Here is a 206,945-nt window from a genome sequence, read left to right as displayed (position 1 = left end):
ACAGCAAGCTCATTATATGGCGTCCCAGCAAGTTGCTAAGATGCTGGAACAATCACAGGCACAGCACGAGGAACGAGTTCAACGGCAGGCCAGCTTGACAGCTGCCGAAACGCCGGAGCAGGCGGATTATCAACGCCAACAACACGCTCATTATATGGCTTCCCAGCGAGCTGCTGAGATGCCAGAACAATCATGGGCCCAGTGCAAGGAATGAGTTCAGCAGCAGGCCAGCTTAACAGCTGCCGAAATGCCAGAGCAGACGGATCATCAACACCAACACACTCATTATATGGCGTCCCAGCGAGCTGCTGAGATACTGGAACAATCACAGGCACAGCGTGAGGAACAAGTTCAGCAGCAGGACAGCTTAAGAGCTGCCGAAACGCCGGAGCAGGCAAACTATCGACTGCAGCAATTTGCTGAATATAGGTGGATCATCCACGCCAACAACCCACAGACGAAGTCGCGGGCAGAGGCTAGTAAATAATAATAATAAAAGTGGGGGCCACTGATATCCCTAGTCTGGCAATGCTGGGGCTCAGCAGAGGCTAGCCTGTGACTAGAGGGCTGTACCTTCTACAGGCCAGAAGAATATGAAGGTTTGTGCCATGTGGGTTTACTGGTGACAGTCCAGTCAGAACTAAGACATATTTGTGTATTTAATATAATTATTTGCCTCCTTCTTGTGAAACAGACGGGCCCTCGGCAGCCACCAACTCCTCATCCCAGCCCTGATATCATCTGATGGAACATAGTCTAATAAATTCCCTACTAACCTAACAGAGAAATCCTCCATATGTTACCGGCCCGTGAATGTCTATGGGTGCCACATTACATAACATTTTGTCCTGACATATAAAATTACATGACTTATATATTATACCCTGAGAGACATGGCGCGCAGAATTATTCTGAGTTACCTTTCCTTTTATCAATAAAATGTAATATTTTATTTCTGCAGTAAATAGTAGATGTAATAAATTATGACTACCACAATATAGTCAGATTAATATTCTTATGTATTCCAATTTTAGTCTAAAATTACATTTATTGATTGATTATAATTGTACCTAATAGCAGCAGCGGTGGTGGCCAATGGAACAGCATGGAGAGCCTTACAAATGGGGATCGCTGAAGGAGGTATATCTTATAAGTGCTGGATATCTTTTAGGAAACTATCATGGTTTTACCTAACATTTTTCATTGTTTCATGATGCTGAGAACATGAGAGTGGGCGTGGAGGGGGGAAGGGGGACGACATTGTTTGCTGCAATGCAATTCTATGTAATGCTTGGTTATTGAGGTCGACTGACAGCAGTCAGTGCACCACAAAATCACAACATATAAGCTGTAAGGAAACAGCGCATGTTGCTGCCCTAAAGAAAATTGACGTTGTTTTTAGAAGCTTTTCATAAATTGTCTTTAGGATGGGTTTATACATAGTAGTATTATTATTAGTAGTATTAGTTATTATTAGTAGTATTATTCTATTGTTAATGGCATCTTACACTCATAGGCCCAGATTTACTAATAGTTAGAGTGTAAGTTTAGTCAGGCAGCCTGAAAATTCACCAGATTTATCACAGTGACTGATACGGGATGATAAATTTGGGATATCGATAGACCGTCTACTCTACATTTATACCCCTGTTTTGTTGGCTTTCTTAGATCTACAGTGTCACAACATAATTTTGGCACATTTTTGGTGCATTATGGCAGATGTAAGTCATGCCCATTTTTACTGAGAATCTAAGTCTAGCAAGTCAAACATTTTTAGCCCAAACTCGATGTTTCACTTACAGCAGCGTCTAATCGTAACTGCAATAGTAAATCTGGGCCATAGTCTTATTTTACATCGTATTTTTCCCCGCATTTAAATTATACTTATACGTCAATAGGAAACTATGGTATATACAACAAACTTTGGGGTTTTTTTGTAGTGGTTTTTTTTTTTTTTTTTTAATTTCTTGGTCAATATTTCATTTTTTTTTTATTTTGTTTTTGTAATTCATTGAATTCCCTGTGTATAGCTTTCTTTTTTTTCTTTTTCTTCAATTGTTTACCTATCTATAGGAAAAAACACCTTTGAAAAGAGAAGAATGTACGGTAAAAAATGTGACCGAAAAAGCCACAAAAATTGCTTGTAAAAAATGCAATACGATATGTAAAATATCGTATGGCCATTAAAGGGGTTTTCCAGGACATTCATATTGTTGACCGTTAGGCTATAGGAGTGGCGAGTGCACCCAGGACCCCTCCCCCTATCATCTAATTGAAGAAGCCACCGTGTTGGGGTGTCACGAAATACGTAGCGCTGTACATATAGGGGCTGTACATGGTAATGCTGCTCTGCCCTGTTCACTTGCATAGGAATGAGCTACTCCTGTACTATGTGACTGATAAATGAGACATCATTTGCTCAGGGAAGAGACCATGGCGTTCGTGCACACCCCATCCAACGGTTCATCTGTGGGGTTCCTGGGTCTTAAACCCCTACTGATATCATATTCACTCCAGACGTAGTTTACTGAAGATGTTTTAAAAAAAAAAAAAATCATCATAGGCTTTTCAAGAAAAATTTAAACTTTGAAACTTAAAAAATCTACAATACAAAGAAGCATGTTCATACGTAAAGCTTCCATGCATTTTTAAACAATGTATGTGTGTGATGGAGGTATAAAGGATTTGGAGTCTATTAGACTTACACCTCTAGCCTAATTTTAAACTTTGGAGATCTACCTGCCGATCTACCATGTTTCCCCGAAAATAAGACATCCCCCCCCCCTTCACCCCCTGGACCACCTACAACCGGCAGTCATGCTGGCGCTCCGCTAAGGAAATGCCAGCATGACTGCCGATTGTCCCCCGCTCCATAAGTCATGGAGGTCATAGGTCATATATTTCGTAAGAGAATTTAATATAAGACACTGTCTTATTTTCGGGGACACCGGGTATGTACTGTATGCACATGTTTTCATAATTAGAGATGAGCGAACAGTGTTCTATCGAACACATGTTCGATCGGATATCAGGGTGTTCGCCATGTTCGAATCGAATCGAACACCACGTGGTAAAGTGCGCCAAAATTCGATTCCCCTCCCACCTTCCCTGGCGCCTTTTTTGCACCAATAACAGCGCAGGGGAGGTGGGACAGGAACTACGACACCGGGGGCATTGAAAAAAATTGGAAAAAGTCATTGGCTGCCGAAATCAGGTGACCTCCATTTTAGACGAATAGTGGATTTCAAATCCGGGTCATATGAGAATGTGAACTTTGTGACTATGAGACAGGGATAGCTGTACAGGCAGGGATAGCTAGGGATAACCTTTATTTAGGGGGGAATGTTATTAAAAATAACTTTTTGGGGCTCTATCGGGTGTGTAATTGTGATTTTTGTGAGATAAACTTTTTCCCATAGGGATGCATTGGCCAGCGCTGATTGGCCGAATTCCGTACTCTGGCCAATCAGTGCTGGCCAATGCATTCTATTAGCTTGATGAAGCAGAGTGTGCACAAGGGTTCAAGCGCACCCTCGGCTCTGATGTAGCAGAGCCGAGGCTGCACAAGGGTTCAAGCGCACCCTCGGCTCTGATGTAGGAGAGCCGAGGGTGCACTTGAACCCTTGTGCACCCTCAGCTCTGCTACATCAGAGCCGAGGGTGCGCTTGAACCCTTGTGCACACTCTGCTTCATCAAGCTAATAGAATGCATTGGCCAGCGCTGATTGGCCAATGTATTCTATTAGCCTGATGAAGTAGAGCTGAATGTGTGTGCTAAGCACACACATTCAGCTCTACTTCATCGGGCTAATAGAATGCATTGGCCAGCGCTGATTGGCCAGAGTACGGAACTCGACCAATCAGCGCTGGCTCTGCTGGAGGAGGCGGAGTCTAAGATCGCTCCACACCAGTCTCCATTCAGGTCCGACCTTAGACTCCGCCTCCTCCGGCAGAGCCAGCGCTGATTGGCCGAAGGCTGGCCAATGCATTCCTATGCGAATGCAGAGACTTAGCAGTGCTGAGTCAGTTTTGCTCAACTACACATCTGATGCACACTCGGCACTGCTACATCAGATGTAGCAATCTGATGTAGCAGAGCCGAGGGTGCACTAGAACCCCTGTGCAAACTCAGTTCACGCTAATAGAATGCATTGGCCAGCGCTGATTGGCCAATGCATTCTATTAGCCCGATGAAGTAGAGCTGAATGTGTGTGCTAAGCACACACATTCAGCACTGCTTCATCACGCCAATACAATGCATTAGCCAGTGCTGATTGGCCAGAGTACGGAATTCGGCCAATCAGCGCTGGCTCTGCTGGAGGAGGCGGAGTCTAAGGTCGGACCTGAATGGAGACTGGTGTGGAGCGATCTTAGACTCCGCCTCCTCCAGCAGAGCCAGCGCTGATTGGTCGAGTTCCGTACTCTGGCCAATCAGCGCTGGCCAATGCATTCTATTAGCCCGATGAAGTAGAGCTGAATGTGTGTGCTTAGCACACACATTCAGCTCTACTTCATCAGGCTAATAGAATACATTGGCCAATCAGCGCTGGCCAATGCATTCTATTAGCTTGATGAAGCAGAGTGTGCACAAGGGTTCAAGCGCACCCTCGGCTCTGATGTAGCAGAGCCGAGGCTGCACAAGGGTTCAAGTGCACCCTCGGCTCTCCTACATCAGAGCCGAGGGTGCGCTTGAACCCTTGTGCAGCCTCGGCTCTGCTACATCAGAGCCGAGGGTGCGCTTGAACCCTTGTGCACACTCTGCTTCATCAAGCTAATAGAATGCATTGGCCAGCACTGATTGGCCAGAGTACGGAATTCGGCCAATCAGCGCTGGCCAATGCATTCTATTAGCCCGATGAAGTAGAGCTGAATGTGTGTGCTAAGCACACACATTCAGCACTGCTTCATCACGCCAATACAATGCATTAGCCAGTGCTGATTGGCCAGAGTACGGAATTCGGCCAATCAGCGCTGGCTCTGCTGGAGGAGGCGGAGTCTAAGATCGCTCCACACCAGTCTCCATTCAGGTCCGACCTTAGACTCCGCCTCCTCCAGCAGAGCCAGCGCTGATTGGCCGAATTCCGTACTCTGGCCAATCAGCACTGGCTAATGCATTGTATTGGCTTGATGAAGCAGTGCTGAATGTGTGTGCTTAGCACACACATTCAGCTCTACTTCATCGGGCTAATAGAATGCATTGGCCAATCAGCGCTGGCCAATGCATTCTATTAGCGTGAACTGAGTTTGCACAGGGGTTCTAGTGCACCCTCGGCTCTGCTACATCAGATTGCTACATCTGATGTAGCAGTGCCGAGTGTGCATCAGATGTGTAGTTGAGCAAAACTGACTCAGCACTGCTAAGTCTGCATTCGCATAGGAATGCATTGGCCAGCCTTCGGCCAATCAGCGCTGGCTCTGCCGGAGGAGGCGGAGTCTAAGGTCGGACCTGAATGGAGACTGGTGTGGAGCGATCTTAGACTCCGCCTCCTCCAGCAGAGCCAGCGCTGATTGGCCGAATTCCGTACTCTGGCCAATCAGCACTGGCTAATGCATTGTATTGGCTTGATGAAGCAGTGCTGAATGTGTGTGCTTAGCACACACATTCAGCTCTACTTCATCGGGCTAATAGAATGCATTGGCCAGCGCTGATTGGCCGAATTCCGTACTCTGGCCAATCAGCACTGGCTAATGCATTGTATTGGCTTGATGAAGCAGTGCTGAATGTGTGTGCTTAGCACACACATTCAGCTCTACTTCATCGGGCTAATAGAATGCATTGGCCAATCAGCGCTGGCCAATGCATTCTATTAGCGTGAACTGAGTTTGCACAGGGGTTCTAGTGCACCCTCGGCTCTGCTACATCAGATTGCTACATCTGATGTAGCAGTGCCGAGTGTGTATCAGATGTGTAGTTGAGCAAAACTGACTCAGCACTGCTAAGTCTGCATTCGCATAGGAATGCATTGGCCAGCCTTCGGCCAATCAGCGCTGGCTCTGCCGGAGGAGGCGGAGTCTAAGGTCGGACCTGAATGGAGACTGGTGTGGAGCTATCTTAGACTCCGCCTCCTCCAGCAGAGCCAGCGCTGATTGGTCGAGTTCCGTACTCTGGCCAATCAGCACTGGCCAATGCATTTCTATGGGGAAAAGTTAGCTTGCGAAAATCGCAAACTGACAGGGATTTCCATGAAATAAAGTGACTTTTATGCCCCCAGACATGCTTCCCCTGCTGTCCCAGTGTCATTCCAGGGTGTTGGTATCATTTCCTGGGGTGTCATAGTGGACTTGGTGACCCTCCAGACACGAATTTGGGTTTCCCCCTTAACGAGTTTATGTTCCCCATAGACTATAATGGGGTTCGAAACCCATTCGAACACTCGAACAGTGAGCGGCTGTTCGAATCGAATTTCGAACCTCGAACATTTTAGTGTTCGCTCATCTCTATTCATAATGTGTGTGAGGCCTAAAACTTGGGGGGAAAAAATCAAATGGAACATATTGGTACATTACAAGATGGTGAATTACCGTAAATGAACAGAAAAACTTTAAGGTTGAAGCCACAGCGGAAATGCCACAGCAAAAACAGCAGCTTTTTACAATCCGTGTAAAGGGAATCCCATTTTGTTGCGGTTTTTTGAGGCAGAAGGAATGGGAAATACACTATATAGAAAATACTTATGGCTTCTATATTTTCCACAATCCACTCCTGGCTTTGGCTCAAAAAACACAACAAAATCTCCAACAAAAAAAGCTGCGTTTCTGCAATGTGGGGCCTTAGACTTAAAGTATTGTAGAGATGATACTAACCCCTGCTAGTGGTAGATCCTATGATCAGAGATGGCTCTGATCTCGGGGATTAGCCACTCAGATGCTGTGGTTAGATATATAGAATAGATTATACTTGTTGCTTTGATCAACACATTCATGGAAAATATTGTGGGGTGATGTATCAAGACTTGCACAATTGTTTTCTAGGCATGACGAAAGACACAATTTTTGGTGCACTGCATTTTTACACAAAAATTTAGACTTTTTAAAATTTTCCACCACGTTGACCACTTTCGGAAAAAGTGCGCAGAATGAGGTGTGGATCATAGCAGTTCAGATATCTTGGCGTGACAGATTTACCTGAAAATTGGCATAGCTGAAATCTATGGCAGTCCCTGGCTTGTGTAGGATTAATTTCTAGCGCAAACGACTCCTTGAGTTGCACCACAGATATTAAGAAACCGAACCCTCTTAATAATTCCTGCACTTCTCCCTCCAGAAGTTAAATTATTATACTCCAGAATATAATAGGTGAAGGGCTAGAGGAGGTGTAAAAAAAATGAAAAGACGGGGTAACATGGTGGCTCGTTGGTTAGCACTGCAGCTTTGCAGCGCTGTAGTCCTGGGCTTGAATCCTGCCAAGGACAACATCTGCAAGGGATTTATATGTTCTCCCTGTGTTTACATGGATTTTCTCACATACTCCAAAGACATATTGATAGGGTATATGTATATTGTGAGCCCTATATGGGGCTCACAATCTACACACTTTTTTTTTATTTATTTTTTTATAATTCTTTTAAATGTAGATTGTGAGCCCCACATAGAGCTCACAATGTAGTTTTTTTTTTCCATGCAAACACAGGGAGAACATACAAACTCCTTGCAGATGTTTTTTCGCCCTTGGCGGGATTTGAACACCAGGACTCCAGCGCTGCAAGGCTGCAGTGTTAACCACTGAGCCACCATGTGGCCCCTTCCTCACCTCTTTTGGGCCTCTTTGCGGCATCTGACACTCTCTCTCAGTCTCCTCTGTGACATCATGCACCTCGGGTACCACTAAAGCCTATGGATGGGCCTCAGTGGTGACATGGGCACAGCGAGCGACATGACACTTGCCATGCCCATGGGACTGTTGTGGCCCAATCACAGGCTCTGCAGTGACCACGGATGCCATGGGGAGGCCCAAAAAAGGTAAAGGAAGGCGATTATAAATCTTTATATGTTTTCACCTCCCCTGGCCTCGACCTATTATACTCTGAGTTGTGACCCCAATATATACTGTAGCAATGTACCACGGTCATTTTAGTTCATCTGAGACTAAACTCAATTTGTTCAGTTTTGTTAAAAAAACAAACAATTTAGGATATTCGAGCCAAATCCGCTTGTATGGAAGCAGTTCACCCATCTCTAAGACCAGCATATGAAACATAGGTCTTAATAAATCAGCCCCTGTGTCTTTTCTGTGAGAAGGTAATTGAGAAACGTGACCACGTGATTTTTTAGTGGCAAAAATAACTTTGTTGGGTCTTGACAACCTAAGCCACAATTTCCAGCAGCTGCCAAGCAGTCACATTATTACTTACTGTAGATTTTGCCAGTCTCTCTCAGAACTGGGTAACCCTCCGTAATAGTGACAGCAACTACTTGCACTTGCTCCACAGCACTAGCTTCTTCAGCCTCCGCTTAGCTCCGTCCTTGTGTGTTGTATAGCTGTCAGGCAGTGAGTGACGTCTGAACCATCTATTAGCACTGGTTAAGACTCGCAAACTACTAGATCATTTGCCAACTAGGTTTGCATTAGAAAGAGGCATTGACACATATATTAAATTCCAGAAGAACCCCAAAATGTTGCCAGTGTTGGACTTGATATTGCCACATACACTGAAAAATTCAGGAGACATTTTTAAAGCCAGAAAGAGAACAGCCAGAGGTGTAACTTGAAGCTCCTGAACCCCAATGTAAAAATCTGTAATAGGCCCACCACTTCACTTACCATGTGGTATCTATAACAGGGGTGTCTTAGGTTGTGGAGAGGCCCTTGGGCCACCTCATTCTCCAGGGCCCAGTAGCAATTGCTATATCTACGTCCCCAATGCCGACACTAGGGTGTCATAAGTCAAGACCTTATGGTCCCTAAGTCCAGATATTTCATTTAGATTGCTGGCTACAGCTAGTCTATGCCTTTTAAAGAATCCATTAAGTGAAAATATGGGTGTTAACCATATGGATGATACATTATTCTTGTTTCAGTGGAAGAAGAATAAAATCAGTAAGCAGCGGAGCTGGCAGAGAACCATTACAGGGGTATTCTCATCACAGGCATTCATGGCATAGTCACAGGATATGCCAAATATGTCTGATCCATACAGGTTGGTGGACGGAATGATCCCCCATTAAAGGGATTCTACCATTAAAACCTTTTTTTTTTTTGGATAAGACGTCGGAATAGCCTTTAGAAAGGCTATTCATCTCTTACCTTTAGACGTGATCTCCGCTGCGCCGTTCCTTAGAAATACCATTTTTTACCGGTATGCAAATGAGTTCTCCCGCATGCGATGGGGGCCGGCCCCAGCACTCAAACAGCAATGAGGGCGTCCCCACTGCTGCCAGAGAAGTGTCTCCAAGCGTCGCCTCCTTCTTCGTCCACCGTGTCATGTTCAATGTCTTCTTCCAGCGCAGGCCACGGGAAAATGGCCACTAACAATACTGTGCAAGCAGCTTTTTTCCCGTGACCTGTGCGCCTGCGCAGTCTGCTCTGCTAGAAGTTACGAGCCTGCGCCAGAAAACATTGAAGATGACGCGGTGGACGAAGAAGGAGGCGGCATTGACACTTCTCTGGCAGCGGTGGGGACGCCCTCATCGCTGTTTGAGCGCTGGGACACGCCCCCATCGCTGCAGGAGAACTCATTTGCCTACCGGTAAAAAACGGTATTTTAAGGAACGGCGCTGCGGAGACCGTGTCTAATGGTAAGAGACGAATAGCCTTTCTAAAAGCTATTCCAACGTCTTATCCACACAAAAAAAAAAGGTTTTAATGGTAGAATCCCTTTAAGCTGTGAATGGAGAGGTGGCCACACATGAGTGGTCTCTGCATTCACTTCTGTGGCAGTTCTAAAAGCAGAATGAGTTGCCATATGCCAATGTATGTGTTGCGAATACCCCTGTAAGGCCTTGTTCACATGGGGCACAGGACAGGAAGCCGTGTCAGAATAGAACCATAATGCACCTGCCGCGACTTCTGACAGTTGTGGCTTCCTGCCCCGGAGTAGGCCCAAATGAATGGGCCTAGTCCGGAGGGTGCTGTTGTGAGGTGGACGCCAGGGCTGACTCAGCCTTGGAATAAGCCTGAAGAAAGGGCAGCTGGCTTCTAGCGGTCTACACAGACCTCTATTGTAAGGGGGTGGATTCGGCGTCAGAATGCGCCCCCTCTCGCCCCGTGTGAACAAGCCCTCATATTTCTTTTCCAAACGCCACGCAATAAGAACTTCAGTTGGTGTCGCTGCTTCTTTAAAGGTATGAGGACAGAGCTGGGTTTTGGAATCTGCATTTTGCATACATTTATTCTGTATATATTAAAAGTACAAAGTAAAAGCATATTCACAGGACAAAACCAGCAACGGGCGGCTTCCAGATACAAAGAGCAGCTCGTGGGAAAGGATTTCAAGGAACAAAAAATATCCACAAAAAGAAAAATCACAAACATGACAGAAAGTGATTTAGTGTTAGTGAAGTGTATTTTCCAGTAAAGCGTGGCAAAAAATATATAAACCATTGCACATTTCAACCAAGTACATCAAAAGCCAGAGCCGGGTAATCCACTCAGTTAAACAAGTGTTTCACTCTTGCACAGATAGGCTAAAATATCACTTTTATAAGCTCTTTTCTTGTTATAATCACTTATATATATATTTATATAATCTTTTAATCTATTTCTTATTTTTAAACATACGCCTTAAAGCCTTTATAGACGCATCCTCCCTCCCCCTCTACGTGTCATCGCCTAAGAATGGTTGTCCGATACGCAAATAAGCCTGATGAAAGGAAAGCCCCGAAGTTCAGGAACTAAGTTGGATCATGTTGTGTCTCCCATTCCTTAGGAGATTTCAGCTCTGTATAGCCATGGACTAAAATCGGTCCTAGGTATGGAGTAGAAATGGTACTGGAAAATTCTGGGGAGGCAGCCATTTTTATATTTATGACTTGCAGTGCTTTTACCTAAAAGTGCAAAGTCTTTACTACTAAAAGAAAAGGCAGAAAATAAGCAATTCTTTGTATATTTCTCCTTGAACGAACGCACCCTCAACACATCGACATACAGACTAGACACAGCTTAGAAATTAAAATTGCGTGCACAAGACTGCTGCAGTTTATCCTGTCTTACAGCTTTCGTTTTAGAGACCGTCACGGTCAATTGTATTGTATTGTCTTCTTCCGTCATCTTCACAAGAGAGATATCAGGTGCTGTTTTGTTTTTGTCTTTTTTTTTTTTCTTCATATTAAGTTCATACATATAACATGATGTTCTGGGCAAACGATACGTGCAGAAGTGTTCCAAGAGTTAAAAGAACAAAAAATGGAAAAAATAAAATCATGGAAGCATAAAATGTTTCTCTGTGTGTTTATTCTGCATAGCTGACCCTTGTGGCTTTGGAGGGACTCGAACCTGCAACGGCATGCAGTTTCCTCCAATCCCATGAGAGTTATATCAAGTCCTTTAGAGGTTTGATGGTAGAAATAGGTTTTCTGTGTCTTCTTTTCATTGGATGATACAAAAAGAACCGGATTTGGAGGCATTCAAATATTCAACTTAAAAAAAGAACAAGGAAAAGAGAGATGACTGGATTATTTACAAGCAGCTCATTCTGGCATCCTTGGTAAGGGCGGCGGTGGCGGTGCCGCCATCTATAAGGTAAACAGCTGTGCTCGATTTCGAGTGGCTGAAAGATTCACTGCCCCCATTGTTGTTGACCTCACAGTCCTGGCGTTCAGTAGGGATGACCCATGTAGAAGGGCGCCACCTTTTAAGGGAGTAAGGCGTCTTCACTCTCTTCTTAATTTTGTCCCCTGAGCCGGCCCGACTGTCAGATAATGTCTCACCTAAATATAACAAGAAGAAGAAGTATAAGACGACTTTTTATGTTGGCTTTCAATTTACAAATCAATGACACTTAAAGGGGTTTTGTAGATGGTGGACCTATACAAAGGGGTTTTCCTTGTATAGGTGATCGGTATCAGATCAGTAGGGGTCCAACACCTGGCACCTCAACAATCAGCTGATAGCAGGAGCCACACCAGGATTAGAACCAGGGTATGGAGCCAGAAGTGCACAGCTCTGTGGCCTGCCAGGTTACCAGCTCCTATTCAGTTGACTCCCACCGATCTGGAAAACCCTTTAAGACACTACATTACCTTTGGTTCACATCTGCGTTTGGTAAACCATTCGCATGGAACCCCTTGAACGGACTATCGAACGAATTTGCAAGCGGTGTGCAGTGAAAGCACATGGACCCCATAGACTATAATGGGGTCCGTGTGCTTGCCGTGAGATCTCTGCATGAGTCATGCGGACATAAAAGTAGATTGTGAAGAACTTTTCTGTCTGCATGTTACCTGCGGAGATCTTGCGGCAAGCACATGGACCCCATTGTAGTCTATGGAGTCTGTATGCTTTCACTGCACAGTGCTTGCAAATACGTTCAGTAGTCTGTTCTGAGGGGTCCTCATGCGGACTCCCCCGAACAGATTACTGATGCAGATGTGAATGAGGACTTACTTGTAGGGCAAGCTACAGGTCAGCTGGTGAACTCACATTACTTGTATAAAACAACCATTTATGAGAAAATCTAGTCAAAGAAGGTACACACTAACAGATCACATAGGTAAAAAGTGCAATGTCAGACCACCACCAATTTCCAGTAAGAGAGGGCTCTATAGACAGCCCTTTTAGCATAGCTTGTAGACTTCGGTTTCTAGGTTTTCTTTGTCTTCTTTTCATTGGATGATACAGAAAGAACTGGATTTGGAGGCACTCAAATATTGAAATTTCTAAGCACCTAGGGGCTATTCATGTTAGGAATGGAGGGGAGAGCATTTCTATTGTCAGTCTTCAGTTCTCCAGTGCAGGCAGAGAAAACAGGGGAGGTCACAGACATACTGGCCTACGTGTCTGAAATGGCGCCTGCCTCCTCAGAAATCAGACGCAACCTCCAACTAACCAGACGCCTCCACTGAAATATAAGTCAACTCATTTTCTGGCGTAAACAATGATACATCTCATGAGGACAGTGGGCCCGCCACGATTATTGCTTCTTTTTAGAAATTCATGGTCTATTGATGGTCTAAAGACTTAAGACTAAAAAAAATAATCTGACTTTAAGATCAAAGGATCGGGACTGTGTCTACACCATATGTGTAGTATAACAATGTTTGTCACACTAGCTTTGTCTAATGGACATTAATCCATGTCATCTTTGATGGTTCAGTATTGACCAACACTACAGTCTGACTGAAACTAGTTGTGATGTCATGGTAGCCAAACTGACTAAGACACACTTGTGATGTCACAGCAGATAACCTGGCGGAAATTCAGTTGTGATAGCAGTTTTTCTGTTTAATACCAAACTATGATGTCACAGCAGCATACAATGTTGTGATGTCACAGCTACGTAACTGGCAGAAGCCCTCTTATGAAGACGATAGTTACATAGTTAAAAGTAGCCATTCTGTCATAGTATGTTAGGTGCTATGTGCTATAACACATTGGTTTACCTTAATTTAACACAATTACAATGTCGTAAAAGTTGACAGCAACTTAATTAAAGTGTAACTAAACATTCGGACAATACAAGCAGGCGTAAAGGGGTTGTGCAGCTATGAACAAATATCCTATATCCACAGAACAGGGGATAGGTGTCCAATCGCTAGAGGGCCTGATCGCCAGGTCCCCCATTGATCAGGAGGACAAGGGACTGAAAGTTCCCCTAAGGCCTTCTTGTGAATGGAGTGCAAGTGCAAATGCGTGAGCAGCGCTCCATTCAACTCTATGGGGCTGTGGGTGCATTACAGTTCTGGCAGCCCCATGGAAGTGAATGCAGCGCTGGTCATGCAAGCACACCAGTGCTCTATTCATTTTTGGTTAGACACTCATTCCCTGTCCTGTTCATAGGGAATATGTGTCCATAATGTGACAACCACATAGAGCAGGAACGCAGAAGTACAAGTACTGGCAGGCCGAGGAGACTGCAATCTCTGAAACCCACTTAAAACGTCCCTTTATGTGAACTTTTCAGAAATCTTTAGTACAGTGTGTGTACATGAGAAATAACATTGGGGCACATTTAGGACTGGAGTTCATACGCTAGTCTTAATAAAGGCCCCAACAGGTGCAGAGCATGGCTGTTTTATGGAGGCCAGAATGGAGATCTGTGCCAAATAGGAACGGGCGTAGATTTCCATTATAACTCACACCAGAAAACTGCTGTTCTCCATCCTGTTCATTCTGTGGATATTTCCCCAAAACAGATCCATGCGCTTTTAGTTGAGCTGGAATATTATTTTTAGGGTGGTCTTGCTCCCTCCTCCCCCTCCCTTTCTAATGTGAGCTCCAACTTGGTACCTCTGTGACCTTCTGTCCTTGTCAGTTTAGGGAGGGGGACTAAGTAAATATCTCCCACCATAATCAACAATGTATACATATAGTAATTCACTTCTCAAACGTTCAACTATTTATCTGAAAATTTGATTGCCTTTTCTACAAAAACATATGTATGAGAATTATTGTGTGTAACAAACACATAGGCAACCAATCCAGTTTCTCTGCACGTATAAAAAGGTTGTGCCATTCTTCATGAATATTAAGAGTATTAAAGGGGTTGTGCCTTAAAAGGGTTGTCCAGGATAATTTTTTTTTTGTATAGGAGAAGGTGAAAAAAATAAAAAGCCCATACTTGCCTGTCCTCAGTGCTCCGGTGTCTCCCAGTGCGGTCCGGTTCTGCTGCTCTGGTGTTTTCTTGCAGCAGACATCCCCACCGCACTGTGATATTCAGTGTCCGTTATTCCTAGGTCGCTGATTGGCCTTCGTGGTCACTTGACCGCTAAGACCAATGAGCAGCCTCAGCGAAGGACACAGGATATCACAGGTAGTGACGACCTATGTCCTTCATTGAGGGGGCTAATTGGCTTCAACAGTCATGTGCGGCGAGGACTTGCACCAGAAGAAAACACCAGAGCAGTAGGACCAGACCGAAACACAGAGGAGAGGTTTGTTTGTTTTTTTAGTTTTTTACCTTCCCCGTTTTTTTATACATATAGATAAGATAGAGGGAAAGTGTCAGATTGCTCGGGGTCTGACCACCAGGTCCCAAAGCTGAATGTCCCACAATGTCCCGCATGCCTCCTCCTTGTCCCTGCTTGACCAGCGCTCTTTTCACTCTTATGGGACTGCTGGTGTTTCCGGAGACTACATGACAGCAGCTCAATAGCAATGAATGAAGCACGCTCACTAGCACTCTATGTACAAGGAACATGCATGGGGACTTTCAGATGAACAGAGGATGTGTCCTTGTGGCACAACCTCAAGTGAAAATAAAAACTTGACAGCATTCTTAGATTCTCATGTACAGTACACTTGTGGCGACTTTCCCTTCAAAGCTCAGTTGATCTCATTGTCTCCGATGTTGCTATCTATCTGCTCCTGGAACTGACTAACAGCAGGGAGAAAGTAAAGGGCCTCAAAGGTCCAGAAGAAAACAGGCCCACTAAACTACTAGGGGCTATTTCTTGTGGGGTGATTCACCGATAAACCAAGTCATTGATTGACATGTCCTATGTGTACAATAATAGCAAAATGTTCACAATACAATATAAAGTGGGCATATACATATACAACCATTTGTATTCTGTGGCCACAATGTTCACCTTGACCATTACTGATGAGAAAACTGGGAGGACGGGAGAAAACTGGGAGGATGGCAGCATTTATACTTTAGTCTTATCATATAATATAATAGTTCTTCAATATTTGTAATGAAGTATAATAAAAATACCATGTCTGAGGTTATCAAAGAAATACGGCATATATACATGAATGAATATACTAATACATTGAGCTCTGTACTCCTATTCCAATATCATACTTACTCTGCATGCCGCAGTTATCCATAATACTGGAGGAGGACAAGTCTAGAGAGTTTGGTCTCTGTGCTCGTCTTGTAGGACGCTGCCTGGATTCTACCACTGCCACTTGCGTCCCCGGGTCTTGTAGAACACATTGGCCGCTGTTATTATTGTTATTTGAGTTCACCCTGCTCTCTGAAGGCCGATCCCTTCTTTCCCCTAGTCGGTCCAGCACAGACTCGTCCTGTCCAGCCTGCTGCTCTCGCCTCAATAGCGGCTCGTTCTCATCAGGGCTGGAGTTGATATTTAAGCGGCTGTCCTCACCTCTAAACTGGCTCTGTATAATCTCCTGGGCCCTTTGGGCCATTGAGTTTGTACTGGGTCCTAAGGCTGTATTAGAATTTGGGGCTGAAGGACCTTGAGAGTTCACATAGCCTGTCCTGCCCCCAATTGTTGTAGTGGTGACGGTCACCACGTGAGGTTCAGCGGCACTTACTGTGTTCATTTTGGCCACTCCTGTTTCGACATGCTTCAAGTTGGATTTGTGTTTGCTGCCAAACTTAAGCCTAGACTCTTTACCAGAGGATTTAGTGTTAAGTGGGAGGGTGGTAGGTCTCTTGGGAAGATTTTGTTGCTTGGGAAGAGGATAGAGTTGTGTAGGGTGAACATCCTGAACTAAGCAAGCTTGTCCATTCCCTATTTGGGTAAAGTCCTGTTGTCCTGTGGACTCCACTGCCAACTTTATCAGTGGGTAAAACAAATTGGAGCTTGTGCTACCCAGAGGATCCGACCCACTGAACTGCTTAAGGGAATGTTCCATAAGATTCTCATCTGAACTTTCCTTCAGATTTTTATCTACTTCTTTTGGATCCAGCTTGTTGGTCTCTAAGTCTTCCTCTGTCAGCTGCAGACACACAGGAGTAGGGCCAGTGGGCGGCATGCCATGCATTACTTCATCTGAGTGCTGAACCTCAGAAATTGTGGTCATACCAGTACTTGGTGTAAGTCCGGTAGTGTTGGTAGTGGTAGTGTTGGTGGACAAGCTGGTAACACTAGTTTCTGGGCTGGGAAGGCGAGCCTGGGCCTGCTGGCGTTCATAATTAATGGAGTTGCGATTCTTCTCACCGGAGGTAAGAGGAGTGCTGGACATTGAGGTCTCAGATGAGATGTTCTTTAATATAGTGTCAGAATTGTGCACAGAGTCTTCAATGAATGAAGATGATGAATAATCGGGGTAGGGTCCAATCTTTGGGATTCGCCGACTTTGTGAAAGGTTACTGGGATAAGGAAAGATGAATAGGGAAAAAAAAATGTGAGTCTAAAGCCAAGCAAAACAAGTATCAAACAAATGAAAGAAGTTGGTGTTGGAATCCAGCCATAAACATTAGATGTGGATTGGCCCAACCTGCCAATTTCGGCTGGTTAAGTCACTTCCCCAATGGCAGCGGTGCGGTTTTTGCCACGGCAAAATGGCTGCATTTATGAGGACTGGGGCCTCCGGACTTAAATCAGTATTTATTGCTTACAATGTTGTATCATTACACATATAGATGGGAACAGACATGTTTCCTAGTGTAACATATGTCTTGTCATCCCTATTGCCAGAGACAGTGGTAACACACTGTGACACAATCTACAATGTGTTTCATCATTTACTGCCAATAAGCTACATCAATGTGGGGATTCCCATTCCATACAACAAATGGCACAGCTCAGTCCTTGGCTTGGGTTTAGTGACAGTGAACATACCGTTCGTTCTGCACTGCTGTAGATGTTGGATTGATGGTCGGACTCACGGACTTGTTCCTCTCCCAGATCATCATAAGCTCAGCCATCCTCTCTTCTGCACACTGTGCTGTCAGACGGGCCTCGGCATCCTGATCCCAGCAATCGTCTATGGTTTCCTTTAGTGACCTCACAGCCTGTGCAAAACAAATCCAAATGAGACAGAATTAAAATAAATCCGGTTTTGTGGAATATTTGATCTTAACTGGAGCAATGCTTTATACAGTGCAAGTTCTACCTTGCCACAGCGATTACCTGCCTCATATACAGCAGGATAGTCAATCAGTATTAACGCTAGCTATGTAATATGCTGTAGAACCAAGCCTCATAGGAAACATGAAGTGCAGACATGATCTTACTTGCTTGAATAGAGCGGACTCACACAGCTTTGTCTTGCCCCAGGGGGCACTTATACTGCCACATAGGGTGGTTTCATCCAAGCTATAGAACTCCAGTACTGACAATATGCAGGGTGTAGCAGGAACCAGAAAGACTACATGGATGACATTGTATCTAGCAAGTAGATCCTACTCTTTGTTTCCATACTTCAGTGTTGTTTTATCAAGTAAAATCCAACCACACATGGGGTTCACATGGGTTGTGTCGAAACCGAGCGGAAACCACACAGACCCCAATTATAGTCTATGGGGTCCGTGTGATTTCTTAGCTAACCACTTTTTAATGCGTGTAGGTTTCCATTCAGGGGGTCCCAAGCGGATTCCCCGAACAGAATACCAAATGCAGATGTGAACCAGGCCTGACCAACAAAGGATGGCAATGACAAGGAGGAAAAGCATTGATATTATACACACTGGCAAATATTTATTACTGATCCATTATTGTTTGTAAATTATATCTTCACTAGCATTAGGGACTAATATTACACTGAGCTCTATGGGTCTAAGGCTTAAAGGGAAGGGATCACCCATTTTTTTACTTTTATTAAAAGCCAAGAGATCACTTTTTCTAATCTTTTCCTGCTGATAGAGTTTTTAAAAATCTGTTTTTTTGTAAATAATTATGGGGGCCAATATCTTGTCACAGTAATAATGTGATATGCTTTACAGAAGTCTCATGGCCATAGGCATCAATAGCATGGAGCAAATGGATTGAGGTCTGTGGGAGAGTTATTCTGTGCAGAGAGAGGAGTAAATAACATGTGATGTCATCTATTGTCAGTAATTGATTCAGTGATGGTTAAGGGGAGTTATCTATTGAGGTGTTATCTTCCTTTGTACTGTCTCTCTTGACTGTGATGTAAATGAGGTGACTCCTGCAAAAAAAATAGCCCTCCAGATTTGGCATGTGTCTGTCTATTATTAGGCTTAGTGGCTAGACTGAAAATTTCAGGAAATAGTACTTGATTTATAGATAGATAGATAGATAGATAGATAGATAGATAGATAGATAGATAGATAACAAGGAAAGCAATAATCAAGAATGTGTTGTCCATCAGTACAGGGAAAATAAAAGAGGTGACCCAGGCTAAAAAAAATGAATAGCCTATCCTTTACACAATGGTGCTGTATATTGTGCAGTGGCTGAGTCATTAATATAAATAGGAGATGAGCCCAATAGCATCAAAGTGATTTGAACTATAAGTGCGATAACTTAGGGGTGACCACACTCCATTTTGTACAGGGCCTTGTGGTTGTCCATGATTTCCCCTAATAAGGATTCCAGGTAATGTCTGTAGCTTTGAATCCTCCATGGCTTTGATGGAGATGTAAATCTATGTTCCTTGCATTGATAGCTTTATAAAATTTTGTAGGTTTCTATTTCATTACTACATCTCTAAAGGAGCCTTCACACGGAGTATACGCTCCGCTCATTCTGAACGTAAAACTCGTTCAGAATGAGCGCGTTAAAACCAGCTCCCATTGACTTGAATGGGTGCCGGCATACGCATGTATCACATTGAAAGCAATAGGGAAAAAAAGCCTCCCATTGATTTCAATGGGTAGCGCTCGTATGCCGGCACTCATTCAAGTCAATAGTAGCTGGTTTTTACGCGCTCATTCTGAACGAGTTTTACGTTCAGAATGAGCGGAGCGTATACTCCGTGTGAAGGCTCCCTAAGGATTATTGTCTGGCCTGTATTTAATCCACCACAACTATATACATTAAATTTATTATTGTGTCATGCCAAATATCCAAACGGGCACAAACTGGATGATTGGAACAAAACATGATCTTGGGGCTGAGCAGTAATCTCATGTTTAAGCTCCTTAGTGAACATTAGAAGAAGGAAAACAACATATTATGTCAACAGGATACAGTCGGCTTACTAACCAAAGGGCAGTCCTGCACAGCTTCTCACTAGTAGCAAGACGCAAGGAGGCAGCCAGCTCTTACCAAGGGCCACATAGGAGCCACATGGTTTGCCTCTACTATATGTGCGCCTTTATTCTGCCGGTCAAGCTAACTGTATTTTATCTTTGTTCCCACCACTCAGGATATGCTTGAAGGGGTTGGACATAAACAGTTATCTGAATCTTTTGCAAACAAAAGAAATACCACAGATATCCTGATTTTAATGCCCCTCTCCCAGTCCAGTAGGCTCCACTTACACAGATGAAGTGGTCTGACTGTCTCTAGCTGCTCTTCCCCTATCTACACCATCCCACCTAAGGCTGGCCCACAGAATAGGAAAATTTGCATTGGGTACACACAGATTTCCAAAACTGCTGCGGTTTTAGCAATCACAGAATGTCAATTATAACTACGGAAATGCTGGCGGTTTCCCTATAGGTATAATGGGAGCCGTTATGGACTCCATGTGAAGTGGGACACTATGTGGGGTTTACAATCAATGGTAAGGAGGTAATCTTCTTGTCTGTGTTGAAATATGAGAAGTGGAGATACCTGAACTTGGAACATTATTTAATCAAAGTATATTATTAAGATCGATAACTTTCTATTTAAAGAAGATCCAAATAAATATATATGTCTCTAGAAAGCCTCTATCATACTGCTGCGTGCCAGTGCTTTATTGGATGACATATTCTGTAAGAAAATCTGGGAGTCCTATACGTACAGGCATGCCTGCTTTGCTGCTTGTATACAGTTTTACCAATATAAGTGTTTATGGTCTCGAAGAAAGAATCCCCTTACCCTATAGTCAGTGTAATATTTTTCCTTGAAATTGCACCATTAACTAACAGTATATTGTAAAATACAGTCTCACTACCTAATGCACCTCCTGGCATTTGCAGAAAACTGTTCACATGAGTCCTCTACCAAATAATCGGCATCCTCCCCTCTATAGCCTGTTACATAGATGTCTGTCATTGAGTGTTGAGCGGGCCAGATCGTCACATGAATGGGAGGATTAACGTTTCAGAAGTTCGAGTATGTTACTTGTCTCAAGAACAATTATACAACCTTACAATATTTACTGTGGGATGTTGCATGATGTATTGTCAAGGCTTTCTCTATTTGTGCCACATGTGAATATCCCCTAATTGTAGTCATTCCCTATTGTAGTCATTCCCTATTGTAGTCATGGATGTCTGAAGATAAACTGATCCATAAAAATGAGTTGTTAGAATTCTGATGATTATGTGAGAACTTTCTGGTTGGATCCACAATCTGGGCTACAGGGGAAACAAAGCCTTACAAGACATGTATTGAATTGACATCTGTGGTTCTCCTGCTCCTTGGCTATTACTGTAAACATCCCAAATCCCTATGAGACTCTCAATGCAATGAAACAGATGACCATGCGCTTACCAGACTGTTCTCCTTCCACGCCTCTGGAAACTTTGGCCTTTGCTTTTCCCTGGACACCAATACTTGCATGTCTTCAAATGTTGGGTGGTTACCCGCTTCTGCCTGGAATGCCATCTGATATTCGGGCACCGATTCTCCTATACATAGATCATTGTATTACTCATATAGTTCATTATATATTGTATTAATATATGACAATAATTGTATATTTTGCCCTGGAATCAATTAAACATGGCTGTCTAGCTGCAGGGTAGCTGTGTACTTAGGACTGACTCTACAACCACAGCATATAAATAAACAATTGAAAATCCTTCAATAATCCTTGCAGTATTTTTCTCACCCGATAATTCATGCATACACCGCGCGGAAAACACACGGACTCCATTACAGTCTATGGTGTCCGTGTGGTTTCTTAGCTAACCGCTTTTTAATGTGTTCGGTAATTCTGTTCAGGGGGTCCCCAAGTGGCTTCCCCGAACGGAATACCAGGCCTTAACCTCATACTGTTTTCCTCAACAGCAGCCTGGAAGCCTCATGTGGCCTAGATATTGGCAGCTAGAGATGTAATAGCATTACTGAAACCTGGCACCAGGATCGGCACCATATGACTGGCAGCTGACAACAGGCCACAAACTGTATCACTGTCACTTGGCTCCTGAGGCGAGATCATATAACATGTACTTGGCACTACAGCCAACACTGGACTGGACTTGTCAACAGTACATTCTGACATTTTCAGTACTTGCTTGTGAATAGGTAACACATACAACATTTCATTGAATTTGGTCGCTTTTTTTTTCTTTTTACGTAATGAGGATATACGAATACTGACATAACCCCCATGGATGTGCCAGCGAGCCTTTTCACTATAGTACTTGCTATATTCCGCTATAAGGCACATGTCATTGAACAATGCCAGGATTATTTGGGTAAGTCAGCTAAGTGTATATAGATAGTAACAGGTTCTTACTGTGGTTTGTACTGGAGCAGTTGTGGCCAGTGGCGTAACTAGGAATGGCGGGGCCCCGTGGCACTTTTAACATGGGGCCCCCAACCGACGCCAAAGATCTCGACCAACCCCCCGCCCCCCGCATTTCTGCGCACACTATTATGCCCCATAGTGTCCCTTACACACAGTATTATGCCCCATAGTGGCCCCTTCACACAGTATTATGCCCCATAGTGGCCCCTTCACACAGTATTATGCCCCATAGTGGCCCCTGTACACGGTATTATGCCCCATAGTGGCCCCTGCACACAGTATTATGCTCCATAGTGGCCCCTGCACACAGTATTATGCCCCATAGTGGCCCCTGCACACAGTATTATCCCCCATAGTGGCCCCTATACATAGTATTATGCTCCATTGTGGGCACCCATGAACAATTATTATACTCTGGGGTCTTTTCATAATAATCGGAGACCCAGGGGGATAAAAACATATCGTCTTCATTGACGACATCATGTGACTGGGAAGCCTTCGTCACGACGCATGTGGATGCAGGTCCTGGTCATGTGACGTCACACAAGTAGGCCTAACGCCTGCCCAGAGAGGAAAGTAACCCTGTTTTATATGTTCCCTTACGTCTCCTAGACCTCCGATCATTATTTTCAGACCGCTGAGGATAATAGTGCTTATGGGGCCTGCGGTTCCTGCCAGGATCGGTAAGTAAATAAGGGCCCGTTACCGGGTGGAGTCACTCCAGCTGGTAACAGCCTATTAAAAAAAACAAAAAAACACAGTGGTAGCGGCTGTCGCTAGGCCCCCTAATGTCCCGGGCCCTGTGGCAGCCGCCACCGCAGCTACCCCGGTAGTTACGCCCCTGGTTGTGGACTTGATTCTTAAAGGCTAAGACTCAGGTAGTGAAACACAGCTAAAAACACTATGGAAAGAACAAAGAGAAAATGTGTATTTTTCTGCAGGGTTTTCTGCAGCTCTTTTTATCTACAATGTGTAGATGAAGTTAATGAAATTTTGCTGTGGAATAGGTTGTCGCTATATAAATAAAATTATTGTATTATTAATTATTATATTTATTATTTATTTATTTCATAATTAATTATTTTTAATTTATCCCACATTTAATGTCAGATTCTGCTTTAAAATGTGTGACAAAAGTCACAATTTTTTGCACACTGCCTTATATATGTCAAGCATTGTAAGTTTTCACTGTTTTTACATCCCTCATTAAAAAGAGAGCAGGGCTTCATGGTCCAATAAATTTAACATTATATGTGCCAGAAAACTTCTGCAAATAATGGCTGACATCTACACCAGCCCAGCCATATAACTGGCGTAGAGCTTAGCTTCTAAGGCACGGCCCACCCAAGATGCAGTAAAATTAATAAATGGGCACCTATTAATAATTTGGTGCATCTGACAGCAGTGTAACAAGCAGCAATCATAATAAATTCTCCTATGTCTTAGCACGCTGTCTACATAATAAGTGAGAAACATCAACAGAGATGTAGTATTGATTTTTAACACTAGATGGCAGTATAATATTATCTCTGGACAATTCAGTATACGCAGTATACAGTATACGCGGGCAGCATTTCCCTCTGAATAAAACATACTTTTTAAGCATGTAATGCATGAGTACAAATGACTGCAGCACTATGCTGGTTTAGTTCATAGATGTATTTGGTTTACGAATGAAAGTAGTAGAGTAAAATAAAATTACATTCATATTCGTAGATGTTATTGCTAAATTAGGATGTCTGCTAACATTCTTATCTCTGCTGTTAAGCTTGTATCTGAACCTGTCTCCACCTTCCCTGACCTCTGCCTGCTAACTGTATCTGAACCTGTGTCCACCTTCCCTGACCTCTGCCTGCTAACAGTATCTGAACCTGTCTCCACCTTCCCTGACCTCTGCTTGTTAACTATATCTGAACCTGCGTCCACCTTCCCTGACCTCTGCCTGTTACCTGTATCTGAACCTGTGTCCACCTTCCCTGACCTCTGCTTGTTAACTGTATCTGAACCTGTCTCCACCTTCCCTGACCTCTGCCTGTTACCTGTATCTGAACCTGTCTCCACCTTCCCTGACCTCTGCTTGTTAACTATATCTGAACCTGTCTCCACCTTCCCTGACCTCTGCCTGTTATCGGTATCTGAACCTGTGTCCACCTTCCCTGACCTCTGCCTGTTATCGGTATCTGAACCTGTGTCCACCTTCCCTGACCTCTGCTTGTTAACTGTATCTGAACCTGTCTCCACCTTCCCCGACCTCTGCCTGCTAACTATCTGAACCTGCGGAACCTCCTGGCCCAAGCGAGGGTGAACATGGCAATGTCCTGGCATACTGAGTGGAAAGGCATAGCCGATACACTGGGCGCGCGGCTGGACACTGAGGCTGTATGCGCGGTCCTCTCCCCAGCGAGTGAGCGCTGCCATCTTCCTTAGATTGCTGCCCGATCGACAGCTCCACCCACACTGCAGTACGAGCCAATGTGGTTACTTCACAAGGGCCTGGGATGACATCATCTCAGGTCCTCAAGCAGATACCGGAGCAAACATTGGCGTGATTTGACATGAAGACCGGTGGCGGAGGCATCTACAAAGTAGCCTATCTTTCATTCCGGGACCCAAGGTAAGTATATGCAAAATTTCACGCATATCCGTTTGGTAGTTTAGGCATGATTAGGGAACAAACATCCAAAAACAAACACACAAACATCCAAACACACAAACTTTCACAGTTATAATATTAGTAGGATATATACGTAGTATATGCCTTTATTGAGCATGAGACTTGCAGGGAAATAAGACGACTGTGTGCAGATTTGCTGGTCTTGGGCTGTTGTCCTTCAGTACAAGCCATATACAGTTACCTGACCTCTAAGACAGAGGTATCTCAGAAACTTTAGTGCCGCTGACAGTGAAACGAGAGGGAGATTACATCTACATCTTGCTATCTGCTATCTGTTGCAGTTTACGTGAAACATAAGGCGTTAGATAAGACAGTTTTACAGGTCTCCACGAGGACGAAAGACAAAAAAGCTGAGGCGCGCACACACACATACAGATGTGTGACTGCAGGTACAACAATTTTTTAATATATCTCCATTTTTGAAATTTCTCATTTTGTAAGCGGTGGTCTTCTTTATAATAGGCAAAACAATTCCCTGCTCTTGCCGTTTATGGCAGTCCATATTCTGCAGCCCATAGTCACCTATTGGGATAAATCTGGCACATTTATAGACTGCCTGGTCTAGGTTTACGATGTCCAAATGTCAGAGCGGCTCAATACAAAGTGGAAAAATGTGAAGGTGCCATTGTATTGGAACTTTAGTTCACCAGCAAACTACTTTGATAAAGTATTAGCACCCTGAAGGCTCCAGGATATAAGCAAAAACTGACTATTTTAGTGTCGAACTGCATTACTACTAAAAGTGTAGCCCATCTTCCCAAGGTTTAAAAGAGAGAAATAGCCCCCAAACCGCAGTGGCCACACAATGGTGAACTCCAGTCATAAAACTAATCCGCCTGCAGAAGTAACGGCAACAGAAACCCAGTGCCCAGCTTTGACTTTCTACTACAGGGTTTGGGAAGGGGTACAGTTTCTCTCTGAAGAGACACAGCATATGGAGACTCAAGACTCAAAAACCGTTCCAAATGAAGCAGTGTAACCATACCTTTATGGTATTTATATAGTTTAGTAGATACTGCAGTAATATAATTGGATTTGTTTTGTTCTGCATTGCAGTCACAGTAGATTGGAATCTGCCCGTATTTTTCATTTTGTTAAGATTTGTTGGCTAGCTTTGTATTCTGTATTGTACTCTCAGGGATGGGTTTTTAATTCCAGCAAAATAAAGCTGGTTCCTATCTCCCCTGATAACAAATTCTAAGGATAGACCCAAGAGAAGCAAAGCTGTTGTATAGGAATAATGTTGCAGAGAGAAGCGGCTGACTGCAGCTGCCTTGTCAGGTAGACTCACACAGTCTCATTTGAATAATGGGAAATTTAACAATAATGCAATTATTTGAAGGGATCCATTTTGACCCCAGACCATGACTGCAATGACCGCTTTACGTGCAGTGTCCTGGGCTCTCCATGCTGTACGCCCCCTAGCTGCCCTCCTCTGCTCAAAATTATGGCTCAGTTGGCTCTTAGAGATAGACTAAAGGGATAGGCTAGGGCAGGGGTCAGCAACCTTCGACTCTCCAGCTGCTGTGAAACTACAACTCCCAACATGCTCCATTCACTTCCATGGGAGTTCCAAGAACAGCAGAGCATGGTGGGAGTTGTAGTTTTACAACAGCTGGACTGCCAAAGGTTGCCTACCCCAGGGATAGGGAGGATACAGTGCAGAGTACTGAACATGAAGGGGCTGCCTTCTGGGCATCAGTGACAGTGGAGCCAGGGGCATTAAAACATATATCTTACTACAGTAACCTGCAGGACCATCACCCTATATATTATTACTCTCCCTGTTAGAAGTTTTCAGGAGTCAACGTTACATACAGAATAAAGGTAGTGAACTGAGCCTTTGTCCTGGAGAAGGAAAGCCTAGCTACAGCTTTGGCCTATGCACATCCATCACCAGGGTGCCATCACATTCACACCTTTTTATCATCCAGCTTTGTAGTAATAGATACTAGAAATAACATCAGCCAAGAGATATATGAAACAGGTATAGCTCTCTCACCTGGGAAGAGGTCAGTGCATCTCATGAAGATCTCCCAATAGATCAGACCCAGAGCATACATGTCCACTTGCTTCAGTGCAGACTCGCAGTCCCGCAGGTTCACTGCCCCTTCTAAGACCTCAGGCGCCATGTACCGAATAGTGCCCACCTGCAGATAAACAAGAAATAACTGGTCATTTATCTAAAGGGTGGAAACTGGCAGCTGCAGTATGTCCCTGAGTGTCTAATGTAACACTTCTACTACACAATGGTTTTTATAACACTTACTGTAGGGTAAGAGAAAAGCAGCACTTTCATCGTCCACAGGAGTCTGTCAGCAACTCAATATCCAACCAGTAAGGCCTGGTTCACATCTGCATTCGGTATTCAGTTCGGGGAGTCCACATGGGAACCCCTCCAAATGGAATACTGAACGCATTGAGAAGCGGTGAGCACTGAAAGCACACGGACCCCATAGACTATAAAGGGTTCCGTGTGTTTTCCGCGTGGTCTCTGCACGAGTCATGCGGAAAGGAAACTAGTTCGTGAAGCACCACATGGAAAACACACAGATCCCATTATAGTCTATAAGGGTCCGTGTGCTTTTATAAGCTCACCGCTTGTCAATGCATTCGGTATTTCATTTGGGGGGTGCCCATGCGGACTCCCCGAAAGGAATACTGACACAGATGTAAGCCAGACCAAACAGTACTGTAGGGAACATAATTTTGACCCCAAATCCAGAATGGATTGGTAGACCTTTCCTTCTTAGCAGTGACAGCTTTCAGGAAAACACACTGCTGAATTTTGTATCCAGTGAATCCTTCACTACACTACATGTATGAGAAGATATCCTGGCCACAACAAGGAAATCATGGTCGATTTTCTGACCTTAGAAAGGTCCTGCACTCATGGTCGTATCCACTGGAAACCGATCAAGACAAGACTGTGACCACAAGATATTTAGAGAAAATCTTTAAAACTCTGCAAAATGTTTAATTACTTATATTTGCAAAAATGTTTAACATTTAATTATCTACAAATTTTTAAAAAACTATGTACATGGGAATACCCCTTTAAGGCTAAGGCCCCACGGGAACACATTGCGGTTCTTTCCTCAGCGCTTTTAAGAGAAAGTTCACAGAGTTTTCCTCTGCGGATTTTCCCTTAACATTATATCTACGGGAAAGCCGCCGGCGTTTCCTTAGATATAATTGACATGCTGCAATTTGCAAAGCCAATTTGCAACGGCTTTGCAAATCACAGCATGTCCGCGCTGCGATTTCTTCCGCAAAGTGGGCATGGGATTCGCATGAATCCCATCCCCTTTGCTTGCACTGTAAAATGCCGCAATTTTTCCTTCAGCGTCTCCACTGCGGGCAAAACGTGGCATTTACGTCTCGTGGGGCCCTGGCCTAAGGCTGAGGCCCCATGTTGTGGAAACACAGCTTTTTTTGTTGCAGATTTTGGTGCATTTTTTTGAGCCAAAACCAGGAGTGGATTGAGCAGAAGGGAGAAGTATAAGTACTTTTTATATATTTCCCATTCCTTTTACATCCATTCTTGGCTTTGGCTCAAAAAAATGCAGCAAAATATGCAACAAAAAAAATACTACGTTTCCGCAACGTGGGGCCTCAGCCTTTCTGTTGCATGTTTTGCTGCCGTTTTTTGAGAGCTTCAAAAAGAATGGGAGATATAAGGAACTAAATATGCTAAATCCACTACTGGCTTCGGCTGAAAGAATGCAGCAAAATCTGCAACAATAAAAGCAGCTTTTCCTCAACGTGTGGTCTCAGCCTCAAGCTGGAACCTGACATGCAGATTTTGTGGCAGTTTTCAGTGCAGTTTCTGAGCCAAACACAAGTGGATACGAAAGGAATATTTTAAATGAGAGACGTAGCGATCCGCAGCCTTGTTTTCCTCTGTGGACTTTCTGCCCCTATTATACCTATATGTATATTATATACCAGCATTATATACATTTTATATATATATATATATATATATATATATATATATATATATTATACATATACCAGCATTTCCGTAGGTATAATTGACATGCTGCAATTTCAAAAACACTCGCATTTCTGGGACGGATTTTTTTCTACAAGGTGTGGATGGGATTCGCCATCCACTTTGCAGGTAATGTAAAACACAGTGGTTTTTTTGCTGCAGCCAAAACGCTGCATATTCACAATGAGGGGCCCTGGCCCATAGCAGACTTTATAATAAAGCCTTGTTCTGATGCTTTTCCATTTGCATCAGACAATTGTCCAGCGTCTCCGTCATATTGAGATACATCATGCACTGAGAGATGTTACAGACCTCAGATAAATGAATATTTTTTTTTCTTTGCTACAATATAAATATGACCTTGTGTAGCCTGAAATAAATAGGATAGAACAACCCTACCAAGGATAACGTGTTTTCAGATGAAATTCTAATCTCAGTATAAGGTTTAATACGCAATGTGCGATAGCGCTCTGGATTTTATCTGTACCACTTTTAACCCATAAATCCCCAACGTTTTATTGATCAAATTGGACTAGAGCTAGCTTATTCCAGCTGGAATGAACAATGAGGATTCAGTGGCCAGAGATGAAAGATAAATGAGCCCCAGTAAAACCTCATAGGAAATGTTCTTATTACTACTTTTATGAAAAATCGAATGACTGTACAAGTAAACACCACAGTCAGTTTTATGATGTTATGTTTAATAACGCCACAATTTTCACCTCATGGCAATAAGAAACACCACAGCATGCTGTATCCATCTCAGATATGTTGTAGATTGTGTTCTAGCCCTCTGTCATTACTGTCAGGCTAAGGCCTCTTGCAGACAACCGTGGCTGTGATCTATGTGCTATCCGTGTTATTCCCAGATAGCAAACTGACCCATTCCGTTCTATGGGCCCAAAAACATGACCGTGAATTACAGTCCGGGCCGCAAAATATAGAACAAGTCCTACATGTTAGGCTGCAGTTATACATGAAAATCCCTACAAATATTTGCGATTTTTGCCTAGTTTTTTTTTTTTTTTTTCAAGGAGACTGTGGAGTTGTGTGGAGAGTTGGTCATGTGCATTGCAACATGTTCTACTATGGGTCCATATACTGTGCATTGCTGCCATTTTAATAGGTCACATGTGATGTAGAATTCACAGATGTCACATCAATAATACTTTTTAAGTATAACTGATCAGTTCTGGTCACCGATAATTTTCTCATTACTTAATTTTATACGCATAATATGTAGGTATCATTCTAATAATGTGGAAAGTAACACTTTGGAAAAATTATTGTCCAGTGTGAACAGTGTATTACTTTCGAGGAAATTTTGATGAAGACACCATGTATGAAGGAGTCCTACCTCACTGATGGCTGCGTTATCTTCGTCTCCTGGTCTCACCAGCCTGTTTCCTGTCAGGCGCATGGACAAGCCGAAGTCACTGATCACACAGGAGCCGTCGCTCTTCACCAAAACATTACGGCTATTGAGGTCACGGTGAGAAATAGCAGGTTTGTAGTGATCTGTATCGAAAGAGATTGCCATGGTTTAATGGTGCTTTATGAGAAAAAGTGCAGCTTCTCAGAAATATATTCAGAAACTTGGTTCAAGATGAAGTTGGATTTTATAGATAGGTAAAACCAGTACCTGTGTTCTTATATCATATTTTTAACTGAATAGAAAAAAAAAGCTTTAAAAAAAAGAAAAAATAAAAAAAAAGTCTAAATCCCTCCTTTCCCTAGAATACATACAAAAGTAGAAAATGACTGTGAAACACAAACACATTAGGTATCCCTGTGTCTGACAGTGCCCGGTCTACTGAATATAAGGGAACTGCAGTGCTCCTGTTCCATCGGAAAGGGGTTAATAGGAGCACTGCAGATACCCTATATTCAGCCAGGCTGAATTCCAAGTGGGGGGGGGGGAAACAGTCCTCAAGCTCAGGGAAGGGGCAGACAGACAACCAAAACACCCCCTCCCCTTTCCCATCACCTACTGCACCCAAAAACTCCGACCATTTTAATTTTTGAAATTTTCCAGTAGCTGCTGCATTGGTAAAATTAGGGGCCTCGGCTTATATTCAGGTCGGCTTATACTCGAGTATATACAGTATCTATCAAGTGTCCTGGAGAACGCTCTATGGTGACGTGTCAGGGTCCTGAGGTGGTGGTCTTTCTTTGACTGTTTGGCTCTACAGTATGACCTACTTGGGCCGGTCACTATATTACTATGTATGACTATTGGCGTACTTGTTCTCCCCTCTGGTGATTTTCCGCCAGGTATTGTTGTTCGCTGTATTTATAGCTTCTTTTCCCACTTGGGAAGTCCATTAAATGTTTCCATCTCTAGCAATCCATACAATATCCTTTTTCCTGCTGTTCTGTCCCTATATTGCAACCAGCACCACCACCCAGAATTGTTATTAGTCTTAGATATAAGGCCTCTTCTTTACCTTGGACATTTCTAATGATCTAATAAAGCAGATTGATTTTAGTTGTGTTATTATTGTATCTATGGACCATTTTGCTCATTTGTACGGTATAAAGAATAAAAGCTTAATTTCTGAAAACTGACCAATGGCTGAAGCTCGGGAAGGGTAAGTTTATAAAGCTTATGTATTACCCTTCACACCATTGGTACATATGGACAGATCTGGTGACAGACTCTCTTTATTGCCACCTGGACACATTTTTATTGATCAGGTATCGGCTCCAGGTTTCCAATTAATCTGCAGGCATTCTGTTCTAATATTACAGCATTTTATTTTACATTTGGATACTCGTGGGATTGAGTGGAATATTATCTGTTATTTCTTTTTCGCACGATCCTGGCATCCAAGCACTGGTATAACAGGATTACATTACATTATACAAAAAGGCTGATACACGCATTTATCAATTTTATTCCTAATTGGAATGTTACTTTTTCCTCTGTTTCTCTATTGCAAGCAAAATTCAGTAATTACCTCCTCGTAATAGCTCTGTGTGTAGATATGCCAGTCCCCTGGTTACCGAGTGTGCCAGGCGACAGGAGCTCAGCCAGTCATTAGTGTGCACACTTAGATACTTGCACAGAGATCCCTGAGGGCAAAAGAATATAAGAATCATTTTATTTGGAGCTTATATAACACAGGAGCATATATTAGTAATGGAAAAAAACACACAAAAATATAGAAACAATATACAATGTAAACGTGTATGAAAGCAACCGCATCACACTTAAGATAAAGTCCAATCTGCAGGCAGTATGTTATAGAGCAGATTGATATATAGGTTTGTAGGATAAGGCTGGGTTCATACTAGTGCTCGCCCTATGTTCGGGGATTCTGTTCCCCATTCCTTTTGAAAAATGCATTTTTCGGGTAGAAACTGGGCAGACCCCATTATAGTCTACGGGGTTCTCAGGTCTTTCCAAGCTGGACTGGGTTTCCATTTTTTGGGTCTCTAAATGAACCTGAAGACTGAAAACCCGAACTTTAGTGTGAAACTAGCAAAAGGTGTCTTTTATTCATTTACATCTCTGCTCATTCTGTATTCTTAGCTTAGGAGTCCAGTGGGAGGTCTTACTCAGCAGTAGAGATGAGCAAATACTATTTGAAATTATAGTTTCGAATACCTCGCTCCATAGGAATGAATGGAAGCAGCCGAACACCAAGCGGTTAAGTGCTGGGCGCCGGTTACTTCCATTCATTCCTATGGAGCGAGGTATTCAAAACTATAGTTTCGAATAGTATTCGCTCATCTCTACTCAGCAGTCTTCCCTATAGATACAGAGATAGAATGAATGCTAGATATAGTTGCTTATGCTTGAAACTGGTATAATGTTATATGATAAGATGGCGCCTGCATCCAGGATGGGTGCAAGAAAAACAAATGCTTGGCTTGCTGCCAGAAGACAGCACCCCAAGGTTACCACGCAGGACCGGGAGTAGCTGGCTATATATGGAACTGCTTAAACTTTTTCTGTTTGATTGAGATGTTCCATACCAATCAGGAATGAATATGAAGACTTAGGTTGTTGTTATATCACTTCCATTCTCTGCTACTGTTCAACCCCTGTGTTTTTAATAAAAAGTGCGCCAGCACACATTAATACCTTTGCGTTTGGTATCAATACCTCGTCGCTAGCCCTTAGCTCTTATCAAATAAGACAACGCCAGTTACCCAAGATTATTGGTCAATTAGTCAAACACGACTCTAACCTTATCAGAACCACTCACTGGACTTCTAAGTCTAGAATGGTCAGAGATACAAATGATTAAAGTAATATTAGAACTTTTCTAACCAAACCACTATCAATCTGCTCGGCATCTCCTGCTCTATAACATTCTGCCTGCATTTTCATCATGACAGGTTCCCTTGAAGTCCAATTGTAAGATTCAATATACCTGTTAATTTTATAATTCTTTCCAATTATTACTTAATACATCTATTGACCCCAGTCACTGTTAGTACATAGCTGTGATAAAGCTCCAGCTGTAGCGTATAGGGCCTCTACATGTTTTATTCCATTCCTTATCACAAGCACACTAAAGAGGTATATTCCCCTCTCATACATGGCATATCCACAGTATATACTATAAACGTGTGATAGTTGTGGCTCCTATCTCTTGTGAACAGGATGTGGCCGCTAAGAATGGAGAGTTCACCGTGCATACATGGTCCTCTGCATTCATGTCTTTAGAATGATAGATATAGATGTACATCCTATAATACCGCACATTACATCCACACTTATTTTATCTGTAATTCAAGCTATGTGGTATATTTGATTTCATGTGAACTCCATTATGTGGGTTGCACCACTGCAACAAATCGTAACGCCAGCAACTCTTCAACCAAGTCAAAACATGTTATGCAGCATGATAATGGAGACGGCACATTTCACTGTCATTGGAATAGTAATGGTTGCGCCCGCTAGTAGGGGCAGAGATGGGGGGGGGAGGCTTTTATTGGATCTTCTTGGTACAGACTGGAGTCACCACAGGTACTGTATATAGATGTGAGCCTGTATACCATTATCAATAATAACGTCATAGTTATGGCAGGGATACAAGGGGCTCCATGCTGTCTAGATGAATTTGTAAATAACTTATTATGTGGAGAACTGGCTGATCTGCGGTTTACATGTGATAAATTACAGGATTAGGATGATAGTGTTATATACTGTATGTTACTTCATGTTGATACAGATGGACTGATGGGCATCCATATACTGTCCCATTCACTGCTCTCAGTGAGCCCGGGCCGCAAACATGTGAGATCCGTGCCCGCTCATTTGCAGATGGTATTCTGTCCATAGTTATTCTGCTTTTCACATCTGTGAAAAGCAAATCAGTTTTTTAAAATTTTCTATATTTTGCATATCTCTAAAAAACGGATGATACACAGATGTCAACCTTTTTTTCACAGATCCATAGACTTTCATTGATAGAATGCATCTGTGAAAAAACAAGGACAAGCTTTGATTATTTATACAGACCGTATCTTAATAAAAATTAAAATGAATGGACACGTATGACGTTTACGAGAAATGATGCTGCCGTGCGAATGTGTGACTGAGTCCTTAGGAAGTAGGTAGGACGTAGGAGTCTTTCCAGATAGTGCCATGCTTTCAGGAAGAACTTTGGTTTCTAATATGTCAGCATCTGAGCTGTGTGGCTTTTATTCTATGAGATCAATAAAGGAATATCATTTTATCCATCCTCTTATAGTCCTAGGGAGCTGGAATTTGGAACAGTTGATTCACGTGTATGGGAGTCCTGAGAGTGGTTGCGGCTGCCTGCTCCGCTATTTTTGGAACTCAGACATGAATGGAGAGATCTGTGCCTGTGCGGACAACTCTTCAGCCTTTGCAGCCATGAAATGGGGGTCTAGAGTTCCTGTACTTGAAATAAATGCAGATTTCAGCGGTGGAACCCGTATCTATTACACATTTAGGCTAAGACCCCATGTAGTGAAACGCAACTAAAAAAAACTCTGTAAGAAAAAAGGTAGCGGAAACGCATCACATTTTTTTTCCACAATGTTTTTGCTGAGTTTTTCTGCAGAGGATTTTGTTTTTGCAATTGTAGATGGGATTACCCAGAATCTCCTTCCCTTTGCAGGTCCTGTAAAATGAAGTATTTCTTTCAGCAGTGGCAAAAATGCTGCATTTTTGCAACATGGGGCTTTAGCTTTATAACATATCTTGTGCATATTCCATAAATGTGTGAAATAGGAATACGGATATCCCTGAAAGATGATATTATGGCACAACTGAGAATGTATTCCCAGCCATTACCTGCAGGATGGGTGCAATATGTGGAGTGCAGTAGGGATCTGGCCTCAGAACAGCAGCAGCAGGGGATCAATAGAGGTAAGTATAAGCTACAGCAACCTCCAGCCCCCTGCCTTACATCTTAAAGGTAAGGACACACAGAACTGAAATGCTGCAGAGTTTCTGCTGGGTAGCTTCAATATAAATAAATCTTATCCTCTGCAAATTTCCCCCATTTGCATTTTTAATTTTTACTTCTCCCCATAAGTCTATGGAGAATTAAAAAAAAAACAGCATTGCTGCAGTACTTCTTTCCCACCATGTGTGGATCAAATGAAATCTCATTTGCTTTGCTGGTACAGTAAAACGCAGGGTGTTTTTTCCCCTGCAGTCCTGCAACATGTTGATTTAGATCAGGGGTAGGGAACGTACGGCTCTCCAGCTGTTGCAAAACTACAACTCCCAGCATGCATACTTGCTCTGCTGTTCTTGGAACTCCCATGGAAGTGAATGGAGCATGTTAGGAGTTGTAGTTTCACAGCAGCTGGAGAGCCGAAGGTTCCCTACCCCCGATTTAGATCAACCTGAAGGATGTTGTTTCAAGAGTAGGGAAGATCCATCCAAAGAGGGAAACTTGGGAGGCAGTAATAAGATGTCTGTGCAAATTATTATGCCCAGGGATCATGTACTGATATACAGAAATATGAAAAATATAGCGATATATTATAGTGATATAGTATATATTATTTTTTTTTCATGACTGCGAATGGCAGACATCTGCAGCGGTATAGGTATACAGTTGCATTGTGTTACTGAAATGCTTCCAATTTCCATATAGGTATAATAAGGGCAGAAAATCAGTGTTGTTTTCAACAGCGTTTTTTGCTGTGCCTCGCTATGTGGGGCCTTAAAGTAAAAATGTAATTATCCAAAAGTGAATTTTTTTTATTGTTTCTTGAAATGTTCCCAAACAAAATGGAGGAGCCAAGTTCTGTGAGTTTTTGTAAAAGAAGCCAAACTCTGCAGCAGACTGGCACCAGAATATAAACAGAGCGTGTGCCAATGTACTAATTCTAAGTGTTTCCTCGTCCTTATCTATTCAATGCCTTTCTAAAGTCTATGCACCCAGTACTATAACTGAAAACAGGAAGGTAGTAAGATTTACCTTGGCCGTCACACATGAAAACCTGTAATAATACGCAGGGGGATTACTATTAGTTGGCCTACAATAAGCGGCCAACATCTGAACAATGTACAAGGTTCCTTTGTTAATATATATATATGAGTATTATCTATTGTCGACATGGACATGGCCTTAGTCCATCCACAGACAGCTATGTTCAGTTCGGGGAATGTTCTATGTAATGGCTGCATTCACCAACCCAAACCTGGCTATCATGTGTTGATGCCATGAACTGGAGGACTCCAAGCATCTGTTTCAGCCGAGAAAGGCGGCTGCATGCCAGTGAAATAAATGGAAAATAAGGAAAAAATATACAAACACCCTGCAGATGTTGCCCTGGTCAGATCCAAATTTCAGAACCCAATGTTACAAACCACCACTATCCGCTATCATGCTACCCATATAAATGGATACACAGCATGTAACCAAACACTTTCTCCACTTTGAGCCCATCCTCTGAGCACAGGGCTTGGTAGAATGCTGAGCGTAGGGCTGGGTAGTCAGGGGTTACATTACTGGAGGCCTTACATACATAAGGATAGGGAAGTATTCTGTACAATACAGTATTCTGGGACAGGAAGGGAAGCCATTTTATCAGTAAAATTCTAAGTATCTCCTGTCCTCTCCTGAATTGTTTATGTTGTGTGGAATACAGTAGTACAAGAGATATACCCTTGTACCCTTTTGTCTAACCTTTCAATAACCAGGCCTGAAAAGTCATAACCCATTCCCGCAGCAACCATTTTTTCGATTGTCACCAAATCCTGTGCCAAGATACTCTGAGATGAACCCAAATATCACCCATGGTGAGCGGGGAGTGACGGTGCAAGGGATGACTCCTACTATGCCTAAAATGTATGGCAAAAAATAGTTGGAAATATAATAAGTAAGGCCAAGTACAAACATAACATGTAAGCCTTTCACCCTAGATGTACACAACACTTGTCTACTTCTATAGCCTCTAGGGTTGAGCGATCGGGATCGGACAAGATCGGATTCCGATCGTCGAGTAAAATTCACGATCGCGATTGGAATTCCGACCCGATCTTTTCCAGCGGGATCGAGATCGGAGGTTATCTCAAGATCGGCTCAACCCTAAAAGTGACTTTTCCCAAAGAAAAGCATTGACTAGGGTTGAGGATCGGGATCGGAAAAGATCGGATTCCGATCGGCGATTGAGCAAATTTCACGATCGAGATCGACTGGAAAATGATCAGAAATCGGATTTTAAAATTGATCTTGAAATCTCAAGATCGGCTCAACCCTAGTAGCCTCCTGAAAGGAACAGTTTTGCAGTAACAGGGTTTTTTTTACATCCTTTTTCCCTGTGTTTTATCCATTTACTCCCTATGTTTTACTTTGGTGTCTTGGGTTGAGGAAGGCCATATTGTAGGGGACTGGGCTTTTTCTTTGTATGGCTGGTTTTAATATTCCTTTAAGTATTTTCACATAAACATCATCCTGATCCATCATCTATAAGATGGATGTGTTAAACATTCATGACACAAAGCACTGAAGTAATGGTCAGACAAAACAAGGCTTACATTTGCATAGTACTCCATTACTAGTAGGTATTCCAGGCGCCCATCTGAGGTCACTCTCTCATCAGCCACAATGAAATGGGCTATGTTATCATGTTCCAGCAATGGAGTGCGGTAAATACTCCTTTCATTGATGAAGTTCTGACGGTTGTTGAAAGAGAAGACTTTTACTGCCACAGGACGCTCATCTAATGATCCCTTGAACACCGAGCCGTATCGGCCACGGCCAATGAGCTAGAAGGACAGTCAAGAGAAAAAAATTGTTATGGCTTTTGGGGTTAATTGTCTGATGATCTAATTGGTGGGTAATTCACACTAAGCAGAGTCTCCAGAGAAACGAATTACTAGAACGTAAAGGACAAACCTAGTGATAAGATATTAGGCCAAATCTGCTAATACTGTCATATAGCTGGTTGGCCATTTAGATATGCCAGACTTATCATGGTGGCTGATGCTGGTTAATATATCCGGTGCATCTTTAGACTTGTCTGATCTAAATTTATATCACATATTTGTTGGCTTAATTTGCACTAAATTCACTAAACCATGCTGCCTGGTCAGACAAGGATCAAAAAGTACAACCCACCAAATGGGGAAAAGCAAAACCACAAAGTTACCAACCTTTATTACCATATACAAGCAATAAAAAAATGTTTCAAATCTTATGTAAACATATTCACTCATAGACATAAATAGGACCCCAAGCAAAAGGCAAATTCAGAAAAATATGTACGTAGCCCACAAATAATCTACATACCCCACAATCCTATACAGAGTGTGGGTAAATACAATAGATACACAACATATATTGGGGCTGTAATCCCTTTTATGGCTGGTCTGTATGGTATATGTTGTGTATTGTATTTGTTCTTTCCCTTGTTTCTCTATTGAGAGTTGAGATCTATATACTGCTGTCACTAGTATATCTCTGGCATTATAAAACCTAGAACAGTGCTTTTGGTGTTATATGAGATTTGAGATTCAATGTATTTTTTCCAGAGATAACATTGTCAGGATTGGGATCTGCTACAGCTGCATAAAATATGGCAATCCTGACTTGCAACCAGTGAGATCTCTGGAATTTTTACAGGTAGAACTGCAATCTTGGTGTCATATGCAAGATGAACAAAAGCAGTCTTCTATGTTTTATAAAGTCCAAGATATGTCTGTTTGATGTTCCCTCTCAGTCTCAGCTTCCCTGCATTATACAAGTAACTGTGCACAATATACCCTTACATCTAGTGAAAGCAATGTGCAGCTCCAATACAGGAACAAGGGAAAAAATAAAGAATTGCCGGATTTCACATAAAGGAGCCAAAACCCTTTTAATAAACTACATTACCAGATTTATTAAAGACACATAAGTTTAGTTACACTTTAAAGGACTGGTCCCAGATTGGATAACCTGTCTGTTCATGTGTTGTTTCTGGTGTCACAGCTCAGCCCCACTCAAGTATATGGGACTAAGTACCAATACTATTCACAACCTGTGGACAGGTATTTTTGGGAGAAAGCAGCCATGTTGTTTTCTAAACATCAATGAGACCACCTTAAAAATGCTAAATAAAGGTGCAATGATTTTCTAGAAGAACTAGTGTGATCTCTAGAAGACAATATAATTCATCTGCTACTTTTAACTCAAAATTTCCATAAACCAATGAATATATAAGATATGTCGGTCTTTGTTTTAATGTAGATTGTGAGCCCCCATATAGGGATCACAATGTACATTCCTTATTTATTTATTTTTAATTTTCCTATCAGCTTGTTTTTGTAGAACGGGAGGAAATCCACGCAAACACAGGGAGAACATACAAACTCCTTGCAGATGTTTGTCCTTGTGTTAGAGAATAGCCAGATGATAATTCCCCAGAAGCTGCTGGTGAACCCTGGAGGGAGGGGCACAAGGGACAGTGAGCCCTAAACTGAAGCCCCCCGCTTTCCCTTCCTATTGCCAGACCCTATCCTAGGTAATAGGCGACAACCACGAGGACAATCCCTCCCTGAATACGTGAAACACAAAACGCAGACAAGACGTACAACAACAAAGGGAGGTCAGGTAGCCAGGGTTCGGTAACAGGAGAGAGATGCAGTGCCAAATCGGAGTCAAGAGAATAGTCAGTAGGAAAGCCAGAGGTCAAGGATAAGCATACAAGTAAATAACAGCAAGCGATACCAGAAAGCAAGGGCAATAACCGGCACCAGTGTGACTGTGAGTCAAGACTAAATAGGGAAGGAAGAACCCGCCCAGAACCTGACAGGAAGAAAAGCTGTCAATCACAGGCAAGACAGATTAACCACTTAATGAACAGAGGCAACCTTGGCAGAAGACGGGTGTGGTGCAAATCCAATTAAGGACTAGAGCCGTGTTCACACAGTGCAACTAAAAACCATAAGCAAATTGTCAAACTGCACACGCCTCCGGCGCCGCAGCATGCGAGCAGAGGGTGGCGCAGAGGCCCGAACAGGCAGAGATGTTACACCTTGGCAGGATTCAAACCCAGGACTCCACTGCTGCAAGGCTGCAGTGCTAACCACTGAGCCACCGTGTTGCCTCAGATCTGTGAGTTATGTCACCTCTTCTACTAGGACCAGACTGATACAATAATAGTAGTTTTAGTAGAGTAGCAGGGTCAGATTTCTTACCTCCAGTAGCTTCAGATTGTCTAGGTCCAGGGATGGCTCTGAGGTTGCAGCTTCCATCATATTCATACTGTGAAGACCTTGTTTACGGTCTTCTAAAGAAATGAAATACATTAGACAACTCAGTAGACAGGGGATCAGTCATTTTGGCAAATGACAGATACACATCTATTGTGAGAATTTTGGTAACGTCTGTGTTTATCATCTATCTTTTAGCCTTCAGTTAACCTTCTTTCACCTTGTCAGATTATGACAGATATGTGTGAAAATGTAATATAACATGTTAGTGTAGGTGTACCAATAATGTGCAATGAGCAATAAAAGCCCGACCCAGGTTAAAGAACAAGATCCAGATTAATTGGCAATTTTTCAATGTAGTCAATTACAATGAGAACATTCATAGGCCAAATATCAACAGCAACGTGTAAAAAACAGTCTGGGATCTCTAGTGTTTGGTCAGCTAAGGTTAAGATGATAGATAAGCAAGCAACATTATGTGACAGGGGTAGGGGGCTTAGAGTGAATAGTTATTGACAAGGTGCAATGTTTCAGACAAAATCCAGAACTCTGATATTTATGGTCTGCTCTCAGGGTAGGCCATCGATATTAGTTGTATGGTGCTGACACCCCAACCATCAGTAAGATGAAAGAGATGGAGCTGCAGTAAAAACCCACCGCTACCAAATGCACTGGAGTCTCTTTTAAAGTGAACTACAGTAACCTGCACAGCCATTACCGAATATAGCGGATTGTCCCTGGAAAACATTGAGAGGGAGTGGACCGCTACTAATCTGATATTGATGGCCTCGTCCCTTAAATACTTAGAATACTAGGAAATAAAGCGGTACATAATACCGATCCCTTGCCGTTCCTGTTCCAACACACCCTGGATATCCTGCTGCTTTTTATATCCTGTGATAATGCCCCGACAAGGACATGACACTGACATGTGGTCAATGACTGGCTGAAGGGTCCGTATGTCTATTTTAGGACGTCATCACTGGAGGCCAGAATAAGAATGGCAGCAATAGGGAATTGGTAAGGTCTTACTTCTCTTATCACTTTCTATAACGTGAATTCTTAAAAAAGGTAGGTGCCTGCAAAACTTCTTCAATGTCAAAGTAATACAGCAAGAATGCTATGAAAACTAGCAAAGAGACTGGCGTCTTTAATGGTGGACAGCCGGTAGAGCCAGGTCTGTTGCGAACAGGGGGAAGAGGGGTATATTAATATATATATATATATATATATATATATATATATATATATATATATATATATATATATATATATATATATAGTGACATGGTTTAGGCAGGGGAACCAGCTTTCAGTTGTCAGGGGCTAATGTTTTGTGTCAAGCTTGTTACGTACAATGTGGGATTGTTACCATACAACACTGGTTTAGACACAACAATACACAATATTTGATAAGCGCGAACAGGTAGCCTTGAGGATTCACACAGGAAAGTTCTGTGGAAGAACTTCTGTAATGTAAACCAATGTTGTACATGTAGATGACTTTGGTTCCCATTTAACTCTTTAGCTAGTCCACCGATCTGTAAATTACCCCTTTTCTTGTTGATAACATGGAAAATCTTCTTAAATAGATCTATAAACATTTCCTTATTTTGTAGTAAACTTAACTATATCTTTATATAACTATCCCAAATTTTCACTTCTATCCACAGATGATTTTATTCCTGCGTTTCCACGTTGCCATGACAACCTGGCCTAATATATATATATATATATATATATATACACACACACACACACACAGTCTCTACATCATCTAATAAATGGTAAGGGAAGGGAGATAGAAAATAGATGCAATGAATTTAGATACTATTATAGAAGAGCATGCGAGAACACAGTGAACTATTACGTACCTCCAAATATCCTGTATATAAAGAAGAAGACGGCTATCAATACAGCCAGGACTGATACAGATGCGAGAGCGATTATTACAGTCATCTCACGATGCTCCCAACCTGAGCGAGCTTAAAAAAAGACAAAAATACCTGTTATTATATACTGTAACAAATCAATGGTGATAAAATATAATAATAAATGCATGAATAATTTGTGGATTTATCTGGCCAAGCATTTATTACACAATCATGGAAAGATATAATATTTTCCCACACAGGATCAGAGCAACAGACTGAAAATCTAATATATTGATGGGTGCGGAGATGCAGACAGATCACATCACATCAGTTCTGATGGTTGTTGTTGGAAACAGTTGACAGCCATAGGACTTGGCTGAACTTCTGTTATTTGCACCTTTGTGCTGCACTGTTAAAGGGACAGTTAAAGGGGATTTCTGGTGTTGGATTCTGATATTAAAGACCTAAAAAGGTTAAAGGTTCCTCAATATCACCTTGGCGGGGCCCTGATACCCAGCAAACCCACCAATGAATTGTTTTATACAGTCATGGCAGGTTGTCAAGGGATGACGACATGTCCTATACTGTCTCCTGTAAGCAAAATAAATACATTATTTAATGGCTCTACCGAAAAGCTTTATAGTTTGTATGCAGCTGGCATATGATCCAAGTGTTGTCCTTAGTGCATCTAATAGGCATAGAAAGTTATATCCCTATGAACAAGAGGCCATGGCCACTAAAAACACTATTAAATAAAACCACACCAGGATACACATAAATATTCTATTGCCATTATTTCTTAATAACCTAAACTGTTCCTGAAACGCTGGGTCTTCCAGAACGTCCACTGGGGTGATGGGACTATTTTTGTCGGATGACGTTCACATTGTAACAGCACAATGTTTAATGGCAGAATGTTCCTGGCTCCAGACTGCTTGGCTTTTCCCCATTGCAGGAATCCCAAATAATAACATGAAGGAAGCAGCTAGGAAGGAAATCTGGTCATGAGGATATGTGCGAGGAATTATCCGAAGATCTGGCATGGAATAATTACACTATGACATTGGCATCTGAATATTTACTGGTACGATATCAGTGAATGCCCCATAGAAAAAGAAATCGCCACTAAATATAATGCTATATTATTTGCTATTTCTGGATACACTGGGACAAAGCCATCACAACATCCATAGGGGATGTCACTACTACTTGGGTATATACATCAAGTCTAATAGAAAACATCAGGCGCACACAAAGAAATCATGGAGGCCTCTAAGTAAACCCAGCCGATTAATGTTATTATACATTTGTATGGAGGAGGACTGTATAGATGAAATAGTTCTGGATACATGCAGCTATCAATAGGGGGCGCTAACTGCATATGGATTCACATAGTTAGGACAGAGCTCAATGGGAACCGTATAAATCTGTATGCAATGAACTGTGGCCATTACAAGTTGCCTCTATAGAAATGTCACCAGAAGCAGAGGAACCTCTGGCGCCATCGCAGTCATGTGTACGCTCTCTATGGTTTGCCACAGTTTGCCACGGACTACCATTAATCTACTAAAGCCTATTAACAAAGTGTATGTAGCTTGGCGTACATTGTATGAGCACGAATATCGTACCGTAACAATGATGTTGCCATAGGAGCTATAACTAGGACAAAATTACTGGGAAACCCGTAGGTTACACTATGACAGTGCCCTGACCGTGGGGGCTTATATGTGATCACTTATTATCGCTATATGATGTGATCAAACTTACACTATAAACAGATCTTATACAACATGATGTCTAGCACACATTTAAAGGGGATGTCCAGTTTCAGAAAAATACTAAGAGACAAATGTTATTATATTAGTAGGTTCTCATTATACAAAGAATAACATTTGTCTCTCAATACTTGTCTGAAACCGGACAACCCCTTTAATAACATGGCTGGTTAAGTGCAGGACCTTCATATAGCCATACCTTCCAACCGCCCCGATTTCCGCGGGACAGTCACGATTTGGGTGACATGTCCCGCGGTCCCGGTTGGAGGGAGGTATGTCCCGATTTCAATATTTTTTTCAACTGTGTCAGCTCCTTGCTTCAGCCGCATGTGTGTTCAACTCAGATCTCTGGACGCAGATCTGAGTTGAACACACATGCGGCTGAAGCAAGGAGCTGACACAGGTCAGCTCCTCGCTTCGCCGCTGCCCGCCTCTCTCCCTGACACCTGTGTCAGCTCCTCGCTTCACTGCTGCCGCCGGCTCCTGGCTTGTAGACGCGATGTACAAGCCAGGAGCCGGCGGCAGCAGCGAAGCGAGGAGCTGACACAGGTCAGCTCCTCGCTTCAGCCGCATGTGTCAGCGAGAGAGAGACGCAGCGGCAAAGCGAGCACGCGAGCAGCTTCAGCGGCATGTGTCAGGGAGAGAGGCGGGCAGCGGCGAAGCGAGGAGCTGACCTGTGTCAGCTCCTTCCTTCAGCCGCATGTATCGGCGGGCAGAGAGCGGCGAGGGAGCGGAGGAGAAGGTAAGTTTAATGTGGAGGTGGAACGTGAATCTGGGGGCAGATGAAAGAGAGGACGGCATGACATTGGGGCAGAGATGGGGGACATGAATCTGGGGGCAGAGATGGAGAGGACATGAATCTGAGGGCAGAGATGGGGGACATGAATCTGGGGGCAGAGATGGGGGACATGAATCTGGGGGCAGAGATGGAGAGGACATGAATCTGGGGGCAGAGATGGAGGGACATGAATCTGGGGGCAGAGATGGAGGGACAGGAATCTGGGGGCAGAGATGGAGAGGACATGAATCTGGGGGCAGAGATGGAGGGACATGAATCTGGGGGCAGAGATGTGGGGACATGAATCTGGGGGCAGAGATGGGGGACATGAATCTGGGGGCAGAGATGGAGAGGACATGAATTTGGGGGCAGAGATGGAGGGACATGAATCTGGGGGCAGAGATGGAGGGACAGGAATCTGGGGGCAGAGATGGAGGGACAGGAATCTGGGGGCAGAGATGGAGGGACAGGAATCTGGGGGCAGAGATGTGGGACATGAATCTGGCGGCAGAGATGTGGGGACATGAATCTGGGGGCAGAGATGTGGGGACATGAATCTGGGGGCAGAGATGTGGGGACATGAATCTGGGGGCAGAGATGGGGGACATGAATCTGGGGGCAGAGATGGAGAGGACATGAATTTGGGGGCAGAGATGGAGGGACAGGAATCTGGGGGCAGAGATGGAGGGACAGGAATCTGGGGGCAGAGATGGAGGGACATGAATCTGGGGGCAGAGATGTGGGGACATGAATCTGGGGGCAGAGATGGAGAGGACATGAATCTGGGGGTAGAGATGGAGGGACATGAATCTGGGGGCAGAGATGTGGGACATGAATCTGGGGGCAGAGATGGAAGAGGGACATGAAACTGGGGGCAGATGAAGGGTGTATATGAAACTGGGGGAGAGATAGAGGGGGGACATATAATTTACGGGTGACTGTAGGAGGATTATACTGTGTGCGGGCACATGAAAAATTAACGAGTGGGCGGAGTCAACACAAAAGTGGGTGGGGCTAAATTTGCCGCGGCGCGCTAAGCGCGCCGCACATTTTGTCCCTCTTTCGGTTCTTCGAAAGTTGGGAGGTATGATATAGCTTCTGGTTCCAGGAATATGACCCTTGTATTAGTCATCCTTACACTATACAACCATATCCTGCCTATCTACCGGTCTTCAATCGCTGCAACGTTGAATGGCATTGACTTGGGATAAAGGAATCTCTCACAATACAAAATACAGCTTTACACTGCTACAAATGGAGAATTCTTCAGAAAAGAGATTGTCCTTGAGTTGCCGAGAGAATACAATACCAAGGAAGGAATAGTTTCCATAAAATAGGCGTATTATTGTGATTTATATTGTGACCGACTCCTCTCTCTCTCTTGTATAAGCTAATGCAGCCATTCAGGATTTATAAGAACTTTTCTTGCAGACATTCCGAGGAGACAATAATCGGTTTGGTGTCAGGAGCCTCACAAATAAAGAGCGCTCGTCTATATCCTTACTGATTTACATCTGACTACCTTGTACATGCAAGAAAATACAACCTGTATTCATTGTATTAACTAGTGACAGTAAGAGTCCCGCTTCTCCTGCCCGCACTGGATGACTGACAGCCGTCTATGTACTAAGTGTTTTCACGATTTATTGAATAGGCGAAGAAAAAGTGCAGAGAAAATGCTGCAAAATCTCAATAAAAACGCTACAGATAAAAACGTGATTTCACTTAGTTTTTTCTGCTGCATTTTTTAGCTGTGTTTCGCTACATGGGCCTTTACCTAAGGCTGGGTTTACACAGTGTTGTTTTTTTTCCCATAGTCTAAGAGCACCCCAAATTGTGCTGCAATGAGCAAACAGATGTCTGTTTGGATATGTTGGGGGCTATTACACATCTACTTGCAGTGGTGTAATAGGACTCCCCAACTGACGTCCGCCGAAGACCCCGACCGACCCCCCCCCCCCCCCGCATTCTAGTATGCCCCATAGTGGCCCCTGCACACACTATTATGCCCTATAGTTGCCCCCGTGCACAGTATTATGCCCAATGGTGGCCCCCACGCACAGTATTATGCCACATAGTGGCCCCCGCGCACAGTATTATGCCACATAGTGGCCCCCGCGCACAGTATTATGTCCCATAGTGGCCCCCGCACACAGTATTATGTCCCATAGGGGCCCCCGCACACAGTATTATGTCCCATAGGGGCCCCCGCACACAGTATTATGTCCCATACGGGCCCCCGCACACAGTATTATGTCCCATAGTGGCCCCCACACACAGTATTATGTCCCATAGTGGCCCCCGCACACAGTATTATGCCCCACTGTGGACACCCATGAACAATCATTATATTTTACCAGGATACCAACATAAAAAACAATGTTGCTTATCTATCCCCGGCTCTGTTGCAGTCCTCGGTGGTGTCGGCCATCTTCAATGATGTCCGGGATGTTACATGACCCGGGACGCAGGCCCCGGTCATGTGACGTCAGGGAGAGTCACAGAAGTAGACCCGAGGTAAGTAACACGCTTTTTTGTGTTACCTTACCTCCCCTGTACCTCCGATCATTATACTCGGGGGTCTGAAAAGACCCCAAAGTATAATAATGATGTTTGTGGGGCTATAAGTAAATAGGGCCCGTTACCGGCTGGAGTTACTCCAGCCGGTAACGGCCTACTAAAAAAACGCAGCGGTAGCGGCTGTCGCCGGGCCCCTAATGTCCCGGGCCCTGTGGCAGCTGTCTCTGCCCCTCTAGTTTCGCTACTGTCTACTTGTGTGAATGCAGGTGTTTCAGGATATCACACGCGTTTTGCATTTTTGATCAGTGTTAGTCATCTTCATTACTGCAGACAACACACAACATGTGATAACATGTAACAAGCTGCCGTATAATAGCATCCTTATATAGGATGCGAATTATCACCAGCATATCAGAGCGCTGCAGCCGATAAGGTAGCCGAATGGGGTCGGAATGATCGTGGTAACAATAGCTTCTCCCCCATTCATCGTATCGGCCTGTATAACCCCATTGGTTTGAAATAGCAAACCGTTCCAGAAATCTGGATTTGTAAAACACACATATGTGCAAGTACACCAAACAGGTAGCCATACTGGCTACTAATCCCTCTCACTTGCATATATCCAGACTGTACTTTTTTTTAATGTATGTTAAAAATGCCAACATTTATCAAAAACCTTATTTTATAGGCGCACTTACCCAGATTGTATGTATTGATACTTGGTAGCAATACTGATTTTTCAAGACGTTTTCAGAAAAAAAAAAAAAGGCGTGAAACCCATAAAGCGCTGCGTGTGGCCTGAATGTGCCATGTTGAGTAATGATGAGAGATACAAATACACTTATCTGCAGGGAGGTGAATACATGGTGGCTATCTGATATAGATTCAATCACCGGAATATTGCCACACAAGATAAGTTTGCTGCTATATACTGCATGCATTAAAAACGTGTCAATGCCCCTTTAATTTATTTTTGGCATGGTACGTGGGACTGCCCTTTAAATAGAACTGAGAGCGGATTCTATTCCGGATGCAGACATGGAGTCCACTTTGTCTGGACGGGTCCCAACACCACAGCCCTGCTTTGGAATGAAGGGAGGGCTGCAATTGTCTGATTCCCCTACAGCCAGCACAGGATGGACGTCTATGAACGCCTCATATAGCACAATCTGGAAGCGGGATGGAAATGCAAAGAATGTATACCATAGAGCCAAAGCTTCAGTGGGATCTCAAACATGTTACATACATTTCTGTTGTGCTTACACCATGAAGGGTTTCTATTATTCTCCGCAATGATGTCAAACAACAGTGGAAATGTTTACATCCAGAGTGACATTTCTAGAACACGTAGGAACAGGACGTGCGTTACATAAGGGATCATTATTTCCTCTTCATTGATAAAACTGGAGAACCTGCTGAGAGTCGCTGAGGCTTAAAAAATAAAGAATGGCAATAATGAACATTGGATTCTTCCATATTAATGTGTAGCTTTACAATTGACATTATAAAGGGAGTTTCCTTGAACAGCTATTTCCTATATACTGTATATTGTAAGGGGGTCCAGCTCACACGGTTGGGGTATGGCAATGACACGGGTCAGACAGGCAGTAGGTTTAAAGTCCAGAGTGTTTTATTTTAGTATTTTCAGAATAAAACATCGTAAGCAAAACAAAATATAAAAAACCTAAGCCTGTCCGGCTCTAACTGAACACCAGCATGCCTTTCTATGCTAAAGCAGGTCAAACGTATTATCCAGTGCCGTGACCAAACGGTACATACCATCCCATGTGGTGTTTTGTCTCACTCGGCCAGCAAAATACATTCAGCCCTCCTGTGCACCAGGCTTCCTTCCCCAGTGATGGCCATGAGGAAGCCTCACCTGTGTGCACCTGGGACAATGGGAAAACCCGTGGTGGAGTAGGGGTGCGGACTGGAAGACTCCCACTACCAACCTGCCCTCCAGTCCAGAAAAACCAGGCCATGTTATGGTAAACAAAAAAAAACCCTAGCAGAGGAAACCAGGTGAGATATACACCCCATCCACCACTTTACCACAAGATATATATATATATATATATATATATATATATATATACTGTATATATGTGTGTGTGATTATAGCACACCAGACGACGCAGGCGGTTTTACAAATCTTGTGTTCTCTACTCCCTGGGCAGAGCACAGACTTCCATAAATGGCAGCTAGCCATCTTCTAAGGTCGACCTACATCTTACATATAATTTAATTTTCTTGTTCATTTTTTGACAAAAACATTGTGTCCTCCTACATTACTATACATGGCTGCTTTCTGTCATGTATGAGAAAAGTAGAGCAGTGAGGATATAGAGTAACGCTGGCCATAGACATTAGATGTAGGTGAACCTGCTGGTGGGACCAGTCCGTCATCTAATATGTATTTGATGTTTGGCCTATGTCAGGGCAGATAAGTCACTGCCACAGATGTCTGTTAGCTAGAGGCAAACGTTGACCCCTGTGTAACATATAATAAGGATAACTTCTTATGTTCTACAGAGGCGTGTGGACCCCCTCGGGCTCCAAGGCCCAGTAGCAACCTCCACACCCCCTATAGTTACACCACAGCTTAGATTGCCCATACATATCAGATAGCTGTCTGTAGAACAAATATGTGAATGGCAGCCATCTCTACTGAAACCCCGAATAGGTAAAGGGGAGAAAGACACTGTATGATACGCCTGATCTCCTGAGAATACAAAAGGTTTGGCCATATTAAATGTTAACTTGCCCAATGCTTTTCACCCCCGACATCTGGTGAGAGTTGGGAGACCCCATAAACATTAGTCCGATGGTCCCACGGTACATATGGATAATGGCATGTGTTTTAGCCTGCCTGTGAGGGCTCCTCTGTTGTATCTGATTTTTTTTTTTTATATAAAAACCAAAGCCTTGGACATGAATTCAAGCTTTTATTTAATGAATATTACAAGAATTTTGTAATTTCTGAATTATTTATTAAATATCAGTTGTCCTATCAATTGTGCATAAATGTGTATTTTTGGTGAACCCAAACACATGGAGAATTACTTCTTTACAATTTCTCTGCCTAGAGAAATAATACTCCTTTTTTTGTACGATATCCGATTTTGGGTTGTTTGGGGTATCAACTAACAGTGGAGCATCCAGGCATGTGTAGCGCCCACTGGTGGCCAAAGCAGAGCTGGCTTCTAGTATATCATGCGGTATATTTTTAACTGGCCTAGAAAAAGGGGGTCTTCTGGCTGTGTTATTGGGTATCTCCATGTTTTTGCTGTATTTTTTTTTCCCCTTTGTCCAGCTTTGTCCTGCACCAAACTGTAATGTGTGAACCAGACTATGAGAAAAGAACTTTGTGCATGAGATAACCAGTATGGAACTGGTTGTCAGAGCGGTACATGTCATGCAGATATGGAAGAATCTGACTATTAATAATATGTAAAAGATCCGTATCATAGAGATGAGCAATTTCTGCTTCCCTACCCTTGTTCATGCCTATTCATAGTTGAGTTTTCAGGGGAGTAAGAATGATCGAGTCTCTCTACATTATTCTTCAGATTCTAGGAGAGGCGGCGCACAAGTTTCACAAAGCAGACTATCAATGCATTATTCATCCCGTCTTGACATTTACTATCCTGGTCATATTGATGATCTCAATTTTGTTTCCGGGACACTTCCAGACAATGATGCAGAAGACAATATTCACCCAAGACGTCAGTTCATTTCAGAGTCAGAAAGAATTTTCATATTCCTATTTTATTATCATTATATTTTTATATCCTTGGCTGATCTTTTCTCTCCAGACGTGATAACAGACGCCCTTTCCTGACGTGTCTCATATTTGCGGTTTTCCTGACCTTGTGGCTTGACAAGTCTGTGAACACAGCAACCCGGCTTATTCCTCGGAGCTCAGCACATTGACTCTGAAATGAATAGTGGTGTTCAATTTCTGCAGTGACTTTAAATATCCTTTTACACTCACAAACTGATTCATAGTAAAGCGGCATTGACACTACTCTCTCTAGACAGACGTAGCAGAGCTGGGCGACTCATCATGATATCACAATGAGTTATATCTGGGTTATATCTTGTTCGCTTATTGAGTTGTCATAGTGCACATATGTCATCTACGTCATTGTTCGAGAATAAAATTGGGATCTTATGAGTTAAAAAAAGCAGCATAAGAAAAAAAAACAATGTTTTCCTTGTTCTGGACGGTTTCCAGTGTAGTCTGTCTGTGGCTTTTCAAATAAATTCCAGAGCTTTGTGTCTAAAAGAAAAACCTCTTTCATCTGTCATCGTTCCTATCAGAGGATAGACTTCATGCAGATGAGAAATAGAAATGTGTTGCAGCAGACCGTGGAGAGGGAAGGATAGATTTTGTGTGTCGCAACGTGCAGGAACCGGATTTTAAAAAAGCAAATACCCGCTGAATAGAAAGAAAACACAAAAAAACATGATATCTGCTACTATACTATGGACATCTTCTTTGGAAAACATATTTTCTGGTTGCACAAGACCTGAAGCTACGTTTGCGCTCTTCCTATCTGGCACAGATTATGAAATTGCTTTCTAATATTCTTCGATTTGGAAATATGATCCACATGATGGGGTTGTTTCAGGCAAACAGGGCATTTCCACAATGCAGCAGACGAGGATATCCCTCTGGCTCCGGGTGCTTAAATCCATGGAGATAAACGGTGACATCGACCCCTTGGAAATCGACATTGGATTTGAAGCCAATTTTGGGTGGAGTGGGGGTCGGAAAAATGTTACCAACTCAAAAGAGAATGATTGATTATTACATTATACAATTATTGATACGGAATAATTAATCTGATGTGTGGTTTGTGGCATATGTATTTTCATAGGAAGTTGATCACTGGATTTTTCAAAAACTTGTTGAGCTTTATTGATTGTGATTGACCATGGCTGGAGAAAAGTAGAAAAGTGCTAAAGGAGAGGAGTTGGAGTCGGTGATTTGGCCGAGCTGTCAGCACTTGGTGACACAGTGCGGGTAAGTTTACATGGTGTTTTTTGGTCCGGAACTGGCATCCAGTAGCACACTTCGCTCCGGATTAGGCCCAAATCAATGGGCCTAGTCGGGAGGGAGTGTCTTCATTTGAATGTCGCGAGGCAAATCCGCCTGAAGAATGAGCATGTCACTTCTTTTTCCGGGAGTCGGAACAAACAGCTCCCAGGAAAAAGAACTGACTGGCTCCAATTGATTTCAATGGGAGACGTCTTTTTGGTCAGGATTTTGAGGCGGATACGGCCTCAAAATCCTGACCAAAAAAACCTGTGCAAACTTACCCTAAGATACAATAAATAAACCTAGAATAGGGTAGATTGCATTGCATCCAAAATCATGGATAAAATGATGGACACCATAATGGGAACCTAACACATCATCTAAGAGTTAATGTAGACTATCGGACACCATGACTGTATATCATGACGGATTCATAAATGACATTTCCAGTATTAATACAGTAAATGTGAAGCTTGAGGTATTACTGTATATGAGTCATAATTCCTTCACTTATCGTACACCTATGATACATAGGCCTAGAAGACATCATGACCAGATACATGTGTATGAGCTGCAGAGGTGTAATACAAGGATCAGGTATCATTACAAAGGCACAGGCCATGATGTTGCAATGGGAGGTTGGTTATGTTACTCAATGGTTTCTTTTCCTTCAGAATTGCTTATGCCATGGACTTGCAGCAAATCCTCAATGAATCTTTGGTAAAATCTGTATTGCAATGTGAAATATTACTACAACAAGGTAAGACCATACTGCAAGAAAATCTGCCGCTTCCCCTAATTTTTCACACATTTTTAAAGCAGAATTTGCAACAAATCCACCATGTCAGAACATGGCCTAATTCCCCGATTGTCTGCTTGTCTCCCCTTCATGGATGTATATTCTATTCTTGTTCTGTAGTAGAAACAAGGTAGAAAGGGAACATGTTGTTTGATAAAGGTACAAGGCGCTGAGCCAAGTGCAAAGTCTGAATCATGGCCGCCCAGACGTAAAGAATAACAAGAGCTGCACGTATGTTGACTAATGGAGTCTGGAGACTTAAGGCTTTCTAGCTCGAGTGTTACTGCATGAGGTCACCTTAAAGACCTTTTAATTTAGAAAACCACATGTATCTGTGAAAGCATATTTCCATGTTTTTTGGACAGATTCCCTGATCCACTGTAAAAATATGGATAGTGCCACAGTAATCCTGTGCAACTAGCAGCCCTGCCACCAGCAGATCACTGTTTAAAGTGCATTTCTATCTAAATATTAAAACTTTATACGTGTCTGTGCCCTTTTCCTGGTATTTTTTGCTTAAAGAGAACCTGTCAGGTCGATTTGGGACACTAAACCACCCATAGACCAGGAGTTTAGTGTCCCAAATCGCCCTGTTGTAAATCCATCTGTGCCACAATTAAAAAACATAAACCTTTATACCTACCTAGAAAGACTGAAGACTCTCATCGGACTCGTCTCTGGTGCTCCTGGTGCCTGCACCAAACCTTGGAATTTTCACTCTAACCCCTGAGCCTAATAATAGAATGACACTTGCCAATTCTGTATGAATTGTCTTTGCAGCAGTCACCTCATTTACGTCACAGACAGTATTACAATAGAGGATAACACCATAATACCACTGAGGGCTCGTTCACATCTGCGCTGGGACTCCGTTCTGCAGGTTTCCGTTTCCTGCACAAAACTGGGCAGGAGACGGAAACCTGCAGGCATCTTTCAAACCCATTCATTTGAATGGGTTTGAAAGGTGTCCGGTCGTGAGCGCCAGTGAGCGTTTTATGCTCTCCGCCGCGAAATCAGTTTTTTTTTTAACCAGACACTGAGTCGGACATGCAATACACTGTGTCTGGTTTAAAAAAAAAACGGTTTTGCCGCGGAGAGCATAAAACGCTCAGCGGCGCTCACTGCCAGACTCGGCATGACAGGTTTCCATCTTCTGCATGCAGATGATGGAAACCTGATAACGGAGCCCAGACGCTGGTGTGAACCCAGCGTGAGCCATCATTGCATGCACAACAGATGATGCCACAGCTTATCTATTGCACCTCCCTGCACAAAACATGTCTCCCATAGACCTCAAGGACTCATGCTGCCTATGTCCACAGACTGCTATAAAGCATATCACTAAATTGCTGTTAACAGCATTAGGAAATCTGCCCAATTTTTTTTTTTACGTTGACTGAGAGCCCCATATAGGGATCACAATGTGCATTTTTTTTTCCTATCAGTATGTCTTTATAGGTTGGGAGAAAATCCACGCAAACACGGGGAGAACATACAAACTCCTTGCAGATTTGTTCCTGGTGGGATTCGAACCCAAGACTCCAGCACTGCAGTGCTAACCACTGAGCCACCATGTTGCCCCAAAATCTGCCCAGTTTTGTACCCTAAGTAACAAACTGAATCTTCAGTAGATTATGGAAACATACCTAGAAATGTACATAATACGTAAAAGAGTATTCTAGTAAAAGAAAAACCTGTGGAGTAGATTCTAGTTTGGGTGAGGATTTAGCGTAACGGCACGTACATAATACCATAGAGCAGCCTCATCCTATAGTGAAAAGGTTAAAGGAAAGAGGTTTTAAAGCCGCTATACAGACTACATTCATCATAACACAGAAATAACATGGCCGTCCTATTTATAGATCTGTAAATCCTTCCAATGGTTTTCTGGGCTGCCCACTGATTGCAGTTCTGCTTCAGAAAATGCTTAAAAATAACATTAAAATATAGTTCACCGCTCCACATAAAACACAGAAAAGGATATTTTTCCGTATCTTTACCATGTATAATATTATGTATAAAAAGCATGATTACTGATGCGTAATATGTGTACTTAGTAATCTGTTCACACGTCAGATAAAATTTGCTCTGTAAATGCAACATGGTTGAGCCTTGGATTTATGGTACGGGTATGCAGTTTGCACTTGTGGGTCTGCAAAGGAATTGGCCTCATTGCCAGTCAATGGGGCTAAGTCTCAGCGTTTCTAAAGCAATTGGTGGACAATACGTGTAATGCTGTTTGTTTTTGGGGTCACCACAGGTCCCAAGCTGCTGCTCACCTGGTGACTTCTTAGGTTATGGAGTCCCTCTCCCTTTTTTTAAGCAGGTCAGCTGGCTTCCCCAGGTTGACTGGCCCTTCTAAATGTCGCCCTCCAGCAGCAGGGGGCCTTCGGCTCCTACATGCTGTTTCTCCGTCTTGCCCCCTACAAAGCGCATGAAATAGGGAGCCATTGGGATGTCATTAGGTTGCACCAGTGGAGAGTAACTAACAACTTTTGCTATGATGAGACCAGGGTTTTAATCCCACTCTGTGTGGCAGGCTCACTGCGTCCGCACCGCCGTACTATCTCACGCCAATGGCCTGTCCTATGGGAAAATAACTTTAAGCTAGGATGTTAAAATCAGAGATTGGCATCAGTTTTATAAAATTCTATACTAAGTCTCTTGGGTAAGTGACGGCGCTAACAAGTTAACTTAATAGCTTTCCTTTCGGAGCTCCTTAGCACAAGGGTTAATCCATTTGATTTCTCTCCTCTGACGTGTTACAGATAGAGCCAGTGAGGAAGCAGACAGCCTGCCTCCAGGCTGGGCCATATCCAGGCTCCAGTGTTCATAAACATCCCCGGCTCCAATAAGCCAAGGATTGCTACACCCCCACACACTACTATTTCCCCCCACTGCCATCACCACCACCACCCCTGCGTCTGCCTTCAGGAAACAGCTTGCTTTGTCACATTCCTCTGGAGCGGCTTTACGACAAACCTCTAATAACTTGGTCCCAAAACCCAAACATAAGTTACATACAGTATATCTACAAGTGCATTGGGATGAGCCTCGTGTAGGCCGGGAAGTCTCACAGCCGGCCAAAGGCTCCTCACACTGTGTCTGCTATTGTGATCTCCATTTCAAGTGTTTTTAATTGAGTTTTTACAGCATTTTTTAGAGTTTTTGTTGAGCGTTTTTTCTAGTTCAGACAATGAATGCCGTACGCCACTTAAAGCGTTCTGTCACGGGATGGTTAGAGTCTATACTATAGGCAATGTGTAATATATATTTCATGTGGAATGTATTCTCTAACCTGTTATATACATCAATGTGTAGTTGGCTGATTAGGGTCTAGTGTGTTAGCACATTGTATGCAAATCCCTCTAACTAGTGAGGACCAGTGAGGACAATGGGTGGAGATAATCTGATCAGTGTCTCCAAGAAGATGTTGGACGGTGCATTGTCCATAGTAGACAGGGAGTCTGCTCTCCTTGGTATAGGTGAGGGGGGAAGGATCTGTGACTCAGCCCTTCCCACCCACAGATAGAGGAAGTAACAGTTTAGTATATAGTTGTAGCTTGCAGTTAGTATGTGTTAGCCGGCCTGTGCACAGCTCTGCAGAGAGCCAGAATTTAGTTACAGGACCAAGGAACCAAAGCTATCATTGGATTGTGACTTCTGTGGACTTATTGTTATTACGGTTGATGTGACCGCCGCCGGCTACTAACTTTGTGGATTACAATAAATTGCTGTTGTCTCCCGACCTCTTGCGTCCCTGTTGATTCAAAAGACCATCCGGAGGAAGACGTATACCTTTGCTCCGTGACAACTGGTTGGCAGCGGTGGGATCAACAGCGGACAGCGAGATGGACTACAGCAGCCCAGCGATTAATGGAGCCACAACCTCAGAATACAGGAACTGGACTATGGCACGTCTACAAGTAAGGGCCCGGGAACTAAACCTGAGTTACCAGGGAAGAACGAAAGATCAACTGATCGAGGCACTGGAGGAGATGACCCTGCAAAGCGACCATGAGGAGGGCTGCCCCCAGGAGACTGGAGAGATACGGGAGTGGCAGGTACAGACCCAAAAGAGCAGATGGGTTGTTTTGTATGAGGAGGAGTTGGCAGTGCTGGGGCTAGGAGCAACTGCAGAGCAAAGGAGTAGAGCATTACAGAGGGCTCAGGAAACGGAGAAGGAGGAACAGAGAATGGCGCATGAAAAGGAAAGAATGGCGCATGAAATGCGAATGGCTGAGATAACTACGCGGAATTATAATCAAACGTCGGCCCCCAGCCCAACAGTGAGAGAACCACCATATGTCTCCCATAAACACTTCAAGACCTTTGATGAAGCGGCTGGGGATGTTGATGGATATTTTCAGGACTTCGAACACCAGTGCCACCTGATGGAAGTCCCAGAGAAGGATTGGGTCCGGTATCTGGTGGGGCACCTACGAGATGGGGCTGCGGAAGCTCTCAGAGCCATGGACCCTAGTGATCAGCGGGACTATGAGGCCATTAAAAGAGCGGTGCAGAAGTATTATGCCGTCACTCCAGAGACCTACCGAGTTCAATTCCGCTCTTTGTCTTACAATGGGGGAAGCTCCTTCCACATGTTCGCCCACAAGTTGAAGCAAGCATGCAAGCGCTGGCTAGAAGGAGAGGAGGCTGTCACAGTCGATAAGATCCTCCAAGTCATACTTAAGGAACAGTTCTTTTCCCAGTGCCCCGCTGAGATCCGTGAGTGGGTGCTGGAACGGAACCCAGCCACAGTGGAGCAAGCTGCTTCCCTTGCAGATGAGGGCCTGACCATCAAGCCGCAGTGGAAGAGGTTGTTTGCAGAGGAGCGGAAAACTACCACAGTCCGCCAGACACCCTTCATCCAGCCACCCACCTTTCGTGCCCGGCCTCAGGATTACAATTCCCCCTCTACCCCTGCCCCAGCCCATCGGCCTCCAGCTATGAACAACCCTGTCCCTAGACAACGACCTACTGGAAGAATGCTAGAGCGCAGATGTTTTGGGTGCGGGCGGCCTGGACATTTGCAAGCTAGTTGCCCTGTTAACATGGGGGCACGGGCCACCGTGGCATCCCGGCCTATTCACTACCTGGGAACCACCCCTAGGACTGAAAGTTTGGCCCCATTTCCAGATGACTCCATGAATGACCCATCTGTTCCACCTCCAGGGGTCTATGGGATTCAGCCTTCCGCCACACATCCCGCAAACCTTCAGCGGAAGCACTTGCAGGAGGTCCTACTGGATGGCCGAACAATTGTTGGATTCCGGGACTCGGGAGCTTTCCTAACGGTAGCGGACCCCCGAGTGGTTCGACCCGAGGCCCTAGAGGAGGGCCCTGGCCTTTCTATCGAGTTGGCAGGAGGTACTCGGAAACGTATTCCTAAAGCTACCGTGGAACTCGACTATGGTTATGGACCAAAACGATGCACAATTGGTGTGATGAGCGGGCTGCCGGCCGATGTTCTGTTAGGCAACGATGTTGGAAATCTACAGTGCCACTTTGTGGGAGCAGTGACCCGAAGCCAAGCTCAGAGAGACGCCAACATGGATCGACCGGATTTTTTGCCAGATGCCAGCCCTTCAACTCTACAACTTTACCATTCAGTACCGCCGAGGGAACCAACACCAGAACGCAGATGGGTTATCCCGGCAGGAGGACATATGAGCTATAGAGACTGATGTGCATTCCCCAATTTACCTGTGTAGGCCAATTGTGTCATGCACATGTTTTGAGAGGGGGAGGGGTTGTCACGGGATGGTTAGAGTCTATACTATAGGCAATGTGTAATATATATTTCATGTGGAATGTATTCTCTAACCTGTTATATACATCAATGTGTAGTTGGCTGATTAGGGTCTAGTGTGTTAGCACATTGTATGCAAATCCCTCTAACTAGTGAGGACCAGTGAGGACAATGGGTGGAGATAATCTGATCAGTGTCTCCAAGAAGATGTTGGACGGTGCATTGTCCATAGTAGACAGGGAGTCTGCTCTCCTTGGTATAGGTGAGGGGGGAAGGATCTGTGACTCAGCCCTTCCCACCCACAGATAGAGGAAGTAACAGTTTAGTATATAGTTGTAGCTTGCAGTTAGTATGTGTTAGCCGGCCTGTGCACAGCTCTGCAGAGAGCCAGAATTTAGTTACAGGACCAAGGAACCAAAGCTATCATTGGATTGTGACTTCTGTGGACTTATTGTTATTACGGTTGATGTGACCGCCGCCGGCTACTAACTTTGTGGATTACAATAAATTGCTGTTGTCTCCCGACCTCTTGCGTCCCTGTTGATTCAAAAGACCATCCGGAGGAAGACGTATACCTTTGCTCCGTGACACGTTCTTTATGTCCACGATCCATATTCTACTATAGCCTTTAAAGTACTACAGGAATCTGGCATATCTGACCTAAATAATAAAAAATAACATGAAAAATAGCAATGATGATGTCATGGAAAATGCTGCAAAACCCTTCATGTGTTTCCAGTCTTAAGGACTTTGGACGGGGGAGGCAGCACTTACATTTTTATTAATACCAGATAGTGATGCCTATTTCTTTTTTTCAATGTGTTTTTACATTCCGTATTTTTTATTCTTTTTTTCTGTTTATGGGGCAGCCATCTCACATATTATTACCAGCATTTAGGCCAGAATTTGACACGGAGGCCGCCTCAGATTCCAGTCCAAAAAATGGCTAGCCGCAACTGGATTAGGCCCAAATGAATGAGCCTAGTCGGGAGGAGTTGCGAGGCGAATCCGCCTGAAGAAAAAGAACGTTGCTTTTTTCCGCGAGCGGGAACAAACCGCTCGCCAAAAAAAAGGAAATGACCGGCTCCCATTGAATTCAATGGGAGGCAGTTTTTTGAGCCGGACTCTGACGCGGATTCCGTGTCAAAATCTGGCCCAAAAAACCCTGCGTGAACCCGGCCATAGAGATATGCTTTTCAGCAGCCACATGGACCATAGACAGAATAGTCTGTAAATTGTCACTGAGGTCTATGGAGGAGTATTGTAGACTTGCCCCATGGCCTGTGCAGTGAAGAGGTGTAGATAAGCTGTGACCATCACTTATTGTGAAAGGCGGGCCCCTATTTATCCATATATAGATCAACCTGTCATTGTAATACTGCCTGTGATGACAATGAGGTGACTGCTGCAAGAAATCCCCTACAGAACAAGTGTCGGCCTGTTATTAGGCTTAGTGGCCAGAGTAAAAACTACATCAATTTAAAAAATATATGTATATAATATACACTAACATGCAATTTATTTTATTTTTTATTTTTTTAAATCTTGATGACCTATCCCCTTTAAGGAGAATGGTGGTGAATAAAGGCTTATTTGCAGTGCTCCAAGGAAAAATGTATGCAAATTAGCTACCTCCCATAGAAAGAGAACTATCTCACTAGTGCCACCTATTGGAGGAACAGCCTTAAGACTCCGTTCCCATGGAGTAACGCGCCGCGCATTCAGACACGTCTACACGTGTCAGAGTGCGAGTGCGCAAAACAGATCCCATTCACTTCAATGTGTGCCGGCTCATGCGTGCTACACATTGAAATCAATGGGTTAAAAAGCCTCCCATTGATTTCAATGTGTAGCGCCCATAAGCTGACACACATTGAAGTGAATGGGATCTGTTTTGAGCGCTCACACTCTTGACACGTGTATACGTGTCTGAATGCGCGGCGCGTTACTCCGTGGGAACGGAGCCTAACAGCTAGAGGTCTTATAGATAAACCAACGTCAGGGTGCATGCACACGGAGTTATGCTCTGCTCATTTAGACACGTAAACACATGTCAGAGTGACCGCTGTGAAAAAGAATCCCATTGACTTCAATGGGTGTCGGTCTTACGCGTGCTACACATTGAAATCAATGGGTTTAAAAGCCTCCCTCCGTGTGCATGCACCCTCAGTCTAGTTTACACTTCCAGCATTATAACTTCCCAAATCCTATACATTGCTTTCTCCAGTCACAAACTCAGGAGCACCCACAGACATCTGCACTGTGTGTGGTAGACTATTTATTCCTGCCTTGTAAGGAGATTTCACACCTACATCATTTGCAATGACATCAGCCTTTCCTTTTCTGAGACATGTCTCAATCCCTTGGAGTCTAAGAAGAATACCCAATACATGATACCATCTGAGAAGTATTGTTATGGTTTTTTTTGTTAGTTTTTTTTTTTTTTTTTGCAAATTTGTTGTACAATCAGCAAAAAAAAATCTCATACTTGTTGTCAGTCTGATCTTTTTTGAAGGGTTAAACTTTATTTCAGTGTCATATCCTGTGTAAACAAGAATCTGCTAAATATTAGCAGATGGGACAGGAGTAAATGTGTAGAGAAGGAGAGTCAAACCATCTCAGTATGGCTCAGAAGGATGAAAAACACACTAAAATTATTGTGTCATAAATGCTTGTCATACGTCTTACCAGTTTGTCTTCCTGTAGAGCAGGGGTAGGGAAAGTACGGCTCTCCAGCTGTTGCAAAACTACAACTCCCAGCATGCATACTTGCTCTGCTGTTCTTGGGACTCCCATGGAAGTGAATGAAGCATGTTGGGAGTTGTAGTTTCACAGAAGCTGGAGAGCCAAAGGTTCCCTACCCCTGCTGTAGAGAAACCCTGATCTTGAGGGGAATGCTACCTTATTAGTTCACAAAAATTTTACAGACCATACATGCTCGGCTAAGGATTATGGAAAAAAGAATCGGCAAATAAAAAAAAAAAAAGGATTCTGGGAAAAGAAGTAATATAGTACCTTATTGGAGCTACATCTGTGACCTCTCACCTAGTCCGCCAGTAATCCCTAAACAGAGAGCTGTTGATAGGACTTTCTTACTTTTGGAGAAAATATTCTGACTTGGCTTTAATCCCAGACCATGCCACTGATCAATTCTCTAGCACCGTTCCCCCAAGAAGAATTTATTTGCATATTGTTATTGCAGCACTCAATAATAATAATTAGAGATGAGCGAACACTATTTGAAACAGCACGCTCCCATAGAAATGAATGGATGTAGCCGGCACGCGGGGGGTTAAGCGGCCGGCCAAGTCTGTGTGCCGGCCACTTCCATTCATTTCTATGTGAACGTGCTATTCGAAACGGCTGTTTCGAATAGTGTTCGCTCATCTCTAATAATAATATCTATGTGCGATGTATAAACCACAGCAATGCATTTCTGCTGTGGTCTCTTCTGTGGTGCATTTTGGCTGTGGCTTGCTACCGTGGGGCCTTAGCCGGAGAATGGAAAAATGAGAGCATTCAGCCAACAATATATATATACTCGAGTATAAGCCGACCCGAATATAAGCCGAGGCCCCTAATTTTAGCACAAAAAACTGGGAAAACTTATTGACTCGAGTATAAGCCAAGGGGGGGAAATGCAGCAGCTATTGGAAAATTTCAAAAATTAAAATGGTCGGAGTTTTTGGGTGCAGTAGGTGCTGGGGAAGGGGAGGGGGTGTTTTGGTTGTCTGTCTGCCCCTTCCCTGAGCTTGAGGACTGTTTTTTTTCACCCCTACTTGGAATTCAGCCTGGCTGTATATAGGGTATCTGCAGTGCTCCTATTAACACCTTCCCAACGGAACAGGAGCACGGCAGATACCCTATATTCAGTAGACCGGGCACTGTCTGACACAGGGATACCTAATGTGTATGTGTTACACAGTCATTTTCTACTTTTATATGTATTCTAGGGAAAGGAGGGATTTAGAACATTTATTTATTTTTATTATATTTTTTTAAAGTTTTTTTTCACTATTTTATGGGAGATTCTATACATTACTATTGCGGCAGGTCATAGAATTTTTTTAAATTTTTTTTTTGTGCTTGACTCGAGTATAACCCCAGGGGGGCTTTTTCAGCACAAAAACTGTGCGGAAAAACTCGGCTTATACTCGAGTATATACGGTAATTTAAAAACAATAAATAAATCTTGTTACATATCTGTTAAATATTAATATAAATAATAAAATATCTAAAAAATAAAAAATATAAATAATAAACATAACTATTAATATAGAGAATGCAATGATATCACTTTGGTAACATTTCCAGAATGTGGGTGACTTCTTGTGACTTGAAGCTAGACAATGTATGTAACATTATCCTGTTTAGTGCTTTCACACCATGACAAGATATTTTGGACTATGTAGCGGGTATAATAATGTTTCCAGTCATGTACTTTGCAGGCTGCATAAGTCAGCTGTATAGAACAAGCCATTGAATTTGCTACATAAAAGGCTATTTTGGAAAAGAAGGGGAAAAAAAAACAGGTCATGCCAGAAAGTCACACTTACTATTTTGCATGCTTGCAAGCCGTTTAATGCCTTCTGAAGCTTTTACTTGTTGCTTAGATATTCTGCTCATCCATTCCAAAAATGACAAGGAACATTAGCATGGGGTTCATATTAATGTGATCTTTGTCCCGGACCCCCTAATATTCCCCATTTAACATATATGCTGAATGCCCTGATTATGAATGCATTTAATGACTGGGTTTTTGCATTTCATTGTGTGTTCAAGAACTTGACCTTACTGGTTCAGCGAGCATTAAAACTGCATAGTTAACCACACTTCTAAAGGCAGGGCAAAGACATTGCGAGTGCACCCAGCCATGAATATGTGCCCCATTCACCACAGCCTTATGTGACAGAATATTCATCAGCCCAAGACAGGGCACGCTCTATGCAGACACATGGCAAAGCAATGTGAAGCAAATGGCTTTACGAAATATCTCTTTAAAAGTTCATTAACGTCCCATAAGCAAACATTGGCTTTGCTAACGTCTCTATACTGCAAAAAGATCACTAAATTCATATAAAGTACTGCCAACACCATTATATTTAGAGATGTGCTTAATAACTTATCCCAGCTGTGCAAATATAATCAAATAACAGAAGGTGCCCACGCCATCCCAGCCTTGCAAGTTGGTGCAATGTGCTGCAGTGCTCGTAGGCATCGGACTAAGTTTACTTTATAAGAGAAAAAAGAAGAAAACAAGTATAGAAAAGTATTTTTTGAGGGATCATCAAGCGATGGAAATTTTTTTACATTTTTTGCAAAATCAACTTGGCGCCATCTTTATTCCATACAGATTGAGCAAGAGATCACAGTCATCCACAATGTTTGGTTATAGCTCACCTACTTTTATGATGCGCCCCAAAAAGTGATTGGATAACAACAGCCAAAAATCCACATAACCCAGAGAATAAAGACTTGGACACCTTCCGATTCCTTGTGTTGGGGTCAGTGGTGTCTCTACTTTGAGGGAGGTGAATAATACAACAGAAAATGATTCACCCCATTGTTGGAGCAGACAGGGTGGCGCTGTAGTCCTAACTTAGCCCTGTAATGCCAATGGAAGAAATCATTGATGTCCATTGGCTCGCTGAGATCACCAGCTATTCTTACAGTGTCCTACTTCCAAAGCTTTGTCTGCCTTGACTCTTCTGTGCACTTTCTTCCTTCTATATTACCCCAAATGCTTTCTTTCACAGTGGTTATCTCCTTGCACTTTCTTTTTCTTTGACATTTCCTTCTTCATGTTATCCACCACTGGAAAGCGGCTTTGCATTTGGTCAACAGATTCTCCTGATTATCCCCAAGCCGCCATACACATGCATGCTCAGTTTGGCATGAAATACCATTCTTTCTTTGCCTTATCCGGGGTATGAAGCACCATCTTGCTGACCCTAGCCGGCACCATTCTTCTGAATTATGGTTGGCACTCATTGGTCTCACGCTGGTGCCCAGGAGTGATCGGTGAGTACTTACTGCTCTTAAGACTCCCCATCTCTTCTATACATCAGGCTCCAAGACCAGAGAAATACAAGGGAGTCCAAGGAACAGTAAGCACTGAAAATCGCTAACCTGTGTGGTATCTGGGGGCACTATACTTTTTGGGACTGTGTGGGACCCATGAGAGCACTATATTGTTGGGACTTGTGGGGGAAGATAGAAAAGCTTTGAAGGGGAATTACATTGTGTGGGACCTGGGGAGCACTGTAGTGCATGGGACCTGAGGGAACACTATACTGCTTGGGATCTGGGTATATTATACTTAGGGTTAAGCCGATCTTTACTTTTCAGGATCGATTATAAAATCCGATTTCCGATCATTTTTCATTCGAACCCGATCTCGATCCCAATTCCGATCCCAATGCAAGTCAATGGGATTTTTTTATTAATCGGAGATCGGATTTTAAAAGCAATCCTACCCCCTGGTGTCCACTTACCTCCAGAGATGGCAGGTCCTGTGCCCCGTGCCTTCATTCTTCGCCTCGCTGCTGCTCCACACTGCTTTTCTTCCTTCGCTGCCCCCTCCCTGCCAGGTTAGGAGAGTGTAGGCGGGTTAGGAGAGTGTGGGCGGGTACTGGGAGGGGAGACGTCACGTCTCTCCGCCCTGTACACGCCCACACTCTAAGTCACAAGTCCCGCCTACCTAGCGCTTTAAACACTAACCTGGGAGGCGGAACAGCGAGGCAAGAAGAAGGAGGGCACCGGAGCAGCCATCTCTAGAGGTAAGTAGCTGCTAGAGATTTAGTTTAGCCTTCCATTAGAATGAATGGAGGCAGCCGGCATGCAGGGGGTTAAGGCTGTGTGTCGGCTGCTTCCATTCATTCCTATGGAACTGCAGCGGAGCCTTCACACTGAGTATACAGCGTATACTCAGTGTGAAGGCTAAGCAAAGCATTGTGGGAAAAATCACCGATCTCGATCCCACATAAAAAGATCGTGTTCGGAATTCCGATGGCTCAACCCTAATTATACTATGTAGGTGCCCTTAGGGCGAGTGGGTGGAATTCCCCCCACAATTTGTGTCGTCTATTACCTCTCCATATACACCACCATAGGTGGTTGGCAGGTCCCACCAAAATCAGCAGGCTTAGTCAACCAACATTCATCTATTGTGTAGGATGTCTCCATTCCTAAAATACAATGGCAAGCTTTTGGCACGTAGACTATTAAGATCAAGTAACTTTTCCTCTCAAGATCTCAATCAGAATCTCACAGAAGCCATATGGATTCCTGACAATTCTCTGCTTGCGTTTCCTGTCTGCTATTCTTCCCTGTAAGAACCGTAAAGGATGATGGGACTGTTCCCATATTTATGGTGGATGGAGACGCATCATAAAGCATGTGTTTTTAATTATCTAGGCATGGACCCAAATGGGAACATGAGGGAGTGATTTATACAGACAGTCTAGAGACTGCACGAATTAGCTCTCCATGGGGAGGGCACATAAAAGACAATCCGTGATACAAGAGTAAAAATTAACCAAACATGAAAAAGGCAAAAACATCTCTCTTGCGAAATGAGTCTAACATAGAACAAAATTCGGCTAGGGATCACCAAATGTTACAAAGTGACTAAACTTTATCTGAATTTTGCAGTAAAAGTAAAGCAACATTTGTACTGTGAGAACGCCTTCCCTTAGTAGAGATCCGGGGACCGCAGGAGTGTACCGAATGCGTCTACACAAACACAAGTCTATAGACAGCAGCCTCTATGGGCCCTCTGTATACACAGATGAAAGCATTTTATTAAAGCCAGCGAACCACCTCAACATATCACATGGAATATATTTAGGTCTAATAGTAGCTTGCTGTATATATGAAGTGGTTATACCCGTCACACTTCTGTTTGCTCTTAGTAAAGAAACTCTGTAATCTGGAGATGGACATATAAGGGTTAAACCTTCCCAATGGACTGGTGTAGGCCGATACTGCTGGCCTGTACCCTGAGAAAATGATGAAAATACTTAAGAAGTGGATAAATGTAGTCGCCGGAAAAAAAAAAAAAAAAAGTCAGAGCTGCAAAACTAAAGCGGATATCCCAGGATAAGTATAACATGTCTGTGCTCTTACAGAACCAACACCGCAGCAGTATATAGGTCACCTTGTATACTGACGTAATTGGGCTGCAATACCAGAAACAACCTATGGACAGGTGTGGCACTGTTCCTGGGATACAGAAAACTTCACATTGTGGAAAAGCTGCTTTTTTAGTTGCAGATTTTTCTGGGGTTTTCTGAGCTAAAGCCAGGGGTGGATTGAGCAGAAGGTAGAAGTATAAGAGCTTCTTGTATATTTCTCATTCCTTCTGTTGTTTCTCAAAGGTTTGGGTCGAACAAAAATGCAGCAAAATCTGCAACAAAAAAGTAGCTTTTATGCAAAGTGGAGGCTTAGGGTAAGTTCACACGGGGACACCTCAGGTTTTGAATCAAAAAACGGGTTCCCGCGACTGAATGACGGTGCACTGCACAGTCGCGCACTCCGCTCCGGATTAGGCCCAAATGAATGGGCCTAGTTGGGAGGAGGGAGTTTCTTCAGGCGGATTCGTCTCACGATATGAATGAGCATCTCACTTCTTTTTTCCAGAAGCCGGAACAAACGGCTCCCAGAAAAAAGAACTGACCGGCTCCCACTGATTTCAATGAGAGCTGTCTTTTTGGTCAGGATTTTGAGGCAGATACAGCCTCAAAATCCTGACCAAAGAACCCCGTGTGAATTTACCCTTAGTCTCACTGTCGTTTGTCTAGGACTTCAAGAGGATTTCCAGGCTATAAATATTGCAGACATGTCTTAAGGACAGCTCATCAATGGGGGTCTGACATCCAGCAGCTGATACACAAAGTCATTGCAGTTTACTTTTCATTGAAGTGAATTGGATCTGATGTGGCCCCTGTATAGATAATGCAGCTTTCTTCTTTCTGCTTAATTACCTGTATATTAGCTGCTTAGGACATCTGATCAGTGGGGGTGCTAGGTGTCAGACCCCCACTGATCTGATGTTGATAACCTATCCTTACGGTAAGTCACCAATAGTTTTAGCCTGGGAAACCTCTTTAAATATATAAAACCTTATAATTAGAATCAAAGTGAGTGTGTGTGTGTGAGGCCAATCCTGGTACCTCTGCTGATCAGCTGTTTGAAAAGGCCATAGTATTGGATGAAAGCTACAGCCCCTTCTTTGGGCTTGTGTATATCACATTCATTAGCCATGTGGCCTTTCTGCAGCTCTGTCCCATTCAAATGAATGCTATCGGGCTGCAATACCTCTGAGCCAGGTATACAATGAAGAGACTAGATTGTTCAAGCAGCTGATCAGTAATGGTGCCCCTGCCATTCTAATACTGGTGTCAAAGGTCCTCTCTATTTCCTCTTAGCTATCCCCTTATGTATCTTACATTATGTATTTCCTGCAGGGTTTGTTGCTTGGCTATTTAGCTGTACTCCATTAGCACAGAGCTGTGATCAATGACTACAGATCAGCTGTATGGTGGTGTTAGCTACAAAGGAAGTCTTAGCTAGTCTGATACAAACCTCATTAGCTCCTCATCAACTTAGAACGGGCTTTTATGCAGCTTGTCGCAGCTCATGTCAGGGAGCCATATATATTCTTGTATGGCTAGAGCATTATGTCATGCACATTTCTAGCACGAGGCTAGTACTAATATCTCAGCGTTATTTTCCAGGTCTCTAGTGAGGAAGTTAAGGCTTCCTGAACAAGTCTAATAATTGTGGTGAAGGTTTTTCGAAATAGCGGTTTCACTGCATATTTCCTGGTACAATAGAGCAGATCTGCTTGTGACCAGCATGTACGCCATATGATAGATTTCAATGGACCTGTATAATTGTATATAGTCAATGCCACTATATAAGTGTATATGTGCGTAAACACCATTGTAGTCAATGCTAAGGTCAATGGCACCTTTGAAGAGCCATTGTGACAGATATTCAGAGTTAAGGAAATTTTCTACTACCAGAGTAATGATTCATGGTGCAATGATGCAAGGAGTAAGGGTGTCCTATGGGCTCCCATTTCTTCCGACCCCAAAAAATACTAGGTTAACCGGCTGCTTCTGAAATAGGCCCTTGTCTCGTGTGTGTATGCGCATGTGTCAGAGATAGGGGAAATACAATGTGAGCCCCAGTAGGGACCAATGTGGGTGGTGACAATATCTGTAAGGAAATGATACGGTGGGAATAGCAACTTAGACAGTCTATAGATGTGACAAATGCTAAAATTGTAAGGAACAGCCCTTTCAGTGCATACTGGAGCCATTTTGACATCTTATCTTGGATATTCACTGCTTCAAGGACATCCATAGAGAGTAATCTGAAAGGTGAGACGCCGCAGTAGCACTTTCACGTTACGGTGACGGCCTGGTAAGTGGCATTGGTCCAGCCCTTTGTCAAAGCTAGAAATACAAGGACAAGCAAGACAATGTGGCCCTTACTATAGGAATTACTGTATAGTTACCTTTTCTAATATAAGAGGAGGGGTCTTAAGCTGTCCATATGTATTAGCAGATCATTTAAGGGTCAGGACGTTGGATTTCAATATGCCTGATCCTTTTGTTCTCAGGGGAGGGAAGCTGCTGCCAGATGGGGTTGACATTACTCTTTACATTCAGAGCAAGTGAGCATGTGTATAGTAGGATGTGCTAGTAGTATTCCAAATGATATCTTGTTGGGGTTTTTTTTGGGGGGGTCCTCTGTGACCAATACGTCTATACACAAAGTGAGTCTAAGGTCCAGCGTTATGAAATTCGTGGCGGAGAATTTCAGTGCACCATGTGAATTTTATACCCATTTACAAAACCAAAGAAGAGCAGTTGGGGAGTGATTAAATGTCCAGTCACAGCAAATTAACTCCTATCCACAGGATTGGGGATATCGTGCTGATCAGTGAGTGTCCCATAGCTGGGACCCCCATGGATCTCAAGAGCAGGGGTGTTTAGTACCCCAGTTTTGAGCGGTGCAGCTGTCCAGAGAAAGTAAGCAGGAGTAAGTATTTGGCTATCTCTAGTGGATCCCATTGAAAACAAAGAAAGTGATGGTGCTGTGGTTGTAACTGGGGTGCAAAGCACCCTGGTTATTGAGATATCTCAGCAGTGGGATATCCACCTACCAGCAAGTTACACCCGATCCTGTGGATAAGGGGTAACTTGCTGTGGCTGAACAACCCCTTTAAGTTGCCTAACTTGGAAATGCCCACAGGACACTTGCAGACAGGATTGAAATCCTCTGCTATTTTGCCACTTATTTTGTTCCCTACCCAATGTGTTAGAAAGATAGACCTGATTCACATCTGCGTTCCGTATTCTGTTTGGGGAGTCCGCTTGGGGATGCCCCAAACGGAATACCGAATGCATTAAAAAGCGGTGAGCAATGAAAGCACATGGACCCCATAGCCTATAATAGGGTCCATGTGTTTTCCATGCGGTGGCCGCACGAATCATGTGGAGAGGAAAGTAGTTCATGAGGGTCCGTGTGCTTTCATTGCTCACCACTTTTTAATGCGTTCGGTATTCTGTTTGGGGGAATTGCCAAGCGGACTCCCTGTACTGAATACTGAATGCAGATGTATTGGAGTCAGAATATCATTGTCTTTCAGCTTATTCAGAAAAATTTCAGAGCTACCAGATGATTAATATTTACCAGTAATTTTACAATGGTGGAAATGTTCTTATTTTTAACCCCGTACTCTGAATACTTTTTGATCTCCTGAAATGTATGTTGTTACTGTCTGTAGATTATCGTGTAGGTTTGCTTCAATGTAACAAGACAAAGCAGCTCCTCTTTTCTCTGCTGTTTCCTTAAACCTTCAATAATGCAAACCACAAAAATGTGGAACGTCAACATTAATGTTTCTATTAATCATCCTGCGCTAAACTGATGTCTCGGGCTACAGCGGCCACGTCCAAGTGTTTCGACTGCCAGCTGCTATTATTTTACACCGGTGTGCTTGTAGGTAAACACTGGGGGAAAGACAACAAATTCATGCAATAGAGCGCTACTGTGTAAAGTGTGAAAAAGTACAATCTGTCCATAAGACCTGTAGGGCAAACAAATGACATAATGCAGAAACACAAAGCTCTAGCAGTCCCTGTACTGCGCTACTCCATTATACACATACCAGTACATCTATCCAGCAACCACCTTGTGGGCCAATGCTTGACCCCGCTGACAGGTTTCCCAGAAACCCTGAGGATATAGGTTTCTTACACACCAGTCATGTAAGAGTCATAATGGTTTGCAACTGAGAACCAGACAACACGGTAGTCATCACTCCACGGAACGTAAATACATGTAAGTACTCTCACACATGGTCTCTGTCAGTTTCATTGATTTTAATTTTCGGACTATAAGACGCACTTTTTTTCCCCAAAATTTTGGGGGAAAAGAAGGGTGCGTCTTATAGTCTGAAGGTGGCGCCTGGCATCCGCTGTAATAGAGAGGCGGAAGCCGGCAAGGGATAGACGCCATTACAGGTGCCGGGGCCTGAGACATCGCTGCCCTCTCCTCCTGCGCGGCGATATCGCAGGAGCCGACCTGTTCGGGTGACAGCCGGGAGCCTAATGAGGCTCCCGGGCCTGTCACTGCTATATATTAGTATTGCGGCTGGGTCTATGACCAGCCGTAATACTAATAGACAGAATGGCCCATTGCCGTCTATGGGACTTGCGATCAAGTGACCGCAGGTTCAAGCCCCCGGGGGGGAATAAAATAGTAAAAAAAAAAAAAAAAAAAAGCTTTAAAAATATGAAATAAATAAAAGTTCTAAATCACCTCCTGTTTTTTTTTTTTTTCAATACAAGGTGATCTAAGCAATAGATATCCCCTAAAATGGTAACTAACTAAAATAACTAAAAAGTACAGCTGGCCCCGCAAAAAAAACGCTCTATGCATCCCCGTACAGCTGCAGGGTCACCTGTCAATGTGGCCTTGCAGCTGTTGCAAAACTACAACTCCCATATATTAAATATTTTACCAGTTTTTGCTTCAAAAATTTTTTTCCCTATTTTCCTCCTCTAAAACCTAGGTGCGTCTTATAGTCCAGTGCGTCTTATAGTCCGAAAAATACGATATATACAACCTGGCAAACATGGAGAGATCTCTATTATAACCACTCAGGCACCAGATTTTTCTGAGCGATGTGGATCCCAGTTTCATAATCTCCTCTCATGGCGAGTGGAGTAACTTACGCAGGAGCAGAGTTAAATTTTCATATATCAATTGAAACTACAAAACCCAGAAAAAAACTTTACTTACTGATAGGTGTTGTATCTGGAGGATCTGGCGGTGTAAAATTCTCTGTGAAGTTGACATTGCACATGTCTGCACTACAGCAACAGAAGCGATAAGTCCCATTTTGGATCAGTGGCGGGTTGGTAGTGACCACGCATTCTTCATGGTGACAGTCATGTGGGTCACCTATGTATGACCAGCAACCTGAAACGGTTTGACAGTACGGTAAGATGTCTTGCATAAACCTGTCTATCAAAAATCAATTGAATGCTTTGTGGAGCAAATAGCAAAGTTCTGGGGTACATATAACATTATGTTCAACATTTATGACATTGTTTTCTCTATAGAATTCACTGTATGGGATAAATAATGCAGATGTTTTATTGTACGGGTCATTACAAACCTAGTAGTTCCACATATATACAGTATATACCATATATATATATATATATATATATATATACTGTATATATATACACTCACCGGCCACTTTATTAGGTACACCTGTCCAACTGCTCGTTAACACTTAATTTCTAATCAGCCAATCACATGGCGGCAACTCAGTGCATTTAGGCATGTAGACATGGTCAAGACAATCTCCTGCAGTTCAAACCGAGCATCAGTATGGGGAAGAAAGGTGATTTGAGTGCCTTTGAACGTGGCATGGTTGTTGGTGCCAGAAGGGCTGGTCTGAGTATTTCAGAAACTGCTGATCTACTGGGATTTTCACGCACAACCATCTCTAGGGTTTACAGAGAATGGTCCGAAAAAGAAAAAACATCCAGTGAGCGGCAGTTCTGTGGGCGGAAATGCGTTGTTGATGCCAGAGGTCAGAGGAGAATGGCCAGACTGGTTCGAGCTGATAGAAAGGCAACAGTGACTCAAATAGCCACCCGTTACAACCAAGGTAGCCAGAAGAGCATCTCTGAACGCACAGTACGTCGAACTTTGAGGCAGATGGGCTACAGCAGCAGAAGACCACACCGGGTGCCACTCCTTTCAGCTAAGAACAGGAAACTGAGGCTACAATTTGCACAAGCTCATCGAAATTGGACAATTGAAGATTGGAAAAACGTTGCCTGGTCTGATGAGTCTCGATTTCTGCTGCGACATTCGGATGGTAGGGTCAGAATTTGGCGTCAACAACATGAAAGCATGGATCCATCCTGCCTTGTATCAACGGTTCAGGCTGGTGGTGGTGGTGTCATGGTGTGGGGAATATTTTCTTGGCACTCTTTGGGCCCCTTGGTACCAATTGAGCATCGTTGCAACGCCAAAGCCTACCTGAGTATTGTTGCTGACCATGTCCATCCCTTTATGACCACAATGTACCCAACATCTGATGGCTACTTTCAGCAGGATAATGCAATGCCATGTCATAAAGCTGGAATCATCTCAGACTGGTTTCTTGAACATGACAATGAGTTCACTGTACTCCAATGGCCTCCACAGTCACCAGATCTCAATCCAATAGAGCATCTTTGGGATGTGGTGGAACGGGAGATTCGCATGATGGATGTGCAGCCGACAAATCTGCGGCAACTGTGTGATGCCATCATGTCAATATGGACCAAAATCTCTGAGGAATGCTTCCAGCACCTTGTTGAATCTATGCCACGAAGAATTGAGGCAGTTCTGAAGGCAAAAGGGGGTCCAACCCGTTACTAGCATGGTGTACCTAATAAAGTGGCCGGTGAGTGTATATATATATATATATATATATATATATATATATCTACTGACTGCAGCATCTATAGTGTTAAACACCCACCTTAATTTACCTCCAATCACAATGATTTCAACAGTGTTGCAGCTGACACCTTCTGCAACTGAGCCGGGACCCTCACTATGCCAGAAATGTATGGCATGGTGTGTTAAGTCCCATTCCCCCATGCTGTAAATACAGGGCAAGTTGCGGTAACAAGTTAAAACTAGCTGACATTAGAAAGCTGACAACTTCTCCTTCCAACCTTTACATACATATGTATGTTGGGTTCGGTCAAGCTGGCAGTTGTTCTCAATAGGGACAGGGAAATATACTGCTGCCAGACCTCTCTGAAGACAGATTATTTCTTTTGTGAGCAAAAGGATTGAGCAAGTTGAAATGCATCTGTCCCATCATCCTTCTTTTCTACTGTTGGTGGATAGTCAGGAGGCCTTGTACACATAAGATCAGGGATCAGCGACCTTTGGCAATCTACTTCTGTGAGAATTCTAGGAACAGCCGAGCCTGTGTGCATTCTGGGAAATGTAGTTTCATAAGTACTGAAGGTTGCTGATCCCTGCACTAGATGCTTGGCCAGTTCATCTGAAATGGATGTGTTTGGATGACATTCACCTAATGTGTATGGTCACCAGCAATCTTGTTTAATGCAGTGAAACTGCTAACAGGACACATTTTTATAAGGAACTTACAATATATGATCTGAAATTTTGCTATGGTGCCATTTATGATGTATAACAAATGACAAACATTTGTAATGCGCTTTTCTCACACAAGTGTCTGACATACAGGAGCTCATCCCCAACACCCACAAGGGTCAGTTGTGTTTATGGGAAAACAAATTACCTGTTAGTATATTTTTGGCATGTGGGTGGAAACTGAAGTACCTGGAGGAAACCCACGTAAACATGGCGAGAATATACAAACTCTATGTAGATATTGCCCTTGGTTGGATTTGACTGCAGGACCCCAGTGGTGCGAGGCAATAGTACTATGGCAGACATTTATTTATGAATGACATACGTTATATACACAATGACTAGTATAATAATGATGTTTATACCAGTGATAAAATATGCCTTCATGTAAATGCAGATCTCAGTGAGGCCTAGTACACATCTGCGTTCGGTATTCCTTTCAGGGAGTCTGGAATACTGAATGCATTAAAAAGCAATGAAACCACATGGACCCCATAGACTATAATGGGGTCCGTGTGTTTTCTGTGTGGTGTCCACACAAATCATGCGGAGAGAACAGTGCACCGCACGGAAAACACACAGACCCCATTATAATCTATGGGGTCCATGTGGTTTCATTGCTCACCGCTCTTTAATGTGTTCCGTTCTGGGGGTCCCCAAGCAGACTCCCCAAATGGAATACTGAATGCAGATATGAACCGGGCCCAATACTGTATGAAATCAGTTGTAAAGTAATAAATCCCATTTTACTTGCCTTGTTTAACAAGATTAATTTCACCGTCTCTTGTTTTTTCCCACAATCCAAAGCAGGTACTGCCCTTGGTACATTCCACTGTGCCATTCTCTGGGGATATCTGGCTTTCACTGACCCCATGGTCCATGTGGTTAGGATCTTTGTAGGCACACATTCGCTCTTCATTTTGAGCAGCTGGAAGAGAAGATGCAGAAGAGAAGTTAAGTCAATGTGTAGTTGAGAGTAACAAATTCTCATTCACTTTGCTGCTACTGTAAAATGCTGCGTTTTTTCACTGCGTTTCCACATCAGCCCAAAATGCATTTGCACAATGTGGGGCCCTAGTCTCAAGACCAGTTCTAAAAACTGCTGCCAGTTCCTTAAATATCTGGGGATTTTAGCTTTTTTGTTAATAAGTACAAAATTGTTAATTATTGGCAGAACTGAAGTAGAAATAAAATAGCTAATACTGTCAGCAAGACAATGATTGGGTGAGACAAGGTCTGGGTCATGTATGTGACTTGAGAAATTCAGGATCACACATTTATGCAAGCAAAGATTTTGTAACGCTCCTTATGGTGCAGATCACACTGATCCAGCTACAAGTTTCTATGAACTCAGGTTGCAGGCACATAGAATGAGGTCTTCTAAAAGAAAACTATGGAAACTTAACGTTCATTTCCATCAAGTCCAAAAATACACATGGTTGTCATAAAAAAGTACTTTATACTTGATCCTTTAAATAAAAGTCTGCTACAGCCGGGCACCCTGCTGCTCGCATGAAGTCACATGATGACATATCGCTCTCAGTGACAGATGTCTGAGCTGGAATACTCAGCTGTTCCTACTACCATGACAGGGAGCAAGGGGCAACTCCGATCTGAAGCGTATTAGAATAAGAGGTTTATTCTTTACTCATATGTTATACATTACATGACGACCATATAACACATTAAACATCTTTGTATGTATTAACAGGACCTTATATCCCTAATGGACAAGATGTCTTAACTAGATTCCTCCCTTCAGCAGTTGATCCGCACTTTCTAACCATATTGCCAGTCATTATATATTTCTTTGACTACCCGCTGAACACATAGACTAAAATAGTAGGAAATCCAAATGTAGGAACCTCCCCTGCAGGTTCAAGTTCAGTAATGCTGCAGGGGATAAATAGACAAGATGTACAGTACAGAACAAATAGAGAGAGGCTAAAGGTCAAGTCAACAAAAGGCATTACCCTATTGAGACACCTTAGCAAATACAGTTTCTAGTAATACCCGCACCTGTACAAATTGTATCGGTTTCACATTGAATATGCTTAGTATTTGCTTATATATTTATTTATAATTTATATATATTTACAGTGTGTGTGTGTATATATATATATATATATATATATATATATATATATATATATATGTGTGTGTGTGTGTGTGTATATATACTGTAACATATACCACAGTTGTAAATGGATACAAATATCTTTAACTTATATATAAAGCTATTATATGGTAATTTAGAATTTATATCTATTTCACTGTATTACAATCTGTAGCTGCTTTTCTTAAAGGGATTGTCCACTTTCAGACGAATATTGGAAGACAAATGGTATTGTTTTTTATAGTAAAAAGTTATGCAATTTTCCAATATATTTTCTGTATCAAATTCTCACGGTTTTCTAAATCTCTGTTTGCTGTCATTCATTCTGCACACTTCTAGTGGATAAAAATCAGTCCATGGTCATGTGATATACTGTCCATGGTCATGTGATAGACAGTCCATGGTCATGTGATAGACAGTCCATGGTCATGTGATGTACAGTCCATGGTCATGTGATGTACAGTCCATGGTCATGTGATAGACAGTCCATGGTCATGTGATAGACAGTCCATGGTCATGTGATGTACACACAGGTGCACAGCTCATTACCAGGCAGATGTCTGATTACGGTGCTGTGACTATAACAAGCTCTGCATCTGTGTGTTCATCATATGACCATGGACTCTCTATCACATGACCATGGACTGATTTTTATCCTCAGATTGGAAAACGGTGGTTGTGGTTAATAAAACTACATTTGTATGGCATGATCAGCCCTGATCACTTGTACAGTTTTTTCTCTAAATAACTTTTTGATCTGCCATGTTGTTGGCGGGATTGGCTACATGGTTACCACATTGTGGCAGATTAGTCTCAAGTGTATGACCGACTTTAGTGTGAACAGAAGAAGAATACACAGTAAATCATACACCATAAGGGTAAAAAACAACAAGAGGCAAAAAGGGCCTAAACACAAAATGTGTGAGTTAACTATGCGAAAAAAGAAGACTTGGAAGTCAATCTATAACAAACTGAGATGTGCTTTTATTTTCCACTGTATTCTCAGTAAAATCTCCATCTTATTATTTGAAAAGATGAAAACAGCCGTCTTTGAGAAATATTGGCTTTTATTGATAAGCATTTCCCAGAATATTCTATATCTTCCTACCTTGTCTTTTACAGGAATAAAGCAATAGAAAGTTCCTGCTAGATTTCCCAGGAGACCTTGGCTTTATCACTCTCTTATCTGCAGACCCATTACTAGAACATTTGTAGACATTTTAATAATAATGTTAAAATAACCCAATGTTCTGTAGCTGTAAAGTCCTGAACTATATCCATAGACTGTTGGTAAAATGTAGAACTCCATCAATGATATTTTTCTGCATCAAAGTTAGTAGAGACGCTATAAAATAAAAAAAACCACTGATAAGTCCAACATGGAGGACTTTGTAGTCCAGGGAAATGATGGAGAAGACAAAGGATACCTAACTGATCCCATTCTAATCAATGAGGTTCTTTGGGATCCGCTGGTGTCCATCATTACACGGATCTGTCTTACCATTCAGTCCGCTCCTAGGATGGTACAGAAGAGCAGACTCGCATACAAAGTGAGGGCAGTGATGTTCTAATAGAATATCGAAAATGTTTGCTTTTGTACCGTGATAGCCAGTGGGTAGGAAATATAAAAACAAAAAACTTGAGAGTCTTCAGTAGTTGATACCTTTTTTAATGGCTAACTAATAATGACAGATTACAACGTTTCGAAGCTCTGAGCTTCTTCTTCAGGTATATCTAAAAACAATTTCTGAAGATTGCATATTTATGTACAGAGGGACACATAGTAGTAATGTAGTGTATTTAATTATATGCACCAAATGTTCCACTGAAAATTTGTATGTTGGAGAGACTAGTCAGAAGCTTAGAATGCGGATTAACTCACATCGTCATACAATTAGAGAACAAAGAATGGACCTTCCCATGTCAAAACATTTCAGCAATGAAGATCATAATATCACCAATGACATGAAAATTTTGGTTTTAAGAAGGAATTTTAAATCAAGGAAAGAGAGACGGATTTATGAGTACAAGTTTATGACCCTGCTTCAAACATTGCAAGAAGGGATGAATCTGTCACATGGGTTCATGGCATCCTACAAAAATCACTGAACTGAAACAGCCATAAGAGACATTCTCTGAACTGATAAGAACATTGCAAACTGATGAATTGTTTATTTGTATGTACCAATAACCTTCTTCCACCCTTCCTCCTAGAATTCTATTCCTATGTGTCCCTCTTGTACATAAACATGCATCCTTCAGAAATTGTTTTTAGATATACCTGAAGAAGCCGAGAGCTTCGAAACGTTGTAATCTACCATCATTAGTTAGCCATTAAAAAAGGTATCAACTACTGAAGACTCAAGTTTTTTGCTTTTATAATAGAATTATTATTGTTTTTATTATTATTGTTTATTCATATAGCACCATTAATTCCATGGTGCTTTACATTTGGGGGTTTACATACAATACACAAAATATACAGGTAGATATAGTATTAACAGTGATCGGCTGGCACAGTGGGGTAGAGGGCCCTGCCTGCGAGGGCTTACAGTCTATGAGGGATATCATTGTCTCTAAGAACCACCATTCATTTTAATGCTGAATTGGGATTCCTACGTATTGACATTGGAATGGTTTTTTAACCACTCCAGGTTTCACTAATGTTTACACTCCAGACTACTGTGTAGTGACCTGTAAACCTTTGACCTTCATGTTACCTGTGACCTAGATAAAGAGCACAACTATTCCTGGAGAGATAATACCCTGTTTACTCAACACTGGCAGTAGACAGTCGTCCTGTTGTGTAGACTGTCTGTAGATATGTGACCTGCTGGCTACACTGTGTTATGTTCATTTAACAATCACATGAGATCGGGGCCAGACTAGCGACTACCAGGGGTCCTGGGCTGTATATAGATTGTGGCCCCCCACCAGGATGATGTTTACATTGGCAGATTATCAGATGAATGATCATTCATAGGAATGTGCATTCTCTATCAGGTTGGGTTTATACTATGCGCATGCAATGTATACAATATACTGTACACCCTGGATGGTGCCAAAGCCAAGGATCAGATGAGTGTAGCTGAAGGCAGTTTTATTTTTCGTGGCCATGGGGTATAGGAGGGGGAGATGTCATCGTGAGAGAGCAGCAGTAGGCTCCCTTGTAGGAGGGGGCACAAACCACCCACACTATGATGCTGCCCCCTTGCTAGTTGTGTGTATTTAAAATACATGGGAAGAATATGCAAATCTGTCTTCCATGATGTAATTAGGAAGTCAGCTGCTGCTGCCTCAGTGTTGCAAACCAATAGAGGGCGCTCACTGGAATCACATGTCTTCCCTGATGTAGTTAGGAAGACAGAACTCCAGTGAAATAACCCAATAAAGGCTGCTTCCTTTCGCATCATGCTCGACCTTCCAAGAGGCCTTTGTTTTGCAATGAAGCTGGCATTATTACCAGGTATAGTGTGAGGGATATGGGTGGCCATGATTTGCCAGAGCCTCTGAGGCTCATTTGTCTGGGGAGACCAATCTTTGGTCTCAGTGGTCGCCAGTAAGGAACCGGTTTCGTATGTAGGATGGCCGTTCCTAGGATCCATTCTCTGCTCATTTGCTGCATGTACATTCAGAAATCACAGCTGATATAATAGAATCAATAAAGTGTTCACTATGATACAGTTCACATTTGTTGTCCGCACGTTATCATATTCACACAGGGCGATATACTGGAACAAGCCATGATTCACGGTGCTGCATTAAAGCCTTTTCTCATTTGTCAGGTGACCCCCTGGCACCTTTAATATGGGTCAAAGCACCAGATATGTCTTAAGTGATAGATATACCTCCGGAGGCTGCTGCGTATATGGGCAAAGTATGTCTTGGTTTCTTAATATGATAATGGACACTTATCATTATAAAGCCATGATCATATTTTGCGAGCAGATCTAGTAGCATTTTCTCGAACCATCTCTTGAAAAATAAAAAGGCATGTCCACCGGCAAAACGTCACATCAGTTCATGCCGAACCAGCCTGAGGATGAAGCCGGCAAATAGCTTGTCCATTTGCTGAGCGCTTGATCTCCTGTGACAACTTGACTTCATGACACAATTTGTCCCCTTCTTCCTTGTGTATGTGGAATTGTTTTGAAATATTGCCAAAAAACTTGTAGGCCATGAAGGAGTTAATCCTGCAGACTGATTGAAATGCTCATAAAAAATGCATCGCTTTGCCCGGCTTCTCAGCTTGCTCCAAGCAAACATCAGAATGACAACTCTAATATATGGGAACATGACAAGATCTTAATGAACCTGCTGCCTGTTCGCCTAGGTGTGTACATGCTGTACGTCTGCTATCACCTGTGTGGTCACAAGTTACTGTATACTCTATGCTATGTATATGTCTGTCCATATCAGTTGGGTTTCCTGGCCTGCTAACATGGTGCAGCAGTTGTGGCTGTGTCTTATGTACCACTAATATATATGCAACACAACAGATATGGTATATAAACAATATATACAGGCAGCGGAGGAGGGAGGAGAGCAATAAACCATGATCTACTTTGCATTATTTCCACTCTAATATGTATCTTGCAAATGCGGCTACATAACTGCAGGGCGGACAATGATTTATTAGCTGCAAAAAAGGGAGAGTATGAAGAGTGGAATTACAAGGTTGGAGTGAATGGAAACACTATATCATAGAACTGAATAAACAGCGATTCCGCTATATTATCTCATTATCAGAACTGCCCATCTGCCGGAGTGTTCTGATGATAACTCACAGGCCCTCTGGGAATACCAAGTTTCTTGTAGTTTCTCTGCAAACCCATCAGCAAAATGCAGTCTGCAGCAACTTGTAGCCTCTTTAAAGGGATTCTACCACTAAAACGCTGTTTTTTGTGCTTTGGATGTCGGAATAGTGAGACACTGGTAGAGCCGAATGCGCATGCTGGCCGGCGGACATATTTTCGAGGCCACAAGACAAGACTGCGCAGGCGTCAGAGCTGACGAAGAAGGAAGATGACAGCGAGGGGGAGGATGCAGCTGAAGAAGAAGGCGTCGCTGGAGCGGGTTCTCGGGCAGCAGTGGGGATGCCCCATCGCCATTTGAGTGCTGGGGCCTGCCCTCATTGCTGCGGAGAGCTCATTAGCATACCGGTAAAAAACGGTATTTCTAAGGGAAGCCGCGGCGGAGACCACGTCTAAAGGTAAGAGATGAATAGCCTTTCTAAAGGTTATTCCAACGTCTAAAGCACAAAAAAACTGCATTTTAGTGGTAGAATCCCTTTAAAGACTGGCAGTTATGTCTTGGCACCATAGAGACAATTCTATAGGTGTGGCAATGCTGAATTTACTCTAATTCACTTGGTGCCAAGAGACTACAGGTAGAAATCTATAACCTTATTTTAAAGGGGATGTCAGACCAATTAATTTAAAAAAAAAACATGCTGAGAATAGTATAAAATAATAAAATGAGTGATACCCAGCTCGCCGATCTACCATTACTGCCATTCACTTGCTTCAATGCCCCCCCCCCCCCAGTCTCTGCTTCTACAGGTCTACTCCTTCTTAACACACAGGAAATGACCTCTCAGCCAATCAATGATCACCTTTCTCTGATTGGTTGAATTGGTTGCATTTCCTGTCTGTGAACAGAAACCAAAACGTAGAGACTGGTCAGGGATCTGTGACGTGTCAGAAGAGGATCCTGCACTTAGACATTTTAACTCCATGCGCAACTACAGCAAAGATTTAGGTCAGGGCTCCATGTTGCAAAAATGCAGCGCTTTACAGTACCTGCATAGTGGATGGGATTCTGACTCATCCCATCCACATCTTGCAGCGATTTGTAGCGATTCCCATACGTGGGGCCTTGCTTTTTTTTTCTAGACACAACTCCCTGGGTTGTGTGTGTTATAACAGCCCCACCACATTGAAGGGTTCTTTTTTTATTATTATTCGTTACCTATGCTCAGGGCCAACACCTAGGATCTAGGGTTGAGCGATCGGGATGGGAAGAGATCGGCGATCGAGTAAATTTCACAATCGTAATTCCGATCCCGATCTTTTTCGGCGGGATCGAAGTCGGAGGTTATCTCAAGATCGGCTCAACCCTATTTATTAATAGGGTTGAGTGATTGGGATTGGGAAATTTCAAGATCAGCTCAATCCTATTAGGACCCCTAAATCGAGGTGTTCGTACTATGTGAGGCCCCGACCTAAAAAAGGTTTTCCCATCAAAGCAAGTTATCCCTTTCCATGGGATAGGGGATAACTTGCAGATTGTTAAGGGTTCAACCCCTCAAACCCCCACTGATCAGGAGAAGGTGGGGGTTTTTGTCCTCCGCTTTGAATGGGGCGTCAAGGCTTAGGATGCAAAAAGGGTTAAATAAATCCAACGCTGTGCATCTGTGCACACAATCCACTTTTCGTTATTGGGATTCATGCATGTTCTTATTTCCCCAAGATTCAAAGCCATTGCAGACTATTTTAAGCTTGTAATAGTTTGGGGGCAGGCAGGAAAGGCAGACGAAATAAGTCTCTCATTAGTGTGACAGCCTCCAGTGTGCAGGCACAATGTAACAACAGTAATCTCTTGTCCCTGAGGCTACAGCCTGTTTTTCCAGTAGCAAATTAGGTTCATTAGCAGCGGGTGGAGGAGAGCTGGTCTTATCTTTTAAGGATGCCGAGTCCATGGACTTTGCTACACTGACCGTCTCCTGGGATTTCCCATATCTAAATGGTGGAATTAACATGTCTGCTCTAAAACACAGGAAGTCTGTATCCTGCAGAATGTAATGATCATTAGGACGAAGTGAGATAACGCATTATATGCTATAGAGAGAATCGCTAGAAAGTGACTTGACACACATTTTCTCCTTTAGTGGGCCCTTTTCTATACACCACCCACAGCAGCACATTGTAATAATTCTATCCACTTATGGGTCACTAGGGGATCACTGGGAAAGCATTCACAAAACATATACTATAGCTCTACAGGGCTACATATGGCTACATGGCGACTTTGTTGCAAAAAGCAAAACACATTGCTCGATTTTTTGCAATTAGAAGCCGAGGTTGTGGCACCCTCTGGGTCTATATGCGCCTCCATTCACTAAAATGAGTGAAGGAGTTGCAAGGAGACCCAGTGACTTTGATTGCACGACAGGAGTCGAAGCCAAAGTTGCGGTGTAGTCCGATTTTAAAGAGCACATGCGGGCACATGCGGTTTTATATACTGCTAGAAGCCGACAGTGCGCTTCTCCGTTATGTGCCCCAGGGCAAGAGATATAGGTACCTATACATTACATACTGTATATCTCCCCACTGTCAGAAGGGCGTTCTTGACAGTCTAGCTGGGCTGTGAGGAACACCCCTCCTGACAGTACTGTCCATAGCCCTGTACTGTCAGAGGGGGCGTTCCTTACTGCCCAGCCATGACACTATGAATACGGCTGTGTTTGACAGTACCAACAAAGTGGATGAGATTTTACCAAACCTTACTTACACACTGCAGAAAAGGTCTGCACCATAAACTGATCTTGTGTGTAGGTTTCAACCAGCAGCATGTCAACTTATGCTATGAGATTTCACCTATCTTATAGAGCTGCAGAATTCAAGAATTTCAAATGCTACAGATTTTTGACTGAGGAAACTGTGAAGTGTTTACATCCCATCTGACAGTACCCAACATACCCAACGTGTGGTTTAGGAGTTCCCTGTATGCGACAATTCAACTGGTGGTGGCTCTAAATAATGAACTATTACCAGGCTTAACACCATCTCACTGGTAGTTAACACGAGGGTACAAGCCAAATAACTCGGCCATATTTTTAATAAACTTTTTCCATAAGTGCAACTTAAGATGTAACTAAACATTTGATTTTCAGGCAGCATTTGTGGCATTAATAAATATTGTGAAATCATGCACTAAAATCCACTTTTTTTCCCCTGTCTCTCTATTGATAACTAAAATCTGTATACTTCTCACTGGAGTGGAGAGGATCATGTATAATACAGATGAACTGGGAACCGAGTCAAACACATATATTTTGTGCATTTGACAACCAGGACCATTGTCATATGACACTAGGGTTGCGGCTATAGCTTCTATGACATATTTCCTGACTGTGTTTAGAACTGGTAATATCTCAGGATATAATACAGGTAGAACAGTGATCTTGGTGTTGTATGAAAGCTGAAAATCCTATCTTTCAGTCACTGTTCTAAGTTATAAGATATCCCAGATACATCTATTTAACGTGACCCACTCCAGCCGCAGCTTCCCTGCTTCCCCCTTCCCTCTTTAAAGCTAAACCTGAACAGTTTAAGGCTAAATCCCCATGTTGCAGAAAAGCAGCGGGTTTTTTTTGTTGGAGATTTTGCTACAAGTTTTTTTTGTTTTGTTTTTTTTAAAACCAAAGCCATGAGTGGCTACAAAAGAAATGGAAATATAAAGGAAGTACTTATACTTTTCCATTCTGTTTAATCCAGTCCTGGCTTTGGCTCAAAAAAACTCAGCCAAATCTGCAACACAAAATTGCAGCTTTTCCACAACGTGGTCCTCATCCTTAGGCTGAGTTCAGACGGGGCTTTTTGGTCAGGATTTTGACGCAGAATTTGTGTCAAAATCCTGACAAAAAACACCTCCAATTGAAATCAATGGGTGCCAGTCATTTCCTGCCCTTTTTTCAGTCAGCGACCTGCCCTTTCTTCAGGCGAATTCCGTGGCTGATGTAGTCGTGGACATCCGCCTCACAAGACCTGCCTCCCGACTAGGCCCATTCATTTGGGCCTAATCCAGAGCAGAACACCGTGACTGGATGCTGGTGCACTGTAGGCACTGCAGCCTCCGCATCAAATTCCGGACCAAAAAACACCGTCTCAACTCAGCCTTAGGGTTTAGCCTTTCTGCTAGCGGAAAAAAAAGCTTCCTTTAGACGGAATCCGCCTGCAAAAACCAACGCAGTCAATGGGAGACGGAAAATTCACGTGGAATTGGCAAAAATCCACATAGAATTGGCAAATTTCCTAATTCCTGAAGCGGATTTTTTCCTCGCCAAAATACTCCGTGTGTATGGATCCTAAGGCCACTTGCAGACAACCTTGTGCTAGTTCAGTGAGCTAACAGGATTTTTTCCCAGATAGCACTCTGACCCATTCATTTCTGCCGGCCCACATTCATGACCGGAAATTACACGGTCCCCTGTGCAGGCCAACAGTCTGGGCCACAAAATTCCTATTTCTGTCCAATATTGCAGCTTTTCTTCCATTGCTCTTATTCATTGAATGAATAGGACCGCAAAAGCATGTACTGTGCATGGATAACAAGTGATTGAATGGCATGGCCTAAAAGTGCAGACACTTTGTAAAATTTGCCATTGTTTAAGTCTAGTCTAAATTTGTACTGTCTGAGTATTAGTAACACACGTGGAACCAGTTATTTTATCTAGGCATTATGCATTTATTGTACATATAAGGGTTGCTTAATAAATCCCTCCAAAGGCCGTGTGTTATGGAAAGCTATACATGGTGGCCCGCCATCTCCACAAGAGACACTCCCTAGCATTGCTAGCTAAACACAAAGGTACATTTCAATGGTTTAATTGCATCAACCAAGAAGCAGGCAAGTTATCACATGTGGCGAGCTGAGATTATGTTCCTAAATATGTGCATTCTTGTGTCTTATAGTGTAAAGTCTGTGGAACTAGATCATGTAATAAGACAAGTAGGATGTATGGATTCAGAAAAGTCCTTACTTATAAGAAATTAAAAATATATATATATATATTATTGCTATATAACACAAACTGATATCGGGCATGACTTTCATTCGACCCAATCTATTACTTAAATATACACGTCAAGGTATCGTCCGTTATAGACAATGACCTTAATGATTCTTAGCATAGGGGCTATAGAAGACTTGCAGGTACTGTCCTAAACATTTAACATTAGTTTTATTAATTCATCCATTAGATCAGGGGTGCTCACACTTTGTCAGCATGTGAGCTACTTTATAACATGACCAAGTCGAAAGATCTACTACCCACTTCTTGTGAGCGAGGCCGGGGTGGGCATGTGGGCAGGGTGGGGCGTGTCTTTGGGTGGGGCCGGCTGAGCGTGAGAGCAGGAGACAGCGGCGTTCTGTGGCCGCCCAGGGATCCCCGCTGTCTGCTTGTTCACAGCGCAGGCTGAGAGTTATCTCTGGACACTGGCAGGCTGGGGCTGCGGCACCCCCGCCTGCCAGTGTCCGTAGATGACTCTCAGCCTGCGCTGTGAACAAGCAGCACCCCGGCCCCCTCCATTCCTAAGAGCGGCCTGCAAGTGTCCGGAGTGCTTGTTCACAGAGCAGGCTGAGAGTCGACTCTCAGCTTGCACTGTGAACAAGTAGACACCGGGGATCCCTGGCTGCATCCCGCGATCGACCATACGTCCATTGCGATCGACCGGTAGATCACGATCGACGTATTGGGCACCCCTGCATTAGATTATACATTTTTTGTTTTTATATTGCAGCTATTTTATTTTTAATACGTTCCCAGAGAAGACCTTACTAGAGACGTATATTTCTATTATCAGGGCAGGGTTTGTGTGCTTTATGGCTACAGTAATGGATGGCAGGTAACTGACATAGAAATGTCATAGATTATTGCCTTATTTCAGCTTCCATACAGACCCATTAATAATGAATGAGAAGACTCTGTTTACATGTCCCAGTCTACACAGAAAAGAAGACAACTGATCTGCAGAATACAAAAAATGTCAGCCTAGTGCGAAAGCAATATTTAAAATACATTTATAAATATTTATTTAGTACTTCTCCTACTACTGTAATATGGAAGGAGATTTAGTCATGAGTTTTCATTGACTAAGGCTGGCCATACACCCTGCTCCCATGATAAGTTACCAATGAAGTAACATCCTATCATACGGAGCATTACGTTTCCCTGGTATCTCTACAGTAACAGATCACATGTAATAACGATGTGATATACATGAATATACGTGCTATTTTAAGTGTTCTATACAGCAGATGTATACATGCTGTGCAATCATATGGGCAAAGTCCAAAGTAACTGAATACACAATTCTCTTTTCCACATGAGGAAAATGCATAGACTGAATTTATAAAAAGCTCTGAAAGGTTTTTTACTAGCCAGGGATGGAAGGATACCATAAAGAAGGTGCTAAAGTTTACTGCATCTTACTGGATTTGTGCTATATGCTTTATATTGACAAGGCATTAAAGGGATTTTTTGGGACTAACAATATTAGTCTTATAAAGTCAGGGTATCAAACAGCTACTTGAAGAGTTCTTCCGAACCAATAATATTGATGAGCCATCCCAAGGACAGGTCCATACCAGCTTGGTGGGAGCCTGATGCCCAGCACCCTCGCTGATCAGCTGTTCTCATCAGAGAATGGATCTGGAAGATGACAGCTCATTCAAATAAATAGGGAACTGCTCCATTCTCTGTGTATCAGCTGCTAAGAACAACTTATCAGTAGGGATATCAGGTGTCAGACTTCAACCAATCTGGTATTTATCATGTATCCTTAGGATGGATCAATAATAATATTAGTGCAGAATACTCCTTTAGGCCGGGGCCCCATGGTTCTTAAACAGCGCGATCTGCCTCTGGCAGAAATGCTGCGGAGAAAATCGCTGTGTTTTACAGTCAGAGAAAAGTGGAGGGGATTCTAGCGAATCCCATGCTCCCTCTGCGGTAAAAACCATGTTGTGGACACACGGCAATTTCCAAAACTGGCACGGTTTTGGAAATCACAGTGTCTCAATTATACCTACGGAAACGCCAGTGGTTTCCCCATAAGTATAATTGAAGTAGAAAGTCTGCAGAGGAAACCTCTGCAAACTTTCTGTCTAAAGCGCTGCAGGAAGAACCGCAATGTGTTGCCGCCTCAGGATGCCACATGGGGCCTTCGCCTTAAAGGGCTGTTAGGCTCTCTGGCTATATATGGATGGTGGCAGCATAAGTGGGTATAATGGCTGCATCTAAGTCAGGGTCTTTCCAATTTGCCACCCTCAATACATAGGAAGAGAAGACTTAGCTGCTACCAGACACCCCTTGCTGAGGCTTATTCTCTCCTGAGAAAAAATACTGACACTTTCTTCCTATGACATCAGTCAAAGGCGAGTAGAGTGGCACAGTAGACATAAGATAATGTGCCAGTCCGACTGACATTGGTATCCGCCTCAAAATCCTGACCAAAAAGACGGCTCCCATTGAAATCAATGGGAGCCTCAGGAGTTTTTTCCGGGAGCTTTTTCTTCCCGCTCCCGGGAAAAAGAAGCGAGGTGCTCATTCTTCAGGCCAAGTCGCCTCGCGATTGGGCCTGAAGACACTCAATCCTCCGGACTAGGCCCATTCATTGGGCCTAATCCGGAGCGGAGTGCGCGGCTGGATGCTGATGCAGTGCACCAGCTTTCAGTCGCGGCTACCCAGCTTTTGGACTGGAACCTGAGGTGGAGGCCATCCAAAAAACCCCGTCTGAACTTACTCTTAGAAAGTCCAACCTAAGCCGTCTCCCTTCTCCGCACTACTTGCCTGCTGGTCTATACGTACCTGTAGAGTCTGTGAAATGCTGGCAATGTACCGTAACAATTTTCCTCTCTACAGGATAGATGAAACCGTGACCATCAGACAATTTACAAGGCTTTTTGTCCAGAGCTATGTCATTGGTGAGCTCAGCCTACTATTGTATTTTATAGAACATGCCAACTGGTTATTCCACTCTTTTTACATAGGCAGATATGGAAATGTCATCCAGATTGCCGTTGAAATTGCGTAAATCTGTAACCAGAGCTCCTATTATGTAGATAAAAGTTTGCATTTCCCTTTAAGGTAATTAGTGCAATGTGTTGGCATATTTAGTGATGGAGACGATAATGAGACTTCCTTTCAAGACTCGTCAGGCAGCGACAAGGCAGTTTATAATCTCGCAGGCAGACAGCTTGTATTCTCTCATCCGGAATCATCTCACATAGAAATAAGGCAAAGGCCGGCTCTATCGGAGGCCATTTTGCTCCAAACACGGGACCTTTTGTAAATTTGTATCAGTGCCTTGTTAAATATTTCATTGTTAATCTCAGAGGTGCTGGATTCTATAAATGTTTGTGAGTCACAAGCACGTTCATTTCTCAGAAAGCTTGAGGACACAGACTTGGCTTTAACCACTGGTCTGGAAATAGGGCAACAACATGAAATAACTCCAGTGTTGTACAAATATATGAGGACAGGGTGAGAGGTTTGTCTGCTATCCAGAACAGCCAAGCTGCAGTAAACTGGCGGTGGACAGGCAATAGTTGTTGAGTACAGCGATCAACCCCAGGCCCCAAAAATTGTCTGTTTGCATAGTGGTCAAAAGTGCTTGTTATTTCAATAGAAGACAGGCAATAAAAGGCTACAAGACACCTCTGGTATATGGTTATCTGAGAAAAACAATAGGAATCAAGATTGCATTTAGATCGCAATGGCATCACTGTTCATATGTATAACAACAAAATTATATAAATTCATTTATTCGCCATGCCCGATTCTTCCTTCCCCTGAGATGGAAAGCCACCATACACATAAGATAGTCATCGGTACTGCTGAAATTTTTGGCATTGGCTGTTTTCTCGTAATTGAAAGTGAGCATCTAAATGGCAGGGTGCACATTGTAATTTCCAGATTTGTGTCTCATCCATTGTAAGTTGAAAAATCTAAGCAGATTCAACAGAATTAGAATTGTGTATATATATATATATATATATATATATATATATATATATATATATATCCTAAAAATAGTTCACCAGTGTTGAAGGCCCTCACTGATCCACTGTTTTCTGTAGCTGATGCACAGAGAATAGAGCAGGAATCAGACAGCACTGCATGTTAGCCCTAGTCAAGTGAATGAGAACTGATCTGCAGTTACCTGATCTGTCCACTACATTGAGAACAGCGCTGACTGCTTCCTGCTCCATTCTCTGTGTATCTGCTGCAGAGAAAGGATGATCAGTGGGAATCCTGGCTGTCCGACCTTCACAGATCCTATCTTACTCCAAAGACTTAGTGATAGGGAATGTAGATTGTGAGCCCTATATGGGACAGTGACTGACAATGTTTGCAAAGTGCTGCGAAATATGATGGCGCCATATAAGTAAGCCAAATAATTAAATAATAATAGATCGTTAATATTTTCAGCCTGGAGAACCCCTTTAACATTACTCATCTAATGTTTAGAAAGGAGTTATGCTTTTATCTTCAGGCAGGATAGTTATGTTACTGGACATTCATATGACACCCATTTAGGAAAATTTCACATAGGTGAGGCCCGGTTCACATTAGCGTTCGGGTTTCCGTTTGGAAACCTACATGCATTAAAAAGCAGTTAAAAGACGTGGACCCCATAGACTATAATGGGGTTTGCATGATTTCCACTCGGTGTCCACACAAAACATGCGGAGAGAAAAGTGCTGCTTGCAGTAGTTTTCTCTCCACATGTTCCATGTGGACACCGAGCAGAAACCGCATGGACCCCATTATAGTCTATGGGGTCCACGGGATTCCCAGGTAACCGCTTTTTTCCATTTGGGGGTCCCCAAGCAGATTTCCCAAATGGAAACCCAAACGCTGATGTGAACCGACCCTGGCAGTGTTATTTTCTATTCTTTCAGCCATCATTTTTTATATATCATCCCTTTCATGTATATAGTAAAGTGCAGACTGAAAACTCATCCTACCTTATACATCACGAGTGCAGCCTTGAGAAAGACCACAAATGGTTTATTTTGGCTGCTGTTCCTATTACGTGTTCTTTCATATGCTGCACATTGTATAAAACATGAACTCACAGCTTACTTTTTATCATGACATCACTGAAAATGCCTGGGGGAAAAGATCTGCGACTTGCCAGTTACTAAATGAAGCTATGAGACTGGGATCAAGTGACAGGCAGTGGGGCTGGAGGAAAGGCTGCATATTTCTCACTACTATTAGACAAAACACAGACATTCCAGGCAGGAGGTAAAACCTGGCTCCATAATACAGAGCAGCCGCAACGCTGGAAGAAACATTAACTCCTCCATGGCCAGGCTAAGACGCAGAAGCACGAGGCAAATACTGTCCATCAAGGCACGCCTCAAAGACCTATGTCACTAACACTACCAAAATTCACAAATTATTTTGTAGGAACTCATACGTTTACACTATGGATATAATAGACTACGTGCAAATAAGTGATAGGGATAAAGTTTTAGGTCTAAAACTCCATTCACACATATTCAATGTCAATACACATCCCAAGCCGTGTGAGTGGGGAATCCACAAGCCGGTGACATACAATGGAATATTCTAGTGAGGAATTCTGCTTACTGAAGAATAAAGCAGCTTTCCGCTATTTTACACGTAAATGTTGAGGATTAGCTTCCCTGAATGAGACTCGGGCTAATCCTCATGCGAATCTACTGCACAACCATGTTCGCCAGACTCGTATTTCTACAGCAATAATACGGTATTGATGTAACTGTTGATCTGTGAACATGCTCTGAAATATTACAATGTAGTTTGCACTTATTGGGGACGTGACTGCACTGTATATCGGGGTATGTGGCTGTACTGTACCATATATGGTGGACGGTGACAAGTCAATTTTAACCGTGACCCCACTGCATAATACAAAACATATAAACCACATGTTTCTAATGCCCCACACTGCTTAAAGGGATTCTATCATTAAAATCACATTTTTTCTTGATCACATGTAGGAATAGCCTTAACAAAGGCTTCTCCAACCTTTAGATGTCTTCTCCGCACCGCCGTTTGGTAGAAATCCCAGTTTTCGTCTGTATGCAAATGAATTCTCTTGCAGCACTGAGGGTGGGCCCTAGCGCTCAAACAGCACTGGGGGCGTCCCCAATGCTGCGAGGGAAATCTCCAGTGCCTCCTCCATCTTCTTCAGGAACGACCTCTCTGCACGTCTTCTTCCGGCGCTGGGTTCAAACATCTATGCATGCGCAAGTCGACTCTGCCATCGGGTCTCGGACAGAGCTGACTGCGCATGCCCACTGGCCACAAAAAATTGGCTGCTTACAAAGCTTACTATGTGGCCACGGGCATGTGCAGTCTGCTCTTCCCGAGGCCTAGAAGATTAAAGTCCAGTGAGAGGCGTTCCAGAAGAAGATGGAGGCGGCGCTGGAGATTTCTCTCACAGCATTAGGGACGCCCCCAGTGCTGTTTGAGTGCTGGGCACGGCCTCCACTGCTGCGAGAGAACTCATTTGCATACAGATGAAAACCGGGATTTCTACCGAACGGCGTCGCGGAGAAGACATCTAAAGGTAGAAGAAGAATAGCCTTTCTTAAGGCTATTCCTACGTGTGATCAAGAAAAAATGTGATTTTAATGATAGAATCCCTTTAATAAACCAGTTTCATCTCGAAGCAAGAAGAACCAAAACTAACCTATCTTGCAACTTTTTCCCTAAATACAAGTTGCACAACAAGATGCTAGATATGTTGCAATATACAGCATTACACAGTCATAAATGCTAATATTTATAGGGTTAGGAATGACAGAACAATAGGTTAATAAATAGAGTGTACGCTTTAGTTTTGAGTCATTTTCTGTCCTGCCCCGATTAATACGTGTGTGTGTCTCAATATTTGCTTCCTTTAGGTCACATACAGAAAGAAGCAAATCTGCCCAGGCCTCCGCTGAACACATGACATAATGATTCCCAGATGTGGTTGTATGGCTGCCAGGCTCATGGACCATTCACATTTCAACAAGGAGAGCACTATCTGCCTGCTATGCAGACTCTGCAGAGAGCAGACTTCTGTCTAAGGCCAGTGTTTTGACTATGACGGGATTCCTAATGGGTGTTGGAGCCAAAATATAGTCACTTTACCCTCATCCAGTCTGTTCTCTGGTACCTCTGATGCAAAGCTTCATTTTTAACTATTGTGTTGCTGAGAAACCACTACTTATGTTATACAGACGCAGAGTACATAAAGCACAATGTAGTGAGAAGATCCAGGACATTGTGTTCTGCGCTGTCAGACTGAATAATAACCAACAATATACAGGTTGTGAAGCATGAACTGATCTACACAAACACATATAACCATATACATGGCCTGCCTCAGCTATGGACTGTCCTTATGGCACATTCAGATCAATGCATGGTAAACTGCGCAACAAAAAAACACAATGCATAAGGAAGTCTGAAATACTGATAAACAATGACATAGAAAAACCTTCCACAATTCACATTATCTTCAATGTCAGATTAGCAGAAAATTGCCCAACTGAATTACATCTAGAGACTTGCCACAGTGTTCACCAACCAGTGGCTCAAAACCATTGTGTGGCTTGTGGCCCCTCCATGTGGCTTAAATGCACCACAATCCACCAAAGTAATGTTGAAAGAGTCTGGCTCAACGTATGCTAACTAACCGTTGCTTCACATCAGAGTCTGCATGGGGACCCCCCGCACGGACTACCGAACGCATTGGCAAGCAGTGTGCACTGAAAGCTCACGGACCCCATAGACTATAATGAGGTCCATGTGCTTGCCGCGAGATCTCCACATGAGTCATGTGGACAATAAAGTAGATTATGAACAAGCAGACACCGGGGATCCCTGGGCGGCCACAGAACGCCGCTGTCTCCTGCTCTCACGCTCCGCCCGCCCCCGCCCACAGGCCCGCCCATAAGAAGTGGGTAGTAGATCTTTTGCCTTGGTCAGTTTATAAAGTAGCTCACATGCTGAAAAAGTGTGAGCACCCCTGGTATAGATCTATACTGTGCCTCCGATTTCCATGGCATGCAGAACATTTTTCTCAAGGACTTGTACAAAACTACTCACTTTACCTTATACAATGTTTTTTCTTATTATACAAAGAAACCAGAGAAGAAAATGACACCGGAAAATGGTAATTAATGAAATGTTAATTGTAATTAACAAGGGTTAATTAGTGTCCAAACCTCAATATCTCACAGGAATACTAGCAGGATGATCCCACAGCATAATTCCTGCACAGAGGACTTGTCTCTTAAGGTCTATGGGGTCCTGAGTAACCACTGTGTTAGCGGATGGGTCTCCCGGTCCCAAGTGTGAACCTAGCCTTATAAAGTCAGTCGTACTTTTATGTAATTTCTTCATTCATGACATGATCGTTAGGCTGAGGCCCCATGATGCGGAAACGCTGTTTTTTTTGTTGCAGTTTTTTGCGCCAACGTCAGGAGAGAATTTACAGAAGGGAAATGTCTAAGAGCCTCTTCTATGTTTCTCATTCCTTATCAAACCATTCCTGACTTTGGCTCAAAAAAACGCAACAAAAAATACTGTGTTTCTGCAATGTGAAGCCTTAGCCTTAGGCCCCTTGCAGATGACCGTTGTCGTGATTGGTGTCTATCCGTGTATTTCACGGATAGCACACTGACCCATACACCCGTACACATTAGGGCCCCTTCACACGGCGTAAGCTCATTTAGACACGTATACACGTGTCCGAGCGCGGCGCTTCAAAATAGAGCCCATCGATTTAAATGGGAAGCGCGCCTATATCGGCATATACGCGCGCTTCCCACTGAAATCAATGGGCCCTTACGCCGTGTGAAGGGGCCCTGACTTGGAATTTCACGGTCCCGTGTGTGGGCTGACACTCCAGGCCGACAAAACTTAGAATAGGTCCTATTCCTGTTTGCAGCCCTGCTTTTGTGGCTCCTAATCATGTAATGAAAGGAGCCACAGAATCACAGCCTGCACATGGGGAACATCCCCGTGTCCCCCGTGTGCTGCCCGTGCTTTTAATTCATGGCAGGTCGGATGCAGTACAGTTGTCTGTAACCAGCCTTATACACAGAAACTGGTGAACAAAGACACGTTCAGTGACAACGTCACCTACACCTTTATGTAACCTCTAGGGTGGATGAGGTAGTAGATGGCTGGTTGGACGTAGATTTCTGGGACAGGGACACTTGCATAGTCTTCTTATGTACTTTAAGGCCATCTTTGACAGAGGATTGTAGCCCAATGATTTCCTTTTGTTGTGGAAGAAGAGACTACTGTGATGTGTATGGATACTAGAGACTGATGATATCAATGTGAGTATCCATTATGCACTACATCTGCAGAATGGGCACCTGGTCCATTTCTATAGGCAGTAGAACTTCTTATTTTCTACATACTGTATACCCTTTCGGCATAAAGTAACATATGCATTTATGGTCATGAAAAAAAGCCAAAAAAGATAATTCAGTGCCTGGAATTGTTGACTGAGCCTTCCTGTTCAATGTAAGCTACAAATATATCGAGGTTAGGGCCATTTGTCTTATGGGGTTTTTTTTCGTTTTTTTTCAAAGCGGAGTCTTTGTTTAACCGACGACAAAGCAATAATGTGCCATGACAAATTCGATTTGATGTATTCAACAGTCAAATAGAAGCCTCTGGCAGGGGGTTGGACCTACATGGCGTGCTATAGAAGAGGGGCAGGGTATTTACTGTCTACCTCTAATTCCCAGAAACACAGCCATGCGGTCATATTGCTTTGGAAAAGATAAAAAACTGTGAAAACCTTCATCTGCATCAAGCTTATCCAGCTGAACTATAGAAGAGAAGTCTCTAGAGCCCATTATTGGGCAATATCTGAAACTGGGTCTATTTCTCACTATGCCTACTTCATACCTAAGGAGAGAGGGGCACGTGCATTAGTACTGTCCTTCTTAAAAACTGGAGCAAGGGTTAAAAATGTGCTCTGGATTCCAAAAATTGTGCAGAACATCCAGGGGAACATCCAGGGGAATGCAAAGCACAGACTGACAGCAGACACATATTTCTAAAGTATGCAAAAAGGAAAATGCTAATGTATGTGCCTTGACATTTGTAGGCTGTCATTCATGAGACTCATTGGCACTCATTGGCAGTCTGCTACCGCCATACAGCCCCTGTGCACACTGCTCTGCCATATGTAAGGGACAGAACAAAAGAGAGTACAAATTGTCAGAACTAAGAAAGGCCTGAAGAAGACACTTTATATTACTGAAAACTTTGATTCTAGGTGGTATTTTTTCTAGTGTTCTTTGAAATGAATCTACTCAAGACAAGTGAACATTGTTAGATAACCTGGGTTTATGGCCAGCCGTAGGTGGGAGGCCAAAAAAGGCAGAACCTGTAAGCTGAACTGTGCCCGCAGCTTGCAGAGGTAAAGCCTGCAGGAATCATGAACAATTATTGTTGTGACTCTGTGTTCTCCAAATAGAGGTTATGTGGTGTTGACAACCCTCCTGGACGTGCCCCAGCACAGCTCGGCTTTTAATCTTACCATGTGGGAAGGAGCCCGGAGGATTTTAGTGTGAGAGACTTGCCTGATGAATGAAATGATTACATGCCGACATAGTGGCTGCTTTCAACAGACATGGGGGGTGGAAGGTCTTGAAGGATGGAGACTGGTGCAAATACAACTGAGTCTTATTTGCTTACCTAATAGCACTTAATACAACTAATGGACATGATCCCTCCTCTTCCCTTTCAGGCCATTTTCACACAATAATATTTTGCATATTTGTAAGTCAAAACCAAGAGCGATTCCAAAAGAGGTGCAATTTTTTTTCCATTATAATTTTTCTCTGTATATTGTAGGTTTAGCTCCTGATGGAAAATATTGACCACAATTCTACATGTGAAAGTGTTTTAGGGCTTGATTCACACACAGTTTGTAGGCTAGGAGTTATAGCATTTTTGGGAAGTTACAAAAAGCACAGCAGCCACATGTTTGCTCGTAGTCAGCAGACGAATGAAAGCTTTGCTCTATATGCATTGCAGTTTTCTTTGTGTCTTAGATAGCCCTGGACTGTATAAGGAAAGGGCTTTGGACTCATTGGCTGATTTCAGATGGTATTTTGAAAATATTGGTGACGTTCTGGCAATAGTCCATAAAAAGGGGGCACGTAGGCGGGTTACTCACCTTCTACCAGGACGTGGTGAGAGGAACAGGACCTGCTATGGCGGACTCTTTGGAGCTCTTGGTGCGGGAGAGGGTAGCTAGCCAGGGCCCTGGCTGGTTGCTCAGCCTCCTTCAACAGACGTGCGATTCGGGGGTCGGCGGGTCGGTGTCCAGGGCTGATGGCCGGCCACAGCGGGTATCTCGCCCGCCATCACGGCTGAGTCCCAGCCCGCCTGCAGGTGGAGGCTCGAGGACATCCAGGCAGCGGAGGGAGAACAGACCTCGCGGCGGGCAGTCGGCGTCCACCAGCGGCGGAACAGGTGAGCGCTCCGGCCGGGTTGCGCAGCGTGCCCGGGGGGGTGGGGCGGGAGGGGGGGGTCCCCAGCACCGGCTCAGCTTACCTCTGCTGTCCCCAAAATGGCCGCCGCCACGCGGCCTGCATCTTCGGCGGTTGCGGCTGCTCCCGTGGGCGGGGCTTCCCCTCTGCTGTTCGATGACGCGCCGCCGGGCGGAGCTTCCCTGGCGGGCGTCATCGCGGCGGCCGGATGTGACGGGCCGGAAGGGGCGGGGCTTCGCGACGTGCCCGCCGGAGCTGCCGAGGACGCGGCTCCGGCTGTTTTCCTCCTCCCCCTGCGGCTGCTGGCTCCCTGAGCTATGGAGCGGTGAATATTTCGGCTGAAGCCCTTTCAGCCGTGCAGGTCCATGTAAGTGACATGGGCAGAGCGGGGCAAGGGGGCGTGGCTTCCGGGTCTGGTGGGGGGGCGGGCCCCAGTGCGGTTGCGGCGGTTACTGTGGAAGGGGTGGGATGTCAGGTGGCGTCCGGGGGTCCCACAGGTCACAGGGGTCGGAGGGTCACCCGAGGGTTGCGTTCCGCCCCTCACCTTTCAGCGGAACATTTGCGGGGGGGGGACTGGGGGCGGGGTTTTCGGGGCTCGCGGCATCCCTCTTACGTTTCCTCTTTTTCTGAGTCTTCTTCATCAGAAGACGACAGGTACCGCCGCGGAAGTGGGCGGCACTTGGATTCTTCAAGGAGACACAGCAGCCGGAGAAGTTCTCGCAGTCGCAGGAGTCGGACAAGGCATTGCACCCCGCGCAGTCGTTCGTCCTCCAGGTCCAGGCGGAGCTACAGTCATTCAGACCGAAGGCTGCGGGACGGGTCGCATCGGACCTCTTCGCATCGGGAGAGTCGTCGTCGATCTCCAGTGGAAGGCCGTCCGGAGAGGGCTACATCATCTTCGGCTGGACTTCAACGCCAGGATGCACAGCCTCTACCGACCGCTCCTGTCCCGGCTGCTCCTCTTCCGGCCCATCCGGGGCCGCAACCCGGTGAGTACGCCTGCCGTTCGGCTTGGGCACCTCACGCCGCACCTACACAGACACTTATACCTGGACAGGATCTTTCTTCTTTTTCTTAGACAGTTGTTAGAGGTTTCGGGTAGTTCTCAGGGTAGGGCGGACGCGGTGTCCGCTGCCGCACCCGGGGGGGGTTCCCCCACTCCGGCCGTGGATTTGGTTTCGAGTTGTATGCTCCGGGACACTATGTTCTGCGGAGTTGCTCCGCTAGGGACGCACGTCCCGGCGGATGTTAGGGACAAGATAGTCAAGGGTGAGTTCGTAGATATCTGGTCCTTATTGTCGGCAGACCACATTGCCGTCGATAAGGAGCGGACATTTGAGAAAGGGTCAGAGCGTAAACAGAGAGTGGCGAAGACGTTTGGGAGCTGGCTGCAGGCCTTCGCTACTCTTGCTTATATCGTATGCCAGGCTTCCCCGATGAAAGGCCCCGAGCTTTTTGTTTATATGGATACGGTTTACAGTGCGTATAAGCTGCACGGGGGTTCAGCCTGGTAGCGGTACGACGAGGAGTATCGTCGCCGCCTGGCTTTGACCCCTGCCGTCGGTTGGGCCTCTAAGGCTACCGACGTTTGGATCCAACTGATCCTTTCCCAACGTCCTCAGCGGCCCTTTCAGCCCAGTGCCGCCGTTCCGGGGCAGCAGCCCGCAGCGACGGCACAGCGCCAGAGTGGAACCTGCTGGCTCTATAATGAGGGCCATTGCCGATTCCACTCTTCCTGCCGCTTCAAACACGAGTGCTCGATCTGTGGGGGGTCGCACTCAGCTTTGCGCTGTTTCCGCCGTAACCGGCAGGGCGGGAAGCTGGGTGCTGCCGGCACCGCAGAGAACACCGGTGAACGTACGGCTGTTGGAGCAGTGGCTCGCCCTCTACCCCAGGAGGCGGGAGGCAAGCCTGCTTCTTGAGGGTTTCTCCTGCGGTTTTTACATTCCCCACGCCCCTTCTTCCGTTATGTTTCTTTCTCCTAATTTAAAATCTGTTAGAGAAAATGAGGAGATGGCGTGGGAAAAGGTTATGAAGGAGGTGATGTTGGGCCGGATGGCCGGCCCCTTTTCCGATCCCCCGCTGTCGAATTTGAGGGTCTCCCCTCTGGGTTTGGTACCTAAAAAGGAGGCGGGCAAATTTCGGCTCATACATCATCTCTCATACCCTCCCGGGTCATCGGTTAATGACGGCATCTCAAAGGAGGATGCGGCTGTGTCGTACACCTCTTTTGACAGTGCTGTTTTTCTGGTTGGCAGGGCTGGTCCGGGTGCGTTGTTGGCTAAGTCCGACATTGAGTCGGCTTTCAGACTGCTTCCGGTACACCCAGACTGTTTCCACTTGTTAGGTTGTAGGGTTAGGGATAGTTTTTTCGTCGACATGTGCCTGCCCATGGGATGCTCTATTTCCTGTTATTATTTTGAGTTGTTTAGCTCCTTTTCGGAGTGGTCTTTGAGGTATGAATCGGGCATCCCGTCGGTGTTGCATTATCTCGACGATTTCTTGTTTGTTGGTCCGGGAGGGTCGCCTGTTTGCTCGTACTTGTTAGCTACATTTCAGTCCTTGATGGCCCGGCCTGGCGTTCCCCTTTCAGCCGAGAAAACGGAGGGCCCGTCTACGCGGCTGTCCTTTCTCGGCATTGAGATAGACTCGGTTGAGATGGTTTTCAGGCTTCCGCCTGACAAGCTTGACCGTCTTCGGGGTACGGTTGAGGATTTCCTTCTCGCCAAAAGGTCACGTTGCATCAGATGCAGTGTCTCCTCGGCCTGCTGACATTCGCGTGTCGGGTGCTGCCCATGGGGCGCGCCTTTTGTCGCCGGTTGTCGCTGGCTACAAAGGGCGTGCTCCACCCCGACCATTTTATCCGCATTACGCGTGCGCTGAAGGAAGATCTGCGTGTTTGGAGCGCTTTTCTTTCTAAGTTTAATGGTCGTGCGATCTGTCAGCAGGGGGAGGTTACCAACGCTGAACTGTCCTTATTTACGGATGCTGCTGGTGGCGATGGCTTTGCGGCTGTTTTCGGGGATGAGTGGTGCAGGGGGTCTTGGCCACTACTGTGGTTCGAGACGGGCCTGGTTAGGAACATGGCCTTGTTGGAATTTTTCCCGATTGTAGCCGCAATAGAGCTTTGGGGTGATAGGATGTCCAACCGTAGGATAGTGTTCTGGTGTGATAACCTTTCTGTGGTGCAGGTCATAAACAGCCAGTCTTCTTCCTCGCCTCCGGTACTGGCGCTGCTTCGGCATTTAGTCTTGGTTTGTTTGCAGCGTAACATTTGGTTCAAAGCTCGCCATGTGCCTGGTGTGCGGAATAAGATTGCTGACGCTCTGTCTCGCTCACGTTTTCAGGTCTTCCGTGCCCTGCATCCGTCGGCGAGACTGGAGGGATGGAGTTGCCCCGATTCCTTGTGGAGCCTGGTAGGGAACAGCTGCTAGAGCTCATTCGGGGGTCTGTTTCTGCTACTACTTGGAAGAGTCATTACAGTGCTTGGGTCCTTTGGTTGTCCGTGTCTGGCGGTTCAGTACCCGCGGACGCTCCGAAGCTTCTAGATGTCTCTTTGGAGTTTCTAGCCAGATTGAGGAGTCAGGGGTCGTCTTATTGTGCGGTTGTTAAAAAGTTAGCTGGGGTTGCTTTTATGCTTAAGCTTTTTGGTCGTTTTGATATTACAAAACATTTTGCTATTAAACAAATTTTGAAGGGGTGGAAGAAGGAGAAGCGGGGAGGGGATCGGCGTCGACCGGTTTCCTTTAGTTTGTTGACGCGTTTGTTTGGGGTTTTGGAGGTAGTATGTCAGGATAGCTTTGAATTGGTTTTGCTGAGGGCCGCTTTCGCCTTAGCCTTTTTTGCGGCCCTCCGTATTGGGGAATTAGTTAGTCCAAGTAAATTTAAGCCCGGGGATTTGGGTGTGGGCGATGTGGTGGCGTCTGATAACGAGATTAAAATCTGTCTTCGTCACTCGAAAACGGATGTTTTCGGGCGGGGTACATGGATTACTATTGGCCGCACGGGGTCTGAGTTTTGCCCCGTGTTTTTGATACGGGAGTATATTGCTAGGCGTCCCGCAGGGGACGTCGTTTTGTTGCATGAGGCTGGTGCGCCCCTCACTCGCTTTCAATTCTTATCTGTTTTTCGTGCTTGTTTAGTTGCTGTGGGACTGGAGCCTCGGGACTTTGGCACCCATTCTTTTCGCATCGGAGCCGCTACAACGGCTGACGCTTGCGGCTTGGGAGATGAGGCGGTGAAACGCCTGGGGCGCTGGAGTTCCGACTGCTTTCGGTCTTACATTCGGCCCGACCTGATGACTCCCTGAGCCTCGGCGTCCGCTGAGTGCGATGGGGTGCTGATTTGGGCCTTTACATTGTTGTCTGGTGCATGCCATGTTTTCTGTTTTTCTCTTTGTGTTTTGTTTTTTCTGTAGTTAACGTTCAAGTGGTGGTGTGGCTCATTGGCCACTCTTTCCTTTATTGGGCGGAGAGGAGAGCGGCGGTTCGGCCTGGGGGTCTGCACTTCGGCCTAGACGGAGTGGAGGTTCGTTGGAGAGGTTGCCGAGGGTTACAATGGAGGCAGGTCCTACCGGATATAGTGGCCGCAAGCCGCTTGACAGCGGGTCCTGCGGTCGTTATCGTCCACGCTGGAGGTGATGATTTGGGCCATGTGAAGCTAGCGGAACTTATAACTATGATAAAACAGGACCTCCGCCGAGTTTATGATTTCTTCGGGAAGGTTGTGCTGGTATGGTCAGAGATCGTGCCTCGCCTTTGTTGGAGGGGCGCGCGAGACGTTGCCGCAATTGATAGGGCTCGGCGTGTCTTGAATATCCGGGTTTCTAAATTTGTTAGGTCTTTGGGGGGGATTGCGGTGCGGCATGTGGACTTGGAGGGTAATAACGAAAGGTTGTTGATGAGAGACGGGGTGCACCTCAATCCCATAGGTTCTGACATATTTCTTTCTGGGTTGCAAGATGGCCTGGAGAGGGCATTGATTCTTTTGTGTGGGGGGGCCAACAGGCAGGTGTAGGGAGGTAGCAGTACACTGCCTGTTGTGTGGCGGGGGTGTCCATGCCCATTTGTTGAAGTTAACCTACATGCTCGCTGGGTCGCAGCGGAGCATTCAGGGCAAGATAAGAAGAAAGGAAAGGAAGAGCCGGAAGCGGGGCATGGACGATTCACAAGTTTGTTTACTTAACCTTTGCTATCATTTTTCTAAATAAAGCTGTGGCCTACCCCACTAATACCACACGTAAGGTTTCTGCTGGTCTTTATTGATAGCACACACATCTAAGTATAGTCACCAAGGGGTTTTATAGCATTTAGATGGGTCCAATGAGTCTAGATAGCCCTGGACTGTATAAGGAAAGGGCTTTGGACTCATTGGCTGATTTCAGATGGTATTTTGAAAATATTGGTGACGTTCTGGCAATAGTCCATAAAAAGGGGGCACGTAGGCGGGTTACTCACCTTCTACCAGGACGTGGTGAGAGGAACACCCGCCCACCCTGCCCTTCTGGTTTTGGTATCTATGGACTGGTTTTTTCTCTTTGTTGTTTTCGTCTCTTTTCTTTCAGATTTCGTTGTCACAGCTGGCGGGGGTGTCCATGCCCATTTGTTGAAGTTAACCTACATGCTCGCTGGGTCGCAGCGGAGCATTCAGGGCAAGATAAGAAGAAAGGAAAGGAAGAGCCGGAAGCGGGGCATGGACGATTCACAAGTTTGTTTACTTAACCTTTGCTATCATTTTTCTAAATAAAGCTGTGGCCTACCCCACTAATACCACACGTAAGGTTTCTGCTGGTCTTTATTGATAGCACACACATCTAAGTATAGTCACCAAGGGGTTTTATAGCATTTAGATGGGTCCAATGAGTCTTTTAAGGAAATGTAGGCCACTGCTATAGGTTTAAGTGTAGACCTCATTTGTAACAAAAACTTGACATATGTGTATGATCTGACTTGTTTGGTGCAGGTTTTAGGCTGTTGTAGAAGCACAGCGTTTTTTTTTGTTGTAGATTTTTCAGCAGTATATTGACCCAAAGTCAGGAGTGGATTGAGCAGAATGTAGAAGTATAAGAACTTCCTATATATTTCCATTCCTCTCGTACCCATTCTTGGCTTTGGCTCAAAAACACTCAGCCAAATCTGCAAACGCTATAAAACTCTTTGTTTTGCAACATGGGGCCTTAGCCTTTAGGTCGGGAAACGGTGTGGCGTTTTACTGTACCTGCAAAGTGGGGTACATGCAGGGGTACATGCAGCAGCTACGCTGCGATTTCCAAAGTGTCACGGTTTTAGAAATTGCAGCATGTCAATTATACCAACGTGCCGGCTGCATCCATTCATTCCTATGGGACCTAGCTAACATTGTTAGCTTTTCCCACAATGATAGGCCAGTAGCAAAGCATTGTGGGAAATAACATCTGATCTCGATCCCACCTAAAAAGATCGGGATCGGAATTCCGATCGCGATCGTGAAATTTACTCGATCGCTGATCGAAATCAGATCTTTTTCAATCCCGATCGCTCAACCTTACTTGCAACAAAAAATGCAGCTCTTCTGTAACATGTGGCCTCAATTGTTAATGGAGTTGAGTCAGGTTGGGTTCACATCTGTGAGACTCCGTCACATTGTCCGCCTAAAATCACCAGGTGAAGAAGTCCGACTTTTTTTGTCCAGTGGTTTCAGTTAAAAAAATGGGCACCTGATTATAGTCAGGCATATTATATGATTATTTGAATGGGCATATTATATACCTATTATAGTCGATGGGGTCCATGCATGTCCATCATTTAACAGATTCGATTGCGTCTGTTTTCACATTATTCTGATCCTCCGACAGACCAGAAGAACAGAAACAACATCACAGGTATGACCCTAGTGTCACAGTTTATTTTGAAGTTTTTCTTAGGCTTTACCTAACAAAACATGCATCGAAACCTGCACCAAAAACTGCCTACAAAAACTTTGTGTGATCCTAGCCTTAGGGACTGTCACTCACACAATGTTTTTAACCTTTTATAAGATCCTTTTAATGGATACAAAAACAGCTGAAAATGGACGGCCAACTATTTACATAGAGTCAAAGTTCAACAAAAAAAAAAATGGATTTGTTTCCATCCGATTTCTAGCGGGCACAAAATATGAACGGAAACCGATCTGTTTTTCTTAAAGCACAGACCATGTAAATGGATGGTCATCTGTTTGCCTCCATTTTTAGGACCTGTTAAATGGAACCATTAAACGGATGTTAAAAGTGTGATGTGAATGGCGCCTTTAAGAGAGTAATCTTTGTGGCAGATATTAAACTATGGAATTCAGCGTAACAATTGGTCCATATCTCTTCTATCTGAAATCTATCTATAATGTAGTATGGTGCAAGAGCAAGCATGTGCCGACAACAGTAAGGCTCCGTTCCCACGGAGTAACACGCTGCGCATTCATACACGTATACACGTGTCAGAGTGTGAGCGCTAATAACAGATCCCATTCACTTCAATGTGTGTCGGCTTATGGGCGCTACACATTGAAATCAATGGGAGGCTTTTTAATGTGTAGCACGCGTGAGCCGGCACCCATTGAAGTGAATGGGATCTGTTTTGAGCGCTCACACTCTGACATGTGTATACGTGTCTGAATGCGCGGCGCGTTACTCCGTAGGAACGGAGCCTGCTTCTAGCTAAGGCTTTGCTCCAGCAACACTGAAGTCATGGCAGCGCAGAAGGCCTTGCACACAACTATCCAATAACATCTGCTATGCAATGCCAATAATTGGAACTGTTATACGCCATAGTCTGCCATATAGCCTTTAGATTCCTGCGCCAAACGGGTGCACGCAATTTAGTTGTTGAAGTGGCTCCAGTTTACCAATCCACTAGAGTATTGTCAGCACATGGATAATGTTGCTTAAGTCCAAAAAGGCCTTTTTAGACATAAGTAGAAATATCTACTTTGAGGAACGTACTTCACAAGATAATGGATCCTTTACATTTGTCCTGAGCGTTTACTTCCTGTACGATAGTTAATGATTCCCATTCAGCTAATGCATATTTAAAAGAGTCAGTCAACGCTCCGCTGCGGTCGTAATGCAAAGAGAATCATTGTCTTTATCATATGTATTATTTAATCATACTTTCTGCACCCTGAGAGCCTTGGAAAATATTCATGAGATGACCGAGCGAAAAACACACATTGTAACACACTGGAGATGAATGCTGTGAAAGTTGGATGCGTCAAAATGACATTTTACATATTAAAAATCAGTTAAAATAATTCATAGAAAATTCATGGTAAGAGAAACGGGAATGTTGGAAACGTTAATTTAATGTAACGAGGTTCTCCACCTGAATTTATTTTGGGAAAAGTCAGATTAAGAGACCTTTCATGTAGCTGTGCGGCAGAATGCCATACCGCCATACCACAAAACCCACAGCCAAAGCTGAATGTAAACTTTTATAAAAGAAAGAGTTCTAGGAAAATGTTTCTATGGAAAACTGTGTTCATGCATTTAAAGTGAGCGGCGCTGGGAACAAGGACCCCTGCGAGTAAAGGAATCTGAATATGATGGCGCTATATAAATAATAATGAAAATAAATGGTGGAGATATATGTACAAACATTTGGTAAAAGGCATTCTACACCAAGGCTCTGGCTATGTTCACATTATGTTTAATCCCATATATAGTCTCTCACTCTACCAAATCAGTATCCCTGTGCTATGCTGATGAGGTCCAAAAGACCGAAACAGTGCTGTCCATAGCTGGGAATCTGTTCCTTTTGGAATAGAAATACTAATTTGGCAATAAACTCCGCATCATTTCAGTAGACTTATTAACTGAGTCATGCATGATGTTAAGGGGGCTGTCCCTAGAGGGCGAGGCACTGTTCTCCTAATTACATCCTGGAGAATAGATTTGCATATTTTTTACCCAGAATCCCTAGCGGAGTAGGAATGACTTGTAAGTCTCCGTACGCCTATGTAGGCACACACTCTCCCTAATGTGTATGATTATCCCCTGACCCTAATCCCACATTGGCATATATGTCTGGAAAAGCTCCTTGAGTATACTTCAAACATAGCCTTAAGGCTCCATTCAGCCAGACGTCAAAAGACGTAGTGGGCCACAGCAAAAAAGCAATGCAGGGAAAACCTCAGCGGCAACGAATGTCCACTGCAGACTTTATGCTTCTATTAAACCCATAGGGAAACCATAGGTGTAATTGACATGCTATGATTTCCAAAACCACAATGGTCTTGGAAATTGCAGTATGTCTGTTGCGTGTATTTTTCTGCAATGAGCGTACGGGATTCGCTAGAATCCCATCAACTTTGCAGGGACTATAAAACGCTGTGTTTTTTACAGCGGCATTATCGCTACGTTGGGCCCCTGCCATAAAGTGCAGGATTTTTTTTTAGGGTCCATTCACACGGAGGAAAATGGTGAAGACCTCGCTGCAGAAGAAGATGGAGGTGGCGCTGGAGAGTTCTCTGGCAGCATTGGGGATGCCCCCAGTGCTGTTTGATCGCTGTGGCCCGCCCCCAGTGCTGCAAAATAACTCATTTACATAACTCATTTACATACCGACACAAACCAGGATTTTAGGCGAATGGCGGCGCAGAGAAGACAACGAAAGGTAGGAGACGAATAGCCTTTCTTAAGGCTTTTCCGACGTGTTAGTTAGAAAAAAAAGTGATTGAATGATAGGATCCCTTTAACATGATAAAAACGAAGTCACACCTGATACTGCGACAATGGCGGCTTCAGACATAATCAGGTCATCAGACTTTGTAACCTCTTAGTATTCCGTAATCTCAGTAATCCAATTGATCGGCTGGGATAGCCTTGTGCTTTCGTGGAGCTTCATCAGATTATACTGTGAAGAGCAGTGGTGTAGCTAAGGGGTTGAAAGGGCTGTGGTTGTTCCTGGGCTCCGAGGGGGCCCAAATGTTCCTTTGTCACAAAAAGGGGCATAAATTTACTTAGGCTGTATTAGATGTAAGCAGTGTGTCCAACAGATGGTGACATGTAATATACTGTGGGGAGATTTACTACCGGCCATGTGCCAGAGTTCTGTTATGTCATTTTACTCCAAAAATTGCACCACTTTTTTTCCATTTTCAAGTCATTTCAGAGAAACGTGTGAGGGGCGCTGGGTAGAATGGGCAGGCGTAAATGATTTATAGTTTGCAGCAGAAAATTGGCACACTACTACACACCAGCCTTAGTAAATCTGCCCCTCCAAATAAATGACAGAACTGGAAAAACACTAAAAATCCAAAACAAGGTTACATTTTTCCTACGTTTTGACCACGTTCACATAATAGGGCAATTTTGATGTTTTTATTTGAGCTATTGCGACTATTTTTGAGGGGTCATGTCTCTTCCTGTGAGATGTGAAACATCCTAATTTCCTATTCGGGTTTAGATACACGTATATCGGATGGTTCACTGTCGGGCCTGACTAGTGTCACATCACGGCTGGGTGGTGCCATGCCGAAGAACATTTTAAGGCCCAGTTTCACAGGACGCCCATTAACCTACCAGTATGTTTCTGATCTGTGGAGAAGTGCCAGAGCATGAAGAGAAACTGTAGGTGAACACATGGCGCGTTTCCTCATAAAAACATACTGCAGGCCTCCACCAGAAACTAGAAGACAACGTATATAATACTATACGAGGAACAAAGCTTAAAATAGTGCTCATGAAGGGGTTAAGGACGTGTAGTGAATTTGCCTCAGGTTGAGTAGACAGAGCCCAGTCTGTCTGCTGGAAACCAGCCAACAATCTCTCTCTCATTTACATTCCCTTCCTAAACCACCTTCCATTGTTCCTCAGCCTCAGGCCGCTTTCCTTCTTTGACAGGGAAAGCCCTCGCCAGACTAGATCTGCTTCTAAATTATGTATCAAGCGTCTTCAGAGTACAGAAGGAGAACTGTACCATATTGGACCCCCAGCAGGGTCCCTGGAAAAATGGACGACTCTCCGAATGTGTGCGCATGAATAATAAAAGCGCAACTCTCTTATCGGCATCTGACAGCATGAAATATAGAAGTTCTAACCAATTGTAACATATAGGCCAAGATCAAGCCTTATGACTGATGTAGCATGACATTAATGACAGATAGGGGAAGACTGGGCCATTAGGAGCCATGTGACTACAGGCATAATGGCAGCTTGATGTGTGGTTGGAGGATTGCTCTATACACAGTCACAGCAGAGATTTTGCTCTTTGAGCCAACGGTATATTTTATTCTGTCTTTTCTTCAGTTTAATGGCCTAGGCTACAACGCATGTTTTATGAGAATCCCCTGCCCGGTTATAACATGAAAGTCATATACAGCAAAGTGCCAGCTCCTTATTTCATATGCTAAGACTCTGATTTCTCATTGTCAGACAAATCTACAGCAACTATCTATTGCGTTGCTTTACATATGGGAATGTCTGTCACTGTATGGATTACTGAGCTCACAGACTGTGGACAAACTTCTATGGCATACTGGTTTGTCTGAGCACTTTCACAAGATCTTCTCTTTCTGGTTGCACACAGTTACCCAAGGGTTAAAAACTTTCTACTCACTACCATGGAGGAGCACACTTATTAATATACATTATTATATATCATTATTATATATTATATTAATATGCTTGTCCGTTGCAGTGAGTACACAGGAAAAAATGCTTTATCCTCCACATAAAAGCGACTTGTCACATCAGACATGAAGACTGATCTGCAGGCAGCATGTTATATAGCAGGAGGAGCTGAACAGACTGATATGACCTTCTGTGTCAAAGATACAGTAATTGAAATCCCTACTTACTCTAGCCCTAAGAGTCCAGTGGGCGGTCCTAATCTGTGAAGGAGGTCAGGTGAGCAGGGATTTCAATGAATAAAAGCTCACTTTATATCAATCTGCTCCACTCCTTCTGCTCTATAATGTGCTACCAGAATAAAAGAAGTTCAGCGTGACAATGGCAGTAGAGGAACAGAGAAGGACAGTAAGGAGATGATTTAGGAAAAGGTTCTCTAAGGTCGGGGCCCCACAGGCCGGAAACGCCGTGATTTGCCCGCGGCAGGAAAAAAAAAAATCGCCACGTATTACAGTACTTGCAAAGTGGATGGGATTCATGCGAACCCCATGCCCACTTTGCGTAAAAAACCGCAGTGCGGAGATGCTGTAATTTCCAAAACCGGCGCGGTTTTGGAAATCGCAGCATGTCAATTATATCTACAGAAACGTTGGCGGCTTTCCTGTAGATATAATAGGAACAGAAAATCAGTGGAGAAAAACTCTGTGAACTTTCTGTTCAAAGCGCTGCGGGAAGAACGGCGATGCGTTCCCGCCGCAGTTGTTCCAACAGCGGTTTAGTGCGGCGGTTCTGGCCCATGGGGCCTTAGCCTAAGTGTCCCTCTTTTCCATCGATAGTCCCTATTTTTGACCCACGCTTCTTTTTTTCAGTTTATGCCATGAACACTAAATGGTTTGTGACTAAAGACAATTTATGTTTCCACCCAAATATGATATATATACTAATATAATAACAGAGATCTCCAGGTCCTCATTGTGCCGTCATATCCTATAGTATTAGTAAACGTATTTCAATGTAAAGGATTATCATGTGTAAATGTCTTGCAGGTTACTGTATGATAAAACATCTGACAGACCATGTAATAAATATTGTGTAATAAAATAATATAACCATTATTATGGACATTATTTGGCCACAAATAGCTCCACAATGAGCTATTATTCATTATTTACAGCCAACATTGTCTACAGCGCTGGACAATTGCAGGATTCATCCATATCAATCTTTGCCAAAGTGATATTCAGCCATCCATTAAATGCTTTGTTCACCCATTTGTGAATCCATCACTAACTTGGCACACTAAACCACGACACCTATACAGTAAACAGCTGAAATCCTGGCTGAATTTTACTTCTATGAACAGGACGTGCTGATATTCCTTAATCCTCCTTTGTCCCTCTTTTTTTCATACACAAAGTGCTGAAAATGCATCTTCCATATCCCTTGCAGGGAGCACCCGCCCTTCTCCTCCCTTATGGTGGTATACATGTATAGCCAACACTCCTTTCTCTCTATGGGAGGTCCATGTTGGTAATCCCCAGTAGTCCCATAAAAGTGAATAGATTGGTAGGTATCACTCTATACAGGACTTTTTCCTCTGCCAACTTTCAGTGGACCCTGGTGCGGATGTGGACATAACCTATGCTTGTGTACTACTGCTCTGTTCACGTGAGGCACTTGTACGCCCCCTGTGGACATTCATGGTCACCGGAGTTCCCAGCAGAATCCCCTCAGTTTCAGCAAACTGCATATGCACATTGCAACTGTCATATCTTGTCAAGTTTAGTGGACCTGTAGGTATATGCGGGGTCTGGTCCCTGGATACTATGGCAAGATAAATTTGTACAAAGCTATCTTCAGCCAGAAGTTACATGTATAACATTTGGCTACAAGGGGCAACTGAAACTATTGGATAAAACCCAACAAGGCCATTCATTCATTCATTGATTCTGACCCTGCTCTCCTTCATTAGTGAACATCCCCTAAGTCTTCACCATTGTTCTATATGAAAGTGTTGCCCTTAAATATACCGTCAGTGCCCCATATTTCCACCTCATTGACTTAATACCAGGACCCACCACAGTGTCCTATAATAAGAGCCACAATGCCTCATTCCATGACACTCACAATGCCCCATATCATGGATATCTAATGTGTTAGTCCATGGTCCTATGCTACTCTTTCGATAAGTGACCTATTGCATGTCGCTGCCTCCGCTCCACAAATTGGAATGGTAAGACGGTTATTTGTCTACCAGGGACTTGGTCACACTGACACTGTGCAGAAGAATTGTCTTCTTTGCTGGAAGCCCATGAGGTCACCTCTTATTCTAGAATACTGGGAAGGCAGGCGCAGGTAAGTAGTATATATAGGTGGCACGTTATAAAGGCGACTTGACTTGCAGACCCCCAGAATCAGCTTTTAGCAGGGGGCCGCCATTAGAAAGGCTTGTCCAGTGCTAACAACCTCCTTAATGAACTTGCTAAATTTTTGCTGTGAAGATTGACTACACCACACTGCTTTGTAACACTCTAGAAGTAAAGGGATTAGATCACATTATAATGTTGCCTAAGCAACCCAAGCTGCCAAGTTGTCCACCTGAAGCTTGCCGCTGTGTACCAAATGGCATTTAGCCTGGCATTATTCAGCTGCCTCGAAAAACAGAACAAATAGTGCTCTACACCCACCCGGCTTCTACCCATTCCTCATGCAACCTAATTGCTAGCTCCGGCACTTGCTGTCTACTATTTACATCGCTGGTGGTGCAGCCTATGATCACGCAACGCAGGGACACTTACTTCTCACATAAACAGGCTTCAGTTCTGCTTTATAGCTTCATGTGGTCTCTTGTTATGTGCCAAACGGATTTAGAAAAACTGTGAATTTCCATCTGTCTAGGAACATTAATCTCAGCAAACCCTATCCACTGGACTATAGATTTAAGGTAACATGCAAACGACCATGTGCATGTCACCAGGCTATGAATGAACGGCACATGGTTGGGCTGCAAAACGGACGAATAGGGCCTGTCCTGGGTTCTGCTCATGACCCCGTGCACTGGTCTGTTGTGGGTATGGGGCCATAAAAATGAATGAGTCAATGTCCTATTACACTGACAGTGCACACAGTTCTGTGCATGAGGCCTAATCCTGAATGTCATGCTCTTCTTTTCTTTTTACATTTACTACTATAAATTTATAACTTTGTCTTATACACAAAAGTTTCTCAATGAACAGACAACACGTATTCCCAAATTATTCTACAAAAGGTATGTTCACATGCATTGCACTTGCAATTCATGTATACACTACAGGATGCGCCATAACAATCAGATTTCTACCATGAATGTGAAGCTTGTGCCATAAACTATCTCTGGACCAAATGCTATGGGGTACCCGAACCTTGATGCGCTGGGGGCTGGGGTTGTCCCCTGCTTACTGACCCATCGCTCTATATCCTAGCACCTATAGGTCTGGGAGCCACAGTTATGTGTGTTGGACATATCTAGTCCCAGTTGAGACATAACAGATCCCTTATCCCACCGTTAGGGGTGGAATATTCGATACTCACCAATAACTGTTGTGAGATAGCTGATGTTTACACTGATTATGGGCGTCCATTTTAGAAAATATTAATAAGTTATGTTTTAATAGTGACACTTTTTAAATTTATGACCATTAAAGGGATCCTATCATTAAAACTCAATTTTTTGTCCCTAACACGTAGGAATAGCCTTAAGAAAGCCTATTCTTCTCCTACCATTCTTCTCCTAGATGTCTTCTCTGCAACGCCGTTACGGAGAAATCCCGGTTTTCGTCGGTATGCAAATGAGTTATCTTGCAGCACTGGGGGCTACGAGAGAACTCTCCAGCGCTACCTCCATCTTCTTCAAGAATAGGCTCTCTTGTCGTCTTCTTCCAGTGGTGGCTTCACACTTCTAGACCTCGGGCAGCTGACTGCACAAGTATTACAATACTGTGTAAGCGGCCATTTTCTTGTGGCCCGCGGGCATGCGCAATCGGCTTTGCCCTAGGTCCGAGGCCTAGAAGATTGAAGCCACTGCCGGAAGAAGACGTGAAGAGAACCCGTTCCTGAAGAAGATGAAGGCGGCGCTGGAGAGTTCTCTCACAGCATTGGGGATGCCCCCAGTACTGTTTGAGTGCTGGGGCCCGCCCCCAGTGCTGCGAGAGAACTCATTTGCATACAGACGAAAACCGGGATTTCTACGGAACGGCAACGCAGAGAAGACATCTAAAGGTAGGAGAAGAATAGCCTTTCTTAAGGCTATTCCTACGTGGTAGGCAGAAAAAATTTAGTTTTAATGATAGGATCCCTTTATCTACATTGGAAATCTGTAGATGGATACAAGTTCCCCTAGGTGATCTCCAATATTTCTAGAAATGGACTTTCAATGATATAAGGAGTTGCCGTATTAACATAACCCCTCTTAAGTTTTGGATATTGAGAAGTGGACTTTATATAGGGAGATTGTGACTATTTCTGATGTTCTCATAAAACAGGAGACCACGTACAAGGACATAGGTTACCGTGTATTGTCTGACGTTTAGTTCTGTGGTTGTGTCTTTTTTATGTCTCTATACTCTAGTAAAAGCAGTATTAGACTACGGGACAGTATATTTTCCTACACACAGCAGGCGTCCTTGCACTGAAGGACACCGCAACTGAGAAGTGATAACACAGGGTAAAATTTTTCACTTATCTGTGCAATAAACATTATACAGTATGAGTGATATCATTTTCTGCTGCACGTATCATTAAAAGTTTCCACTTGCTGTGGCATAAATGCTTGAAACATAGATCCACTGGCATCCAGGACCCTTATCTATTACCAGAGAGGAGAGCAGCTGCAAAGACCATCTCCTGCTCTGGAGGACCCCGCACATACATGCTTTATATGGACAGCCCACTAACTGTATAATACTTAAAGGGGCTATCTGGGGAATACATATTACCTATTTCTTGATGGGGTTCTTTCAGTGCTGCATTTTGGGTATCCAGGCTGGAACTGACTCATAATCATGTGATTGGAACCAGCACCTAGCGCCCATTTCCTCCCTCCTCTCCTGTCGTCATAGGTAGATACTTGGGCTATGGGGGTTGGCAGACTAGATCATCATAATACTAAAGCAAGCCCACATAGTACAGGTAGCTATCTACTTTATTGTGAATTTGTCCCAGCCCGGACACCTGATATGCAGCACTAAACTCATCTGGGAAATGGATAACATGGATGACCCCTTTTATTTCCTATGTGTTGGCACTGCAGGAGGATTAAACATTTGCTTCCAGGGCCCGACACAGAGTACAAGTGATATATCCAGTGATCAGCTCATCTCGTAGGCCTGGTTCACATCTGCGTTCAGTATTCCGTTTAGGGAATCCGCTTGGAGACTCCTCGAACTGAATACCGAACACATTAAAAAGCGGTGAGCAATGAAAGCACATGGCCCCCACAGACTATAATGGGGTCTGTGTGTTTTCCGTGCGGTGTCCGCACAAGTCATGCGGAGAAAAAAATACTTCGAGAACTAGTTTCCTCTCGTGTGGACACCGCGCGGAAAACACACGGACCCCATTATAGTCTATGGGGTCCATGTGCTTTCATTGCTCACCACTTTTTATTGCTTTCGGTATTCCAACTGCTCATTCTAGCCCCAGCGGTTACATGCCATGGTTAGGCTCTGTTCATACTACGGTAGCTAGTAGTTCATTGCTTCCGTTTATAATAACAGCTATGTTTAACCCTTTGGCTGTCGGTATTCTGTTACATTTTGGTATTTTTGACAGCTAGAATAATGAAATCTACAGTGATATTAAAATATTGGAAACTGGACTATCTTAATGTGTTAGAAGAGTCTCTCAGACCTGCATTTGGTATTCCGTTCGGGGGGTCCATTTAGGGAAGCCCCTCAGCAGTAGAAAGGATTATTGCACCAGTGGACTGGTTTTGCGCCAACACGTTTGGTTCTGGTTGGTAGAATAATGAAGATGGCAGGTGAGCTCGAGACTGTAGATTATTCGCTAATAAAATGTTATATTCAGTATTTGGAAGTAGTCATCAATGCTGTGGACACTAAATAAATTCAGTAATGTTAAACCAGGGAATTATGTATATTATTGCCTCCAGCCAGGAACAAAGGTATTGATCGCCTATTCCGTCATCACTTCTAATTGTGGCATTCTGCCTTCTGTTTGACCTTCATTGTATCGGCACCCTTAATGCAAATTATTAATGAGCCATCACTGTATAACAAGGTATCCTACATACTCTATTTGCAGCATATACACTTAATATATTTGTATCTCCCTTTAAAAGAAATCATCGTGACATCCCGATCCGCTTGTGTGAGGCCTTAGAATATTTTATCTTGTACTTTTTGGATTTTTCTTGATTTCTATTAAAAAAAAAACGCGACACGTTTTTTTACGGTCCGTTAAGTTTCCAGGAGGGGAAAACTGTTTGGCGTTTTCTGTAGTGGTTTTTACCGAAAAAGCTCCAAAAAGCGTCTCAAGGTCCAAAAACCGCTTCCTAATTAGGAAGCGTTTTTTTCCGGACCAAATGACTCCACACGTAATTCACATGTGAACTTAGCCTTAGTGTTTGTCACCCGGCATCACCATTGTTCAGTCTCCCAATACACCACAGTAAGGCTAAGTTCACATGGAGATTTTTGGTCAGGATTTTGAGGCCATATAAGCCTCAAAATCCTGACTAAAATTAATGGGAGCCGGTCAGGCGTTTTTTCCGGGAGCTGGAAGTGAGATGCTCATTCTTCAGGCCATTTTGCCTCACAATTCGGCCTGAAGACACTCCCTCCTCCGACTAAGCCCATTCATTGGGCCAAATCCGGAGCGGAGTGCGTGACTGGATACCGGTGCAGTGCACCGCCATTCAGTCGCGGCTACCTGTATTTTGGATCATAACCTGAGGTAGCCTCCGCCTCAGGTTCCGGTCCAAAACAACCCATGTGAACTTATTGTAAGGGTCCATTCGCATGGAGTTTTTTGGCGAGGAAAAATTCCGCTTCAGGAATTAGGAAATGTTTTTTTCCTCCAGCCAGTGTATGGACCTTGAAAAAACCGCTTGCAAATTCTGCACCAAAATCCGCACCCAAATTTGTGACATGGATTTTCCGCCTTCCATTGACTGCACTGGTTTGGCAGGCGGAATCCGACTGAAGGAAGCTTTTCTTCCGCTAGCGGTACCCATAGAACTCTCTGGGGAGGCGTTTTTTCCACATGAATTCAGTGCCAAAAAACTCTGTGTGACTGGACCCTAAAAGCATTTCTTTAAAGGAGTTGTCCAGTCCAGCGCACCATATCTATGCTAGCAGAAGTCCTGCACCGTATGTGACCGCTGAGGTCACTCACATACGTCACCTGTTACTCAGCGACAGCCTTGCTTATATTGTGCATACAGAGATAGCTGTCATCCACTGAGTAGGACCGCCCACTGGACTCTTAAGCATAGAAAGAGCAGCGATATCAATACTGAATCTTTTCACACAACCGTACATCAGTCTGCTCTGCACCTTCTGCTTTATAGCAGGCTGCCTACAGATCACACATCATGTTCGACATGACAGGATGCCTTTAAATGATCCCAGCACATTTTCTACAAATGGCGCCAACTAAACAGATAAAATCTGATACCATATATCATTTATTCCTTTTTTCATATATACGTGTATCTAAATATAGGCCTCCAGTTATCGGCGTACAGCAGTATCCCGGCTTCTCCGGCATGACAGCGCTGTTCAGCATTGCAGTCTTCACTGCACAAAGATACAAGCGCAGACTCCTGTGAATCTGCAGAAAAGGCGTTTGGCATTGTCATGGTAACCTGCGCCTCTCTCCGCTGACATTTCGTCATGTCATTCTACTCGTGGTGCACTTCATTAAAAAGGCAAAACAGGAAAGTCAGGCGGAGACGGGTTATTTTTTTCTGAGTTTTAATTTGCTTAATTGCAGCAGCCACACAAGAGCAGATGAGGCGCATTGTACAGTGTGGCGAATAATTATACCGTACACGCCAATGATACTAACATGATTAAGTGTACAGGAAAATAGCGTACTGAGAGTCATAGCGAAAAGCCAGTGCCAAGAAAACAACAGGACTGCTGTCAATAGCAAGCGCTGCAATACCTGCTTATATGTCCTAGGTTACCTTGTAATAATAAGGGACAATATATCCCAATACTGGATGATGGGGGGCAAGTGCCCTGTGCAGTACACAATGTAGAGGCCCCTGTACAGGGGCTGGGCAGTGGTTCATGCTAAAATGGGCATCCAGATTCAGAGATGTGAAACCCATGGATTGTGGGAAGGGTTACAACAAGCCTACTCAGACCCCGGTCTCTGAGGTTACAATGGAGTAGGAATTTTTAGGCAGCATTTGCTGTGTGAAACCCCATGATGTTTTGGTACTGGATGGCGGTTGTATTTGAGTACTGCAATACAATGCTGTTTTCTCTATAAGGGTAAGTTCACACAGAGTTTTTTGGTCAGGATTTTGAGGCCGTGTACGCCTCAAAATCCTGACCAAAAAGACGGCTCCCATTGAAATCAATGGGAGCCGGTCAGTTCTTTTTTCCGGGAGTTGTTTGTTACGGCTCCTGGAAAAAGAAGCGACCTGCTCATTCTTTCAGACATCCGCCTGAAGACACTCCCTCCTGACTAGACCCATTCATTTGGGCCTAATCTGGAGAAGAGTGCGCAACTGGATGCTGGTATACTGCACCGGCATCAGGTCGCAGCTGCCTGTATTTTGGTCCGGAACCTGAGGCGGCCTCCACCTCAGGTTCTGGACCAAAAAACCCATGTGAACTTACCCACAGACTAAGTTCACACAAGCTCTTGATTGCCATTCAAGGATTCCATCCTCTAATCCACTTGAAAAATTAGGAGAGAAAAGTCCTCTCATTTTTTTGGGCGGAAACCCAACGTACCTCATTATAGTCCATGGGGTCCGCGGGTAACCACTTTTTAAGCAGATTGGGTTTCCGTTTTCAGGTCCCCAAGTGGACCCCAAGGGTGGAAACCCAAGTGGAGGTGTGAACCTAGAGTCAAACTAAAGGAACACAGAACCTAGAAATGAATGATAAAAGAGACAAGAAATCCCATAGTCTGCAATACAGTTGTACTGCAGTCTATGGGACTTGAAATCAAAACGTTGCAGGTTCAAACCCCCTAGGGGGCAAATAAAATAATTTAAAAAAATGACAAGAAAAACACTTGCCTATACTGTCGATCTGCAGCATTTTCTGTATAATCTTGATACAAGTACTACTGACCGTGCATCAGAATTGTGTTGCAAAAAAATGGTGAAATTTTTGTCACACATCACTTTTATGATTTTACTGGTGCACACACACCACTTCGGAGAAAAATGGACATTGTAGGGCGGGACGTGGACAAACTGAGAGAGGGATCTCCGATGCCCAACTATTTTATAGTTGTTATAGAGTTATATCTGGAATTGAAGTAACCTCCTACCTGAGAATTTAGGTCTAGTACATGGCCCAGGCCCAAAATATGTCACAATTATAGAGAGACATGTGCTTAAGTGGGATACTACACATCAGTGTTAATAAATGATCTCATATAGCTATATAGCATATCATATAGTTATCATGTAGATCATATAGCTACATATCAACAAACTGTCTAAAAATGTGTGCACATAAAGAGTCAATAAATAAGATACAAAAATGCATATATGATAAGAAAAAACGTGATATTGGCTGAAAAATCTGATTCTAATGGATTGGAGAGCAAAATGATATGATTTTTTTTTTACCATGGCTGTATAAATCAATGTGGCTGAAACCTCTCATCGTTCAGAGAAGATTAATCCGTTCTCTCTGCTTGCATTTCTATTGATCACAATATTAATTTGGTCTGCTGAGCGCGAAAGAGCAAGTCCAGCAAATAAAAACAGGAACAAACAAAAAGAAAACAAATCTATGACATTGCCAAACCTAAACTTGTACTGCGCCATCAATCGTCTCTGTAAGGGACCTACTAGTTTGGCAGGTTACTTGTGCTCATGTGATATCACACATTGTCATATATAGCAGTAATAATATAGATGTGCATCCAGAGGCGGTGATAGCCATAAATGCTGACATGACAAGATTGAGGGCGCACATTACAGAAAAGCTGCATTTTAGTTGCAAGTTTTGCAGAATTTTTTTGATCCACAGCCAAAAATGAATTTAGCAGAAGGAAGAAGTATATTTCCCATTCACCTCAGCAGAAATAACTTGTACGTTTCTGGCTGCAAATCATTTAACGCCATAGATTTAGGACTTTGTTTTTAGAGGGTTTTTGTTTTTTTCGACTAAGTACATAAATCTATTGTTTTTATGGACATGTCCTATTTTCATTGCTTTGGATCCTATAGAAAATGGGCATCTGTTGTGAACCCAGAGATTACAATTGGGGTGAATGGTCCACAAAATGTTCCATAATAAAGCATGTTTCTGTTGGTTCTTCAATGTACCCATGGTCAGCACACATCCATTAAAAACAATACCTTCATTCACCGAGTGTACCATCCAAGTATGTTCCGATCCGATATTTCCTTTTCAGTTCCAATGGATCTGAATAGGACTTGCTCTAAAAATGTTGGGACTGAAGTTTGGAACATAGTCAATTGTATGCTCAGGCCTGTTCAAACACAATGCAGCAGGACACAAAATTGGAGCAGACTGCATAAGGCTGGGGGCACACATTGAAGCAGGAAGTCCACAGAGGAAAACTCTGGAGACTTCTGTAAAAAAAAACTTTGCAGGACAAACTGTGATGTGTTTCCGCTGCTATTACGTGGAGACTTAGCCTAAGAGTTAGGCCCGGTTCATATATGTGTTCAGCTTTCATATCAGGGATTGGGGACCCCCCAAACAGAAACTTATATGCATAAAGAAGCGGTTACCTAAGGAAACCCGCGCACCCCATAGACTATAATGGGGTCTGTGTGGTTTCTGCATCAAACATGCGGAGAGAAAAGTGCAGCTCGGGTCTTGGGAACATTGCTCTTGCCACTCAGGGTCAGTTCACATTAGCATATGTATTCCGTCCAGTTAGAGTCCGCATGGAGACCCCCCTGATGGAATACAATCGCAATTGCAAGTGCTGTGCTTGTGGCGCACTGTCTGCACATATTATTTGTGCGGGCAGTACGCGGCAATTACACAGACCCCATTACAGTCTATGGGGTCCATGTGCTTTTACAGCACAGTGCTTGCAATTGCGATTGTATTACGTCCGGGGGGGGTCTCCATGTGGACTCTAACCGGACGGATTAATTACGCTAATGTGAACCAGGGGTCTCAGACCCCTTCCTTCTGTACCACCCTCTGCTGTGAGAGTTCATCCTTCCACTGATATGACATCACTCATATTACATGAGCAGCAAGAACAGTGCTCCAGGGAGTTGAAGGCCCTCGCGCACCCGCTGCCTTTTTGGCATAAAACTTCAAAGTTGTTTTTCTTCAAATCTGCACTAGTGACATACATAACCAAGGTGTGTTGTTTATCAGTATAATATGCTCTGCAGTGCACTGGTAGCAGTTGAATACGCTGGTGGAGGAGGGGATAGACTACCTTTAAGTACCTTTCAACACTATGCAAAAACCTGATGTGAACCTAGCCTAAATGACATATTTGTCCACACCTGTCTGTGTAATTGAATACCATCAGCTGGCAAGGATCCAGTTACTTTGCCCAAACACAGACTACATCTCTATCACATTCCTTTATGTATGGCCAGCTATGCACACACCTTCTATGGCTGATTTAGTAATATTACAATTTATTCCAGTTTACTAATACCAGTCTGAACATCACAATATTTCAATGCATTGCGGTTTTTCCTGCAGCGCATTTTACAGAAAGTCTGCAGCAAAATCTGCAACCAAAAAGGCTGCTTTTCCGCAATGTTGGAACACAGCCTTAATTTATTGATACACAAAAGATTACTGGTAACTGTTTATTCTACCAGCAGAACAAAGCGCACGGAATGTCGAAATTTTTGATTTGAAAAATAAAAATTTTCTATATTTTTTGTTAACTAATGTACTTAAAGAGGACCTTTTATAGTCCAGGGCACAGGCAGTTCTATATACTGCTGGAAAGCTGACAGTGTGCTGAATTCAGCGCACTGTCAGCTTTCCCGATCTGTGCCCCGGGTAAAGAGCTTTTTGGTCCCGGTACCGTAGCTCTTTACAGTCAGGAGGGCGTTCCTGACAGTTTGTCAAGAACGTCCTTCTCCACAGCAGCACATATTGCGCTGTATAGTACGATAGGCGCTGCTGTTAAGAAGGACGTACCTGACTGACTGTCAGGAACGCCCTTCTGACTGTAAAAAGCTACAGTATTGGGACCGATAGCGCTTTACCCGGGGGAACAGATCGGAAAAGCTGACAGTGCCCTGAATTTAGCGCACTGTCGGCTTTCCAGCAGTATATAGAACTGCCTGTGCCCCAGACCATGAAAGGTCCTCTTTAAGTATGAGCAACTATTGGTAATGTGAACAGTGCTGAAGAGTTTGTTCTGTATTCCTGCAGAGAAAGCAGATATTTTTCTTCTAAATATTGGCGTGTGAGAATTGCCATCTGTTGTATTATTGCATTGTTTCTCTAGTGTCTATGAGTATGACTAACTCATGGATTCTTATAAGCACATAATGGATATTCCAGCAGTTTGTAAAGATTCCCATGATTTAACAGCTTACAGGGGCTGGCTAGGATTTTTTTTTTTAAAGGGACTAAAATTTTGTTAAATTAATAAATTATGCTCATCTGTCAATCCCCCTTCCCCCCGGCTCCAGCACAGCCACGCCGATACTCCTTGTGGGTCCTTCACTGGTCCTGCATTGATTATATATTGTACATGTGAGCATGACCACTACAACAAGCACTGTCCTCAGCGGTGATGCCTGCATGTAGCATAGGGGATTGCTGTGACCAACGGCTGGCTGTAGTAGTCACGCCCGCATGTATGGCAGGACAGGTGAAAGCCAGATGGAACCACTAGTAAAATGAACATGTAAGTATATGTTGTCTTTTCTTTTACAATAAGACATAGACGGTCACCGCTAAGGTGGTTAGAGAAAATCATCAAAATTATCATTTACCTTTTATCATTAACATTTTTAATTGTTTATTCTTGCAAAAAATGTTTTTAACTTTTATTTGTCTACAAATTTACATGGTTACATAGTCATCTTCATGGGGAAATCCCTTTAAGGCCAGGGCCCCACGTGGGCTGGAAATGTTGATGCAGACAATCTCAGTAGTGACATGAACAGAAGGAACGTCTCCACTTCAGGACCAGCAAGGACTAAAAACTGTGATGATCAGCCTGCCAACACTGGAACCGGGAGCTAGTAAAAGGGGAGTTATGTTTTTGTTTTTTGAGTTTTTTTTTTTTTTTAATTAATTTGAATTTCCAGCCACCCATTTAATTTTTCTGTGGAGTCAGTCAATCCCTTTAGCAATTCCGTACTATGATAAAGGGCGATGCTGGGTCTCTGAGTGTGCAGACTATTTTGCATGTAGTGCTATATCCTACTTGCTGAAGGCAGGGGACATAGGCATTGAGACTGTTATATGCTTTAAAATAGTCTTGTTACTAAGAGAGGATTATATTTACTAGAATGAACAATGCTCTATAAATATATTGTTTTACTAGAAATATTCTTGCAGAACCTGTCCAGGTACGGCACAATAAAAACACCGATAAAACAAACTTACCAGAAGCTTCAGGAACCTTGTTTGAACTTGCTGCGTTCAGAAAATAAGTTGTTAAAAGACAAAACCTGATGAATAGTTATATCACCATACATTATGGCGGAGATTTATTTTAGTGGCTATGCCAGATTTCTGGTCTTAAAACTTATTGAATCCCAGTTCAATAATCGTTTTTGCATCTTTCACGACACTTCAATGACAAGTGCTGTGGGAGTTGCAGCATAGGTTGCACCATTTGCACCAGACTACTACTAGATTTCAGCACAATAGAAAGACAATGGCGGCGCATATGTGGTAGAAGAGGTACCTGAAGAGGAAACCACAACATACAGAAGAGATAGACTGCAAGCACAAATGTAGCTTATTTGTTCAGCAGAGCTAGGTATGTAGATCAAAGATTGTCCACATGTCTACATGTTAGATATAAATTGTTTATAGATGAAATTGGTGACACTTAGGTCGCAGCGGACCTTTCTCAAGCCATATCTATGTATGGAGTGATAAAGCAGGCAGGCACATAGCCCAGCGAAGAAGCCATCACATTTATGAAGAGGCGTTAGTCTTCTCGTAAATGAGGCATCTTGTCTGCCAGTGTATGGGATATGAAGACTAGCATTGGGTATACCAGTCCCATAGATTGTAAGCCCTCGCGGGCAGGGCCCTCTACCCCACTGTGCCAGTCGGTCATTGTTAGTATTATATCTACCTGTATATTCTGTGTACTGTATGTAACCCCCAAATATAAAGCACCATGGAATTAATGGTGCTATATAAATAAATAATAATAATAATGATGATGAATATCTTCCTATATGTACAAGCACTAATGGGTGACTACAGATTCCCATGTAATTCTGAGTTCACACGTTTTTGTTTTTTTTTTGGACCGGATTTTGACGCAGAGGCCGCCTTCAGAATCCGGGCCAAAAAAACGGCTAGCCGTGACTGGATGATGGTGCAGTGCACCAGCATCCAGTCATGGCACTCTGCTCCGGATTAGGCACAAGTGAATGGGACTAGTCTGGAGGGAGTATAGCGCCGTGGACAAGAATGGCCATGTTGCTTCTTTTTTCCACTACTAGGTAGAGGAAAAAAGAAGTGTACGGCTCCCATTGAATTCAGTGGGAGCTGATTTTGGCAGAGGATTTTGAGACAGATTCCGCGTCAGAATCCACTACCAAAAAGCTCTGTGTGAACTCAGCCTAAGATTACTTCATTATTACAATCTTTCTGGGACTATTCTGCCGCTACTTACTTTATTCATCTTACCAGTTAATTTAAATTTTTTTCTTTTGTTTGCATACATGGCAAGAATCCTAGGTTTTAATTCTGGGTTTTCTAATTCACGAATAGAATATCAGAAGATATATATATAGACTGACAGACAAAGAATTAGATGTGACTTGTAGTCCTTTGTCCATAGACAGCAAAGCAAACACTCAGCTACGGTGGAGGTGTAACTTGAAGCTCTACCTACACTGTGCCATTTATAATAGCGGTATGTCTTACGTGGCAGAGGGATCATTGGGGCCATTCAGAGTTCAGGTTGGGCATAGACTACTACTGCTGCATCCCCTATAGCTAGGTCCCTGGAAATCTGAAAAGAGATCAAAGAAGGGTATTCAACTTTAGTGTGGTGAGGGTAACCTGTTGGTACCCCTGATTCAGAGGAGACAGAGGAGAGAAGGCGCTTGTGCCGGAGCTGTGGAGCAGCCCATTGCACTTGCCATTCAGTAATGTGACTGTGTGACTACGTGTGTGTGTGTATATATATATATATATATATATATATATATATATATATATATACACACACACACACACACACACACACACACACACACACATATATAGGAATACATTGGTGACATTATGGATTTAAAGCCAAAAAATATAATCTAACTCTAGATTGTTATATTCAATATTACTATAAAAATGGTCAAACTGTACTTTAATATAAGAATAATGACCATGACAACATTGTAGTCCATCAGATGTTACAATAAGAGGATCCAGCTTCCTAACCTCTGGTGGAATTAGAGGTACAAGTGGGTGTTAATACTAAAAGCCTAAATGCTATGAGGGCCCTTGATATGAAATATTGTTAATCCAGATGTAAGGAGTCCAGGGCACAGGATGGTTTTGTGTTTCACGCATCTCCATGTGAAGTGCGCTCGCTGGAGGTGAATGTCCTTCAATATGACACAGTTAGTTCTCATGGAGATTTACAGCTCTACTTATCAAGGCAATGTACATGATAGGATAGGAAGCGATTAGACAATGCGGACTAGAGGGAGTTCTTCATTACCTGCTGGGACATAGGCCATTACTGAGGTACAAATCACCTTCAGGTGACAGAGACAATGCTGTCCTAAATAATATGTATGGTTAATACCCCTCATTGACATACTAGAAGTGAAAATGGATATCCATTGTGGTTGCTACTATAGCATACATCTAGCTATAGATGTCTGTAGTCCATTACGGCCCAGTCACGCAGCTCTCCTCCTGACTAAGAAATCCATTCCACATGGTCATCTCAAGCCCAAGATACAGTCATTACTATACTATAGTAATATACATATACTATACTGACATTAAATGGATTATATTGCAAACCCGTGAGCCTGAGGATGTATGTTACATGGCAGAATCACCACATATTCAGGTGAAGAAGGCCCATGAGAAGATAAGGAAGACATGGCAGCTGCCAGTGGGGTATATTGAAGTGACTGCGGGTAATACAATACTCAGTGCCCTGTCTGTGATTGATATAAGAAGGGACTGAGGCGACAGGATATATAGTGTAATGTCCCAATAAACCACATGGTATAATGGAAATGTCCCTAGAGCTGCATGGTATAATACTGCACATCATTGTCTCCATCCTGCAAGTTTATGGTAGGAATCACCAATTTCTCATGAATCGGACATCATGAACATTATGATCTGCACCATCCGCCATGCTGTGTGCTTTCCCTGAAATCTGATGTAAATGATCGTAAATCTGTCAAGGGCCGGTTGTCCCACCCACACTATGCCTCTTGAAAAAAGTTGCAATTTATTTGCACAAAACCCAGACTTGCACAGAAAATTGTAATATTTGGTTTTGTGCTTTGTACACCAAAGAACCGACATATAAGGCATGATAAATCTTTGTGCTGGAAATGTTTGTAGAGTTATCAGCCAAATATACCTCAGATGACAGCTGGCTTCCATTCTCATGTCTATCGCCAACTTAAAGATGTTCAGGCAGACTGATACAGTAATATACATCTTCATCTCAGACAAACATGCATGTAAATATCTGTGAAGCGGCCACATAGATCTCCCCCATACTGATCATCTCATGGGAGGAAAATTTAGGAGCTCTGATGACATAAAATGCCAAGAAATCAAGTGGGTACTGGCAGGATCCTTCCACGTCAACCTAGAAAAGACCATTGATATTTGCTAGATGTTTGATAGATCATTTGTTTGCTGGTTACTACGGCCAAGGTGCAGGGAGGAGATGTAAGCAGCGCCGCACCTCCCATGAGGCGACCGCTTCAGGCGGCGCTATGTCAGGGCCCCGGGGAGGGCGGCATTTTTGCTTACCTAAGCCAGTCCAGGACAAGCTGTCTGGACTGGCTTAGCATCACCGTCACCGAGCGGTGGATTGGGGAGGCCCTGTGGACGCAACGCTGCTCCAGCGGCCTCCCCTCACGCTCAGGCAGAGAGCAGGTCCTCTCCCTGCCAGCTAACGCCGCTCCGCCAGGCCCCCTCCTCCCGAACCAATCCCCCAATTCCAAAAACATCAAACCACCATAGTGTCACACAACACTAGGTATATGATGGAGGGATATGATGGTCTGTCACACAACACTAGGTATATGATGGTCTGTCGCACTTTTTATACAATCCTTAATCTTCAGCCGGGTCACCCAGTTTACTAGCGCACCCACAGCAGCATTACTAGAATATAATCAAACAGGAAGACTTCTTTGCCCTCCTTGAAATAGTCAGCGCTTGTCCTAACACATTCAGACTATGCACTTATTAGAGGTGGTAAAAGACATCCCTTTGAAGTGGAAGACTGGGCGGTTCCAACGTCAAAAACAAAATCAACAGACAATGTCGCCAGAGGGGCCTGTGACTTATTTCTGGTGCGTCGCCAAATGCGGCTAAAACAAACAAGGCAAATTCATTGCTATATTTGTGGTCTTTACACAATTTACTACAGTTTGGAAATGTACACACTCAGGGTACGGAACAATTGTCACTGTGGCAGAAAGTACACAAAGTGTATCCATAGATGTCAACAGCCAGATCACACAAAAACAAGCAAATATATTCCGCTCCAAAATTAGTATTCCCCTTTAAGTAGCGATTCAATGTCTTAGTGACAGGGGAGGTCTGGATTTCAGTTACTTAAAATGTAAGGGTTTTCCTCTGCTTCTATTACACCTATATGGAGATTGCCAGCGTTTCTATAGGTATAGTTGACATGCTGCGATTGGCAAAAAAACATGGACGTTTTTGAAATAGAGGCATTTCTGCTGCAGATTTTTTTCTGCAATGTGTGGAAGGGATTATCCAATATCCTATCCACTTTGCAAGTACTGTAAAATGTTGCAGTGTTTTTTACTATACATGGGGCCCTGGCTTAAAGAGATATTTTCCTTAATGGTGAGGTCTAACGCAGCTTTTTTTGTTGCAGATTTTACAGTGTTTTTTGGAGCCAAAGCCAAGAGTGGCTACAAAAGGAATGGGAAATATATAGGAAGCTCTTATACTTCTACGTACTGCTCAATCTACTCATAAAACCGCAATAAAATCTCCCAACAATAAAAGCTGCGTTTCCGCAACGTGAGACCTTATTCACACGACAGTGAAATAGTCTTTGCAACGTCCATCACACCACTGTTTTGAGAACACATTGATTTCAATATGTCTATTCCAGTGGTTCTTAACCTTGTTTGTGGTACCGAACCCCCCAGTTTCATCTGCACATTCACCGAACCCTTCTTTAGTGATAAATCAAATATGATTTTTTTCTAAATTCAAGACATAGGTATATGTTTTTTTACTGGTACACAAAATGAACCGTGCATAGGGTTCAATCGAACCCCGGTTAAGAACCACTGGTCTATTCACATGTCTGTTTTTTTGACCATTAAAAAAAACCTGAAATGCAATCTTTGTGACATATGGACTCAGTAGAAATCTATGGGTCTGTTATTTTAACGCCCAAACCATCACCATCGTGTGAATCTCAGGCGTAAATCTCAGCTATATGTCTTTCTGATCTATCTAGACTTCATGGTTCCAATACCTGGCACACATTGTGTAGCTACCCTAAGCTCTACCTTTTTCACTTTTAGATTTCTATTTTAAATTTGGTAATACTCCTCTTGAAAATATCAGCAAAATATATTTTTTTCCTTTCGACCATGATTTCTGTATAAGGGTACAGGTCCTATGTTGGGCTTCTCAATTGCTCGGGGAACATGCCTTTGCCAGCCTACTTGTATTGTTGAGTAACCTGAATACATTCCATGTTACCAGTCTGGTTTCACATGGTTTCATTCTTTTTAAGTCAATTTTTTGATTAACAAAATCATGGGTTCCAGCGAGAACATTTGCCATAATGATTCCTCCAAGAGGTTTCTTAACAAAGTAATCAGGCCTGAGTAAATCTTCTCATATGGTAATCGCGGCCATTGTCATTCAGTCTTTTTTCACACTCAACAGTGCCATTTGCTTGTAGACGTTATAATTAACCTATTTTAGTGTTGTTCCATTTAAATTGTACTTGCGCCCTATCAACTGTAAGCAATGTGTGCAAAGCCTATTGTACTAGATAGACAGAGAGAGATCATAGAAATAGAGACAGAGAAACAAAATTAGAAAAAAGTTACAGCATATAAACCAAATTAAAAATGTATACGTAGTAATGACTTAATATGATATTCTCCCTATACTGGAGGAAGCAATCCTATAATATTAACCAGCCGACTTGGGCAGACCAGTTTGCAGACTGCAGACTTCTGTTTACAGGAGACACCCGTCTACCGTCTGTGTAAAAGTGTCTGCTGAAGGGTCTCCGGGTTAGTAACAGATTGTTAGCAATTCTTTGTAGCTCTGCCCATTTATTACCCGAATGCAGTAAAAACTAAAGTAAGTACTTCCTATAACAAAGTATTCAATTCTCTAATTTATTAATAAAAAGTAAAGAATCCCTTTCGAAGCCACAATGTGCACCTTGAGGTCAGGGCCAGAACCTTTTCTATAGGGTTATTCTAGTTAAAGCTGGTGTAGCAGTCAATGTAAGATCATTTGGCCAAGGTTTGACAAATGGCCACCATAGAAGTGTACGCAAAGCAGCCTTCACTTCTACCAGTCCTGTCTGCTAGGATCATGCAATGTGCTTTACTAGATAGGAGGGGGCACACATTTTTGATGCTGCATTTCCTTCAATGGAAGGAGATCATAAGGTTGGGAGCAAGTGAAGAAATGATATATAAGGGCATGTCGGGGATGGGTGATATCCGAAAGATTGGAATGAATATATATATATATATATATATATATATATATATATATATAATTTCTGTGAAATTCATATTTGCGGTTTGCTGAAAACAGACTAAATTGTAAAATCTTGGAATACCTGTGACGTGATAGGTTGGACATAGAAATAAAAAATCAAAACAGTATATAAAATTGCGAATCACAATTTAAATAATGCAGTATATGACAATAAAAACCTGTACGATCTGATAAAACCAGTACAAATAATAAGCAAGGTTTCACCTTATTGCTGCACTTCAGCCTAAGCTTAGCTCTGTCCATAGTTAAGCAATTGGTTGAAGATGACGGTACACAATAAAACATGTGAGGGGCCTAGAACTGCAGAGCAGCATACAGCTTCTACGCCGACACCTCATGCTACAAAAAGGCCATACTGTACCAGCTTTGTATTAGAAGTATATAGGTATAAATCTCCAGCAAGAAACAAAATTGCGATCCATAGCTAAGACTACAACCAAGAGTCATTTAATATTTTTCAAGGAACATATATCTGACGTGTCTGCATTGACTGGTTCGCTGTGCGGCTATGGAGGTGCCTACCGGCTGCCACTCCCACCCTGTCTTTTTCCAACATGCTACCTACGGTATGTGCCATAGCACAGACTGACACATCCTACCATGAGCTCTCCGCTCCTCTAATAAATCATCATTCTAATTTTACAATCATCTTAGGTTTTAGATTTCGTGCCCATTTTGATGTACACATATCACTCATACAATGATTCACATGTTGATGTATTCCTGAAGCCAGACATGAGCGCTACCGAGACATGCTCTACTTTTTGGCTGGCCTTCAGCTCAATATATTCACAAATGGACATGACGGTGAAGTTGTCCACCTGTGCCAAGGAATATACCAGATGTACAAGTGACTTACCAGCAGCTGTGGCCAGCAGCAGAGTCGAATGCAAGCCAAGGAGGAGAAGGACCAGATTCGAAGCCATAACCTGGGTAATCCCACAGATATGGGAAATTCAATGGAGACACCGTAAAAATTAGAGGGTATCCAAGTCTTCTGGGTGTAATCCGATTTGACTATGAACGTGCTTGTAAGTGCTAATCCATGAGGGGCCTGGAAATGCAGGATCCTCTGTGGACTAGATCTTCTTCTCCCGCTGGAGACTGCTCATTCCTGGGAAGATGTTTTGCCTGCTGGAGGCTGTGATCCCTGAGAAAACCAATAATATCCCCAATCTTCTACAGCATCCTAATGGACTTACAGTTTATAACAAGCTCCACTTAATGACATATCCTGGAGCTAAGATCTCACCACTGGAGGGTCTACATCCAAGTCTCCCCCCTTGTAGGGGTAAAAATAAATACCATTCTGCCTCTATAGTGATACTCTGTATGATGTGTCCTCTCTTGAATAAAAGCAAATTGGTCGAAACTACAGATCAAGTCTTCTTTTAGTATTTAGCAATTCTCCAGCAGGTCATGTCTTCTTCGCTTTTTTGGTTGTGCTTTATATTATCCCGATATAAAATTTCAGCCTCTTCTTTCTTTCTTCCACGTTATTCAATCTTCTTCCTTCCCGACTGTAAAAAGATTGTCTTCTTTACCCATAAATTCCATGTGTGTGATACGCAGATTGTCTCCGGTTAGGGTTTCGCAGCAATCAGATGCCAAATTTCATTGTCCAGCGGAAAAAACAAAAAAAAACCGACAGAGCTCATCGGAGTAGGCAGCTGCGTGTCCCAAATCCAAGATATTCCCAGCTTGCTTGGAGTTATCCTCCCAAGATGAGGCCCTGCTCAGGCTGCGGTAGGATGTGTCATGCAGTTTTCCAGCTGTATGCGAGTGTCACGGAGCAGGATCCTGCAAGGAATAAGCCATCTCAGGACCCTGAAACAAGGAGGCAGCAGCTCCCCACTCCTCCCTTGGGGAAGCCACCTAAAGGGGTGTTCTGCTAATGTGAGAGGCTTGAGGAGGAGAAGGAGGAGGGGGCTAGAGACTGAAGTGTTGATGAGGAAGGCACCGACTCGCCTGCCCTCTCTTTCTCTCTCACACATACACAGACCTCCTCCTCCTGCTGCTCCTGTGTCACAGCCAGACACAAAGAGGCCTCTCACACCGCCCAGACTGAGCAAAAGGCGGAGGCGGAGGAGGGCACAGTCCTATGCCTCTCCACTGCTTTTTTATAGCCCTTTCAATCAACTTTATTTTAAAGAGACAAGAAAAAAAAATAGCACAAAAATACATATATTTTAGCGCTACACAGTCACACAATTGTGTGACATCGCACTGGTTAATCTGAATAATAATCCTACCAAATTTCATTCAATTCCCATAAACCGGGACGTACAAATAAATAACATCCAATCCTACCTATCTGTCCCAACAAAACAACAAAATAGAAATTAAGAATTATATTATATCTCAACATAAAAAAGGGCCCCAAAAAGTAAAAACATATTAAAATCACTGCAGACATGGAGGGAAGGAGGCCGTGACGGAAAGAAACCGAACGCTACGATACACCTCCAAGAGTATAATATATCACCTCAGATTTATGTAGGCTAAATATATAAAAGATAAATCTATATATGCACAAATAATAAATAATGGACCGATTTGTATCATTATATTATATTAATTATATAATATAGCAGAATAACCAGCCTGATAATGGGGTGTTCAGTACCAGTGGCGTAACTAGGAATGGCGGGGTCACGTGGTGAATTTTTGACAGAAGGGGAAGTGGCGGCAGCCATGAGCAGGAGCCGGGATCGGTAAATAACTAGGGCCGTTACCTGCTGGAGTTACTGCAGCAGGCAATGGCTTATTAAAAAATAAATAAATCTGCAGCGGTAGCAGCTGTTGCCGGGTCCCCTAATGTCCCGGGTCCTGTGACAGCGGCTGCTACCTGGTAGTTACGTATATATATATATATATATATATATATATATATATATATATATGCACACACACACATCAACATTGCAAAGATAGCAGAAATAATATTAGGCATCCTCTACAATTACAATATACTGTAATACCAGTGTGCAGTATGGATCTCAATCATGGCCTCCAATTCTCAGCCCCCCACAGCTTCCTCTGGGGGCTTTAGTTGAGCAAAATAATAAGTGTATAGCCCAGTTTTGTTAGATTAGAGTGTACATTTACATTGTAATACAGGCCCATAAAGACAGGGTGTTGGTTTGTGTTAGGGCTCGTTCACATCTGTGCCCGGTCTCCGTTCATGTAGGTTTCCGTTTCTTGCTCAAAACTGAGCAGGAGACGGAAACCTGCAGCACTCTTTCATACCCATTCATTTGAATGGGCTTGAAAGATGTTCGGCCGTGAGCGCCGATAAGCGTTTTATGCTCTCCGCCGCAAAACTGATTTTTTTAAATCGGACACAGAGTCGGACATGCAGTACTCTGTGTTTGGTTTAAAAAAAAAAACGGTTTCGCAGCGGAGAGCATAAAATGCTCACCAGCGCACACGGCCGGACGCAGTCTGACAGCTTTCCATCTTCTGCATGCAGAAGACGGAAAGCTCAGAACGGACTCCAGGCGCTAGTGTGAACCTAGTGTCAGTCTGTTTGTTACATTACCATTTTGTCAAGTGCTATGGTATAGGCTGGTGCTATGGATTATTCTAAAAATACAGGCCAATGGGAATTATATAGTAAAGCTCCAAAACAAAGTTGTTCAAACTGTAGTGCAAAGGATGCAAACTCTTTTACCTTGGCATCGTTAACATTCATTATTTCATAAACAATCGTGTATAGGTTTAGTTGTTAAAAATGTAAAACCTTATATAGAAATGTATACAAGGTAATTGTATATTATTAAAGGAGTGCCACCCAACACCCACACCAGTCAACTGATAGCAGGAGCCACTGCATAAGAAGTAGCTTATTGTATGGAGCTGGACAAGCAGACCCTGACCATTGTGAGGTCACACTGAGTTACTGCAGCTCAGTTTTATTCACTTGAATCAGAACCAAGTCACAATAACCAGGTACAACCAATATACAGTAGACAGGACCACAATGTCCTACTATCATATAGCGGGCTACTCCCGCTGCTGCCCCTGTTATTCTGATGGGTGTGAGACCTTCACTGATATGATATCCTAAGAATAGCTCATATTTTTTACACCAATAACAGTGCAGGGGAGGTGGGACAGGAACTAGGACAACGTAGGCATTGGAAAAAAACGTATACAGTCATTGGCTGGCTAAATCAGTAGCAGCAGCAGCAATAATAATAATAATAATAATAATACTGGGACCTGGGCATATTAGATACCCCCAGACATGCTTCCCCTGCTGTCCCAGTTGCATTCCAGAGGTGTTGTCATCATTTCCTGAGGTGTCATTGTGGACTTGGTGACTCCAATTGGTCGAATTTTGGTTTCCCTGAAACAAGCATGATTTTCCCATAGACTATAATGGGAATCGATATTCGAACGAATAGTCGAATATTAAGGTTTACTCAAATCGAATTTTTGAATATTTCACTACTCGCTCATCTCTAATAATACGTAATCATCCCATATCAGGCTCACAATAAACCATATTATCCACCCAGTGTTAACTAGGTGACAATTTTCTCTAACAGCCAAACATAACAGACCTGTAGATAAGGAGGGAAGATGGGGCGCTGCTCCCCTGGTCATTGGGAAACAGTGGGATCCTTCAGTGTGTCACCCCTTTTAAGACATCTTCCAGCTAAAGATGAGACATCCAATGAAGAATGGCCATGTGGCAGGAAACAGAAGCTTCTGGAACCAGCACATATACTGTATACCAGATCTCAAGTCAGTTCCATCTGTCAACCCAAAAACCACAAGTCTCATTAAGTTCTATTGGCCAGCTTCACTATTTGCTTTATCCAATAACTGGAAATTCTGGATTTGTTGACTGTCATGCTTGCTCCTATGCTAAGCAGCTATGAGGCTAAAATGAATTTTCTAACCATATTGTAAACTTTAGGATAGGTCTATGGTAAAATACCCCTACAATGGTCGCGCTACCTTACCTTTATTAGGCTCAGCACTGTAATTTTTAGTTTACCTCAATGTTAAAATTACATAAACCAAAAACAATATCAAAAGCTCCATATCAGAGAGTACAGGGTACATGGCCAGTGAAGACTATGTTCACAACACTGATGTTGTCTCAGTTCTTCTGGGCCATTGCAGGACCAGAAGAATGGAAAAACAGTCTGTCTAATGACAGATAGCAATAGATGCGAAGGGACTCTGAATAGCCAGATAATTCCCCAGAAGCTGCTGGCGAACCCTGGAGGAAGGGGCACAAGAGACAGTGAACCCTAAGCTTAAGCCCCCCATTGTCCCTTCCTATTGCCAGGCCCTATCCTACGTAATAGGCGGCAACTCGAAGACGATCCCTTCCTATATATGTGATACACAAAACGCAAACAAGACGAACAACAACAAAGGGAGGTCAGCTAACCAAGGGTCCGGTAACAGCCGAGCAATGCAGTGCCAAATTGAAGTCCAAAAGAATAGTCAGTGAGGAAAGCCAGAGGTCAAGGATAAGAATACAAGTAAATTAACAGCAAGAGAAGCCAGCAAGCACGAGGCAATAACAGGCACCAGTGTGAATGTGAGCCAAGACTAAATAGGGGAGAATGAACCCACCCTGGACCTGACAGGAAGGCAGGCTGTCAATCCCAGGGCAAGACAAAATTTAACACTTAATGGACAGGCAACAAGGGCAGAAGACGGGTGTGGTGCAAATTCAATTACAGAACTAGAGCCGTGTTCACACAGTGCAACTAAAAACTTTAAGCAAATTATCAAACTGCACACGCCTCCTGTGCCACAGCAGGCGAGCAGAGGGTGGCGCAGAGACCCGGACAGGGAGAGATGTTACAACTCTATTGAATATTATGAGGCATGTCTGGTGCCTAGGGAATTTGGGCTTACCTTATGGAGAGTTCCACTGGCTTCTCCTCCCTACAAGACCCCGCTGCGCGGTTTCAGCACGAACATAAAGGGCCGAGTTATGGCTAATGGGTGAGGCCTGCCTTTTTGGGGGTTGAACTGTGACAAGGACATAACAAAATGCTTTAAACGGCTGAAAATCGTTTGTATCCGTTTACATAGGGAACTAAAGTAAATTGAAAATGAACTGTAGCAGATCGTATGATGAAAATAACGGACAGGGGCATATATAGATCATAACGAATTGTTCTGTTTTTTATTTTTTTTTAAAGGCAATGAGCCTGCTGACTAATACTTTTTTATAAGGTAAGGTTTGGTTCACATCTGCGTTCGGGTTTCTGTTCAGCCTTCCCAAATGGAAACCTATACGCATTACCTAAAGGAAACCTGTGGACCCCATAGACTATAATGAGGTCCTCAAGTGGACTTCCCGAACAGAAACCCATGCGCAGATGTGAATCGGACCTTACAGCGTACACTGTGCAAGTTAAATATCATACTATCTTTTTAATATGGGTCCTTTTGGACACTGCAGTTACCAATTATGGCTCGGTTTGTTTATTATTTTATGTATAATAAAACTATGTGTTACAAAACATTCTATTTACTTGGTGATTTCTTTTACTTTTTAAAAGTTTTTTTTTTTTTATTGAACTTTCTTTTCAATATTTTACTACCCCCACTAAGGGACTTGTACGATGCACTGTACACAGACCAAAAATAGTCTTGTGGGATTTTTCTAAACCAAGTTTTCATGCTTATAAACATTTTTGAATAATTTTTTATGATATTTTAAAGAAATTTTCATGCCACTGTGTATATTAAAAAAAAACAATACAAAGAAAAAAAATTACTACATTCTGCAATTTTTACTTTGGCCACTAAGCCTAATAATCAAATTCTGTGGAGGTTTTTTTTTGACAGCAGTAACCTTATTTACATTTCAGATAGTTCTGTGATACAAGATAAAACTTAAGTAGATAAACATCACCGACCCATCATTCCATCCACTACTGACAATAATTCATGTCATGGCCTGTCTATTCCGCTTCCCTACACAGAGCACGTCCGGAAAATTCTCGCATAGACCTCAATGAGTTGGCTCCAGACTGTTGCTGCCTATGGCCTTGACTAGCTGTGAAGCATATCACTAAATATTGATAATGCAGAAGACGCTCAGGCAAGATGGCTGCCCCTATGATCATGTATAGAAAACAGAATAAAATCCACTATAATCTGAAAATAAAACCAGGAATATATATCACTGTCTGGTTTTACTTTATTTTACATAGTGTTACACTCCATTTTGCATTTTATAAATATTGCTGACCTACCCATACATTCACAAGTTGCTTATCTGTATATGGAAAGAATATGTAAATTCTGTAACTAATCATGCATTTTTAGCAGTGTGTTAATTAATATCGCCATCTACTGGTAGGCCACATTATAACAATACTAATTGTGCTGTTAGGCTAAGGCCCCATGTAGCAACTGCAGCTAATAAACATAGTGAAAATTGCAATGTGTTTTTTCCTTAGCTTTTTTCTATAAGAAAAACGCATGTGTGTTTCCGCAGCTAAAAAAGAAATGCTGCTTTTGTCAAAAAGTAACTTTTTGCAGCTGTTTTTTGTTCCCACAAGGTGTGAATGAGATTAACCAAATAACCAAAATATTATTAGTTGGTTTAGTTTCCAACAACAAAAAAAAGAAGCATTGATGTGCATGGTGTTGCAGGTTAAGGCTTACAACCTTATTGATAAGCTCCACGTCCTGTTGGGGGAATATGCAGAAATTCTCTAAAAAAAAAAGTGAATGAATACGGTATAAATGTATGTATAGTAAGTCAGTAAGAGAGTACGTAAGTTCTATTGTTGGTGCATTTCAATAGTAAATTTGCTTCTTTGTTTTTTTCTTCTGATCTATAATTCTTTTTTTTTTTTCTTTGTGTACATTGTTTTTAGACAGTGACTTTGGTGTTTGTTGCTCTCACTTGTAGTCATGTGCTGGGAGACAGAGTCAGACACTGTCACTAGAGGGCCCCTGCACAAGTCATGTGTCTGGGCCCCTCTCCATTTAAAGGGGTTGTTCAAGGCTTCAATACTTATGATCTGTTCTTAGGGTAGCTCGCAATATAATGCTATTACAGCTCAGTTCTCATTCACTTAAATGGGACCTGAGCAGCAATTCCTGGCACGATCACTATACAGTTCACAGAACTGCCTGCTTCCAACTCCATTGACAGTGCACATTGAAGATGCTACCCCAAACCAATGTGAAATGGAGGACCTACCCTTCTCACCCCTGAGGATGCCAAGATTCAGTGACAATACATGAAGGGAGCGATCACCCTTCCCCTATAGGGCTTCACAGCACCTGGTTGTATACCACTGTACAGCACTGCCGACTTTATTAGGTCATATCTCAGGTTGTACATTCTTTATCATTCTTTGGTTTGTTTTTTTGTTATTTTTATATGCATTTTTTTTCAATGTGAGCATGTTTTTGGCATTACTAAATTTATTGCATCACCTCATCCCTACATCACAATATATTATTAACCTTGTACTATCTTTTAGAACTGTTATTATTTCAGGACACTTATCTTAAAGGGGATCTGTCACCAAGTAGAAAATGCTAAATAACATAGATCATTTGATTCTTGCTGTGTCCCTCATCAATTTGGTGATTTTCTTTTTAAAATCCATCCACCCATTCAAGAGCTATGGCCCCTGGAAGATGATATGAAAACCAGCTCTGATTCTCCAAGTGGGCGGTAACCTTGTGTTTTTCTATGAGGAAATAAAAGGTTCCCGCCCACTTAGGGAATTAAAGCTACTTTTCTTGTCATCTTCCAGGGGCCATATCTTTTTAATGGGTGGACGGATTTTAAAAATAAAAACACCAAATTGATTGAGAGCTCAGCAAGAATCGAATGATGTGTTATTTAGCATTTTCTAATTGGTGACAGATCTTCCTTAAATACTGTAGGTGGTCAGCTTTTGTTTGTACTCAATAAGTATTCACTGTTATTTTTTGATGTGAGATGTGTGCTCATCTTCATATCTCACAACTCAGGTTTATGCTATTTCTTCTATCTTTCCAATCAGGGGTGAACCTACCCCTTTCGCCACCCGAGGCGAACGACAGAAAGCTGCAAGATGGCTGCCCCTATGATCATGTATAGAAAACAGAATAAAATCCACTATAATCTGAAAATAAAACCAGGAATATATATCACTGTCTGGTTTTACTTTATTTTACATAGTGTTACACTCCATTTTGCATTTTATAAATATTGCTGACCTACCCATACATTCACAAGTTGCTTATCTGTATATGGAAAGAATATGTAAATTCTGTAACTAATCATGCATTTTTAGCAGTGTGTTAATTAATATCGCCATCTACTGGTAGGCCACATTATAACAATACTAATTGTGCTGTTAGGCTAAGGCCCCATGTAGCAACTGCAGCTAATAAACATAGTGAAAATTGCAATGTGTTTTTTCCTTAGCTTTTTTCTATAAGAAAAACGCATGTGTGTTTCCGCAGCTAAAAAAGAAATGCTGCTTTTGTCAAAAAGTAACTTTTTGCAGCTGTTTTTTGTTCCCACAAGGTGTGAATGAGATTAACCAAATAACCAAAATATTATTAGTTGGTTTAGTTTCCAACAACAAAAAAAAGAAGCATTGATGTGCATGGTGTTGCAGGTTAAGGCTTACAACCTTATTGATAAGCTCCACGTCCTGTTGGGGGAATATGCAGAAATTCTCTAAAAAAAAAAGTGAATGAATACGGTATAAATGTATGTATAGTAAGTCAGTAAGAGAGTACGTAAGTTCTATTGTTGGTGCATTTCAATAGTAAATTTGCTTCTTTGTTTTTTTCTTCTGATCTATAATTCTTTTTTTTTTTTCTTTGTGTACATTGTTTTTAGACAGTGACTTTGGTGTTTGTTGCTCTCACTTGTAGTCATGTGCTGGGAGACAGAGTCAGACACTGTCACTAGAGGGCCCCTGCACAAGTCATGTGTCTGGGCCCCTCTCCATTTAAAGGGGTTGTTCAAGGCTTCAATACTTATGATCTGTTCTTAGGGTAGCTCGCAATATAATGCTATTACAGCTCAGTTCTCATTCACTTAAATGGGACCTGAGCAGCAATTCCTGGCACGATCACTATACAGTTCACAGAACTGCCTGCTTCCAACTCCATTGACAGTGCACATTGAAGATGCTACCCCAAACCAATGTGAAATGGAGGACCTACCCTTCTCACCCCTGAGGATGCCAAGATTCAGTGACAATACATGAAGGGAGCGATCACCCTTCCCCTATAGGGCTTCACAGCACCTGGTTGTATACCACTGTACAGCACTGCCGACTTTATTAGGTCATATCTCAGGTTGTACATTCTTTATCATTCTTTGGTTTGTTTTTTTGTTATTTTTATATGCATTTTTTTTCAATGTGGGCATGTTTTTGGCATTACTAAATTTATTGCATCACCTCATCCCTACATCACAATATATTATTAACCTTGTACTATCTTTTAGAACTGTTATTATTTCAGGACACTTATCTTAAAGGGGATCTGTCACCAAGTAGAAAATGCTAAATAACATAGATCATTTGATTCTTGCTGTGTCCCTCATCAATTTGGTGATTTTCTTTTTAAAATCCATCCACCCATTCAAGAGCTATGGCCCCTGGAAGATGATATGAAAACCAGCTCTGATTCTCCAAGTGGGCGGTAACCTTGTGTTTTTCTATGAGGAAATAAAAGGTTCCCGCCCACTTAGGGAATTAAAGCTACTTTTCTTGTCATCTTCCAGGGGCCATATCTTTTTAATGGGTGGACGGATTTTAAAAATAAAAACACCAAATTGATTGAGAGCTCAGCAAGAATCGAATGATGTGTTATTTAGCATTTTCTAATTGGTGACAGATCTTCCTTAAATACTGTAGGTGGTCAGCTTTTGTTTGTACTCAATAAGTATTCACTGTTATTTTTTGATGTGAGATGTGTGCTCATCTTCATATCTCACAACTCAGGTTTATGCTATTTCTTCTATCTTTCCAATCAGGGGTGAACCTACCCCTTTCGCCACCCGAGGCGAACGACAGAAAGCCGCCCCCCCCCCTCCCCGGAGGAGGGGGCAGAGCGGAGGGGGCGTGGCGGAGCGAAGGGGGCAGGACAAAGCAAAGGGGGCGGGGCTTAGTGGCGTTCGCAGGTAGCGAGAGGACCTGCTCTCTGCCTGAGCGTGAGGGTTTGGTATCTCTGGAATTGTACGGAACATAGGTGACATGTCATTTTGGCTGAACATGGAAAGCAGTACAAATAAAGCCTGGAAGAAAGTCGCACAAATGCACTTTTTCTCCATTCAGAATTTTTTTTCCAGCTTCCCAGTGCATTGTACAGAATAACAAATGTCATCATTATGAAAAACAATTTGTCCAGCAAACATTACACCCTCATATGGCTTTGTGACTAGAAAAAAAAAAAAAAAAAAAAAAAAAAAAAAAAAAAAAAAAGGTATGGGGTTCGGAAGGCAAGGACTCAAAAATGAAAATAGAAACATGCCACCAGCAGGAAGAGGTTAACATTAACATAGGAACATTTCACTGCAGGGCCACCTATTGATGTGACCTTGCAGCTGTTGCCAAACTACAAATCCCATATGTGATTTATGTTATTAAATATTTTACCACATTTTTTTTGCTTCAAAATGTCCTCCTGTAAAACCTAGGTGCACCTCATGGTGCATCATATAGCCCCCAAAAACATGGTATGGATTTTTTTTTTTTTTTAAACTATTCTATTAAGCCCCCTAGGGGGTTTTAACATGCAATTTTCTGATCGCAAGTCCCATAGACTGCGATACAACTGTATTGCAGTTTCATTACATTAATATTGAGGATGGTCATAGACCAGCCTCAATAGTTATATTTTGATGGTAGGCCTGGGGTCTTCAGTAAGCTCTCCATTGCCATAGGAATAAGATGGCTCCTGCAGTCTTGCTGCATGGGAGCTGTCATGTCACATAGAAGGTGCTATTTTTTTTTTTTTATTATTCCCCAATTCCAGGATTGAAACAATATGATAGAGTCCACCAACAAACGTGGCTCCTATGGAATCACTTTTATTACTCTGCTGAGTCTGTGTCTCCTTAACTTTCCTTTCCTCGTTCTTTTCTCACTTTCTATTTTACTGGCATGATTTACATTTACCTCGTTCTTGTACTTATTGTTTGACTCTGCTGCGACAGAGCCTTTGTTACTCTCCCCCAAGCTGCTCATTTCTTTTTCTTTTTAATGTAGATTGTGAGCCCCAAATAGGGATTACAATGTACATTTTCCCCTATCAGTATGTATTTGTAGTATGGGAGGAAATCCACGCAAACACGGGGAGAACATACAAACTCCTTGCAGATGTTGTTCCTGGCAAGATTCGAACCCAGGACTCAAGCGCTGCAAGGCTGCAGTGCTAACCACCGTGTTGCCCCGCACCCTACATTCATTTCTGTCTATCTTGTTGTACACGGATGTCCCCTTAGGGAAAGGCAGGTAATGAATTAGGCAAAATTATCCCATGAATCTTCTAATTCAGGTATGTTAGGCTCAGGAGCTGGGGAAGAGGCATCATCATCCTCTCCAGCTAGGACCTGTAACGGAAAAGTGTCGCCCTCCTCATGCACTTTGGGCGTAAGCGGAGTTTCCACATTTGGCTGTGTGGTTGTACCTTTTCCCCACAAATCCCAGAACAAAGGGAAATCATGTCCCAAAATCACATTATTCATAAGGTTTTTTACAACACCCACGTCATAATAAACAGATCCTAATATAGTCTCTATTGTGACCTTGGACATGGGGTAGTCCTTGACATCCCCATGGATGCAACAAACACTCATACGTTTGTCCGGGATAGAGTCCCCAGCTATCAAGCTGGCATGCACCAGAGTGACCAGGCTACCAGAGTCCAACAATGCCTGGACAGAATGGCCATTCACCACAACTTGGCAGACCTGAGGCCCAGTCTCTAATCCCAGTGCCGCAGCACAGACAGGTCTGGCAAATAATGATCGACGCCCACCAGCGTCACAGTCCATTGGCTCAGAGGTGAATGGGCACTGGGCATAAATATGTCCGCACTCATGGCATCTCCAACACTGTACTAGCCCTGGTTTCTCCAGCAGAGTCCCTTCTTGGGCTGGTGAACTGCCTGGAAAACCCATCACAAGCTCTTTTCCCTCCACCATCAAATATCGGAACAGTCTTACCGGGAGGTGCCTTCCACCGGGTGTTCCTGGGGGATGGTCGTGCTGTAGGGTCATCACCGAGTTCCGCCTCAGTCGCAGATACCTCTACAGAAGGCTGACGAGCTGGTTGGCATCTTTGGGGTCTCCATGTCCAACCCAGCTCTGCAACGCAGGAGGAAGAGCTCTGGTGAACCGGTCTAGGACCACCTTCTCCACCATCTTTGCAGGGGTACAGGTGTCTGGTTCCAGCCACTTTCTCGCTAGGTGAATCAGGTGGTACATCTTGGATCTGGCAGGCTTGTCCATCTGGTAGCTCCAGGTATGTACCTGCCGGGCACGGACAGCAGTGGTTACCTCCAGCCGAGCAAGAATTTCCGCCTTTAGTTTATCACTCCTGAACATCTTGCTGGCAGAGGTCATAATAGGCCTTCTGGGGTTCATCGGACAAATAGGATGCAATGACGTCTGCCCAGTCAGCAGCTGGCAGTTTCTCCCGTTCGGCCACTTTCTCAAACATAGTCAGGAAGGCCTCCACGTCATCATCTGGGGTCATCTTTTACAAAGCTCTTTGCGCAGCCCGCTTCTCATCCCTGTGCTCCACAGGTCTTTGCGGGCTAGTGATAACAGTCTCTTTAAGGAGCGCAATTTGCTCCATCAGCAAATGATTTGTTTGTTGGACTGTACAAGATGCTTCAATATCTCCTCCATAGTCTGGGTCTGTACAGCGGCAGCCCTCACCCAGGATATATATAAAAAAAAATAAAATAAATTCTCCAGCAAGGAGTGGATGTTTCGTTGCCCCTAGCAACCGCCGTATGCTCACGTCCTCCACCAATTGTCAGGGTCTGGGGTTGCTAGGTGGGGTGGCATAGACACACAAGTCCAGATTCTTTAGTCCAAAACAAAGGTAGAGTTTTATTTTCACTCAGAAAAGGTAGTGCAGCAACAAACGAAACAATCCAAAAATAAATACCTGCCCGGCTAGGCTCTAACTAAACATAGAATAGGTTACCTCAACTAGAATGACAGAAATCAAAAGCCAGTAGAATCATTCAGGACACAGCTCCAAAAATATGACCTCTCTGTTTGCTCTCCAGCCAAGCTCAGCCCCAGTCTGCTGCTGGAGCTGGCTTCTTAAGCCTCCTTGATGAGCAAACTCTCAACAGCTGAGTCTCTGCCGGATCATCCCCAAAGTGTGGACTGGAGGCGGGTGACAAGTCCCACTACCAAACTACCTGCCATTCCTAAAAATCCAGCCCAGTAGCCGGAACCTTGAAATAACACTCAGCAGACAGAATTATCTGCTGAGAACCATTCTTTCTGGAGTTTTCTCATCTCACCCACCTTAGTAGTCTGGGTGAGTGTTAAATATCTTGTATTTGCCGGTGAGACTTGTATCCACTGTTAAATATCCGTACCTAGCCTTGAAATTGTGGGATAGACTTGTGTCACGTGTTGAAGGCCTTATCCACGATAGGAAGAAGTCAGCTTGTTATAAAACAGTGTAGAGGTTTATTAATATCTTGAAGGAAAACACAGGAACAGGGAAAATGTCCAAATAACACAAATATCAGTCAATTGTCAATAGCTTACATCTTCAGAGAAGTTAAATCATCTGGATATCTTGTAGTTACAGCTTGGTTCATGCTTGTCATCTGGTTGGTGGACTTGGGATATTCACGACATCTTGTCCAGGATGACAGAGAGGGATGGCAGACAGACCTGCCATAGATTCCCCATGGATCCCCCTCATGGATGACGACGACGACGTGTGTGTCTGTCACTCATTTATATTCATGAGAGTGGGTGTTACCTTCCATGTTACAGCTATGTAGGGAGATTTCTAAAATGGTGTACTCTAACCGCACCCATGTACCCAAAATACAACAGATATGATGTCAGTAGAGTGTTAACCCCATGTCTGCTAGAGAATATTGTAAATATATAATATTTAACATTTCCCCCTTTTGAGAGTGAAATATCTGTTTGAACTCTCAAGATATACCATACGACAATATTCATACAATTAGATTATATCTTCTTTCTTCTTTGCTGAATACTGGAACTTAATTTTCATTAATTTTCCATATAACAATAATTTCATCAATTTACAATAAATTTTGTCATTAATAAATGTTATGGTATGTTATGGTAAACTGTGATCAAAGATGGAAACAATTTGATCCACTATCTAACCTACACCTAATGAAGGCTCTTCTTTCATCGTCTGGTCTTCTGGTCATCTCTTCTTCCGTCATAATAGAAGGCTTATTACCACAAATGTAGTTCTTGACTTAAAGTCCTTTTAGATTTCCTCCGTGTTGTGCAGATATTATAACATTGTCCATTAAAGTTCATATTGAGAAGATATTGATATAACAACAAAGTCCATATGTTTCACTTCACCAAGACATAGACTGTAGAGGAGTTTCCTTTGGTATTTACCTTTACCACCTGTCACTGTAGAACAACAATGTGACACTTCTGGAGCAATACTGCAAAAGCAAGGCAAGTGTGAATTCTGACATCATCCCTGCTGCTTGTCAGTAAGGTTCAGTCCTGGAATCTCAGTCTCTTGGATACACAATATCTGTGTTCGGGTTTTATCATTCACAACCCTTTTGCTCACCAAACAACTTGAAGTCTTGAAATAGAGAGGATTCCACCAAACATTGATGAGGACGTCTTTATATCTGTCCAATCATCAGCTGATCAAAGGTTCCAAACTCCAGCAATAATTTTTAAACACAGTCCTTGGCATAAGCTTAAGCATTTAGCATCATACCTTCAGATTTTGTCTTTTCCCGCACATCTTCTTCTTGTAACTGTTAAAGGTCTTTTTATTAACATTTGATATCAAACTTTATCATAATCTTGGACTTGATTGAAGATAAGTTTTCTTTCCCTAATAACTAAGCCAAATTAGGCAATTGACTAAACTATAATATCACAGTGTACCATACCACTCATTTATATATCATACTTCTCTTTATATTGTATCAATATTTATATTTGACTTATAAAATATTGATATTCAATACATTTATCAAACTATCTGATAATAGTACTTTGGATACAATAATCTATATAAACATCATATATCAACATATATATATCTTTATATCTATATGTATGAATATGTATGTGTACTTTACTTGTGATGACAAATTGCAACATGACTTTGAAATATAATGTGATCTCATTAATTACCATTCTATAGACAATCACTATATTTATTCTTTAGTTAGAACTTTTCACCAATTATACTAAACATATATTCCTATATGAATGTGTTATCATACTTATCATACATTTTCTAAAGTTTAGTCACTTTATTTACCTTTTTTAATAAGAAATAATTTTATTTTGAACATTACTTTATTAAATATCATTGTGTTCTTTATCTGAGACACAATATTAACCCTTTATTCATAAAAACTTATGTGACTAAAGTTTCCTCTTAACACCTCGTCTCTTCACAGACTCCTGTGACCTTTTTCACCTTTCAGATACCTCCAATACCAAGAATAGAGACAAGACTTAACACACTTGACTCTGCTAAGACACAAATGTAAAAATACATTATTTTTAAACTTAACTGTATATATTCTTGTGTACTGGCTGTATGTGAACACCATATATATGAAATAAGTATATAAATCATAAACATTTCAAAATATGTCACATCCTATAATCAGAAGTGTAAAGAATAAACCAGAGACTATCACTCTTGATATCCCATATACCTATCCCTTCATGAAGATGATTAGCGTATCTCATTTGCATATAAGACATTTATGTTTTCCCGATGTTTGTAGATGTTGATGTGTGTAAGTGTATGCAAGTGTGTGCGTACATGTAAGAATACATAATCAATAATAATATAATAAAACAATACTGGCTATAGCTAACTAGATTTTCCCACCATAACTAATATATTTATTATCCCATGATCCAATTACCCCAATAAGCCTTTATTATTTGTCAGGTTTGAACAAATATATTGAAAAGCTATCTATATCTTAGTCAAAAGCTTCTTCTTTTGCTACAAAATATTCACAAACTAAAATAACCTTCACCCTAGTGCAGCTGTCACCTTTTCCTCAGCTCATGTGACTTAAACACTTGGTATAAACATATGAGGTTCCTTTCAATGGATTTCACATATATTTGCTAATTTCCCAATTTAATATAGAGGATCATATAAGATAAAAAATAGAAAGAAATAGAAAATAGTAGAAAAAGAAAATAGACAGTAGAAAGAAAATAGACGTCTCTTTGTTGGATATATTTTCCTTTTTTCCTTGTTGGATGCATCCTGATTTTCTTAGGCCTATTTGTGATGTCACAGATCTGTTGTATACACCAGTCGACTCGACACATAACACTTAACACTTATACTGACCAGCCCATCAGGGTCACAGGTCACAATGTGTTGCTGTCAATCAACTGACCACATGAACGAACATTTAATTCACAGTAAGAGCTCCATGCCTAGTTGCATGCCTTTAAACAAAATGGATTATAACTTGAAAATCCTAAAAACATGGACTTTACATGAAACTATTGAAAAACATGCTTGAGGTAAGTTAGAACTTCTATCACTTTATCATGCATTGTTATTAGTCACACCATGTTAATTTGTTTACTCATTAATCGTTAGACACTCCATGCATTCTTTTAGCTAGAAGGAAAGAATGATGAATGAACGGACATCACTGATTGAACTGATCCATTTTTCCATATATGACATTTCTGATCTGAAAAATAGATAAACTTTAGCAAAAACCAAATTAATACAATATTGATTTTAACCAATGGAAAGTTTAATAACTTTATGGATTCCTAATACTATTTGATCATATTAATATATTGTACATATATTCATATACATGTCATATATTCATATATTGTATATAACATGCTCCTTCTCTCTCTGCATCTAGAGAGTGGACTATGACGAAAATCTGTCACCACACATGAGACTCTCCTCCTGTGTGTATATATATATAGTGTATATAATATGATCCATAGTATTATTCACAATAGCATAATTAGGATTATTTATAAACATCATCACATAATCATGTGGATTATACCTGATCATTGGACTTCTCCTCATATAAAAGGGATTTCTCTTTATATAGCCAAATAGTACGTAAGTAAAACTCAGTAGACAGTCATTCCTTCAGAGATACTTTTAAATTCGACCCCTGACCTCCTTTCAGATATATATTTTTAAGTTAAACCCATGAACTTCCTGTCAACACGTCCATCCATAATAGCCTCGCCAGGTCATGAGAGAATGCCAAGCTTGCCCTTTTCCTAAGAATATAAGACAGGTCAGATGCCATTGGGTTACTGAAAAGATCTGACATTTTGGAGACAACTGGTACATTCCCAGATACAATCTTTTGACTATCAATAGATTTGGTTGGCTGCAATTCTTTAATTTCAGTTAATACTGGAATTTCAATTTGTGGATTTTCCTGCATGGCATATGGTTTATATGCAACATGTAATTTCCTACGTTTCTCATAGATTTTGTCACTTTCCCTCCTATAAATAGGGGACACTTTAACATGATTTGACAGATGTCTCTTAATAGGCTTTGCTTTTTGCTTTGGACATACTCGATTTACATTTGACATATGTTTCTGATGTCTTCTGGCCATGTCCAATAAACTAGCAGCTTCAAATAAAGTCTTCTTATCTGAGGCACTGGCAAGGGTGACTGCATCCAAGAATTTGAACTTTTTAACAAAACTTTTCACCATAGATGAAGAGTTCACCTTTGGAATGACAGTTTTGTATGTCCTTTCAAATTTAGACATGAATGCATATGTACATTCTTTTCTGCCAATCTTTATCTCATTCAGTATATCAGGTGTTGGCACGCTGTCACCTCTAGTGCACCAGATTAATTTCTTTAATCTCTCCACATCACTGTCTTTTAACCATTCATTTGGCTCGTTATCATAAGACATTTTTGCAGACAAACGTTCTGTAAAATCAATAGGAAGCCATAATTTAAACAGTTTATTTCTCTGTTCAATATTTAGATCAAATTTCTCTGCATGGCTTTCAAAAATTTCTGAGTTTCTACACACATGGATCTTTACATCATATGTGGGAATGGCTTTACTCAGATTCATCAAATATTCCTGAGATTTTAATTTCAATTTAGTTTCTTGTATCATTTGTTCCTCACCATCTATGGCCATTAATGCCACATGGTGCTCTTTATCAACATATTGAGATTTCTCATCTGTCTGAACAGATTTATGCATACTATTACTTAATTTCTTTTCTGTTACCATGTCATTAAAAATCTTTACCAAAGAAGCTATATTCCTAAATACCTGCTTCTCTTTTGTAGAACAAATTCTATTTTCAATCTTAGAATTTGCCTGTTCACATTGTGTATACAAATCTTGCCATATACTCTCTATACTGTCACTAGGCACAATTTTAAAATCAACGTTACACTTTTTAGACAATGACTCTAATTTTTCCATACTTTAAAAGTAAAATCTTTACTCACCACTGTAGAAAGCTTCACTTTTAGCTTGTCCTTGGAACAGTTGGTCCCTGTCATCAGAACGTCTCAGTACGTCTGGCACTTGTGGTCCTTCTGTATTTCCTCACAGGCTTTCCTCACACAGGCTTCCGTATCATATAACACGCACAACAGTCATCTGTATCTCACCAATATAGGTTTCTTTTCGAAGTCTTCCTGAATCTTGCAATTCATACAACTTGCAAAATACTCCTCTCTTCCCCCTTAATTGCAAGTGAACGGAACAAGAAAAACAGGAAAAAAACCAACCGTGCTGGCTCGCCACTGTTAAATATCTTGTATTTGCCGGTGAGACTTGTATCCACTGTTAAATATCCGTACCTAGCCTTGAAATTGTGGGATAGACTTGTGTCACGTGTTGAAGGCCTTATCCACGATAGGAAGAAGTCAGCTTGTTATAAAACAGTGTAGAGGTTTATTAATATCTTGAAGGAAAACACAGGAACAGGGAAAATGTCCAAATAACACAAATATCAGTCAATTGTCAATAGCTTACATCTTCAGAGAAGTTAAATCATCTGGATATCTTGTAGTTACAGCTTGGTTCATGCTTGTCATCTGGTTGGTGGACTTGGGATATTCACGACATCTTGTCCAGGATGACAGAGAGGGATGGCAGACAGACCTGCCATAGATTCCCCATGGATCCCCCTCATGGATGACGACGACGACGTGTGTGTCTGTCACTCATTTATATTCATGAGAGTGGGTGTTACCTTCCATGTTACAGCTATGTAGGGAGATTTCTAAAATGGTGTACTCTAACCGCACCCATGTACCCAAAATACAACAGATATGATGTCAGTAGAGTGTTAACCCCATGTCTGCTAGAGAATATTGTAAATATATAATATTTAACAGTGAGATGTACACCCCCTCCATTACCTGACCAGCCATCGGCTTACAACTGATTGAAGGGAGAAGTGATAAGGGGTTCAGACTGCACAAACAAAAACACTACCAGTGCCTTATCTATAGACATGTGAAATTCTTTTAGGGATATTCATGGAGCTACTTTCTATCAGAAAGTATTAGTAACCGCATGCTCTACTGAAGTCAATGGAGCTCATAAAAGTCTATGGACACAGTTCAGCATGCTTAGTAAGAATAGCACATCTTGGGGACTGACAGCAGGAATCCAAACAGCATATTTTTCATTCTGCAAAAAAGCACAACTAAGGAGAACAAAACTTTGATTGACAAGCCTCTTCCCGAATTAGGAGGATTGGAATCAGGTAGATATAGTCTAAGTCTAGATAAAGATGCGTTCCCAGCTAACACACTCATAAAGTAAACCCATGGTGCTCCAGAAGGACAACGTCTCCGCGTGGAATACAAATACATGAACAGTAAGATCCAGTCGGCACTTAGCGAGAGATGAAATCTTCAAGCTTTCTTGATCACAGTTTAGCCATGATTAAGAACAGTTTATCTATTTGAAACGCATTGGTGTTTTTGTCTTCACTGCTTTGTGGATATTATTTGACTTTGAATAAAGCTTGAAGATTTTATCTCTCACTGAGTGCCGGCTGGATCTTACTGTTCATACATTAATAAGTCTATTAGAAAGATGTTTCTTTATTATATGCAAATTAAATAAGGGCAGTTGGTGTTATGAGAATATCCCTTTAAATCCTTGATCCGACTCCACTTGTGGCTGTAGCGAGGACATAGTGCTGGCAGTTAATGGGCCACAACTTGACAGTATGGATTATATTTTATCATGTGTTGTGATGTACTTGCAATAGTTGAATGCTTGTGCCACTTTAATTGATGCAGGTCATCGTATGGCCGGTGTTCTAGTATTTTTTGAAACTGTATCCTGTTGTGACTACTTACAGGTGGTAGGAGTTGTTTTTTTGCTCCCCTCTGGTACAACTCAATGACATCAATTGTCGCAAAGGTTATCCAATAAGGGAACGTCTCCTTATTTAATAATCTGATCTCAGATTCTGGTGTCTATATCTCAAAAAATCTGTGGGCGCGTTCACTACATGAAGGTCCACCCATAGGTAATTTACTACTTGGTATCATGTTATTTCACAGAATATTTGCACTTTAAAAAACTATGTATGTTATATATGCACTTTAGAAACTATGGATGTTTCACATATCCTTATATATATGTAATGTAAGTGTCATTTATTCATCATCAACCATTAGTATTCCATCTTGGGCCTTCATTGTTCTGTTTGGTTGTATCACCCCATTCATTATTTCTGTCATATATGTTTTAAAATGTATTTAAATAAAGCTTTATATATTTTTTGCTAAACATATTCTGTGGCAGTGCGCTTTTTCAGCATAGTGTTCTGTCTCTATCAACAGTTCATCTTGAAGGGTCAGAACTGGATTGCAGATTTCTTGAGTAGAGACCTAGTAGACCTGAATAAGTGGTGCCTGAATTGGGAAGTATTCCAGTCACTGGTTCAATGCTGGGGCACTCGTATGGTGAACCTGTTTGAAACAGAATGAACGTAAAGGCAAAAACATTTTTTCACTACATGTTTCAGATCACTCAGCAGGTATAGACTCTTTCACCCAGACTTGGGATATGGAGCTACCCTATATCTTCCATTTATACCAAAGGATCTCAAAAAAAAAAAAATCCAACAGAACAGCATAAAGGTGTTTCCCCTCTGCTAGAAAAAAACCAGGTGATCTAATGATCCCAGTGATCAAGAAAGATCTGCTATTCCAGGGCACTCTCCACCCATCAGCCTGGATCCTAAAGGCGCAAGGCCTCTCATATACTGTAATACACACTCTAAAGGCCTGCCATAAACCAGTTACATTGGCTATTTCTAAGATTCAGTTTGTTAGTTGGTGTTGCGACAATCCTACTAACCAAAATCATCCCGGTACCCAGCATATTCAAATCCTTCCTTGAAACCTTTCCCTGCTACCCATGTATCTATACGTCCACCCATGGTGGCACTTTTCTAGCTGAGGACGTATCTAATACATCCTTTCTCCTATCGCTGATATCTAAGGATTGATTAGGGCTAGGAAGATGATCTCAGGTTCATTTTAATGAAGACAATATCATTTTTAAAATCATGATAGCCCTTACAGATCCAGATCGATTCGCTGTTGAAATCACTATTCAGTACTGAGATCCCATTGCAGATTTCAATTCTCTGCAGTGTTTTTAATAGCAAATCACTCTGAATCTGTAAGTGTGAAAAGATTCTCATCTTTAAAATGAATCCCAGCTCATCTTCATAGCCCTAACAGATCCTGAGATATGGGGATCTGAAATGTCCTCCCCCCTCCTATCTCAGGTAGCATCGTAAGAGCTGCAGTAGGAGGAAGGAGGGGGGGAGGAGTGGAGCTGCAGATTGCACAGAGATGATAACCTTTAAGTATGGGGGTATCAAGGAATTCAGTCCTTGTTACCCCCTCTCCTATCAATCAGAACGCATATTATACTTTTACTCTCTGATTGTCCCATACAGGAATAATGTAATACCCCTCTGAACATAACCAGAAAGTTTATTGGCACTGTGACCCAGATGTTTACCATTGTCCAGGGTGCAGCACCAAAACACTTACACATCATATACACAAAGTCATCAATAAAGTTTACATTTGACCCAATCCCTGTTCTGTCCATAACTGATCTGATATCCATTACACGCTAAAATAATAGCAATAATGATTATCACTAGAGGTGAACGTATACATTTCCCAATCTGTTTGCATCCGTAGTACTCTGAATCACTGGAGAGGGGTTCCAAGGAATTCCTCATTGTAAATTTGAGCTGTTGTAGGGAGGCTTTCACACTGTGGGACACACAGATCATCTTGTCTAATGACAGCGGACGTCCCAATTTAATAGATTCAGGGATTGAAGAGCTCTTGTATGAGTCTGAGCCCAGGGTACCGCCTGGATACAAGAGATCATTGAGCATAGTACAGACATTGCCTCTATTATAGATACCCTTGTTTTCCTTTGAAAGACAGTAACCTTGGGACTTTAGAGCCTCTATCCTATCTGAGGGGAGAAATGGCATCTGCAGATGGGAATCTAGCAGGATACCAAGAAATACCTTGCAATACCTGGTGTCTCTATGTTGGAGTTCTCCCAATTTATAACCAATCCTATTTTTTATAAAGTCTGACATGCTATCTGAAAAAGACTGAGCTAGTACCAACAACTACTTAGAAAAGCTACTACATTCACCATCACCTTCATATATAGCCTTGGAGCTAATGATTTTCTAAAGGGGAGGGCCCCTAAACTGAAAATGGAGCATACACCCCCCCCCCTCCCATATTGGACTACAGACCTTAAAAATTTTTTTGCTATAGAGGATGAATAGGGATGCGATAATATGGATCCTGAAGGTCGGTGGTGGCCATAAAATGGTCCTGCGCAACCAGGAGAATTGTGGATTTTATTGACTCCATCATGAAACGATGATAAACTATATATCTTTAATGGGCTCAAGTTTATAATTATTCTGTACACCCAACTTGTTTTTTTTTACACCATAAACAGGCAGGAATAATGACCTTCCCTCTTTCCAAAGGGGAAACAGGACAAATTGCTTTCATGTGTAGAAATTTCTTTCCATCAAAGCCACGTGAAGCGTAGGAGATGGTATGGATGTAGTCACTACTCTCCTGAGGGGACAGGATGAAAATTCTATTTTGAAGTTGCTTGCTGTGGAATTTAGGGTGTACAGGTTGGATGTTATTTCTTTCCAGGGTATGAAATACCTGGATAGCCTGCCCCCTATCCTCCTGGTGGCAAAAGGCGCGCTGGTCCAAGCGTAAATCATTTATTACATGACGCAATATCTTCCTTTTTCAGGTGTGTACATATTCTGAATCCCAGAAAGCTGGATTGAATGGGATACAGAATGAAACACAAAAGGACAAAAAGAAAAATACAGAACATGGAGATAAATGAACAACCACAATGGAGATATGTAAATACTAGGATACATGTATAAAATGAATGAGCAACCATAATGGAGAAGATATGGAAATATTGAGAACTCGCACGGTTTCTCACATTCATAGTACCTGAGCGCTGCTGAACAATAGCGCCTCCCGCTGATTCCTTTCCCAGTCATAACTACTCTATCCGGTCTGCACATTGCCAGGCTGTCCCCCCATAGGGTTAAACGGTCCGTGCATGAATTGTGGACCCTGGAAAATCCGTTCCTGATCTACTGCCGCCAGGGTCCCCAGCACACAGCTTCTGCTTGGAGTTAACAGCCCACATTTTCAGCTATAATTTACGGCAAGTTGTATTTGAGAGGACCCCAGATCTAGAGGCAATCCTCACTGACTCTGTCAAAGTGTCTAAGACAAATATAGAACTTTTTTTGCACTGAGCTGATCTACAATAGAAGTGGTTATACCACAGTAAAACACAGAAAAAAAGGGGGGGGTTCCTATGAGCAGCAGTTCTATCACCGCCCCCTTAGTAGGGGGGAGCAGCCAAAATCAACAATAGACCAATTGGGTAAAACCCAAAAAAATATATAGATAACTGCGCTGAACCAATGTTCAAAATCACGATTTTTATTGAAGACACCTATTAAAAAACACACGACGCTGATATGCCAGCGTTTCGGGGTAACCACCCCCTTTCTCAAGTGATACAAGGTATGGAGCAAAGTTGAACCTTAAAAAACATATAAAACAGAGATATAGAGATATTTCTTAATAAATAGTTTACCACACGAATTATATATAAATAAAATAATGGTTTAAAACAACTACAAATATCTATATCCAATTGATATAACAATGTGTATAAAAAGCACTCCAGGTGTGCATATTACTAACTGTTGTAACGAAATAACATGTGTATTACAAACATATTCTATGCATGCTTCACATCAATTTCAATGCTAAGAGATAATATTATAAGCAACTGAAGAATGCTGATACCTGTAGTCCAATGATAGACAGGCCTGCAGTGCTCGATCCTGTGTCTGTCAATAATGATGACACTCTGACATGTGGGAGCAACATTATCATCATCATTATTGACATGTCAGAGTGTCATCATTATTGACAGACACAGGATCGAGCACTGCAGGCCTGTCTATCATTGGACTACAGGTATCAGCATTCTTCAGTTGCTTACAATATTATCTCTTAGCATTGAAATTGATGTGAAGCATGTATAGAATATGTTTGTAATACACATGTTATTTCGTTACAACAGTTAGTAATATGCACACCTGGAGTGCTTTTTATACACATTGTTATATCAATTGGATATAGATATTTGTAGTTGTTTTAAACCATTATTTTATTTATATATAATTCGTGTGGTAAACTATTTATTAAGAAATATCTCTATATCTCTGTTTTATATGTTTAAGGTTCAACTTTGCTCCATACCTTGTATCACTTGAGAAAGGGGGTGGTTACCCCGAAACGCTGGCATATCAGCGTCGTGTGTTTTTTAATAGGTGTCTTCAATAAAAATCGTGATTTTGAACATTGGTTCAGCGCAGTTATCTATATATTTTTTTGGGTTTTACCCAATTGGTCTATTGTTGAAAGTGTCTAAGACGACAGTAGCATTCTGTAGCAGCGGGATGGAGGATAAGATGTCTTCCCTAGAGGTGCCTTCTCTAATACAGACCTCCAGTTGGTCTAACCATCTATACATAGACCTTGCCACACATCTTACCTCAATGTTAACCTGTTAGGGCTGAAGAGCACTTCCAGGATTTCTTAAGGAGGCTGTCAGCTCTACTATCTAGCGGGTCTTTAAGCTGCAACGAGTCTTCAATGGGAAGAGTCATCTTTTTCCCCACTTTAACGACCTGAATATCAATTTTCAGCACTTCCAACCAACCTTTGATTTTAGTTTCATCAAAATGAAATCTAGCTTTAATTTCCTGAGACAGAAACAGCCTTTTCTCCAGATGAAACCACTCATCCTGAATAAGACACTCTAAATTCTCATGAATGACCCTCCATAAAATCTTCAGACACAGATGGGAAGTAAACGTCACTATCATCTAATTTTGGCTCTATAATCAAAAGGAATTGCTGGGAAAAATAAATATTTTACAAAAAATGGTCTGTTAATTGGGTTAATAAATGCCATCAAATACCTTTACCAGTCTTTTGAGTGATTTCTGGGGTCTTCGGTGAGCGTATGGCATCCTCTGTGTTTGTTTACTTCCTCTTCTGGGTTTCCTACAAGTTCCAGATGCCTCACTTCTCCTCCCTCTCTAACTGGCCCCCTCCCTTTCTCCCACACGCTCTCTCCCTGTTTCCTTAGCTAGCCCGCCCACTACAGTCTCAGCAGCCATAATTATAATATAGTACTAGCTATCCCTAGATACACCTCCCTCTCACTGTCCCCCTCCCTTTTTCCCTAGCTAACCAGCCCACGCATGCGCAATAGTTCGCTGCGCATGTCGATGATGACACAACCAGAGATGAGATGGCAGGAAGGAAAGGTAAGTATGCCTGGTCTGGTGTAGTGAGGAGACGGAAGGGGAGGGCTGGATACAGGAGCAGTGTAGTGATGGGAAGCGAGGAGACAGGAGGAGAGAGAGGGGGGATATAGTATGTGACTCTCAGTCTCCGGCGAGACGGAGAGTCACATGATACTATAAAAATCTGCCTTGGGCGGTCATGGTAAATATTCACTTTTGTTAATAAAAGTGAATTATAAAAAGGTGGGGAGGTGTTTAGTTTAGGATAAAAATGTATTTTTATCCTGGACAACACCTTTAACTTCCTCTATTTGGCCACAGGTTATGGCTCAGCAGACGTAAAGGTATGGGAAAAAGAAGCTACAGAAGACGGGTATCATGCTGAACCATCCCTTTAATTTCCTCCATTAAGCTAAGGCCCCACTTTGCAGAAATGCAGTTTTTTTTTTTGTTGCAGATTTTGTTTTTGTTTTTTTAATTTAGTCAAAGCCAAGTATACATTCATACTTCTCCCTTCTGCTCAATCGATTCCCGGCTTTGGCTCAACAACCACAGCAAAATCCGCAAAAAAAAAAAAAAAAAAAAGCTACGTTTCTGCAAAGTGGAGCCTTAGCCTTAAAGACGACTGTTCCTCTATTTTTTTCAATGCAAGACAGATTTTTTCAACGTGGAAGAAAGCTTTTTTTCAAAGATGGCACTTTTTTTTAAGCTTTAGAAGACACATCTTTAGCTTCTTTTTCCTAAATAAATACATGACAATAAAAGGACATGAGACCTCCCATAAACATACCATGTAAAAACCAGTTACCAGATTACTCACTGGGCCCGAGGACTCATCTCCAGGCATTATAACACACAGATGGTCCTACCTCAGACGACAGCCTCTTGGTCTGGGAAGCTTTTAAACTAGCCACCGATGACCAGCGTACTCCATTCCACAAATAGGAATGCTTCTGGTTCACCCAAACTGCTCAAGACGCTAAAGATTTCAAATTTCCCTTTTCTAGCGCATTTCCCTCAGAACCAGAAGTGACGTCACCGGCGTGCGTTCCACCATGGAACGCAGGATGCCGAAGCAGGCAGGTGGACACAACAAGCCCAGGAGCCTCCACGGGGCGACCAAGGTCCGTATGGGACTTATGGAAACCGAATAACTGGGAAGACTAATTTTCATTTTTCAACCACGCAGAGCAAAAACTATGACAGTATAATGTAATGGTGACACTGTCCTGTAGACATATTCTACCGTTACATAATTTTACAGCTGAAACAAATGTGCAAATCGTTTGGCTTTACCGGAATGTAAGAAAAAACCACGGCAAAAAAAAAAAAAAGACCTACAGCATTACACACAGGAGACGGAGGTATGAAGGATATATAGTGAATAGTTGCAGAACGCTGACTGGGGTAGGGGGTAAAATATTTGCTGGAGCTTCCTAGACACTCAGCTTTCTTTTCCAGGTTTCCCATTTGTTGACCAAACGTTGCAAACATTATTTGGTTAATATAAAGCAAAGAACGATAACTTTCATAAAAGTGTATTGGATTAAAGACAGGAAAGTTTACTGTCTACAATCATATGATCTAGTCATACAGGCAAAATAAACGTTATAAAGTGTATACAGCCTGTCAGACAGCCAATATAAAAAAAAAAGTTCTCGACTCTGGTATGTTCCCATCATACATTACTGTATTAAAAACAGAAACAAAAGAAAAAAAAAAAGTTTCACTGCGCTGTTCATTTACAGATGGATCTAAGCTAAGGCCGGCTTCCAGAAAACTTTGCAATGAACAGTCATCACTTTGTGAATAAAGTCCATGGAACTTAATCGTCCTCCTCTTCCTGTTTTGCCTTCTTTTTCTTCTTCTTCTTTTTGGAAGGCTGTTAATAGTAAATAAAATATGATTATTATAGTATACTAGAATATTACACCAGTGCTATTACATCAGAAGTAGTGAGACCTGCATGGACACTGACCTCTTCAGCTGTGCTAGTGGTGGGTGCTTCTTCCAATACTTCCTCCTCCTCTGCAGCCTTTGACTCTCTCTTCTTTTTCTTCTTCTTCTTTGGTGGCTCCTCGACTTCTTGTTCTTCTGCAATGATACAACCATATGGTGTCATCAGTTCTACCCTAAAGAAATTTCAATCTCCTTGTCATATTGTAACCAAAATGTAATCTGCAAATACCTTCTGCTTCTTCAACTGGTTCTATTTTGGGCTTTTTAGATTTCTTCACTTTGACTTCGGCAGGTTGCTCTTCCTCCTCCTCTACCTCTTCAAATTTCCTCTTCTTGGGAACAGAGGACAGGGTGGAGTCTCCGGATGGGTCATAAGTTCTGACCTCACTGTAAGGAAAAGAAATAGCTGTTACTGCCACATCAAAAGCAAATTCTGCCATTTTTAGACTAACGTCTAGTTGAAAACACTCAGAACCCCACATTAAACTGCACAACTTTTAGGCAAACATACAGATCCACAATTACAAATACACCTATATACACACTGCGATTCACAGGGCAGTTCTTACCTTTTGTGCTGATACTTGTCGGCTTTGGCGAGTGCTTTCCCGGTGCCGCTAATTCTCTTTAACTGTGAAGAAACAGAAGATAAATCAGCACCAGATCGTTTAACTATTAACACACAGTGCAGAACTCATATACACATCAAGTCTCAGATGAGGTAGTGACTGATATTGCCCTCATAGAAGTATCAGGCAATACAATTGGGTCATCATCACAGACCAGAAGACTGAAGTCATAGCTGCACAAACACCTACCCCCCTCTCCTCTAAGTGCCGTAGACGGGCTTCCAACTTGGCTCTTGTCTCTACTCCCAGTTCTGCATTTGTGTCCTCCCCCAGAGCGTCATATCTGATAGCAAGGGCTGCTTTGGCTGCCAGCATACGGGAGATCTAAATAAAGAGAAACAGGTTAGCAAATCAAGCCAAACATTTAAGACTGTGAATAACAAGTCACCATGTGCAGACTGTGTGAAGTAACAAGACTGCAAAATCGCAAGTCTGCAGAGGAGATCTAGACAAAATACTGGAATTTATCTTAAAGGATTTTTCTGACAGCTTGATACTTATATTGGATACTGAAGATAGGTTGAGTGAGGGTATGACACTTAGCACAAACATTGCTCAGATGACTGATGGGGCCATGACCACTACTTTTTGCAGCTTAATCCTACTGGGGTGAAGTGACCCCTTTAGTTATAACTGATCACAGTATGGCAAGAATCGTCGCACCCCTCCCACCAATGTGGAACTGATGACCTACCCTGTAGTTATTAACAGTATCGAAGTATTGACTTAAAAGGGTTTTCTAGCCTTAAAGTATTTGTCACCAATACCAAGAATAGAACATTAGATTGGTGAAGATCTGACATCAGACACACCCGCCAATCTCCTATTCTCTGCAGCTAATACACAGAGAATGAAACAGGACGCAGACAGCTCCATCCTCTGTGTAGGTGCCAAAGCAGGTTACTGTAGATCAGCTCCGATTAGGAATGGTACCGAAGCTGCAATAATCTGGTTTGGCCATTACACAGAGTTGCCCGCTTCCTACTCCATTCTCTGTGTAATAACTGCAGAGAATAGCCAATTCGTGGGAGTGTCTGGTGTCAAACACCCAATTGATCTGAAACTGGTGACCTAACCTTAGAACAGGTCATCAACAATTTTAGCTTAGAAAACCCCTTTAAACACAGGCCACAACAAGTATGATCTCTGATCCCCAGATGCCTTCTGCAACCCATTTCACATAATATAACTTACCTTGCCCTTATTTTTGGGTGCTGTCTGACCAACAAGGGATGCGTGATAAATCAGACCATATTTTGGAGTGTCCTTTTTGGTCTTCAGCGCTCTAAACAGTGCTTTCTCAGCCCCTAAGATCTGCACAGTGGAAGCTGGGTGTTTTGCCAGATTCAGAAGGGAGCCTATATTAAAATAAATAAAAATATAACCACATATAAAAGATGAGGACTCAAGATCAAAGGTAAACCAAGAAAAAAAAAAAGTCCAAACAATACTACAATAGACAGACATGAATGATATCTATATACACACACAATACTCAGTGGGTAATATTAGTATATAAACCATAAAGATGTGATCTCAGATGAGGTAGTGACTAGATTTGCCATCATAGACATCAGGCAAAATAATTTAGTCATCATCAATGACCACAGAAGGACTATAGAACGAGTCCAAGAGTTAATCTTATGAGGAAAGTAAAGGTAGATTGGCATAAGAGACTTACCTGCATGGGAAATAAGTCTGGCACCGACCAACTCGCCAACCAAGACAGTAAGGTTTGGAGCTATTGCCATCATTCTGTTTTTAAGGTAGTCATACAGCTGTGTCCTGTACTCTGTAATCTCTATGACCTAAAAAAGCACAAATATCACAGGTCAATACCATAACATTAACAATATACTAAATATCTAAGCCAACGTTTGCTCTGTATGTCTTTGGAGTGTGGGAGGAAACCCACGAAAACATGGGAAGAACACACAACAAACTCCTAGCAGATGTTGCGCTAAACAGGATTTGAACCCAGGACTCCAGCGCTGCAGTGCTAACCACTGAGCCACCGTGCTGCTTTATTTCTGCAGATTTCACCCAACTGACTCCTCAATACAACACTCACCTGATCACACAAGTGTAAGATATTATTGATATCTTCTTCTGACACCTCTGTACCCATGGAAATCTCTGCAGCAGCTTTCACCTCAGCCTCCACCTCTTCAGGAAGGAGCTCCGAGAGGTCAAAGGCGGCAAAATTAACTCTGTCTCCTGTTCAATGAGAAATGAAGAAGAACACAAGAGTTGAACAATATATAACAGAAAACATAGAAACACATCGAACTACGACAGCTCTTTATGTACTTGTCATTAATATACACGAAATCGAGGTCAGCAATGACCAAACATAGGCCTCAGATGAGGTAGTGACTGAAATTGCCCTCATGGAAACATCAGGCAATTACATATAGTCATCATCAATGGCCAGAACAGAGCTGTGACTTATGCCCAAGCAATCCTCATGTCATTATACCTACAGCACGTCACCCCAAAAGATGGAACAAGTTTGTTCCATCTACTAAAATGTGACACATGACGTTAATAGGAAATTACAGAACATAAAATTTAGCGTATGCTGAACAGAGAACAGGGGCTATTGTAAAAGTTTTCGGCATATCACAACCTCCCACCTCATATACTGAGAATGCAGGCGCCCTACACAAACTCACCTACAGCCTTCACACACTTGCAGTACGCCAAGTTATCAGTGACAATTTTGCCCAGCTCAGGAAAATGCCATCCATACCACTCTCTGCAACGCATGACGTAATTGTTCAGCTCCTTATCCAGATCGTCTAGAAGGGCTGGAGGAAAGAGAAGTTAGAATTAGGAAATCATCCACCCTACTTTATTACAATATATATCTATCAATCTATATACGATATACTGTATATCGTCATCATAAGATAGGATACTTACAGATAGCTTGTACAATCATGGTATCAACTTTGTCGGGGCTGAACTTTAACTTGTAGCGAGATAAGCTGTGGATATACAAGACGGTAGAAGATTAAGAAAAATTACGTATAAAAAGCAAGCGGATTATAGCTTCTCTGCAGGCTTCACTCCTGGTTCTGGCTTACAAATACTGATGAAAACGATGCAAGTGTGAACTGGATTTATACATCACAGTTGCAGCTTAGTTTGCACATACAGTTTTTTAAAAAAAAAAAAAAAAATCCAGATAGCACCATATAGTTTACGAACTGACCTAACATACTAAATGTTGCCTCAGTGGTAGTGACGAAACGTTGAATGAAATCACAGATATTCAGCTCAACTAAACTCCATCATTGGCAACAGAATAAAGACTGTACTGACACAAGAAGTCTCAGTCTCAAATTCACCTTAGAGCACCATGTTACAATTTATATATTGAACATATTCTGTGTATATGGCCATACATATTAAGTGTATGGTCGACTGAATCCGACGATTTTAGTGGGAACCAGTGACCATCTAATTGTCTACAGGGGTGTTTGGACTTTGACCCGATGGCAGAATCAAGGATAGAAGGGTCAGGTATATTGGATTTCAGTATGGGGGATCTTTTTGTTCTGGTGGCCATTTATCTTCCTCACAAGAAGCAACTTTCTCCCACTGAGAACTCATGTAAACTCAGCCAAGTCAGCATGTATTTGGAAAGGGAGGGGAATTTTGGAGGAAAATCAGTCAAAGTAACTCATGTGCATGGTCAACATTAACCTGTATTAATGGCAGATGCCAAAACTGAGTGGTTAGGAGTAGGTTTTTCTTGTCCTGGATCCAGTAGGTGGCGATGTTTGGTTCTGACGACCACAGAAGAGGCATATTTAGGTAGAGTTGCAACATCAGATGTTGAGGTGGAGGTTATGTTAGCCGTGAAGAGTTGGTGGGTCAGGCTGCACAGCTAACGTATGTGGAGTCAAGGTATTACTACCTACTGGATCCACCCAGGCCAGTGAGAACCCACATCTAACCCTTCCATTCTTCTACATTCATATTCTACTGGGCAGGTGCTTTACTGGCAGCAAGCTATGTACCGATGGCGCTACCAAGGAATACTCAAGTGAATGCATCTATTGACTATAATGAGCATTTTAACATGTGACCAATACACAGATTTTATGAATTTTTTTGTCTATTCACAAATGAAACTACCCTATTATCCTAAAACCAGGCAAGAAAATTGTTCCATTCCATCAACTACAAATTGGCTGACGGAATGGAAGATTAAGATTGTACAAGAAAATTAAGAAAAACCATGACTTACCTGTGGGCCAAGCCAAGAGACATTGCAGCCATTTCCCGCCCTGAGAGTCCTGTAATAAGACCATCTATTTGATTGCGAATACCCCTCATGAGCTCGGTGACCATGGTATTGTGTACACAGGTGAGGTTCACTTTATCCTACAGTTACAAACATGGAAGATAAACGGATAAGCATATCCTTCTGACATCACAAGAGAAAAATTAGTTTTGCATACTGCAAATTACTGACGTAGTATAACACAATACCTTAATAACGCCGCCAAGTTTGGCATCTGCAATTGCCAGCTGTTCATGTGCTTCTTTTGCTGCGATCTTCTTCAGGACCTTCTTTAAGTTTTTGCTGATTTTGCCTTCTACCAAAGCAGTGGCCGCTGAGGGATGTACAAATAGACTCTTTAGTTTAGTTTGATCATAAACACAAAAATTCCTATGAAACAAATTACACTGAAAGGGAGTCTGACATCAAGACGCAATCCTCTGACAGACACCATAATGGATACCCAACAGACATCATTAAAGCCAATGGGATCTGTCAGGTACTCTAGTGGTGTTCTTCATAGGACAGATCTATCTATACCATCTACGGAATGAAAGCCACAGATTCTAAAAAGAAACATCTTCACTTGCATTTATTCACTTATAATGCAAATTTTAGCTTTATACCAGTGCAATCTGTTTAGACTTCTGGTTTTATTTCCTTGCTGTCCTTTCTCCTCCTGCTTACTGACATTTCTAGGTGATCACAGAGGATTCTGAACATTAACAGTCTGCTATTAGAGGGAAGGGAAACTACAAACTGCCGGACAACCAATAAAATATGTTATAAAACGCCATATGGTTTTAAATATAATGCCGCTATGCCTCTGCGAAACAAGACCCTTTCCTCGCCAGGATGTCAATGCCCTTACAGTGTTGCCTCAGTGGTAGTGACGAAATGTTAGGTTAAAATCATTTTGTTTCAGCTTAACATAAATCCATCATTGGCAACAGTATATATGTGTGTGTGTATATATATATATATATATATATATATATATATATATATATATATATATGCAGGAAACAGGCTTACCTGCCAATGCTTCAGTTGTGTCTTGAAACTTCTCAAAGTGTTTCAACTTAACTCTACAAAAAAGAAAAAACAGGTCAAGTCTAGTCATGGCTGCTTTACAGAACATCTACTAAAGTAGTCAACAGAATGTTACTCGAGTATTAATGATAAGTGTTTAAGGACGAGTCCATATGAACAGAACGACAGTGGGTTAGCCGCTGTGAACTTGCTGACATATCTAGGTGTGATCACTGTGAATGAGATATAAACTCCCACCTAAATACTGACACTAAAACCTTAAGCGGAAAGTGACTTGTGCTGATGGATTTAGACCCGCAGCATATCAGGTCATGCTGCAGGCTTCACCTGTGTATTTCAACTTTTACAATACAAAGGGTTAAAGCCATGAACAACCTGCAGAGAAACTGGAAGCAGAGTCACAATAAAAACCATCCGACTTTGGTTGTTCTTTTGTTGCGATGACTTGCAGGATAACAGGCTGCAAAATTTTCCAGTGGAAGTTCTGCAGTGTGTTAGTTGTGTTTGGCTTTATCTTAAGGGGTTTTTCCAACAAGCCAAGTTATCCTGTATCCATAAGACAGGAGCGGTGCACATACTGTTTTAAAGCAGCTCCATACAGGGAACAAGAGACCCCTGTGCCCCTGATCAGTGGGGGTCCGAGCGACCCTATGGGTAGGGGGGTAACTTAGTTTGTTGGAAAACTCCTATAAGATAGAAGTACTCCTTAAAGAATTCTATCTAGCCACTTGTTGCCTCAGTGGTAGTGAGGAATGTTGAATGTAAATCAAGGTTTTTCAATTCAACTAAAGATCCATCATAGGCAACTCTTATACAGACCTACACTGCTTGGTCCTTCAAGGACAGGTGACATTAGTTATCGGTCATCAAAGAAATTTCCAACAGTAGAAACGCATAACCCGTTGTATTTCTCAACTGCTATGAAAACTCAAGCCCAAATGTTGGGATGTTTTATAGGATCCAATTCCCAGCAACCCCACCGAAAAGCTAAATAAAGGGTTGTAGTTCTTTGGAAGCAAGTCCAGCAATATATAGCGTGCACCGGCAGTGCCTGGTTAGTGCAGCACTGTCCCATTCAAATGAAAGGATCAGAGGTGCAGTACCATTCACTACCACTATACAATGTATGGCACTGTGACTGCTTTTGAAGCTCTGCAGCACCTTTACTCAGCTGAAGGGTGAGGGTGCCAGAAGGCGGATTGATGCCAATCTGATCACCTATGCTAAGGATAGATCATCATAAACAGTAACATCTAGGAAACATTCAATGAGAATATTCTCATTCTTTACATAATCACTGTATGTGACAGCAATAATTATTATCTACAGATGTCGGTCAAAACAGGGTATAAGGTGGACTTAGTGGATGTTTTAGGACTTACACTTTATTTGCTTTTTCTGGGGTTTCAAATTCTTTCCATATACTGTCCACTTCTTCCAACTTGCTCTCATCTACAACCTAAGAAGACAAACTTGGTTATTAATCAAGAAACCGATACCATAAAGCATCTCCAGAGCAGTACTAGGACAATATAGTGCAGGACATCTCTGGTAGGACTTTGTGATATCTCAGACTGACCGTCCTTCCTCACCAAGACAACAGTCACATGGGGTAGTCAAATTGCAGTATTTTGCTGTGATATTGCCACGATATAGCAAAAGGACATAGGATTTTGCCACCCTTGTCGTGTTGGCTCCAAAAATGTGGGATTTTATTGTACCATGTGAACGAACTTGTGCAGGTCCTGTCACCCCATTTCTTAGTCAGCAGAGCAGTGGGTGCTGGAAGTCTCTGTACTCAGTCTCTTCTGCTAACACTCTGGCTGTCCCTGACATGGCTCTCTCTTCTCTAATACTGCTGCTTGTACATGGAGTAAGTTAGAGCAAAGTCAGTCATGTGACAGAGAATAGCAACAGGGGACCTGCAAATAATACTCAGTGCAGGATATGTACTGATAAGCTCTTTTCCCCCACATAACCCGTTTAAGGCTAAGGCCCCACGGGGCATCCTGCAGCAAGAGAGAGCTGCAGGAAAAAACTGTGGCAGTAACGCACCATGGTTCTTCCTGCAGCGCTTTAGACAAAGTTCGCAGAGGTTTCCTCTGCAGATTTCTATTATAACTATGGGGAAACCTCCGGCGTTTCCGTAGGTATAATTGACATGCCGTGCTGGTTTTGGAAATCGCAGCATGTCTGCAGCACGATTTTTACTGCAAAGTGGGCATGGGATTCACTTTACCATGACTGTAAAATGCCACGATTTTTCCCGTGGTGTTTACGCCACATGGGGCCCAGGCGTAATAGACACTTGACTTTAGACCCTGTTGCTTGGTAAATACCCTGCATGAGAAGCAGCCCCCTCCTCAGTAAACCTAGTTTTGTGCCCAGTTCCCATCTGTGTTCGATACTCCATTTGGGGACTCCCCCAAACAGAAACCTATATAAATTAAAAAGCAGTTTTGGAGTCCATGTGATTACCTAAGTAATCACACGGACTCCATAGACTATAATGGGGTCTGTGTGGTTTCCGCACAAAACATGGAAACAGAAAAGTGCTGCAGTTTTCTTCTTATATATCGTCAAGAGTTTAATCTCAGAGACAACACATGACTTAACATGATGCGACTTACTATCCACATTGCATGACAACTTATACAGCAGGTATTAGTCTGCTATAAGTGGGTGACCTTTGTAAAGTCTCCTCCACTTTGCTAACAGTGAACTGCTATATGCTGCAGATCGTGTGCCATGTATACCCCTAAAACTCTGCATACTGTACTGTGTATGAATATAGTGAAAATACTCTGCATACTGTACTGTGTATGAATATAGTGAGGCTCTGGATGATGCTGTACACTTAATAGCACAATTCCCTTGCTTTAATAAATCGGTTTCGGCCAGGGCTCTGCTACAAGCAATGGCTCTAGTGCTCTTCCAGTACCATCCGCATTGATATAGTAATATTAGTTATCTATATAAGTCTAAGGATCACTAGACTCACTAGACCTCCCTCCACCTGGAGGCCACGTGTTAGCCCCAGTATGGTCTGCCTACGATCTGATCGCTGCAGGCTGCACTACAACCGATCGGGATTATACATCTACACCCCATCTATCGTACAATCTCTTATTAACGCCACACAACCGCAGCGGTAAACTGCAGGAGCCGAGACTACACGTGCTCTGCCCATAGAGACAACCGGCACGTGCGATCATTTCACAAGCTCATCTCACGACCATATCGTATCCAGCTTACCTTAAATATGGCGTAACCCGCCGCGGTCTCAAAAAGCACCAACATGGCTGAACCGCGATCACTACTAGGGTCCGACCCGGAGATCTAAACTCGAACCCTCGCAGCCCAGACACGTGTAAACTCAAGCGCCAACGCGCATGCGCACCGCCTACTTCCGTTTCTGCTCTTCCGGCTCTAGTCCCGGTGACGTCATTGTGTAGTTCTTTGGATCCCGCGCGAACTACTCGAGAGCGCCCTCTCTATGGGACTGGGTATATTGTACATTGTACACTATATTATAATTCCCTCACCGAGACCGAAAGCTTGTACATAGTAGGCCGTGCCTATCCAGTAACCTCCACTGTTCTAGCTATTAGAACTACAACTCCCAGCATGCGTGTAGCGCTCTATAGTGAAGGCATTAGACCTTGACTCTCTGAGCTCACGTGGACTGCTGGAGCATGCGCAGATACACACTCCCTGCATCTCCATTGCATCCTTATAGGGGCTGCAGTGCAGTGCTGGAGAATGGGGGTCACAGGTTCCTTATTCTCCCACCTTGTGAGGATCCTAGAGGGTGGGATTCATACTTATTGCTTAGATATGCCATAACTGTGTAGGATGGGGATACCCCTGTAAAGGGAGGCAGTCAGCAGGGAAAGGGTTCGCAGCTAGCCCCAGTACCATGTAGTAGATAGAAAGGTGACTAGTATATTCATTATTATTTTATACTCATAGACGTATTTGAACAAAGATGGATATGAGCATAAAAGGTGCTTTGGGTGGGCAACACGGCCCCGTGGTTAGCACTGCAGCCTTGCAGAGCTGGAGTCCTGGGTTTGAATCCTGCCAGGAACAACATCTACAAGGAGTTTGTATGTCCTCCCTGTGTTTGTGTGGATTTTCTCCCATTCTACAAAGATATACTGTTCGTAAAAATAAAAAGATGCCTTGGGTCGTGGCAAAGCCTGGGTGGACTTTGTTGCAAGTTCCCTGCCAACACAGCCCAGTGCCGCCTCCATGCTGTTGATTTATAGCTTTCCTAATTCAGTCCTGTTAGGGTAGCTTTCCTGGCCTGCTCATGTGTGTGGACAGTCCTGATAGGCTTTCATTTATACAGCGATAGTCTTTCTATAGGACTGTAATATTAGGCCTGGTTCACATCTGTGTTCGGGGAGTCCGCATGGGGACCCCCGAATGGAATTCCAAACACACTGACAAGCGGTGAGCTTATAAAAGTACACGGACCCCATAGACTATAATGGAGTCTGGGTGTTTTCTATGTGGTGTCCGCAAGAGTCATGCAAGTAGTTCATAATGTACTTTCCTCTCTGCATGATTTGTGCGGAGACCATGCAGAAAACACTCGGACCCCATTATATTCTACACAGTTGTGAACCGGGCCTTAGCCTGTGGGCAGTTGTTGGCTGGGTAAATGGGTCGCACATAGAAAAAAAAAAAATTAAAGGTTTATTGGCTGCATTCCTTATGTTGGCCTCATACGGTAAAATGGACGCCACCTTTGGCCCCATATAGTACAACTGCTCAGGAAATAGCAAGCTCTATTATTTAGGAGATCGGTTGCACAGACAGTAAAGATGGTAGTTTGAATAGATTTACCAATGTCTATGGGACTGAGTGCAGGCCACAATGGCTAACACACGGCTGGAGAACACTGCTGTGTATATAACCGCTAAAGGCTCTTTCAAAAGACAGAGTCCCATTTGTGGAAAACAGTCTGTGTGTGAGATTTACTTCTGAATTTGGCCATGTGCATAGGAGTCGCTGCATCAGTCAGTTATGATGTAGTAGGCTCTCAGACAGGCTGATTACAGCAAGAACTGATAGTGTGATGTCACTTCATTACTGTAGCAATTGGGCTTTTCAGGAACTGACTGCATCATAACTAATTATGCTGCACTGGCTCCTATGCAAACGGTTGAGTTCAGTCTGCGAAATGTAGCCCACGGGTGTGTTAAATATCTTGTATTTGCCGATGAGACTTGTGTCCACTGTTAAATATCCTTGAAATTGTGGGATAGACTTGTGTCACGTGTTGTAGGCCTTATCCACGATAGGAAGAAGTCAGCTTGTTATAAATCAGTGTAGAGGTTTATTAATATCTTGAAGGAAAACACAGGAACAGGGAAAATGTCCAAATAACACAAATATCAGTCAATTGTCAATAGCTTACATCTTCAGAGAAGTTAAATCATCTGGATATCTTGTAGTTACAGCTTGGTTCATGCTTGTCATCTGGTCTGGTCATCTGGGATATTCACGACATCTTGTCCAGGATGACAGAGAGGGATAGTAGACAGACCTGCCATAGATTCCCCATGGATTCCCCTCATGGATGACGACGACGACCCCCCACATGTGTGTCTGTCACTCATTTATGTTCATGAGAGTGGGTGTTACCTTCCATCTTGTAGCTATGTAAGGAGATTTCTACTATGGTGTACTCTAACCGCACCCATGTCCCCAGAATATAAGACTATGATGTCAGTAGAGTGTTAACCCCATGTCTGCTAGAGAATATTGTAAATATATAATATTTAACAGGGTGGGACACGGTCATGTAAAAGGGCCCTAAGGCTTGTATGGAGCTGCACAGCAATGGAGACCCTTGACATGAAGCTCCCTCTTTACAGTTTTTGTGCTGATGGTCATAACAGAAGCTTTGGAGCTCTGCAGTTATTAAATGCACCACACTATTATGCCGTATTCTTTGTCAAAATTTATGAGGAACGTTAAACATGACATACTTATGAATAACGTGCATGATGAAGAATAGAAATGTATGACTGGATATACACTTACATTTGTGCACCAAGTACCATCTAAATATTCAACATGCTTATGAACTTGAAAAGTCAGTATATGGCACCGATTTTCTGGTGCACGTAAAGCCAAGTATAAAATGAATAGAACTTGGTGAATATACACTTATGATAGAAAATATGAATTTATTATTCCAGGAATGATTATGAAATAAATTTTGAGATTGGTACTATGCAGTATAATGCCCCAGTTATTGGCCCCAAACATAGTGTAATGTTGACTTGTTGCACTCTGGATGCCCCCTACACAGTACACTCTCCCCCATTAAATTGCATGCAGTAAAATGATCTTGTCAAAATAAAGTGAATGAACGAAAGAGAAATCAAATCAATATTTGGTGTGTCCACCCTTTGGAGAAGAAGTCTTGGAATTGATGATGTGGTTCCTGTAGTGTCCTGATCTCAACATCATCCATCTATCTGGGATTACATGAAGAGACAGAAGGATTTGAGCAAGCCTACATCCACAGAAGATCTGTGCTTAGTTCTCTATGATGGCCGGAACAACCTCCCTGCCGAGTTCCTTCAAAACTGTTCAAGTGTATCTAGAAGAATTGATGGTATTTTGAAGTCAAGGGGTGGTCACATGAAATTTTTTTTTCCCCTATCAGTATGTCTTAGCAGTGTCCGGTCTTCTCGGTCCAGTGGTGACGTGTGGCGGAAGTTCCCGTCACACATGATCGCTGAGGCCAATCAGCGGCCTCAGCGAAGGACACGCAATGTCACTTCCTGTGACATCATGGGTCTCTTCTTTTTGTTGAAGAGATAGTAAAAATGGATGAATAGATTTAATTTTTCAAGATGAACTTAAAAATAAATTCATAGTCTACATGCCTTAGGATCCATTCATACGTTGTGGCTATGCTGTCTTCTTCGCTATGATATAATTGCATTATGTGAATATAGCCTTACATGTTGTTATACCCTGGCTATTCAAGTGTGTGGGCTTGTTGTCAGTAGGTTGTCCTGGCCAAAGGTCGATTGTGTGCCAAATATATGGCATGCATGCTTATATGTATTAACATCAAACCTCGTGTGCTATTATGTTGCCCAGTTAACCAGTTTTTTAGATCTCTTATGTAACTATAAAACACCTATCAACACTACAGAGATTTGTCAATTAAATAAAGTACAACAAAATATGTGTATTTGTTGAACAGTAGGGCTATGTAAATGCTATCCTTGAATTGAAATTAAAGGGGTTGTCCAGGATAAATTGACAATTCCCTGCTCATTCCCCCATACCCTCTCTTCAACTTTCTAATATATCTTTTTTTCCCATATTGTATAGTTTTTCAGTAAGATATGTAGGCCATGTGACCTATATATATATAAAATTCTTTACCATTGTGCTGATGTAATGGGTATTCAAAGTAATCTAGATCCTGGCCCATTACGTAAGAGTAAAAGCCTTGCCCCCCCCTTCCCCTGGTCCTCACTCGTCACCCAGGGAAGGCCGCCTTTTCTTCTTCTGTGTGCCAGCTACACACACACACACAAAATAGTGCCTGGAAGCTGGCACACAATACTTACTAGTGTTGAGCGAATAGTATTCGTCGAATACCTCGCTCCCATAGGAATGTGTGTTAGCGGCCATCAAATATTCACTGCTATTAACCCCTTGGTGTTTGGCCGCTTCCACGCATTCCTATCGGAGTGAGGTATTCGCCGAATAGTTTTGAATACTATTCGCTCAACACTAATACTTACCTATCTTCTCTTGCTTCTTGGTTGGAGCTGAGCCGTGTTGTTACTTCTGGAAGTGATGTCGGGCCTGGCTCCAGCCAGTTTGGGAGGTCTTCAGCGTTCCAGGACATGTCAAGAAGAAGAGGAGACAGGAAGACAGCTAACTATTATGTGTAATATTTTTAGGGATGCCATTAAAAAAACATTACAAAGTCTAAAACATTCACACCGTACAGTGGCATAAATAGTATGGGAAAAGACTGGTTTTAGAAAGCAGCTTTCATTATAACATTTTCTTTTTACTGTTTGAAAAATATGCACATCCGGACATTACCTCCAGTGTGGGCTGATCACTACTGCCTGGGAAAGTTTGGTAGGTTTTAATACGTGCTTTGTACGTCACACGTTTGTACCCAGTTGGTGCTCCACAAGTTTTAGTATCTTGTTAGTATATTTAGGATCTATTTTAGGGGTTGTTATGGATGTGGTGATATCAATTTTGAGTTTTGTTTTCATTAAAGAGCTCCTTTTTTTCTCTAGCCCCCACCATTCCTGAGCAATCAATGCTGTTACTTTTGGTGTCTGATATGCTATTTAGAATCTGTGCTGACAGGAGGGAGGTGTCAGGCAGGAGCAAACAGGCAGTGTGATTCTGAGCTCTGACACTATCCATATATGATTCAAGAACCCCCGCACTACCTTTCTGACATAACAGAACTTAAATAGCACATCAGTCTACAAAACTATCTGAACTTGTTGCTCGAGAATGGTGGGGGGGATAAAGGGATAATTCCAATTTTGCTGGAGCACAGTGGAGCAGCAACTATTATCGGATGCTGAGAACTTGAATTGGTGGAGGTGGTGAAAGGACCTCTTTTTTATGCCAAAAAGATGGACCCCTGTATAGTAAAGTATAGTACAAAAATACCAATAAGTTGGGGCCTGGTATTAAATGTGGGACTAGTGAAAGCAGGTAAATATTTGTGTATTGGAGCATGGATATTTTATATTAAACTCTGGCCTTGAGTTGAAACAATCTTAAAGGGGTTATCAAGTTTTTAATATTGTTGACCTATCCTTAACATAGGTCATCCATGTTAGATTTGTAAGGATCTTACAACAGAGAATGCATAGATTTGCGATTCGGGGACAGTGTGTATCCTAATATAGTTTATATGTTGGGATCCGCGCTGGTCACTTGCCATAGATGTCGATATGGCAGCGCTACAGTTCCAAAATTTGCTGATACACGCTGTGAGTGAGCAGCGTGGCTCCCAACATGTAAACATTATCAGGAGCCACACGTCTTGAAGCAGCAAGTCTGCGGGGCTCTGGGAATCAGACCCTCACAGCTCTAATATTACCGACCTCTCCTAAGTATAAGCCATCAATATTAAAAGCTGGATAACCCCTTAAAATGTATTACACTACAGTGATAATGCACGTTGGCCACCATTATATGACCCCAAACTACAACCACTTATATAAACTTAAGCCCCTTAGGGTATGTTCGCATGGTGGAAAATGAAAAGGAATTCCTCTTCAGTGGGATAGAGCCCCTAAAATCCTGCCCTTCTCTCTAGAAGTTGTTGAAAAAATGTGTGGGAATTAGTTCGCCCACTGCTGGACCAAGATTTCCATCTGTATCTGTACAGTACATTACTCGGACATAGCAGAACCATCCACGTGCAAGGTACCACTAAGGAGACCATAAAACCAGACTGCATTCTACATTATTATAATTAGTACATGGGAGGGCTTGGTTGCTCAGATCAGTTTCTACAGCCATATGTCCCCTGCCATAGTGTTGCATTTAATTAAAATGTTGATGAATAGTTGGCGCTGACACTGATACACCCTGAGCCTCCAGGACAGCTTGAATCTCTTTGGAACTTGATTGGGGTTGCCTATCCACCATCTGGACTGTCCTGCGTTGCAACCTTTCATCAATTTTTCTCTCCTACCACACCAGGGATATTAGATAAAATGCCAAGGGTTATAAACTTCTCGATTATGTTGCACACCATGGACAAAGGGACATTGAGATCTCTGCTGATGGACTTGTAACCTTGAGATTGTTAATATTTTTTCATAATTTTGGTTCTCAAGTATTCAGACAGTTCTCTTCTCTTTCTGTTCTCCATGCTTAGTGTGGCACACACAGAGACACAATGCAAAGACTGAGTCACCTTCTCTCCTTTTTATCTGATTTTATGTGTCTGGTTTTTATATTGCCCACACCTGTTACTTGCCACAGGTGAGGTTTGAATGAGCATCACATGCCTGAAGCAAAGTTATTTACCCACAATTTTGAAAAGGTGCCAAGAATTTTGTCAGACTCAGGTACAGTCTCAACATCATTGCAAACAAAGGCCTCTGAGAAGGTCGGCATGATGTTAAAGGGAGCACCCTCTATTGGTTTGCTTGACTGAGACTCTGTCTTCCTAATTACATCATGGAAAATAGACTTGCACATTGTCAGTGAGCGCCCTCTATTGGTGTGCATGCCTGAGGCACTGGAAGTCAGATTTGCATATTCTTCCCATGTTCCTTTGCAGTGGAGCGCTCATGGCTTAATAAGACTCCACACACCTAAATGGTGGTCTCTCCCTAAGGAGTGACGATATCCCCCCAAAACTTAAAGTAGTTATGCTATTTATAATATGGTAGGCAATTGATAAAATAACAATCAACATCAGTAGAAAATATAATACTGACCAGCTAACAATCTACAACAAGGTGTTGCAGCCAGGACTTCCAATGCTCCGTTCCCCCTGTCTTGCCCTAATATTTCCTGAACAAACCTTTCTGGTCTTGCAGGTAACTTTCTACATTAGTCTGTAGTTCCTTGCCATCATATACTCATGGTCCAATCGCCATTCCCTCAGTTAATGGAGAACCTCCTTTAGACCAGTTTAATATGCTGTTTTTGCTTTTGATTTTTAAAGGAGCTCTATCATTGGGAAAAGTCATTTTTAACTAACCACATCCTCGCATAGCCTTTAGAAATGCTATTCCACACCTACCTTTAGTATGTAAATTGCCTCAGTGGTTTTTGAATAAGTCAGTTTTTATTCATATGCTAAGTAGACTGGTGCACGATGCATCGTGCACCCCCTTTGCTATTGTTTCCTATGGGTGTATACAGCACAGGTTGCTGCTGCTGCCTCAGCTTCCTGTTTGCACATACACATAGGAGATAATAGCAGAGACGAGTGCTGCTGGGAACTTCCTGTGCTGGCTGGAAGCTCATTAGCACATAAAAAAACTGACTTTTTCAGAAACTACTGAGGCAATTTACATACAAAAGGTAGGTGAGGAATAGACTTTCTAAAGGCTATGCAAGGATGTGATTAGTTAAAAATGACTTTTCCCAATGATCGAGCCCCTTTAAGATGAAGCCCTGCACTCTAAGAAAGTCACCTTCATGTTCTTCCAAACTCTGTCAGTCTGGATTTGCCCTAGCTTTGCAACCATGGTCCTGTCATTGACTAGCACTCTAGTCAATCACCTGATGGAGACAACATTGTCAGTCCAGTTACAGAGTCTTCAATACTCCAGATCTCCCAGGCCTGCCTCTACAGTATGGTAGTGAAGCTAGGTTCTCACCTGCACTTGGGTTTCAGTTTTTTGGGTCAGCTTAAAAAGCGAGTCGTTACCTGTGTACCCCATGGACTATAATGGGGTCCATCAGGTTTCTGCCCGAAAACGCAGAGAAAAAAATCCTGCTTGCTTATTAAAACTTTTTCTTTTGTTATGCAAATTAACCTCACAGAGCATCCTGGGCATTCCCCAAGGCCTCTGAGCACCCCTCACATCATGCCTTTAAAGGGATCCTATCATTAAAACTCAATTTTTTCTGCATACCACGTAGGAATAGCCTTAAGAAAGACTATTCTTTTCCTACCTTTAGATGTCTTCTCCGCACCGCCATTATAGTCCGGTTTTCGTCGGTACGCAAATGAGTTCTCTCACAGCACTGGGGGCGGTCCCCAGCGCTCAAACAGTATTGTAAGCAGCCATTTTCTTGTGGCCGGCAGGCATGCACAGTCGGTTGCCCGAGGCCTAGAATTTAAAGCCACCGCTGGAAGAAGACGCGAAGACCCGTTCCTGAAGAAGATGGAGGCGGTGCTGGAGAGTTCTCTCGCAGCATTGGGGACGCCCCCAGTGCTGTTTGAGTGCTGGGGACTGCTCTCAGTGCTGCGAGAGAATGCATTTGCATACCGACGAAAACTGGATTATATACCGAACAGCGGCACGGAGAAGACATCTAAGGGTAGAAGAATAGCCTTTCTTAAGGCTATTTCTACGTGGTAGGCAGAAAAATTGAGTTTTAATGGTAGGATCCCTTTAACACCGCCCCTCCACTGCTTGTGCTGTGTCTCTCCTTCTCCTTCCTGGCCTCTGACGCTGCACTGCTTTAGTTGAAATCTCAGGCATGCGCAGTACCGCTCCAGTCAGAGCAGACTGCGCATGTCCGAGTGGCCATTTTCTTATGGTCAAGTAAAGCGTACTGTTCCTGCAAAAGAACTGACCACATCAAAATTGCCATTCAGACATGCGTAGTCCACTCTGACCAGAACCGTGCCTGAGATTTCAACTACAACAGTGCGGCGTCAAGGCTACCAAACGTGATGTGTCATGCTAACAATAAAGCATCCAGAATCAACACTATATTTAGTCTTTGCATAAACGTGATGTATTTGACAACAGAAGTTTAAAAAAAAAAAGTACCATAGAAATAAAATACTAAAAGATCCCAAAACATTGAAGCTGCACTCTTAGTTAAAACCAAAATTTGTTCCCATACAAGAAGTCAGCCTATAGGCTTAGGCTGATTTCATGTATACATAGCAATACCTGTGTATTGCAGACTATACTAGATCACTGGTTCAAGTGCCCTAGTGGGATAGCAAAAAAATGTAACAAAATGTAAAAAAAAAAAGCCCCCAAAATGCTATAATCTTACCGACCCACAGAATAGAGGTAACATGTTACTTATGCTGTACACTGAAGGCACCCCGAAATGTTGTCATTACAAAATGCATCTCATCCCCCAAAAAACAGCCCTCATATGGTACATCACCAGGAAAATAAGAATATATATATATATATTTAGCTTATACAATGTGATGACACAAACTCCAAATATTGCTATATCTTTAGGGCAAAACTGGCAGCAGCAGGAAGAGAAATTGTGCGAACATATATCAGGGTACACCCCAGATTTAGAACTTACAAGGTAAAAGACACCAGAAGTGACACCCAGAGTGACCCCTGCTCCCAATCATAGGAGCTATTGGGGAAATAATAATGAATTTGATGTACCCATATTCACTTTTCATCATCCGCTGTGCATTCACGTCGGGGAATCTAATGCTGACTACACCACTTAATAAATTCTTTGAGGGGTGCATTTATCAAAGTGGGGTCACTCCCTAAGGGATTGCACTTTATTGGCATCTCAGCAAAGTGGGCTCTGCAAACGTGACATAGTGTTCCAGACACCAAATATCTAAATCTGCATTGTAAAAGCAGCGCCGCACCTCCCATGAGGCGACCTGAAGCGACCGCTTCAGGCGGCGCTGTGTCAGGGCCCCAGGGAGGGCGACATTTTTGCTTTCCTAAGCCAGTCCAGGACCGAGCGGTGGATTGGGGAGGCCACTGGAGCAGCGCTGCTCCAGCAGCCTCCCCTCACGCTCAGGCAGAGAGCAGGTCATCTCCGTGCCTGCTCTCTGCCTGCGAACATCGCTAAGCCCTGCCCTCTCGCTTCACTCTGACCCCTTCACTCCGCCACACCCCCTCTGCTCCGCCCCCTCCTCCGGGGGGGCGCTTTCTGTTGTTCGCCTCGGGCGGCGAAAGGGGTAGGTTCACCCCTGTGTAAAAGCCACATGGCGCTTCTTCACATCTGTACCCTGCTGTGCACCCAAACTGCAGTTTATGCCCAAATGTATGATACTGTTGTACCTGGGATAATGTACTTAATGCCATATATTAAGTTCTGCATCTAGTCATATTTCCAGACAAAACACTAGGCTTGTATGTACAGTGTTTGTAAAATCACCAGAGAGCTGACTTTCCACAGTGCCACAAGTTGCCCATGACATATCAGGCACTGGAATGGCATATCTCTTGGAAAATTTAAAGAGGACCTTTCATGTTCTCGGGCACTACAATTTTATTTACCGCTAGAAGGCGGACAGTGCGCTGAATTCAGTGCTGTTATTGATCTCTGCCCACGGTCAGCAGTGCGTTCCTGACAGTCTAGTTGGGCTGTGAGGAACGCCTTCCCCCATCCTGACAGTAGTCATCCATAACCCTGTACTGTCAGAGGGACGCTCCTTACTGTACAGTGATGATGCTAAACTGTGAGAAACGCCCCCCTGACTGTACTCGTCCATAGATTTGTACTCAGGGGGCGTTCTTCATGGCTTAGTATCATTGCTGTGTGGTAAAGAACGCCCCCTCTGACAGTACAGAACTATGGACAAGTACTGTCAGGGACGCTCTTCTGACAGTGGGCAGACATCAGAAATAGCACCGACATCTCCAGCCCTGGGGCACATAATGGGAAAACCAACAGTGCACTGAATTCAGCACACTGTTGGCTTTCTAGAGGTACATAAAATTGCATGTGCCCGAGGAAATGAAAGGTCCTCTTTAAATTTTAATTTTGGGTCAAAATGTTTATTATTAGAGATGAGCGAGTACTGTTCGGATCAGCCGATCCAAACAGCACGCTCGCATAGAAATGAATGGACGTAGCCGGCACGCGGGGGTTAAGCGGCCGGCCGCCGTCAAAGCGGAAGTACCAGGTGCATCCATTCATTTCTATGGAGCGTGCTGTTCGGATCAGCTGATCCGAACAGTACTCGCTCATCTCTATTTATTATACCCCTTTGCAAATGTGTTTGTAGGCTGTAAGGAGAATCTGAGAATTTGAGGTTGTGAACACAGAACAGATCCTCCCCCTCTCCTCACTGTAAAAACATTTTGCTTATCTAATGAAACTTTGCTAGCAACAGAGAGCGAACTGCTAGACACCTAGTGGGAGGAACTTTACAGTGTTTTTTGAGGCAAAATGTAGCAACATTTTTAAAGTCCATGACTCTTTGATTGAGAATCACATGCCTTTTGTATAAGGAAAATGTTTGTTTTTGTACCGTGTTAGCCAATGGTTATGAAATATATAAAAAAAAACTAACTTGCAAGTCTTCAGTAGGTGATACCTTTTTTAATGGCTAACTCATAATGATGACAGAATATGACGTTTCGAAGCTTACTCTGGGCTTCTTCCTAAGATATATCTAAAAACACTTTCTGCAGGCTGCATATTTATGTATAACTGGACACAGGGATAGGATTACAGGAGGGAGGGGGGAAGAGGCTTATTACTATATACATATAAAAACAAATAATCAATTCCCAGTTCCCAGGTTCTTTATCTTTATGGCTGTCTTAGTTCAGTGATTTGTATAGAATGACATGAACCCAAGTGATGTGTTCATTCCATTGTCCAGAGTCTTAAATAGGGTCATGCACTTGTATTCATAAATCAGTCGCTGTTTTTTTTATTTAAAATCCCCTCTTAAAATCTAAATTTTCATGTCACTGGTGATATTATGATCTTCCTGGAAGAAATGTTTTGGCACGGGAAGGTCTATTCTCTGTTGTTTAAAGAGGACCTTTCACCACTTTTGGGCACAGGCAGTGTTATATACTGCCAGAAAGCTGACAGTGCGCTGAATTCAGCGCACTGTCGGCTTTCCCGATCCGTGCCCGGTGTAAAGCGCTATCGGTCCCGGTACCGTAGCGCTTTACAGTCAGAAGGGCGTTTCTGACCATTAGCCAGAGACGTCCTTCTGCCTCGCGGCGCCAATCGCGCTGTGCTGTGGAGCGGGGAGGAACGCCCCCTCCCGCTCCTGATAATGCTCGTCTACGGACAAGCTGTGTGAGCAGAGGGAGGGGGGCGTTTCTCCCGGCTCCACAGCACAGCGCGATTGGCGCCGCGAGGCAGAAGGACGTCTCTGGCTAATGGTCAGAAACGCCCTTCTGACCATAGAAGAGCTACGGTACCGGGCCGTAAGCTCTTCACACCGGGCACGGATCGGGAAAGCCGACAGTGTGCTGAATTCAGCGCACTGTCAGCTTTCTGGCAGTATATAACACTGCCTGTGCCCGGATATGGTGAAAGGTCCTCTTTAATTGTATGGCGATATGAATTAATTCTCATATACAATACCAAACAGGAAAACAATCGGGTGCCCCTGGTCGTCACATATAACCCAAACCTGGAGACGCTGAGAGGAATCACACGCAAATTACATCCACTATTGCAAAAAGACCACTGTCTAAAATCCATATTTCCAGACCCTTCTCTCCTGTGCTATAGACAGCCACCAAACCTCAGGAATATGGTTGTCAGCAGCTCACTGTCACCTCCAACTAACACAGGAACATTTCCATGCGGACAGAAAAGGTGCAAAACCTGCCTTCGCATACTGACCACTGACAGGATAGAGATACCAAACTCTAATAGGGAATATAAAATCCCAGGTACGTTCACCTGTAACACACCGAATGTAGTGTATTTGATAATGTGCACCAAATGTTTAATTGAAAATCTGTATGTTGAAGAGACCGGACAGAAACTCAGAATGAGAATTAATTCACATTGCCATACAATTAAACAACAGAGAATGGACCTTCCCGTGCCAAAACATTTCTGCCAGGAAGATCATAATATCACCAGTGACATGAAAATTTAGATTTTAAGTGGGAATTTTAAATCAAGAAAACAGCGACTGATTTATGAATACAAGTGCATGACCCTATTTAAGACTCTGGACAATGGAATGAACACATCACTTGGGTTCATGTCATTCTATACAAATCACTGAACTAAGACAGCCATAAAGATAAAAAACCTGGGAACTGGGAATTGATTATTTATTTTTATATGTATATAGTAACACGCCTCTTCCCCCCTCCCTCCTGTAATCCTATCCCTATGTGTCCAATCCAGTTATACATAAATATGTAGCCTGCAGAAAGTGTTTTTAGATATATCTGAGGAAGAAGCCCAGAGTAAGCTTCGAAATGTCATATTCTGTCATCATTATGAGTTAGCCATTAAAAAAGGTATCACCTACTGAAGACTTGCAAGTTTTTTGTTTTTTTTATATTTTATGCATTTTGTAATGAGACTAAATTGTCTAAAAAGTTAGTGTCCACTTAAGCCACACACCCTCTTTCTGAGAATCCACATGCACCTCTAGCAAGTTGAAAAATTTGAGCCCAAACTTGATGCAAGTTCAGTGTTGCACTGGGATGTCTAGGGCTCACTGCTAGGACCCCTGCAGCTCAGCTGTACAGTCACAGCACGGCTACAGGTAATAACAACGCCATGCTGCCATATGATGTGCACCACCTAAACCCACCTCTAAACTGACAATATGGAAAGTGAGCATGTGGCCAGTCTGACCCTGTGCACCACGTTTATACTAGTGGTCAGTGATAACCACAAGGGTAAGTGTGAGCACAATCCGCTCTAAGTATCACTGTATTGAAGTCCAAATTAATAAAGTTAATGTATAAGCCTACATAGAGAAGCACACACACAGGTATTGTGTATAGAGTGGGTTCTGGTTTAATGGAGGGAAAGAGGTAGTTTAAATACAGTGGGGGCAAAAAGTATTTAGTCAGCCACCAATTGTGCAAGTTCTTCCCCTTAAAAAGATGAGGTCGGCCTGTAAATGACATCATAGGTGACCTCAACTATGAGAGACAAAATGGGAAAACGAATCCAGGAAATCACATTTGTCTGATTTGGAAAGAATTTATTATTTGCAAATTATTGTGGAAAATAAGTATTTGGTCAGTAACAAAAGTTCATCTCAATACTTTGTTATATATCCTTTGCTGGCAATGACAGAGGTCAAACGTTTTCTGTAAGTCTTCACAAGGTTGGCACACACTGTTGTTGGTATGTTGGCTCAATCCTCTGTGCAGATCTCCTCTAGAGCGGTGATGTTTTGGGGCTGTCACTGGGCAACACAGACTCCCTCCAAAGGTTTTCTATAGGGTTGAGATCTGGAGACTGGCTAGGCCACTCCAGGACCTTGAAATGCTTCTTACAAAGCCACTCCTTCGTTGCCCTCATGGTGTGTTTGGGATCATTGTCATGCTGAAAGACCCAGCCATGTTTCATCTTCATCCTTGCTGATGAAAGGAGGTTTGCACTCAAAATCTCATGATACATGGCCCCATTCATTCTTTCATGTACAAGGATCAGTCATCCTGGTCCCTTTGCAGAGAAACAGCCCCAAAGCATGATGTTGCCACCCCCATGCTTTACAGTAGGTATGGTGTTCTTTGGCTGCAACTCATCATTCTTTCTCCTCCAAACACGACGAGTTGAGTTTCTACCAAACAGTTCCAGTTTGGTTTCATCAGACCATAGGACATTCTCCCAATATTCCTCTGGATCATCCAAATGCTCTCTAGCAAACTTCAGACGGGCCCGGACATGTACTGGCTTAAGCAGTGGGACACGTCTGGCACTGCAGGATCTGAGTCCCTGGCGGCGTAGTGTGTTACTGATGGTAGCCTTTACTACCTTGGTCCCAGCTCAATGTAGGTCATTCACTAGGTCCCCCCGCATGGTTCTGGGATCATTGCTCACCATTTTTGTGACTATTTTGACCCCATGGGGTGAGATCTTGTGTGGATCCCCAGATCAAAGGATATTATCAGTGGTCTTATATGTTTTCCATTTTCTAATTATTGTTCCCACAGTTGATTTCTTCAATCCAAGCTGGTTGCCTATTGCAGATTCAGTCTTCCCAGCCTGGTGCAGGGCTACAATTTTGTTTCTGATATCCTTGGACAGCTCTTTGGTCTTCACCATAGTGGAGTTTGGAGTCTGACTGTTCGAGGTTGTGGACAGGTTTCTTTTATACTGATAACAGGGTCAAACAGGAGCCATTACAACAGGCAATGAGTTGAGGACGGAGGAGCCTCTTAAAGGAGAAGTTACAGGTCTGTGAGAGCTAGAAATCTTGCTTGTTTGTAGGTGGCCAAAAACTTATTTTCCACCATAATTTGCAAATAAATTCTTTCTAAATAAGACAATGTGATTTTCTAGATTCGTTTTCTCATTTTGTCTCTCATAGTTGAGGTCTATCTGTGATGTCAATTACAGGCCGACCTCATCTTTTTAAGTGGGAGAACTTGCACAATTGGTGGCCGACTAAATATTTTTTTCTCCCCACTGTACATTGTGTAGACAAAGAATAGGTTGGACTAGTGTAATTAGCATAACAAAGTGGCACAGTTGCAAAATAGTTCTGGCGCATGACTATTGGATACGAAACAGGAAAGGAGTCATTAAGGCTGAGGGGGAATGTGAGCGCTCTAAACAAAGAGGAATATAAAATGACTACAGGCCCTGTAACCCAAACTGGAGTTTACACAAGCTGACATCTTCCACATTCGTTCACATGAAATTTTCTCAACTCTTCCATTCATTTCAATAGCAGATTTTTTAAAATGCTGTTACAAAAAAAGCTAGTGTTTTTCCCATCTACTATCCATTTTACTGACTAGACAAAAACTAGAAGAATTAGATACATGGTAAAACTTCACTTTTAATGAATACCGTATATACTCGAGTATAAGCCAAATTTTTAAGCCCAGTTTTTATGCTGAAAAAGCCCCCCTCGGCTTATACTCGAGTCAGCAAACAAAAAAAAATTATTTTTTTTTAGGAGCGGTGTCTATGACCAGCCGCAATAGTAATGTATAGAATCTCCCATAAAATAGTGCAAAAAAAAAAAAAGATTTAAAAAAAATTAAAAAAATAAAAGTTCTAAATCCCTCCTTTCCCTAGAATACATATAAAAGTAGAAAATGACTGTGATACACATACACATTAGGTATCCCTGTGTCTGACAGTGCCAGGTCTACTGAATATAGGGGATCTGCAGTGCTCCTGTTCTGTTGGGAAGGGGTTAATAGGAGCACTGCAGATACCCTATATACAGCCAGACTGAATTCCAAGTGGGGGGAAAAAACCCAGTCCTCAAGCTCAGGGAAGGGGCAGACAGACACCAAAACACCCCCTCCCCCTTTGCCAGCACCTACTGCACCCAAAAACTCCGGCCATTTTAATTTTTGAAATTTTCCAATAGCTGCTGCATTTCCCCCCCTCGGCTTATATTCGAGTCAATAAGTTTTCCCAGTTTTTTGTGGTAAAACTAGGGTCCTCGGCTTATATTTGAGTATATACGGTACTTCTAAAAAATAAACTAGATAAAAAGATAAAAGGTCACAATATGTCACACTGTGAGAGGTCTTTACAAGACACACAAAGACCTCTGACTGAACAGCTATCAGAAATTATCTTTTAATCTAGTTTATTTTTTAGATATATTTATTAAGAGTGAAGTTTTACCATGTATCTAATTCTTCTAGTTTTTGTCTAGTCAGTGAAACAATTTTTGATACTTAGTGGAGTGTGTATCTTAAATTCAATGATTTACTATTCATTTCAATAGGATTTGCAAGGCAGACTCCGCCCTAACGCTTTCTTTTTTGACTCTAGTGAAAAAATTTGCTAGAGGGAGAAATCTGCTACTGACTCTATTGAAATGAATGGGATGCATTTTGGTGGATTCTGCCTAAAAATCCAGCAGCAAAAACCTCTGTGTGAACAGCAAATCTGGGCCACAAAGCGCTGGTTTTGTCTTTCTGTGCAGCTGTTGCTTTGTATATCTGTTTTAATAGAAAAATGCATGTGTTCTTCAGTTATGTGTAAACACATGTAACCCCCTCACAGGAGTTACTAATGGTTATTTGGCTATAAGAGTGCCTTACATGTTATGATTGTTTGTATATGTGATACTGATCCTGGCCTGGACATTGCCTTCCTTGCAGCTAAGCCCTGGGCAAAAGCTCTTTGTTGGAGTGGAGCACTGGCACCCACATCACCATCTCCAGCCCAGGGACCAGCGGGTGTCTCAATACTCCAACTGGCGTCACATCTAACTGACTCTATTACCCTGTGCACCTCTCCTGGGAGTTCTGGTGCCTATAAGGTCACTGTGACAGTCCAGCTTCCTGCACGGTTCTCCAGGGGTGGTCGCACACATAAGCCCATATATTGTACGTAGAGACCCAGCTATACTGAGTGGATATTCTGTAGATGTGCCGCATCTCTGTTTACCTACTTATGGGCTAAAATATTTGAGTTGCTAGACATGCGGGTGTCAGTGGCGTAACTAAAGTCTTGTGGGCTCGGTGTAATCTTTTGTCCGGGGCCCCCTACTTCATCCCTACAGCAAATTCTTGACATTGATGGTTATGGGTGCTAAGGGTTAGTTTACATGTAAATAACGTGTGGCTTATTTTGGCACCGGAAAAAAAAGCTTCCTAATTAGGAAGCATTTTTTTTGTAAAAACAGCTTAAAAAAATCCAGGCTGTTTTCTCCTCCTGTAAAGTGAATGGGCTGAAAAAACGGCGTCGCATTTTTTTTAGCAAAAAAAGCGTGGTTTTTGCCTCCCATTCACTTCTATTGCTTTCTTCAGGCGGAAAACGCCTGAAGAAAGGTCATGTCGCTTCTTGAAGAAAGGTCATGTCGCTTCTTTTTCTCTGCTAGCAGAAAAATGAAAAAAAAAAAAAAAAAGCTAGCAGTCTACACAGACTAACATTGTATGGAGGAGGATTATAATGTGGATTCCGCTGTCAAAATCTTCCTCCATGTCCCCGTGTGAACTAGCCCTAATAAGGAGTTTAGTATGGTTAGGGTAGTCTGTGAGTCTCCTTGGCTTATGGGCCAGTTGGAAGCTGCAATCTCAATACTGATCCCAGTGCTTATGGGCCCCCTAAGGCTCCTGGGCCTGGGTGTGACTGCACCCTCTGCACCCCTGGTGGATGTAGAGTCTCAGAAAGGGGGGTAGTTTAATTGCATACAAAATGCACCAAACTTGAGTCATACAATTCCCACTAGACAGTGAGGAGAGGCCATAGATCTCACCCTGCCACTGCCTGTCTAAAATAACAGCCAGGCCATAGTGTCTGCACTTTTAAATGCACCAACTCGCAACCTTCCTTAGACTTATGACGTCACACGCGCTAGGTCACAGCGCAGCCATGCTCGCCCAACTCCAGGCGTCGCGAACGTCACGCTACGTGGGCGGGGCCTGTCACCGGAAGTGACGTCGGCCCTCAGACAGGAACTCTCGCCGTGTTTGAGTCTCCTGTGCTGTTATTGTGCCTGTAGGAAAAAGCGTCTCATAGCAGCGGAGCTCCACCGGGGGACAGAAGGCAGCATGTCGGACCAGGTGACGGCGTAGTACCGGGGGGAGCGGGAGCTGCCGCTGGCGGTGCCCGCTGTGTGTCTGGCCCTATAGAAAGCCGTTAGGGCTGGTGAGAGCAGCAGCAGCAGCGGCCGAGTGTTGCGCCAGTGACGGGACATGCGCAGGTGTCTGTGTGGCCGCAGCTCTCGGCTTGTTTATGTGCTTATGTAAGCGCGTGTGGGGGAGCTTATGTAACGCCTGGCGGGGTGTGAGGCCTGGTCAGGAGCCCTCAGCAGGCCTCTTACTAAGCACTGGATGGTGGGAGCTATCCTTCATGGCATGCTATGTAATAAGCACATGTATATGGCTCCTCTCTGGCTGACATCCCACCTGTGAGGGCAAGTACAGACATGGCAGCACATAGGAAATCTCCACTAATCTGCTTGTGTTACTTGTGTGCTGGGGATTATAAGGTGTCACCTCATGTACCCTGAAAGCAGTGACATCCGCACAGCAAACCCCCCATTCACATACACTGTGCCCTGATCTGATGTTACCCATGTGTAATGGTCATGTGTTCATTGTCACACAGCTTTCCCAAATGTAGGTCTGGTTATGTTATTGCTAATTTTTTAGAGAACCTTTCGCCACCTCTGCCTAGTCCAGCACTTTGCATCATTTAATAGTTGCCGCTTCACTGATTCTGACACAGATGGAATTTTTTTTCCTCTAACCCCACCATTCCCAGATAATCAGTGCAGTTAGTTTTGATGCCTGATATGCTATTTAGGCTCTGTTCTATTAGAAGTCCGGTGTCAGGCATGAGTTTTGATTCTGAGCTCACTGCCCACTTTCATTTGGAGCTCAGAATCGCATCTCTTGCCTGGCACTGCCATCCTGACAGTAAAGAGCCTAAACAGCATATCAAGCACCAAAAATAACAGCACTTATTGCTCAGGAATGGCGGGGGCTAGAGGAAATAAAAATCCCAACTGCGCTGGAATCAGCAGGGCAGTGAATATTAACAGATATTAAGAACTGAAGGTGGTGAAAGGTCCTCATTACAGGAGTTATCCCAAAGTATGAAGAACTCTACAGGAAAAGGAAACCACTCTCCTCTCTAGTGCTAAAAAAAAAGCCTTCATTTCTCTTGGTCTTTGTTTATAAGCCATTTAGTGGATCACTGAATTCAGTGTGTTGTGCTATCATGTGCCGTAGTACTAGAATCAGTGATGGGATGCAGTGCGGCCGCTGACTAATGGGGGCGCCACTGGTTGGTTACAGTTAGCTGGCACATGACCCGGGGCCTCACTGGATCGAAGGGTTCTTGGGGTCTTTCTTCTCCTTTCCTGCTCCCCTTTAAAGGTTATACAGTCTCTTTAACATAAAAAGAGCAGGAAATAAAAAGAAATGTAAATCTACATTTCTGTTCCAGTGCAACACAGAGGCTCTGGGCTAGTATGTGACCACTGCAGCCAGCCGCTGGAAGGAACAGTCATGTGGTGACCTCTTGGCCTGACCACTGAGCCCTATGGATCCATTTGTAACCATTATGTCGTGTTAGGCCGGGTTCAACTCTGCATTGTAGACACGTCGGAGATAAAATGTCTCCACTGAGGACTTTTCTCTTTGCTGCTTTCCATATGATAACGGCAGAACCATTATAGTCAGTGGGGTCCATGTGTAACCACTGTTTTAGCGGTTTGGGTTCCTCGGTGGACCTAAGCAATGGAGACCATACTTGTCGTGTGAATCTACCGTAAGTATTGTATCAGTGGTTACACAGCACCGGTTCTTCCCGTTACTGAGCTTAAACAATTGTATTTATTTTAGAGCGCAATTGATTTCCTTGCAGCTGTACATACAGTATAAAAGGGGTTTACTTACATAGTACTAAATACAAGTCCAAAATAAGTAACTAAATATCAGAACTTTCGCAGTGGTAGGGCCTGGCTAGTGGGGGAAGGATGATGGAGACTGGCACCTGCTCAAATGGCATTGTAGACTTTCCTGAAGAGGTGGGTTATCTAAGGAGTTCAAATGTGGGGGTAGTGAGTCTGGGGGAGACACGGAGGTCTTGTGAAGATCGGAGAATTGTGTGGAGTAGAGATGAGCGAACACTGTTCGGATCAGCCGTTCCGAACAGCACGCTCCCATAGAAATGAATGGAAGCACCTGGCACATACACTTTGCCGGTGGCCGTGCCAGGTGCTTCCATTCATTTCTATGGGAGCGTGCTGTTCGGAACGACTGATCCGAACAGTGTTTGCTCATCTCTAGTGTGGAGGTATCAGAAGATTAATACAGACCTGTATAGAGGTGTAGGTCACAGACTGCCTTGTTCTCTATGCCTTTAATATTTTAAGTTTAATTTATTGGACGGGTTTGTATAGGGAAATACAGACACAGATTGAAATTGGAAGTGCTGTGTTATAAAGAGATAAGTAACACGTGGCCATGTAAATAAATGCAATAAAAGAGCGATTCCTCTATTAGAAGTCATGGCATACTCCTATGGTATACAATAAGTTACTGCTCAGTGTAGATTCATCTGGAAGGATCCCTACAATCTCCCAAATAGTGGAGTCACAGCACACTTTAAGGGGTATTCTGGTCCTTTTTCCATCTGTATGAAACAATAAGTCAAGCATTTGCGATGCTGCTCCATTCATTCTCTATAGAAGTATGTGAAATAGCCATACATTGTGCTTGGCTGTATAAGGTAGTCCCAACAAAGTGGAAAGAGCAGCTCTGCATGTGCAACTCAATCCGTACAGGGTACAGCAGATCCCTGTTCTTACAATGGTTGGAGGTCCCAGTGGTTGGACTATCATTGACCTAGTAGGTAACCTCTAGTTTTGAGCCATAGTCACGAGTGGACTATAAAGGAATGGGCAATATAAAGCAAGCGCTTGTTTTCTCCTTCCTGCTGAATCAACACCTGGCTTTGGATCAAAAAAAAAAAAATTGTCAAGATCTGCAACAAAAACTCAATTGTGTTCCCTGTCTTAGGTTGGTTAGTGGTTTGTAGTCGCCATTTTTACCTTTGTGTTGCAGAAAGACATTTTGAATGAGAGTTTTCTTTCTGGGCTTTTTTTTTTTTTTCCATGGAATATTTGGCATTTTTCCAGAACATAACTCTGGTTTTGGTTGTTTTTTTTTTTTTTTTTGCTCTCCTTTTTCCAGGCATTTTCCTTATTCACTTTATTATAGAAAAAAACGTCTAGGAGATCGGGATAAACAAAACGCCATAAATCCTGTAGGCAATATTGGTGTTTATAAATGTTGTGTTTTCTCCATAGACTTTTATGCAAGCGTTTTTGGAATTGCTCCCTTGGCTGTGTTGTCTTTCACTGGAGTAAACATGGCATCATTCTTCACTAGATTGGACTCTATAGCCATTGAGCAGGGACCATATTCATGGCAGCACTTACTGACTGCTTTCTAAAACCCAACCTTTTTTTTTTTTTTCCCTTCCTTCCTTTGCCGGTCATTGATACTCCCCAGGTGAGCGGTAGAGAATACTACACCCGACATAGAACCTGCAGTCAGCAGCAATTCTCTCTATATTCCTCCTCTTGAGGTTGCTAATATTGGATGGGGACGGTATCATACTATGTCAGGCAAGCCATAGGGAAAAATCACATTCCCTCCTGCTTGCTTATGCCAACCCATCACCCAAGTAAGGGCACACAGAGGAGATGTGGCCACCCTGCAAACAGAAAACATGCCAAAAAACCATGTCAATGTGGTTTGAGTTGTATTAGAATTGTAATGGCTGCACATCTTTGCATAGTGATAGTCAATTGGAAAACTGCACGTTTTGTTCATTCGCATCGTGGCACCATCTTTACCACCCAGCTTACCCTCACTGGGGATTTGGCGAATCGTTTGCTGCCAGAAATTGATTTCCCAGACTAGTTTGGTGTAGTGTTTTGGTGTACGCTCTTTTCATGTGTGGCGTACAGTAATATTGTCTTCTGAAAGCATACAACAATGCAGAATGAATGTGCCGTCTGATTCGTTCTCCTTCAGACCCTCACCCCTTTGCAGAATATTATTCCTCATCTTTTCTGCATGATGAACCTGCTGATTCCACATTCTGGAAGCCGCTCGCTCCGGCAGGGCTGAATCAGCAACACTGGTTATGAAAGGACATTAAGGAGCGTGAACAGACTGTTTAAAAGGGGCATTAGGAATCTCAACGCTAGTGAAGGAGGGGGGATAAGGGAACAATTCCTGAACTGCCTACGGTCTGTCGCCTCAAGTATTACAGAGATGACTGCAATTTTAACCTATTCTTAGGAGTTTCTCATGAGCATCATGCTCGGTCTTTTGTTTTTTCTCTCCTCCCTTTAGTCGACTTGGGTTTTCTCATTGATTTTATACCAAGAGGAGACAGAAATAATACACAGGAAAATGATAAAGCATGAGATCCTATAGCTGTATGAGACTGCAGTGTACAGTCATTGTATAAGGCGTCATGTAGTTTACACTCTCTGACCAAATCTGCAAAGTAAAAGCTGAGGGATATAATGATAATGCTAAATCCTCAGGTGGCCTTTGTCTTCCCTTAGGCTGGTCTTACACGACTGTATTGAATGTACGGTCCGCAAGTTGCTGATTGGCAACATAGGCTACGCAGACGTCCGTGTCCTGCCGCACTCGCCCATAGAGTTCTATGGGCGAGTCCGTGCAGTGCTGCAATTCACAACCATTACGGACATGTCCTATAAATTGCGGACCACGGTGATCTGGTGGTGTAAGAGGCCGCATTGAATATAATGTGTCCGCAATTGAAAACCCTCAATTGTGAACCATTTGCGGACTTGCATTACGGCTGTGTAAGACCAGCCTAATCTGTATATTCCAGTACTCTAGTTTTGGGTTACATTACAAAGAGATTTTCTGAGAGTTTCTCAAATGGATTTTTCATACTGGTGACCTATTCACAGTATCGGCCATCAGTATGTGATACATGGGGCGTCCGACACCTAGATCAGCTGATGGAAGCCAAGGAATAGGGCCAATCGCATACCAGAGGATAGGTCATCAGTATGTGATCTGTAAGGCCGACATACAGAAACCAACCAGCTATGCAGCCGGTGCAGGGGATGTGAAGTGCATGCAGGCTGCTCCTATTAGGGAATACTTGAATAGGACCACCCTGCATGTGTGTTTTGGGAGGGGGTGAAAAAAAGATTGGATGTGTTTGATCACATCGCGGGCAACTCTTTTTTTTTTTTTTTTTCTTTCCCTTTATGCCACCCACCAGAGCCTTCCCACTGAGCATATGCATGTCAGTGGATACTTGTAGAAGTGTTGTCAGATGAGACCTAAGTTCACATATATCACTTGTGTCTTACTAAGGTTTTTAAAGGGATTGTCTGTTGAGGCAAACCATTTAGTGTGGGTAAAGTAGCCCAAGATTAGAACCCTATGGTTGTCTGATGTGCCGTGACGTCATACCTGTATCATACACTCCAAGCTCAGTCAGCAGAGGAAATGGTTTTGCTCTTTTTTTTTTTTTTTTCTCTTTCGTTTGATTCTTTTGCAGTACAACAATCTGATGTAAGCTTTTTCTGACAATAAATTGATGTCCGAGGGGTGAAAAAATGTCATTTAATGGATTTATTGTCTCACTTTGCAGGAAGCCAAACCATCCAGTGAAGACTTGGGGGATAAGAAGGAAGGAGGCGACTATATTAAACTGAAAGTAATTGGTCAGGTAAATGTTGGGGTGGATAGAATTCAGTTTTTGCAAATAAATAATTCTTACTGTGTGATCTGGGTGTTTCTTTTTAAGAGGAGCCCTCTCAAACGTAGTCTATTGGTCATAAGACTATAGAGTCCTAAGATTACTTAGTCATTGGTGATACAACTGAACCTAATAGACAGGATTCCTTTGTTTACAAGGTGCAGATGACACGGCAATATACTTGATGTCACTGACCTCAGTAGTCGTACTGTATGAGTCCGGTGGATGGGTGGCGGGGTGTATAAGAACACCTTTGCTAGAAGCAGCAGGGGAGAAAACTGAATGTATTATTTTATCACATCTGCTACCATTTTATTTATTTTATTTTTCCCCTCTTCTCTAGCTTGGGGAGACTCCTTCATTACACAATTATGCGCTTATACAACCATGTTTTGATTCGCTTAATATGTTTGTGTTTTTTTGTTTTTTTTCAGGACAGCAGTGAAATTCACTTTAAGGTAAAGATGACGACGCACCTGAAAAAGCTGAAAGAATCCTACTGTCAGAGACAGGTGAGAATTACTAGGGATGTCATGGTTCACAAGCACTAACCCATACTGCTGTTTCTCTTCTAATACTACAGGACTGAAGTCAGAATTACTGATTGGTGGACAGCTTAGCTGACACTGAGACCATAATGTCCGCCTTAGTGGGGATATTTTAAATGGATTCTATCATTAGAATCGCATATCTTATTTATTAACACGTAGGAATAGCCTTAAAGGCTATTCTTCTCCTACCTTTAGAAGTCTTCCACGTACCGCCGTTCTGGTGATATTCCTATGCAAATGAGCCTCCAGACAGCAATCGGCTTCTGTGGCCGCTACACGAGTGAAGGCAGTCACTGAAAGATGACTCGGGAGGATGTGCGCGGCTACAGAAGAAGGCCACCACTGGAGTCCTGCTGTCTGGAGACTCATTTGCATACGCAGAAAACAGGGAATATCACCGGAACAGCGACTCGGTGAAGACCTCTAAAAGTAGGAGAAGAATGGCCTTTCTTAAGGCTATTTCTATGTGTTAGTAGCAAATTTTGGGATTCTAGTGATAGAATGCTTTTAAATGTAATAAGGCCCAATTCACATGTCCAAGTGTGCTTCTGATGTGGGGCCGAGTTTTCAGTGGAATGCACTCAAATGACCTCCTAGTGTGATCCGAGTGCATTCTGTTATGCATTCACATCTATGGGGGCTTCTGGACCATTCTGTTTGGATGACACAAGATTATAGAGCAGGTTCTGTTCTGCTCCGTGTTCTCAGAACAGAATGAATTGGAACCTCCCATAGAAGGGAAGGCATAACAGAATTCACTCTGAGTGTCATCTACGTGCATTCCTTAGCATACTTGTGCATGTGGCCTAAGGAAACTGCAAGTTTTAAACATTGGTCTAAGCCAGTTATACCCGTAGATTTCTGGGAAGCTTGTATAGTTCTCTGCATAAATGAATACACCCCTCCCCCCCTCCTTTTCAGCTTTTGTCCTGGCAAACTAGTAGGCTTATTTTTGTGCATGGGCTTTAGGACAGGCTTCCTTTGTGGACAACACCTATGCATAGCATTCCTCTGCAATGTCTTCCATATTGTGTCATGGCTTTCTAGACTACTTTCTACACTGATAAGCAGCAGCAAACATGAAACAGCTGTCTGAGGATGGGACTCTTCTCCTTTTGGAGGTGATATTCTGGCTTGGCTGTTATTCCCTGGCTCTGCCTTAGGTTTGTTTAAAAAAAACATGCGTTTATCTATAGGGCGCTGCTGTCCAAAAGGTGATGCTAGACTCGGGTTCCTCTTTTCCACCGATGAGGTTGTATTTGCATATTCCTTAGCAGGGCAGGCATGGTATAACAAGTCCCTGTACTGCCTCTCCATAACGTTTATGACCACTTTAAAGGGTTGTCCAGGGTAAAAAAAAAAAAAAGTTTATTAAATTAGGCCAGGGGTGCTGGGGGGGGGGGAACCCCATACTCTCCACACTCCCTTACCACTTAGGCCAGTCAGCGGCCTTAGTGAAGGACACAGGACGTCATTATCTGTGACATCCCCAGGTCCTTTCCTGAGTCCGCTAATTGGCCTCTGTGGTCATGTGACCGCTGAGGCTAATTTGCAGCCTGAGGAAAGGGATTTACTTCTAGCGAGGACTTCTGCTGCAAGAAAACATTGCAGCAGCAAGATGGGATGGCGCTTGGTGGCATCTGGGACACGTGAGTATTTTTTTTTTTTTTTTTTACCTCCCCTGGTGTAATTTCAAGAATGATCCTGGACAGCCTCTTAACCCCTTCCCGACATGCGCCGTAATAGTATGGCGCGTGTCGGGTCTGTAACTATGGCGACCGCCCGGGAGCCGGGCGGCCGTCATAGCCGCCGGGTGTCTACTGCTTTAAGCAGTAGACAACCGGCTCTAATGCCTCCGATCGGTCCCCGGACCGATCGGAGGCATTAACCCCTCCGGCGCTGCTGTCAAAGGCGCCGGAGGCGCCATCTTCCCGGCGGCGCATGGGCGCCGCCATTTTGGCAAGGATCGCCGGCTCCTGGAGCATGCTCCAGGGCCGACCCCCCCCCCCCGTTGCCATGACAGCCGGGAGCCTTGTTAAGGGCTCCCAGCCAGTCTGCAAATTCTCTCTTTTGCAGGCTGGTGTATACAGCCTGCAAAAGAGATGATGATTTTTTGCAATGCATTGCAATGCATTAGCATTGTAATGCATTGCATTAGTGATCAGACCCCCTGGGGTTCAACACCCCTAGGGGGTCTAATAAATGCATAAAAAAAATAAAAAAAAAAGTAAAAAAAAAATAAAAAGTATTAAAAGTTCAAATCACCCCCCTTTCCCTAGAACACATATAAAAGTAGTTAAAAACTGTGAAACATATACATGTTAGGTATCCCCGCGTCCGAAATCGCCCGCTCTACAAATCTATAAAAATATTTTTCCTGTTCGGTAAACGCCGTAGCAGGAAAAATAGTCAAAAGTGCCAAACCGCCGTTTTTTCACTGTTTTAATTCTGATAAAAATTTGAATAAAAAGTGATCAAAGCAATAACATTTCCCGAAAATGGTAGAACTAAAAAGTACACCCGGCCCCGCAAAAAAAGACGCCCTATGCATCCCCGTACACCTATGTATAAAAAAGTTACGGCCGTCGGAATATGGCGACTTTTAGAAAAAAAAAATTTTAACACCGTTTTGGAATTTTTTTTAGGGGTCAAAATGTAAATAAAACCATATAAATTTGGTATTCCTGGACATAGAATATAGGGGACATGTCATTTCGGCTGCACAGTGAACGCCGTAAAACCAAAGCCCGTAAGAAAGTCGCAGAAATGCATTTTTTCTTCAAATCCACCCCATTCTGAATTTTTTTCCTGCTTCCCAGTACATTATATAGAATAATTAATGGTGGCATCATGAAGAAAAAATTGTCCCGCAAAAATTAAGACCTCATATGACTCTGGGAGCGGAGAAATAAAAAAGTTATGGGGTTTAGAAGGAGGGGAGTCAAAAACGAAAAACGAAAATCAAAAAATGCCATCGGCGGGAAGGGGTTAAAGGCTCTAGACTTTTGGAAAAGTGGTTTGGTGTTCCAAATAGCCCCATGTTGATGATGTCCAAAAAACCTTTATAACTTATCCGGCTCCTGGTGCTCCTTACACCTGCACAGGTAAGAAATAAGTGATGAAACTCCTAGGAAATCAGCTCTGCCCAGTGTTAGAATAGGGTTATATGGAATACTAAATCGCTGGTCCATAAGGATCTGTGGGTGGTTTAATGTCCCAAATAGAGTAACTTCCATTTATCGGGGAGTAATGCCATTTTATAACATGATGTCAAACTGCTCAGATATTCCCATAACTATCTGATCATTTGTAGACTCTAAACCACCCCTATAATGAAGGGATCAGTTACTCTGTGTCATGTGTCAGGCAGTAATTTTAAAATGTGATATTTTTTTTATTCATTTTTTAAAAATTTATTTATTTTGCCTTACACCTCTGCTTTCAGATAGAGGAGAAGATGGCAGATTGCTAGGTAACTTTAAAAAACAAAAAACCACACTTCTAATACTCTGGTACTAAAGATTGGTGGTCATATGGTGGCCAGAAAATCTGGTGGCTTGTTTACATAAGGTCAACAGTGTCGTTAAGTATTGCATTATGGAGTTTTCAGTCTTCAAATTCATTTCTGTAGTAAAATAGTTGAAAACGGGATTGCAGTTTTTCATAAGTAACTTAACAAATGTATGTTTGTTAATTTTTAGGGTGTGCCCATGAATTCGCTAAGGTTTCTCTTTGAAGGGCAGAGAATTGCAGATCACCAGACCCCTAAAGAGGTTAGTAATAAACATACCGTCTTATCTGTGAACCTCATCTGCTGTAGCAGTTGAATCCAGGCGCTCCATTGAAAAGTATGTATGGTCAGCTGAAAAGGCTACTTAGGGCCCCTTCACACGGAGGATACGCTGGCTGATTTTGAACGTGTAAACGTTCCGAATCAGCGGCGTTTTAAACAGATCCCATTGCTTTCTATGGGAGCCGGCATACGTGCGCTCCCCATAGAAATGAATGGGCTGCTTTTTCTGTTCATTTCTACGGGGATCACACGTATGCCGGCTCCCATAGAAAGCAATGGGATCTGTTTAAAACGCCGCTGATTTGGAACGTTTACACGTTCCAAATCAGCCAGCGTATCCTCCGTGTGAAGGGGCCCTTAGTCTGTAAATTTTCCTTGTAAACCACAAACCCTCTTCTGCATTGAAATGGTCGTTTTCAATGATTAGTCCCACTTTTGATAGGCACATTGATGGTTCTAGATTAGTCTGAGGACCACATAGGCAGTGCCAGGAAGAGGCCTTTATATGGGAACGTCGCACTAGTGCTACTCATGGGGAGACATAATATAACACAGCCAGTCCTGGCTTGTCATGAAACCAATGGTATGGTCATTTCTCCAAAAGCAACCCAGGAGCAATTTTACAAAAGGACAATGGTAGTCTGGGTGTTGCTTGTGCTACTGTGAGCCGCCTGCATTGCCCAGATGTTTTACAATGCCCTGCAGCATCACCGAACTTGTCTCCCATTGAGCAATGTGTTGGACGCCATTGATGAGCAGTTGCAAATGGAGCTGGCAGCAGTCAGTCATGATCGGCGTAGCCAAGTGTATTAAGCGTGGCATAACATTCTGCAGACAACCATTAATAACCTTTTAATAATCACTTATATGCTGTAGTAGGGGCAACTAGTAGTATATTTACCAAACCCTTTTTTTGTGTCAAGGCTCAGTCTTGTTGCTGATAAATTTTACTTTCATTCCATATGCAGCCCTATGAATGTTAGTTGTAAGGAAGATGACTAGAGATGAGCAAACGCTATTCAAAACAGCCGTTTCAAATAGCACGCTCCCATAGAAATGAATGGAAGCGGCTGGCACGCAGACTTTGCCGGCACCCAGCCGCTTAACCCCCCGCGTGCCGGCTACGTCCATTCATTTCTATGGGAGCGTGCTTTTCGAAACGGCTGTTTTGAATAGTGTTTGCTCATCTCTAAAGATGACGTTTCAGCATCGCTTAACTTATTTATGTTTTTTAATATATATTTTTCACCCTTTTACCTCACTAGTGTGCGAACTAGCAATACCCACCTGTGATAAAATCTCATACAGACGTTAAACATACAGTCCTATGAAAAAGTTTGGGCACCCCTATTAATCTTAATCATTTTTAGTTCTAAATATTTTGGTGTTTGCAGCAGCCATTTCAGTTTGATATATCTAATAACTGATGGACACAGTAATACTTCAGGATTGAAATGAGGTTTATTGTACTAACAGAAAATGTGCAATATGCATTAAACCAAAATTTGACCGGTGCAAAAGTATGGGCACCTCAACAGAAAAGTGACATTAATATTTAGTAGATCCTCCTTTTGCAAAGATAACAGCCTCTAGTCGCTTCCTGTAGCTTTTAATCAGTTCCTGGATAAAGGTATTTTGGACAAACAATTCAAGTTCAGTTAAGTTAGATGGTCGCCGAGCATGGACAGCCCGCTTCAAATCATCCCACAGATGTTCAATGATATTCAGGTCTGGGGACTGGGATGGCCATTCCAGAACATTGTAATTGTTCCTCTGCATGAATGCCTGAGTCGATTTGGAGCAGTGTTTTGGATCATTGTCTTGCTGAAATATCCATCCCCGGCGTAACTTCAACTTCGTCACTGATTCTTGAACATTATTCTCAAGAATCTGCTGATACTGAGTGGAATCCATGCGACCCTCAACTTCACCAAGATTCCCGGTGCCGGCATTGGCCACACAGCCCCAAAGCATGATGGAACCTCCACCAAATTTTACAGTGGGTAGCATGTGTTTTTCTTGGAATGCTGTTTCTTTTTGGACGCCATGCATAACGCCTTTTTTTATAACCAAACAACTCAATCTTTGTTTCCAAAATGAAGCTGGCTTGTCCAAATGTGCTTTTTCATACCTCAGGCAACTCTGTTTGTGGCGTACGTGCAGAAACGGCTTCTTTCTCATCACTCTCCCATACAGCTTCTCCTTGTGCAAAGTGCGCTGTATTGCTGACTGATGCACAGTGACACCATCTGCAGCAAGATGATGCTGCAGCTCTTTGGAGGTGGTCTGTGGATTGTCCTTGACTCTTCTCACCATTCTTCTTCTCTGCCTTTCTGATATTTTTCTTGGCCTGCCACTTCTGGGCTTAACAAGAACTGTCCCTGTGGTCTTCCATTTCCTTACTATGTTCCTCACAGTGGAAACTGACAGGTTAAATCTCTGAGACAACGTTTTGTATCCTTCCCCTGAACAACTATGTTGAACAATCTTTGTTTTCAGATCATTTGAGAGCGGGCTGTCCATGTTCGGCGACCATCAAACTTAACTGAACTTGAATTGTTTTGTAGAAAGAAATGGTCCAAAATACCTTTATCCAGGATCCAGGAACTGATTACAAGCTACAGGAAGCGACTAGAGGCTGTTATCTTTGCAAAAGGAGGATCTACTAAATATTAATGTCACTTTTCTGTTGAGGTGCCCATACTTTTGCACCGGTCAAATTTTGGTTTAATGCATATTGCACATTTTCTGTTAGTACAATAAACCTCATTTCAATCCTGAAATATTACTGTGTCCATCAGTTATTAGATATATCAAACTGAAATGGCTGCTGCAAACACCAAAATATTTAGAACTAAAAATGATTAAGATTAATAGGGGTGCCCAAACTTTTTCATAGGACTGTATGTCTGCAGGGAAACTAAGCAGAAATTGTGAGACTTGTAGCGTATTAGATTATATTTGTGTTTAGTTGCAGGTTTGTTCAATTGTTATGTCAGATTAAATTGTAAACTCCAATTACTTCAGATTGGCCATAGATAAGCAGCAAGATCTGAAAATCACAAATGAGTAAACGCAAAAATTTCATAAACGCCAAAGTACACTACTACTGTTCCCATTCCTGTTGCGCCAGTTTTCCCAGTGGTGTGTATATTGGGTATTTTCCATGATGCCAGGATTTCTAGAACATGTGGTGCAGGACTCTGCATCAAGGGGGTTAGAGGCCATGATAGGTCCAAGTTACTCCATATGAAGAGTATTAAAGCCTGTCTTGATACTGATCATTTCTCTTACCTTTCACTTCTTGCCTTACAGCTGGGCATGGAGGAAGAAGACGTTATTGAGGTTTATCAGGAACAGACTGGGGGCCACTCGTTGATTTAACACTTTGTTTTATTTTTTTTTTTCATTTGGAAATTTTTTTGACATTCTGGATTTATTTTATTTTTTTTTATTTTGTAATAAGTTGTTTACCTCCCCCGCCGTAAGGGTTCTTTTCTTGTTGTAATCCACTCGCTGTCTTCACCTTAACATCACATCATTTCAGCAGCCACACTATGTACCAAGATGAGCAGCATCTGCACACTTCACCGGTTCAAGCCTTTCTGTCATCTTTGCCTCTGAGGATCAAGCTTGGGGTAACTTTGTGACAAGAGGAGAGAACTTACTGGGGACTCTGCTTCATATTAAAGTTGAATAACCTTGGCACCATCAATTCATTGTTCCAGCGCCTGCCTAGAAGAGTTAGGAGTTGTGTTTTTAGAAGTGGTCATGCTACAAAAGCCCTATGTATAGAGAAAATGTTTGTTGTATCTTTTATTTTTGTGGGGCATGGGTTTTAAAAAAAGAGAAAAAAAAAATGAAAAAAATGCATTATCTGTATTGGCTTAATTGAAGTAATATTAAAAAAAAGAAGAAACATTTGTAAAATCCGAGATCATGTTTTGGTTCTGTTGTGAACGTTTTGGGGGCGTATTATTGTGTTAGGGGGTGCAATCGCCTGAAAAGTAGTAGACTGCCGATGAAATGTCTATAAGGTAGACACAAGATCTTCTGTCCTATCAATGCCAGAAAGATTTTTTTTTTTTTTTGTAGGGATCACAATGTACATTTTCTCCAATCAGTATGTCTTTGTAGAATGGAGGGAAGTCCAGGCAAACATGGGGAGAACATACAAACTCCTTGCAGATGTTGTTCCTGGCGGGAATCGAACCCAGGACTCCAAGGTTGCAGTGCTAACCACTGAGCCACCGCTTTGCCCCTGCCAGAAAGATTTTTGTCCTGTGTCATAGAACATGTATGGCCCAGTATAGTCTACTTTTACACTGCTATGCTGTGGCAAGATACATGGTCATATATATAAATTATATCCCTCCTCATTCAGACTATAAATCACTTCTTACCATAGGACTTTTTCTTCCATTCAGAAACTACAAACATAACGGAAGAAAGCTGTGTCTGTCATTCCAGTGCTGAAGTCCATTGCTCTCATCCTATGATGGATGACGGCAACAGACTTTGCAAACAGCAATGTGAACTTAGTTATCCAGTTTTTAAAACAAATGATGCATTAATACAAAACACTTCCTAATATTTATATTTTGCTTAACTATGGCATGGTTTCACGGTTTTATATTAGGGTCGTGACCATAGCTGTGTCATTTTGTTTACAAGCTCACTAACCCTCCATGTGAGCAGTTCAGCCAGCAAACGAAATGTCACAGCAGTATGTGACCTCCTTGCTGCTTGAAGCCACTCACCCTGGGTCTATTCCTGCCCTCCTGCAGGATACAGCAGAAAGGTTGTGTACCCCCACTGCCTGTGTCATCTCCACATACTGATTTTGGATGGAGGAGTCATTTATTACCTGGTCAGATGTGTGGAGGAGAGTGGCTGTACTGCTAAAGTACTGTGACACAACACAGACCATGTAGGAGGGAGGGAGTGCGGGTGTCCTGTGATTTCATTCTAAGGGAGAGAATGAAATGGAGAAAGGAGGGGTGTGGGGGAGTACACAGAGACCGAGAGCAGGAAGATGAATCATGTGCAAATGTAGTTTTTCCACATATTTCCTGCAAGTAAATAAGTGATTCACAGAATAGGACCATCCCTAAAGAAGATCATATCTAATCAAATAAAACTCCAATAAAAGATAACCATACAAATAAACTATAAAATAAACCCACCACCCAGAAGGGACAGTATAGAATGAGACCTACTCATGGCTTCATACAGGAAGAGAGAGAGAGAGAGCATATGAAGCTCACATTAGATGTCTGATCATGAAGGAATGATGACATTCATACTGAAGAGAGAGCCAGATATTTGTAGTAGTAAGAGGAAATGCCGTAAGTGCCTCCCTATGTAAATAAGTGATGCAAGTAAATTAAAGTGGATGTCCAGGATATACAGAACAGGGGCAGATAGGGGATAAAAAATAATTCGCCTGTCTCCAACTCTCCGCTGTCCAGTCCAGTGGCACTCGGGGACTTGTTCCAATGGAAGTCTTTCGCATGTCACAGCTGAGGCCTCATCAGTCACAGGCGAGGACCCGGGACGTCACTTGCATACGTCACTATTGATGTCCTGGGTCCTTAATAAGCCTCCCGGGAGCCACTGGACTGGACATCAGTGGGGGACACTGGAGTGCTGGGGGCAGGCCTGACCCCCCTGTTCTGCATGCCCTGATTCCACATACCTCCAGATCCAGCAACTGCTGTATTTCCCTATGGCACTGACTATTGTCACTTCATACCCGCACTCCTGATCCCTGGCATGTTCATATTTTACATATACATGCGTCTGAATTGTAGTTCGTTATTTTTGTACCAGATCTTCCCACTAAAGTAAGTTATAACTACTGAAAATGCCTGGGACTGTACAAAGACCTATATTCATGTCTCAACTCTTCATGTTCTATTTATTGTATTTGATATCGTGTATGAACTTTGTATGCCGCTTGGACACGGTACTATTATAACTGATTGTTAAACACAATGAATTGTTATCTTGACTCACAAGGAGCGCCCTGCGTTATCTTCATGTACAAATGCAGGCAGGAATGTTGACAAATGCTGCAGATTTGCTACAGAATTCACCCATTGCATTACAATACGTCAAATCCACAGTGAAATCTGATTTAAAAAAAAAAAAATCTGCACACAGGTCAGTTCACACACATATTCTCATCCAAATGCTGCACATCAATCTGCAGATTTTCTAAAATCTTATCCAGTTTGTGCTGTAAAATTCTATGGCTATTCAGCAGTGTTTCTACAAAGATGTTCCCTTTAGAGAGGACCGGTCAGCTTTCCTGATGTGTTTATGGTAATTTCAGTCTTCATAATCACGCAATTCTGGAGCATTTTTCTCAAAACGGTTGTGCCATTCCTCTTTTTCGTGCAATCATGGTTGTATCAATCGGCGACGGATCAAGACAACCGACTGTCACTAAGGCTATGTTCACATCTTTTCTCTCCGCTGTTCTCAGTATGAAAACGACACACTATAATGGGGTCCGTCTTGTCTATGGGTAACCGCTGTTTTAGCAGTCGGACCTGAAAAACGGACAGCTGAGCGCAGATGTGAACTTAGCCTTAGATGGTTAGAAAAAAATCTTTAAGGGAGCCTTCACACGGAGTTTACGCTCCGCTCATTCTGAACGTAAACTCGTTCAGAGTGAGCGGCATAAAAAACAGATCCCATTGATTTCTATGGGTGCCGGCATATGCGTGTATCACATTGAAAGCAATAGGTAAAAAAAAAACCAAAAAAAACCTCCCACTGATTTCAATGGGTAGCGCGCGTATGCCGGCACCCATAAAAATCAATGGGATCTGTTTTTACGCCACTCACTCTGAACAAGTTTACGTTCAGAATGAACGGAGCATGAACTCTGTGTGAAGGCTCCCTAAAACTCAGTGAAATTACTTAGCTACAAAAATGTTCAACTATTGTCTGCGTTTATATATAGTTATGTTTATAGGAAAACCACTACTACAACGTGTCAGCTGTGTAACAGAACAGGTACTGGTTCTCTTAGGGTTCATTCATACTGAGCTTTTGGGTGCTGATTTTGACGCTGAATCCGCGTCAGAATCCACGTGGAAAAAAAAGCCCTGGATAAAGTTCTATGGCTTCCGCTCACTTTATTTTCTCGTAATATTTCACTGGGGAACACAGCAACCATGGGTATAGACCTGGTCATTAGGAAGCGGACACTAGGAAAGAAAAAACGGTTGGCTCCGCCCACACAGGCTATACCCTCCCACTGACAGTGCACTCAGTCAGTTTTTTTTCCTAGTGTCGTAGAAGGCAGTCACGACCTGAGTCAGGTCTTTCTGTCTTGCATCGTTTTATTTTTTCTTCTCTTTTTCAGGGGCAGGGGGTTTGTCAGTGTACTGCTACACTAGTCTTACCCACTGCAGGCGCAAGCACTTTGGTACACCCAGTCACCCAGTCCCCTGTTGCTGCATCAGTGCTTGGATTCCGGAGACTCCACCTTTGGTGCGAGGTATCACCGAGGGGGTGAGTCTGTGGCGCCTGAAGACGCTGGACTGGTAAGTATTGGAGGGTAGAGGTAAGTACTTTTTTTCTCCCCCCGTTTTTATCTACTACCCCGGATCCCTGGGGTCATGGCGGTTGTGGGGGAGTGGAGGTGTGCCCTGGGTCCCCTTTTTTTTTTCCCCCTTCCTCATGGGTCTAATCAGGGAAGTTACACAGGTGGTCGCGGCTTCACCGATGGGTAGGCCGCACTAGACCCCTCCATGCCCCGGCCTCTCGGCCAGCTCCCTGCGGCAGCCGCGGCTTCTACTGAGGCCGCGACCTCACTGGCGGGTAGGACGCTAGCTTCTGCTGCGTCAGGTCTGAGACACTTGTCTAAGAATCAAGGGCCATTACTCAGGTGAATATTTTCCCCTGCTTGCTCTGTTTTTTTTTGGGGACGCCTCTGACTCCGAGCAGGAGTTCCAGCTAGACACATGGTAGCAATGCTACGCAGGAGTTTGCCCGTACAGTTGTGATACTTTTCAACTGACAGAGGGCTCGAGGGCTGTTGCTCAGAAGGGTATCTCCCTCCACATAGCTGCTGTACATCTTAGTTTTTATTAACCATGAGGATTTTTTACTATATTTGGCAGAAATAGTGATTATCCAGCCCGTACCCTGGTTGTTCCAGGAGTTCAGATGTGCTGTTTCTTTTTCTGGGTGGACCGAGTCGGCCATTGCCAGATTTCTAGGGCTGCCTTTTTGGCCTCTAGGTAACTTTGCCTCTCTTGTGATTTTCCTCTTAGAAGGCTAGACGTTGTGGCTAATGCTAGGTTCACACTAGCGTTCTCCTGTCCGTTCTGTGGTTTCCGTCTTCTGCATGCCAGAAGACGGAAACCACAGACCGGGTCCGGCCGTGAGCGGCGGTGAGCATTTTAGGCTCTCCGCCACGAAACTGGATTTTTTTTATCCGGACACAGAGTACTGCATGTCCGACTCTGTGTCCGGATTATAAAACCCGGTTTCACGGCGGAGAGCATAAAACGCTCACCGCCGCTCACGGCCGGACAGCCTTCTCACCCATTCAAATGAATGGGTGAGAGAGACTCCTGCAGGTTTCCGTCTCCTGCCTCTGTTTTAGGCAGGAAACGGAAACCTCAAGTACGGAGTTCACAATGCTGATGTGAACGAGCCGTAAGTTGTTTTTTTTTGTTTGCGGCTAGTTTTGTGCGTCCTTTCTTGCCGCTTCAGGACCGTGCCTGCGGTAATCAGCTGAGGGCTGGTCTGGCTGATGCGTCAGCTTTGCAGGATTACCAGCGTCCCTCCTGTTGCTGTATCCTGGGTTAATTGTATCACCTGCGGGAATCAACTGAGGACATCTGGCTGATGTGTCAGCTCTGCAGGACTATCAGTTTCTGGTGGAGCAGTTTCTATACGCTTCTAAATGCCTATGTGATGCTTCCTTTTTAGTGGCTCGCTGTTATTGCCAAAGCCGCTGCTGATGTTGGAGCTATGTGTCACATTATTTATTCTATTCTGGAATATTGATCCTGTTTCCTTGAGGATTGTGGTTGCTCTACACCCTTGTTTGGTGAACATAGCTGTTCCTTTGTGAAGAGCTTGAAGCAGCGACTGGAGGTGAAGTTTCCTGCTTCCTCTGAGGAGTTCAGGGCATATCATCTTCTTCTGCTGGGGGTAATCTCCTGGATTCGCGCTCCAAGAAGCCCTCTTTCTAGCCCAGACCTGCCTGGCGTACCTGCTTTAGCCTTTTTGGTCTGATCTGACTAGATCCAATATGCATTTAGGTCTTCCCCTGCCCGGGGATCTTCGAATGGGGAATCATCGGCTCGTCTGTTGGGAGATTTGACTTGCCTGGGTTCGGGAGGTGATTGCA

The 206,945-nt window shown here is 42.9% G+C and overlaps 3 protein-coding genes and 3 non-coding genes across 8 annotated transcripts; 1 reads left to right on the top strand and 5 right to left on the bottom strand.

Moving 5' to 3' along the window:
* Nucleotides 1-11,263: 11,263 nt before the first annotated feature.
* On the bottom strand, nt 11,264-132,359 carry BMPR2 (bone morphogenetic protein receptor type 2). Of its 2 annotated transcripts, none has more exons than XM_075284279.1 (13): nt 131,162-132,359; nt 75,703-75,876; nt 72,552-72,731; nt 42,564-42,674; nt 40,675-40,766; nt 38,032-38,262; nt 32,012-32,126; nt 30,409-30,569; nt 27,057-27,204; nt 21,399-21,535; nt 17,631-17,803; nt 15,906-17,158; nt 11,264-11,864 (listed from the first exon to the last, which is right to left on the bottom strand). In XM_075284279.1, the coding sequence occupies exons 1-13, from the start codon at nt 131,226-131,228 to the stop codon at nt 11,614-11,616; spliced, it is 3,093 nt and encodes a 1,030-aa protein (XP_075140380.1). In that variant the 5' UTR covers nt 131,229-132,359; the 3' UTR covers nt 11,264-11,613. The 2 variants fall into 2 exon arrangements, with proteins under 2 accessions (XP_075140380.1, XP_075140381.1); XM_075284280.1 differs by having other exon boundaries at nt 40,675-40,763.
* Nucleotides 132,360-159,003: 26,644 nt separating this feature from the next.
* On the bottom strand, nt 159,004-168,792 carry NOP58 (NOP58 ribonucleoprotein). 2 transcript variants are annotated; one of them, XM_075283847.1, is made up of 15 exons: nt 168,659-168,792; nt 166,786-166,862; nt 165,386-165,438; nt 164,560-164,684; nt 164,315-164,451; nt 162,982-163,046; nt 162,732-162,866; nt 162,128-162,273; nt 161,738-161,864; nt 161,251-161,414; nt 160,246-160,380; nt 159,997-160,058; nt 159,657-159,814; nt 159,447-159,559; nt 159,004-159,350 (listed from the first exon to the last, which is right to left on the bottom strand). In XM_075283847.1, exons 1-15 carry the CDS (start codon nt 168,701-168,703, stop codon nt 159,294-159,296), a joined length of 1,599 nt encoding a protein of 532 aa, XP_075139948.1. In that variant the 5' UTR covers nt 168,704-168,792; the 3' UTR covers nt 159,004-159,293. The 2 variants fall into 2 exon arrangements, with proteins under 2 accessions (XP_075139948.1, XP_075139947.1); XM_075283846.1 differs by having other exon boundaries at nt 159,005-159,350; nt 159,447-159,562.
* Nucleotides 163,282-163,369, bottom strand: LOC142217774 (small nucleolar RNA SNORD70). Its single transcript, XR_012717417.1, has one exon. It is a non-coding gene; the product is annotated as a small nucleolar RNA SNORD70 (small nucleolar RNA).
* LOC142217773 (small nucleolar RNA SNORD70) lies at nt 165,219-165,307 on the bottom strand. The gene has a single exon (XR_012717416.1). It is a non-coding gene; the product is annotated as a small nucleolar RNA SNORD70 (small nucleolar RNA).
* LOC142217776 (small nucleolar RNA SNORD70) lies at nt 166,128-166,216 on the bottom strand. The gene has a single exon (XR_012717419.1). It is a non-coding gene; the product is annotated as a small nucleolar RNA SNORD70 (small nucleolar RNA).
* Nucleotides 168,793-187,381: 18,589 nt separating the features above from the next.
* SUMO1 (small ubiquitin like modifier 1) lies at nt 187,382-201,496 on the top strand. Its single transcript, XM_075283906.1, has 5 exons — nt 187,382-187,509; nt 193,115-193,192; nt 193,657-193,734; nt 197,475-197,546; nt 200,882-201,496. Exons 1-5 carry the CDS (start codon nt 187,498-187,500, stop codon nt 200,948-200,950), a joined length of 309 nt encoding a protein of 102 aa, XP_075140007.1. The 5' UTR covers nt 187,382-187,497; the 3' UTR covers nt 200,951-201,496.
* Nucleotides 201,497-206,945: the final 5,449 nt, after the last annotated feature.

This window comes from Leptodactylus fuscus, chromosome 8, assembly GCF_031893055.1.
Source record: "Leptodactylus fuscus isolate aLepFus1 chromosome 8, aLepFus1.hap2, whole genome shotgun sequence".
In the NCBI taxonomy this organism is placed as follows: domain Eukaryota; kingdom Metazoa; phylum Chordata; class Amphibia; order Anura; family Leptodactylidae; genus Leptodactylus; species Leptodactylus fuscus.
This window is presented reverse-complemented; position numbering and strand designations above follow the sequence as displayed.

Bases quoted from the DNA above. Each gene is read 5' to 3' on its own strand.
- BMPR2 (XM_075284279.1), bottom strand. From the start codon at position 131,228: ATGGCTTCGAATCTGGTCCTTCTCCTCCTTGGCTTGCATTCGACTCTG. The intron at 38,263-40,674 runs GTAAGAAATCTG...CTGTCCTTCTAG, and splicing joins ACAATCTGAAGCTACTGGAG to CTCATTGGCCGTGGCCGATA. The intron at 27,205-30,408 runs GTAGGACTCCTT...GTTTATCTGCAG, and splicing joins ATAACGCAGCCATCAGTGAG to GTGGGCACTATTCGGTACAT.
- NOP58 (XM_075283846.1), bottom strand. From the start codon at position 168,703: ATGTTGGTGCTTTTTGAGACCGCGGCGGGTTACGCCATATTTAAG. The intron at 166,863-168,658 runs GTAAGCTGGATA...TTGTCTTCTTAG, and splicing joins CGGGTTACGCCATATTTAAG to GTTGTAGATGAGAGCAAGTT. The intron at 161,865-162,127 runs GTGAGTGTTGTA...GTGCTTTTTTAG, and splicing joins TCTTACACTTGTGTGATCAG to GTCATAGAGATTACAGAGTA.
- SUMO1 (XM_075283906.1), top strand. The intron at 193,193-193,656 runs GTAAATGTTGGG...GTTTTTTTTCAG, and splicing joins AACTGAAAGTAATTGGTCAG to GACAGCAGTGAAATTCACTT. The intron at 193,735-197,474 runs GTGAGAATTACT...GTTAATTTTTAG, and splicing joins AATCCTACTGTCAGAGACAG to GGTGTGCCCATGAATTCGCT.